Here is a 216204-nt window from a genome sequence, read left to right on the forward strand (position 1 = left end):
TTCCTTGTTGTTCTCATCCACACCTGTGGATTTCTCTATCTCATACATGCCATGTTCCAAAACATCTGTAGCCCAGTCTTTCTTTTCCTGAGCTCCAAACCCCTATGTCTCACTCCCTATTAATTACATCAATTTAGAAAACTATCAAACTGGCTTTTAAGACAAATTAAAATCAAATTGACTATTTATTCTTTACCCAGTGACTTTTGGCCATAAAACATAGTATTAATTATAGATACTAACTGTACTAAAGTTCTAGATCTCAACTATCAAAACTGAAAAAAAAAAACCACCTAAAAGTCAACAGTATTTTATACACTTGAAAGTCCACAATTTACACAAGCACTTTCATTCTAGCTTTGTAAACTTAGAGAACAATTTAGTTAAAATTACACATTGTACTGGAACAAGAGTTTCTATTTCCCTATCCTGATTCTGTTATGATTACTGAAGTCAAATAATTTGATATTACATGATTATAATGCAGTAAAACTTGTTGACAAGTCTTACCTGGAATTAAAAAATATTTAAAAATTAAAGCAAACGTAGAAAAAAATAAAAAGCATCAGTTTGTTCTAACAAAATTTATTATGCAGTAATTACAAAGGTTAAAGACTCTTCCATCTCAAATAAAAATAACAGTTATAATTACACACATAATATAGTACCTTATAGAATGATTCCAATAAATATCACAGGAAATACAGTGCATTTTCAAGTTGGAGAAACAAATACTTTCTCATTCACAGTGTTTGACATAGGAAAGCCTATTTACATAACAATCTGTATAAAGTCATGCTCTTAGTAACAGTCTATACAGAGCTGTGCCAACACAATTCTTTCAGAATGTGAAGTACCGGGCAAACCACTCCTGGCGCTGGGGATCTGGAGAAGCCACTGGAGAAGCTTCACTCTGAGCAGGACTGAATTCATAAAAAGAGAGACATGTAACCCAGCATTAAGTCATTTTGCAAAATGAAGGCAAAAGCACATAAAACATCAGCATAGATTACCACAACGGGTTCCCCATGTTGTAAGTCGTGTTTTAAAGATTTGCTACTCCCTCTATACTAGAATCGGTTCTCCACTCCATGAGAGCATAAGAGTGCATCAGCAGCTCAAATGAAGTCAGTTAAGGAGGAGCCACATCACAACAATCACAAAAAACAAAAAACAACTGCAAAAATGTCACCTTCTTTGAATAAAAAATTCAGTAAGAATTGTGGGAAACAAGAGAGAATAAAATAATGGTCCTCTCTTTCAGCACCTTTTCTCTTTTAGCTGATCGTACAGATGTGTCCTTAAATATAACTAAAGTAACTACTAGTATTTTTTAGTATATGCATTTTACATTAAATTTTCATTTCATAATTCCCTATGCAAATAATCCAGGAAAGGGAGAACACTAAAAATATAATTTCCCCCGTCATTGATGTTATATAGTTTATACTTTTCTTAATTCTAACTAAAGATTCTTTGGGCTACTTAAGAAAACAAAAGAATCCCTACCGTCTTTGGGGAAAATTACAAGGCACGCAACAATGTGTAATGGAAACTCCAGTAGTCATGTTCCTTGAGCTCATGCACATGCATCTTACTGATACCTGAACATACCCATGCACAAGGGAAAATAAGCAACACAAAATATTTAGCAGGAGACAAATTCAGAGGTGTATCTGACTAATTTTCATTCTTGCTATTTTTTTTGTTAATCATTAACTATGTCACTAATCACTTAGCCTAAAAAAACCTGCCTACTTTGTAAGACTATTACTAGTGACACTGCTAAGATTTAGTAAGAATAAGAAAAAAAACATAAAGCAGCAAAAAATCAGTAATAGTAAGATGAGCATAAAACAACAGTACTTTCTGACTTTATCTAATGGCTAAATTTCTAATGAAATTTGCATTTCATTCAAAATTTGCTAATACATTTAATCAACAACTGCAAGGTAACAAAATTGGAATGGAAATTTTTAAAATTATTTATTTTTTCTAAATTTAGTTTTTGCATAAGTATATTTAAGTTCCCAGAGTTGACGTATGTTTCTATTTTGACAATAAGCATATATATATATATTTATAAATAATCTTGGTAAACAAGAAAGGGAAAAAAATAAACATATATAAAAAACAAAAACCACTTAGTAAACAAAAAATTATTTTAAAGTTCTACAATAAGGATGGATTGTTAATTTAAAAATTGGTGACAATACTAAAAATAAAGTAATTGTGCATAATATTAAAATTCTAACGATATAAATTACATTAACACCTCTTCAAGTACTTAGAAAACTGACTGATGACCAGAAATTAGAAAAAATCTTTTTAACACAGTCAAAAGGAAGTTCTCTAGAGAGGTGATAAATATACTTTGAAGAAAATATTTCATAGTAATTTTTCTTAGGTTGTTCTTAAAGTAGTGATTTCTGCAATGTAAGAAGGTAAATTTCTCAAGTTAAAAAAGAAAAGAAAAAAACATTGGTGAGACGGGTCTCACCTCAAAAATGTCTTGGGCCCTTTAGGTGGCACTGGCTGTGGAAGTGGTTTGCTGCTGTTGAACTCAGTATCGTGGACTGGAGAATTAGGAATGGGATCCAGGCGGTTAGGATGTCCATTGCCCACTCCACCAGATTCCAGAGCACTTAGATTGGGAACACTCACAAACCTGTTTGTTGGTGATTTATCATTCTTCTTCTTTTGCTGCATTAAAAATAATACATGTGAGGATAGTCCCTGCATGAGGACAAATGAGAAAATAGGAATGGTAGAAGATAGAAATTTGGCATGGGAAAATTTTGGAAGCTTTATGTTAAATTAAAATGTTAATTAACCAGTGTTACCCAAACTGTGGTCTGGGAATCCTTGGAGGTATTTTTTATCTACATGGAATCCTCAAAGACAGACATGCTACCAGGGCAGAAAGAATAAGGAAGAAACATTTAGGAGTCATTCACGAGGAATGAGAGAGAAGGTAAGAAGAGTGCCAAGGGGTAAAGAATACCCTTTTGGGAAGAAAAGGGAAAAAGGATTAGGGGAGAGAGCAAGTCTTGCAGATAGAAGGTTAAATGGATTTAGGCTAAAATTAGGAGAAGGGGTAAAGTTAAACATAATTTTAAAAGAGAGTCCATGAAATTTAGCCATCTGTCAAAGGGAGGCAGTTCTTGCCTGGAAAAAAAAAAGGAATGAGAAAATGCTTGGCAATGTAGTTTGAAACAAATTGCACATTTCTACTAAAGACCTAAAGCTGACTTAAGAGAAATAATCTGGTTTTAAATTCACTGTGACATCTATCTTTCTGAAGAGAGAAAGTTATATCTGCATAATTAAGTCTAATTTCCATATTAATTGGCAGTATCATTAATTGGCTCATATTTTTTAAACTTTAAAGGTTACAAAACAATAGTAATCAGCTGATTTTTTAATGTGTCTTTAAAATTAAGAGATAAAAAGACAAATTCCACTGCAGATTATCAAAATCTATCAGCTTGCAATTCACTAACTTTAGTCTCAAAGTATTTTATTCACATCTCTAGAATCAATGATCATCATCTTGCTATGAGAAATAAAAATTAACATGTTACTAGATATTTAGAATATTCTCATATTTTACTAATTAGATGTATACCAATTAAATTTGTAAGCTTTTTAGGGAAATAACTCGAGTTTGGGAAAAAATGCAATTAATATACAAGATGGAACTTTTATTTTTATTTATCTCATTGTCTAAACATTTTCCTCTGTCATATTCTGTGACTTGTAGAGTCTCTGATGAAAATCCTATTTTAGCATAACCAGAAAAAGAAAATAATAATAATAATACCTTCCTCAGAACTATTTGTGAAAACTAAAGTCACTATTAGGAGTCAAAAGTAGTTTGAAAGTTCTTACAAAGATGTATCTTTTGCATTTTCTTATTCTAGTCACCAGAGGGCATAATTAAACCTACTTAAGGTTTCTATTTTAAGAAATCAAAAGAATACTGGTAAAGTTCTACAGTAATCGTTTTGCAGCTAAAAAATTTAATTCCAATAAAATAAATAAATGAAAAGGAGTATTTTTAGTATATCTTTTTTTCCACAAACCTCATAATCTTGCTTTATAATTAAAATCTTATTTCACCCTAAATTATGAATTAAAAAACTAAAACTAATTATAATTATTCATTCACCAATTATTTACTCAGAGCTTTCTATCTGCCAGGCAGTATTTTAGACTCTGAGATACAGCTACATGCCACTACAGTCATTCTATTTTAGAAAACATTCAAGTTTAAAGTTTGGAACACTTTAACTTGTAAAGGAAGGATAGATTCAGTGTTCTTAATAGAGAAGTTTTACGAGCTGTGAAAGGAAAGGAAAATTTCTGGGTAAAGTCCTAATAAAAATTAGGCATGACGTGAAACTTAATAAAATCTGAATTTGAAAAACAGCTTTGGAACTATCACTTTTATTCTACTACTGATTTCTGCCATAAGATTCATAATTCCTATGAAGCCAATATATATATATGTATATATATAATCATTTATTCTTTATGACTTCCTTTATTCACAGAATAATTTGTGGTGGCTTATAGGGAATGTGATGAAATTTTGCAACTGAACAAATATTTACTGAATACCTACTATACCCAAAACATGATTGGAGCCATGGGAAGCTAGGGTACAAAGATTTATAAGACTTGGCCATGTCTATTTCAAGGCTCTTCTTTTTGTCCCAAGAGAGTAACAAATATCAAAATAAGTCATACTCAATTTTAATTAAGAATGGTCATAAAGCTGGGCAAAGTGGCATACACCTGCAATCCCATCCACTCGGGAGCTGGAAGCAGGAGGATCACTTGAGCCCAAGAGTTTGAGACCAGCCTGAGCAACACAGTGAGACCCCATCTCCAAAACAAAAACAAAAAACCAAACCAAACCAAAAAGAACGGTCAGAAGGCTGAGAGAAGTAAAGCCCTTCTCTGACGATTGGTAGGCAACAAAATACATGTCCAACCCAAGGTCCATTAAGATGTTAGGCCTTAAACCAGGAACAGCTGTTGGGTATCCAGGGCTGGAGTCTCTTTCTGGACCATAAGCAGAAGATTGTGAACAATAAGAAAACAACAAGAAATAGTCTTAAGCAGAGTCAGAAGGTTAGTTTTCTTTAGAAATATGAAAAAAAGGTAGAATCAAGTTTTATAATATTGGTAAAATATATTTAAAGGAATATGAGTAGTATTCAGTTTCATTCTTAAAATGAACATATAAATAATTCATAAGTTTTAGTGCTAGATTATTAAATAGAAGAAAACATTTTTTGGGAGCTTTATCTAACTATGCTGCTCCAAATATTTTCACCAAATTTTTAACCAACTTTTAAACCACATTCCTATTCTACAGTGTTTACGGCACATACCTTAGCCAATGGATTAATAACACCAACAGTAGGACTTGAGTTAAACACTTTGTTGAAGTTAGTTTCTCGATTGACTAATTCCAGCTGATAAAACTTATTATCCTCCTATGCAAAAGAATTATAAACATCTTTTAAATATTTTCTATGGAATATTTTAAAAACATAAATGTATAAACGCCATTTCATTTAAAATTTACTATAAAACCTGAATGAAGATTTAGATACTTTGTTTAAAGATTTCTTGACATGATTGCTGCTGTCTTAAGGAATGTTGGGGGATAAGTTTTCAACACCTTTTAAACCCTATACCCGAGCACTTGACCCTTTTCCTTCAAAAGTGGACCTAAATGTTTTATTTGGTCCCAGCTGTTTCACAGGGCTGACTATGCAGTTTGGGCAGGTTTACAACTTACATTCATGGGGCTCTGGGCATGACTGAATTGTTTCCACAGATAAGGATGAAACTATATCATTAATCTTTATTTCCATTTCTTTTTATAGGCATGTGCCACCATAGCCAGCTTTTTTTTTGTTTGTTTGTTTGTTTTTTGGTGTGGGTAGAGGTAGGGTCTCACTACATCATCCAGGTTGGACTCAAACTCCTAGCCTCAAGCAATCCTCTGGCTTCGGCCTCCCAAAGTGCTGGGATTATAAGCATGAGCCATCATATCCGGCCTCATTATTCTTCAGTACTGTAAATAGATTCGATTGCATCTAATCTGAGATATTAATCTATGATAGCAATGGTAATCAAAGAACAGGGAAAAAGTGATTGCCCACATAGAGATAAAACCTTTACCTTTGGCTTCACCAACAAGATGTTCTAATTAAGTAAGCAGAATGTGGGAAGGCCATAAGTAAATACAACAGTGTGTGGGAGAATGCAGGGCTGTGCTCTAGCAGAACTAGATTCTAGTGAAATCTAGTAGAATTCTTTATGCCTCTCTTAGTCACCACTGTCATTCAAATCACTAATCTTGACCTATGTGCCTCACAGTCCACGGAATCAGGCTGTTGTGGAAGGAGTATGGAACAACCCTTGCGTACAATCCTGGCTCTTCCCTGGTGAGCTGTGTTGCTTTCGAAAGTTGCTTTACTGTATTTGCTGTGAGGACAAAATACAATTATAACACCTCCTCAGTAAGAACTGGGAATTAATAGCTATTTATATGGAACAGAGTTTCAATACATTTACTATGCTTGCTGATTTCATGTGTGAAATATAATTTTCCATGAGTCTGCTGCTATCAGATGCAGCAATCTATAAGGCCTGTGCTCATGTTCACAATATGTAGAAAACTGGGTGGCTGGTGGATTGAAGCAGCACACACTCATCTCTCCAAAGCCTGCTCCTGGATTCTACCTGTGATCCCCAATCTGCTACCTGTTGCTTTCAGCAGGAACTTCTAGTCTCAGACAACAAGCTGCCTCTCCTAAATGCAAACAGAGATGCATTAAGGAAAAAGGACTTCAGAAATACATGTTGCTCTTATGCTCTTTTTGCATGCTAAAGTCAAAAGTCTTCAGCTGAAGATATGAATGGTTAAAGAGTATATTCATTGTTAAATCCGTATTTTCTTAGCTGATAAACTTCAGAGCCATTAAGAACCCAGTGTTACTGACTTTCCAAGAGAGAACCTCAGTGTTACTGACCTTCCAAGAGAAAGCATGCAACTTTTCTGTGGCTAGATTATGGAACATTTTTTTTCTATAGAGTAAAAATTTTGGATTAGTGTTTGCTAGGACACATTTTAGGAAATCAATATGCTCAACTTGTTAGTGTAGAATACAGGCTAATGCATGAATGTGCTGGCTTTTCTTTGCTAGCCAATCCTAATACTACATGTGCAACACACATACATACACACACTTCAGTGGTATATTGTATACTGGCAGTGACATATTATTAAACATTCAATATGTATCAAAAAGACTTTCTTTTAAAAAAAATGAAAGACGTACAATTCCCTTACCCTAATGCCAAATTTAAATTTTAAAAATTACTTTATTCATAAACATTTCAATGAACTTTCAATCACAGTGCACATGTTCTGTGTTTTCTATTTTCACTTAGCATTACTTAAAAAGATTGTCCCATATTTTCCCAATCAATATCTATTGATTACTAACATGGTTAGACTAAAACCAAAATATCTTACAATTAGTTTCTTTATGATCTGGTCTCTTTCTGTAAGCATGGCTTTTAATTCTGTAATCATCTGTATGTCTTCTGGTTTTGATTCTCTCATTAGATATTTTTCTTCCATTTCTTCTAATCTGAAAACAAGAAAGACTTTAGCTCATTGATATCACTCAGATACATTCTTCTGTAATACCTACATTAAAAAAATTAGTCTAGTTGAACACACACAAAAATCTGAAACAAAACTTCTTTTTTCCTTAAAACTTTTAAGCATAATGACATGACTGCTTCAAGAGCAGTAGTTGCATTAAAGGAGTTAAAGGGGTAGATGGTACTATGAAAGGCTTTGCAGGTTACTTCTGAAGAAGTCACTCATTTTAAGTCATTCCAGAGTATTTGGAGAAAAGGTGAGGAGTATCTGGAGATAAGCTCTGCAGAAGAAATTATATGTTGAATGATACTAACCTGACAAATAACAGGTTTGATACTAGAAAGGCAGGCTTACTATTACAAGTGCTTATCACAATACAATATTGTGTGATAACACAAGGCTTGGTAACATATAAAAAGGACAAGAAACAAATACAGACGAAAGCAAAACAAAGGACACACATGTATGACATCATTTTTTCCTGGTTTATAGAAAAGAAAGTTTAAAAATTCTATATTATCAGCCAATACATACAAACTGAAAAAAAGTTTCATCAGGTAAGAGAATAATTATGTTCCCTTCTAAGCCTATTCTGTCCTGAATGATATGAGGTGGTAATAGGCCTGAATGCCTTGAACGTTAAAATATAGGCCACTTTTTATAAGCAGGTGACACATCCTGCTGAGTCTAAGAATATAGGATGGGGCAGACTGAAGAGAATACAAATGGAAACTGCTGGCTTAGTTTCAGAAAAAGCACTTTCAATTTTAGAAAATGCAAATAATTAGAACAATTTTAAAAATCTTGTTTTCAGGATATAAAGGATAGAACTTAAAATTTCAATAACATTATTCAATAAAATTATGGTTAATAAAGATTTTTAGAAAAAATTATTCACTCATGAATACTGAGTAACTTGTAGATGATCTATCTTCCAGAAATCAGTTATACATTCCTATTCCCACCCAAAACCCTAGAGAGGTACCTGAATCTCAGTGTATTTGAGTACCATAAAATCCCTCCAAAAACTCAGCCTAAGCTAAAGATTTGGAGATAACATATTAGGCTCTCTATCCAGTCCCCTGGCTAAAGTTCTCAATTAGGGTGTTGGGAGGTATGAAGGTGATGAGGAAGTGAGGAAGTGATTGTCTCAGGATCAGCTAGGACTTCATCAGATCAGTGCGAGGTAAGTTGTACAACAGGGGTGTCCAATCTTTTGGTTTCCCTGGGCCACATTTAAAGAATTGTCTTCGGGCACACATAAAATACACTAACACTAATGATAGCTGATGAGCTTAAAAAAAAAACTCAATAAAAAAATCTTATCATGCTTTAAGAAAGTTTACGAATTTGTGTTGGGCCGCATTCAAAGCTGTCCTGGGCTGCATATGGCCTGCAGGCCGTGGGTTGAACAACCTTGCTGTACAATGTGTTAAGTTCCACTATCTTTAACTTTTGTTCTTTTGTGACAATAGAGACCAAGTGAAAAATAATGTGATTTGTTAACTCAAATAAAGTGACCTTGCATTTTATCCCAATATGGCAGAGTTAACTCTTAAAGTATTTTATGGGCAAACATTAAGAGTCGAGAAATACTAAACTAGTAAAAGAAACAGCAATTTGGGTTTTATGTTGGAGAAACCACAAGAGGTCACTGGAGCACTTTCTTTTATCATTAAAAGCAAAGTACAAGATTTATGAACTGCTTCCCACAGCTGAGCAAGAATACTTGGTATAAATGGTAGCTAAACAACTAAATTTAAAGCCTTATTTAAAACTATTATTTCTATCTTTTTGTTAATTGAGAAGTTAAGGTAAAGTGAATCTAAAGCAATCAGTTACAATCTCTGAACCACTTTTTTTTGCATAATAAAGGTCTATCCCTGAATCCAAATTGCAGTGTTTTTATTTAGCTTAAACATCCTTTGCCTACAGAATTATTATCAGTTAATCTTCTCTATAAAATATCTGATATAGTTTGGCTGTGTCTCACCCAAATCTCATCTTGAATTGTAGTCCCCACAATCCCCATGTGTCATGGGAGAAACCTGGTGGGAAGTAATTGAATCATGGGGGCAGTTATCCCCATGCTATTCTCATGACAGTAACTTCTCAAAAGATCTGATGGTTTTATAAGGGAAAATCATTTCCCCCTTTGCTTGGCCCTTCTTCTTCCTGTCACCATGTGAATAAGGATGTGTTTACTTCCCCTTCCGCCATGATTGTAAGTTTCCTGAGGCCTCTCCAGCCATGCTGAACTGTGAGTCAATTAAACCTCTTTCCTTTATAAATTACCCAGTCTCAGGCATGACTTTATTAGCAGCGTGAGAACGGACTAATACAATAGTTTTACATCATCAAAAATGTTTAATAAGAAAAACACCTGGATATTAAATAGGAAAATATAATTGATTAAATAGAAAAAACATAATCCATATAAACACAAACAGGAAAGCATTAAAGGAGAGAACAAGTAAGTAATATGATATAGATTTAACTTGCAAATATATTTCATTAATTACTAGTCTTTCAAAATTTTTACAGAAAGAAAACTTGGTACTATTCCGATATCCATTTCAAGCCAAGACTAGTCAATATTTTTCTTTTCTTCAGTTGCCGCAGGCAGCTCTCATAACCAGCACTGCTTCTAAAATTTAGTCCAGGTGTGAACAACTGGTGATACAGTTTTGTTTTGTTTTTTAATTATACTTTAAGCTCTGGGATACATGTGCAGAACATGCAGGTTTGTTACACAGGTATACATGGGTTTGCTGCACCCATCAACCCATCATCTACATTAGGTATTTCTCCTAATGCTATCCCTCCCCCTGCCCCCCACCCCCTGACAGGCCCTGGTGTGTGATGTTCCCCTCCCTGGGCCCACATGTTCTCCTTGTTAAACTCCCACTTATGAGTGAGAACATGTGGAGTTTGGTTTTGTTCCTGGATACACAGTTGTTTTTAAGTTTGTTCTTTAATCTTTCTAATCACAAGAAAAAAAAATTGGGTGTGTGTGTGTATGTATATATATATATATATATATATATATATTTTTTTTTTTTTTTTTTTTTTTTTTTTTTTGAGATGGAGTTTTGCTCTGTCACCCAGGCTGGAGTGCAATGGCACAATCTCAGTTACCTGCAACCTCCACCTCCCGGGTCCAGGCGATTCTGCCTCAGTCTCCTGAGTAGCTGGGATTACAAGTGTCTGCCACCACACTCGGCTAATTTTTGTATTTTTAGTAGAGACGGGGTTTTACCATGTTGGTCAGGCTGGTCTCAAACTCCTGACCTCAGGTGATCCACCTGCCTCGGCCTCCCAGAAGTGCTGGGATTACAGGCATGAGCCACTGTGCCCAGCCGGGTCTATGTATCTTAAATTGCCTTCATAACTTATGTTCATTACTCTATTTCACAACACTCAGGCAGGACTTCAGCATAAATGCTAGCTAGAATCTAATAACATTGTTTTATTTTCACAAAATTTACATTCATATAATTATAGCTTAGCTTTTATTTAGAATAAAGGATAAAATTTTTCAGTAGTGATAAATGTTCTACTGTAGTGATATCAAGTTTTCCTATTAAATATTTAAGTTAAAATAAGTCAATTAAAAATATTAAGAAAATAATATACGTAGCCAGAAATGACCCAATTCCCAAGGATGTATATAAATGATTAAAGCCTGGGAAATGCCGCCTTGAGAATACCACACAAGTGTAGCCTTTTACTCAAATTTTACAGATTTCCATTAAAAGTAATAGAAGAGAGAAGAGAAAGGGGGAAAAAAGGAGAAAGGAGAAGTAGAACATATAAAATTACTAATTAGGGCCACTGATGGATTCTCACCAGGCATGCATGCCCTGCTTTCTTTGGCTCTGACAATATACAGGTCAATGTCTGTGATTCATGGACAACAGGCCTAAATTACAAATGCCTAAAAAGCTGTATACAAAGTTTCCAAGTTATAGTCTTGTTAAGAAAAAGAAAAGGATAAAAAAATAAAATCAGTGAATTTTAGAACCAAAAATGGTATACTATTGTTTCATAACCAAACAATAGTATATTATGCACACATATATCCTATAACTTTGATTTTATAAAGATGAAAAAACTCTATTATATCATCATTTTCTAAACTCTTAAATAAAGGAAATATAGCAATTGAAGCACTTTAACGCTGAACCTTTCTTTTCCCATAAATTACGCAGACTCTGATTTGTGACAAGACTACTTCCGTACCTCACAAAGCTTACAACCATACCTGAATGGTAAATTAAAAATCAAATGACAACAAAAGCAAAAGTTATTTGAGTATTATAGATGAAAGGACTCAAAACTTAAAAAAAATTTAGTAATTCAGGTATGGCGGAGTGCTTCTTTTCAATTGGGGATTACTGATCTATTTAAAATCTAAGTATAGAAACTCAACATTTCTCTCAAGAAGAAATCATCTTTTGTGAAATAAACCTAAACAATCAATAATCTCAGAACCATCTTTTTGCATATTAAAAATCGGCCATGACCTCAAGTTGTAGAGAATGTTTTCATTTAGCTTAAACTTTCTTTACTTACAGAGTAAATCATTCAGATAAAAAAAAAATCAAACAGCCCATTCTCTCATTTGTTTCTAAAAGAAACCAGAATCAGGACATTTTTATTAGATATAAAGTTTTTACTACTATATCACTGAAAAATAAAATTTCTATAGAACTCTCTGAAAAATCTAAAACTTTAACTTCCAGCACCAAAGCGGATTTGTAATAATCATCATCCATAAGCAATATAGAACTCATCACCATTTCTACAATACTTACAGACTTAGAGGGTATTTCCCATCCTTTACATGTGTTGCCCCACCCTTCTCTCTCCAGGAAGGGAGTTCAACAGGATTTGGGGCAGGAGCAGAAGCAAGAAGCTGCCTCTGCCCCCAAGCTTCCTCAGTGGCAGGCTGTGGCCTGTCAGGCTGCACCATGTCCCTTCAGCCCCCAGCACCACTGCCTTCCAGGAATCCACAGGACTCTTCTGATTTCAAAGTTTTAAAGCCAGGGTGCAGCTGATTAGGAACTTCGATAGAATCCCCTAGTCCTTGGGAACAGTTCAGATACTGTTTCCCACAGCTCCATAAGTTGGAACCAACTCTCCCTGCTCACTACCTGTCTAAATCCAAACCATTCAGCAGATCCAAGCAGGCTGCATTTAAGGATATGGAACAGAAACAACCAATTGTCTAAAACTATGTTTTCCAACATTGTAGCCATTAGTCTGCATATGGCTATTTACATTTAAATTAATTAAAATTAAATGAAATTTAAAAATTCAGCTCCTCAGTTATGCTAACCACCGTTCAAGCATTCAAGAGCCATTTTTAGCTAGAAGCTACTAACCTGGACAAAGCAGATACAAAACATTTTCATTATCACAGACAATCTATTGGACAGTGTTGGTCAAATATAAATTTGGTGTGTGTTTGTTTTTAACTAAAGGAGTAAACACCTAAAGCTAGGGGGTAATTACCTGGTGGCAGTAGGTTTCTGGTGAAAAAAGAAACGTAATTGGTTAGCATGGACCCAAGTGGAAGCATTAAAATGAAAGGAGAGTCTAGAAAAGCAGGTAGTTTACTTAAAAGCAAATACTAATTCTTTGATTATTAAAAATGATCATAAAATCAAAAACTAAGTTATTTGCTACCTACTGAAGATTCATAATGTGCAAAACCATATGCAACAGAATAAAGGAAAAACAAGGACACAACCTTTACTCTTTGTAAATTAACATTCCTAAGGAGACAGGACACACAGACAGACTGACGTTATTCTTTCTGTGACTATGTTTTTTCAGAGCATGAAGTGGGGGATGCCAAGATTTCAGTCTCTGTCTGAGGAATACCACTGAGGCCAGGAAAAAGGACAGCCAAGGAATTGAGGTCTATTGTAAATCATTTCTGCAAAAGTATGGGGTTATGAGCTGTTATACAAGGCAGATACCTGAGCTCATACTTGGCCCAAAAGGATTTAAAAATCACCTCTAATAACAGCAAACACCAAACTCAGAGTGACCAGGGAAGTAACACAAGTTTCCTCACCATTTCAAAGGCAACTTCAAAAAGTGGTAAATATGATGGAGAAAGAATCATAAAATTCATTCATGACACATTCACTGAGTGCTTAACTAATGTAACGATTCTGAATATGCCCATCAGAAAGAGCACCTCATCTCACAGCATACTCAAGTAAATAACAACTGGGGACCTGTTTTCTGCTGTGGCTTAAGTGAATACGTGTGTGTGCATGTGTGCGTCTGTATGTGTGTGTTGTGGTGTTGCCTATGTATGTAACAATCTTTACCGAGAGATTGAATTGGTCACATAAATCAAATAAAAGAAGATAATTTTTAGATTTGAGGACAATACTTAAAACGGCAACAACACAGGAGGTTATTCTAGACTGTAGAGGACAACACAGGAAACCCAAGAAGGTCCACTAGGCTGATAAAAAGACAGTAGACGGAATAAGAAATAAGGGTTGCTGTTGGATGATGTAGAATAAGGCACATTGGAGCTGTTAAGTTTACATTTGACTTTGACATGAAGGATAATGGGATTAGTCACTAATTGTGACTTTACTGAAGTATGTGGATATATATATATTTGATTGGAAGAGGAGAGACTAAAGGTGAATAAACTACTAGCAGCAGCTTAGAGTAGATTAATTCTGAAATAACTTATGTTGGACCAGGGTTTAGGCCACAGAGATGGACTGAGTACAAACTGCATTAGCTACATCAGTTTACAAGCATCTAGGAAAGGAAGGGTTATTAAATGTTTCCAAAGAACATTAAATAAGAATTAGAAACTTTGGTTTTAACAATACTGTAGTTACTATGTATGAGCGGTAACTTTATTTGTAATGTTTTCCCCTTTATTGATTTTTAAAATCATAAGACAATTAGATGCTTCTTGTAGGAATTTAAACAATATGTAAGTGGAGTATATAAAATAAAAAGAAAGAATTGCTCTTTCTCATCTCCAGTACCTCCTAATCCATTCTCTTGAGGGAACCATTACCATTAACATTTGGTATTTGTTAAGATATTTTGATATTTTGGTAAAATATACATTATTAGTGTGTATATAGGATCATAGTATTCCTATTGTTCACTATATATTCTTTTTACTTAACATTATATATAGCCATATTTTCAGTTTTCACCATGGCATGATAGTTCATGATCCTAAGGAACATTCTTTAGATTACTGTTCTAGCAGAACTGGTGCAGTCTTAGTTGATAAAACATCATCATTCAACTGCCTCATCCTAATTAAAGAACATATAGCACTGCAATTACCATCTGTAACACAGCACTAAAATTTTCTTTTTAAAGTATCCTTTTTATTAGAGTCAAAATAACAGCTAATCTGAGGTTAAACACAGTGCTCCTAAATTTATTATCCACATATGAATTTTCTTATATAATATGACTTACGACACTTGTAAAGCGGCATTTATTTCCTTGAGTAGCTCGTTAGTCTTATTAAAATCTGCCCGCATGATATTTTTCTCTCTGAGGTGGTCTGCTGTCATGACATCCAACTCTTTTTCAAGTCTCTTGTTTAAATCTTGTTCATGCAACCTGTTTGATTTATTTTTAGTTAAGAAAATGTTATTCTGAAGTCAAGCTTTCAAAACTTTCTATTATTCTACCAGATTTGAAATGGTTTTTGGTATAATATATGGAAAATTTATGTAAACAGCCTAAATTAAGCTACTTACTTTCTGCTATAAGCTTCTGGCTTTGTTAAAGTTGTCTCCTTTAATGCTTTTTCAAATAACATTTTAAAAAGAATTCAGTTAATTATATACAATTTCCAAAGTGAATGAATACATGCTACATCATTCAAGATATAAACATTTCATCTGTGTTCTAGATTATAACATAGTCATCAAATAAAGTAAAAAGAGGTCTTCAATATTTTACTAGAGAGCCAGTCTAGTCACAAAAATAGCATAGATTACTAAATATCAGCACAACAGTTTTTCAGATGACACTGCATATTCCTTCTGTTGTACTTAATGGCATACCTTATCTGTTGGTTAGATTCACTTCGTATTCTGAGAATTTCTTTCCCCTTAAATTCCAGTTCTTTGGTTAGGGCACTTATATTCTCATGAAGGTGCTGAACCTCCTTATCCAATTCAGAGATGTGATGCTCTCTGTGTCTTAATTCCTCTTGTAGATCTGTAATTCTACATATGTGCTCCTTACTCTGTTAAAAAAAAAGTCATTTTTAGAAGTTTTCTACATATTTGATTTCTGTGTTTATCTGCGGGAAAGAAAATGACACACTGGAATGTCAAATGTAATCATTCTGACATTGCTTCTTCAAAAGCAAACTGCTGAAATGAGAAAACCTCAAGGCCTCTTCTCTTTCCACACATATAGTGTGTATATGGATATAGCTTCAATAATGTCAGATGACAAAGAACCCAAAAGGTCAAAGGACATCTCTCTCATTTTACAGATGAGGAAACCAATACCCAAAGATGATTTATAATCAGTGGATTAGTTGAGATTAGAACACAGTGCTCTTACATTCTCAGTAAGTTTTACATGATTTTGAAGAATAATTGTGGCACCACTGCCTATAATCTAAAGAGAAAGCGCATCTAAGGAGGCCCTCCTAAAACACACACATCACATGGCTTACAAAGCAGACTTAGTTTAGTGCTGCTCTAGCAGTTATCTGACAGTTAAGCTCCCTTCTGTGATTGTGCCACTCCACTCCAGCCTCAGTGACAAAGCGAGACCCTGTCTCAAATAAATAACTGAATCAAATAAAGCTCAATATAAATAGAATGTGATAACTAGTGAAAATAAGTTATTACAAAATAATTTTCAGAAAATTATGAACATTCAATCTATTCAAATTTAAGAAATCATCAGAGTACAGAATACTCTTACTTACCTGTCTTCTGCTGATGTCTATGCTTCTCTCTAATTCCATTTTAGCAGCTGCCAATTCTTGATGATGATTATGCCGTAACAAATCAATTGCAGCTGCATGTTGGTGGTTGAGTTCTGAGCGCAAGGAAGCTGGAATTGCAAGGCAAAAATACATTTGGCACATTTAAAAAATATTATCAATACTTTAGATAAAAATTATAGAAGTAAAAAATATTATTTCAAAAATTAGAACACTTGTGTATGTCCATTAAATTAATAGATTATAAACTATGACAAATTTAAATATTACAGACTACAATATACTATCATGAATTTAAAGTTAATGTAGCTTTGATGAGGATATAAAATATTTCAAATGTTTAAGCGGATCAAGGTATTTTTATACATGCTTTCAGTATGCAGGTAAAGTGCTAATGGAGATGAAGTATTTTTAATTCGTCTCTTTCACTATTAGGATAATAAAATTTGGTCAAGCACGGGGGCTCATGCCTATAATCCCAGCACTTTGGGAGGCTGAGGTGGGTGGATCACCTGAGGTCAGGAGTTCGAGACCAGCCTGATCAACATGGTGAAACCCCGTCTCTACTAAAAATACAAAAAATCAGCCAGGCATGGTGGTAGGTTCCTGTAATCTTAGCTACTCAGAAGACTGACACAGGAGAATTGCGTGAACCTGGGAGGCAGAGGTTGCAATGAGCTGAGATCACGCCATTGCACTCCAGCCTGGGCAACACAGTGAGACTCCATCTCAAAAAAAAAAAAAGAATGAAATTTTAGAGTTTAATGGTACCATAACAAATATTTAGGAGGCAACTTCTCACCCAAATAAGAATTCTTCAAAAATATCCCTAAAGGAGCCTGGCTGGTCAATGTTCTCAGTGATCTGAAGGTCATCACCTTCATTTGAGTTTGGGTTTATTTCATACCGTCCATAAACATTTATTGAATGTCAGGCACTATTCTAAGGGGAAATGAAATATGACAGTATCTCTATAACTGCACAGGGTTGAGGGGAAGGCATTATGCCAGAAAACTAAGTAGGATATCAGAGGTGACTATTAGGTATGATAAAAGCACAGTAGTGCAAGAACCCAAATTTTCTAGGACGGGGAAACTGGGGAAGGGAATTGTCACAGCAACTGTCTGAAAGACTGAGTAGGAGTTCTCCAAGTAGAGAAGGAAAAAGCATTCAGGAAGAAGGGGTACTATATGTAAAAGCAGAAAGAACCTGGTCTGTCTGGCAAACTATAGGAGGGTTGGCATGGCAGGAGGCCACAGTGCACATGGTCATACTGTAAAGAAAATGGAACCTAGTGGGAGAAAGTTTTAGTACAAAATGCTTTTTATTTTAACCTAAGGCTCATAGTTCTCAAACTGGGATATGTGTGGTGGCATGTGTGAAGAAACTTGATCATCTTCTGAAACATGAATTTTACTAGAAGATTTTTGGAAAATCCATTAATTACATATTATATAAACAAAGATTTAAGTGAGTAAAATACACATTTATCAATTTTAAAGTGAAAACATGAGACTTCAAAGACAAGCTGTGCTTGTAGCTAGCCAATTCAGGCTCCTCTTGAGACTGCCATGTAAAGCATAAGTTGTTTCCCCTGGTGTTAAGGCCTTTTTCAGTGGGAAACCTTGACACGCACTAAGGTAGGACATGAGGAATCAATGAAGGATTTGAAGTGGGTTGTCATATGGTGAGATTTGAGCATTACAAAGTTTACCCTGACTGGAGTCTACAGAATGTACTGCAGGAAAGGAGATCTGCAAGGTTATGGCAATAATCCAGGTGAGAAATGATACAACCAAAACCTAAGTATGGCAGAGGACTAAAGAAGAGGAAACAAATAGAAGAAATGTTTAAGAGGAGGGAGTAACAGATAGGACGTGGCAGTGAAAGAAAAAAAGTCAGCCGGGTACGGTGGCTCACACCTGTAATCCTAGCACTTTGGGAGGATGAGGCAGGTGGATCACCTGAGGTCAGGAGTTCAAGAGCAGCCTGATCAACATGGTGAAACCCCAGTTCTACTAAAAATACAAAAATTATCCAGGCGTGGTGGCGGGCTCCTGTAATCCCAGCTAGTTGGGAGACTGAGGCAGGAGAACTGCTTGAACCTGGGAGGCAGAGGTTGCAGTGAGCTGAGATGGCATCACTGTATTCCTGCACAGAGCGAGACTCCGTCTCAGAAAAAAAAAAAGAAAAAAGAAAAAAAGTCGATTGTGACTCCCATTTTCTTGGTTTTGGCAAGTGTGTAAACAGTGATACCATTAATTAGAGTAGGAGGTACAGGAATATAAACACATTTTGGACTATGGGAGACAGTGAGTTCATATTTTTAAATGTTTAGTATAAGTTAGAATATCTGTCTAACAATGCGTAAGAAATAGAAACCTAAGGTACAAGAAGAGAGGTGTAGTCTAGAAATGATTATGTGGAATCACCAGCACATAGATGGTGGTTGCAACCATGGATGTGGATGCAATAAACCAAGAAAAGGCTGAAAACTAAAAAAGAGACCAGAAGGCTGGGGGCTTACTGTGGTTTAATATGATTTCTCCCCTCTGAAACACATGTTGAAATTTGATTGTCATTGTGGCACTGTTGGGAGGTGGGGCCTTCAGGAGGTGATTAGGTCATTAGGAGGGATTAATGGCTTTCTTGCAGGAATGGTTAGCAAGCATAGGAAATCCACCCCTTTTTTTCTAGTGCTCAGGCCCTCTCCCTGCTTCCACTTTTCCACCAAGCTAGGAAGCAGCACAGGGCCCTCACCAGATGTGGCCAGCCACCTGATCATAGACTTCTCAGCCTCCAGAATCATGAGCCAAGTAAACCTCTTTCCTTTATAAATTAGCCAGTCTGTGGTATTCTGCTATAGCAACAGAAAACAAACCAAGATAGAGCTGAATCCTGGGAAATACTAATTATTTGATGGATGCATGTGGAAACGGGACAGTATATGAGATGAAGGAGTAGAGGTCGGAAAAGTAGGAATATAGTAAGTATAGTATATTATTATGAAAACCAAGGAAAAAATACTCAAGAAGGTTTTGGTCAAAGGGCTCAAATGTTGAAGATAGGGCAAATAAGATGAAAGCTAGTAAGTGGGAATACTTTGGATTTGGAAGTTCAAAGCTCAGTGGTGATCTCAGGGAGAGTAGTTTCAATGAAATAAATGATGGGGACAAAATGTAGAATTGAAGGATCCCAACAAAGGACTAGTATCTACAATATATAAACAACTCTTAAAATGCAACAGTAAAATATAAACCATCCAATTAGAAAAGAAGATATACAAATGGCAAATAAGCACATGAAAAATGTTCAATATCATGAGTCACTAGGAAAATGCAAATTAAAACCAGAATGAGTTATCACACATTCCTATCAGAAAGGATGAAATAAAATGACAACATCAAATGTTGGTGAGGATGTGAGCAAAATTTATATGATGCTAGTAGGGATGGAAAATGGTACAATCACTCTAGAAAATGTTTGGCAGTTTGTTACAAAACTACATATGCAGCTGCCATATGACCCAGCAACCGCACTCCTGGGCACTTATCCCAGAGAAATGAAACTTATGTTTATATGAAATTTGTACGTGAATGTTTATAGCAGCTTTATTTGTAACAGCTAAGAACTAAAAGCTCAGGTGATCTTTAACGGGCAAAGGACAACAAACTACGGTGGATCAAAACCATTGAATACTACTTGGCAATAAAAAGAAACAAACTGTTGATACACACAATAACCTAGGTGACTTCAGATAATTATGCCGAGTGAAAAAAGGCCAACCTCTACATGTTAAATATTGTTGGGTGTGGTGGTTCACACCTGTAATCCCAGCACTTTGGGAGGCCGAGACCCGTAGATCACTTGAGGCCTGGAGTTTGAGACCAGCTTGGGCAACATGGTGAAACCCTGCCTACAAAAATTACAAAAATTAGCTGGGTGTGGCAGCACACACTTATAGTCCCAGCTACTTAGGAGGCTGAGGCAGGAGGATTGCTTGAACCCGGGAGGCAGAGGTTGCAGTGAGCTGATAGCACACCACTGCATTCTTAACCTGGGCAACAGAGTGAGACCCTATCCCTTCTCCCCAAAAAGGTTAAATATTGTATGATTTCATTTATAAAATTAGAGCATTCTTAACCTGACAAAATTATAGAAATGAACAGGGTAATGGTTGCCAGGTGTTATAGGAGGGGAGGACTGGGAATATAGGTGTGGCAATAAATGAACAACATGAGTCATCTTCATGGTAATGGGAATGTTCTGAATCTTGACAGAATCTTCATCATTGTACTGGTTGTGATACTGTACCATAGTTCTGCAAGATGTTACCATTGGAGGAACTAGTTAAAGAGATCTCTGTAGTATTTCTTAAAACTGCATGTGAATCTACAATTATTTCAAAATAAAAGTTTTTTTAAAAACCCAAAACTCTTTTTGTCAACAAAGACATATTTTATTTATTTATTTATTTTTTGAGACGGAGTTTTGCTCTTGTTGCCCAGGCTGGAATGCAATGGTGTGATCTTGGCTCACTGCAACCTCGACCTTCCAGATTCAAGCGATTCTCCCGCCTCAGCCTCCCAAGTAGCTAGGATTACAGGCATGCGCCACCACGCCTGGCTAATTCTGTATTTTTAGTAGAGATGCAGTTTCACCATGTTGGTCAGGCTGATCTCAAAATCCCGCCCTCAGGTGATCCACCTTCCTCAGCCTCCCAAAGTACTGGGATTACAGGTGTGAGCCACCACACCCGGCCAACAAAGACATATTTAAATCATGTTTAGTGGAGCATGTTTCAATGGACTAAACAACAATAGTTCCAACACTGGGACTGTTTTTGCCTGCCCTCACAAAGCTGTGGAATGTGTATTCCCTTTTGGCCACATTTCTATAAAGGCGACCTCTACATTTGACTACAATTCCTGTGCAAAGACAGGGCAGTAGTTCATTTTTTAATTCTCCTTGCTCAGCAATCTCTAGCACATAAAAAGGTTTTTCACAAATCTTTGACAAATGTCTAAATTTAATCTGATTTTCATGCTAGCAGTCATAGTGGGTTTTAAAGAAGGAAGAGGAGAGCTTTAACGACTTGGTCTGGGACTCCCAGTAACATTATCGATGAGAAACACGGTCAGACGGCTTTCCCTTTGAGGCCCAAAATATTGATAACACTTCAGTCTTCTTTGCTCCAAATTCCTACTTGGAAAGAGTGTGCCACTGAAGTATGACAACATGTTAAAAATATTAGCATAATTTGGAATAAAGCCAAACAGAAGGAAAATGAGATGGTAAGAATAAAAAGTTATTGAATGACATAAAAAACAAAACCCAAAACAAATCTTTAAATGCATATCCAGTTTTTCTTCAAAACTCAACCTACCTCCTTATAAAAAGTAATGATGTGAACACCTCATAGGTAGAAATCTCAAAGAAATATATACCTCAACAGAAGAGTCAGACCTAATACTGACTTTTCCCATTAAAACAAAATCTTGAAGTGTAAAAAACCATATGACCATGCAGTCTAAGGACATGTGGCTCCATGTCCTTTCTACTGAGCAGTGATTGATTTCTGGGACACCTCAATGTCCTGAGTCCACTTAGTCCAAAAAGGACAGATCAGAGTACCAGTGGTGTTGCTTGCATAGCTGGAGTACAGAGAGAGCTGAGGGGAACTCACTTTACTGTTTGTGTCCTGCCTATTCATCTGGTAACTTCAAATAAAATATGCAGTACACTTAGATATTCATTTTGACGTTTCAAAATTTTAAAATAAAACTTGGTGATTTTATGTTGAATTTTAAAAATGTTAAAAATGTACATATGAATATGACAAGATTGTAATCTTTTCAAAATACCAAGCATAGCCTTTCCTTCATCTTCTAATTCAAACCGAAGAGTCTGAAGTTCCTGTTCCATTTCTATCCGGAAGCCCTCCATTGACTCTCTGTGTGCATCTTTTAGTGATTGAAGCTCTGCAGAATGCTTCTGTTGTAAATGATTTTCAAGAGCCTAGAACAAGACAAATTCAAATTATTATGCTAGAATATAGGAAGGAAAATGCAAACAAAATAGAAAACAGTTACTAAAACTCAGTTATTATTTAAGAAATACAAAATGTTTTAGGTTCATTTTCAAGAAAACTAGACATAAGATAATCAACATTAGAAAAAATAATTAGGGTCATTTCAGTAGAATAAAGAAATCATCATGAAACCAATTTGATTCAATGTATTTTGTCTATATATTGAACAGGCTGGGCACAGTGGCTCACCCTTGTAATCCCAGCAGTTTGGGAGGACAAGGTGGAAGGATTGCTTGAGCCCCAGAATTCAAGACCAGCCTGGGCAACATAGCCAGACCCTGTTTCTACAAAAAAAAAAAATTAAAAAATTAGCCAGGCATGGTGGCGTGCGCCTATAGTCCCAGCTATTCAGGAGGCTGAGGTGGAAAAATCACGAGTCTAGGAAGTCGAGACTGCAGTGAGCCATGATTGTGCTGCTGCACCTCAGCCTGGGTGACAGAGTGAGACCCTGTCTCAAAAAATAGAAAAAAAAATTTTTTTAATTTGAAGACTAATTATTATTGGGCAGTTGGGTTACATTTGAACGTATGTCACATAAAACTTACTCTTTGCTCCTTTTCCTTTTCCTCTTCCATAGTTTGAAATGCAAGGACATGTGCTTCTTTTAATGATTTGTGTCTTTGCTGATGTTGCTCCTCTAATTCTTCAAGCTCTTGCGTAAGCCGCTGTCGTTCTTGCGTAAACTGGGCTTGCAGTTGTTGCAAAGAAGTCTGAGACTGGGAAAGCTGTATCTCCAGATTCTGTTTCAGCAAGGAAATCTATGCCCCAGAATGGTACACAATGAAGAATAAATACAAGGCATAGTTCACAAACTACCCAGCAAAGGGGGGAAAGCATTTCAAAGATATTAATGATAGTAAAATAACTGCCTTAATGTTTCCATTTAAAATGTTCTAAAATATATCATAAAAATAACCATTTAATATCGCCATTTAAAATTCCACTTTCTGTAATTATTCTGAAAATAGTTTAGTTATATTGTTTATAGACTGTCTAAAGAACACTGCAGCCCACATTTAGAATACAATGAATATCTGTCTTAAGTTTCAATAAAAATTCATAATATGAAATAAAAACAGAAGACAACTAACATATTCATTAGGTTATAGTCACTTTGAGGAAAGAGTATGTTAAACCACTTATTTGTAAAGTAGTAAAGTGAAATAGGAGTGTGAGCTCTGAGTTAAAATCCTAGCTCTGTCACTTGTTAGTATCAACACCTCACCAGGCTATGTTACTACATATAGCTCACTTTGAACAGACTCTGGCATGTACTAAGCATTCAACAAATATTAGCTAAGATTATTTGAGAATTAAAAACCTACTGTTTAAAAGATATATCAGTTTATAATTTAGAATCATCATGTAAATTTTTTTTATTTAACTCAAAGTTATTGAAAACCTTTAAGTTTTTAAAATGTCTCAAACGTCCCACAATCTTTTATTCAGCCATTATAATAATGTCAGGTGCTTTTCTTTCACTATGGAAAACTGATTTGTCACTCCTTTTGAAAACAGACATCAGCCTCAGTATGTCTGTATCACTTCTAGATGTCTTAATATACTTAAAATTAAGTATTTTGGTAAGAATAAAAACATAAAACAGGTATATGTATGTATTATATACGTTCATATATGCATTTGATAAAACCATTTAATTGACCTATTTCTATTCTCATACACAGGATATTGTAACTTGAAACTACGTAACTGTATTCTAAAAGAAGTCTAAATCTAAGAGGAACTTAGGAGAACCAGATACAAAGTTGTAAAATGTGTTCCATAAGCAACTTAAAACACTCTATGCTTTTATATACTGGTAAAACAGTTTCTGCGGCCAAAAAAGCCAATGAAAAGAGGAAACTTTAAAGTGAGTTTTTGTAAATGGGAAAATACTCTCTTTTAATTGATGGAAGGCAGACATAAGTTGCCTCACATGCGTCACAAAGAAAGGTACCTGGGAAAGAAAGAGAAAGGGTGGGGAATCACTAGACATGCAAAAGAAGAACGGAGGAAAGAATCATTAATTGGAAAAAGAAAAGGTCCAAAGCAAGCCACCATATCCCTTTAAAAAGCAGCAGGAACAGTCACAGACTGTAGTGAGCTTAGGGTGATGATTAGCCTTCCAGAAGGGTTCTGGACAAAGTTATCAATCAGAGTTAGTTATAAAGGTTAGCATATGGCTTTATGGAAATAGTCAAGCACTGGTGAGAAATCGTATGAACAATCTAGGTGTAATCTGTTTTAATGTATTTCCGAATAAGTGACTCCACCTGTTGAAACTTTATGAATTCTGCTTATTAATTTCTACAAAAACCTAAGGTTTCAGAGGTTATTTTAAAGTTTTGGAGCCAAGGTGGAACTGCAAACCTCTGATACCAAATATCACAACTCCTTATACCTCTAAATGGCAGCAGCACCCACGACTTACAGACTGAAATAAATCCTGCAAATGTGAGAATGTGATATGCGCATAAGAATCTCACAGCCACAGCTAAGGCCACACTTGTGGAATATGATAAATTATACTAAATGACTTCTCACCATTTTATGCAATGAAAATCAGGATAAAATAAATATTGAAGACAGCCTAGAAAGAAAAAATAAACCACAAAAAGGTAACAAGAACAAAAATAGACATTTGTGAACACTGATTTGTAACCGGTAGAGCCATTCTCTTCCCAGCAAGTTGGTTCTTGAAATAGAGAAAGCACCTACCCCCTCTCTTTGGAAGTTCAACCCTAGTCCCAGCCTAAGCATGGGGACCCATGGGACTGCCTTTTTTGTTTCTGAGGATAACTTGTTGAAATGTATACGGGAAAGTTGGAAAGGGTGTGTCACATGCAGAATAACAATATTCTCAAAGCTATTACTTGGCACCTGACCAAGTGGGGATTAAAGTCTACCCAGCATTCTGCTCACCAAGCTGTCTGCCCTGGTACAGATCTGTGTCCATCCAAAAAGAATGGACATGTTTTTCTGCTTTGCACAAAGGTGCCATATAGGCTAGCAGTGGCCCTGGATCCCATCCTCAAATTTAGTGTGTACTTCAATTAGTAGGAAACCAATCAGCTCACAGTGGTGTTTCTTATTTTCTGCAATACCTACTTCAAAATTTGCTGAATCGACAGACCTCTCATACGTTAATTTGACTCACGTTTGAACTATTAACAGATGAAACTTATGAAGAAATGCAATATTTAAAGTGAATGACTGGAAGTACCACAGTGTATAATAGTTACATATTTAAAATCTACAGAGTTTTAAATTTCTCCAGCTAAAATAAAATACACTTAAATATTTTACATTGTAATATACTTTACCTTGAAAGAACTCCAAAATAGTACTTTCCATCTTAGGATATGTGATTAATCTTTGTATCTACACTCAAGAAAATAATATAAACTATGTGCAGAAAGATATGATCATGCAATTTAGTGTTCAAACATACTTAGATATTTTGTATTCTTAACTTTGAAAGCACATCAAAATAATATTAAGGCCATCGAAAATCTTTGAATTCATGCTCAAGACAGTAATGTGAATTATATGCAGAAAGCCTTAATCATGCAATGCAATATCAAAATTTATTTTGTTCTTTTTAAAAACAAGTTAGCAGAATTGCAATAAATAGCTTTTATTCAGCATGAAAAGTACATGGCACTTTAAAAGACAATGAGCAAAATAATGTAAAGTGAATTAATTTTTATAGCTATAATTTAAACAGCTGAGTTTAATATAATCAATAGAAATACATATTAATGTAAAACTTTAACTCAAAAGATTAAAAACCTCTGCTTTAAAAGGTTTAGGCAATTTTGATAAGTATTTTTATTACAGAATTATAGAATATCTAGAAAGGCATGTGTTGAATAAAGAATGAGAACAAGTAGTTGCTTCAAACTATATATTATATTCAAATTATGTAGTGCACGGTATTAGTTTCTATACATTCGTTAAAATTTTTAAAATTCTATTTATTTTCTTTAAATAAACCAAAATATTTTATTTCAGAAAATAATTTAATCTTTAGTTTTTAAATTCTTAGCATAGCAATTTAGATATGAAATATATTCTACTGGTTGATAGGTGCCAGACATTTTAGAGACAATTTTAAAGGTCAAACTGCACTGATAGTAATTGCCACCTTCTGTCTCTACCATTTAAAAAATGATTGTCTTTTTGAAAATAAAGTTTTACAGTCTTTTTGAAAATGGAATATTAAAGTTTTATAAAAATTTCAAAAAGAAAAAATTAAAAATATATGGGCCGGGCACGGTTGCTCATGCCTGTAATCCCTGCATTTTAGGAGGCCGAGACGGGTGGATCACCAGAGGTCAGGCGTTTGAGACCGGCCTGGCCAACATGATGAAACCCTGTCTCTACTAAAAATACAAAAAATTAGCCGGGAGTGGTGGCGGGTGCCTGTAATCCCAGCTACTCGGGAGGCTGAGGCAGGAGAATCACTTGAACCCGGGAGGCAGAGGTTGCAGTGAGCTGAGATCGCAGCACTACACTCCAACCTGGGCAATAATAACGAAACTCCATTAAAATATATATATATATATTTATATATATTTTTATATATATTTATATATTTATATTTATATTTATATTTATATTTATTTATATATTTATATTTATTTATATTTATATATATTTATATATATTTATATATATATATTTTTATATATGGCTCACTGCAGCCTCAACCACCTGGGCTCAAGTGATTCTCCCACCTCAGCCTCCTAAGTAGCTGGGATCGCAGACATGCACCAACTAATTTTATATTATTTCTAGAGATGAGGTATCACTCCACTGCCCAGGCTGGTCTTGAACTCCTGGGCTCAAGTGATCCTCCTGGCTCAGTCTCTAAAAGTGCTGGGATTACAGGCATGAGCCACTGTGCCCAGCCTACTTTTTACAGACCAGTTTCACAAAGATTCTGTACCTCTATAATGGTGTTTGTGGAAGAACTCTCTCAAAACAAAAAGTGAAACATCAAATCTGAGGTACTGGGTATGACAGAATGTCAATATGAGACATGTCATTAATTATCTACATCTTACCTACAACCTTTGGTTTTTGATGCAATATCGGTGTTTTTTCTTCAAAAACCATTGAGCCTTGTTACAAAAGTGAAAGAATACAGAAAGTATACAAATGATGTGTTCTCCAAATAAAGCATGTCTTGAGATAGTAAACGTAATCTGTGATTCTCAAACCTGGCTGTGTATCAGAATCATCTCTGCAGATTTTCATAAAGACAGTTGCCTGCACCCTGATCCCTTGAGATTCTGATTTAGCAGGTCTGGAATTGGGCCCAGGCTGCCTAAGATATTTTTATTCCTATTTATCGAAGTAAAAAGTGGTTCGTTATGAAAATTTTAAAAATACAGGAACATATAAATAAAAGGGAAAGTCTCCTTCATTCCCTTTCCTCACTTAATCCCTAAGGGTAACTGGTGTTAATATTTTGGTATGCCTTACTGCAGACTGTAATGGCTTAGGTCTCTCTTGATATAATTCACCGTTTTGTTTTCTTTTGCTTTCTTACCTAGATCACGTGTAAATGGCTAGATGATTTTACCAAATGTAGAGATATATCTGATAAAATGCTGGCTATGCCTTATATACAAAAGTTACAAAGGCTCCAGGGCACACCTCAAAAGATCAGTGCTTAATGTCCATAGCAGCTGAAACAGAGACACCTGGGGCAGCTGATGGGGACAGACATCCTATATGTATCACATAGAGAAATAAACACCACTTCAAATGTGAAACCATGAGAGTGTCCTGACATGCAGATGTGGATGAGGTGGTTTTCACACACTCAACTTTATATATCTTCCAAGATGAGTACGCCAAGGGATTTAATGATGTTTAATAATTTTTCCAGTAGAGGGGCCAGCCAGTTTGTGTTTTTGTAGTTTTTTCCTTCCCTTCAAAGTGGCATTTATAAGGTACTCACGATATTCAGATATGACCCATTCCTTTTAATAACCACATAGACTTCCTAGGGTTGGCACGGTCCCTCACTTCTACAACAGCTGTTCTCCCTCCTTCCTTTCTTCCCAGTTGGCTGCCTGGGTTTGTTCAGGGATTAAATGGAAATCCCTGGAAGGCAAGCCCCTCTCGTAGCACCTACAGATGAATTATGACTGGGACAAGAAAGTAATCTAATTCTAAAGTATTAACTCCAATCCTTTCAAATATATAAAACATTAAAAACTGCTAGCCTATCAGTCTGAGCAGATCTCAGGAAAAAACTGCTAACCTAGGCTTAGTAGAGGACAGTAGGAATAACTTAATATTATGCCAATGACTTAACGAAAATGGTCATGTAAAATGTTTAAAGGTGCTCAAATATTTTAATTATATGATTTATTTTTCTTCTTTAATCACTAATGTGCTATTACTGAGGAGGCTAGTTAAGAAAAGTAAACTTGGCCTGGCGCGGTGGCTCATGCCTGTAATCCCAGCACTTTGGGACGCCGAAGCGGGCGGATCACGAGGTCAGGAGATCGAGACCATCCTGGCTAACACGGTGAAACCCCGTCTCTACTAAATATACAAAAAATTAGCCGGGTGTGGCAGCGGGCGCCTGTAGTCCCAGCTACTTGGGAGGCTGAGGCAGGAGAATGGCGTGAACCCGGGAGGCAGAGCTTGCAGTGAGCCGAGATTGCGCCACTGCACTCCAGCCTGGGCGACAGAGCGAGACTCCGTCTCAGAAAAAAAAAAAATTTGTGGAATATGTCCCCAATCATCCTCTTATTATTAACTAAAACTAATTAGAAAGTTATCTATGAAGGACAGATGTATCAATAACAGTCACTTGTTTTTGAATGTGCTAAGCACTGAACTCTTGTATGGAAAGCTGGGGTACACACCATGTACAGAGGGAGTGGGCAGGTGCTCATCCTGCAGAGCACGGCACTCTGACAAAGTCATGTTTTGCTGTGGATGATGACAGAGTAAAAAGGTGATCCTCAATGACTATAATGTTATAAAAGAGATTTCATTGTGTTACCAGCCCCTTTTACTTTTTTTGTAGGAGATGAATCAAGGCACTTTCATTCCAGTTATTAATAGGCAATTTCAATAAGGTGGTTTTTGTTTAATGAATAGAAAGTACAACTGTTAAAGAAAATGTGACTGTGCTGTCACAAATATTCTAAAGTATAATTCAATTAATTTTAAAAATAATCATATCCTATTTGGGTTCTTATTTCTATCCCAATTAGCACATATGTCAAAATGTCTATATTGATATAGCTATCATGCCAAAATTTGTACTATGCTCTATGTGACTGCTAAAAAGAATTTCTAAATATAGCCTATTTCAGCAACACTGAGATAAATGTTTGTTGTTTCTTTTAAGAGATGAAAGAAAATGCTGCTAAATGTATTTGCATATTTTAATTATTTTTTACATAGAAAAAAGACTGAATATGAAAACTAGGTAAAATTTTTATTTTCTTGCATAGTAGGAAAAACTTATGGGGTTTGAGGAAATAGTTTCATTCCAGGAGTATCAGAATTTCACAGGACATCTCCAGGCTCAAAGCTTTGATTTCTCTAGGGCTGGCATTAGTAAACTACAGTCTGTTTTTGTAAATTGTTACTGGAATACAGTCATACCTATTCGTTTACATACTGTCTATAAGTATTTTCACACTACAATGGCATAGAGTTTCTGCCACAGAAACTGTCTGGCCCACAAAGCCAAAAGTATTTACTATCTGGTCCTTTACAGAAAAGTCTGCTGACTTCTGCCTTAGGACATCAAGAAAAATATTCAACAATGTTCAATTCTGTGTCATCTAATTTTAAAGGACAAGTTGAGTATGGGTTTGGTGTGAAAATAAATCTCACTTTTTCTTATGATATACAAAGAAAAATTTTTTTAAATGAGTGTTAAATGGAATATTATTTTGAAGATGAATTTCTGCATACCTGAGTGTACATAAGTAAAGAGTGATCACTTTGTCAATTCTTAGGAAAGGGATTTACTCTATTTTGCTTTTCATCTGTTGATAATTATAACATTACAATGTATAAAATATGTTCTAATTCCCATAAACCTTCATAACAATCCAGTACTTTTAAAAAAGGAAGTCACTAATGCTAGTTTTTCAAAAAATAAACTAGTTTAACAACAAAAAAATTTTACATTTATTTCCATTTTTATGATTCAACTAGTTAATAGTTTTTCAAAAATATTACTATATCTTTCAAAGTAAACATAAAAATAATGAAACTTATGTCTGAGATATAAAATCTCAATTGGCTTTATAATAAATATATGCTTATTAATACATGTGGTAGATGTATGCATACACAAATGAATGACTGAAAGTTAGAAGCTTTTATTACCCATACACAAAATATATCTTATTGAATGCCAAACAGTATTTTTTATATAAGTTGAAGCTTTAAAGCAGTGATGTTGTTTATGCAAAATGAAAAGTGCAACATGCCCTTGTGTACAAATTGTAAGTGCCGCTCACTTACATTGCTGATAGATTTATGCAAAGCTTCACCCAGAGAGTGCCGCTATGAAGAAAAGATCACAGGAATAAAGGGAAACATTCAGAAATCAACTAAGTGAAAGAAAGAGGAATAAGAAGGGAGAGTAAAACACAGAACATTAATTATAATGTGCTCAAGAGAAAACAAGTTGAAAACAGTTCTAAGAAACAAACTAAACAAAAAGAAATTAAAGACACACAGTCTAAATTATCTATAATCCCTTAAAACAATGTCTGATATATTTCTGGGCTTGCAGACTTACCTATACAAACTACTAAAGGCTAGGCCATATAAATCAGAGTTCAGTTTAAAAGATGATGGTTACTGAGGGACCAAGAGGGGATATTACTGTTCTAAATTCCTCCCAGAAAGCTACAAGATAACTATTCAAAGCATTATGCCCACTTTGCTGTAGGTTCACGGAGAATTTCTCTTAAGAGAAATGAGTTGCGGTGAAAACCGCAACACTAACTTGACTGACCATATAATTTGGAAGCCAGAAATAAATATGAGATAATCACTAGAAATTAAGGATTTAATAATAATCTGGTTTTATATTAGGGGGAAAGGAAGAAGAGACACCCTTCTATCTTTTTAATCCTATTTCCTAGGATATATTTGGCAAAATTATTTACAACATAGGCTCATTTTTCAGAAGTTCATTGAAATTTTAAGTTGATACACCATTGGAAAAACCTACATACCCCTCCCTCCTAATATGGGGGAAAATGAAAATGTAATTTCATTTTCAGTCACCTCATTTTTTTACCTTCCAAAAATACAAAATGATATTTTAAATTTATATTGCTAATTTAAATGGAAAAATTGCTTTAACATGGTTTTTACTCTGGACATGATTTTTTTTTTTTTTTTTTTTTTTTGAGACGGAGTCTCACTCACTCTGTTACCCAGGCTAGAGTGCAGTGGCACGATCTCGGCTCAGTGCAAGCTCCGCCTCCCGGGTTCAAGTCATTCTCCTGCCTCAGCCTCCCAAGTAGCTGGGACTACAGGCGCCTGCTACTGCGCCCGGCTAATTTTTTGTATTTTTAGTAGAGATGGGGTTTCACCGTGTTAGCCAGGATGGTCTTGATCTCCTGACCTCGTGATCCGCCCACCTCAGCCTCCCAAAGTGCTGGGATTACAGGCGTGAGCCACCGCGCCCAGCCTGGACATGATTTTAAGTGATAAACCATTGGAAAAACCTACATACCCCTCCCTCCCTCCTAATATGGGGGAAATGAAAATATAATTTCATTTTCAATCACCTCATTTTTTACCTTCCAAAAATACAAAATATTTTTATTTATATTGCTATATTTTTATATTTATATTGCTAATTTTCAGAAAGAATGCAATTTTCTTTTGTTTCCATTTTTTGCATATTGCAATTATTTCTTCAAGTGACACAATCTAAAGATAGTTTTTATTGGAAAATAATTTTTACTAATAACTTAGACTAAGATATCCAATGATATAACTTACTAAAGTTGCAAATATAAGAGATAAAAAGATTAATTTTCTATGATGACTTCATAACTTCTCAATCTCAACTTTCTCATGCTTTTATGTACATCACTAGTTAATTTTACTTTTTACTTTATTCTTTCTCATACTCAATATTCTTTATATAATAATGAGAGACAACTTCTCCAGACTTCACAAAACTTAAGAAAATTGGAAGAACTTTTAGTTGTAGTATTTTTACATTTATTTATTTATTTATTTTTGAGACAGAGTCTTGCTCTGTCACCAGGCTGGAGTGCAGTGGCGCGATCTCAGCTCACTGCAACCAAAGCCTCCTGGGTTCAAGCCATTCTCCTGCCTCAGCCTCCCGAGTAGCTGGGATTACAGGTGCCCACCACCACACCCAGCTAATTTTTGTATTTTTAGTAGAGACGGGGTTTCACCATGTTGGCCAGGATGGTCTCATCTCCTGACCTTGTGATCCGCTGGCCTCGGCCTCCCACAGTGCTGGGATTACAGGCGTGAGCCACAGCGCCCAGCCAACATCTTTTTATTTCTTAGAACTGATGTCCTAGTACTAGAAGTTAACCTAAAATTTATACCATTTACTTATGAAGTAGATTTTATTTTCACTCTTTAAGGTGTCATCAGACAAAATATGTATGTTATTTAAGATTCCTGAATTATTTGATAAATTAGAATATGCCAAATCAGAGTGACATGCCAAATCATCCCTTCCCTAGGTGTAGATTTGGGGCTTTATATGACAGAAATATATTTGAAATCTAAACTCATATGGTCACTACCTCTGTCCACACCCAGTTGCAGGCCATGAAAATATTGAATCCAATCGGTACAGTGCCCAAGCTGTGACCTCAAGTGAGCTTACATCACAGACCTGGCATGGCAATTGGTAAAGGCATAGTAGTGCTGCTGGGTGGCAATACCACTGTTTGTTAATACATAACTGAAGTAACCTTTTTCATTTAAAAATACTAATTAGGCCAGGCATGGTGGCTCACACCTGTAATCCCAGCACTCTGGGAGGCCGAAGCAGGTGGATCACTTGAGGTCAGGATTTCGAGACCAGCCTGGCCAACATGGCGAAACCTCGTCTCTACCAAAAATACAAAAAATACAAAAAAAAAAAAAAAAATTAGCCAGGAGTCATGGCACACACCTGTAATTCCAGCTACAGCTACTCGGGAGGCTGAGGCAAAAGAATAGCTTGAACCGAGAGGCGAGGGTTGTGGTGAGCTGAGATCACACCACTGCACTCCAGCATGGGTGACAGAGTGAGACTCCAACTCAAAATAAATAAACAAATAAAAAATGAGAGTACTATTATGTTCCAGAAAACATCCTAAGTGCAGGGTGAGATACAGAGTTGAGTAAGATGTATCAACTTATTCAACTATGTATCTCACCCTGTATAAATTTTATACATTTATTTAAAACAAATGTATAAAAATTAAAAAATGAGGAAAAAAGTATTATGATTTTTAAAAAGGCTGGTGTGATAGGGAATGACTGGAGGAGATATTGAGTTGATGGTAAGAAAAGATATTTTATTTTATTTTTTATTTTTTATTTTTATTTTTTTTGAGATGAATGAAGTCTTGCTCTGTCGCTCAGGCTGAGTGCAATGGCACGATCTCGGCGCACTGCAACCTCTGCCTCCTGGATTGAAGCAATTTTCCTGCCTCAGCAGCCTGAGTAGCTGGGATTACAGGTGTGTGCCACCATGCCCAGCTAATTTTTTGTTTTAGTAAAGATGGAGTTTCACCATGTTGGCCAGGCTGGTCACGAACTCCTGACCTCAAATGAGATCCACCTGCCTCGGCCTCCTAAAGTGCTGGGATTACATGTGTGAGCCACCGTTCCCGGCCAGAAAAGATATTTTAGAAGTGTAACATTTAAACTGGGGTAAATGCAAATAGGAGATAACTTTGGGGAAAGAGTACCTGGCAAGTGGATCAGCTAGCACAAAGCCCCTGAAGGTGAAAGCAAGCTGGGAGCAAGTGGGTGTGGGAGCGGAGAAAGGGTTAGTGAGGGACAGTTAGCTGAAATGAGACAGGAGATACACAAAGGGGCCAGCTGGCTTAAGGTTTAGTAGGACAGTGAGAGTCGGAATAACAGAATAACAGCCTGGATTCAATGGGGTGCCCCGAGGGGATTTTTTTTTTTTTTTTTGAGACAGAGTCTTACTCTGTGGCCCAGGCTGAAGTGCAGTGGTATGATCTCGGCTCTCTGCAAGCTCTGCCTCCCGGGTTCATGTCATTCTCCTGCCTCAGCCTCCCAAGTAGCTGGGACTACAGGCGCTGGCCACCACGCCCGGCTAATTTTTTGTATTTTTTTAGTAGAGACGGGGTTTCACCATGTTAGCCAGGATGGTCTCGATCTCCTGACCTCGTGATCCGCCTGCCTCGGCCTCCCAAAGTGCTGGGATTACAGGCATGAGCCAGCGCACCCAGCCTCCCTGAGAGGATTTTTAAGCAAGGGAGTGGCATGATCTGATTTACATCATGAAAGATCACTTTGAGTGCTGTAAGAAAAGTGAAATTGATGAGGACAGACAGGAGACAGACCTTGGTAACAGTGGCTTGGACTAGTGTTTACTAGGGAAGATGAAAGCAAATAGAGCTAGAATATGTTTTGGAGGTGGAATAAACAGGATTAAAGGATTACATGGGAAGTAAAGGAAAGACATATGGATGGTATTTAAACCACAGACTGGTTGAGATCCCCAAGCGCTGTGGACTAAATGTGTTCCCTTAGCCCCAGATTCATGTGTTGAAAGCCTAACCTCCAGTGTGAGGATAATAGCAAGTGCAGCCTTTGGTAGGTGATTAGTTGATGAGGGCAGTACCCTTGTGAATGGGTTTAATGCCCTTATAAAGAAATCCCAGAGAGCTCCCTTGGTGCTTTTACCACGTGAGGACATAGTAAGAAGATAACTGTCTATGCACCAAGAAGCAGGCTCTCATCAGACACCAAATCTGCTGGCACCCTGATCTTGGACTTCCCAGAATCCAGAACTGTGAGAAATGAATTTCTGTTGTGGGCAGGCACAGTGGCTCATGTAATCCCAGCATTTTGGAAGGCCGAGGCGGGAGGACTGCTTGAGCTCACAAGTTCATGACCAGCCTGGGCAATAAAGTAAGACCCTGTTGCTACAAAAAAAAAAAAAACAAAATTAGCTGGCATAGTGGCATGTACCTGTAGTGCCAGCTACTCAGAAGGCTGAAGTTAGAGAATCACTTGAGCCCAGGGGGTCAAGACCACACTGAGCCATGATTGTACTACTGCACTCCAGCCTGAGAGACACAGCAAGACCCTATCTCAAAAAATCATAAAGTAAATTTTAATTAATGAATTTTGTTTTAAAGCCATCCAATCTATGGTATTCTGTTATTGCAGTCCAAGTGAAGACACCATGTCTGCTTAAATAAATACTGGATAAACTAAACATTTGTATGTAAAAATACTTATTTGGGAAGCATTCTATATGAGTAAGATCCACGTTAACAAAAAGATGGCCTATATAATAGTCAATTTGTTTTAAAGCATCTTAAATTTGTTAATTTTTGAGATTCATGAAAAGAGCCTTAAGAGAGCCTTTTCAACTGAGAAGACTTAGAGACTTCAGCATAGTGAGTTTACTGAATGTATTTCAGGAATTCTATTATTGAAGGATAGATATAATGAGACGTTGAGATAAGTGAGGAAGAAAATTTACAATAACTAAAAAAAGTTGCTGCAGTTAATTAGAAATTTAGCACTTGGTACATAAAAAACAATGTTCTTAGTTATCTAATTGTTCTAAACCTCAGTTTAATCATTTAGAAAATAGGACAAGGTTTTACATGCTTGTAATTTGCAAACATGTTATTATACAAATACTGAAATCCATTGAATTGTAAGCTTTTAGAGGACAGAAACCTGTCTTATTCACATTCTGCATCCAAACTGGTGCCTGGCACAGGGTAAATGTTTAACGAATGTTTATTCAAAAACTTAACGAATGATATGAACTCTTAACATTGATTAGTTTTTGCTACTCTCTAAATTAATTCTCTCCTAATAATAGCAGAAAGAGAAAATTCTAGATTGCTAAAAAGAAAACATATTATTTGTCCGGAAAATATAAATCTGAACACAGAAAGGCTTCTAAGAGGAAAGCAATGTTCATTGAGTGACACCTAGCTTGTCCTACCTTAATCTATTCTCCACACGGCAGCCAGTTTTGAAATCACAGTATTTGAATATTTCACCCTCCTGCTGATCAAAGCCCTTCAACAGTTCACTGCTCTTTGGATAAAGTCCCAAATCCCTAACAAGGCAAAGAAGGCCTGGCGTGATCTGATCCTGCCTACCTCCCCAGCTTCCTAGCTCTCACTCTCCAGAATAAAGGTGTCATCAGGGCTTCCTCAGGGGCTGTGCACACACTGCCCCCTCTGCTCAGAATGCTGTTCTTCTGGCCAGGTCTCAGGTAAAGAATTCCACATTTAGAGACGCCTTCCCCAAGTTACACATGAATGTTTACCACAGTTGCAATTTAACACCCAATTTGCAGTTCAGATTGTAAGCTCCAGGAAGGCAAAGATCACTCTGAGCCAGTTACTATTCTGGCACAAGGCCTAGCATATCAGAGGCACTTCATTTTGACTGAATAAACGGATAAATGCATGAAAGAACATGCAAAAGTAATTTCTTACTACTGATTTCAATACCTCGAATTAAAATAAATAAATAAATAAATAAATATGGAGGTGATGTGGGCCAAGATTAGAGCCACTTAAAAAGCCAGAGGGTTGGCCGGGTGCGGTGGCTCACACCTGTAATCCCAGCACTTTGGGAGGCTGGGGCAGGTGGATCACAAGGTCAAGAGATTGAGACCACCCTGGCTAACATGGTGAAACCCTGTCTCTACTAAAAATACAAAAAATCAGCTGGGCATGGTTGCGCGCACCTGTAGTCCCAGCTACTTGGGACGCTGAGGCAGGAGAATTGCTTGAACCCGGGAGGCGGAGGTTGCAGTGAACCGAGATTGCACCACTGCACTCCAGCCTGGGCAACAGAGCGAGACTCCATCTCAAAATAAATAAATAAATAAATAAATAAAAAGCCAGAGGGTTATCATCACACAAAGCCTTTGAAGCCACACTGAATACTGGGAGTGGGAAATAGGAGACACCCAGAAGACTAATTATAATTTATCAGAATCACCATACTATTGTGTAATCAGAGCAACATTGCCATAGGGCTTAATAAAAAGCACTACTAATGCATTACACGTACAAGATATTCCACATGCATATATCCATGAATTTCCATAATTGTTATTGCTCGACTTTCAATTCTACTTTGAATAAGAAATCTGAAGCAATAGAAAGGAATTCTCATTACTGACAAAACCTGTGTCATTTAAAAAATTTCTAACTTCTTGAAACAATATTGATACTAGTCTTACATTGTAATTCAAGTAAAATACATTAAAGTTTTAAAAAATTCCAATTTCAGGCCAGGCATGGTGGCTCATGTCTGTAATCCCAGCACTTTGGGAGGCTGAGGCAGTGGATCGCTTGAGCCCAGGAGTTCGAGACCAGCCTGGGTAACATGGTGAAAACCTGTATCTACAAAAAATGCAAAAATTAACTGAGTGTGGTGATACCTGCCTGTAGTTTCAGCTACTTGGGAGGCTGAGAAGTGGGAGGATCACTTGAGCCTGAAAAGTTGAGGGTGTAGTGAGCCATGATTGTGCCACTGCACTCCAGCCTAGGCAACAGAGTGAGACCCTGTCTCCAAAAAAGAAAAAAATGTCCAATTTCAACATTTAAAATACAACACTATAACTTCTCAAAGCAAATTATGTAAACTCTTTTTCTAATGTTAATTTCAAGTATACTAATATCTAGAGGAAAGCAACCAATAAATCTAAGATACAGAAGTGGGATTCAAAGCTCTGAAAATTTCCCAAAACAAAAAGTCACAAACTGTTGTTCGATATTTAACTAAAATTCAATGACATGAATTTCATTCATACAAATAAAATGAAGGTAGAAACAAGCTAATGTGTTAAGTTATGCTTAATACTTTTTCTCAGAGACTCGGTCTAACATAACTTCATAATCATATGATCACTGAACCCTTTCAGATTGAAAATATTTTAATTATTTTTAGTATCTCATCACATGAAAGAGAAACAGATTAAGTTGATTTGTTACTATAATGCTGTCTAAATGTTCTTAAGCATTTTTTAAGTGTGTCCTGGGCTGCAGCACCTCTGAAGTCACCGACTGTTCTGCATTTCATCACAGGTGTTACTACAGTACTTCATAGAACAGATTTTGCTCAGTATTCATTAAAGACTGCCCAGTATTCTTAACACACACTCTCTTTTAAAGCTAGGTACAGATTTCATAGTTCCATCTCTTCATTCTCTTCTCCTAAAGGTGACAATTTAAGAACTGGATGGACTTAAATTCTAATAAGGGAGTTTTGGGTAGGGAAAAGAAAATTAAATATTAATTCATAATAAAATTATTTAGATCAATTCAGAAAACAATTTAGCATCATTTATCTTAGAAGAAAAAATCTTAAGAGGAAGAATACTAACCACATAAGTGTGATAAAAGAGGATATTATGTAGCCAAAGTAATAATGTCATTCAGTTTTTTGATTGAAGAGAAATTAAAAACTTTCATATTTAAAGGAAAATATCACCAATTAACTTTGAATTCAGGACTTGGCGTAGGAAAAATAAGGATGATGGACTTGGATTGGTTTTGGTAGACTTTAATTCCATTCCACATTTTCTAAGAAAGTGAAATTAGGTCATGCCAGCTATTCTCACTTTCCTTTCTAGCTGGCTTTTCTCTTTTCTTCATACACGATTTCTCTTTAGTCTTTTTGTTTCTCTCTCTTATGACTTTCCCTTATCTTACTCCAGCCATCTCTTTCCCCCAGGGCTCTGAAAGTACATTCAACATAGGTTCCTGCTTTCCTGACGGCTAGAGAGAGGACTCAGAGCCTTCAGGGTCAGCTTCACTATCTGCTGTCACTGCTCAGGGAACCTGTCAAGGAATCTGACTGAGTTATCTTAGGAAGAGATTTTATTTTTGAGACAGAATCTCACTCCATCACCCAAGCTGGAGTGCAGTGGTGTGATCTCGGCTCACTGCAGCCTCTGTCTCCCGTGTTTAAGCCATTCTCATGCCTCAGCCTCCCAAGCAGCTGGAATTACACGTGTGCATGACCATGCCTGGCTAATTTTTTTTTTTTTTTTTTTTGTACTTTTTGTAGAGACAGGATTTCTCTATGTTGGCCAGGCTGGTCTTGAATTCCTGGCCTCAGGTGATCCACCCACCTCGGCCTCCCACATGCTGGGATTACAGGCGTGAGCCACCAGACCCAAACAGGAAGAGATCATTATTCTAGGTATCTTGCTATTCCCTCTACCTCAGAATCTACTTCCATCTATTCTTCCATTGAAAGTTGAAAGGTAGTGGTATGGCTGGGCGTGGTGGCTCACACCTGTAATCCCAGCACTTTGGGAGGCAGAGGTGGACAGATCACTTGAAGTTGGGAGTTCAAGAACAGCCTGGCCAACGTGGCAAAACCCATCTCTACTAAAAATACAAAAATAAGCCAGAGGTTGCAGTGAGCCAAGATCACCTCACAGCACTCCAGCCTGGGTGACTAAGTGAAACTCCATCTCAAAAAAAAAAAAAAAAAAAAAAATTAAAAGAGACAGAATACATTTCTTGCTAACATAATGAAAATTCAAAGCTAAGAAAAAGAATAGCAGCCGGGCGCGGTGGCTCACACCTGTAATCCCAGGACTTTGGGAGGCCGAAGCAGGTGGATCACCTGAGGTCAGGAGTTCAAGACCAGCCTGGCCAACATGGTGAAACCTCGTCTCTACTAAAAATATGAAAATTAACCAGGCAGTGACATGCACCTGTAGTCCCAGCTACTTGGGAGGCTGAGGCTGGAGAATCACTTCAACCCAGGAGGCGGAGGTTGCAGTGATACAGTGGGCTGAGATTGCGCAACTGCACTTCAGCCTGGGTGACACAGCAAGACTCCATCTCAGGGGAAAAAAAAAACAAAAACAACAGCAGAATGAGTACTGAGCTCTAATGCCAAATTTAGTCAATATTTTCATGATCTAGATAGTCTGCATCAGTGCTCTTTAACTGAAACATGAATGTGAGCCACATGTACAATTTAAAGTTTTTCAGTAACCATATTTAAAAGAGCAAAAAGAAAGGATACTTACTATCATATTGGATAGCATTGGTCTAAAAATCAGAAAGCAGTTTACAACAAACCTTACTGAAACTGGCTTTTCAACTGCTCTTGATCAAGAGCATTTATTTTAATGCTGTTTCTTAGTCTAGTCATTGCCCTTTCCTACTGAGTATGAAAAATTCTAAAATACTCTATGATTGTAAAATCAATACATCTAAGAGAAAACTTACCATCTCATCTCCCCAATCACCCACACCCCACCCCAAATAAATAGCTCATCTTGACTTCCTTGTCTCAGATGATGATTTCCTTTTTGTCTGGCTCAAACCCAAGTCAACTTTAATATTTTCTTCTCTTCTACCAAAGCAGATGATTGATCCTTTTACAGTTTCTCTTGCACTTGCAGTGAGATAAACTTAATCCAGGTCCTAATTGGGCAGCATTATTTGTATTTCATGTATCTGAAAACGTCTTTGGTCTCTGTGCCTCATTCTGTTCACTCTATTCAACAATTGCCAAGTGCTTACTATGTGCCCAGGCACAGTTTTAGGTGCTGGGGATACCCCAGTGAATACCACAAAGGTCCAGGTCTCGTGGAACTTACATGTGAATAGGTGAGAGAATCAATATATACTGTGTAGAAGTACATGTTCTGAAGGAATACAAAGGAGAACAAAGCATAGGAGGCTAGTGAATGATGATGGTGCTATTTTAGAGTAAGTAAAGAAAGCTCTTTTTGTGGAGTTAAGATTTGAGTAGATAACTGATTAAGTGAAGGGAAAAGCTGTGCAGATCTCTAGAAAGTGGGTTCCATGTGGAAGGACTGGTAGGTGCAAAGTCCCCAAGATGGGTTCAGCTTGTTGTGTGTGTTCCAAGAACTGCAAGGATCCAGCATGGCTGTAAAAAAGAAAGGGAGAGAGTGACAGGAGATGATGTTGGCAATGCAGCCAGAGACCAGATCATGAGCGTAGTAGAGGCTATGGCATGAGTGTGGACTGTATTCTAATTGTGGTAGGTAGTCACCAGGCATCTTGAAACAGGATAGTAATATAATCCAACTTAATATTTTAAGAGCATCACTTTGGCTGGTTAGAAAATAATCTGTAGGTGGTAAAGAGTAGAAACAAGGTAACAGTTGCAGTACAGGAAAGAACTACAAGTGTCCTGGAATCAGATGGTGGTAGAGGTAGTAGGGAGAAGCAGGCAGGTCCTGGATCTATTCTGAAGGTAGAGCAGTGGGGACTGCTGATGAACTAGTTGTCTGGTGTACAAGACAGGAGTCCAAGATGGCTGAGCAGTGAACAGTGAACGGACGCTAGTTCTAGAAAGAGCAGTTTGGCTGAGGTTGAGGGGTGCTGGCGGTACATGGTATCCATTCAAGAGTTCAGTTCCAAACACTTTAATTTAGATATTTAAATTGAAATGTCTCTATTTCATTCTTACTTCAATATAAAAGTCATATTAAGCTTCCTAAAATAAAATTTTCAACATGTTATTCTCTTTTCCACAAACCTTTGACAGAATCTCATAGTTTACCAAGTAATCTTTAAACTCCTAAGCTTGGAAGTCAAGGTTTTCCACAATAACCTCTACCCAAACTGCCCCCAACACTGTTTTTCTTATTACTGTATTCCTCGTAGTGCCTGGGAAATATACACGTATGTTTAATAAAATGTTTACTAAGTGAATAAAAACCTTTGTATTTTTGTCACTCCTCTGTGTTCATCCTTTGCCCTATTCATGAGTCCCACTAAAGCTGGCCTCCTCAATGAAACCTTCCCCAAGCACACTGGCTATATTATACTGTTTCTTGACTTTATACTCCTGACCAGTTGTATGCTGGTAAATGTTTAACAGCTCTCTGAAAAGCAATGACCTGATTTGTAGAATTTGCTGATATCTGTGATATAAATGCAACTACCACAGGAGACTGCAAGTCATCAACATGATGTCCCCCAATGTGGTGCTGGTAAGAGAGGTGCACAATTAGCTATGATGAGCTGGTAGGAGCCAGCTCCAACACATCATTACTCAGTACAAACTGCTTGGATCATTTTTAAAGTCACCTACTGCACAGTGACTTTTATTTTAAGTACCTATATATAAATCTTCCTATTAGATTGTAAATTTGTGAAGTGTAAACATTGTGTCAGAAACAGGGCTATAATCAGCTAAATGACTTTGTCTCAAAGTTCACATCTACAAAATGGAGAGTCAGACTCAAACCGTAAAATTCCACAGTTCTGTGTCTCAATGGTCTGTGCATCTCCCTTAATTTTTCAGTACAATGCTTTAAGGCTGAATAAGTAAATCATTATATTGGACCCAAAATAAAATCTGCCTTAAAAAAGATGAAAGAAAGGAACAAGTGATGGCATTTTAAAATCACAAATAGAAAATATGATCACAGAAAACTGTATGTAATCACTTTTCCTTGGATAGAGTTGAAGAATAAGAATGTAGTTTTTTCACTTTAAAGAATTCAAATGTATACACTGATCAACCCAAGAAGCATAATTAGCCTTGGACTAAAGTGTAATCATTGGACAGAAAGAGAGAACACAATGAAATATTAAAAGGAAACTAAAAGATACAAAATTGACTGAATCGTAGCACAGAATGAAAATAATAGCTTTTGGAAAATTCCATGAAGTGAAAAACATCTGATTCAAGTAAAATGAAAATTTTATGCTTTTAATGCTCATTTTTAGATAGGCAGCCCATGATGGCCGGCTTAAATCTAATTTAACTCTCAAGAGATTCATAGGAAAGACAAGTTATTTCACTCCTTTCCTCTAAATAGGATGAAATTCAGGTATGTTAAGGCATAAAAATCTCATGTTTTTCACTCAGAAATAGTTAAAATATGTGAAAACGCACATCCTCTGATACTTTTTCATAGCATATGCCTCTGCCTAAGACCTAGCCACTCCAATTCTATTCCTGTCTTACTCCTTTAATATCATGAATCCCAAGCCATGTCTGTTTCCCTTATGTGCTGAATGCTGCTGGCCTTGCGGGGCTAAAGGAAATGAGTGAGACCAGTAGGAGTGAAGGCAGTGAAAGGGTCCTAGGGGTAGGGCTGGGGGTGGAGGTTATGGGGAACAGGGCTTAGCAGCAGGGGCAGGCAAGCAGAAGGTGGTAGAGGGGCTTTAGAGCACAGGCTCTAGAAATCCATCCAAAGGAGTCGAGACAACAAGATCCAGAGCCAAGAAGGAAGGTTTTGTCCATAACGACATTCCATTTAAAAAGAACCACTGGTCCTACTATAATTTTTTGTCATCTAATATGCCTAGAAAGGATGAAACCTTGATAGCATCATACCCATTTTTACTTTAATGGGGCATCTTTTTGTGCACTTGTTTTCTTAATTTTCTTCAGGCATAGACAATCCTGGAGTGCAACAGCTACTTGCCAGTTTCTCTATGGCAATGCGTGTGCCTAAACAATTTAGAAGTGGGGAGAAAGGAAGATATTATAATCTTGGAAATGGTCTGATGGCATGGAGCATCACAGAATAGTTTTACCTTTGGAACCAATTAATTCCCGGTTATCTTGATATTTATGGTTAATCTGCTTTGAAAATTGATTTAGAAATTCTGTAAAGCTGGCAAAAACTGGAGCTAATATGTAATACATTATTTTATGATATACAGAACCACAAGATGCAAAGCATTAGGTCCTCTCAGGAAAGAACTGCAGAATAGACACCCAAAGAAAAAAAGAAGAAAACAAAATTCAGAGATGTATGGATGACATCTGACAAACTAATACAAGAGATTAAAGGAATAACAAATAAAACAATTTGATAGAAAATAGGCAGGAGAAGCGGTGGGCCACTTTACAGTGCAAACCCAGCCAAAAACTGTCTATGTTCAATACTTTCTGGTTGAAAAAATATATCTCTATTAAATAATCAAAGTAATTTAATCTTTCTACGGGCAGAATCTTACTACTTGTCTAACAATAGGGGATCAGTAGCACCCTACCCAGTAAAATCTGTCCTTGTGGGTCCCTAAAAGGAATGTAAAATAAGTCTATCATAAGCAATGCTAATGTGGTGTCCAAATTCTAGTAAAAGTTGTTTCCTTGTTCTTTTTTTTTTGTCTGAGTTTCAAGTGACTGACAGAAGCTCATATATACACAAATGTAAACATACATATGTATTCTCTCTTTTCAGAGTAACATTATAATTATGAGATACTAGACACAAATTGGCAGGCCCCAAGTATTCTTGAAAGACACTGCATGTATGTAGCTATGTAACAAATGATCTTACAAAAAGTCTATCCTATTTATTTTGAAATTCATCATGCTCACAAATAGAAAGATAATGGTAGGTTTCTGGAACTACATTATTGAGCTGCTTCTTGTCTAAGTTCTGCACTTGCTTATCAACTGGTGATTCATGCAGTTAATCCTATTTAATGACTTGCTCTGCAGAAGAATGTTAAGAATTAATAAATTTAAAAGTTGTGTAAATGAGTGAAAATGTGCAAATTCTTTTAATTACAGTTACAAATGTTATGGAAATAAGCAAGCATAACATAAGAACACAGATTTAGGAATATTACCACCTTTTGTTTATGTTATACTCTAAGGGGCTTAAAGCATTTTGAAGGATAGCAGGCAATGCTCCATTGGTGAGAAAAGTAAGCTGTTCATTTTTGGTAAGTGGTTTTAGGTAATCATGATACATATAATAAATTCTACCCTCTGTTGCCCAAACAGTATCTAAGGACATGAAAAAAGATTTTATGCTTTCAAAACATAGGTAACTTTCCCATTTAAAATCTTAAATATATTCAGGTCAAATATTAAACTAAAAAATCATAATAAATTCTTCTCGGTATTCAGACTGCATATATAACAATGATTTAGCAAAATGTTTTATAAGTTTATAAATACATCTTCCTGGTTTTATGTATTTTTAGAAGTTTTAAGTTTGTCCCATGAAAAATAACAAAATTCAGTGAATTAACAGAGTTTTACAATATTTGCCTAGCCAGAGAATGTCAAGGGAGATGAACCTTCATCATGTACACATTATTAATTACCTGGTTTAAGAGATCTTCTACTTTCTTCTGCCATGAATCTCTTGCTGCATTTTTCTCTCGCTCTTTCAACTGCAAAAGTTGAGACATTGCTGACTTCTTATCCTCTTCATGTTGAAGCCTTAACTCTTCACGAAGTTTAGAACACTCTTGTCTAAAATAAAACAACTGCATTTACTTTGTAAAGAGAATTATTCCTTTCACTGACTGTAATAGAGTCTACAGGTTTTTTAAGCGCTTAATTAATCCTCTTCAAAAGTCTATGACGCTGAGGAAAGCAGATTATTTACTTAAGGGCTGTAAAGTAAATTGGTAACTTACCCCAATATCACTCATTTATCAATTTATTAACAGCAGAATAGGTACCAGAACAAATAAGTCTTCTGACTTTAGGTTAGTTTACTGCCTATTTTATATTCAAGGAAATGCAAAAAGTAAATCTGAATTCAAATGGAAAATAAATCCAATTTCTCTGTCTCTAATCACAGGAAATTTTAATTTAAAATACTGCTACTATGTCTTCAACAATAGTATAATGTGAGTCATACAAGAGAAAAACTTTCTTGCATGTCTTTATTGATAAGATTACAGAATAAAAAATGTACCTAAGATTTTCAGTCCACTTGATTTCTAAGTCATGGGCCATTTTGTCCACTTTGAGCTTCTCTTCTTCTTTCATGGCAGCAATTGTTTCTTCATGCTGTTGCCTTTCTTGTTCTAGCTCACCCTGAAGAATAAAAACTTTTCAATGAAGACTAAACTTCAAAAACAAACACTGCTGGTTATTTTAAATAAGTAAAGTGCTTGTATTAAAACTTTTAATTTTAAATTCTTACAGCCCAATACTTGATAATGCTATCTGTGAAAATGACTCAAGATTTTCTGAAAATAAAATATGTAAGACAAATTTTATATTTTACATGTTCTTGTCTAAACTATATTTTATTAAGGCTTATATCACAAATTATTTAAATAGTTTAAAGTCAGCATTAATCATCTTAATTACATTTTCCATATATTAGGTATCTAACGGTAGACTGATCATCCAATTACCTTTACCTGTACACCCATTACATAGACAGATATGTTATTCAAATTCACTTATATTCAAAAGTATGTTACTTGCTCAAAACTTAAGTATATAGCTGTACCTGACACCATAAAAATAATTATGCAGAATTTAGGCTAGTGTTTTTATTATGTAACTGCAAACTAGTGGTCCGTGTGTTCACTGTTATGGTAATATGCTGCAATATATACACAATTCCTGTAGATTAGCATGAATCAAGTGGCTCTGTGGAGCCTGGGGATAGAGGTGACCTGTTTGGACAACAGTGGCAACCATCGGCCCCCGCCAGCAGAGCAGCTGCTCTTGGGACACAAGGCAGAAGAGGAGCAGATGATGGTCTATCTTCCTGTTATCACAATGACCCTTTCTAGATCATCCACTTGCTAATGACATGTGGTGTGGCAGTTTTTGAAGGGTATACCCAGATTAATGAGAAAAAAACAAGCCAATGTTGAAATTGCCATTCTACATTGCTGGCCTGGTTACTAAGCAGTAAGTATTGAGAATTGAAGGCAGCCATCTTAGCCAACTGTTCTTTTCACTAAGTGTTTTGCCTCTAGTAATTCTTTAATTTTCCGCCAAAGGCAACATTAAACGGAGTAGATTGCTTAAAATGTATTTCTTTTCCTCAATGCAAAGTACATCATTAGACATTATTGGGGTAGGTTAAAGGAAAAGAGGTACCAAAAAAACACTTGGTCTTAAAGAGCTTACGCAGAGTTGTGGTAAACCAGGATGCAGCATCTATATTTTCTCAGTTAAAATTCTCCAGCAGAACAGAAAATGAACAATTGATAGAGTTTTGCTTAAAATGTTTATTATTTTCTACTACTGGACAGAAGTACAATGTAAATATGAAAAAAGACCTGAAAGAAATGAAACTGAATCAGTAAGCCCAATACTCAGTGCCAGGACAGCCGGGGGAAAGGCAGCCAGGATAAAATACCTTAAAGTCAGGAACTGGGTGTGCACCAAGGCAAGAGAGAACTTCCATGATACCATATAAACACAACCTATATTCAATTAACATTCATTAGAAATATTTCAACTGTCTACTTTTAAATATATTTGTATTACCTTAAAATATCATTTTCCTTTTATTTGTTCACAATGGAAAAAACACCTCTTAATATAGTTTGGTCATCGAGTTCAGCTTCACACCACAGAATGCTACCATTGAGATTATAGTCAATATATTTGGCATCACAGAAACTAAATATATCAAGTTGTATATTATACTAGCTCTAAATTCCAATTATTTCTTGTTATATATTAACACTGTCATATCACACAGCCACCGGAGAAAGGTAAACATAAGGAAATGATTCGAGGAAAATGAAGTAATTTATTGTCACATAATTCAAAATGGAAGGTAAATATTCAATGCACACAGAATATATCATAGATAAAATATAAATAGAATTATGTATGCCCCACACTCAAGGTAAATTCACTAAAGTGTCCTTGTTTATATGCTTTTGAAATGTCACCAATTCTGAACTAAAAAAGAAAATCTGAAATAATATTAGTAAAAGGCAGTATTTACTGAGTGTTTACTATTTTGCTAAGCACTGTGCTATATAAATGGTTCATCTCATTTAATTATTACAACAGTGCTGTGAAGAGTGTTATTACCCCCCACCTCTCCTTCATTGTGCAGATGTGGAAGGTGAGGCTTTGCACAAAGCTACACACTATGTGGTGGATTCAGAATTTACATACAACCAACCCTGACTTCAGAGCCTATACTCTAAACCATCTCTCCGAAGGAAAAGATTAAGAACTTCCTGGGTAGTATACACCCAGTTTTATGGATTCTTTTTCTCTACTATCTAAGACAATCTAAATCTTTGCTGTGCTTCATAAGAGTGGAAGAAAAAAGGCAGAGTCTTTCTGAAATCTGCAGACACAGAGAAGCACTTAGTTGCTGTATATGAGAGTTCTACCTCTTACTAGTAAAAGAATTGCACGTTCCAATTGTTATCGGTTGAACTGGGTCCCCAAAAAGATATACTGAAGTCCTACCCTCCCAATACCTCAGAATGTGACTTTATTTGGAAATACAGTCAGTACAGATGTATTAAGTTAAGATGATGTCAAACTGGAGTAGAATGAGCCCTTGTTCCAATATGCCTGGTATCCTTGTAAGATGTGAAGATAGGCAGAGATGGAAATTATGTTGCCGAATGCCAAGAATGCCTGGTGCTACCAGAAGCTGGAAAATACAAGGACGGATCTTCCCTTAGAGTTTAGGAAGGAACATAGCTGTGCCAACACCTTGATGTTGGACTTCTAGCCTCCAGAGCTATGAGAGAATAAATTTCTGTTGTTTTAAATTCCCTAGTTTGTAGTACCTTGTTATGGTAGTTCTAAGAACTAATATACTAATTATATACAATGTGCTGTTTAAATAGCTCTAGGTCAAATGGCTAAATTATATTTTTATTTTGCCACTGTTTAGATTGCAGTAGAATTATGAAATTACCTCCACATTTAATAGAGCATCCTTGGTCTCCTTTAGGCTGTCTTTAGTCAAGTCAAGCTCATTCTGAAGCCTTTCCTGGGAGTCCTGAAGACTAGCAATAAGTCCTTCTGCAGAGCCAAGACCTTGTTCACTTTTCCTTACCATATCTTGGAGGTGGCCAATCTGTAAGTAAATAGAGTACTTTTAATATATTTCGTTGTAATAGAATAGCAAAATAGTCTTACAATTTCTTCCTAAAGTTTTTTATTTAGTTGTAATTTTACTGAATGGATGATTTCCTGATTAATTTGGAAAAAGCACTCAAATAACCATGACAGCTTTCTTCTGCTGTGTTTTGAAAAGACTTTCACATTTAAGATCTTCTTTTTTCATGACAACCATGTAAAGGAATAGATATACCTTTGTTTAACAAAGAGAATTCCTAGTTCCACCATATAATAAAATACCTATAAGAAGCTGAAGCAAGATAAAGATTATATAAAAGAGTAAAACAAAATTTTAGATAAAAATATCTTAAAAACCATCCTTTAAAATTTAATCACATATTTCATTTGAGTCCATATCTCCTGCTATTTGCAAAGGGGATAAATTTAGGTCAATATTGATAAGCTGGTAAATGTATTATAAACTAGAGTAAGTTATGATTCCTGTGTTTCCATACAAAATTTCTCATTAAATCTTTAAGAGTTGAATTTATACACTCGAAATTAGAAGCCAATAGACAATTGCTGATTAAGCATATCCCTACCATAAAGTTATGAATACTAAAATACATACATGAAATATTTCAAATTATTTAGGACAATGCTATAAAGTAAAAACCGCATTCTTATAAAATGGCCAAGCCTATGAAATTTCTACAAAAGTTGAAATTGGTAATTTTAAAATAATACCTATTTTTCCTTGTAAATACAGACATTACAAAAAAAAAAATACAAAAATTCTCCTTTAATCCTTCTCTGACCCACAGTTCCCTCCCCAAGTGCACAGCCTTCCTGTCCCCTCTCCATGCAGGTATATGCTCTGCAATACTGGTGGTGGTAGTATTTTATCTTGGTGGTGTCTCTAAAGGAATGCTAATCTCATAAGATAATTAGGGGAGCTACACATCTTTTCTGTGCTCTGAAATATTTTCACAGCAAAAGAATTACCTGTTTCTTAAAAGTTTGGTAAAATTCTTCCATTAAATAAATTATAAAGAATAGTATTCTAGGGCTGGGCGCAGTGGCTTATGCCTGTAATCCCAGCACTTTGGGAGGCCGAGGCAGGCTGATCACTTGAGGCCAGGAGTTCAAGACCAGCCTGGCCAACATGGCGAAACCCCGTCTCTACTAAAAATACAAAAAGTAGCCGGGTGTGGTGGCGCGCGACTGTAATCCCAGCTACCTGAGAGGCTGAGGCAGGGGAATTGCTTGCACCTGGGAGGCAGAGGTTGCAGTGAGCGAGATTGTGCCACTGCATTCCAGCCTGGCAACAGAGCAAGACTCTGCCTCAAGAAAAAAAAAACGGTATTCTAGTAACAATGTAAAGAATTCAAAGAGAAGGTCTATTAAGGCAATTACAAATCTAGAGATAGAATATTTAAATAGGCAAAAACTTCAAACTTCTGCAAAGTTAAATGTAATAAAATATAAAAAGCAAATAAGTGTTGAACATAACTGATCAGTTTGTTTTCTTAAATACAATAAAAATGGATACATGGGGAAAACACCTATTGTCTCCCAATAACAAAATCTCCTTATGGCATTTGGGGCATCTACTCGCCTTCTCTATCGGTCCATGTGGTCTTAGTAAGCACTCAACTTAAACTCCAGAATGAAGTGCTTCATTGAAACGTAAACCAATAAGGTCATCTCATTTTGTTTGTATGTGGATTGGTTCAGGGGCAGGCACATGGTTTAAGCTTATCTAGTCACAGTGATCTCAGGACTTTAAAAGGAGCTCCTAGAAAAGGTTTTTTGCCAGCTCCACATACACCTCAGGGAATATGTGATTGAAGCATGAAGTCAACACAAGAACAAACCCAATTTAAGAGAAAAAGAAAAGCTGAGTTCCATTGTCACAATTTCAGTTCTGAATCTAGTCTTGCCTGATGCTAACATTATCCTTGGACTTTACAGTCACATGAGTCAATAAATTTTTTTTTCTTTAGGCTAGTTTGTGGTAGGATTTCTGTCATTTGCAATAGAAATAAATACTCAGATTCTCCATATTAATGTACAAACTGAGGGAATACAGTAAGTAGAAACCTCCTCCCTGAAATATCCATCTACCTCTATTTGTTCTTCTCTAATCCACTCTCCTTGCAACACCACAGTGAGTTTTTTATAAATTACAAATATGGACACGAGCATAAGCCCCATCCACTGCACAAGCATCCACATATTTGCACTTATCATCTTTCAACTGTTTTTCACTGCCCTTAGGATAACTTTCAAAATCTTTCATGGGGCTTACAAGACCTCCACAGCATAGCCCCTGCTGAAATCTCCAGCCTCAGCATGGCATCCTTTCTTCTTGGTCTTTATATACTAATTGAGAGAAAGAGTAGGGTTAAGAATTGAGTTCTGAAAGCACACTACCTGAAATGGAATTCTGGCTTTACCTACTTATTATGTGCTGACTTGGGCAAGTTATTTTAACTTTTCTATGCTTTAGTAACTGGTACCTACTGCACAGGGTTGCTGTGAGGATTAAAGGAGAGAACAGTATAAAGAAGAGGCTATATAAAACAAAGTCTGGGACTCAGTAAGCACTAAATAAATATTAATTATTATAGTTGCTATCACACTCCATTTTTTCTGGTGATATGGTTTGGCTGTGTCCCCACCCAAATCTCATCTTGAATTGTAACTCCCACAATTCCCATATGTTGAGGGAGGAACCCAGTAGGAGGTGACTGAATTATGGGGTGGGTCTTTCCTGCGCTGTTCTTGTGATAGTGAATGAGTCTCATGAGATCTGATGGTTTTTAAAAAATGGGAGTTTCTCTGCACAAGCTCTCTCTTTGCCTGCTGCCATCCATGTAAGATGTGACTTGCTCCTCCTTGTCTTCCACCATGTTCGTGAGGCCTCCCTAGCCATGTGGAACTGTGAGTCCAATTAAACCTCTTCTTTTGTAAATTAACCAGTCTTAGGTATGTCTTTATCAGCAGCATGAAACAGACTAATACCACTGGTATTCTTACAATTCCTAGAAATTTCTCATGCCTCAGGGCATTTGCATAAGCTTTCCTAAATTTATTATTTTGACGAGCCCTTGTTAATTACCACCCTTTGTAATATGCCTCAGACTTGTGTTTGTTTTTGTGTCTGTCTGTCCATAGTAGTAGGGACCATGTCTGACTGACTTATCACTGAAACCGCAGTGTGTAACAGTGCTTTGGTATCTAATAGCCATTCCATATTTATTAAATAAATGAATGAGTCAATTACAGAAAAACTTCATATATACTTACTAGCAATTAAGAATAAAATCTCTTTAACATCTCAGAATGAAGGTATTTAACTCCTAGAAGGACCCTAAATGCCTTCACTTTCTTGACCTTGTTTGTACCAAGGCAGCTGCTAGGCCATGTGTGCCTCTAAGCAGGAAAAAGGCAATACCCCTCAGTGTGGAAGCAGCCCCAGAACATGGAAAGAGAAGCAAACAAAACTTGTGTGAACTGGGAGAAGACTCCCTTCCTTCCAGGCAGCAGACTTCAGAGAAAATTTAAGTTTTTCTATACTTCTTCTACTATAAACAGTGCTGAAATTTTGTCAACAATCCCTAATTATCTGCTTAGGTTAAATACACAAAAAAATGAAACTGTTGAGTTAAAGGACATGCCTGTCTTTAAGGCTTTCATATGTGCTGATAAATCCCTTTCGAGGAAAATTATACAATTTTGAATCCCCATCAGCAGTTTCTGAGTGCTTATTTCTTTATCGTTATTAACACTGCATGGTCTCAATTTTTTTATCATTGTTAATTTTATGGTAATGGAATGGCATCTCATTGATTTCATTTCCAGTTCTTAAATTATACAAAACAAATTATTTTTTCATGCTTATTTTTAGCTTGTAAAAAGATAATCTGGGTGTCTGTATTTTTCTTATTGTTTTGTAAATACTCTTAAAAGTGTTAAAGACATGAATTCTTCATTGGTCAATTTGTCAGTCTCTTCATCTCTCCCAGTTTTTCCTCTTTTTAAATTTTGCTTATGGTGTGTTTTGATATAAAGAAGTTTTAGCTTTAACTGTACAAATATTCCATGTTTCAATTCACAACTTTGATATCATGTTCAAACAGCCTTCTCTGTCCTCAAGTTTGTCATTTTTGTTTTCATATTTTATTTATATTCATATCCATGATTTTCATATTATATTCCAATCCTTAACCCACCTGGAACTTTGCCGATATGAGACTGAAGAAGAGCTCTAACTTCCCTCTTTTCTCCTCTTTCATTTATATCTAGTCTTAAAAGGGCAATGTCACAGACTGTAATTCAAATTAAGCCTACTGATTCTAGCTACCATCCTCAGTTTCTGTTGAAATTGTAGAAAAAGAGGCAGTATAGAGAATAATAAGCTATTTTTTGGCAAAAGGGTAGAGAACTCTCTCTTGTTCTTTTCCTATGTGGTGATATTCTGTTTTGCTTCTCCCCACAACAGCACCTTAGTTTAATGTTTTTCACAGTAAATTTTACCTGGTGGAACATAATCAGAGTGTCATGAAAAATTCAACACCAATTAAAGTTTTTAAATTATTTTTATTCTAGATATGTTACCTTTACTGAGACTCACCTACCTATACAATGTCACCAGAATAAGTTATTATTATTAAAATCTATAACATAGGCAACAGGTCTAAAGAATTCTTGCCTCTTGATTGGCTGTATTCAACTTGTCTTCCAGTACTTCCTTTAGGTTTTCTAGCTCTTGTTGAAGCTGATTTTTATCCTCTTCCAGGTTTAGTTTATCTTTGTTATGTTGTTCTTCCAAATCCTTAGAAAAAGAAATTTTTTAAAAATTAACAAAATTGCAAGTATTATATACTTTGAAGACTCTAAGAAAAAGACTATTCTGTTTTGTATTTTGAAACTTTGCTCTTCAAATTAGCCTTACCCTTAATTAACAATATCTGAATTAACAGTGACACCCATAGTGGCTTAGATTCTATCATTCTGACTCATTTATAATGTAGTTATACTTTTTTTAAATGGTGAGAACATGTGACTGGACTAGATCAAGCTGAAGTCCAAAAACAGAAAAGTGTGAGATAAAAAATTCTAATTACCTCTTGAATTCAAAATTCTTTTTTTCCCTCAAATTCTTTTATGTTTGCATAAAAAATGAAATCCAGTAACACTTCTACAAATCAGTGGTCTAGCACTGGAACACAGTAGAGAATGAGCAAGTATAAAATGAAGGCAAATTAAAGAGCAAAACTGGTAAAACTGATAATTACTGAAGATCACTTACTATTTGCCAGGCATGCTACTTAACACTTGGGTAACAAAGGCAATAAGATATGGAGCCTGCCCTTAATAAGCTCATGGTATCAAACAATTAAAGAATATTAACTAAATTAGACATGCATAGGGAGTACGGGAGTATATGGAAGGGGAACTAATAACGTCTAGCTTGGCAGGGAAACCTTTAGAGAGAAAGCAATTCCTAAGCATGGTTTGAAGGAAGAAAAGGTGATGGAGCAGGAGGGGAACATCACATTCTAGGCACGGGAAAAAGCATGTGCTAAGGCTTTTTCACACCACAAAGGGACAAAGGAGCACAGTATGTTACAAGCAGTTCAATATTTCTGTAGTGTAAAATGAGAAGAAGAATCAATAGGGTTCTGTGTCAGAGGACCCCAAGACAAACCCAAGTTTGATGATTTACATTCACGGGTATAGTCACACTCATGGCTGTGATTATGGCACAGGACTCAAAGCACACACCACAAAGGAAAAAGACACATGGGGTGAAGTCTGCCGGAAACCAGACACAGGTACAAAGTTTCCAAAAGCCCTCTCACACAGGACACACTTAATACCTCCAGACACCTGTAACAACTTGTGTGAAATGTTGTCCTTATACAAGACAGGCTGAATACCTCCAGCAACCTGTGACAATTTGTGTGAAATGTTGTCTACTAGGAAAGCTCATGAGAGACTTAGTACCCAGGTTTTTTATCGGCGACTGATCATACAGGTACCATCTTCCTGTCACATGTCAAAATTCCAGATTCCCAGAAGGAAAGCAGGTGTTCAGCATAAACTACATTGGCTGTGTGGTTAGGCCACAGCTTAGGCCAGTGAGTCATTCTTATTAGGGAATGGGGGGATCTCCAGAAATCCAAGTTCCCAGATGCCAGCCAAGGGCCAACTTGCCTTTCTAAGGATGGTAGCCTCAAGCCTCCTATGTTAACAGTTTTCTGCATGGGTTCTCTGTATATTCACTCTCAGTTGTGGTGGGTCAACTACAGTTATGGACAGTACAATCCTTTTTGATAACTGAATAATAAGAAAAGAGAAGTCGTCTTCAGCTAAATGTTCCTTAAGAGAGAATCTGACACTAGAGGAAGACTATTTTGGAAGGAGGCTGGTTTCAGCTTAGGTTCAGACATGAGGTAGACAGGCAAGAGTGGAAGAAAGAGCAAGTGATACACAAGTTACTCTGATTAAAAAAAAGAAGGGTAGAAATAATGCTGCAATAGGGTGGTGAATATATTCACATATAGGAAATTTCATGTCATCTGTCTTACGGCAACCATGTTTTAAAGAAAGACTTTAAGAAATTTAATTAGCTTAAGGCAGGTGCTAGAAAATTAAAATTTAATCAGGTGAAGGGATAATGAGGAGTAAAGTAATGAGGTAAAAATGACGTTGATGAAAGATGCCTCAATTCTAGCACTTATAACTTAATAGAGAGGAATAAAGGCTAAAGGCAGGACATATGCAATTTAAATATTCCAATAAGAAAGAAAGTGGCTACAGTGAAAATGAATGTAGAAATGAAAAATAATACCAAAAGATAGCTAGGAAACAGAGTACAGAAGAAGCAGTTACCATGAAACACTTTTCTATAAAACTCTGAACACGTGATACAGGCACCCAGAATTGCTAAGCATGCACATGCCTCACTAACTAATGCTGTGCAAACTGGTTCTGGAATAGTGACCTGGCACAGAGAATACTACAGTCAGAGTCTTGAGAAATAACATGTCGTTAATTTTTGTCTCTGGCTACATAAACATATAGTAGTAAGTTTAGTAAGAAATAACATTCTAACGGGAAGTTTTATTTGAATTTTAAATTAAGTTTAGGTCTTAAATATTTTTCCCAACTAGTCATATCACAAAAGGAAAGTACACTGAGGCAGATCTCAATTCATATCCTATCTCTTCTTAATAGCGCTGTGGCTCTCACGAAATCATCGAGGTTTATTAAACCTATTTTACCATCTATATAATAAAAATGACTTTAATCTCCAAGTCGTAAGTATTAAGGTATATATAAAAAAGCTCTTTGTAAACTGTAAAGTACCATTAGTGAAATATATAACAACCATCATTACTAAATGCCTACATGATGGTATTTAGATGTCTGGGATTTGACAGATCTGGAACCTGAGTTCAAGGCCTGACTGAGTCTTACTAGTTGCATGTGCTTGAGCACATCCCCTCTTCAGTAAAATGTGTAGAGAAATCAAACCAAAGTGTCATAAGAATTAAAATTTTTAAAAGATGCAAAACATTACTGTAGTATGTGGTACATAGTAAGAAGTACTAATAACTAATTTTTATCATCATGTGCTAGAACATGGCTTGGTACTCAACACTTTATCTGACTTAATCCTCGAAGGAACATTTTAAGTTGGATCATATCTTTTGTCAGATGAGGAGCCTAAGGCATAGCTTTTGAGGCCCAAAGTAATACAGTTAATAGGCAAAGAGCTCAGTGTAAGGCCAAGGTCTGTCAGATACTTTGCTTTTTCTACTCTGCAATTCTGTCTGTCATATATTACTATTAGCAAGCTGAATACTTAATTGTGGAAGAAACAAACAAAACAAAACATAAATCTTTTTCTCAAAGAAGAAAACTATCTACGAGAGAATACGTACTTTCAACTAGTTGAGGCTTCCTGAAGAGCACACCTATTAGATTGTCTCATGAAGAGACAGCTCAAGAACAAAAACAGTGTTTCTATTATGGCTTATATGAAGTAGCAATGTCTTAAATCAATTCAATAAGCTATATCTCATTTCAAGAACTACCAGGTATGTTACTCTTTGAACCGTGACTTCAAGAATGATTACAAGACAGAAACCATCAAAATGAAGGAAATCGGCTGAGTGCGGTAGCTCACACCTATAATTCCAGCATTTTGGGAGGCTGAGGTGGGAGGATCACTTGAGGTCAGGAGTTCGAGACCAGCCTGGCCAAGATGGTGAAACCCTGTCTGTACTAAAAATACAAAAATTAGCCAGGTGTGGTGGCATGCGCCTGTAGTCCCAGCTACTCAGGAGGCTGAGGCAGGAGACTTGTTTGAACCTGGGAGGTGGAGGTTTCAATGAGCCGAGATTGTGCCACTGCACTGCACTCCAGACTGAGAGACAGAGCGAGACTCTGTCTCAAAAAAAAAAAAAAAGAAAAAGAAAAAAAAAGCAGCAGCAGCAGCAGCAAATCATTGCTCTACAATATAGGTCACACTGGACTGAGAGGTGACAGTGTGCTGGCAGTCCTCAGAGCCCTCGCTTGCTCTCGGCGCCTCCTCTGCCTGGGTTCCCACTTTGGTGGCACTTGAGGAGCCCTTCGGCCCGCCGCTGCACTGCGGGAGCCCCTTTCTGGACTGGCCAAGGCCAGAGCCGGCTCCCTCAACTTGCAGGGAGGTGTGGAGGGAGAGACACAAGCAGGAATTGAGGCTGCACGCAGCACTTGCGGGCCAGCTGGAGTTCTGGGTGGGTGTGGGCTTGGCGGGCCCCACACTCAGAGCGGCCGGCCGGCCCTGCGGGCCCCGGGCAGTGAGGGGCTTAGCACCCGGGCCAGCGGCTGCGGAGGGTGTACTGGGTCCTCCAGCAGTGCCAGCCCACCGACGCTGCGCTCGATTTTTCGCTGGGCCTTAGCTGCCTTCCCACGGGGCAGGCCTCGGGACTGCAGCCCGCCAAGCCTGAGCCTTCCCCCGCCTCCTTGGGTTCCTGTGCAACCCGAGCCTCCCCCGACGAATGCTGCCCCCGCTCCACGGCGCCCAGTCCCATCGACCGCCCAAGGGCTGAGGAGTGCGAGCACATGGCGCGGAACTGGCAGGCAGCTCCACCTGCAGCCCCGGTGCGGGATCCACTAGGTGAAGCCAGCTGGGCTCCTGAGTCTGGTGGGGACATGGAGAGTGTTTATGTCTAGCTCAGGGATTGTAAATACACCAATCAGCACCCTGTGTTTAGCTCAAGGTTTGTGAGTGCACCAATCGACACTCTGTATCTAGCTGCTCTGGTGGGGCCTTGGAGAACCTTTATGTCTAGCTCAGGGATTGTAAATACACCAATCAGCACTCTGTATCTAGCTCAAGGTTTGTAAACACACCAATCAGCACCCTGTGTTTAGCTCAAGGTTTGTGAGTGCACCAACACTCTGTATCTAGCTGCTCTGGTGGGGCCTTGGAGAACCTGTGTGTGAAACTCTGTAACTAACTAATCTGATGGGAATGTGGAGAACCTTTGTATCTAGCTCAGGGATTGTAAATGCACCAATCAGCGCCCTGACAAAACAGGCCACTCGGCTCTACCAATCAGCAGGATGTGGGTGGGGCCAGATAGGAGAATAAAAGCAGGCTGCCCGAGCCAGCATGGACAACCCGCTCGGGTCGCCTTCCACACTGTGGAAGCTTTGTTCTTTCACTCTTTGCAATAAATCTTGCTACTGCTCACTCTTTGGGTCCACGCTGCTTTTATGAGCTGTAACACTCACCACGAAGATCTGCAGCTTCACTCCTGAGCCTAGCAAGACCACGAGCCCACTGGGAGGAACGAACAACTCCAGACGCGCTACCTTAAGAGCTGTAACACTCACCGCGAAGGTCTACAGCTTCACTCCTGAGCCAGCGAGACCACCAACCCACCAGAAGGAAGAAACTCCGAACACATCTGAACATCAGAAGGGGCAGACTCCAGACGCACCACCTTAAGAGCTGTAACACTCACCGCGGGGGTCCACGGGTTCATTCTTGAAGTCAGTGAGACCAAGAACCCACCAATTCCGGACACACTACTACAGAAATATCATCAATTTACAATGCAATGATAAATTAAATTTTTACTCACCATTTGCAGTTTTTTCTTATCCCTAATTGCATTACTGTGGACAGCTTCAATTGCCATATGGTGCTTCCAAGCTAATTCTTCCAAAGTCTTAGAATGGGCCTCGTTTAATTGAGTCACCTCGTCTTCCAATCTACTTTGCAGGTTTTTAAGTTCCCTTTCATAATATTCTTGCTGAGTTCTCTTTGCTTCATTTACTTTCTAAAATTAAAACAGACAAAGATCAATAATCGGCACCTGCTTTTTTCATTACTGTTATTAGGGTAATTTGAATACCCTATAAATATAGAAGCTTGAATAAACTGAGTGCTACAGGATCTAGACTATGAAACATGACAACAAATCATTAGTGTTCTCAGAAAGTGAAAGGGGAGCCCATACAAAATCAAAAATTTTAAAGCAAGAGATAAAATAGACTATTATCATATTAGACCAAATGTGAGTTAATACATCTGCAAGCTTAAGAGTAAAGGGCTGGGCCGGGTGCAGTGGCTCACGCCTGTAATCCCAGCACTTTGGGAGGCCGAGGCGGGTGGATCACGAGGTCAGGAGATCAAGACCATCCTGGCTAACACGGTGAAACCCCGTCTCTACTAAAAATACAAAAAATTAGCTGGGCGCGGTGGCGGGTGCCTGTAGTCCCAGCTACTTGGGAGGCTGAGGCAGGAGAATGGCGTGAACCCGGGAGACAGAGTTTGCAGTGAGCCGAGATTGCGCCACTGCCCTCCAGCCTGGGCGACAGAGCGAGACTCCATCTCAAAAAAAAAAAAAAAGAGTAAAGAGCTTCCTTTTATGTCAGAATAGTACACAAAATGGCTTACCAGTTAACCCACTCAAAGGATATCACTCAATACAATTTTGAATGCCAATTACGTACCTTTTGGGCATTCACAGTTCTAATAATGAAAAAAATACAAAGACTATGGCAATATAGTTTTATAAGTTCTATGAAAAAGGGATGTTGACACAGGTTTGGATTTTTTTGTCTCCACCAGATCTCATGTTGAAATGTGACCTCCAATGTTGGAGGTGTGACTAGTGGGAGGTGTCTGGATCATGGGGGTAAATCCCATATGAATAGCTTGGTGGTCCTTGCAATAATGAGTGAGCTCTCACTCTATGAGTTTATGTGAGATCTGGTTGTTTAAAGGAGCCTAGCACCTCCTTCCTCTCTCTCGCTCTCTCTCTTGTCCTGTGACATGCTGGCTGCCCTCCTCCTTCCACCATGATTGTAAGCTTCCTGAGGCCTCACCAGAAACAGATGCCAGTACTACATTTCATGCACGGACCGCAGAACTGCAAGCCAAATATCCGTCTTCTCTTCATAAATTACCCAGTCTCAGGTATTCCCTTACAGCAATGCAAAATGAACTAATGCAGATGTATATCCCGTGTTATGGGAGTATATTAGAAGGATGCCTAACTTGGACGCGGTGAGAAAGTGCATGTGCGTGTGCATGTGTGTGTGTGTTTCAGAGAGAGAGAGACAAAGACAGAGACAGAGAGATATCAGGGAAGGCTTTTCAGAAGAGAAAGCATCTGAGCTGGTGATGACATTCTCTCATTTAATTCTTACAACAACCCCAGAGGAAATTAATGATAAGAAAATGTCAAGCCTAGGTCTGTTGTCAAAAGCCTACATTCATAACTGTTTCTATTGTTGTGCAGCATTGGAAAGATGGCAAGTAGCTAACCAGATGGGGAAGTTTAGGGAGACAGAAAGTCTGTGCAGCTAAGCAGTCTGGATAGAATACAGGATACAAGGTGATAAAGTGGTGAAAGATGGGGCTCAGAAGTAGGCAGGAATAAAATAATGAGATGGGGTCTTTTACACCAAGAACTCTGAATTTTCTTCTGAAGGGACTGAGAAATCACTGAAGTTTAAGCAAATTATATACTTTTAAAAACAATCATCTTGGAAGCAGGCTGGTGAGCCAACTGAAATCAGAGATTGCTGCTAGGCAGTTGTGACTATAATCCAGGCAAGCAATGACACGTGCCTAAACCTCGGATCTATAAATGGGTATGAGCAGGGGAGGATGGAATAAAGATATATTAAGGAAGTAGAACCAATAGGACTCTGTAACAGATAAAGGGGCTGAGAAAACAGTAATCAAGAATGACTTTCAGCTTTTTGATTTAGCAACTAGATAGACAGTGGTGCTATTGGTTGAAATAAGGAGTAAAAGAAACTTAGTACTTTTGAGAGGAGAAAGTTCTGGGCATGGTAACTTGATGTTTGTGAAAAACATAAATGGAGATATCTAGTGGAAAGGATAAAAGACTTAAATTCAGAGAAAATGTCTGGCCTGGACCTAAAGATTTAGAAGCTATCACTGAATAAGTGACAGTTGATGTTACTGGAATGAATGAGTGCGTAGAATTAGATGAAAATACTGGAAACATCAATGGTAAGGGAACAGATGGAGGAGGGAAGTTCACAAAGAAGACTGTAAGGCCAAGAAGGTACGAGAAAAATGTGAAAGAATGTGAAATACCAATACCAAGAGATGAGAGATTGTAAATCAGTGGGTAGTGAGTACCACAGTAAGATATGATCCACCAAGTCCACCAATCAGGATGGCACTGAGGGCTGAGGCAAAAGCAAATTCTGTGGACTGATGGTCAGAGAGGACTGCACCAGGTTAAGGAATGAATGGAAGTAAGTAAAGAGCAAAGAGAATAGACATTTTCAAAATACTTAGACGTTGAGGGAAAGAGAAAGAAAAGTATGTCCAAAACTCCCACTTGGTATTGTGGGCATCTGAAAAACTGGAATACATATTCAGCAATTACTCTATAAATGATGTTTCACTTGTTAAACTAGAAATTCAATTATCTTGGTATACATTTTCAGAGCTTGAAGCTTGTCATATTTTCAGTTCTACAGAAATTTCCTACATGGATATGCAGTAATATATTTCATTAATAGAAAACGAATAATGATTATAAGTATACACTCCACTGAAATAAGAGTTTATTCAATTTCTGGCTTGAAATAGGTTGAAATGTCTTAAGTTTTTATATTATATAGATTGTTACCCACATATTTTGAACATACATACAGCATAGGATAGTCTAGCTATATACCCATTTCCTCAAAATTAGAACCAAAAATAACTACTAAAGTAGGAAATGTATTGTTACTGGGGAGTAGCAAGAAATACTCCAAATACTTCAAATCTGAAAAAGAGAAAAACGGAACTCTTTCGGGGGGAATGGAGTGTCCATTACTTTTTACCTTCTCCAGTTCTAGAATCTGTTGCTTCTGCTCTTCATCCAGACTTTGGGTTTTGCTTCGCAAAAAAGCTCTTTCCTCTTCAAGTTGAGATAATCTCTCATTGGCTCTCGATTTTTCTGATTCTAAATCTTTAATTGTAACTTCTTGGGTCATTTGAGTTGCTTGAAGCATTCCAATATGACCTATCCCCCAAAAAGAAAATCCCTTCAATTTAAAAATCAGTTGTACTATGAGATAAACAGTTTAAATTTAATAACACAACTGTACTTTATACTTAAGTAAAATAAATGGTCTACATATACAAATTTTCCTTTTGTTTCTTCACTACATAAAATGGAAATATTTACATGAAAATACTTCTTAGCGCACTAGAATAATTTAAATTAAAACGTCATTTTCACATGATTAATGTTGCTTCCTGCACCTCGTACCGTTTTACTGTTTTGTTTTTGTTTTTGTTTTTTTAAGATTGCAAGCTAAACAGGTTGAAGTAGGCACAACTCCTCGGTAGGCTTCATAAGAAAGTCTCCTGGGAATAAAAGAAGGACGGAGAGGATGCACTGACTGACACTGTGGCGCCAAAATGAGTGATTCGTTCTTTTCTAATTTATTTTCAAATTCTAACATAAAAAGGAAGAAGTTTGTATGTAGGAAACAAAGATGGCAGAGAGCAGTTTGGTTGAAATTGAATTTGTTTCAGGCAAGAGGCCGGATAAAGACCTAAAGTGGAGCTTGTAGTTCCAGCCACTTGGGAGGTTGAGATGGGAGGATTGTTTGAGCCCAGGAGTTCAAGGTTGCAGTGAGCTATGACTGCACCTGTAACAGCCACTGCACTATGTCCTGCAACATAGCGAGACCTCATCTCCAAATAAAAACAACCAACCAACCAACAACTAAGGTGGTGTAAGACACAGATAAAGACAGCAAGGTTATGAAAGAATCTCTTAAATGACAGCAAAAAGCAGGGAAGGTGGAGAAAAATGAGGAGAGACAGAGAGATGGAAAGTGAGTGAAGAAAAAGGTCTCATAGAAAGGATAGTTTAAGGCAGAGGTTCTCAAAGTACCCAGGACCAGCATCACCAGTATCACCTGGGAACTCTGGTTAGAAATGTGACCCACCCCAGACCTAAAAGTGAATCAGAAACTCTGAGGGTGGGGCCCAGCATCTGTAGTTTCACAAACCCTTCAGGTCACTCCAATGTGCACTAAAGGCTATTAAAAACAACTATTTTAGAGGAAGGAAAATCTGAGATTCACTGATAAGCCAATCAAAATCAAATGAGATCCTCAAAGAACCAGCTCAAACAGCCTTCCTGGGCACACTAAACACTTAGACAAAATATAACTTCAGAACTGACACAAGTCACCCACTTCCTCCAGTAATGGTTGTGAAAAAGCATACCAGCCACTTGAGAAATAGGCAAGTCAGCTTTAGTATGTAAAAATGAACCTTAGTAACAAGCCCTAAGAAATGAACTGCTGTAATTTACAAACAGTTCAACTAATTTGAGCACTTTAAAATGTGTATTTTTTCAGTGAGACCTCATCTTTAAAAAAGTTAGCCCGTGGCATACCTAGAGTCCCAGCTACTGGGAAGGCTAAGGCAAGAGGATTACTTAAGCCCAGGAGTTTGAGGCTGCAGTGAGGTATGATCAGGCCACTGCACTCAAGCCTGAGCAACAGAACAAGATCCCATCTCTAAAAACTAAATAAATGCTGGCATGGTGGCTCACACCTGAAATCCCAGCACTTTGGGAGGCCAAGGTGGGAGAACTGCTAGAGCCCAGGAGTTTGAGATCACCCTAGGCAACATGGCAAGACCCCGTCTTTACAAAAAATTAAAAAATTAGCCAGCCAAGGTGGTGCATGCCTGTGGTCCCAGCTACTCAGGAAGCTGAAGTGGGAGGATCACTTGAGCCCAGGAAGTCCAGGCTACAGTGAGTTGTGTTCATGCCACTGCAGTCCAGTCTAGGTGACAGAACAAGACCTTGTCTCAAAAAATAAAATAAAATAAAATGTATATTTTTAAAGGACAACACCTCTTGAAAAGTGTGCTTCATTTTTCGTTCTTTCTTTCTTTCCTTCTTTTTTTTGATACAGCCTTGCTCTGTTGCTCAGGCTGAAGTGCACTGGCGCAATCTCGGCTCACTGCAACCTCTGCCACCAGGTTCAAGTAATTCTCATGCCTCAGCCTCCTTAGTAGCTGGAATTACAAGTGTGCACCACCATGCCCAGCTAATTTTTGTTATTTTTAGTAGAGATGTGGTTTCACCTCGTTGGTCAGGCTGGTCTCAAACCTCTGGCCACAAATGATCTGCCCACTTTGGCCTCCCAAAGTGCTGAGATTATAGGTGTAAGCCACCATGCCCAGCCCATTTTTCTTTTAGTGACTACTTTATTGGTATTTTACCTGCTATTGGTATTTTTCCTCACAAAGGAAAACTCTCAAGTTTTCTATAAAAATATATTCCTAAAAATAAAAAATATTTGTGTATCTTATAAGTAATTAGTAACATATTGAGTCCTTTAACATATTTACAGTCTAAATAGTTTTAAAATGTTAGAAGAAAAAATAAATGCTACCTTAAATTAACATTTAAGTGTTGGGGCCGAGCGTGGTGGCTCATGCCTGTAATCCCAGCACTTTGGGAGGCTGAGGCGGGGAGACTGCCTGAGCTCAGGAGTTCGAGACCAGCCTGGGCAACACGGTGAAACTCCATCTCTACTAAAAATACAAAAAAATTAGCCAAGCATGGTGGCGGGCACCTGTAGTCCCAGCTACTCAGGAAGCTGAGGCAGGAGAATTGCTTGAACCCAGGAGGCAGAGGTTGCAATGAGCCGAGATTGAGCCACTGCACTCCCGTCTGGGCGACAGAGCAAGCCTCTGTCTCCAAAAAAAATAAATAAATAAAGTGTTGATTTTAGCTAAGCATTACATCAAAAACTGTGGTCACACATACTAGCTTTGAGGACAAGATCTGAAGCTTGCTGTTGTAAACGTTCTCTGGCAGCTGCTAGCTCACTTTCCACTTCTTTGTGCTTGCTTAATAGGGCCATTTCTCCCTCCTTGGCATCATCAAGCTGTTTTTGAAGAACCTAAGAAAGATTAAATAGCCATTGTTAAAATGCAGGAATAATACTAAGCTAAATAATTCATTTAAATTATAAGGGTCAGCTTTCTCTTATTCAGAAGTCATACTAAACTATATACCAATTTTTAAATCTGTAAGTATTAGTGATTTATAACTTGATGTTTTCATAAACATGACCCAATCAGGAAAGGCTATTCCACACTTTCTAATCCATTCTAATGTTGCACAGATATTAAAAACATGGCTATGAAATTTTCTAAGCCAACAAAACAAAACTTGTGGACTTCTGGCATTTTTTTCCCCCAGACTTGTGCAATACCCCTATTAAATTCAGGTTTAGAAAGCAAGCAATTTCTTGATCAAATTCTAAATATCAGCTAGCAGGCAAACCATTATTAGTGAAAGGAAAAGAAAAAAATGTATTTAAACTTTAAGCCCAATATTAAAATCCTTTTGTAAATAATTAGCAATATTGTCCCCCCCCAGAAACAGCGTATTACCTCGCTAAGCTCACTCACCCAGGCTGGTTTCTAACACCTGGCCTGAAGCGATCCTCCTGCCTGGGCCCCCCAAAGTGCTGGGATTACAGGTGTGTACCACTGTGCCTAGCCAATAATTAGACAAGGTTTTAAGCTTGTCTTTTTGGGCCCCTAATATCTGAAAGTCTGAAATAACAACTACAGGGTAATACAAATTATCCTGTCATTGATTTTTCTCACAAAGGAAAAGCAGGAAAAGTTAAAAAAAAAAAAAGTCTAAGTGGTGTGAAGCCACTGATTCTAAGTGGGCCAGACTGCTCTCCAGCCTACAAAACAAATATTTTTAAAAGAAAAAAAATCCATGTGTTGAATATAATATTCTTTACTTACCTGAACATTGTTCTCTGCTGTGGCAAGTGCCGTCTGAAGCTTTTGGCATTTGTCAAGAAGACTTCCAGCTTCATCCTGTACCATCTGTAACTCTGTCTTTAATTTTCCTATAGTTTTTCGTAAAATTGCTTCTTGTCCCTGAAATTCTTTTCTAAGATCAGCTTCCTTTTCTTTGCTGGCCTGTAGGCTTTCTGCTGTAAAAAGCTGTGACCTTTTCAAAGTATCAAGCTCACGTTCATAAAAGGACTGAGCTTTATTCAACTTGCCTTCATAATCCTCAATTAGTTTCTTCCGTTCAAGTCTTAGCTCCTCAAGCATTTTGTTTAGGGACTCCACCTCCATTCTGTGTAGTTCCTCTGCCTTTTCCTGGCCTTTATTTACTGAGGCACTGTGATCCTGCTGTGACTTCAATAGCTCTTGTATCTCCCGTCTGTGAGCAGCTTGCAAGTCTTCCAATGCCAATCGTTTGTCTTTTTCAAACTGTACTTGAAGTTGTCCAAAGCTCCGTAATTTTTCTTCAAATTTCCTTCTAATCTCTTCGACTTCTCTAGACATGGTCACTATGCGTTGGACATGCTGGGCTTCTGCACAAAGTTGCATGTCCTCAACTCTGTGCTTATAAGCTTCAAATTCTGTCAAAGCCTGCTGCTTCATTTTTATGTGATCTTCTAATGATGATTCTAAAACTTGAATCTTTCTTCTAAGGTCTAGCTCCTCTGTTACTTTGCTTTTATACTGCAATATTTTTTCTCTTGTTTCAGCAAGAATTTGTTGAATTTCTTCTTCATGAGCATCTTTGAGGGCTTGAATTGCAGATTCATGCTCATCATTTTTAGTGTTTAAAGCATATATTACCTGCATGGTTTTGAATAAGAAGGGAGAAGGATTGTGAATCCATATTATTTTCTAACTTGAAGTCAGTTCTTTCATTTGGATTGATATTTTTCTATGCACATAATATTGGCTACGGCTAATGTTAAATATGGAAGCTTGATGCAATTGTTTTTGTACTCATAGATTGATTTGCTTAGCAAATTTCTATCTTAGCACAGTCTTAAGATTTGTATTTGAAGACTTTTTAGTTATAATTTTAAAACATTCAAATTTAAGACTATTTTTTACTACAAATGAAACAGCAAAGAGGAAATGGACAAAGGAGGCAATTGGCCTAAGAGAAAGGAGTTCTCATATGTCCCAATCTAGCTTACCGGGGACTGTGAAGGGGTGTTCAGGAGAAAAAGTCTCATAGTAAGACTCTGCCCTATATTGGTGTCCTAGAGATACGAGAGGCTTCACATGAAGAGAAGCCCTAGGCCCTAAGTCTTCCCAAAAGCCTTTTATCTTTGTAATGGCCTGTTTAAATATTTCAAATTTTAAACTTTCCTTTCCCAATTCCCCTATAGTTTGCTTCTAAAGCTGATCCTCTTCTCTCTTCAAGTTTCTAGTGATCTCTTTATAAAATCCAATTTGTACTTTTTCTCTTCATATTTCAAATGCTGTAGTTTTACTCTTTGGCTAATTTTCTCTCTGCCTCCAAGCAACCCAATTCCTTAAGCCAGAGTTTTGAGTACAGGTCTTTATTTTCATTTTAGTTCCTAGGTTTTAATGATTTCACTGAGATGTCCCAACCTTAATTTCAAATGACAACAAATTCCCTGCATGGTAACACTCTCCTTCCTTCCCTCTGTTCCTCGGATGCCCTCCATCATGCCACTGTGGTCAGACGGTGAAATTTTCATGACTGTTATTTAAGGCTTTGAGATGAGCCCACTTTCTTTCCCCTGAAGCGAAAAGAAGTAAACACTATACAATCAAAAAATCCAGCAGCTAAAAATCAGTGTCTGGAGATTTGCTCATTTTAATGTGATATTACTCTGGCTTTAGAAATGAATTCCAGCATCAGATACCAGAAACTGCAGTTATGATGGAAAACTGCTGCCATTTTTTGTAGAGAAATTATTCATGCAGCCTGAGGTAACTGTGGCAGACTGGCTGGCTCTCCAAATACCACAGTAACTCCAGATCCCACTCGCTAAAGATAGGCTGTCACTGTCTGGGACAGCAGTTGTGCTTGCAGAAGAAACAAGAAGGCTGCCTCAACACAGGGGCATCACTTTCTCCACATAGGGCTTTGTCTTCCAGATCCAGTGGCCCTGTCCATATACTCGCTTAGTCTGCCATCATACCAAAGGTAAAAAGATTGAGAGATGGCAGGAACCCATCTGTCTTGCCATGCTATCCCTTTTTGCAAAGTCTACAGGAAAAAATGTGAACAGAAGTACGTATTCACATTCTGTTTTTAAAAAACCCTAATTTCAAATTCCAAATTATGTTCCCAATAAGGTAACACAGATCCCAAGCAGGACTCCTTCATTTACACATTTACTCATAAAGGTAGCTTATAAGGCAAGAAAGCTGACTGACTTCCTATTCCCATCCCCTTGGGTCATATCCGCCCACCAAGTCAAATGGCCATAAAAGACTGAAAGGATCTGTGATATAACAAGTGTACCAAAAATATAATTCTAAGCCCCCAACCGATTGAATGGACCTTCCTCTTAGCCAAGTGGACCCCAAAGAAACCTGAAAAAATAGTTTAGGCCATGACTGAAAGGGAGGGGTCAGACATGCCTCATTATGGATTGGACATGCTGGGCTTTTCTGCACTCTACACTTCGGGATTTAGACACAACTGACCGACGTTAACATTAAAACAGAGATCATAAGACTGACAAAACAGACTCTTCATAGCAATAAAATACCAAATTCCAAACAACATCATGTGATACTATAGCAAGAGTCAGGTTGGAGTTTGGTATTTTATTGCAAGCCCTGAAGAAAATCAAAGTATTTTACCCTAAAATTTTTTTGTTTGACATTCCATATTCTGAAATGGCCCTGTAAAGCTGCCTCCTGTAAAGTAAATTTGCATTCTGTAGAGAATCTCCTTCCCATACTCGGTCTTCTCCAGAGAGCATGACACCTTTTAAGGTCTGATAAGAGATATTTACCATCTATTCTCTCTGAAGCCTGCTACCTGGAGGCCTCATCTACATGACAAGAACCTTGGCGTCCACAACCCCCTTATCTAACTAAACTCAAGCATGTCTTTATGCTGAATTCAACTCTTTAGACAGGGCTTACCTCTTTCAACCAATTGCCAATCAGGAAATCTCTGAATCCACCTATGACCTAAAACCTCCCTCACGCCCACCTAGAGATGTCCCACTTTCCAGGCTGAACATTACACATACTGATTTATGTCTTTGCCTGTAACTTCTGTCTCCCTACAATGTATAAACCAAGTTGTAACCAAACCACCTTGCGCATATGTTCTCAAGATTCCCTGAGGCTGTGTCACAGACCATGGTCTTTAAGTTTGGCAAAATAAACCTCTAAATTGACTGAGACCTGTCTCACATACTTTTTGGTTTACATAAGAAATATATATTTGGTCTCTGCCCCCAGTTCCTGACATAGAGCTCCTAAGACTTTTGTAATTTCCTGTGCGATAGGATCATTGGACACAGTGAAATATAGCAGGGACCCCACCTCTCCTTTTAGGGACCTGCAAACCCCCAAACATGGAAATAAAGGAAAACCCCAAAGTTCCTTTAAGAAACATTCCAGGCATCTAGCTAGCCCCGGAGGTAATTCAGTAACTTGTTAAACGAAAAGGTAGCAGTATCCTAAGAACAACAGCCAAGGAAGTTAAAGCTCCAGAGATGTTTGCTTTTCCTACAGAAACTAAAGATAACATCCTAACATACATCCTTGAGTTGTCTTTTAGAGGCTTGAAACCCCACTGAATGGATCTGCTGGCATACAGACTCCAGATAAGGGGGAAATGAAGACTAAATTTTAGCTATTACCCTTTGTTTTATTAGTAAGTTTCTTCCTGAGGAACTTAGAGAAAGTCATTCCCTCTAGCAAGTCAGCATTTTTCTACTGAACTTAAATGTTTTAAACAAAGCTTCCCTTCCTTAATCAACTGCAAATCCGAAGAGTTCTGAATCTACCTACCACCTGTGAGTGCCCCCCACTTCAAATGTCCTGCCCTTTTAAGCTTAAGCCAATGTGAAACCTCCTTGTATTGATTTATGATTTTGCCTGTAGCTTCTGCTTTCTTGAAATTTACCCCTGCCTTTAAAAATCCTTGCCTGCAAGCCTAAAAATCCTTGCCTGCAAGCCATCAGGGAGGCCGGATTTGAGCATTTAGCTGGCTGGTCCCCTCCTGCTTAGCACTCTGCAATAGGCAACTTTCTGTCACTGCAAAAACCTTGATGTGTGTTTTCACTGTGCCAGTTGAGCAGACTCCAGTTCAGTTCTTTAACAGCAGAGCTCCTAAATCCCTTGGAATCTCTTGTGTGATAGGAGCATCTTTTGTTCTAATGACATGACTCCTAGTGGGCTCTTGGGAAGGCCTCAGGATTGGGGCTGGCTGCCAGAGGAACCCATCATGTGACTATACAGTTGGAACTTCCAGCCCCATACAGGGACCTCTAGGGAGGATACAAGGTCTGAGAGTTGAGCTGATCACCAACAACCAATGATTTAATCAACCATGCCTACACAGTGGAGCCTTCATAAAAACACAAAAGTCAAGTTTCCAGATTTCTGAACACGTGGAGGTGCTGGGAGGGTGGCATGCCTGGAAAATGCAAAGAAACTCCACATTCCTTCCCACAGACCCTGCCCTATGCATCTCTTCCCTCTAACTAACTTCTTCTGTACCCTATAAATGGGGGTAAACATGTTTTTCTGAGTTCTGAGAGCCATTCTAGCAAATTAATCCAACCCAAGGGAGGGTTGTGTGAACCCTCTACTTATTTTTTTGCCAGAAGAACTTGCAGTTGGCATCTGAATGAGGGCAGTCTTGTGGGATTGAGCCTTTAACCTGTGGAATCTGACGCTATCTTCAGGCAGATAGTGTCAGAAATGAACTGAATTATAGTATACTCATTTGGTGTCCACTAGAGAACTGGTTGTTGGGAGAGAAAATCCACACACATTTTGGTGACCAGAGGTGAGGTGTTATGTGTTCTATCCAGTGTAAGGGTAGGAAAAACTGTTTTTTCCTATCTCAAATAGGGACACTAAGGAAAAACAAGCCAACCAGCCAGAGAGAAGCCCATTTGCTAGAGTGCCTAGAGCAAAGCTTGTATAGGCCACAGGCTTCAGGCCTTTCCAAGGCTGGTCAGTCCTAGCCACAAGGAAGGAAAAGAGAATTCAACGAGGTAAAATCCAAAGAGAGAACTAAGTCACATCATTAGCATTCTGTGCATTCTGTTCCAGGAAATGATCTGGGAAAGAACCAGTCCCTGGTGGAATTCATATTTTGGAGATGAAATGAGGGAAGGAGGAAATATGTGAGTTTCCCCTTGTCAACAATTTATTGAAATAATCTTCTCTTTTTTCTAATATTAAATTTCCCTCGAAGCTTTGATGAATCAGTTCCAGTCCTGCCTCCTTTAATGAGTCTTCCATGACCACCCAAATCCATAAGAGTCTATCTTTTTCTTTATATCTAGAACCTCCATTGCCTTACCTCACTCACTCCTGATTGTCAGTAAATATGTAATTAAATTTGGAGGAGTCTTGATAAGGTTGGAAAGATGTATGAGGATATTAGAGAGCCTAAAAAGAAGCTGAAGATATAAAAGCACTGTAGCAATCAAAAAGGTGAAATTTAAAAAGAAAAATGTACAAATTAAAGCATTAAGTTAGAATAGGATTTAAGTAAACAAAACATGGCAAATAATTTAAAAAATATTATAGTGAGGAGCTTTTATTTCACTTGACATTCTAATGCAGGAGTTAGCAAACTACAACCTGTAGGCCAAATATGGCTGCTGCTTGTCTTTGTATTAATAAATAAAATATTATTGGAGCACAGTTATGTCCACTTGTTTATGTATTGCCTATAGCTGCTTTCCCACTATGACAGCAAAGTTGAGTAGTTGTGGAAAACACCTTATTACAAACTCCTGTTCTAATCTATACATAGAAAAGCCATCTTATCAGCCAAAACTGGCAGCCACAAATAAAAAATAATAAAAGATCTAAATTTGCAATAGCTTGGTTTACTCCCTATTAAATAGTACAGGGTTCTTTCCACTACCACTCATACACTGAGAAAACCAATTAAGAGATTCTGGAAGCATATTTTATAAAAGAATATATATTCATGCTGACCATATATTGGTATTTCCCAAGGAAAGCCATGTTAAATAAGTTTCTAAAAACTTAAAAAGAAATAACAAAATGAAGCCAAACATAATAACAAATTAATACTGCTTTCATTAGTGATCACTTGAAATACACCACTACTAACTTATTTTTAAGTAAGGATGCTACATATGAATTTTCAAGTTGAGCTTAACTGGATATAGTATCCTCTAATTGTTCATTTTTCTATGTAATTATAAAGGTAACTATTTATTAGTGTCTTTCTCTGAACACTATTTTTCAGATCAAGGTAATATAAAAATTCCCTATGTTCTTTGAACATACAGAAGATATAACAAAGGTTTGACACTAGATAAAATCACTTAATTTCTTCAAGCTTTGAGTTTCTCAAATATTAAATAAAGATCGTATTATCTACCTTAGTAGCACCATTGATATAAGATCAACTGATCACTGAAATTTCAAAAATTGATGTTATGTAACTATTTAAAAATATATATGTAAGGCACTAAAACATGGTAAGACTTCCTTATTAGTTGTATTATTTATTTATGGAGAGGGTGAGACTAATTTTAAAAGGAACTTTAGTAAATGATCATAATCACCCATAAAATTGGCTATTTTTTTACAAATAGAAAAAAAAACTCTCTTAAAGTCTCTTTTCATAAAGTACTTTAAAAGACATTAAGAGACATTTGCACTTTTTATGGAACTATGAACATTCATGGAATGGAATAGTATAGGAATCATTTCAGCAATTTCATAGTTCATTTTATGAACTATGTAACATTTCATAGTTCCGTTTTATGCCAATGATGCATAATTTAACTACGTATTTAATGATGAATAAGCAATAGTAATTTTTACTTTTCCTATAAATCTTTTACTTTTAACTATGTATTTCATGATGAATAAGCAATAGTAATTTTTACTTTTCCTATGATAAATCTTTTTTTTCCTATGATAAATCAGATAATCTTTCCCCCAGGTAAAATGAGAACAATTCTAGATCCTAGGTTTAACATGATACTTAGGTAAAATAAGAAGTTTCTGAAATAGTCCTCATTTATACCTGCTCTGGACCAAATTGCCTTCCTCAAAAATTCTTATGTTGAAGCCCTAACCCCCAATATGATGGTATTTGGAGACGGGACCTTTGGGAGGTAATTAGGTTGAGATGAGACCAACAAAGTGGAGCCCTCATTCTGGGACTGGTGCTATTACATGAAGAGACACCAGAGAGACTGCCTCTGCTCTCTCTCTGCAGTGTGACGACACATCAAGAAGGTGACCACCTGCAAGCCAGGAACAGAGCGCTCACTGTGGAACTGAATTGGCTGCTACCTTGATCTTGGACTTCCCAGCTCCCAGACTGTAAGAAATAAATTTTTATTGTTTAAGCCACTCAGTCTAGGTTATTACATTATGGCAGCTCAAGCTGAATAATATCTTGGCAATATGTAAATACGTTCCCATTAAAATCTAACTCATTAGTCATAAGATAAATTCACTGAAAGAGTAATAAAGCACATTTGTAATAACATACATTCACTAAAGTGATATATATTAGCTTAGTAATGTAAAATATTTTAACTGGACCTTAATTGTTGCATATTACACCAACAGGCTTAACACTGCTAAGGTAAGGGAATCACTGAATAAATGATGGTATATTCATACAGTGTAATACCATGAAACCATCAAAAGCACATTTCATTTGGAAGAGTATTTCACAATATAAGAAAAAATGATATAAGGCAAGTATACAACGTTACATACAATAAGATCCCATTTTACAGGAGGAAAAAGTGAGTACAGATATATAGATATAGATATGTAAAGAAATAAACCAGGCCTGGCACGATGGCTCACTCCTGTAATACCAGCACTTCAGGAGGCCTAGGTGGGCGGATTACCTGAGATCAGGAGTTCAAGACCAGCCTGGCCAACATGGCAAAACCCTATCTTTACTAAAAATACAAAAATTAGCTGGGCATGGTGGTACGTGCCTATAATCCCAGACACTTGGGAGGCTGAGGCAGAAGAATTGCTTGAACCTGAGAGGCGGAGGTTGCAGTGAGCCAAGATCGTGCTACTGCACTCCAACCTGGGCAACAAAGTAACTCTGTCTCAAAACAAAAAAAAAAGAAAAGAAATAAACCAAATTTTTACTGATGAGATTTCAGTATTTCTACACATTCTATAATGAATGTATGTTCCTATTATAATCAGAAAATATTAAACCTTTTTAATACGTTAACAGTGACTGCCAGTCTCAGTCTCATTTTTTTACTATTAAATTCTGGATACTGCTTCTCTATCCCTTCCAGACCAGGGAGGGGGTGGGGGAGGGGGAGAGGGAGAGGGAAGAGGAAGAGGGAGAGGGAGAGGGAGAGGGAGAGGGAGAGGGAGAGGGAAGAGAAGGAGAAGGAGAAGGAAGAGGAGGAAGAGGAGGAGAAGAGCAGGAGAAGGGGGGGAGAGGGAGGGGGAGGAGGAGGAGGAAGGGAGGAAAAGAGGAAAGGAGGGAGCAGGGAGGTGGAAAGGGAAGGGAAGAAAAAGGGTGGGAAAAGACTCTCCCTCAGAATACATAACCACTACATGAGGCAAAAGGTAGCTTACCAAGTTAATAAAAGAGTAATCTCGGATTCAGTAATTGTTTAAAAAAAGATCTGGTACATTTTAAACAAAGAGAATGTTTGTATTATTAAATCTTCAATTCTTCTAGTTGAGCTAATCACCAAAAGGTTACTTGAGCCATAAGACATCAGAGTTAAAGAATATTGAAAACTCTCAAACTTCTCAAAAACAGTGGGTTACTTCCTTCTGCCAGAGGCTATTCTATCGGTTCCAGAGCAGGAACATACACTAAACCTCTGTACCTCAATTTATATTCAATGGTACTCCCAGACCAGCCTTATAAATATAATTTTTTTTGCAAATTATCCAATTTATTAAAAAAATTATTAAATATTCCTGATGAGCCCTAAGTAGCTTACTAAGGGAATCTTATGTTTCTATAAAATGGGTCACTGTTTGGAGCCGGGGTATTAGCACCACATCTCAATATGTCATCCTTACTGTATAAGGGCATGTTAATAAAATGTTTTTAAAACTGGCTTGCTTCGGAGGTGATGAAATTGCACAAATCCTTCCATATTTTCTTACCTATTTTACTGGTGATCAATAACAGCACACATTTATGCTACCTAAATTATCTGGATGACAGGATCAATCATTGCAACATAAGAAAAGGCCAGGTGCGGTGGCTCACGCCTGTAATTCCAGCACTTTGGGAGGCCAAGGTGGTCAAATCATGAGGTCAGGAGTTCAAGACCAGCCTGGTCAACATGGTGAAACCCCGTCTCTACTAAAAATACAAAAAATTAGCTGGGCGTAGTGGCAGATGCCTGTATTCCCAGCTACTCAGGAGGCTGAGGCAGGAGAATCACTTGTACCCAGGAGGTGGAGGTTGCAGTGAGCCAAGATTATGCCACTGCACTCCAGCCCGGACGACAGAGTGAGACTCAGTCTCAAAAAAAAAAAAAAAAAGAAAGAAAGAAAGAAAGAAACTAAAGAAGTTACAGAATTAGGCCACTGCGGTGGCTCACACCTGTAATCCCAGGACTTTGGGAGGCCCAGATGGGTGGATCACCTGAGGCTAGGAGTTCAAGTCCAGCCTGGCCAACATGGCAAAACCCCATCTCTACTAAAAGTACAAAAATTAGTCAGACATGGTGGCACGCGTCTGTAATCCCAGCTACCCAGGAGGCTGAGGCAGGAGAATTGCTTGTCCTGGGAGGCAGAGGCTGCAGTGAGCCAAGATCATGCCACTGCACTCCAGCCTGAGAGACAGAGTGAGACTCTGTCTCAAAAAAAAAAAAATATATATATATATATATAGAGAGAGAGAGAGAGAGAGAGAGAGAGAGTTAAATCCAAGAAATAGTCCCAAGTACCTCAGGCTAATAAAATGAGGTAGATGAAAGAAAAAATATTAAAATGAGGAGATCATAAACGAACATACATTCTAAAGAAAAAAGCAAGAACCAAAACTCATAGAGTATCGCTTAGTGCAAAGTGAATGTTAGAAAGAAAAATCCCAAACTCTTTCACCACCAAGCATTTGTATACACATATGCATGAATTTTCTTTTTTCTGAATCATTTGAAAATAAGTTGCAGCTATCAGAACCCATCACTAAATATCTTAGTACATTGTTTCATAAGATCAAAGACAGTAGCATTATTATTCCCAGGAAATTTAACTTAATAGAATATTATCTAACACAGAGCCTATATTTAAATTCACCAAATTATGCCAATAGTGAAATCTACAGTAGCTTTTCTTTGTCAATGAAGATCCAGTCAAGGATCCCACATTGTATTGAGTCATCATATTCTTTGTCTGTTTTAATATATAGTTTTTTTAAAAAAAAAAAAAAAACCTTTGCTTTTTGTTTTTTTATTTCATCATATTAACATTTTTTAGAGAGCCTAGGCTAGATATTTTCTAGAATGCATATATTTTTATAGTCTTTATTTTATAGGTTTTTAATGTCAAGTTTCTCTTTGTGGAAATCTTACATTGTGGCTTCTCAATCCATCCTACCTACCACTGCTTACAGTATCTAATACATTATCAGGGCACATTTCATCAGTGTGCTTTTCCTATACTACCTTTCCCCCAACCCTATGCTAAACTAGTGTTCTTCTTTTGTAATGTCTGACTCAGTATTAAGAGATAAGAAAAAATATTAGAAAATGAATTTTGTTTACAAAAGGTTTAGTCCCTAAGACAAACCAACGTACTCCTGTGTGGCAAGCCCTTTAGGAGGGCTCGCCTGAGTAATAACAGCTGTCTCTGTGGACCACATGTCCTTTCTTTTCCTGAGTGGAGTTTGTGAGCCAAAGGTCAGAATTAGACTGTTCACAACTACGGAAGGATGTTTTTTAAAAGGCTGTGAGAGTGGAAGAAAAAGCAACTGGCCGGTTAGACATTTAAAGAGGATTTTAACAAAACCTTTTAACCCACTGTAAACCAAAAATAAAATTCCAAGTTCCCCAAAGAACTGAATGGACTCCTCCTCTTGGCCAAGAGCATTCCAAAGTTAACCTGATAAACTAGTTCAGGCTATGATAGGAAGAGGGGGTCACATATACCTCATTATACCCTCCTCCCACTGGAATTCAGGGACAGCTGACAAGAATTAACATTAAAACAATGATTTTAAGACTGATGAACCAGACTTTTTGTAGCAATAAGACACCAAATTCCAGCCAGGTTTACAGGACGCACAGCAAGCCCTGAAAGAAACTGAAGTATTTCACTCCAAAATATATTTATTTGACATATTTTGAAATGGCCCTGCAAAACTGTCTCTTGTGGGGAAAATCTACATTGTGTGGAGAATCCCCCTCCCTTTCCAGGTGTTCTCCCTGATCCGGGAGAGAATTAACTAAGAGTCTGGCATCTTTTTAGGTCTGATAAGAGCTCTGAAGCCTGCCACCTGGAGGCTTCATCTGCATGATAAAACCTTCATCTCCACAACCTTATCTTAACCCAGACACTCCTAGGTCTTTAGGTAACAACGCTTTTAACCAGCTGCCAAAAAAAAATTTTTTTGAATCCACCTATGACCAGAAACCCCCACCCTGTCACCCTCCTTTCGAGTTGTCGCACCTTTCCCAATGGAACAAACGTACATCTTACGTGTACTGATTTATGTTTTATGCCACCCTAAAATGTATAAAACCAAGCTATAGCCCGACCACCTTGGGCATATGTTCTCAGGATCTCCTGGAGCTATGTCAGGGGACATTGGTCACTCATATTTGGCTCAGAATACATCTCTTCAAATATTTTACAGAGTTTGACTCTTTTCGTTGACACCATATTAATATAAAATATTGAGTCACTTATCTATTTCCTATTAATGACTAGAACAGGATCTACTAGAGAGATGCACTGAAGATCTGGAGTTCAACGTGAATAGAATGGGAACAAATGCTACCTACACAGAATAGTTCAGCCCCATAAATGATTCACGTCTTTTTTTTCCCTTGGTCCAGTGTCTTTTTTTTTTTTAACTAGAAAGGAAAATCAAAAGACAAAAGCCATTCTTCGTACATTATGTAATCAAATGAATGTCAGCAACAGACGTGTGTCCAAATGAAACATTTACAAGACAGTTCACAAAAGGAGCTCATTTGGATTTTACTTAAGCCAAGGGCACTATAAAACTCTAATTTTAAAAGAACTTTAAAATCCAATTGCATTGGGAAATTGTCTTTAAAGATATATTTCCTCGCTGTATGATTCTATAATTATTGCTGGGAAATCTTTTGGAAAATATTGATAAAGTCTAATAATGTTGGAGGTATCTTTGTGTATGGTAATGTGGAATACATCTGTTTCCCCAGATTTAACTTGAATTCTCAAACAGCAAGCAGAAGTCCTACTATACAGCTATGATTCAGGATCTGTGCAATGGGATCTGTGCTACCATACTTCAACAACAACAAAAATCAAAACAACAAACATTTTGTGAATGCTCAGTACTTTTTTATATGCATTCTGGCAAAGAAAAGTATGAATGTTCTTAATCTTTCTCAAAACAGACCTGCTCAAAATAAAACATATTTTTATTTTGGCATAAAATATAATGGCAGACAATTTTTAGATAATATATATTAAGTGTCAAGCTGTATAGTACAGAATACTGTGACATGGCATAATAAGTTTTCAGTAGAAAGAACTGGATAAAGATTGCAGTAATTAGAAAGGCATAAAAGGGCAAAGTCAGTTGTCAAGAACTACGAGGAAAGCAACTTCAGTTAAGGCACAAAATGTGAATGATTTTTGTGGTTGGTGTGGCCCAATAATCCTGGACACTGAGAGAGTGAGTGCCATGGAATGTCAGTTAAAGTTAAAAACTTCCTAGTTATTAATTTGTCCCTGAAATTTAACTGGAAAAAGTGTCTTTATAGTAATTTTAAGATTTAGAATCTCTGTATATTTTTCTGTTTGTATGCTGATTTCTCAGCTCACCTTGCCGGGTGGCTTGCAAGGGTGGCAGGGACTTTAGGGTCTGTACCGAGCAGATCTAAGGCATTATATGGCCCTTCTTGACAGGAGCCTTGCACAAATGGTGGGGCTAAAGCCTAAACCATGTAATGTCTCGGGCTTCCTCTGCTTTTTCAACTAAAATCGGCTCTTTTCCGGGACAAATACGAATTGGAACTCTGGCTTTGCTGGCTTTTCATAACTCACCAAGTGCTTTTTGTTCCTGTTATATCCCGGGGCTAAGTTTTCTAATGGCTCTTAAAAGCTGCTTGTCCACCTGCACAGACCTTCACTCTGGCCCTTTTCAAGGACTCCACCCACTTGCTTTTTAAGTTAGCACCACTTTAGGAGGTGGAGAAATTCTTACCCCAAGCCGCAAGTCCTCAGGGGTTACTGATTTATGTTTGAACTTTTGTTCCAGAAGGTGAACAAATGTTGCACTCTTGAATCCAAGGGCTGCTGTTTTTGCAAGCATTTGAGGGGTTTCCATGAGTGTTCCTTCCACTTCCTCCTTTAGCTCCCATTTCTTGAACTACTTCCACACCCTTCTCAACAGGCAACAGGGCCTTCAAAGTCATATTCTAGGGGAGAGAATTCCAGCCCCTGTAGCAGTTAATGGAGAAATAAGCTTCTAAGAAAAGACATGATCATTTTATTACTAAAATACTCCAAGTGAGGGTTACTATAAGGTCGTGGCGACAAGGCCAGCCCAAGGCCGCAGACACAAGAGATCCACGGGACAGAGATGAAGGGTGGTCCCAAGCTAAAATTATGATGAGATGGGACTGAGAGACAAGACTAGCTGGATTTCCCAGGCTGACTAAGAATCCCTAAACCCAGCTGGGAAGGTGAGCGCATCCACCTTTAAACACGGGGCTTGCAACTTAGCTCACACTCGGCCAATCAGGTAGTAAAGAGCGCTCACTAAAATGCTAATTAGACAAAAACAGTAAGTAAAGAAATAGCCAATCATCTATCGCCTGAGAGCACAGCGGGAGGGACAATGATCAGGATATAAACCCAGACATTCCAGCTGGCAACCGCTACCCTCTTTGGGTCCCCTCCCTTTGTATGGGAGCTCTGTTTTCACTCAATTAAATCTTGCAGCTGCACTCTTCTGGTCCGTGTTTGTTACGGCTAGAGCTGAGCTTTCACTCCCCGTTCCCCACTGCTGTTTGTCACCTTCGCAGACTCGCCACTGACTTCCACCCCTCCGGATCCGGCAGGGTGTCCACTGTGCTCCTGATCCAGTGAGGTGCCCACTGCCGCTCTGGATCGGGCTAAAGGCTTGCCATTGGTCCTGCACGGCTAAGTGCCCGGGTTCGTCCTAATCGAGCTGAACACTAGTTGCTGGGTTCCACGGTTCTCTTCCATGACCCACGGCTTCTAATAGAGGTATAACACTCACCGCATGGCCCAAGATTCCATTCCTTGGAATCCGTGAGGCTAAGAACCCCAGGTCTGAGAACACGAGGCTTGCCACCATCTTGGAAGCAGCCCGCCACCATCTTGGGAGCTCTGAGAACAAGGTCCCCCTGGTAACAGGACCAAGGGTAGCCGTTAAGACTGGTTAAGCCCGGAACCCAGAACTGACGGTACATGGCAAGACCAGTTAAGCCTGGAACCCAGAACTTGGGGAATATGGTAAGACTGGTTAAGTCCAGAACCCAGAACCGGGGGTACATGGTAAGATCGGTAAAGCCTGGAACCCAGGACAATGGGGGATGCCTCATCCAGGATAATGGGAAGAAAGGGGGAATGCCTTCTTTTTCCTTTTTCTTCTCCTCTGCTCTCTCTTCACAAGTGGCAGATGGGTAATCATGTGTCCACACTGTAGGGCATGTTCCTCGGATGCATTCCCCAAAACTGGGAAGTTTAATTTCCCCAAACTTTAAACTACTTGGCTTCAAAATAAACTGGGAGGAAATTACTTCTAAACTTCCATTCTTAGTCTGGAACTTGCCTCGGTCTCTTTTTTTTGCTTTATGCCCCTCAGTTGAATTCTTTCTTTTGAGGAGGCAAAGACTGAAGTTGCCGTGGACCCATATGGATTCACCACCAATAATTTCGGGTAATTCAGATCTCTTCCACTGCTAACAAGAGCACAGAGGATTTTTAGGGCAGTGGAACTATTCTATATAATACCACAATGGTGAACACATGTCATTATACATTTGTCAAAATCCCTAGGATGTACAACACCAAGAACAAATCCTAATGTAAACCATGGACTTTAGGTAATAATGATGGACTTTGGGTGATAATGATGTGTCAATGTAGGTCTAACGATTCTAACATATCACTCTACTACACGATGCTGACAGTCAGGGAGGCCATGTGTGTTGGAAAAAAGGGGATGGGAACTCTACTTTCTGCTCAACTTTGCTGTGAAACTAAAAACTGCTCTAAAAGAGTAAAGTCTATTTTTCAAAAATCTGCATCCTGAACAATGTGTCCCCAGTTCTCCCCACACCTGCCCAAATTCTGAATGCCAAGAGTCAGGCAGCAGATTAAAGAATTCTCTGAAGAAAATTAAATATCTATTCACATTGACATTTGGGTGTGTTCAATTTATTAAAAAAAAATCTGATGGGGTTCCAGTTTCCACCTAGAATGTAGAAATATAAATGGAGCAATGTTCTACCTAATGACTACGAAATAACCTATAAATTCATCAATTTTCATGAATCTATCAGAAAGCTGAGATCACAATGCAACCAACTGGCTTTCACTCTAAGAAAAGCCTCCAAGGACAGACAGGACACAGGCATTGGCTCACCTGTGGCAGAGCACAGAAGGAAAATGAGAAGGTCACATAAGTGGGTAAGAATTCAGCAAAAATTTACTAAAAATTGCTCAAGGTAAGAACATGGGCAAGTGTGAGAAAATGGAACCCAGGGAAGCCACAGACACAATCAAGTTTGCCTACTCATAGTCTCTTTTCTATGACCTCAGGGGGTAGTCACAAGAAAAACTGTTTACTGGGTAGGAGACTAGAGAAAGCTTTGCTCAGAGAAACAGGCCTCCCACTGCAGGGAAAGCACAAAAACTACCCAGATCCTTCTGATCTAAGGAACAAAAGCCATAAGCTACTAGGGTAAGGGCAACAAACCCTCTTTTTCTACCCCTGCCCCACCTCGGCACCTTTAGCCCCAGGGCAAATGTGATAACCTAGTGAGGCTGGGGAAAGAGAAAAAAAGAAAAAACTCTTTGGGAGAATGGGCAGGAAGCCATTGGATGTAAATGAAAACAAAATGTATCAAAACTTGTAGGATGCAGCTCAAACAGTGGTCTGCAACCTGTTTTGTAAATAAAGGAAAACAGGTATGCCTTTTCATTTATGTATTGTCTATGGCTGCCTTCCCATTATACTGGCATAATTGAGTAGTTATAAACTACACTGAAAAAGAAAGAACTCAAATCAATAACCTAAATTCACACCTCAAAGAACCAGAAAAGGAAGAGTAAATGAAACCCAAAACAGAAGGAAGAAAACAATAAAGATTAGAGTAGGTATAAATGAAACAGAGAATAGAAAACAGTAGAGAGAACCAATGAAACCAAAAGTTGATTTTTTAAAATGATCAACAAAATTGACAAGCCTTAGACTGATTAAGACAAAGGAGAATCACACTTTTACCACAATTAACATTGCACTGGATGTCCTAGCTAGAGCAATTATGCAAGAAAAAGAAATATAAGGCATCCAAATTGGGGAAGTAAAACTATCATTATTTGCAGATGACACAATTTTTTTAATGTACAAAATCTCAAATGATCAACAAAAAACTATTCGAGCTAATAAACGAATTCAGCAAATTTGCAGAAGATTTAGAAGCCTTAGGTCTCTGAGGCACAAGAATCACTTGAGACCAGGAATTCAAGACTAGCCTAGGCAACAAAGCAAGAGTCTGTCTCTACGAAAAATTTAAAAGTTAGCTGGGTGTGGTGGTATGCACTTAGAGTCCTAGTTCTAAGGCTGAGGTGGCCAGATTGCTTTAGCCTAGGAGTTCAAGGGCATAGTAAGCTATGATCTTGTCACTGCATTTCAGCCTGGGTAACAAAGCGAGAACTTGTCTCTAATTAAAAAAAAAAAAAATCAACACACATCAATTATAAACTATCAATGAAGCAATGAACACTTTGAAAAAAAAATTAAGAAAACAATTCCAATTACCTGGGTACTACTGATGCTGTGACTTACATGACCCAAATAATTTAATGTTAATAGAGACTGAAGTTTGTAAATGTGAAGAAAAGGAAAGCCTTAATGGCCAATACACTGGGAACTGGGTATAACTCTTAGTTTATCTCATCTATGTTGGAGTCCTCTAGAGAGTGACAGCTACTGATATCATTAAGGTATGTGGTGATTAGGAATTAGAGTGCTTTATTTTCTTCCAAAATTTATGGAGTTGGTCTGTACCTGGCTCTGTACATTACACAGGTAAACATGCACCAAATATGTTGAGCAAGGAACACAATTCTAGCGATCTCTTCTAATTTGGAATGCTGTAAATACAACCTACGCTTGCTCTCAAAGCATTTCTTATGGGTTCTCCAACCTTTTGCCCCTTCATCCATTCAAGGATTGCTGATATTCTTAGGCAGAAGGGAAGTGAAGCCAAAAGTGACATTCCTTCCCTCATCTACTCATCTAGTTCACTGCTCTATGGTCATATCAAAGAAGCTGGGAAACCTCTGGTATATTGATAAAAATAAATGAGAAAAGGAAGGCTGTTTTCCTCTACCTGCTAAAACAGTATAACTATCAGTTTCTCAATTTTTTTTTTTTTTTGCCATTCTATTCATCTACGTATATCAAGGAAAGAGACCCTAATAGGAGCTAGACTCATCTTTTAAACACTTGTTTTCTAATTGTCCTTCTTAAACCTACCCGATGTGCAGATGACATAACCATCACCTAGGGCTGGCTCAAGGTCACATGCAGGCCTCTGAAAAATGCATTTTGGCATTACAACCTTGGAGAAAAAATCACCCACAAAGCAACCTTGGAGCAGTGACTTAACAGCAGATTTTTCTTCTTGGTGACTGAACTTTGGAATTGAAAGAGGCAGAAGAACAGTGGAGAGGGGATGTAGGGTAGGCTACAAAAATGGCGAGACCAGACTGCCTGCCTGCCTCATATACAGATAGAAGATGCAAAATGCACCACAATGAAATTACTAATAAGAGCAACAAATACTCAAAGCTGCAATAACAAAGATTTCCTATATTTTCATGCTCAATTCAGACAAAATTTCTTCTTAAATACAATAAAGCCAATTAAAAAAAATTTATATTGCAAAAATCTGGATTAGGGAAGTTAATAAATATTTAAGAACTAATTATGCTTCTTTTTCTCTACACCTTTGCCATTACTAGTGATCTCCCTGGAATGTCCTCCTTTTGTCATATCCCTATTGAAAATGATGCTTAGGAAAAGTATATGTACTATATATTCCCTGATTACTAAAGTAATCACTATTCATTGTAGAAAATTTGGATAATATATTAAAAACAAAAGGAATAAGGAAAAACATTCCATCCTTTATCTTATTACAACTGTTATCTTTTTTCCATATCTCACCTTGTAACAGAACCTAATAAGAGGTTGGATATAAGGAATGAAATACAAAGAAAAATTTGAAATCACACCAAGTATTTGGAATTGGTAAGTAAGATAAAAGTTGTGGTCATGATAGAAAATGTATACCTTTTTTTTTTTTTTGGAGACAGAGTCTAGCTTTGTTGCCCAGGCTGGAGTGCAGTGGCATGATCTAGGCTCACTGCAATCTCTGCCTCCTGGGTTCAAGCGATCCTCCTGACTCAGCCTCCCAAGTAGCTGACAAGTACAGACAAGCGCAACCACACCCAGCTAAGGTTTGTATTTTTAGTAGAGACAGGGTTTCACAATGTTGGCCAGGCTGGTCTCAAACTCCTGGCCTCAGGTGATCCACCTGCCTCGGACTGAAAAGGTATGCTTTAAAAAATTAACTACACCAAGTTGATCTTCAAACGACCAATTTTGTAGTGATTGTTATATCTACCAAATAAAAAAAAAACTATGCAAAAATACACTATAATTTTTACTATGCCCATGCAATTTCCTGTCATCAAAAGCATGAATTCTTTGTGCTGTATATCAAGTAAAGTCAATTATGACTAACATTTCTTTAGTATTTGGAAAAGGCCATATGACACCACAGTCTTGCTAATACATACCCCTGAATGGCCAGGAATGCAGAGCAGATCTTAGGAGCAACTACCGCTATAACCATTATATGGTATATCATAGCATCCACAAGATCGTGGAATCTATTTTTAAGAATATCCTGCACCAAGGAAACCAAAGCAAAAATGAACAAATGGGATTACATCAAGGTAAAAAGCTTCTGCACAGCAAAGGATATAATCAACCAAGTGAAGAGACAACCCACAGAGTAGAAAATATTTGCAAACTACCCATCTGACAAGGGATTAATAACCAGAATACATAAAAGCTCAAAAAACGCTATAGGAAAAAAATCTAATAATCTGATTAAAAAATGGGCATAAGATTTAAATAGACATTTCTCAACAGAAGACATACAAATGGCAAACAGGCATATAAAAAAGTGCTCAACATTATTGATTATCAGAGAAATGCAAATCAAAACTACAATGAGATATCATCTCATTCCAGTTAAAATGGCTTATATCTAAAAGACAGGCAGTAACAAATGCTGGCAAGGATATGGAGAAAAGGGAACCCTTGTACACTATGGATGGGAATGTAAATGAGTACAATCACTATGAAGGGCAGTTTGGAGGTTCCTCAAAAAACTAGAAATTAAACTACTATATGATCCAGCAATCCCACTGCTGGGTATGTACCCAAAAGAGAGGAAATCAGTATATCAAAGAGGTATCTATACCCTTATGTTTGTTGCAGCACCGGTTATAATAGTTAAGATTTGGAAGTAACCTACGTGTCCATCAACAGATGAATGGATAAAGAAAATGTGGTACACAATTGCAAAGATGAAGGGGACGTTACCACTGATCCCACAGAAATAAAAACAGCCATCAGAAACTGCTACGAACACCTCTGTGCACACAAACTAGAAAACCTAGAAGAGATGGACAAATTCCTGGACACATACACCCTCCCAAGACTGAACCAGGAAGAAATTGATTCCCTGAACAGATCAATAATGAGCTCCAAAATTAAATCAGTAATAAATAGCCTACCAACCAAAAAAAGCCCAGGATCATATGGATTCACGGCCAAATTCTACCAGATATAAAACAAAGAGCTGGTACCATTCCTACTGAAACTATTCCATAAAATTGAGGAGGAAGGACTCCTCCCCAACACATTCTATAAGGCCAGCGTTAGTCTGATACCAAAACCTAGCAGAGACACACACAGAAAAAAAGAAAACTTCAGGCCAATATCCTTGATGAACACCAGTGCAAAAATCCTTAACAAAATACTTGCAAACCAAATCCAGCAGCATATCAAAAAGCTAATCCATCATGATCAAGTAGTCTTCATCTCCGGGATGGAAGGTTAGTTCAACATACCCAAGTGAACAAATGTGATTCATCACATAAACAGAACTAAAGACAAAAGCCACATGATTGTCTCAATAGATGCAGAAAGGCTTTTGATAAAATTCAACATCCCTTCATGTGAAAAAAACTCAGTAAACAAGATATTGAAGGAACATACCTCAAAATAATAATAACCATCTATGACAAACCCACAGCCAACATCATACTGAATGGGCAAAAGCTGGAAGCATTTCCCTTGAAAACCAGCACAAGACAAGGATGCCCTCTCTCACCACTCTTATTCAACACAGAATTGGAAGTCTTAGCCAGAGCAATCACACAAGAGAAAGAAATAAAGGGCATCCAAATAGAAAGAGAAGAAGTCAAACTATCCCTGTTTGCAGATGACATGATTCTATATATAGAAAACCCCACAGTCTCGGCCCAAAAGCTCCTTCAGCTGATAAACAACTTCAGCAAAGTTTCAGGATACAAAATCGATGTACAAAAATCACTAGCATTCCTATACACCAACAACAGCCAAGCTAAGAGACAAACCAGGAAGGCAATTCCGTTCACAATTGCCACAAAAAGAATAAAATACCTAAGAATACCTGTACACAAAACATCCCGTTCTCAATTATTTGTAGATCTAAAAATCAATACAATTGAACTCATGGACACAGAGAGTAGAATGATGGTTACCAGAGGCTGGGAAGGGTAATGGGATAATGGGGGATGGTAGTGGGGGACTGGTTGAAAGATCTCCACAACAAGAATTACAAAACACTGCTCAAAGAAATCAGAGATGACACAAACAAATGAGAACACATCCCATGCTCATGGATACAAAGAATCAATATCATTAAAATGGCCATACTGACCAAAGCAATTTACAGATTCAATGCTATTTCAATCCAACTACCAATGATATTCTTCACAGAACTACAAAAAACTATTTTAAAATTCATATGGAACCAAAAAAGAGCCCATATAGCCAAGGCAATCCTAAGCAAAAAGGACAAAGCTGGATCCATCACATTACTTGACTTCAAACTATACTACAGGGCTACAGTAACCAAAACAGCATGATCCTGGTACAAAAACAGACACATAGGCCAGGCGCGGTGGCTCACGCCTGTAATCCCAGCACTTTGGGAGGCCAAGACAGGCGGATCACCTGAGGTCAGGAGTTCGAGACCAGCCTGGCCAACATGGTAAAACCCCATCTCTACTAAAAATACAAAAATTACCCAGGCGTGGTGGCGGGCATCTATAGTCCCAGCTACTTGGGAGGCTGAGGCAGGAGAATCACTTGAACCTGGGAGGCAGAGATTGCAGTGAGCCGAGATGGTGCCATTGCACCCCAGCCTGGGGGATAAGAGCGATACTTTGTCTCAAAAAATAAAATAAAAACAAAACAAAACAAAACAGGCACATAGACCAATGGAACAGAATAGAGAGTCCAGAAACAAGACCACATACCTATGACCATCTAATCTTTGACAAAGCTGACAAAAACAAGCAATGGGGAAAACATTCCCTACTCAATAAATGGTGCTGGGATAACTGGCTAGCCATATGTAGAAGATTGGAATTGGACCCCTTCCTTACACCATATACAAAAATCAACTCGAGATGGATTAAAGTCTTAAATGTAAAACCCAAAACTATAAAAACTCTGGAAGATAACCTAGGCAATACCATTCAGGACACAGGAATGGGCAAAGGTTCCATGACAAGGACACCAAAAACAATCACGACAAAAGCCAAAATTGACAAGTGGGATCTAATTAAGCTAAAGGGCTTCTGCACAGCAAAAGAAACTATCATTAGAGTGAACAAGCAACCTACAGAATGGGAGAAAATTCTTGCAAACTATGCATCTGACAAAGATCTAATATCCAGCATCTATAAGGAACTTAAATGTACAGGAGAAAAACAACCCCATTAAAAAGTGGACAAAGGACATGAACAGACACTTTTCCAAAGAAGACATACATGCAGTGAACCAGCATACGAAAGAAAGGTCAATATCACTGATCATGAGAGAAATGCAAGTCAAAACCACAATGAGATACCATCTCACACCAGTCAGAATGGCAATTATTAAAAAGTCAAAAAACAACAAATGCTAGTGAGGTTACAGAGAAAAGGGAACACTTATACATTGCTGGTGGGAGTGTTAATTAGCTCAACCATTGTGGAAAGCAGTGTGGCAATTCCTCAAAGAGCTAAAAACAGAACTACCATTTGACCCAGCAATCCCATTACTGGGTATATACCCAGAGGAATATAAATCATTCCACCATAAAGACACATGCAGACGAATGTTCACTGCGGCACTATTCACAATAGCAAAGACATGGAATCAGCTTAAGTGCCCATCAATGACAGATTGGGGTTTTTTTTTAAAAAAAGGGTACATATACACCACAGAACACTATGCAGCCATAAAAAAAATGAGATCATGTCTTTTGCAAGAATATGGATAGACCTGGAGGCTATTACTATCCTTGCAAACTAACTCAGGAAGAGAAAACCAAATATCGCAGGTTTTCACTTATAAATGGGAGCTAAATGATGAGAACTCATGAACACAAAGAAGGGAACGCTGGGGCCTACCTGAGAGTGGAGGGTGGGAGGAGGGAAAGGAGCAGAAAAAATAACTGTTGGGTACTAGGCTTAACACCTGGGTGATGAAGTAAGTTGTACAACAAACACCTGTGACATGAGATTACCTACATAACAAACTCACACATGTACCCCTGAACCTAAAATAAAAGTTTAAAAAAAGAAAGAAAATGTGGTACATGTACACAATGGAGTACAATTCAGCCATAAAAAAGAATGAGACTCAGTCATCTACAACAACATGGATGGAACTGGAGATCATTAGGTTAAGTGAAATAAGCCAGGCACACAAAGACAAAACACTACGTGTTCTCACTTATTTGTGGGATCTAAAAATCAAAACAATTGAACTCATGGACATAGAGGGTAGAATGATGGTTACTAGAGGCTGGAGAGGGTAGTGGGGTGTTAGGGAAGAAGGAGGGATGGTTAATGGGTACCAAAAGAAAAAAATAGAATAAGACTTACTATTTGATAGCACAGTAGGGTAACTATAGTCAATAACTTAATTGTATATTTTAAAATAAAGACTATAATTGGATTGTTTGTAACTCAAAGGATAAATGCTTGAGAGAATAGATACTCCATTTTCATTGACATGCTTATTTCATATTGCATCAAAACATCTCATATACCCCATAAATATATACGAGTACTATGTACCCACAAAATTTTTTTTTAAAAAGAGAGTATCTTGCCAAAAAAGAAAAAAAATAATATCCTGCTATTGGTTTGAGAGGTAAAGTAAGAGGTAAAATAAGAGGGCTATAATGTGTTATCTTGTCTGATCACAGGACTCAAATACAGGTTTTTGAATAAGAACTTGGAAATTAATAAAAGTTAATGAGGTGAGTCAGGTAAGACTGGAAGATTATTTTATGCAACAGAAAATAAGCACTGTAGACTCTGGTTGTATTTGGTGAGAAATCCTCTTTGAAAAGCCAGAGCCTTCAGAGTCAGCAGCCATTGGAGGCCCAGGTTCCCAGACAGCAGTATCTATGTATGAGACTCAGGTCCTGAGCTGGGGTGCAGACTCCCTGAATATCTCCTGAGGTACGACTGCAGTCTCTCACATAGTGATCTCTATTATGTCAGTCCTTGAATGGACCTAATGTTCTGCCAATCACACATTCTCCTGTAATTCCTAAATTAGTTACCTAACTCAAGCATAATTCAAAGACTGAAAATAATTCCAATTAGCTATTTTGGATATAGACACCTACATTCTATTTTTTTCTTCATTTCTTCCTTTCACACCTAAATGTACTGTGAAAGAATGAAAAGATACAAATATGTTACCTAAGAGTTCCTCCATTATGTACTCTTCCCCTCCTCCTACCACAAAGTCATTATTAGATCCTAACAGTTCTACTTCCAAAATACATCATGATGTCTGCACTTACCTCTATTTCCATCACAACCACCCTAATGCAAGCCACCACCATCTGGCATTAGGCCTAGGACCATTGTAGTAGTCTCCTAACTGATCTTTCGGCTTCCCCTCATGCTGTGCCACAATTCATTCCTGAATCAGTAGCCAAAGTGGTCATCTCAAAACATAAATCATAACAGAACCCTTGCTTGCAGCCTGCCGATGGTTTCCCACCACACATGTACAGGAGGAAAAAAAGTCAAACTCTTCTCTGTGGCCTTCAGAGTTGTATCTGATCTGATTCCCACTCCTGACTTAAGCTGGCAGCCACTTTCACCAAATGAATCAACAACCAACCACCAGAGGCAGGAGAGGAAGCAGCACTAGCTGAAAGAGGCCAGTATCACACAAGCTGTATAGGTAGAGGCTTTGTGCAAAACACATAAGGAATTTGAATTTCTAAATACACTGAGTTGTCTTAAAGGAAGGTACCCCAATATAATGAATCATCTAACAGTCAAGTTATAACATTGTGCCGAATTCAGTAAACACTCCTTTCTTTGTAGGTAATGTAGAACCAGTGAAAGGATTTAAGTAGAGGAATAACTTGATCTGACTTGCATTTTAGAAATTAAAATTCTGGTTGCACTGTGGAGGATGTATTAGATGAGATTTGATTAAAGAACAGCCAAAGGCATCGAAATACCTCAGGAAAAGAGCCCTGTGCTTCCTAACACAAACCTTGGGCTGGAGACCTGATACCCGACTGAAGAGCTATTTAGGTCATACATACACTCAGCAAGGGAAGCTGGTGGTTGCTTGAAAGTTAGGGGAGAGGTGCCCTCTCTCAGTTGTTGAGTCTGTTAATGAGGTCATGCACCTCTACAAACTTCATTCTATCTTCAATCAAGGTTTATACTTTACAAGTTACAGAGGACTTGTACAGCACGTGCTAACTGAAATTACTCACATACCCCCCAGACAGTGACCTGCTATTTCAGATAAACCTGAGCTGGAATGGGCTATTATAACTCAGGCATCTCTGACTCCTGTGTATATAGCTCTGTTCTTAGGTCCTATCTTCCCAGCAAAGCAGGCACATCTAAAAACACATCACCCCAAATTTCTCTATGTAACAGCCTAACGCCAATTGTGCTTAACCACTTTTCTACCCAATGACCAAGGGGATATTACACTTCCATTAATACCTTTTGATCACTATGGCAATATTTTCAATTTAGGGTAGAGGTAGGATGTAGTATAAGAATCACTAAGTGGCCCTTTAAAAAGGCTACACATTCATTCCCATTCTCCATCCTATGGCCACCCACACACCCACCAAGGGAGGTAACTGAGTGGAAAAATGATTGACAACCACCTGCTTTACTAAATACAAAGATAAGGGCCAATAAAATTAATTCAGTTATTAGAATACTATGCCAACCTGTTTTTAAGAATTCTGAAACAGAGTAGTATTATCCCAAACAGAATTCTTAGAGAAGCGTCTGTGTTTTAAAATACTTTTCTGTTGTTTCCTATGGTGATAAACATTTTCAAGTCCCAATCTACTTCTCAGCAGGCACTACACATAGTTTAATGAGACGAATATTATGATGTGCTCCCTACTGAGAAAATCTCAGTGCCATAATAAAAGGATATGAAGTTAATGTAATGAAGTTTTAAGAAAAAACCTTAAAGTTCTCAACATTCAAATCCTTTAGAGAAAAAAAAATCATATATAATTTAATGACAACCTTCCCAATACATTCCTCTTTCTACTATCCCATCTCCACTATTTTTTACAGAAAACGAAAACACTGTATGTAACCCTAAAAGGGAAGCTGAAATAAATGACTGAATTACAATCAAAATGAATCACGCTAGCTTAGCAATTACATACAATAATTCAGAATTGTTTTAGTCTGTTTGGGCTGCTATAACAAAAATACCATAAACTAGGTAGCTTATAAACAACAGAAATTTATCTCTTACAGTTCTAGAGGCTGGAAAGTCCAAGATCATCAGCAGACTGGGTGGCAAGGGCCTGTTCCGTAGTGATGGTGCCTTCTATGTGTTCTCACATGGCAGAAGTGGCAAATAAGCTCCCTTGGACCTCTTTTATAAGGGAAGTAATCCATTCATGAGGGCTCTTTCCTCATGACCTTAGCACCTCCTCAAGGCCTCACCTCTTAATTCTATTACACTGGGGATTAGATTTCAACATATGAAGTTTGGGGGATATAAACATTTAGACAAGAGCAAGAATTTCCTAAAGTGTGACATAAGAAGGGACTTTAGGTAATCAATATTTTTATTTGATATGTATGCATTTATCTTAACCATCACTAAACCTAAGTGGCCCACCAAATCTGTGAAGTTATATGTTACTGCTTAGGATAAAATTAAAGTAGGCAGAGAAATTCACATAGACTTCTTGCCTTATAGGTCCTATACTCAGGAATATTCACGCTTTGAGTCTTGAGTAACTGAGCCTTGTGACAATTTTTTTTTAATAACAGCTTTGAGATATAATTTATGTAACATAAAATTCACCCCCTTTAAAGTGTACAATTCAGTGGGTTCTAAGCACATTGAAAAAGTTGTACAACCATCACCACTACCAAATTCCATAATATTTTCATTGCCCTAAAAGGAAACACCACAGCCATCAGCATTTCTTCCCACTCCCCCTTCTCCTCACAACCCCTCTCAACTACTACTCTACTTTCTGTCTCTATGGATTTGCCTATTCTGGACACTTCAGAGAAATGAAATCATACAATATTTAGCCTTTTGTGTCTGGCCTCTTTCACTTAGCATAATGTTTTCAAGATTAATCTACATTGTAGCATATATCAGTATTTCATTCCTTTTTATGGGCAAATAATATTCTATTGTATGGATATACCATATTTTATTCATTCATCAGTTGATGTAACAGTTGGGTTGTTTCCATTCTTAGCTATTACAAATATGTAATGCTACTGTGATCGTTTGTATATAAATTTTTGTGTGGATGTATGTTTTTAATTTCCTTGGATATATACCTAGAATTGCTGGGTCATGTGGTAACTGTTTAACCTTTTGAGAAATTGCCAAACTGTTTACCAAAGTGACTGACTGCACCATTTTATAAACCCGCCAACAATGTATAGGGGTTTTAATTTCTCCACATCCATGGCAACACTTCATTGTCAATTTTTTTATTACAGCCATCCTAGTGTGTGTGAAGTGGTATCGCACTGTGTTTTTTATTTGCATATCCCTAATGACTACTGATGGTGACCTAATTCTTTGAAAGTATGCACAGTAAACATGCTATATATCTCTGGTGTAAAATCTCATATACTGCATTTCTTTGGGTATCACAACATACTTTTTTAGCCCTCTGATACTGTCTGTAACGGGTATGACTTATTATGGGCTTCATCCACCCTTTTCAGCTCCTGTCTTGGCTACCTTCCCAAAGGCATGCCCCTTACCTAATATATCTACCCTCTTCTTCCTCCTCCTACAAAATCCACAATCTCCACTTTTCTGGGGCCTGGCCTTTATTATATCTCTGCTCCCCATCTTGGTAACAGATATGATAAACACATGCAGAAGAGTTTAGATTTGATGTGGTAAATAACAAAGAGAATATGAGTATTTATACAGGGTACATTTATTAGTACTACCATATCACTAAGCAGGATAAACTGAAATAGAAGAGTCTGAAAGGAAACTTTGCAAAAATAAGGTCTACATTGATTCCTACTTGGGGAAATGGAAAAGGAAAATCTAAAAGATATTTCAAAGAAAGAAGTGTAAATACTTAAAAGAAAAAAGAGGAAATTTTAATTCAAATGTTCTATTCTAAAAGATTTCATTTAAGATAGGGTCAGACAGAAATGCTAGATTGAGACAAGAAACTAGGTTTTTGGTTTATTTGTTATTTGGGATATGGGGGATGTCTGATGAAGAAGAAGATTAATTAGATTTTGGACACGTAGTACTGAGGTCATAGCAGACATCCAGGTAGAGATGACACTCGTAAAAGATGAAATAGACAGAAATTTCCCAAAACAAACCTAGGGTTCTATCGTCCCACAGTAACATTTTATGCTCACTAGAATACATTTCTTGTCTTATCCATGGACATTACTTGGCATTGGGCATCAAATTTACTGGCTACTAAATCATGGTTCTAATGGTTCTAGCACAGTTCATCAACTCACTGAAATCCTCAAGTAGCTCCAAAGACTAATGCTATTCATGTAACCTACTAGGAACTTCCTTTCCAAAGTGATGTAAATTGGGATGTTCACAACATGCCAAGCATTTATACATGATAGAATGAAGCCAAGAGACAAGAGAAGAAAAGCCCAACCATCACAAACATTCTGTAATGGAACCACTAGACCGCTAATCTCCTTAGAACCTCCCTGCCAAGGAACTATATCCCATATAAGCCTGGTCTGGTGGGCACTCACCACTGTGTACTAAAGACGTGACTTTCTTCCTTTCTGACACAACTACTACTCATGTCACCATCTGCCCCTTTCTCAAACAAGCTAACAGGATAGAAATAAGAACTTAATCATATTGAGAAATTTATTCCACAGTATGTTTAAGAATTAACCCATTTATGCCGAAGGTTGCAATTTTTTGAATTTTTGGAATCAGACCTTGAGCAGTAGGATATAAATAATTCACATGCTTAGCATTTCAATAATGGAACAAAAGGCATAAATGAGTTAATTAATGTAGTCTATCTTGAAACCAATAAATGCTGCTGCTCAAATACACACATACACCCTATTACTAATGAAGTAAAGATACAAATCTTGGAAGTAATAATCCAATGGCCTTGAAATTATGGTCCTCTTTCTTACTGTTCCAATAGGTAAAAGACTGGGAAGTGTCTGAGCAGTGACAATATCCAAAGTGCACATGATTATATAGTGTAAATTCTAAATTTCTGCTATGCTTACAATATAAAAGTCTTTCTTACTACCATGCTATGCTTACAATATAAAAGTCTTTCTTACTACCATATATCTAAGAATTCCTTTGTTTGACTATAGGACTGAGGAAAAGCAACCCTGTTAATTTAGAGATTCTACATTTGTGTTTAAAATGGCAAAGAAGGCTGGGCGCAGTGGCTCATGCTTGTAATCCCAACACTTTGGGAGGCCAAGACAAGAGGATTGCTTGAGGTCAGGAGTTCAAGACCAGAATGCTCAGGGTAGTGAGACCCTCAACTGTACAAAAAAATTTTTTTAATTATTCAGGTGTGGTGGTGCACACCTGTAGTTCCAGCTACTCGGGGGAGCTGAAGCAGGAGGATCACTTAGACCCAGGAAGTGGAGGCTGCAGTAAGCCGTGATTGAGCCTGTGCACTCCACCCCAGGTGACAGAGGGCAACCTTGTCTCTAAATATAAATAAATAAATAAATTTAAAATAAGAGAAAATGGCAAAGGAGAGGTCTTTCTTAATGACGCATATCACATTACATTACCAACTCTCTTCTGTGTTTTTTTTTTTTTTACTCTCTTAAAAGTTTGTGGTGGCTGCTCTGATAGTAGTGGGTTATCAGAACACATTAACACTAGTGTTACTGAAGTTAGTATAAAACTCCCCCGCTCCTAAATGACTGGCTTTAAAAAAAAAAAAAAAAACAACTTTGTGGCTAACCACTGAAAGAACTGTAAATATGGGTTAATGTTTTTCCCTATTCCCTGAAAGTGTACATTGTGGCAGACTATATTTCCCAAAGATGGCCACAATATTTCCCATCCCACATGCTCTTCTACAATGTGATCTGCCACTCTCTCATCAAGAAGTAGAGTCCAATTCTCCTTCTCTCTTTTTTTTTTTTTTTTTTTTTTTTTTTTTGAGATAGAGTCTTGCTCTGTCGCCCAGGCTGGAGAGCAGTGGCGTGATCTTGGCTCACTGCAACCTCTACCTCCAGGGTTCAAGCAATTCTCCTGCCTCAGCCTCCCTACTGAGCCTCTTGCCTCAGTAGCTGGGATTACAGGTGTGCGCCACCACACCTAGCTAATTTTTTTGTGTTTTTAGTAGAGATGGGGTTTTGCCATGTGGGCCAGGCTGGTCTCAAACTCCTGACTTCAGGTGATCTGCCCACCTTAGTCTCCCAACATGATGGGATTACAGGTGTGAGCCACCGTGCCCAGCCCAATTCTCCTTCTCTTAAATCTAGGCTGGCCTCAATGATTCACTTGTAACCAATAAAATGTGGCAAAAATGATAGTGAATGACTTCTGAGTCTAGGTCAGTAGGAGCCTGGCAGCTTCTTTCTCAGTTTCTGGAACACTTAGTCTCCAGGTGCTGCCATGCTATGAAAAGCCTAAGCTACAAGGAGAGACCTACACTGTCCTGCAGGTCCTCTGGTCTAGCATCCCAGCTGAGCCCAGCTTTCGAGTTATCCTGGTCTAGGTATCAGATGAGTAAAAAAGTCAACATGGAAGAGGATTCTCCAATTCCAGCTGTTTCCATCCCAGCAGGTCCAATCATACCCAGCCATTTGAGTCTTCCATTCTGAGGCTCCAAATAAAGCACACAGCTGTCTCTTCTCTGAATTCCTACCTCAATAATTTGTAACCATAATATAATGGTTATTTTATTTTTATTTTATATTTATTATTTTATTTTATATTTTATCTTATTTTGAGACAAGGTCTTGTTCTGCTAACAGGGCCTTGCTCTGTTGCCCAGGCTGGAGTGCACTGGCACAATCTCAGCTCACTGCAACCTCCACCTCCCGGTTTCAAGCAATCCTCCCACCTCAGCCTCCCAATAAGCCACCACACTCAGATAATTTTTTAATTTTTTGTAGAGATGAGGTCTCACACTATATTGTCCAGGCTGGTCCTGAACTCCTGGACTCAAGCAATCCTCCCACCTCGGCCTCCCAAAATGTGGGGATTATAGGTGTGAAACACCACACCTGGCCAGTTGTTGTTTTATACAAATTTTGGGTGGTGTAAAAGCAGTAGATTACCACAGCAGCGACAGGTAACTGGAATGAAGGTTGATAACCTATCTCTTCACTTTAATAAACATTCCACATTTTTCTTCCAATGTATTTTACTGAGATTTTATTTCCAATTAATTTTTTTGCCAATAATAAACATCCACTATTAAGTTCTCCATTTATTTTGACAGTTCAACTTTACAAACCATTACACATCTAACAAAACCATTTTCCAGGGCTTGGTTTCCAACTTATTTGTTTTAAAATCTTCTTTCTTAACATCCTCTCCACTTACTGGAATTATTTCAGTTTTTCACCCTTTCTTCCAATCTATGTCTAAATTAGGTCATGACTAAAGACATAATTACTTGAAGCAAAATGCTGTGTACCCAACTATAAACATCATAAGTAAACATTCTGTCAGGTATAATAATTATTCAGCACTTATTATAAACAAAGTATTATACCAGTACTTCAGATGTTTATAATTATACATGCTTTATTAATGAAAATGGCTATATTGAGTTTTATATATCTATGCTCACAAGTATTATTTTGCCAGAAAAGCACATTTTAATATTTTCAACAAAAAGACTATTGTTTGGTATAATTTTAATATAAACTTCAAACCATTGCATTTTTATAAATAAAGGCTATCTTATAACTTGCCACTCCATTTAATAGGTATAAATTGGTCACTAACAAATCACAGTGTATATGACTCTTTGTAACTACCTGGCAGAAAAAAACTTAATCCTGCTGCCTCTAAGTGTTTAGTCACTTCGAGATTAAAGTTTAGATTTTGGTAGATATTTAGTTAAAACCAGGTACTGTTTTTAGGTACTGTTTGAGGCCAGCCTAGATGACCCTGTCATCTCAGTTACAATTCAAAGCTCCTTCCTGTAATTCTTTCCCTCCTAGTATCATGTCTATTTTCACCCTGCTCAGCCTTACAGGAGTGGCTACAGGGATACTGTTTTCTTGCTGGCATATATTAAAAGGGAACGAGCTGTATATCTGGTCAATAATATCCTTTTGCCAGTTCTAGAAAGTGTAGTGGAAAAATATGGGCAAGGCAGCTAATGGTACTGGCAAGACAGTGGCTAAAGCAACAGATAAAGAATGAAATGAAGACAGAGATGATGAACAGGGAGAAAATGAAGAGGCTAAAACACTAAAGAAACTGAAGAGTTGGTAGAATTTGAAAAAGGGAGAAGTGAAAGTTTAAGACATTCATTCATTTAATCAACAAGTATTAATACCTTCTAACATGGTTTAGATCTGTGGCCCCACCCAAATCTCTTGTCAGATGGTAATCCCCAGTGTTGGAGGTGGGGCCTGGTGGGAGGTGACTGGATCATGAGGGTGGTTTCTAATGGTTTAGCACCATCCCCCTCGTGGTACTGTATAGTGAGTTAGTTCTCAGGAGCTCTGGTTGTTTAAAAGTGTGTAGCACCTCCCCCTTCTCTTTCTTCCTCCTGGTCACGTGAAGCTCCTCGCTCTCACTTTGTGTTCCATCGTGAGTAAAAGCTCCCTGAGGCCTCCCCAGAAGCAGAAGCCGATGTGCTTCTTGCACAACCTGCAGAACCATGAACGAATTAAACCTCTTTTCTTTATAAATTACCCAGTCTCAGGCATTTCTTTATAGCAGTGCAAGAATGGACTAATACACCTTCCATGTGGCTGGAAGTTCTGGAGTTTAAGATTCAGAGGAAATGTGTATGAGTAGCTTGATTAAAGATAAAGATGACACAATTTGAAAATGTCAAGAAATGCAAAGCCAGGATGTTAGTGAACCCATGGACTGTGTCTCTTCAATATTAAGAAGCAACAGGGGAAGGTATAGGTAAAAGAGCTAGTTGGCCTAAACCTCAAGGAGGAATAGTTTACAAGTTGCGGTATCAGAAAGCTAGAAGAAAGAAGATTACCATCTTTAGGACCTTTGGTTGATGAACTGTGTGAAAATGAGCTGTGTTCACCTGCAAAGGCCACAGGAAAAGCAATATCCTGAGGAGAGAGCCAGGATTACTTTTCTTTCTTTCTTTTTTTTTTTAATAGAGACAAGGTCACACTGTGTCATCCAGGCTGAAGTGCAGTGATGCAATCACAGCTCACTGTAGCTTCAAATTCCTGGACTCAAGCAATCCTCCTGCCTCAGCCTCCTAAGTATCTGGGATTACAGGTGTGTGCTACCATGCCTGGCTAATTATTTTTCTTTTTCTTTCTTTTTTTTTTTTTTTTTGTAGAGATGAGCTCTCACTACATTGCCCAGACTGGTGTTGAACTCCTGGCCTCAAGCAATCCTCTCTCAACCTATGGGCCACCACACCTAAACTACTTTTCAACTAAAGTGAGGAGACTGAGTAATTTATGAAGAAGTGTGGCTGCAGAGAAGTTTGTTCAGCATGAAATAAGAGCTCTACAAAGGACTTATAAAAACACGATGAGAGAGGATGGGAAGGGCTTGAGGAAGGGAGGGATAGGGAAAGATTTGTTAAAGGATACAAAAGTACCCTGATCTGATCACTAAACACTATATGTATCAAAACATCATACGTACCCCATCAATATCTACAATTATTTGTCAATTGAAACAAAAGAAAAAATAGGGGCAAGGCATAGTGGCTCACACCTGTAATCTCAACACTTTGGGAGCCTGCATTTGGACCTGGGATCCAGGCAGACAGAGGTATGAGGCAAGATGGACTGAACTGCTTGAGGCTTCCAAGACACACTCTAGTCTTACCATTTTGAACACAGCCAACTAGATTTTACACAGGATTACAAATATGCTTGAGAGGTGATCAGGGTTAGCCTTCTTACTTACAAATGTATAACTTTGAAAAAGTTATTTTAAACATCTCTAAGCCTCAGAGTTTTTTGGTAAAACAAAGAGAAAAATAACTACTTCAAGAAGTACCATGATTAAACAGCATAATGTATGTAGAGTGCTTAACACAATAACGCACAATACACTTTTCAGTTTAATTGTTTTTGTTCTTACTGATGTGGCCCTCCAAAGAAATTGTAACCAGGTACACAGGGCATAAGATTGGTTAGTTTTGTCCTGGCATGGTGGCTCACATCTGTAATCTCAGCACGTTGGGAGTCCGAGGCAGGCAGATTGCTTGAGCCCTGGAATAACAGCCTGGGCAACATGGCAAAATCCTGTCTCTATAAAAAATACAAAAATTAGCCGGGTGTGGTGGTGTGAGCCAATAGTCCCAGCTACTCGGGAGGCTGAGGTGGGAGGATCACCTGCGCCTGGAAAGGTTGAGGCTGCAGTGAGCTGTGATCACACCACTGCATTCCAGCCTGGGTGACAGAGACCCTATCTCAAAAATAAAAAATAAAAAAAAGATTGGTTAGTTCCACTGATCCCACCTCATGGTAAAAGCAGTTGCACTTGGAAGGAGAAACAAAAGGACTCAGAATGCTCTGAGTTGGTCAGTTTCACTCAGATAAAGCTAAACATTAAGAGGTTTACCAAAGACTGCTTTGTCTCTGGTATTTTCTGTCTTATACATCTGTTAGATTGCAAGCTCCTGAAGCTTGACTTGTGTCCCCAAGAGTACATACAGGAATAAAATAAAACAACATTCTATACCTCAGGGATGGTAATTCTAGAGGGTACATTTAACACAGTATCTCTCCTTCTGTTAAATAACTTCATTGTTAATTTTCTAAAAGACATTTAGATTGAAGAGTCATTCAGATTTAAGATTAAACATCAACAAAAAGGTGAAACCCAAAAAGGTGAAACCCCCCCACCAAAAATCCATATACCTAGTAAATAGGAGAATATTGGTATATTTATTCATGCTATTCATTATTTTTCAGATGATAAAATATGCAAAAATTTTGTATAAATGAATAATCAGTTAGAAAAGACAGTATAATCAAATAACTCACTTAAATACATCACATGTTGCTGTAAAATTTGTGTTGTTTAACATTTGTTAAATATCTGTGTTTTTCTAGTTGCTGTTTAAAAAAACTTAAGCACAATAAGATTTTACATTCTAAGACGATATATTCCATATTAGTTAGCCACATGACTGCAGAACATACTGCATGTTAAATTCCAATATCCAAATATAGAATGTCTTAGGCAGTTAGTCTTACTGGTTTCTATCTTGATATATGCCTTCCTTAAATGACCTAGAAGAATGTGCATGTTCAGTGTTTTTACTGGTAGTGTATATTCATAACATGTAACTGCAAACATGTTTGCAGTTCAACCCCAGCTCTTCTGGCATGTGGCCTCGAGCAAGTCACTTAACCTCTCTAACATTCAGTTTCATGGTGAAATCTAGTATCAACCTCTTGGGATTATGGCAAGGATGAAATTAAACAGCATAAGAAAATAGCAGGTAATAGTTGCTCCAAAGTGGTATTTACTGTTATTAATTAGACTCAGTATTCCTCCCTCATAATAAAAAAAATGCCCTTATTTTATAACTGTTCCTATAATTCAGCTTTATCAGTTGACTTGCTTTGTCATACTAATAAACCAGCCTCCGGGTCACTGCCCTCATCAGTGTAGATTTAGCCATGAGACTCATAAAGCTCTCTTCCATCTCAACCCTACTATCTTTGGAGAGTTCAAAAATGCATGTGGAACCCAAAATATCAGACTTATAGTTCTTTGGGATTCTAAATTCTAATAATTTTCACCCCCCCATAAACAATCTCAAGACTGTACCCCGGATCTTGTTATAACTTATCCACCTCTGAAGTCTTCATATAGCCTCCTCTCAGGCTACCACTCCTTGCCTTTATCCCTCAACTTCTAGGCATTATCTTCATACATACCAATTGTCCTCTCAATCCCTAAGTTTTCTCTTAATCTATTAGCTCCATCCTACCTCACTTCCTTCCTTACACAGTAACTAATGGTAGATTAACTAAATTACTCTCTACAAAAGCTCTTTAATTCTCTTAAAATGCAGTTCTTCAGTTCTTCAGCTACACCTACCAGGCAAAACTCAGGCTCTGGATTTGTAACCTGACTGCTTCTCTCCTCATATGCTCAACCATGGTCCTCTCCAAAGGACTGCATAGGACTTTCAGAAAACTGCAAAGCATTCAAACTGAGGCTGGGCATGGTGGCTTACACCTGTAATTCCAGCACTTTGGGAGGCCAAGGCAGAAAGACAGCTTGAAGCCAGAAGTTTGAGATCAGCCTGGCAAACATAGTAAGATCTCATCTCCACACAAACACACACATAAAAATTAGCTGGGCATAGTGGCGCATACCTGTAATACCAGCTGTTCAAGAGGCTGAGGTGGGAAGATCCCTTGAGTCCAGGAGTTTGGAGCTGCAGTAAGCTATTACTATGTCACTGGACTCCAGCCTGGGAGAAAGAGTGAGACTCCATCTCTTAAAAACAACAACAAAAAACTGATACCAAATACCACGTTTCAATTCCTCTTGGGACAACCAGATGTCTTATGGATGCTTTCCTCTGTCTCTGGTCAGCTCTTTCCTTCTCTTTTCCTCAGCAACTATTCCAAATGTTTTCTACTCTGCTTAAGGCCCCAACCAACTACACATGATTTTAATTACCATCTACATGCTAATGACTTTAACAATTTTATTTCTACTATTGATCTCTCCCTTTAGCATAGACACATATCCAAGTGCTTACTAAATGTTTCTACCTAGATGTACATGGCCAACTAAAACTCTCAGAACTCTCCCATCAATTTTGCTTCTCTTGGGGTAACCATCCTCCAAAATAACCCCTAGTGATCTCTATCTCCTAGTATCAGAATCTTTGTGTAGTTATTTCCTACACTGTACCATGGTTGGTCCATGTAACCAATAGAATACAGCAAAGATGATGACATGTCACCATTCTGTGATCATGTTATGAAAAGACTATGGCTTCCATCTTGGTCTCTCTCCCTTCCCACCCCTCAGATCACTTACTATAAGAAGACCCATATGGTAAATAAAGTCTCCTAACAGCCACATGAGTGAACTCAAAAGTAAAATTTCTAGCCCTAGTCAACTCTTTACAGAGACTATCGCCCTGGCCAGCAGCTTGAATGCAACCTCATGAGAAGCCGAGCCAGAATCACTCAGTTAAGTGACTCCTCGATTTCTGAATCTCAAAGTGTCAGATAATAAACACTTGCTGTTTTAAGCTGCCAAATTTGGGGATAATTTTTTACCCAGCAATAGGTAACTAATACATGTTCTTCCTTTATTCTTATCTCAGTCAACATTAATAGTTATTTAGTCCATCTAGTCACTCATTCACTCTCTCATTCATTCAGGAAACACCTGAGTACACAGTATATGACAGACCCGTTATCCTCAATCTTCTCCTACAACAAACTGTCACAAAGTGCTGCCAAATTTATCTCCAAAATGTTTCTCAAATCTCCTCCGCAGATCTGAGATTTCTCAAATCTCCTCCTCAGATTTGATATTTCTCAAATCTCCTATCTCTCTACCACTATTGTCCTAATCCATGGCCCTCATAATTTCTCACCAATACTATTACAATAGCTTCCCATTTAATTTCCTTGATTCCCATCTGTCTCTGCCAAGGGTGATCTATTTAAGACACAGAAAAGCAGTAGTACATGAGAGCTAAGGCAGCTAAGAATCAGGAGAAAGTTCTTTTCACGAATAAATGACCCCAGTATCTTTGCAGACAAGTAAGTTAAGCTTGATAGTTTCAGTAAAATAGCAGCTTATCCATCCCATGTGTACAGGGAAGGAAGAGAGCACACACGGTCCACAGCTGTGAACAATTCAGAGAACAACATCATATAGTGCAGCAATACTGAGTGATCAGACAAAATTGGCCTACATGACTTTGTAGAGAGCCATGTTGTGGTAACAATTTAACACCAAGTGTCTTAAAGCAACACAAATGTACTAACCTTAGAATTCCTGAGGTTAGAAGTCTGAAAATAGTTTTACTGGGCCAAAATCTGAAGGCTCTTGGGGAGAACTTGTTTCCCTGCCTTTTCCAGCTTCCAGAGGCCACCTGTGTTCCTTGGCTCCCTCTTTCACTTAGAAGGATCCTTGTGATTACAGTTGCCCATCCAAATAGTCAAGGATAATCTCCCCATCTCAAGATCCCTAACCTAACCACATCTGCTAATGCTAATGTCAGATAACATCTTCACAGGTTCTAGGTATTAGAACGTGAACATCTTTGGGGGTGCCACTGTGCTGCTACAGTCCAGTTCCATAATTTTCTCTAGCAACGCTCCACAATCCAGAAGTAAGAATAGAGAGAGCAAATAGCAACAGTGACTCAGGATTGAAGGTTAAAGATATACATGGTCCTAAATAGAGCAATATTATAGTAATGAGCTTGGCTCCAGATCAAATTGTTATTTATTCCAGGACAGTTATCTTTGCCAACTCCCTCATGATCACAGTAGTACTCTTAACTGGGTTCCTTTTTCTGATAATTACTAGGGGGTTGAAACAAGAAAGTGTGGACAGATATGAATTGAATTGCAGAAAAGTTTTCTGTATGTTGCATAAGGTTAATTCAGAAACATCCAACCAAATGTGCTATAGCCTCGAACTGTATAAGATTTCAAGTTATCTTTAGGTACACAGACAAAGACTTTTAACAAAACCAACTCCCACAGTGACAATTTATGCTAGAAAAGAAGTAACTGCAAACATGTTTTAGGCAAATGATGACTATGAAAGATTTTATTTAAACGAAAATAAATTATTTTTTAAAGGTTTTGCTCCATGCCCTGGAATCATTTACATATTTTTTTTTCCTTTTTCTGACGTAGGGCAATGTGACAGATTCAAGTTTAGATCTTGAAGATTACAATTAACATACAAGGAAAGAATTTATCCCATGCTTATGATTGTAGGGTGGCCTGTAGGTGATTGGCAAGTCACACAAAAGATTAGTATTTCAGCCTCCATTATCCTTTCCACCCCTTTCATCTGAGGGTGTTTACTGAGATAATGAGAGTCAAAGTCACACTCCTGTGAGGGTGTTTAGGGTGGTAATAAGAGTCATAGTCACTTAGGCCCCTAACAATAGCTGATAAACAGCAGGAGCTAAGAAAACAGCAGATGCAAAGTTGTGCTTCCATTTTTAGATACAGTTGATCTTCTTTACTCATGGACTCCCTATTTGTAAATTATCTTACTTGCTAAAATTTACATGTAACCCCAAAATCTAACACTCAAGGTGTGCTAAATAACCTTTGTTCAGGCATGAGTTATAGTGATATTTGGCTGTGGCTTCACTGTTAATGGATCAATATATATTTTAAAAGGTGTTTTAAACAGAAACACACATAAAACAAGGTTATACATTGATCAGTTGGTGAAAATGTTGTGACCAGAGGGTGTCAGGAACCTAGCTCTGTATTCTCCCTAGACCATGCAATACAACGACCACGAATAATGAGAACTGACTATATTTAATTTGCTGCTCAACCTTTACTTTATGGTCCCCAACAATGTAGACTATATATCCATCAGAAAAGAAAATATAGCTGGGCACAGTGGCTTGCACCTATAATCCCAGCTACTCAGAAAACTGAGGTGGAAGGATCACTTGACCCCAGGAGTGTAAGGTTGCAGCAAGCTATGATGGCACCCCTGCACTCCAGCCTGGGCAACATAGCCAGACTCCATCTCTAAAAAATAAATAAACAAAATAAAGACATATAGAAACCTACTTTATTGTTTTTTTGTGTGTGGGGTTTTTTTTTTTTTTTTTGAGATGGAGTTTCCCTGTGCACCCAGGCTGGAGTGCAGTGGCGCAATCTCAGCTCACCACAACCTCCGCCTCCTGGGTTCAAGCAATTCTCCTGCCTCAGCCTCCCGAGTAGCTGGGATTACAGGCATGCACCACCACACTTGGCTAATTTTTGTATTTTTAGTAGAGACAGGGTTTCACCATGTTGGCCAGGCTGGTCTCGAACTCCTGACTTCAAGTGTGATCCACCCACCTCGGCCTCCCAAAGTGCTGGGATTACAGGTGTGAGCCACTGCGCCTGGCCTAAAAACCTACTTTATTGTTAAAGAGTATGTCAGCAGAGGCTTAATCAAGTGGGGAGGGGATAGTGGGTACAAACTGACTCCTCTCTCCTGCATCAATTATCTCCTTTAATCTTTATAATAATTCTATGAAGTAGGCTTTGTTATTCTCATTTTACAGATGAGGACAATACAGCCCTGAGTGGTTAAAATACGTATTAAAAGTCAAACACTAGGAAGTGGTGAAGGTGAACTTCAAATAAGGGAATGCCTAACTTACTGAACCACACCTCTGACCCATATGATGGGCACTGCTGCCTCACTGGGCCGTTTGGCTCTGGGAACGATGTGGCTCTCCGGCTGCCCATGAGAAACCTAAACCTAACACAAACACATTAACTCCGGGGTTTCCAAGACTGAAATTTCCTTTTACCCGCTCTACCCCCCAGCCAAATATATTAGAGATTTGTAACCAGAATATGTCAACTGAGGCATCAAAACCTTATTAGAGAATTTAGAAGGTATCAGTATAGTTTCTTTATCCAAGAAAAGCACGTACATAAGTTCTACCCAAAAAGAACGAAACCAAATAGAAAAATTTGCCCATGATTACACATCTAAAATTTGTCAGAATTAATGTACTGATAAATATGTTGTAATTAAAATATATGATTAATATATTCCAGTTACATTTTCTCAAGTCTGTTGGAAAATATATGTGAAGTATTAGGTTGGCACAAAAGCAACTGAGGTTCTTGCCATTGAAAATAAAGGCCAAAACTGCAATTACTTTTGCGCCAACCTAAATATATAGTCTGAAATGGAATAATAAATAGTATTAAATAATTAATAGTACCAAGCACAATGTCTTTCATAAAGTAGGCATTCGACAAGTTTACCAAACACATAGACCTATATATTCTACTTCAGTCATATCTAAGTATATTTTATTACTCTGAGTAGACCATTAAACACACACACACACACACCTTCCTCCCAAAATTCACTAGGCGAAACATCTAAAGGTAGGCAAAGAATACTATTTAGTATTTTGGTCATAAAATGTTTTCTGAAAGAAATGAGAATCTTTAAAACTGTGCTTAAGGAGCTACAGGATGAAAAATGCAAATACCTGTGAACACATAGACACACATTCGCCAGAATAAACAAAATCTGCTCAACCACCAAGGCCAATGTCTAGAATTTGTAAATATTCAAATGCGACACTTCATTTTATAAGTAAGAAAGACATGACAAGTAAAAGGGCAAATAACAATTTATTCAGAAATTAAATATCAGCATTCATGGGTTTGGCCTAATAGGACTAGCATAAGTTTGGTCCAATTTCCTATATATGCACTGATGATCCTAACAATGATCTGGAGTTGATGAAGAACTCCAGTGTGATATATGAATGGTATGATGTAAATGTAAGTATACTATATGAGAAAGTGAAAACTTATTAACCCCTATGGAAACTTCTAGTTAACTAAAATAATTCATTCTCTAATAATTTAGCATAAATAGGAATTTACCCTGTTATTTTACTAAAATTATCAATTTTATTGATAATTTAAATATTAGTAATGCACTTTATAGATGAAATGTTTTACTTTCCAACTTCCTCAAACTTTGGTATAGAGATGGTACATGTAAATAAGGAAATACAGAATTAGCAATTTAAAAAATCAAGTACTATCTCCTTTACAATTAAATGAGGTAGCACATGGTAGCCAAGTCTAAAATATCCAAATCCCACATGATTGTTAATCACTAAGTCTTGTTTTTCCATGTACTATAGATCCTTTGATAGTTTCAGCTTCCATTTGCATCTCAAGATAATAGTGTAAGATACAGGATAAAAAATTCATATATTCAACTTCACTACTTTTTATACATTCTCGTTGAAGTTTTGGTAGAAAAGAAAGATGTAATCCTTGGTGAAATAAGGCTACAAATGACAGTTGTTCACTGATGTAATTTAGTTAAAAGTTAAGAATCAGAGATTTTCTAAAATTTTTGCTTGGTCTTAAAGGTTAAGCATACCAAAATACAACTGGCAATCTCCAACTTGCAAATATCATTGTTTCAAAAATTCATTTTTATATATTAATTGATTGGCAGTCAAAGAATATTTTCCAATATTTTGAAGGACCATTAACTCTCTAGGTCAATCTAAAAAGCCCCCTATGGTTTAGACCACACTTGACATATAAAATATAAACCTAATAGTTTGATATGATTCCCCCATATCAAACTACCATTTGTAACATTGTTTTTCTTTATTTTTATTTTTTAAAAAGTAGAGATGGGATCTCAATGTTGCTGTTTTTATTTATCTATTTATCTAATCCTGAAATCAGTTAGTGATTGTCTCCCATAGGTGTCTATCTCCAAAAAAGGGACATGGGGCACCAATTCTGACATTTACTTAATGTCCTTTACATTCTGAAGTGCCTGCAGGATAGAAACTTCCTGTGGTGAATAAAAAGAATGGCGTTACGAACTCCCGTCATTCACATCCTTTCCATTTCATGGCATAATATTCAAATTTATTTGAATGCTTATGAAGATTTTCTTAAAAAAAAAAAAAACTCACAAGATCAACTGAAAGGGCAAAATAACAGTATTTTATCAATACTCCCCTGGCCCCCATTACCTCCTATTTTCTTCCACAAACTAATTAGCTTTATAGACCCAGGTTATTCTTCATTCCCATCTCACATTTAAGAGATACAAAATTTTCAAAAAATCACAATTTTAAAAGTTAAAGTATAGGGAACTTATTAATTAAAATGAAGAAATTACTCCAGTCACATATTCCTGCTGAATCTTTATCTTTCATAACACTTTTTAAGACTGGTGATTAGAGGCTAGCAAAGGATTTTCATAAACAAAACAGATAGTGAATCAATAAAAACTGGAAAACTTGCAATTTACTGTGTTTAGGAATGGGGTCTAAGCAACAATCTAATCAAGAATGAAAGCAGTCAAAAGAAAGACATTTAAAATAACCACAGTAGTAATTTTCACACCAAGTATGGCAGTCTCTAAGTTAATGTTATTTTAAATATGTTTCAGTTTGGAATGACTAAACCTGTTAATAAAAACATGAAAATATTATGACATTTAGCTGACAGCACACACAATAAACCTCTGTTACAAAGTGACCAAGTCATAGTATACAAAATATACAACCTATAAACCCAGAAAGTTCCACAGTAAGTATACAGAGGAGACACAGGTTGGTTTCACCCTTATCAAAAATTTGATTCAGATGGTAAGTAAAACATGGTTCCAACATGGAAAAACAATAACTCTGTGGTCTCTTATTGAATAAGTAATATTAGAAAGAAGGTAGACACAGGGAAAAGAGGCCTGTTAGTGTGGCCACCCCCACCCACCTAGACCAATCTAGAGACCTGAATGTGAGTCCAGGTTGAGTAATCTTCAAATGGCACCGAGCCTTCACACCTTCTATACTTATAAAATGAGAGGGTCAGCCTGGTCACAGTCTAAAGTCTAAACCTTTAATCTTTTTTTTTTTTTTTTTTTTGAGATAGAGTCTTGCTCTGTCACTCAGGCTGGAGTGCAGTGGCATGATCTCAACTGCAACCTCCGCCTCCTGGGTTCAAGCAATTCTTGTGCCTCAGCCTCCCAAGTAGCTGGGATTACAAGCACCCACCACCACACCAGCTAATTTTTTGTATTTTTTGTAAAGACGGGATTTCACCATGTTGGCCAGGCTGGTCTCGAACTCATGGCCTCAAGTGATCTGCCTGCCTTGGCCTCCCAAAGTGCTGGGACTGTAGGCACGAGCCAGGGCACCCAACCTAAACCTTTAACCTTTAACTCTAAATCTTTAACTCTAAAGGAAGTCCCTTTATAAGTTTGTGACCAGTTAATTAACAGGATACTATGCTTTTGTGTCCATTAGTAAAATGCAACAAATTAATCCAAACCACTCCACTATGACTAAAAGATTACATCCAAGCCACTGCATAATAGCATGGCAAAGCTACAATGTAACAAAGAAAAAGAGATGCTGCATTTGGCATGTACTAGTGCTAAGGTGAAACACAGCCAATTGCTATGTTTTATGAGGCCACTTAACCATTCTTGTTCAAAGACTCAAGTCATAAGCAATACGGAATTATTATGAAAGAGTATCTAGATAATTCAAACAAACCAATTAGTGAAAAATCATTTATTTCATGTACAGAAAATAGTATTATTTGAAAAATTCACTGGTTTTGGTGTTATATAAACACATTCTGGTTTTGGATATAGTAAAAGCAGAGTTAGTATAAAATGACTGATCACAAGGCTTTTTTATATTTGCTAAGAAACTAGTATATTAATTACCTACATTCTGAAGTGACAAATACTTATAATGTAGACAAAGAACGTTATATTTGTATTTTTTACATCAAAAATATATTAAGAAATAAAATAGCTTTTTGAAGCAGTTTAAAGGGCAGTCAATAAACATTTAAATATTTAGGAATAATTTAACTCAGTTGAAATGATCTATCATTAACCCAGAAGAGTAGCAGATACAATTCCTAAAAAGTACTGTCTTTCTCTGCTGTATAACAAAATTACTTGCTGTATCATTATGACCACCATCTTCTTCAGTAAATACTTATTAAGCTTTGGTACTATGTGCAAACCATTCATATTAAGGTTACATGTAATAAAAGATACAGTCCCTAGAGCTGAGAACCTTACACTCAAATTATGAAAACAAAGTATATTTATAAACACAATAAACAGTATTTGCAAGTTTGCATTATTAAGTATCAAGTAAGAGGTATCAACAACCAATGCTAACGCACAGCAAGGAAAGCCCAACAAGGGTAGCTGGTCAGGACAGTTTTAGTAGAAGAGCCATAAGCTGGGTATTAAATATGAGGACTTGATGCTAAGCACAGAAAACACAAAATAAACTACTTCCTGCTGTTTGGGAACTTACACTGTACCATATATTACTTATGTCTATACTAGTTAAGTGATAAACAGACTGTATCAAAAGTGCAATCAACTAAAGAGGGATTTGATAAGCAGCTAACATAACAAGGTATTAAAAGGGAAGTTTCTGCTGAGAACCAAAGATGATAGAAATGACATTCCAAAGCAGCTGCCAGAACATTCTCGAAAATGTCAAGAGGCAGTCTAAAGAAGAGTGCTGAGATGTGTTACTTTCCACCCCCACCACTAGTGAGGTGGTGCTTCAAGAAGATTACAGAGTAGGTTTCAGAGATTTCCCTGGGGAGAGCTGTGGTAACAGGGGCCTGTGTCTTCAAGGGGGAAGGGTGGAAGATGCTTGTCCCACACCTAAAGCCTAGGGAAAAAGGCTTTGAGGGAATGACTTGAAGAACTTGACATGTGCCTCAAGCACTTTGAAGAACATGCTAACCTGGTACCTGATTAATCCCCAGAAAATCTAAAGGATGAGAAGCTGCATGAAGAGGCATGTGAGAACAAGAGAGAGGGCTGAACTGGGACCACTAGCAGAGTTTGTGCAAAGAATGAGTGCTCCCTATGTGGCCTCTATGGAAGAGTGAACAACCTGGGGTGGGATCACACAAGTCCATGCAAGAGGGGTATCTAGAGTTTGCACAGACCTCAGCAAAGTGGAGGTGAAGGTACTGCTAGCTCCAAGAGGCTGAGGAAGGAGTAAGCAACCAATCAGCGCATAAGGGAATTCTCACTGTCAAGGAATTGAGGTGAAAATCTAGAGCCACTGAGGTGGGAGGTAGAAGATTCACCAGTGAAAGAATAAGCTTTAAACATCTGCAACGGCTACAAAAGCACTGAAACTAGATCACCAGCTAGCTTCTTCACTAATCAAGTAAAAGTTTGCTGCTCCTCTTTACTCTTTTCACTTCTTCCTTGACCAACTTTGGAAGGGTGAGAAACCAGAACTGGCAAGACAAAGCAGGAAGAGTAGAAAAACCAGGTAAGAAGTAAAAAGGCAATAATACCCCCTTCCCTAGTTACTGGTTTCCCCCTTGCAAGAGACAGAGCAAGAGACCAGTTAAGGGAGAAGCTTCATCTTTATTTCAGGCTTGGTCTGCAGTTTTTACTTGTTGGTACTGGGCATTTTAATTTTAATAATCAAATTGAGACTTTTGTGACTTTGTTACTGAAGGATGATTTGTATTATCTAAAAGCAACCAGAAAAATTAAGTTAACCCATGAAAAAGGATGAACCAGTCTCAAAGAGTAAATTGAAAGAGACAAAAAGGGAAAAAAAGTAATTTGAAAGTGACAAAAAAAAGCTTTTATAATTACATCCCACAAGGCCTGCTTTTCAACCTGATATCCTGAAAAGTCAACACAGTGGAGAGCACAGAAGTATACAAATGTGGTCTTATAAAACATAATTGAATCCATCCAGCTTCACTGCCTATCTTGAGATAGTTCAGCCATTAACATTTGCAGAAACTTGCCACAATGCAGCTCAAGAATCTAATATTAATTCTTAAAACTTGACACGAGTGACCCAAATATGCTAGACTTCCTTTAAAAGGCAGGGACTGTGTCTTGCTCCCTGCTGTATCTGTAACATTTTCCAAAGTCTCCCTTACATAAAAGGTGCTTAAAGAACTGGTGTTCTCCTTACCATGAGAAGGCAGCTATGTTAGGCTCTTAGGAAATAGGATATGAACAAATATGCATACAGCAAAGACTGCTTTTTAGTTAAAAATATATTGAGCTTCGCTATGGGCAAAATTATAATATATATTACTTTTCATGCTTATCCTTTCATAGCCAGCCAAATATTTGAAACAGGCACAATGTATTTTCAGTACATTCTACCACAATGCAGAATAAATGTGAAACCTTTAAACTTTGATATTCGAAGGGGAAAAAAAACTACTATATATACATTTTTAAAGAGTTTAGCAGAAAACCCTCAAAATAAGTACACCATCATACAATGCTGTTAAATGCAGAATGGTTTAAAAGGAGAGAAGCATTTTTAAAATATCCATATTTTATTAAAACTCATATTAGCATGTCTTTTCAGTGAGTGACAGCCTGAATGAAGAGCCTACTATGTGCCGCTACAACTCTGTAAAATAGGTACTATCATCCCTATTTTAAAGATGAGGAAACTGAGGCTCAGTGTTTAATGGCTTACTCAAGGTCACAATAGTAGTAAGTGGTGGAGTGAGAATTTTAACTCAGTGTGTCAGGTTCCCACACTGCTCTTAAGTGTGCTGCTGCTATAATGCTGAAGAGTTGAGTTCTACTGACTTCTTTCCAAAAGAAATAAAATCCAATTTTAATTGTTACATTTACAGTGTACAATTATGAAATATTAGCCATTGTCAAGTTCCAACCATAGTTGGAACACACCTCTGCTAATATGAATAAACTCTTCATGAGTAAAAATTCTATATGGCAGGCAGTAGTAAAGTTCATAACAGTCCCTCTCTATGTTTATATACACTCATGATGTCATGCTTATGTATAGTATTTACAATAAGTGTATATGACTATAAAATTTGACAACTTTCAAAATGGTGTATAAAGAAAGCAAGTCTTATATGTTTGTAGAAACAGAAAGATGTTGGCTCCAACAGAGTCCTATTATCAAACTGTTTCATTCTCAGGCCTTATCTTAGTAAATAAAAGCAGGATAATCCCTTGATATTTCAGTATATGTCAACGGTTCTTAATTGGAATGATTCTGTTTCAACTACCCTGCCCGCTCCTGGGAAATTTTGGTAATATCTGGAGGCATGTTTATTGTCATGACTGGGGGTGGGTGGGTGAGGGCAGCTACTAGTACCCACTGAGTAGTGCCAGGGATGCTGCTAAACATCCTATAATGCACAGGATATCCCACAATCAACAAGGAATTATCCAGTCCAAAATGTCAATAGCGTGACACTGAGAAACCTAGTATGAAGGATTAAATATCTTTAGTACTTAGCAGAGGGGGTGGAGAGTGTTTAGAGACTGTAACTACAAACACAAAACCAGAGAGTCCACGTAACACTCAGTAAAGATCAGATGAGGCATTCAAGCGGTGTTGAGAGCACTGGCCTGAGAGCACCCTCTTGTCTCATTAGATATGAGGTGGGTAATGTAATGGGAGAAAATACCAGCTTCCAATCAATACACCTACCTTTACCAGTGGGGCTGACTTATTTTTTTCTGATAAAAGAACAGGAAACTGAAAAAGTGTTAAGTAGAAAGAAAAAAAATGTACTGAAGAGCAACAGCATTTGTTAAACAGAACACAGTCCCACTACCAATTTACTGAGTTTTCTTATTACTTACAGTAGGGCTCTAGAGGGTTACATCTAAAATGAGAACAGTGGATGTTATGGACACATCATAAGAGAAAATCAGAATAAATATTCACGTGCTTCATTCAGGACATCAGTATTCGGAAGATCAAACACTACTGCAGGAAGCCTGGCTTTTAGAGTCCAAATATGTAAATGTTCTGATGATACACTACTATCATTCCTTCTTAGATCTTCCTTTCTCTGAATGCAATACTCTGACAAAAAAGGAAACAAAACACCGCACACCTAACAATTTCTGAGACAGTGCTGATATCGAACAAAAGACAAAAAAGAAAATTTCACAAGACGTTGGTTGAGTTTTATTGTTATGTACCTGTAACTTTTCTTTTGCTCTTCCATTTGTGCTCTCATTTTGTAGTCCTTTTATGTTATCTTTTCTATCCTCAATCACATTTCTTCACTAAAATCTTTTTATTCTCTTTTCAACCTTTTTTCACTCCTATTTCCTCCTTTCCTCTCTTCCGAATCTCATGTCTTACTTCACTCTCTCAAAAGTGCCAACCAGCAATGGGATTATGTGAGAACTTTAGAGTTGAGTCAGACTCAGAGGCTATCTAGCAGTAACCCCCACGATGCCCATCTCTCTTCAGCATACCAACTCTCCTAACAAGCTGTTAGGAGACAGCTTAAACAAATTAAGGTATATCATCTTTCTTAACTTTCAGACACCACAAATCACTTCTTACCGATAGGTATTGCTAGATTGCTGGTGAGTTCTAAGCAGAGCAATATAACAGATATGAATTGCTCTTGCTTCACAGATACCAATTCCTTCTCATTATCAACATTAAATTAGAAAAAAAAGTTCACTAATTTAGGTACAGTCCTAAACTACACGTGGCCGAATGTGAAGGCTAACTGCTCTTTGAAAATTATCCTTCGACAGACAAACATTGAACTAGATGCAGGCACAGTGTGAGATTCATCTAATAAGCCTTGTTTGACATTTTGTCAGGATAAGCAATGACTCATTAAATGCCCCAAATTGGCAATCAAGGTATGTTTTACCCTCCTACATTCCTCTGAAAGTTGATTCTTCCCTTAACTGAGTAACCAGTAAGATACTGTTTAATTCCGAGTCATATTAGGTAAATACGGTACTGTACTTCAAATGGTACTGTAGTGTGATGCCTCGTGGAGCCCTGGCAGATGCATGGGAGCAACAGTAAAGTGATTTAGTATTGTGGAATAAAGGAACTAAATCCTAATTTGTTCTGTGCTGGTTTAGCCCTAAAGGGCAAGGAGGTGCAAGTCCCTTACGCGCACCGTGCCGCTGTGCTGTCTAGTTTAAATTCATGTTGTCAGCGTTCCACCAAAGTTTGCAGGGTTTTGGAGGTGTCTCCGGCTGTTGCTTCGGCGGAGGAGTAGAGTTCCCCTCGCTGCGAGCGCAGGGCGCACTGCCTCCCGGGGAGGCAGGTGAGTCCGGCGCGGCCCGCACGGGGTCGCCACCCGCCCCGTCGCTGCCCCCCTTACCTTGGTGAGCTGGGCGATTTTCTTGCTCATTTTCAGGTGCATCTCCTGGCTGTAGTCCATGCTGTGCCCAGCCAGCTGTGCGGTGGCCGGCGAGGGGGCGAATTTGGCCGCCCCGGCCGCCGAGCCGCCGTAATAGTGCTGCTGCCAGCTCATGCCCGGGGTCGCCATCTTCCCGACAGACCCCAGCCGGGGCACCTGTCCCCGCGCGTGGAGGCAGGCCCGTGGAGCAACGACGCCCGGGAGGCAAGAGTCGCGGCGGCCGCTTCCCGACCCGACACCCGGCGCCCCCCAGACTCGGCCGCAGGCGCCGTCCCGCCCGCGACCCCCGGGTCACCCCTGGAAGGGACGGGGCGGTCCCGCCGGCCCGAAGCCGCGGGGACAACGGCGCGGGGCAGATGCCCGGGGTTGGGCGGCGGCGGCCGGGGGCCGGGCCAGCTCTTGCACGCTCCTCAGCCCGCGCCTGGCGGAGGCGTCGAGGACAGCGCAGCTCCGCGCGTCCGGCTCGCAGCCCGCACCGAGGACTCGGCGAGGCTGCGGAGGGAGGAGGAGACGGGGCGGGCTGCGGCGGGGGTAGGCGGGGACATGGAGGAGGACGCGGGAGCCGCCGTTACCAGGGCGCGCGCGGGGACGGCGACGTCATTTCCCCGCAGCCAAGCCCCGCCCCGCCCCGCGCAGCCGCCGCCGCCGCCAGTCCCGCAGCCCCGCGGCCAGTGCGGGCGCCTCGCGAGGTCGATCCGGAACCGTGCCGCCAGTGCTTCCCCCGTGTGGCGGGGATCCGGCAGCCCAGCCCTGGCGGCGATCCCCGTGTAGCGAGCGTGAGGCCTGACGTAAAAAAAAAGTATCCCCAAGAAGACGGTGCCGTAGTCACCTTCGGTTAGCAGAACGGGTGTCGATTTACAGACCCTTTCCACATGCGTCCTCGTGTGTGCAGGGCCCCAAGAAGTGGCTCTTCCCCAAGAAGAGAGGCAAGCCCAATCCAGAGACATGAGTAGTGAAGTAGCGAGGATTCCCTGCCCTGCCCTTCCTTCCAATGGCACACAAGTGACCGTGACACTGTCTTAGCCGCCCCCTCCCACCCCGAGTGCCCGGCCACTACCCCCAGTTCAGTGCTGAGTGTATGTGTAGAGGGAACGCTCCTTTTCAGTCAGCTGGTGGAGCACCGCATAGCTACTTTCCCCCGGTGGAGCCCAAGACAAATAGATATGAAACTACTTGGCTGGAAATAAGTAAGAATAGGATCGGAGTGAAAGTAATGGTAAAAAAAAAAAAACAAAAGATGGAACAAGACATCAGTGCTTTAAGGATTTGGAGCTGGGCCAAAATGTGTCATAACTTGTGCATTTTCGCCTTCCTAAATGTGTTATTCCCTACTGATTTTCTCTTAACATCTCTACCCCTGCAAGTCAAATGATTTTTTTAAAAAGTTTTTGTATCCTGCATTGAAGCATGTGAGTCATTTTAGGGCATGGATAATACTTTAAAAACATAGAATTGTGTCTGTTTTTAAAAAAATCTTATCTCCACGCAGTTTTGCAGAACCAAATTCCCCAACTCTATGTGATTTCTTTTTAGCATGCAAGTAGCCAAAATATAAATCTGAGAATATTAACAAACTAGAGAGCCGAATTTAACAAAGATTGCCTGGATGTGACAACATCTAAACAAGGTGAAGCTTTAATCGGACCCTGAAATACTTTAAGATTTGTTGGAATTCCTGAAAGGAAACTTGAAATTGGCTCTTTTCCCAGATGCTAGGTACTCAGTCCCCCTTAAATAGACCTTCCAGGAAAAACGTTGTCTAGTTCCGAGGTTCTGAATGGAGCATATGGCCAGAAACAAATATCCTACAAATGTTGCTCCTTAAGCACTAATGATCAAATAAAATTAAAGAGAATTAGAAACCAGTGCTATTTCATCAAATTCTAGGCATGGAAGATTCACAGTCATTTTAGAACTCATGTTCTTTACGTTCTAAGCAGAAATGTATGCTCAAAAGACTCTCTGTTTCACTAAATTTGTATAGCCAAGTCTTGCTAGGACAACGATATTTTTGTTTTTGTCACTATGATAAAGTGGAAAGAGAATAAGACTGGAAATAAGGAAATGAATGTGTAGCATTAGTTGAGTCACCCAACCTGTTCACTCCTCAAGTGCTTCCACTGAAAAGAGATGGTGTTACCAGCTGCTTCCAGCTCGGACTCGGTAATTAGAAGTTAGGACCCTGGTCCACTGGTAATTCACTCTGAACTCCATCACATGAGTTTCCATCCTCACTATGTGGCATAGCCCAAAAGGACCCTTTTCTTAAATACTATGCTCAAAAGACATCCACTGTCACTTCATGAATTTAATATTTTTCCCCACGACAATGATAAAACAAGTCACAATTAAAATTATATTTAATTATAAATAATGAATAGAAACATAATATACAGGTTGAGTATCCTTTATCCAAAATGCTTGGGACCCAAACTGTTCTGGATTTCAGACTTTTTAGGATTTTGGAATATTTGCATTATACTTACTGGTTGAGCTTCCCAAATCCAAAAATCTGAAATCCAAAATGTTCCAATGAGCAGTTCCTCTGAGTGTTGTGTTGGCACTCAACATTTCTGGTTTTGGAGCATTTTAGATTTTGAGTTTTCAGATTTGGGATGCTCAGTTGGTAAGACACCCTGTATTAGTCTGTTCTTACATTGCTATAAAAAAAAAACCTGAGTCTTCATAAAGAAAAGAGGTTGAATTGGCTCACAGTTCTGCAGGCCGTACAGGAATCATAGAAGCTTCTGCTTCTGGAGAGGCCTCGGGAAACTTACAATCATGGCAGAAGGTGAAGGGGAGGCAGGCAAAATTTACATGGCTGGAGCAGGAGGGGGAAAGAGAGCAGGGAGGTGCTACACGCTTTTAAACAACCAGATCTCATGGTAACTCACTGTCATGAGAACACCACCAAGTGAATGGTGCTAACCCATTCATGAGAACTTTGCCCCTCAGAAAACTTACAACATGGAGGAAGGTGAAGGAGAAGCAAGACACATCTTACATGGTGTCAGGTGAGAAAGAGAGAAAGAGAGACAGGAACTACCAAACACTTATAAAACTATCAGATCTTCTGACAGCTCACTCACCATGACAAGAACAGCATGGGGGAAGCCACCCCCATGATCCAATTGAAACAGGAAAAGTTCCCTTGTCCCCTTCGCAGGGCATGCAATGGGAGTGTGACTCACTTCTTTATTGCCCCACTGCTCAAACCTCTAGGGGAGCACAGAGATGGGCAGGCTGTGAGGCTCAGACCCCAAAGCAGTGTCTAGGGGTGAATGTTTATAGCCGAAGCCACAGTGGGCATGTGTTACAGGGTGCTCTTTTAGCTTAGCTGTCTGTAGGTGGCTTGTGTTAGCCAGTTCAATTAGACCCCTGCCTTATCACAAGGACAGAGGGCTTTCTGTATCCTGGGGTTCTTGCCTTGGTGTACTGGAAGAATTGGATCACACGTGGGCTTGGAGAATGAGTGCAAGGTTTTATTGAGGGGAAGTAGATCTCAGCAGATGGGGTAGCCAGAAGGGAGATGGTTTTCCCCTGGAGTCGGGCCACTCAACAGCCCAGGCTCTTCTCCAACTGCCCCAGTCAAACTCCTTGTTGTTCTGCCAGTCGACGGCCTGCTGGCATGCTGGTGCCTATCAGTGCATTGCTCTCAACGTCCAGCTGCCTATGTGACCCTCCACTGATGTGCTCCTCTTGGCATCCAGCCACCTGTGTGTTACTCTGCTGATGTGCTCCTCTCAACATCCAGCTGCCTGTGTGTTCCTCCACTGATGTGCTCCTCTTGACATCCGGCCACCTGTGTCTGCCTGCTAGGGTCCCCAGGTTTTTATAGGCACAGGATGGTGGGGGTGGCAGGCCAGGGTAGTCTTGGGAAATGCAACATTTGGGCAGGAAAACAAAAATGCCTGTGCTCACCTAGGTCCATGGGCATAGGCCTGGGGGTGTAGCCCTAGCCAGGGACCACACCCTTCCCCCGTTCTGTATTATTTGAAGGGACTATGCCCTTCCCTTCCCAGCACTTTCCTTCTGTATCACAGTCACCTCCCAGCAGGTCCCTCCCCTAACACATGGGGATTTCAATTCAATATGAGATTTGAGTGGAGACACAGAGCCAAACCATATCATTCCACCTCTGTTCCCTCCCAAATCTCATATCCTTGTAACATTTCAAAACACAATCATGCCTTCCCAACAGTCTCCCAAAGTCTTAACTCATTCCAGCATTAACCCAAAAGTCCAAGCCCAAAGTCTCACCTGAGACAAGGGAAGTCCCTTCCACCTATGAGCCTGTAAAATCAAAAGCAAGTTAGTTACTTCCAAGATACAATGGGGGTTCAGGCATTGGGTAAATGTTCCCATTCCAACTGGGAGAAATTGGCCAAAACAAAGGGGCCACAGGCCCCATGCAAGTGTGAAACCTGACAAGGCACTCATTAAATCTTAAGACTCCAAAATAATCTCTTTTGACTCCATGTCTCACATCCAGGACATGCTGATGAAAGAAGTGGGCTCCCAAGGCCTTGGGCAGCTCCGCTTCTGTGGCTCTGTAGGATGCAGCCCCCATGGCTGCTTTCATGGGCCAGTGTTGAGCGCCTGTGGCTTTTCCAGAACATGGTGCAGGCTGTCAGTAGACCTAATATTATGGCATCTGTGGGATGGTGGCCCTCTTCTCACAGCACCACTAGGCAGTACCCCAGTGGGGACTCTGTGTAGGGGCTTTGACCCCACATTTTCCTTCTGCACTGACCTAGCAGAGGTTCTCCATGAGGACTCAACCCCTGCAGCAAATTTTTGCCTGCACATCCAGATGTTTCTATACATCCTCTGAAATCTAGGCAGAGGTTCTCAAACCTCAGTTCTTAACTTCTGTGCACCTGCAGGCCCAACACCATGTGTAAGCCACCAAGGTTTGGGGATTACACCCTCTGAAGCAACAGCCTGAGCTGTACGTTGTTCCCTTTTAGCCACGGCTGGGATAAAAGGCACCAAGTCCCAAGACCGTACAAAGTGGCAAGGCCTTGGGCCCAGCCCACAAAACCATTTTTTTCTCCTAGGCCTCTGGGCCTGTGATGGGAGGGGCCGCCAGGAAGATCTCTGAAATGCTCTGTAGATATTTTCCCCATTGTCTTGGCAACTGATATTCTTCTTCTTCTTACTTATGCAAGTTTCTGCAACTGGCCTGAATTTCTCCCCAGAAAGTAAGTTTTTCTTTTCTACCACAGGGTCAGGCTGCAAATTTTCTAAACTTTTATGCTCTGCTTCCCTTTTAAATAGAAGTTCCAGTTTCAGATAATCTTTTTGTGAATGCATATGACTGTATGCTTTCAGAAAAAGCCAGATAACCTCTTGAATGCTTTGCTGCTTGGAAATTTCTTCTGCCAGATACCCTAAATCATCTAAGTTCAAAGTTCCACAGATCTCTAGGGCAGGGGCAAAATGCTGCCAGTTTCTTTGCTAAACCATAGCAAGAGTGACCTTTACTCCAGTTCCCAATAAGTTCCTCATCTTCATCTGAAACCACCTCAGCCTGGACTTCATTGTCTATATCACTATCAGCATTTTGGTCAAATTCATTCAACAAGTCTCTAGGAAGTTCCAAACTTTCCCACATCTTCTTATCTTCCTCTGAGCCCTCCAAACTGTTCCAGTTCTACCTGTTACCCAGTTCCAAAGTTGCTTCCACATTTTTAGGTATCTTTACAGCAATACCCCACTATCTCAGTACCAATTTTTTGTATTAGTCTGTTTTCACACTGCTGTAAAGAATACCTGAGACTGGGTAATTTATAAAGGAAAGAGGTTTAATTGACTCACAGTTCCACATTCTGGGGAGACCTCAGGAAACTTACAATCATGGTGGAAGGCAAAGGGGAAGCAAGGCACATCTTACATTGTGGCAGGAGAGAGAGAGAGAGAAAGAGAGAGAGAGAGAAAGCAAAGGGGGAGGTCCCACTTTAAACCATCAGATCTTGTGAGAACTCACTCGCTATCATGAGAATAGCATGGGAGAAATTGTCCCCATGATTCAATCACCTCCCAGCAGGTCTCTCCCTCAACACATGGGGATTACAATTCAAGATGAGATTTGAGTGGGGACGCAGAGCCAAACCATATCAGGGTTATAGGCACTGGGTAAACATTGTCATTCCAAAAGGGAGACATTGGCCAAAAGAAACCCAGTTTCTTTTGAGTTTGAAACCCAGCAAGGCAGTCATTAAATCTTAAAGCTCCCAAATAATCTCTTTTGACTCCATGTCTTACATCCAGGGCACACCGATGCAAGAGGTGGGTTCCCAAGGCCTTGGGCAGCTCCACCCCTGTGGCCTTCCAGGGTTCAGGCCCCACAGTTGCTCTCATGGGCTGGCATCAAGTGCCTGTGGCATTTCCAGGCACAGGGTGCAAGCTGCCAGTGGCTCTAATATTCTAAGGGCTGGAGGATGGCAGCCCTCTTCTCACAGCTCCACTAGGCAATGTCCCAGTGAGGACTCTGTGTGGGGTTTCCAACCCCAAATTTCTCCTTGGCACTGCCCTAGTAGAGGTTCTCCATGAGGGCTCTGCCTCTGCACCAGGCTTCTGCTTACACATACAGGTTTTTCCATACACCCTCTGAAATCTAGGCAGAGGCTCCCAAACCTCAACTCTTGCACTCTGCACATCCGCAGGCTTCATACCACCAAGGTTTATGGCTTGCACCCTCTGAAGCAACAGCCCAAGCTGTATCTGGAGCCCTTTGAGCCAAAACTGGAGACAGAGCAGGGAGCAGGGTCCTGAGGCTGCACAGGGCAGCAGGGCCCTGGGTGTGGCTCATGAAACCATTTTTCCCTCCTGGGGCTCCAGGCCTGTGATGGGAGAGGTTACCTTCAATGGCTTGGAGGCCTTCTGCCCATTGTCTTGGCTATCAGCATTTGCTTTTCTTTTCATTATGCACATTTCTGAGGCCTGCTTGAATTCCTTTGCTGAAAATAGGCTTTTCCTTTCTACCACATGACCAGGCTGCAAATTTTCCAAAGTTTTATGCTCTGTTTCCCTTTTAAATACAAGTTCCAGTTTCAGATAATTTTTTTTCTCACACATATGAGCATACATTGAGAAGCAGCCAGGCCACATCTTGAACGCTTTGCTGTTTAGAAATTTCTTCTGCGAGATACCCTAAATCATCACTCTCAAGTTCAAAGTTCCACAGATCCCTAGGGCAAGGGCACAATCCAACCAAATTATTTGCTAAGGCATAACAAAAGTGACATTTGCTCCAGTTTCCAATAATTCCTCATTGCCATCTGAGACCTTCTCAGCATGGACTTCATTGTCCATATCACTAACAACATTTTGGTCACAAAAATTTAACCAGTTTCTAGGAAGTTCCAAACTTTCCTTCATTTTCCTATCTTCTTCTGAGCACTTCACACTCTTTCAATCTCTGACAGTTACCCAGTTCCAAAGTCACTTCCACGTTTTCAGGTATATTTACAGCAATGCAAATACAAAATTGGTACCAATTTTCTGCATTAGTCTATTCTTACATTACTATACAGAAATATTTGAGACTGGGTAATTTATAAAGAAAAAAGGTTTAATTGGCTCACAGTTCTGCAGGATGCAGAGGACGCATAGAAGCTTTTGCTTCTAGGGAGGCCTCAGGAAACTTGCAATCATGGAGGAGGGTGAAGGGGAAGCAAACATGTCTTACATGGCCAGAGCAGGAGAAAGAGAGAGTGGGGGGAGGTGCTACACACTTTTAAACAGCCAGATCTCATAATAAGTCACCCATTCATTATCATGAGAAGAGCACCAAGGGGATGGTGCTAACCCATTCATGAGAACTTTGCCCTCATGATCCAATCACCTCCTACCAGGCTGCACCTCCAACAGGACATTACAATTCCACATGAGATTTGGTAGAGACACAGATCCAAACCATATCACACCCATAATCCCATCACCCAAACCTCACTTTTAAAAAAATCTAGCAAAGTTAGCATGCGAAAGAGAGAAAATGAGAGAAACTAGTTAGGCAAGAAATCTATACTTAGTGCCTGTTTCTTTCATGAGATTGTTTATGCAGAAATATTTGTTGACTGCCTATTGTGTTCCAGGTACTGAGGCTGCAGTGATGACTAAAAAGTAGTCTCTTCAGGGCAGTAGTCTCTATCCTGAGGAAGTTAAGAGTCTAGTGAAGACAGACAAATGAAGAATTAGATGCTACAAAGTGGGTGAGTGTGAAAGGAACTCCAAGAGAGTCGCTTAACCTAGACTTGGGGTGTCAGAGAAAGCTTCACACATACAAACATAGTGCTTGAATGGACTCTGAAGGCTGAGTTTTTCAGGTAAAATGGGTAGGAAGGTAGATTACAAGCTCTAAGGAGGGTAAGGGCAAAGCCCTGGAGATTAGATGAGAGCATGACCTATTTAGGGAAAAGCAAGTAGTGTAACATGGCTAGAGCACAGTTTAAGAGGGATGTCAGAATGTGAGGTGGAATAGGTATCAAGATTACTTATGGAAGGGGACTTACATGCCTTGACAAGAGGATTGGGTCTCTGTCCCGAAGGCAATCATGAGCCATTGGAGGGCTTTAAGCAGGAACATGAAATAATCGTATTTTCATTTTAGTTACATCATTCTTTGACTGTGGAAAATCGATTATGGGACAACTCTATAAACAAGGAGACTAGTTAGCAGGCTATTGCACTTATTCTGGTGAGAGATGATGAACCACTGACCTAAAATAAGGCAGTGAGAGTAGGAACAAAAAAGGATGGATGTGAAATATCCATAAGGTAAAACAGACAGGACATTGAGGCTGAGGAACAGAGAGCTGTCAAGTTTGCCTGATTTTTTCCAAGGAGGGGAGGCTCCTAGCACATGATACATGGTTATAAAATTAAGTAAAAATTTATAAAAATAACATTCTTTGTATTTTTTAGGCCTTCCCAAATTGTGTATGTTTCAGGCCCCAGAAAACCTAGATTAACCCCAGGCAGTAGCAGTTAAGGTTAAGAATTAAAATTAGGATTCAGATGTGAGCTCAACAGTTAATGGACCAAAAGCATAGGCGGCAAAAGAAAAAATAGATAATTTGAACTTCATCAAGATAAAAAACTTTTATGCGTCAAAAGATACTAACGAGAGTGAAGAGGTAGCCCATGAAATATGAGAAAACATTTGCAGATCATGCTTCTGATAAAGGATTAATATCCAGAGCATATAAAGAATTTCTAAAACTCAACAGAAAAAGCAAATAACCCAATTAAAATATGGACAAAGGACTTGAATTGTTATTTTTCTAAAGAAGATATAGAGATGGCCAATAAACACATAAAAAGATGGTCAAAACATCACTAATTATAAATGCAAATCAAAGCCACAATGAGATACTACTTCACACCCATTAGAATGGCTGCTATCAAAAAAAAACCAAAACAAACCCAAACAGAAAAATAACAAGTGGTACATGGAGAAATTGGGATCCCTGTGGTTGAAATTGCGGGTTGAAATGTGAAATGGTACAGCCACTGTGGAAAACAGTATGCTGGTTCCTCAGAAAATTGACAGAATTACTGTATGATTCAGAAATTTCACCTCTAAGTATATACCCAAAATAATTGAAAGCAAAGACTTGAAAAGATAATTTGTACACCGATTGTCACAGCAGCATTATTCACAGAAGCCAAAAGATGGAAGCAGCCCAAATGTGTATTGATGGATAAATATGGATATACAGAATGTGGTATATACAACAGAATGTTATTCAATCTTAAAAAGAATGACACATGGTCCATAAATTAAACTTAAAGATATTACATTAAGTGAAATAAGCCAGTTACAAAAGGACAAATACCATATGATGTTTTACTTATATGAAGTAGCTAGAACACTCAAATTCATAGAGACAGAAAGTAGAATGGTGGTTTCCAGGGGCTAGAAGGAGAAGGGAATGGAGAATTATTGTTTAATGGGTATAGGGTTTCAACTGGGGAAGATGAAAAAGGTCCAGAAATGAATGGTGGTGATGGTTGTACAACAGTGTGCATCTACTTAATGCACTAAATGATACACTTAAAAATGGTTAAAATGCTAAATTTTATGTTATTTATATTTTGCCACAATTAAGAAAAGATTCATCGATGAAAAGTACTCTTGCTACTTATGGGAAGTGCATTCCAGTGAACAGACAATCAGAGAATGCTGTTCTATCAATCAATAAGCATTTATTCAGTGCTTTCCTCATGGAGATGAAATAGACATTTCCTATCCAAGGTCATGGTTAGCTAAAGAGGACGTCTAAATATAAGATTTGAAAGAAAGAGGTAGAGGAAATGTTCTTCTTTCTTCTTTTTTCTATTCTTTCTTCCCATTTTGGCCAGAAGAATCATAGAGACCAAGTTAGGCAGTCAATGAAAAATGATACTAAATATCTACAAAAGCACCTGTACTAAAGATCTACAAAAACTTCTTTGGGGTTGGCCAGGTGATCTCGAAGGTACTTTTCAGGTCTTTTGTTTGCATCTCAATGTTATGCCTCTTAGGAACATTCAGTATTTGAATGGGACTCAATCTAAGGCCATACAGCAAGGTATAAGGGACTCAGAATCACTATAGACTGTGTACAAGCAACTGAACTCCAATGGAATCAATAATCATACTAGCTTTTTGTAAGACTTCACACAAATAAGGAAAACATTTTGAGTTAAACATTTTCTAAATGACAACTCTTCTCTTGCTGCAAGTTTCCATGTATAATGAAAAGAGAATCAGAATCTTGGTTGGTATTCTGGGTCTCATGTTGCCACTAAGCCACCTCTTTTCTTCATTTGTAAACTGAGGAGATTGGACTAAATGATCTTGAGTATTTCTTATATCTCTCTCATGTTACATGTTGAATTATTTAATCTTTTCTATTATTTATTTATTTTAGACAGGATCTTTCTCTGTCACCCAGGCAGGAACTCTTGGGCTCAAGCAATCTTCCCACCCTCAGCCTCCCAAATAGCTAACACCTATTTTTTTTTTTAATTATCTCTCTCTCTTTATTTATTTATTTATTTATTTTTTTGAGACAGAGTCTCACTCTGTCACCGAGGCTGGAGTGCAGTGGCTTGATCTCGGCTCACTGCAACCTCCACCTCCCAGGTTCAAGCGATTCTCCTGTCATAGCCTCCCAAGTAGCTGGGATTACAGGCATCTGCCACCACACCTGGCTATTTTTTTTTTGTATTTTCGTAGAGACGGGTTTCAACTGGTCTCAAACTCCTGACGTCAAATGATCTGCCTGACTTGGCCTCCCAAAATGCTGGGAATATATACTTTTTAATTCTTGTAGAGATGGGATCTTGCTACATTGCCCAGGCTGGTCCTGAACTCCTGGTCTCGAGTAATCCTCTTGCCTCAACCTCCCAAAGCACTGGGATTACAGGTGTGAGCCACCATGCCCAGCCATTATTTCATATTTTTAGAACAGAATTTTGTTGTATTTGTATGGATATACCACATATCAATCATGCTCCAACTCTCACTTCCACCTCCTAACACACCCAAAGCATGGTACACAAAATAAGCCTAAATAAGGTGGTTCTTGTTTCTTTAGATAAGTGGTTAATCTAGATGGCTGCAAATTGGTAAACATCATTATAAAAGAGTTTGACTATGATTTGTTGGTTTCTTGCTATGTGCTTCTTTCTCTTTTTTCCTTATTTTTGTTTCTTCCCCATGAATTCAGAAAACTCATCTCTATCATCAACTGATAATGATATTGAAAACCTTCTAAGATGTTTGATACATAATACATGCACAATAAATGTTTATTTCCAATTTTTAGTTAACTTCACTTTCTCGACCAACATTATCATTAGCTTTTTCTCTAACAACACAGCCAACCCTTTCTATGAATATCACAATCAACCAGAAGCCAACTGGTTTATCCATCTACTTGGCTTCCTTTGCAAGCAGGGACTGAATAAGTTTACTTGATAGGTGATCTTGAAAAGCAAGAATATGAGAGAGATAAGGAAAAGCCATTGAAGGACACATTGTCGAGTTGGTTACCACTTTGGTCAATTGGGACTCAATCTCTGAAGAATCTTGTAAAATGAATCTCAGAATTTTCTCTAGCAAAGACGAAAGGCTAACACATTTATCTGCTGTCTCCTTTCACTCACTGATCGAGGGTGGCTGCCAGGGGAATTAACATCTCTGTGTGTCTGGTTATTCAATGTGAGCTTAGTGAACTCCTGTGGCTTTGGAGAGAGTGGGAGTCAGGAAGGCAGAGAGATCCAGCAGGTGCTTGAGGGAAAACTGTGGCATGCATAGGAACTGTCCAACACCTTTGCAGCTGAAATCAAAAGAAGTGGCACAAGACATCAAAAGTATCTCCTACAATCTATCCCTTACCTTTCAGATCCATTTTTGCTCTATATGAAATTCATTCTGTCACCAACTCTTTAAGGTCATAGCTAGCTGCTGATTGTTAAAAGGACTCCAGATGAGACTTAGTGTAGCAAGCAAATGTCCCTTGCTGCAACTGCTCAAAGGGCCATAACTGATATTCATCAGGTCCCACTCAGATTTCCACCCATTCCAGATTTTCTTTACCCTTGGTGAGCACTTCAGCTAATCTAAGTTATTTGGTTGGTGGGGAGATCCAAATGTCTTCATCCTTGAGGAATCCAAGCTCTTGGTTGGCTTACCCATGTCAGGCTGAGGCTGCTATAATTTTTCATTCAGTGCTTTTGCCAGGTATGAAAGAGCTAGATGAATCCCAGTTAATCTTTTGAGATCTAGAAATACTCCTTACTGCCTTCATTATTTAGCAATAATCCTAGATGCTTATGATAATCAGGATCAATTACCTTGCCAGTATGAAAAATGCCTTTCTTTGTCTACTAGTCCTTTGGCATAAAGAGCCAAAGTGAGCAGGGGGTAGTCATAGCTACAGGTCCTGTGAGATTCTTGCTGTGTATTAATGCTGTGTACTAATGCTATGTATTGATACAAGTCATTTTTCTCCCTCCTACCACCAGTAAAAATTTATAAAAATAATTCTTTGTATTTTTTAAGAATGTTAGCAGAGCCTAAGGATGTGAACATAGGAAGCACAAATTCTGCAAGTGGGTCGCTGGGTATGACGGTGAGAGAAGCCAATTCAACTTCTCCACCTTGGTTTCTAGACTTATGTATCCTAGCTATTAGATACACGGCATTGGCTCAATGCGTATATCACATCCTGTAGGCCAAATCCTAATCATGCAGAGTATTGTCTCCAAACTAGCCGATCTCTAAATTGTTCATTCCAACATTTTATCAGTTCAGCAACTTGTGGATACTGTGGTATATGGTAGGAACAGTGGATCCCATAGTCTTGTGCCCATGTTGTCTTGTTGTGCCTCCTTCACTATGGGTCCTTTAGTGCAAACTGATGTTATACAGGTAACAACGTTAGTAAATGAAGCATTCTGTAAGCTGTCAGATAGTAATCCTAGAAGCTACACTATGAGCAAGAAGGACAAACTCATATTCAGAACAGGAAACAATTCCAGTAAGGATGAGTCACTGTCCTCTCTGGAGGGAGGATGAGGGATCTGATGCAATCAATTTGCCCCTAAGTTCTTGGCTAGTGTCCTTGAGGGTTGGTACTCTGCTGAATGTGTGTTATTGGTTTTTGTTGCTGACAAGTCAGAACTTTGTAGATACAGTAGCTATGCCAGCTTGGTGAGAATGAGCCAATACAGTTGGGGCCTTGCATGGCCTCCATACCTGCTGACAAAGCTACTATGTTGATGGGTCCGTTGCACTAGCATTGGAGTGCCAAGAATAGAGGCTGGCTGACATCTACCCAAGGAGTAGCCTCTTTTCCTGGTTGTTAAGAGCCTCTCAGTGATGGATGTTCTCCAGAGAACATTAGTGTGAGGCATGAAGATGTGCATGTTCATTTCTACTCTTATTCGTATATCCACATGACTTTTATTTGCCTGCTTATTTACTTATTTACTTGGGGGACAGGATCTCACTTTGTCACCCAGGCTGGAGTGCAGTGGCATGACCATGGCTTACTGAAGCCTCGACCTTCCAGGCTAAAGCAATCCTCACATCTCAGCCTTCCAAGTTGCTGGGACTACAGGTACACACCACCACACCTGGCTAATTTCTTATTGTTTCTAGAGACAGGGTCTTGCCATGTTGCCCAACCTGGTTTTGAACTCTTGGGCTCAAGCAATCCTCCCACCTTGGCTTCACAACATGTTGGGATTACAGGCATGAGCCACTGTGCCCGGCCAATTATTATTTTTAATTGACATATAATTGTACACATTGATGGAGTACAGTATAATATTTCAATATGTATATACAATGTGTAAGGATCAAATCAGGGTAATTACCATATTATCCATCACCTTTATCAATGGGGCCATGATAGCATTTGGGTCCCTTGTTATTAGTGTCACCTCAGATCCTGTATCTAACAGCCCTTGAAAGGTCTGAATAAATAGCCATAGGTCTCTTTGGGGGAAGAATTGGAGAGTTTATATATATATATATATTTATGATGTGATTGCAGGGCCTTTCCTTGAGCAGATCATGCTTCCCCTTCAATTATTGGGTTCTGGGTCTGATAACTCACTCTGGTCTAAAAACTCAACAGAGTATTATGCTTTTCTACTGTGGCACTGATCCTAGCCTACTGCTCACCTGTTTTTACTTTTTTTCTGGTTATGAAAGTCAGGTAATATTTTTGTAGGCTGCCTATCCATCTCACTCCTGGGAACATGAAGATCTATTATCACAAATCTCTAGGGGCCTGGCAAAACCCTGGTTACCCCTATAGTCTTGCATATTACATGAATTATGTCCATCTGGCCTTTGATGTTTAAGTGCAGCTACCTGGACTCTCAAATAATTGAATTCTTTTTATTCCCATTGACCCTAGAAGGCTGAATTCTGTGGCAGAATTTTATTCTGTGAACCCCAATTCATAGAGGCCACTGCCACTAACCTTTCATAAAATGCTGGTATGTTCCTTCTTACCTTTGTGAAGGGAGTACACTAGGAAACAGTCAGGCGATGGGTCTCACATAAAAATCTCATTCTCTTATGCCCACTTCCTTGAGCCTTCTGACCTTTTTTTAAATAGACAACTGTGGCATCTCTACATTGTTATCATGTCCAAGTTTCAAGGCACCGTCTTAGCAGTGTGTTGGGACAAACTCCAGGAGTCCTTGACGGGATGTTACCGTGAGTCACGGGAGAATTACACTCTCCTGTATTCAGCCTTATATCTCACTTACCTATTCAATTTAACACTTTCAGATTTATTCCCATAGATCTTTTCCTCTTTCCTGTCAGAATTTTTCTGTAATTCTTTCAGCAAGTTATTTCTTCCCATGGAAGAAACAGTACCTTCCCTCTTATGGTATGCTAGAACTTGACACATTTTCAAGCTACAGGCAGTTAGAGGAGTCACTGGAGGGATCCCAAGGAGGGCGAGTAACATCTTCCAAGACACTCAACTCAGGAAGGTTTTCATCCTCTTCAGGCAAGGGAAGACTGCTGTCCTCCAGCAAGAGGCAGGAGACTGGTTTCTGTAACCTCCCTGATTCAAGAGCACCCAGGATTTAAGGTCCTCATCCATATCCTCACAGAGGCCTTCAACCCAAGTCTGAGTCCCACTGTTTCCCTATCAAAGCTGTGACTTTAGCATAGATCTTTAGCGTAGAAGACCTGTATATTCAGTCTCCTTTGCCATTCTGCCACCCCTAAGATTGAATTTGGAGCTTGAATTTTAGCACAGACTGCCCTTTCATCTTTTTTTCCTTCCTTCCTTCCTCCCTCCCTCCCCTCCCCTCCCCTCCCTCCCTCTCTCCCTTCTTTCCTTTCTTCCTTCCTTCCTTCCTTCTTTCCTTTCTTTCTCTTTCTCTCTCTCTTTTCTTTTCTTTCTGTTTCAGAGATGGGATCTCACTCTGCTGCCCAGGCACAATCATAGCTCACTGCAGCCTTAAACTCCTGAGCTCAAGCGATCCTTCTGCCACAGCCTCTCGAGTAGCTGGGATTACAGGAGCAAGCCACTGTGCCTAGCCAGACTGCCGTTTTGCTACACAGTCCCTTTACTTGCTGTCATGGAAGACTTCTGACTTTCACAGAATGTCTTGACCTGATAGTTGGCTGACCTGAACTCGTCTTTTTCCTTGAGGCACTCTTCAAAACTCTTATGGCATTTCACAAAAGCCAGTCAATTCCACTACTGTTATAATTACCATTGCCCCCTTTCATCCCAGTATTAGATACTATATAAGTGAAGCTTTCCCTTCCACAACATCCTGTCCACCACGGGTGAGAGTTTGATTGTTATGCCAGAGGTTATCAACACCACAGTTACTACCAGCAATGGAGCTTTTGTTTTCATCTGACTGGTGAGTAAACCTGTTCCAGAATACCATCCCGAGGGGATGCTTTCTCCAACTACACCAGGTATTACTGTCTTAGTTTGGGTCCACCCAAAAGTAGAGCATGAGGTAAGGAATTGAGTTCAGGTAATTTATTTGCAAAATGACTCCAGAAAGTAGGAACGAAGGAGTAAGCTTACTGAGAGAAGGAAGATGGAAAAGTAAAAAAAAAAAAAGGAGGGGATGTTATTGAACTAATTACCACAGTGGGCAATTGGGCTCAAGCCTTCCGAGGATCCTTTGAGGAACCATGTGGAATACACTTGAGAATGGCCTTGCAAAAGAGGGGAGGCTGAACAATTTATCCCCTGGCACCACTGGCTGGGGTTCTAATGGGGGAATATTTCTCCTTTGGGCTTGCCCTGTACACATATAAGCTCCTAGCATATAAGCTCCCACTGCTTCCTTGGTAAAGGATGTCAGAGAGATGAAGAGGAACTTGTGGTGGGACTCTGTCAGCATGCATAGGAAAGTGCATTACAGCTGCAGCAAAAAAAATCAAAGGTGGGCTGAGTGGATGTAGAGCATCTACTTTATCACAAAAGCCAGTCCCGTACACCCAGCAAATGGTCTCCTTTAATTAAATATTCCCATCTCTTCCTTGCTAAGAACCCTACTTATAAGCCCTATTCATTCTTACCAGGATAACCTTTGTCTCCTCAAAGGCACTGAGGGAAGAAACAATCCACGTGTGTTTTATAAAACGTGCTGAAGTCAGGAAAGATCCTAGTGAGAGGCATTGGTGAGTTCCTGTTAGGTGTTCTTTTTTTACACTTTGTATTAAGTTCCTGGGGGAAGAACTATAAGCAAGTTGTAGTTATCCAATCCCTTGCTCCTGGCTTGAAAATCCAGTGGCCAGAGACAGAATTTAGCTCTACCTTTCATGGCACTCTTTGGGTGGTCTCTCAGAGAGGATATTATAATATCTAGATGAGAAATAATATAGGCTTTTATTTTCTTTCATTATTTATTTATTTTAGAGATAGGTACTCTGTTGCCCAGGCTACAGTGCAATGGTGTGATCATAGCTCACTGCAGCCTCGAACACTTGGGCTCAAGTGATCCTCCCACCTCGGCCTCCTGTGTAGCTAGGACTACAAGTGCACACCACCACACCTGGCTAATTATTTTTATTTTTATAGAGACAGGGTCTTGCTATGTTGCCCAGGCTGGACTTGAACTCCTGGCTTCAAGTGATCCTTCTGGCTCAACTTCCCAAAGCACTGCGATTACAGGTGAGAGCCACCATGCCCAGACAGGTTTTTCTATTTTTTTGTGTGTGTGAACTTCCAGTCCATCTTCCATTGCCTTCCAATGGGCGCAATTAGTTGAAGTAGCAAGATGTTGACTCTTGTGGGTTCCTCTTTCACAGTGGGTTCTTTTCTGACTTTGGACTTTGGCAAGATTCTTCTTTGTATTTGAGCCTATCTCATTCCACCTCTCCTCAAAGCAACTCGTGTCATTTGAAAAGAATTCTTTAGGCCATCGATTAAAAAAATCACCCCTTTGAGGTGGTGACATTGGGTACCAGGGGAAAAAGGGTACCTACTGTGTATTCTGATCAGTGGCTTGAAAACAGCCTCCTCCTCAGCTTGCTGTCTTTATTGCCTCATCTCTCATGACACTTGTTTTCTTCACTGCTCCTGGCATGTCTTCAGGTTATTGACTTCTGGGATTTGCAGATTTTGTAATGTGGTACTGCTTTGAAAGGAGTACTTTACACTGCTTTGGAAGAATAGAAAGAAAGAAAAGGTTAATGCTAAGGACTGTTATTAGTATTGGTATTGGTCTAGGCCGAGATTCAGTATGGGAGTGATAGCACTCTGGATAAATGCTTGAACACACTTTTGTCTCTCCTACCTCCTGACACCAACTACTTCCCCACCCCCACTCCTCCCAACTTGCTCCTCTCAGGTCCAGGCCTGTCCTTGACGTCAGAAGGCATGGGCTGGTCTCCAGGAAGCCCGTCCAAGCTCAGAACTTAGAGACAAAGCAAAGCATTCTGCACAGTCCTGCTTGACATTTCCTCTCTTTTCTCATTTGAAGATTTTATTGTGTTACCCTGGTGATGAGAAATGTAGTTAAGAAAGAGGAATTCCCAGAGTAGAAAGTATGGGGGCCAGAAGAGGCAATAAGAGTCCAGATTTAGAAAAATCCTATCAGAAGGAATACTGGGGTCAGAACAACAATGACATTCCCTTCCACCCTTCCCATCTCGCAGTTCATGCAGTTCTCTCTCACCTCTGCCTCATGACTGGTTGTATTCACACTTAAAAAGGAATACTTCCTTTTACAAAACATGTTTTTTCACTTAAGAAAAAGAGCTCAGCTTTCAGTTCTCCACCTCTTTTCCTCTTCCTCCTTCCTGTCCTACTCTCCAATTTCTTGTGTTCTTTTATAAAAAGAACAATTAAAAGCAAAGACAAACAAAATGTGAACCATCACAAACACACGCTTGTAAAGCAAGTTTTATGCAACAGAATGAATATTCAAAAATGAAAAACAAATGTCTTACTTCAGATTTCACCCAAAAGTGGATTCTGAGACAAGGATTTGGGTACAAGCAGTTTATATGGGAGGTTGTGATACTATTTTACATATACATTTATATATATATAAGTCTTTTCTACCACGGTCCCTGGCTCATAACTCCCATAGCCCTGGTTACTTGCTAAGTGGCCGAAACAATAATCATATCTTTCGCTAAAGGTTTTGTCCTTTTGTCTTTGGTTCCTGAAGCAGCTTCAGGGTGAAAAAGGTAAAAGGTAGTCTTTTGGTGTAATGTTGCAATACTTTAGGCCTCAGAACTAGACCTTAGGAAACAGAATCTGTCTCTCTCTCTTTCTCTCTCTCTGACCTGCCTTCCTTTCACCTGCTCCTTTTGCTCCTCGAGGCAGGCCATAGAAACTAAAAATATACTCTAATCTTTCCTCACCTTTCTGTCTTGGAGCTGGCCATAAAGAAATTATCTGACTACATTGTCTGATTGTAGGTCATAATGTTGCTGAACCAAACTGGGGCCCTCTCACCAGGTGCAATAAGGCCGAACAACCACACCGAGGTTTTGCATCAGGAGGAGGGAGGGTGATATGGTTTGGCTGTGTCCACACCCCAGTCTCATCTTGAATTGTAGCTCCCATAATTCCCATGTGTTGTGGGAGGGACCCGGTGAGAGATAATTGAATCATGGGAGTGGTTTCCCCCATACTGTACTCGTGGTAGTGAGTAAGTCTCATGAGATCTGATGGTTTTATAAGGGGAAACCCCTTTTGCTTGGCTCTCATTCTCTCTTGGCTGCCACCAGGTAAGACATGCCTTTCGCCTTCCACCATGATTGTGAGGCCTTCCCAGCCACGTGGAACTGTGAGTCCATTAAACCTCTTTTTCTTTATAAATTAGTCTCGAGTATGTCTTTATCAGTGGTGTGAAACAGACTAATACAGAGGGGATTTATTTGCAGAATGCCAAGTAAAGAAAATCAGGCAGCTCACGCTTAAGACCCAACCTCCCTGTGTCTTACAAGCAAGACTTTTTAAAGGCAGGGGTAAATTTCAGCAAAGCAGAAATTACAGGCAAAATCATAAATGTATGAAGGCTATACGTTGGTTTGGCTTAAAATGGTGAGATATCTTGAAGTGGCGTGTTATAGGTCATAGGTAGATTCAAAATTTTTTTATTTGGAATTGGTTGAGGAAGGGAAGCTTTCTTTAAAATTTTGAGTTCAGCAGACAGAAATGATAGGTCTGGCCCATGGGCATGACTTCCTCCAGGTCCCTCGGGAAGAAATTTAGAACAAAGAACCGTGGTCAGAGTTCAGTCCTCAATTCTTATGTGAGGTCTACGTGCCGGTGGACCCATTTAGTAGGGGTCTGAGTTTCTGAAAAACAACTCAGGTACATGTGTTAAGATGTTATCTTTAGGCTGGGCGTGGCGGCACTTTGGGAGGCCGATGCGGGTGGATCACCTGAAGTCAATTGTGGGAGACCAGCCTGACCAATATGGTGAAACCCCATCTCTACTAAAAATACAAAATTAGTTGGGATGTGGTGGCGCATGCCTATAATCCCAGCTACTTGGGAGGCCGAGGCAGGAGAATCGCTTGAACCTGGGAGGTGGAGGTTGCAGTGAGCCGAGATCATGCCATTGCACTCCAGCCTAGGCAACAAGAGCAAAACTCCGTATCAAGAAAACAAAACAAAATAAAACAAAACAAAAAAGCTTCCTGGAGGGGCGCACACCTGAAGAGGGCATGGAAGCTCCACACCCCTTCCCATACCTCACCCTATGCATCTCTTCATCGTATCCTTCACAATCTCCTTTGTAACAAGCCAGTGTTTCCCTGAATCCTTATCTTTAGCTTCTGCAGGGAACCAAACTTCTCATGACTGTAACTTTCTTGCCAATTGTTTTAAGCTACTATTACTGTCCTGCTTGTTAAGTTGCTCATTTACTTCTCAGGGCTAGCTAGGCGCCTGGAATTTCCCCTGAAGAAACTAAAGATTTTCCTTTATTTCATGCTTGGGGGAAGAGCTTCCAGTAGACCCCTAAGAGGAGTCCCTGCTCCATCTCAATAAGACCCCCATTTCAAAAGGGGTCCTGCTCCGTATCCTGGAAGAAGGAAAATTGCACCGACAGGCCAAGAAGAATCTGGACAGACAGGCCTTGCTGGGTTTCTCCACCCAATCTGTTAGTATGGGATCATATACTTTTTGCCCAATCACATTTCTCACAGTTGCTAACATTCCTATCCATCGAAGTCTCCGTAAAAGGCACAAGAGGACAGGTTATGGAGAGCTTTCAGATAGCTTAATACATGGAGCTTCCTGGAGGGGGGCACACCTGAAGAGGGCATGGAAACTCCACACCCCTTCCCATACCTCACCCTATGCATCTCTTCATCGTATCCTTTGCAGTCTAATACATGGAGCTTCCTGGAGGGGGGCACACCTGAAGAGGGCATGGAAACTCCACACCCCTTCCCATACCTCACCCTATGCATCTCTTCATCGTATCCTTTGCAGTCTCCTTTGTAACAAGCCAGTGTTTCCTTGAATCCTGTGAGCGACTCTAGCAAATTAATGGAACCCAGAACCAGGATTTGGGATCTCCAGTTTATAGCTAGTCAGTCAGAAGCACTGGTGAAAGAACCTGGGCTTGAGATGGGCATCAAAAGGTGAGAAGTCTTGGGGACTGAGCCCTCAACCTGTGGGATCTGATACTATCTCCAGGTAGGTGGTGTCAGAATTATATTGGAGGACACCCAGCTGGTATTCACTGCAGAAGTGATTGCTTGCTGGCTGGTGGGGAGAAATTCCCACACGTCTGGTGTGAGAGTATGGTGGGAGAAACTGAGTTTATTTTTTTCTACACAGAGGTGATCCCAGGAACTATGGTGAGGGAGAAATGAAATGGTACAGGAAATGGAAGGAGACAGGGCAAAGATCAATGCATTATCTTTGCATTGTACAATGCAATGTACAGGTTACTGCCATGAGTAATTGGGGCTCACTATCACTATGGACACTCCGAGACACATTGTAAAGCACATCTGAAATTGTTCCAAGAGACAAGGAAGCAAGGGTTTTTATCCATCAATGTCTGCTCATTACTGGTTGAAGTTTGCTCCCCAGGAAATTAACTCCCTGAGAGCTCTCAGGCAGAGGGATGCTTAAGGTGAAAAGTCATTGTCTACCTAAATACAGTTGACCTCCAGCGTGGGCCGGAGGGATATGGGCTGGACACTGACATTAGCTAGTCAAACATTTTTGTCTGAATAAAGCCAATAGCTAGTTTAGCTTTTACCTCTCTGTACTGACCCATTGGTTTAGTTTTCTTGAACATTAAAAATACTCTAGGCTGGATGCAGTGGCTCATGCTTGTAATCCCAGCACTTTGGGAGGCCGAGGTGGGCAGATGACTTGAGGTCAGGAGTTCAAGACCAGCCTGGCCAATATGTCGAAACCTCGTCTCTACTTAAAAAATACAAAAATTAGCCAGGTGTGGCAGCGGGCGCCTATAGTCCCAGCTACTTGGGAGGCTGAGGCAGGAGAATCGCTTAAACGCGGAAGGGGGCAGTTGCAGTGAGCTGAGATCACGCCACTGCACTCCAGCCTGGGCAACAGAGCAAGACTGTCTCAGAAAAACCCCAAAAAACAAAACAAAAAAACTTCTCTATATCCTCATGTTTTTATAGGCTCTATGAAAATAGTAATCCCCCATAATGTCTCACATTTCTCACAATGCACTTTCTTTTTTTTTTTTTGTAGATGGAGTTTCACTCTTGTTGCCCAGGCTGGAGTTTAATGGCATGATCTCGGCTCACTGCACCCTCCACCTCCTGGGTTCAAGCGATTCTCCTGCCTCAGCCTCCCGAGTAGCTGGGATTACAGGCATGCACCACCACGCCTGGCTAATTTTTTTTGTATTTTTTTAGTAGAGACGGGGTTTCTCCACGTTGGTCAGAATGGTCTTGAACTCCCAACCTCCGGTGATCCGCCCGCCTCGGCCTCCCAAAGTGCTGGGATTACAGGCGTGAACCACTGCGCCCAGCCACAATGCACTTTCATATCAATTATCTCATTTAATCTCAAAACAGTCCTTGAGATAAATATTATGAGCCTTACTTTACTATAGGATAACAGTGACCAAGATAAGTTAAATATTCCCCTGTAAGGCCATAAATCAAGCAAGTTGCTAATGTTCAAACTTCACTCTTTTGATTCTAATTTTGGTACTTTTCCCACCATACCCACATTTGTCTTCTATAATCGCGCAAATTTCTTGAGTGTGGGCATGGGATGTAACATACTAATAATGCTTAAATTATATGTACAAATCATGTTAACATTCTTCATATGAATCTTTTGTATTCATATCCCTTGCTGGTACAAGTGGGATACATAGTAGGAGACAACCACCATAAAGACACACAAAAAATTAAAGAATAAAGGATAGGCTGGGTGCGGTGACTCACGCCTGTAATCCCAGCACTTTGGGAGGCTGAGGTGGGCACATCACCTGAGGTCAGGAGTTCAAGACCAGCCTGGACAACATGATGAAACCCTGTCTGTACTAAAAATACAAAAATTAGCTGGGCTTGGTGGCATGTGCCTGTAATCCCAGCTACTCAGGAGGCTGAGGTAGGAGAATCGCTTGAACCTGGGAGGCAGAGGTTGCAGTGAGCCGAGATCGTACCACTGCACTCCAGCCTGGGCAACAGAGTGAGACTTCATCTCAAAAAAATAAAAATAAAAATAAATAAAGTATATAAATGCATTATAAATAGAGTAATGCTAGGAAGAAACTGAATAATATTCTATCATGGAAAAGGAGTAGTTAGGGCAGGGCACAGGAAACAGCAGATTGTTTTCCATCCCTCATCAGAAGATTGGGAGTATAATTTTCAATGAAAAGAGTGAAGCTGATTATAAATGTAAGATATTGGCCCTTTAGGATTTGCTGTAGGCCAGCAGTTAGTGGAATTCTTAATTCCCCCCAATTATTACTAAAATTGTTATACCCTAAAGACCAATAAGGCATGAGAAGGAGGCCTGTGCTTAAAATAATCTCTACTTAGAATCAGGTGTATTACGCAATAGGAATCATAGTAAATAAGCTTCAGTATGTATCAGGAAAGCAGAGAGCTATTACCAGCAGAAAATCTTGAGTCTGAAAATATCACTATAGGCTGGGCACAGTGGCTCACACCTGTAATCACAGCACTTTGGGAGGCCGAGGTAGGTAGATCACCTGAGGTCAGGAGTTTGAGACCAGCCTGGCCAATATGGTGAAGCCCCGTCTCTACTAAAAAATACATAATATTAGCTGGGCATGCTGGCATGCACCTGTAGCCCCAGCTACTCAGGAGGCTGAGGCAGGAGAATCGTTTGAATCCAGGAGGAGGAGGTCGCAGTGAGCCGAGATCGAGCCATTGCACTCCAGCCTGATGACAGAGACTCCATCTCAAAAAAAAAAAAAAAAAAAAAAGAAAAAAGAAAAGAAAATATCACTAAAAAAGGGCAGAGAAGAACAATATGAGCTCTAAAGTAGGACAGACCTGCCAGGAAATGCTACAAAGAGCATATAGTAGGCCTTGGTTTTCTATACAATGTCTACTCCCTTCTTATTCTTTCTTAACAGGACCCTAGTTTTGCTCAGATATTCATCTGTTCTTCATGCAATTCTGGAATAACCTCCAGCTCGGGAGTCAACCCTAATTGGTCTGAATCAATTATGATATTCTTATTCTCCTGCCAGGAATTGGTTTATGATCATGTGGTTCAGGGACCTGGTTCTTGTCCATGACAAGGATAGAGAAGGGCCTGCTTTCTACCTGTGGACACTGCTGTGTCTGTATGTGATGCCTGAAACTACTACATCCATCTTGTTACCAGTCAGAGTATGAAGCCAGGACACTGATGAGTGTAGAGTGGAAAGACGAAATGAAGCTGGATCCAAGATGACATTGATGAGTAGCTACATCAACCCCCCCAAATCTATTTACTGACTACTTCAGGATTTTCTGATACATGAGTTAACAAATTTCTATTATTTAAGCCAATCTGGCTGAGTGATTTTTTTGTAATTTATAGACAAAGACACTTTAGCTGATGCAAGAATTAGGATGGTGGTAGACCTTCCATCCCAGCACGCGTTCTTTGCTCTTTCAATAATAAAAGATGAGCAAGACAAAACTAGAAGATTGTGCATAATTGGATGTCCAATTCATTTGTTGGAAAAAATTCAGGGAAATTCTAAGGAACCACATCTATGTTTTTCTGAGGCAGGAAAACAAAATATTTTTAAAAAGAGAGAGAGGAGGCCAGGCACGGTGGCTCAAGCCTGTAATCCTAGCGCTTTGGGAGGCTGTGACGGGCGGATCACGAGGTCAAGAGATGGAGACCATCCTGGGCCAACATGGTGAAACCCCATCTCTACTAAAAATACAAAAATTAGCCAGGCATGGTGGCACACACCTGTAGTCCCAGCTACTCGGGAGGCTGAGGCAGGAGAATTGCTTGAACCCAGGAGGTGGAGGTTGCAGTGAGCAGAGATTGAGCCACTGTACTCCAGCCTGGGGTCAGAGTGAGACTCCGTGTAGAGAAAAAAAAAAAAAGAAAGAGGAATGTTCATTCTTTACTCTGGTAATAATGTATTGTGCCATATTTTGGAAAATGATGATATTTTTATTTAATTTATGTAAGTTTATTTTTATTTTTATTTTTGAGATAGGGTCTTGCCCTATTGCCCAGGCTGGAGTGCAGTGGTGTGATCAGGGCTCACTGCAGCCTCAACCTCCCAGGCTCAAACGATCTTCCCAAGTATCTGGGACCACAGGTGCCTGCCACCAAGCCCAGCTAATTTTTGTGTTTTTGCCATGTTGGCCAGGCTGGCCTCAAACCCCTGGGCTCAAGCAATCTGCCCACCTCTGCCTCCCAAAGTACTGGAATTACAGGCTTGAGCCACCACGCCTGGCCAACCATAGTTCTAAAAAGATGTTTGAAAATATTCCAAATGCCACAGCAAGAAAAATGAGGAAAGTATTGGCTTTTAGAATGTGGAATCTCTAAAATGAGAACTTAAACCTCTTGAGGGCAAGGATAATGTCTCAGGTTTGCATTCCCAGGGTCCACCATAGTGCCTGATAATAAAAGCTTGTCAGAGAAATAATCTGAGAACCTGGGAAAATGTGTCCAAAGTGGTATCACACAAATAGTATCACACAGAAGATGTCCCTACAAAGATTCTAAGAATATGATCTTAAGTGTGTAAAGTGTCAAGATGCCACAACTTACCAAGACTTTGATGATTACATTTTTTAAATGGTGCATGCTTTCAAAATTATAAATTACATTTTATTTACATATAAAATTAAATGGCTCTTCACTCCTTAAGTGTGGACTGCAAATAGAGACTTCTTTCCAAAAAGCCCTATAAAACGTGCGAAAAACTGTAACTTTAGAGTGCAGAAAGTTACTACCCAATACTACCTCAACTAGGTGATCAAGGTCAACGTCAATAGTGATAAGTCATTTTGATAGCATGTGCCCTTGATCTGATGTGATGAAAATAGCAGTTGATTTCTGTGATCTTCACTATCAAAACCCCTAAGTCCAGTCTAATTATGAGAAAAACATAAGGTAAATTTCAGTAGAGGAACATTCTATAAAACATTGGCCAGTACTACTCAAAACTGTTGAGGCCATCAAAGCCAAGGAGAGCCTAAGAGATACGATGACTAAATGTAATATGGTATCCTATATGGGATCCTGGAACAGAAAAAGGATAGTAGGTAAAAATTTAGGAAAATGGGATAAAATGTGGACTTTAGTTAATAATAGTGTGTCATACTAATATAAAATGTTAACAACAGGGGAAACTGGGTGTGGAATATATAGGAACTTTCTGTACTATTGATATGGTTTGGCTCTGTGTCCTCACCCAAATTTCATCTTGAATTGTAATCCCCACGTGTTGGAGGAGGGGCCTGGTTGGAGGTGATTGAAACATGGGGGTGGATTTCCCCTTTGCTGTTCTCGGGATAGTGAGTGAGTTCTCCTGAGATCTGATGGTTTAAAAGTGTGTGGCACTTCCCCCCTCACTCGCTGTCTCTCCTGCTCCACCATGGTAAGACCTGCTTGCTTCCCCTTTGCCTTCCACCATGATTCAGTTTCCTGAGGCTTCCCAGTCATGTTTCCTATTAAGCCTGCAGAACTGTGAGTCAATTAAACCTCTTTTCTTCATAAATTACTCAGTCTCGCGTGGTTCTTTACAGCAGTGTGAAAACGGACTAATACAACTACCCTCACAATTTTTCTGTAAATCTAAAATCGTTCTAAAAAAAGTTTATTTAAAGAATATATGGGCTGCAAACAGGTACCTTCAGTTTTGAGCTATGTCTCCCATTTTCCCAATAATTTTCATCTAATACAAAGCTGGTCTTGCCCTTTCAATAATAGAAATACATTTAGAAAACCATACGCATTGCAGAAATTTATTATAATCTGTACTTTGACAGCAAATATCAAGCACATTTATTGCCAAGATGCATAGTTAGTTGGCAAACATTAATTTTAATTAATTAAGTATGTATAACTAACATGAAGATATCAGTCATGAACAGCTGAATCTCAGTAAATTACCAGCTCCATATTTAAACAAACCACATCACTGTTTAAGGTCACATAATTGTCTCAGATTTTTGGCATGCTTTTTAAAAATTGTCATTCGTGAATTGGATACTGCTAGGAAAAGAAATGCTATTAAAAAAACCAAACTGATGCCGGGCACAGTGGCTCATGCCTGTAATCCCAGCATTTTGGGAGGCCGAGGCGGGCGGATCACAAGGTCAGGAGATCGAGACCATCCTGGCTAAAACGGTGAAATCCCGTCTCTACTAAAAATACAAAAAATTAGCCGGGCGTGGTGGCGGGCGCCTGTAGTCCCAGCTATTCAGGAGGCTGAGACGGGAGAATGGCTTGAACCCGGGAGGCGGAGCTTGCAGTGAGATGAGATCGCGCCACTGCACTCCAGGGTGGGCGACAGAGCGAGACTCCGTCTCAAAACAAACAAACAAACCAACAAAAAACCAAACTGACATATTTAAAAAGAGAATGTATTAAATGATCATTTGTACAGCTATTACTCAGAGTGGGACCTTTCGTCTTCTCATCTGCTTTCACAGTCTTATAATTTTGAAAAGTAAGCCAACTACTGGCTATGCCATCAGGCTATTAGTTTAACTTTTATAACTAGAGGTCATATGAATTATTCAGAGTAAACTCAGTATAACTACTTAATTGGTTGGCTCTAACTTTAGTTTTGAAACTAATTAACTGGAAGGGCTTCGGTAAATTACTTAATCTTTTTGTGCCTCCGTTTTCTCATCTCTAAAAAGGACTAATTGTAATTATCTTATGTGGCACAAAGATGTTGTAACAAAGTAAAGTAATAAGGCATGAAAACTGTTTGGGAGGTAAGGTTTATTTCACACTACAAAAAGTTCTTTGTAAATACAGATATTCACTGAAAAAAATCTGGTAAGTTACGGTGAATGGGAAAGGTTCTGGAAGAAGACAGAGATTGGTAATTAGGAGTAACTTTTTCCAAAAATGAGAAAAAGCCATAAACATTTGTTGCACTAATTTATCCAAGTTACTCATTTCCTGAAATGTTTTTGTAGGCCGTATATTACTTTCACAGCTCTCAAGGGAATATAAAAATTTGGGATAAATCTATTATCCTGAAATTGTAATATGGAATTGTTAGTGAGAAATACCACTTAATGTGTAGTAAACATTAAATGTATAAGCTGCATATGAAAATAGTTTCTACATGATTTCAGTCTGCCAAAGCCAATCATCTGTCTCATGGAAACTTATGTTCATACACCTTTCTTAGGTTGTCATGGGATTCTTAAGTTTTAAAATACTTATGTTTACTAATATTATCAATGTTATTCTGAAAAAAAAGACACTAGAAAAAATTATCTCTAAATATGATGGATTTACTCAGGAATAGAAGTAAAGATTATAATTTGGAGTGCATGGAATGGCAAGCTACCAGTGCATTTATTTGGTGAGGGAAGGGTAAGAGGAGCTTTTATTAGCAAAAAAGAGTCTTACATAAACTGCTTAGAAGCAGAGTTCATTCGGCCGGGCACAGTGGCTCATGCCTGCAATCCCAGCACTTTGGGAGGCCAAGGTGGGCGGATCACCTGAAGTCAGGAGTTCGAGACCAGCCTGGCCAATGTAGTGAAAAGTCGTCTCTAATAAAAAACCTAAACAAAACAAAATAAATTAGCTGGGCATGGTGGCATGCACCTGTAATTCCAGCTACTCGGGAGGCTGAGGCAGGAGAATTGCTTGAACCTGGGAGGAGGAAGTTGCAGTGAACCGAGATCTCGCCACTGCACTCCAGCCTGGGTGACAGAGTGAGACTTTGTCTCAAAAAAAAGAAAGAAAGAAAGAAAAGAACAGAGTTCAGAGTTCATTGGTCCTCAAGTTTCAAAGCCAGAGTTATTGTCAGTTCATTGTTGGAGATGCTGTTGCTGGGCAAGTGTTCCTTGGAGAACTGCTCTTAGTATTCTAAAGAAATTTAAGACATATTTATTAGGTGACAACATTCTTTACAAATATGAACTGAATTGGAATAAAAGGTCAATCAGGTATTGTTCTATGCTTGACTAGGGTTCTCCAGAGAGCAGAATCAGGAATTCTGGTAGTGAGGTTAGAATCTGTGTTTTAATGAGCTCTTCACATAATTCCCAAATTTGAAAGTTTGAGATGCACTTGTTAGTGTGTGTGTGTGTGTGTGTGTGTGTGTGTGTGTGGTGTGTAGGGTTCTTGTATGGTTGCCATGACATTCATTTTCTTCCTTGTTTGTAGTAAATATGAGTCACTCATCGAGACCTTTTGATGCCTTGATATATGATGGGCAAATTCCCCTTGACACTCTCACCAAATAATTTTTGTTGAATGAGATTGGAGCACCTGTCTGGAGCAGAGTGGAACCATCACCAAGAACTCGAGTCTCTTCTCTCTTCTGAAATGCTGTTAAATAGCCTCTACCCCATCCAGGCTCTATTGAGGTCCTCTGCACTTTAGTTTGCTTCCTCCAAGTCAGCAGCTCTAGAAGGTGGCCAGCACTGGTGGCAATTTTTTTTCTTTGCCTCTGCCGAAATTCCATGGTGGTGTACTGGGGTTGTCACTCTTAAAAACTTTTTCTTGACTTTTTAAAAGACTATCTACCTTTTCAAATCATAATCTTCTCTTCAAATTGCAGGGAGTGCCTGCAATCCTCTTCATGGATTGAAAATGACAGTACCCTCTGGAGGTTGGGTTGGTTCCCTCTTTGGAAGGAGTCACCCAGGGATTGATGGATGGAGTTTGATGGAGAGTGAAGAGAGCTGCTGGCTCAGGAGCTGACACTCAGTACAAGCTTGGGTACCTGGGATGCTCCTGGGTTTCCCAACCATTAAAGCTTTGAGTGGAGTTGGGAATGCCTGAGCCAATAATCTCCACGCTCCAGGAAACAGAAGTTACTTCTACTCAACTTCCAAATGTTTTCTTCCTAGCTTTTGAGGGCATCTATGAGTTGACTCAATACTACAAACCTAAATCTACTCCCCACTATTTTCCAAAACAGGTCTTCCTTCCATGCCACAAACAAGCCAAACATCTTCATCCTTTCTTGTCTTTTTTCCTTTCTACTTAGAAAGTTATTTCTTCAATATTCTCCCTTTGTAAATTATCCCTATTCCTATCTCCTCCATGAAACCCTTTCCCAAATATTCTTGGTCTTATAGTTCTCCCTGTTTTCTCAATTTCTGTAGCACTTGTCCTTGAACCATATAATTTAGCCATTAATTACACACTGTGCCACACTATTTGCTCTTATGCTAATGTGTCTTTAGTTTTTTATTCTCCAACTAAATTATAAGTGTCATGAGACATTTCCCATCTCTTACTTTACAAATGTAGAAACCTGTTTAAAGTACACAGAAGAAATTAGAGTCACAGATTTAGACCTGATTTTAGCACTTAAACCTCAGCCTCTCTCACAGTCACTGTCCTGTTTGGTTCCATCCCTTTGGGTGCTCTGATTCTAAAATATTTTCTCCACGTCTTTCATTTCACTTTTTCTGTGAATCCTTCTCTCTCTCTCTGTCTGTCTCTCTGTCTCTCTCTCAGATGTTGGTAAATGTTCATGTCACTGGATGAATACTTAAGCTATGTATACAGAGCACCAAATGTTCTCACTAAAAAGATATGGATGAGGACAGGATTATCTTGACCTTGTGGCATTTCACAAATGAGTTATTATAACATTGTGGCAAAATCTGACGAATTGAAGCTGTTAATGAACAGAGACTCCCACATTCATGAGGACTTTCATCTTAGAAACTCAGCTCTGCTTTTATTATTTAAAATAGCTCTGCTATTTATTATTTATTATCTTCTTCTCCTACTTCTACTCCTAAACGCCATTCCTTTATTTATGGAAAAGCCTACTAACTCATTACTTTAAATGTTGTGTAATATCTGCCTTAGTATTTTTAGACCTATGTCTGATAAAAATGTAGTTCTGCCCTGCATTTTAGGCACCTTTTCTCAATTAAAAAAGAAGCTACTATATTTATTGTCTTTATCTTTAAACACACATTTAACTCATCAATGCATCCCAGGGACTATCTATCCATCTCACCTGGGGGTTGGGCTCTGCTTCACCTAACATAAGTCTAAGTATCGTGCTTTAACTCAATAAGGAAATATTTTTCTCACATAACAGGAAGTGAGAAGTCCTGCTTGAAAGTAAGCAGTCCACCTACAGATGGGTAGCCCAGGGATCCTGGGCACCTCACCTGGGCCATCATCGCCCCAGGCTCCTTTTTCTACTCTGCAGTGCTTAACATGTGCGTTTATTTTCCTGGTGGTCTCATCGTTACAGTGTGGCTGTCCCACCTTTAGTTTCCCACCCAGGTTTTTGGTAGGAAGCAACTAAAACAACAATCAAAACACAACAAACACAAGGAAGAACGGGAGGAGCCTGTATCAGGAAAGCAAAACTTTTGATTTCCAGCAGACTTGAGCTTCTATCTCCAGGAAAGAACTGTGGCATACCCTCATCTCGGCTGCAAGAGAGGTGAGGCAATGGAGATTTTTTTTTTTTTTTAGTTGGGTACACGGTGGCCTAATCAAAATTGGGGTTTTTATTTGTAGGCAAAAAAGTGAAAAGGATATTGGATAGACAACTAGCAGGGTCTATCCCATGGACAAGCCAGAGGCTGTTCCTCATGAATGATGAAGACCTATTTTCAGAGCTTGAAGATGTGGCAAGATTATGAATGTGTGGTTGGCTGAGACATTTCAGGCAAGACTGAAAGCTGTGAGCAGAATTTCAAGCACTCAGATACTGATTCACCATTCTTTTATATTTCACAATTAAAGTACTCCTTGTTAGTTAAACCCACACAAATGCTTCCAGCATTTCTTATGTTGAACATAGGCGACCTGGGGAAAAATGTGAATTCCATTCTAAAGAGGCAAAATTTAACGCAGTAAAAAACAGCTATGGTTTTGCCAGACATTGGGTCTAGTTCGTGAATATTTGCTGCCACCTGCAGTTTAAACTTGATATTCACTCTGGTCACCACCTGTAACTGAAGTGTGGCCCAGCAAATGAAAAGGAAGGTTGCGATGAGTATCCTCGTCATTGCTGCAGCCTTATGCTTACTTAAAATTGAAGTTTCTATTTGTACATCCCCATTCATAGCAACATTATTTATAAAAGTCAAAGCATGGAAGCAACCCAAGTGTCCCTTGATGGTGAATGGATAAACAAAATATGTTATATACAAACAATATAATATTATTCAGCCTCAAAAAGGAAGTTTTGACACGTTATCACATAGATGAGCCTTGAAGACTTAACTGCAATAAGCCAATTACAAAAAGATAACTAATATATTATTTCACTTATATGAGATTCTCAGAGCACTTAAATTCCCAGAAACAGCAAGTAGAATGGTGATTGACAGGGGCTAGGGAGGAAGAGGGAACGGAGAGTCAGAGTTTAATGGATACAGAGTTTCAGTTGGGGAAGATGAAAAGCGGCTGGAGGTGGATGGTGGTGATGGTTGCACAAAAATGTGAATGTTCTCAGTGCCCAGAACTGTACATTCAAAAATGGCTAAAATGGCAAAAGATCATTTTTTAAAATGTTGAATTTCCAGGGAAGTGAGGAAGCTGATTCTGTAGACTACAGAAACCCGGCATATTCCAGTTTATGTTACCATGTAATAATAAGTTGACACTAAGTCTGTTGGATTTCCCCATTCCTGAAAGAGGTGTCTTGTCTGTTGATGAACAGATTGTCATGTTCTAGTCACAGTGCAAATTATTTTGGCGGTGTCGGGAATGCAGCAGTTTAATGTACCACAAAAAAAGCATGTAGTAGATTCAGCTGCAGGGAAGGAGGCAAGTTAGGGTAATTTGGGCAACTCATGTTTCTCTATAAAATCCATTTCCTGGCATATAGACTGAATATTTTCATTAAAGAAACAGTTTTCATTAACGAAACAGAAAACAGACTGTTTAGTGGCCCTAGAGAAATTAAAAAATTGTTTTCATGGTCTTTTGGTAGTTTTAAAACATAGCAAAGTAACAAGGCCATGTACTGCATATTATTCTATTAAAAACTATGTAATCCCTGATTGTACTTACTCTGGAAAGAAAGCAGGTGGGGACCTCCTATGTCCATGATATGTGTTATTATTATACATAGAGTGTCGGAATGATCATATTTCTTTTTTCTTTTCTTTCCTTATTTTTTTTTTCAGGTGTAGTTTCACTCTTGTTGCCCAGGCTGGAGTGCAATGGCGCAATCTCGGCTCATCACAACCTCCACCTCTCGGGTTCAAGCAATTCTCCTGCCTCAGCCTCCTCAGTAGCTGGGATTACAGGCACGTTACATGCCCGGCTAATTTTGTATTTTTAGTAGAGACGGGGTTTCTCCATGTTGGTCAGGCTGGTCTCGAACTCCCAACCTCAGGTGATCCGCCTGCCTGGGCCTCCCAAAGTGCTGGGATTACAGGCGAGAGCCACCACGCCTAGCCTTGAATGATCATACTTCAAATTGAACGTGCCATGACTTCCATCCGGGTTAGGTTTAAACCATTTAGAAAACTCTTGAGATAACATTTTTAGTTTTCTGGCCATTGAAAGTTGAATGGGTTTTAGAGTAGGGCAGTCTCCTTTATCCTTTTCACTTTCAGCTTAATTGATTTCCACCCCCACACTTGCAATTCAGATCGTCAGTGGCTATTACCTGTTATACCCTGAAGAGTGGCCACAGGACAGACATCACTCTACAGAGAAACTGAATTTTATTCTTTTGGAAAATGGACTGCAATCCTGTCTCATAGCTTGAGATAGTCACACTATTTTTTAAAGGAAATGTGTGGAAAAGATAAAAATGAAATTGAGAAAGATAGTTAAAATATGAGGAAAGTTGAAAAAGGATAGATGTGGAATCCAAGGCATCTTTGGAAAACTTCTTTGTGTGGGATAAAGGATGCCTTCTGCGAAGAAAATCAGCAAAATGACCAACTGCCATAAAAGGGCACTTACAGTACATTTTTCCTTACCTAAATGCTAAGTGGAGCTGCAGAAGGGCGGGGAAGGTTTTACTTCCTGTCTCTCTGGCAGAGGGGAGCGTAGTTGGCTGCCAGTCCCCTTGCTGTTCTCAGGGTCCACACCGCCCCAGAATGGCTGCAGCCACTGACTGAGCATGACAGGGTACTACTGCCAGCCCATTTCTGTGGCATGGCCATTGTGCTCATGGGCAAGTTTCCTGATCACCATTATCAGATTATTTGACTCAACCCTTTAAAAAAAAATGCTCTCATTATGTTCCTGAAACATTACAACTGTGGCCAGGAAACTCTCTCGCTTGCTCAACCTGCCTCCTAATTTCCCCAGATCTCCCTGGCTCTCAAGGTCCTTCCCCTTCACTGTTTAAATGAGGCCTGGCTGTGTCCTGAGTTACGGGTTGTCATGCAGCTTTCTTAAGTCCCCATTATGACTTGGTGCCTGGATGTGGAGACTTGCTTCCCAGTGATGCTTCTGAAACCAGTTTTCTTCCTTTTTTTTCAACCTCACCACCCCTAATCATGCTTCTTTGAAGCTCATACCATACAACTATAGTTCTCAGTCCCCCCTTATCTGTGGTTTTGCTTTCCAAGGTTTCAGTTACCTGAAGTCAACTGTGGTCTGAAAATAGGTGAGTACAGTACAATAAGATATTGAGAGAGAGAGAGAGAAAGAGAGAGAGAGAGAGAGAGACCACATTCACATAACATGTATTATATGCCTGTAATCTCAGCACTTTGGGAGGCCGAGGTGAGTGGATTACTTGAGTTCAGGAGTTCGAGCCAGCCTGGCCAACATGGTGAGACCCCCTGTCTCTACTAAAAATACAAAAATTAGCTGAGCATGGTGGCTCATGACTGTAATCCCAGATACTTGGAAGGCTGAGGCATGAGAACTGCTTGAACCCGGGAGGCAGAGGTTGCGGTGAGCCGAGATCATGCCACTGCACTTCAGCCTGAGCGACAGGGAAACTATGTCTCAAAATAAATAAATAAATCAATCACATTTATTACAGTATATTGTTATAATTTTTCTATTTTATTGTTATTGTTGTTCATCTCTTACGGTGCCTAGTTTATAAATTAAACTTTATCATAGGTATGTATGTATAGGAAAAAGCATAGCATATATAAGGTTCAGCATGATCTGTGGTCTCAGGCAACCACTGGGGGTTTTGGAACTTATCTGCCATGAATAAGGGGTGCCTACACTATCCCATATTGCTATTATCTCTCAATCACAGAACAGCTTCCAGGGCAGTGTTTCTCTCCACCTAAAGTTGTCAGATTTGGCAAATAAAAATACAGAATGCCCAGTTAAATTTGATTTTCAGACAAACAGCAAATAGTGTTTTATTTGGCAACCCTCTATTGTCCCTGATTCCTCCCATGAATTTCAATGCTTCAGTATCCACAGAGATAACCCCACTAACACAGCCTCTGTCACTAGCCTCCTAACCTTCCATGGCCGCATAAAGGAATGGACTTTCCTACCCTCTGATGTCACCACTTCATAGATTCTTCTCTCTTGTCAATGCTCCTCCAGATATTGCCCCATTTATCTGTTATTTATTTTTTATTTTATCTCATTTATTTATTTTGAGACAGGATCTCACTTTGTCGCCCAGGCTGCAGTGCAGTGGCATGATAACTACTCACTGCAACCGCCACCTCCTGGGCTTAAGTGATCCTCCTGCCTCAGCCTCTAGAGTAGCTGGGACTGCAGGTATACGCCACCATGCCTGGCTAATTGTTGTATTTTATGTAGATATGGGGTTTCACCATGTTGGCCAGGCTGGTCTTGAGTGCCTGGGATCAAGCATTGGCCTCCCAAAATGCTAGGATGGCCTTGGCCTCCCAAAATGCTAGGATGACATGAGTGAGCTACTGTGCCTAGCGTTTATTTTGTATATTGAGACAAGGTCTCACTGTGTCTCCCAGGCTGGAGTACAGTGGCACAATCATAGCTCACTGCAGCCTCAACCTCTTGGACTCAAGCAATCCTCCCACTGCAGCCTTCCGAGTAGCTGGGAGCATTTTTTCAGGTGCTTATTGATCATTTGTATATATTATTTGGAGAAATATCTATTCAAATCCTTTGCCAATTTTTCAATTTTTAGATAAATATTTACTTAATGTTCCAAATGATTTATAAATTTGTCTTCTTCCAAAATATTTCTGATGGTCTTCATTTTTCCATCAACCATATTTAAACTGGTCACAAAGAAACTGTTTATTCCACAGCTCAAATAAAATTGAATTTTCATATTCCAACAATATTTAAATATAGTTCATTCAATAACCATTTATTAATTATTTTATTTTAGGCACAGAGGAAAGGGAAATAAATAAGATACGGCTCATATGCCTAATAATTCTGTTCTGATCACCCTGCAGAAGTAGGATAGACCCCCATCCGAAACTTGATTCAGATGTCAAGACTGATGATGTGACTGGGTGAGGTGGCTCATGCCTGTAAACCTGGCACTTTGGGAGGCCAAGGCAGGAGGATCGCTTGAGACCAGGAGCTCGAGACCACCATGGGCAAAATAGTGAGATCCTGTCTCTATATTAAAAAATAAAAAAATAATTTTAAAAGACTGATGATGCCACACATACATCAAGAAGTTATGAAAGGTTTGTTACTTACATAATGAGGCTTTCTGAGTACAGCAGGTCAAGTTTCCCAAGCTGGTTCAAATGGCTTAAGAGAGCAGGGTATATGGCAGGGTGTGGTGGCTCATGCCTATAATCTCAGTACTTTGGGAGGCTGAGGCAGGTGGATCACCTGAGGTCAGGAGTTTGAGACCAGCCTGACCAACATGGTGGAACCCCATCTCTACTAAAAATACAAAAAAAAAATAGCCTGGTATGGTGGCACACGCTTGTAGTCCCAGCTACTCGGGAGGCTGAGGCAGGAGAATCACTTGAACCCAGGAGGTGGAGGTTGCAGTGAGCTGAGATGGTGCCACTGCACTCCAGCCTGGGTGACAGAGAAAGACTCCGTCTCAAACACACACACACACACACACACACACACACACACACACACAACGAGAAAGAGAGAGAGAGCAGGGACTAGAGACTGTCTTGGGGCTTTATGGTGGTTAGGAGACGGGGCCACAGTGAGGGTTTCCCTGTTGAGGGTTTGAATTTCCTATCAGCTCCAAAGGAGAGAGAGCATGGCTTTTTGTAATGGCTTGCTCAGAGGTGGGGGCAGAAGGGGAAAAGGGACTGGCGGGCTTGAAAACTTCCAGTAGTCCATTATCCTAAGTGATCTAACACAAAGGCAAAAAACCAGATACCGCATGTCCTCATTTATAAGTGGGAGCTAAACACTAAGTACACATGATCATAAAGATGGGAACAACAGCCACTGGGGATCACTAGATGAGGGAGGGAGGGGGCATGGGCTAAAGGACCCCATGTTGGGTACTATGCCTATGACCTGAACGACAGGATCGTTGGGACCTCAAGCCTCAGTGTCACACAGTTTACCCATATAACAAATCTGCATGTGTACCCTTAATCTACAATAAGTTGAAACCTGTTTTTAAAAAAGAAAACTTTCAGTAGTCAGACATAAAAAATAGACTCAGGCTCTTTATTACAAATCCCAGTCTAGTGGAGGAGAAAAGCAGGTGAATCAATAAAAACATTACAAGGCGATAAATGTCCACAGTGCTGTGCAAGTCCAGAGAAATGAGTGTCCAGCTGCCTGTGGAAGACTTCATAAAACTGGCATTGACTGGATCTCAAAGGGAAGAAGACTCTCTCAAAGCAGAAAGGATTAAGGAGGACAGGAGCAATTTTCAGGCTTAGGGAACAGTATTTGGAAAATCACAGATATATGAAAGTGCATAGTGTATTCTGAAAACAATCCACAGTCCCTTTGTAAAGAGTAAGGGGCATTTGGAGAGGAAGCAGAGGCCAGAAGAGGACCCTGGGGAGGAAGTGTGTGTATGTGAGATGAGCTCTGTATGGCATTCTAAATGTTTTGACTTTATCCTTTGGAAAACAGGAAAGCCTCCCAGACAGGATTGTATCTGCATTTTAGAAATATTATTCAGGTCTCAGGAGAATTGGTGAGTGACCAAGTAGAACTACCAGATGTGACCAACAGGGGACACTATTGCAATCATTGAAGTTGGAGGCTAGGAGGACATTAACCAAGGCTAGGGGGTTGGGAGTGGGCATAGATTTGGGAGACAAGTCTGTGGATCATTTTGTGTGTAAGGGTGAGAGAGAGTGAGAAACAAACTCTTGGGATTTTAACTTGGACTACTGGGAATCAGGAATGATCAACAGATTTCTGATTTTGGTGACCATGTACATAGTGGTGCCCTTAACTAGGCTAGGAAACAGGGAAGAGGGAAGAAGAAATAATGAGATCCATGTAGAGAATGTTCAATTAGCAATGCCCTGGCAGGGCTTCCTGGCTAGTCCTTTTCGTACAGAAAGTTGTCAGTAGGCCATACTGCCACACAATAAATTTGAGTACAGCAATGTATAATCGGACCCTAACCCAGGCGGCCTCTTCCACTGTGGTCACCTTGAGAGGCTATATCAGTTCTGTTGCTGCTGTCAGAGGCCCCAGTGCTTTGAACATGCCTGCGACTCAGAGGTAAGACCTGCTTCTTACGTACCTTCACGGTTTATGAAGTACTTTATCTTAGGTGAACCTCAAAACAACCCTGTGAAGTATACAGTAGGATTATCATTTTTTACAGATAACAAAACAGACTCAAAGAGGTTGCTTCTCTAATTCACATGGTTAGAAATGGAGGACTTGAACCCTCCTTTTTAGTGATTAATTTAATTGGTTGAGGATTTGTAGGACCTGAAAGTTTAGCTAGCTGTGTGGAGTCTGCCTTTTAGTGCAAGTTTAGCCAGCCAAGGGTTGAGAGAAACAGGCAGGGGTGGGGGTCTCCCAGAAGCAGGACCAGTCAGGGACTCAGTTACAGGAGAGAAGCAGTCAGGGACCAGAGAGCTGGAGGCAGGGTCTAAATTCTGGATCACCCAGAGGGTCAAGAAGAGATGAAGTGACACCAAAGATCACTCAGATTTTAAGGCAGAAACTTTGCTTTCTGGATTGCTGTATATGGCCTTTGGGGCATGGGAAGCTCTGACCTGCAGTTATTAATTAAGCCAGGACCTTTCCATAGATGCAGAAGCTTGGTCTTCCACAATCAAGGATAATTCTTATTTTTTATAATAATGAAAAACTGGAGTGAATGTAAAACAGTACACTGGCTCCACCATTCACTAGCTATAAAATTAATTTAACATTCATTTCTTCCTATGTAAAATGTGAGCATAAAAATCACTGATCTCCTAAAGTTGTTGTCAGTATTAAATAAGACAATACATATAAAGGGCTTAGAATAATACTTAGCTCATATTAAACACTCAATAATAGTTACCTTTATTATTGTGGGAAATTATCTCAACAGAGTTTATACAGCTATTAAGATTATGTTTCTCATGAGTTGTTGCGGGAAGTCAGGGACCCCAAACAGAGGGACTGGCTGAAGCCATGGTGGAAGAACATGAATTGTGAAGATTTCATTGACATTTATTAGATCCCCAAATTAATATTTTTATAATTTCTTACGCCTGTCTTTACTGCAATCTCTGAACATAAATTGTGAAGATTTCATGGACACTTATCACTTCCCCAATCAATACCCTTGTGATTTCCTATGCCTATCTTTACTTTAATCTCTTAATCCCATCATTTTCGTAAGCTGAGGAGGATGTATGTCACCTCAGGACCCTGTGATGATTGCGTTAACTGCACAAATTGTTTGTAGAGCATATGTGTTTGAACAATATGAAATCTGGGCACCTTGAAAAAAAAACAAGATAACAGCAGTGTTCAGGGAACAAGAGAGATAACCTTAAACTGACCGCGGGTGAGCTGGGCGGAACAGAGCCATATTTCTCTTCTTTCAAAAGCAAATGGGAGAAATATCGCTGAATTCTTTTTCTCAGCAAGGAACATCCCTGAGAAAGAGAATGCATCCCTAAGGGCATGCCTCTAAAATGGCCCCCTTGGGTGTGGCCGTCTTCTATGGTCGAAACTGTAGGGATGAAATAAGCCCCAGTCTCCCATAGCGCTCCCAGGCTTATTAGGATGAGGAAATTCCCGCCTAATAAATTTTGGTCAGACTGGTTGTCTGCTGTCAAACCCTGTCTCCTGATAAGATGTTATCAATGACAATGCATGCCAAAACTTCATTAGCAATTTTAATTTCGCCCCGGTCCTGTGGTCCTGTGATCTCGCCCTGCCTCCATTTGCCTTGTGATAGTCTATTACCTTGTGAAGCATGTGATCTCTGTGACCCGCACCCTATTCGTACACTCCCTCCTCTTTTGAAAATCACTAATAAAAACTTGCTGGTTTTACAGCTCGGGGGGCATCACAGAACCTACCGACATGTGATGTCTCCCCCGGACACCCAGCTTTAAAATTTCTCTCTTTTGTACTCTGTCCCTTTATTTCTCAAACCGGCCAGTGCTTAGGGAAAATAGAAAAGAACCCATGTGAAATCGGGGGCAGGTTCCCCTGATAATGAGTTTGTAATAAGATGGCATACTTTAAAAATTGTTAGTATATGAACACAAAATAACCACAACTAAAAAACTAAGAAAAAAAGAGACTGGAAAAAACTTCTCCAACATGTCATCAGTTTTTGCTTTTTTAAAAAAGTAATAGCTATATTGAAGCTAGGTGTCGTGGCTCATGCCTGTAAACCCAGCACTTTGGGAGACAGAGGCAGGAGGATTACTTGAGTCCAGGAGTTCAAGACTGGCCTGAGCAAGATAGTGAGATTCTGTCTCTACAAAATACAAAAAAAATAAATAAATAAATAAATAAATAAATAAATAAAAATTAGTAGGGCATGGTGGTTTATGCCTGTAGTCCCAGGAGGCTGAGTTGAGAGGATTGCTTGAGCCCAGGAGGTCAAGGCTGCAGTGAGCCATGATTGTGCCACAGCAGCACAGCATGGGTGACACAGCAAGACCCTGTCCCAAATGATAATAATAATAGTCTTATTGAGACATAATTCACATACCCTAAAATTCACTCTTCTAAAGTATACAGTTCACAGTCAGTTGTTTTTAGCATATTCACAGAATTGTGCAAGCATCACCAGCATCTAATTTTAGAAGGTTGCATCACTGCAAAAAGAAACCCTGTACCCATTTGCTGTTACTCATAATCCGCTTGTTCTTCCCAGCCCCTGGCAACCACTAATCTACTTTCTCTACGGATTTGCCTGTGGTGGACATTTGATAGAAGTGACATCATACAATATATGGTATTCTGTCTCTTTCAGGAAACATAATGTTTTCAAGGTTTATCCATGTTTTAGTACGTATCAATATTCATTCCTCTTTATGGCCAGATAATATTCTATTGTATAGACACACTACATATTGTATAGACACTGTCCTCCAGTTGCTGGACCTTTGAGTTGTTTCTACTTTGGGGCTATTATGCTGCCATCAATACTAGTGTTCAAATGTGTGGACAAATGTTTTCAGTTCTCTTGAGTATATACACAGAGGTGGAGTTGCTGTGTCATATGGTAACTCTATGTTTCACATTTTAAGGAACTCCCAACTGTTTTCTAAAGTGGCTGTACTATTTTACAATCCCGCTAACAACGTATGAGGGTTCAAATTTCTCCATATCCTCATCAACACTTACTATGGTCTGTCTTATTAAATATAGCCATCCTAATGGGTGTGAAATAGGATCTAGTGGCAGAGCTGTTTCTATTTGAGTGGAGAAATGTATTACTTTTTTTTTTCCACTCAATTTTGTGGACTAAAAGAAAGTGATGGTTTTTCTTTCTTTTCTTTTCTTTTTTTTTTTTTTTAGGAGACAGGGTCTTGTTCTGTTGCCCAGGCTGGAGTGCAGTGGCATGATCATCGTGCCTCAAACTCCTGTGTAGCTAGGACTGTATGCAGGTACCACTGCACCTGAAAAACTTTCTTTTTTTTTTTTATAGAGATGAAGTCTTGATATGATGCCCAGACTGCTGCTGAACTCCTGGCCTCCAGTAATCCTCCCACATTGGCCTCTCAAAGTACTGGGATTATAGGTGTGAGCCACCACACCTAGCCCTGTATTATATTTTTAATAGAAAAGTTTTTCATTTGTTTGTTTCAAGACAGGGTCTCACTCTGTCACTCAGGCTGGAGTGCAGTGGCAAGATCATGGCTCACTTTAGCCTCAACCTCCTGGGCTCAAGAGATCCTCCCGGCCGGGCGCGGTGGCTCACGCCTGTAATCCCAGCACTTTGGGAGGCCGAGGCGGGTGGATCACGAGGTCAGGAGATCGAGACCATCCTGGCTAACACGGTGAAACCCCGTCTCTACTAAAAATACAAAAAATTAGCCGGGAGTGGTAGCGGGCGCCTGTAGTCCCAGCTACTCGGGAGGCTGAGGCAGGAGAATGGCGTGAACCCGGGAGGCGGAGCTTGCAGTGAGCCGAGATCGCGCCACCACTGCACTCCAGCCTGGGCGACAGAGCGAGACTCCGTCTCAAAAAAAAAAAAAAAAAAAAAAAAAAGAGATCCTCCCACCTCAGCCTTCCAAGTAGCTGGGCCTACAGGTGCATGTCATCATACCTGGCTAATTTTTGTATTTTTTGTAGAATAAAGATAGGGTTTTGCCATGTTGCCCAGGCTGGTCTCAAACTCTTGAGCTCAAGCAGTCAGCCCACCTGGGCCTCCCAAAGTGTTGGGATTATAGGCGTGAGCCACCATGCCTGGCCTTTTAAAATTCTCTTTTAAGGAAAATTAAATCCATAAGCAGTATGAGAGTTTTAGTTTGAGTGCCATTTCTGTTAATTTTAAATAGTCCCTGAAATTGCATAATCCAGAAATTAACAAAACTTAATGATGTCAGCAAATTTGAAGTGGCATCTTTACTTATTTATAAATATTTTAGCAGCACTGACATTCTAATGAGGACATCTAAGATATTTGCTGTCAGTTGAGTGATTATTTGGTATTTAAGTGTAAATTAACCCATCAGCTATATCACTTATATCCGGCTTCATGCTAAATAGTTTAGGAGGCTAAGTGGTTTGAGAATAAGGCAAAGTGATTTCTTAAAAAGGCATGAAGATCTGAACTGTCAGTTAAAAAGAACAGTACTGAACGCTGCTTTACCAAGATAAGTGACACAGACTTAACATAATTTGGCCCTATTTATTATCCTTTCTATGTAGACTCTTGGTACCTTTTTATTTTATTTATTTACTTGTTTGTTTCTTTACTTATTTATTTTTATAGAGATGCAGTTGTTGGCCAGGGTGGTCTCAAACTCCTGGCCTCAAGCAGTCCTCCCACCTCGGCCTCCCAAAGTGGTGGGATTACAGGCAGGAGCCACCATGACCAGCTTGGAACTTTTTAGTGCAACTCTTTTCTATCAGAGTGAATTAATTAATCCATCTCTTGGGAGTGCTACTGCTCTTTCTCTGTGGGGATATAGATCTTTCTAGAAGCACTACAGAGACAGCCCTCTCCATTCTGGACCTCCAGCCTTAGTGGTCAGGGAGAAGTGGAAAAAGACCTCTGAAGGGAATATCTTGCATTAATAGGGCTTCTAGAGGAATTCAGATATTGTTGGTCTAACCAGAGCAAGCTCCTTTTTTATGCCTCTGCTGTGTTAACTTAAAAAAAATACAATTTATCAATTTAGAAGAGTAGAAGAGGAGACTTTATTTTTTACAAAGGGTTGTAGCCAGCAAGGTGGCCTTTCTGACAGTCTGGGAAGCATAGTCTGTGGCCAGAAGCCAGAAACAGATACTTCAGAGGAGGGCAAAGGGAACAGGAATGTATGCCAAGTAGAGAGGTCAAACATACATATTCAATAAGCTGTAAAAGGAGTCATGAATATTTATGAAAGGAGAAACGTGCACAGGCACAACTGAGCTTCCTGCTTCTTCTCCATGTTCAAAAAATGGCATTGGGCGGGGCGTGGTGGCTCCTGCCTGTAATCCCAGCACTTTGGAAGGCTGAAGGGGGTGGATTGCTTGAGTTCAGGAGTTCAACACCGACCTGGGCAACATGGCAAAACCCTGGCTCTACATGAAATACAAAAATTAGCTGGGCATGGTAGCATGCATCTACTCGGGTCCCAGCTACTCGGGAGGCTGAGGTGGGAGGACTGCTTGAACCTGGGAGGTGGAGGTTGCAGTAAGCCGAGATCATGCCACTGTACTCCAGCCTGAGCAATGGAGCAAGACCCTGTCTGAAAAAAAAAAAAAAAAAGGCAGTGATCTGAGGGTGGAGTTTTCAGTCCTCTAATGTCAAAAAGTGAAGCAGAGGACATGAAAACCCTTACTGTGCATTCTCCATGGACTGGCCAGAACCACTCCATGGTCTGTGGTCTCAGGCAAAACAGTAGGGGCAGGCGGGGGGATGGTTCACACCGGTAATCCCAGCACTTCGGGAAGTGGAGGTGGGCAGATCACCTGAGGTCAGAAATTTTGAGACCAGCCTGGCCAACATGGTGAAACCCCATCTCTACTAAAAATATAAAAACTAGCCAGGCCTGGTGGTGTAGGCCTGTAATCCCATCTACTAGGGAGCCTGAGGCAGGAGAATCACTTGAAACTGGGAGGTGGAGGTTGCAGTGAGCCGAGATCGTGCCACTGCACTCTACCTTGGGCGACAGAGTGAGACTCCATCTCAAAAATACCAAAAAACAAACAAACAAACAAAAACAAAAACAGTAGGGGCAGTGTTGGGTGGTTGGTTCACGTCAGGGGTAACATGATTTTAAACATGATTTAAATGATTATAACTATTACATTGGCTTTAACTTTTGAAAGTGTTGAGTTCTGTTAGGCCCTTAGGGAAGAAAGCCCAATCATGGTTGGCAAGGAAGGGAGTCTGACCCCGGCTCCCATCAGGGCCGAGAACTCTGTTTTCAACGTTACTCAGGGGTCCTCTTGGCAAAGAGATGATCCATTCAGTCCGTTGGAGGCTTGGAGTTTTATTTTTAATTTACCATTGTTTATGTTGACAAGTTGATTGCTGTTTATGCTATTTGCAGTATGTATAGGTGTTTGGGTCACAGAATCTTAAGAAATAAATATGGACAGTTATATACTGTAGAGAAATATATTCAGAAACATTTGTTTCCTCTCTACTCTATTTTAAATTTGAAGTTAGCCATTTGCTGATTGTGCCATTACATTACAGTTGTAAAATGCAAGTTTAGATACATCTTCAGACACAAACATTTACAAAGCACACTCCAAGATACAACTTTGCACACTCCCAAAACATAGTGACTATTGCTATTTATGGAACCCTATGTTGCTGGTTATAATATCCACTTTGAAAATTCTCATTTTATTCTTTTTTTAAATTTAAAATATTCTCAGTTATTCATAGTCTTAGCCAATCAGTATTTATGCAGTTAAAGATGACAGCTAAAGAAATATTTTAGTTCAAAGGATTTTTATCTTTTGTTTCATTTGGTTTAATTATCTGGCCTCGAACAACTTAAATTCTGGCAGCATTGCTCTTACTCTAGTTCTTAGCCTTGAAAACTTCTTATATATGTCAACTATGTAAATAGCTTTACAGTATCAACATTCTTCTTGTAAGTTCAACAACTTTTATTGACTGGCAATGTTTTATGTAAATTGTAGAGTTATGTTGAAACTTATAAGGCATCTCTTAAATGTTTAAATCAAGGCAATAATGATTATAACTATCCCATTGGCTTTAACTTTCTGCCAGTAATTGTAATTATAATTTTAAAAATCTACATTTATTTATAAAATTTTACCTGGGGGTGTAAAAGCCTTCTCATACTCTATTAAAAAGACCATTATATGCTGTTAAAATGAGTCATGCTGAAATCATTGCTTACAAAGGGTTCATCTAAATGATAATGGGTATAAAAAGGAAGTTACAACCTGGTAGTAGAAGTCTTTTTTTCCATCTGGCAAATCTAATAAAACGTGAAAAGACATTAAGTCAGGAACAAACACCCAATTAGAAGATCAAATAAACTATGGCCCTAATTTTTTTTTTTATATCTTTAAAGTACTTTTGGTAACAATTATTAATCTGTATATTCCAAGTAGATACAACCTCAGAAACTTTATAATACAACATTTGTTTTTAGCTTTCATGAGGTTATGTAGCTGATGAGAGAGATAAACATTTTGCCACAGGAAAATGCATATGTGCTTACTTGATTTTACATAAAAATCCCAGGGATCCACAGTTCCCTAGAACTCCTGTTATTATATTGTATAATGTATTGTAATTAAGCTAATTTTTACTAATGCTTTGAAAGTGCTTTGAAAGGTGTTATTTACAAATCATTCTTTATAAACATTGTTGTAGCTTGATATTCAGGCATTTTAATTCATATGCAGGCAGTTGCATCTATTAATAGTTTTTTAGAATAAGCTTTCAGAAAATTTGTATGTAAGTCTGGTCTATGACTTCAAACAGCTCTATTAATCAATCAACATATGTATGGTTAATAATTACTGTCTGGATCTCTTTCAGCAAGTCCAATAACAAAATATTATTTCCTTCTTTTTTCTTTTTGAGATGGAGTCTCGCTCTGTCGCCCAGGCTGGAGTGCAATGGCGTGGCTCGGCTCACTGCAACCTCCGCCTCCCAGGTTTAAGTGATTCTCCTGCCTCAGCCTCCCGAGTAGCTGGGACTACAGGTCGGGACTACGCCTGGCTAATTTTTGTATTTTTAGTAGAGATGAGGTTTCACTGTGTTGTCCAGGCTGGTCTCGAACTCCTGACCTCGTGATCTGGCCGCCTTGGCTTCCCAATGTGCTAGGTGTTATTTCCTTATTTTAAAGCTCATTTCTTTACATTCATTGAAGAGTTGGTTATAAACCTAGACGGACACACCAATTTGCATACCATTGTTGGAAAGCATGAGTTTTCTGACATATACATATCTAAACTTTGCAGCCACAACTGGCAGACTACTTTTACATTCCCAGAAGAGTTGATCTAATTATACAGTGGACCAATAGGTCAACTTTCTGTGAGGAGTTTCCAGAGTCTTGCTCATCGTATGTGCCCAGAGAAGTTGTTGGAAGCAACTAGCAAGTCAGCAAGTGGAGGACTTCCTGGTAGCACTCCAGCCACTCAGAGTTGTAAAATTTCCCTGAATATGATCTGTTGTAGTTTCAGTGTAGAGGGTCTATTCATTTTCTATTACTGCATAACTAATTACCATAAATTTAATGGCTTAAAACAACAGTTTATTAGCTCACAGTTCTACAGGTTAGAAGTCCAGACATGACACAGCTAGGTTCCTTGTTCAGGGTCTCACAAGAATAAAATTAAGGTGTCAGCGAGGGCTGTGATTCTAATCTGAGGCTTGGGGTCATCCAAAGTTATTCGGGTTGTTGGCAGGATCTTGTTCCCTGTGGTTGTAGGACTGTGATTGCCACCTTCTTGCTCACAGAGTTGCTCTCAGCTTCTGTGGGCTGCCCACTGTTCCCTACCATGTGGCACCTTCATCATAAAAAGTCAGCAATGGAGAATCTCCTTTGCATGAAATCTCCCTCATGCTTCGAATTTCTCTTTCCAGGAAGAGCCCAGTCACTTTAAGGACTCATCTGATTAGGTCAGGCCCACCAAAGATGTTCTCCCTGAAACACGAAATTTTCCCTGACCCCTTTGCAGTGGGTGGGAACTGGACTGTGGGCACTGGAGCTAGCTAGCTGCTTTGGCTGGCTTCACTTGCTTGGATCCACTGCACTCCAGCCCTAGTGGGACGGGGAGTGTAGCTGAGTGGGTGCAAGAGCCAGGGCGAGTGCTTCCGGGCACCGGCAAGAGCAAAACTCTGTGCAGGCCCCATGGCAACATCTAGAGGGGGAGTACCTGTGACTCCTGAAGCCCCAGAAGGAGTGTTACAGTCAGTGCTCTTTTAGTTTTGCTGTCCACGGACAGCTTATGTGTTTAAAGGCTCAGTGAAGCCTCTGCCTTTTTGTGAGGGCAGAGGGTCAGTGTGATAGCCTTCTGTACCCCGAGCTCTTGTCTGGCATCCAGGAAAAATCAGGTCTCACAAATGAATTTAAGGATAGTAAATGTGGGGGATTTTATTGCCAATGGAAGTGGCTCTCAGCAGGAAGGGGCGCTGGAAAAGGGATGGAGTGGAAAAATATTCTTCCCCTGAAGTCTGGCTGTCTCTGGCCGGACTCTGAAGTCCCATCATCAAGCCATCCCTCTGAAGTCAAGCTGCTTCTCCCCGATGTCCAGCTGTTTCTTCTCCTCTCAATGTTCAGCTGTTTCCTTTTCTCTACCAGCTGGGTCAGGGGTTTTTATGAGTGCAGGATGGTGGATGGGACAGGCCATGGGTGGTTTTGGAAAAAGGCAACATTCAAGTGGGAAAACAGGAATGCATGTTCTCACTTTGGGCTGTGGTTCCAGGCTTGAGGGTGGGGCCCTTGCCGGGAACCCCACTCTTTTATGCCTAGAATTTCTCTGCCTCCTGTCCCTATCACCCTTATCTTAAGGTCAACTGATTTGGGCCTCAAATTTCATCTGCAAATCCCTTCACAGTAGCACCTAGGTTAGTGTTTGATTGAAAAACTGGGAAAAGGTGTGTGCACACTAGTGGTGGTGAGGTATCTTGGAGGACACCTTAGAATTCTACCTACCACAGTGGAAGGGCAGGGCCTAGGATCCGACAGGGGAAAAGAGTAGCTAGGACTGTTTTCTACTCTTTAGAAAAAATATCTAAACACATGCAAATTGTGAGAGGACATATCCTGGGTAACTGTCAATGCTGGTAAACCTCATAGAAAGAGACTTTGCCCAAGACTTGGGAAACATGCCCCTGCCACTATCTAATTATGTGATCTTGGTCAAATGATTTAACTTCTCTGGGTTTGGAGCTGAGAGAACCGAATGGATCAGGAATTCCCTACCAGGTAGGAAAGCAGGAGGGAAGCAGCTACCCTAAAGTCAGCTGGGGAGCTTTTTCAAAGCAAGCATTTCTCCTTCCTTCCCAAGATGTCATAACAGTTGGGAGTGGGGAGAGAAAGGTTGAGAAGGGAGGCATGAGTATGTGCAGTGTGGAATTGTTCTTCAGGTCATTCCGTCATTCATTCATTCATTCATTCATTCAAGAAACATTCATTGACCGTCTACTTTGTGTCAAACACTGTGTTAAGCACTGATAATGTTAGAGTTGTAAATCAAAAATAAAATTCTAAGCCCCTCAACCAACTAAATGGACCCCCTGCTTGGCCCAGGAGATCCCAAAGAAACCTGAAACACTAGTTCAGGCCATGACTGGAAGGTGGAGGTAGAGTAGCCAGACATGCCTCCTTATAACCTCCTCCCTTTGGAGTTTAGGCACAACTGACTACCATTAACATTAAAACAGAGATCTTAAGACTGACAAACAGACTCTTTGTAGCAGTAAGGTATGCAAACCCAGGTTTGGCTGCTAATCCCTGGAAAACCAGACATGAAAGACAAGAATTGGTGGGAAGAAAAGCAGGCTTCTTTGGAAAGCCTGCAAAACCGAGAAGATGGTGGACTAGTCACAAAGACCATCTTAAATTTTAAAATTTTATCATAGGGTTTTTAAAGGGAAACTTGGTATGGGAGATGTGAGGGACTAGTGCAGGATGAAGGGTCTGTATGTTTGTTCTGATGGTTATCTTGGGCAACTGCCTATCTGGAAGTATGTTTGGCATTATTTTGTCTTGGGCCAGATGGTGGTGGACTAATTGTTTGAGACTCCTTCTAGGCAGGATGAGTAAGCAGGGGCTCTGTGCCTGGTTTGTTTCAAGATTATCTTCTGAAATTTCTTAAGCAAGAACATAATTAGATAAACATGAATTATTGGAGAGGAGTGTCTGGAGAGGGAAGGAATAAAAGGGTGAGTGGGGAGGGAAGGAAGAAAAAGAAAATGTGTGATTAAAAATATTTTTAAAACTGAGGTCCCCAGTTACAATAAAATACCAAATTCTAACCTGACTCTGGTATAGCATAGCATGGCAGGTAGCAGGCCTGGAAGGAAATCAAGGTATTTTACCCCCAAATATATTTCTTTGACATATTTTGAAATGGTCCTGCAAAGCTGTCTGCTGTGGATGGGGGAGGGGGTCTGGAATTTGCATTCTGTAGAGAATCCCTTTCCCTTCCTAGTTTTTTTTCTGGAGAGTCTGACACCTTTTAAGGTCCAATAAAAAACACTGTCTATTCTCTCTGAAGCCTGCTACCTGGAGGCTTCATTTATAAGAACCTTAGCTTCACAATCTCCCTTAACTCAAGCATTTCTTTGTGCTGACTTTAAACTCTTCAGGCAAAGCTCAACTCTTTCAACCAATTGCCAATCAGGAAGTCTTTGAATCTACCTATAACCTGGAAGCACCTCTCTCCCAGATGTCGCACCTTTCCAGGTCGAACCAATGTGTACCTTACATGTATTGATTTATGTCTTTGCCTGTAACTTCTGTCCCCCTAAAATGTAAGAAAACCAAGCTGTAACCCAACCACTTTGAGCACATGTTCTCAGGACCTCCTGAGGATCTGTGGCTGGGCAGAGACACCTAAATGTGATCTGCAGAGGATTGCATAGAGAAAGCTCTGCCTGTGGCTGACATACTGAGAACTAACCTGGGTGCCTTACAGCAAAACCATCCATGAAGCAGATATGGTGAGGCTTTCCTGATCTTTTAGGGCCCAGATGCATTTCACTGAGATGCATGTTGCCTTTTTCTGAAAGCGTCTCATAATTAGTCTTTACATGTGTTTCAATCTGGTTTCACACTCGTTAACTGCTTAAATTGTAGAAAGCTCATTTTATTTCAGTCCACTAGGGGGAACCAGAGGGATTAGGCATTGGAGCTAACAAGCCTTTAACATTCTTAATACTGTAGAGAAATTTCTAGGGGTTCTCAAAGTGAGCCGACTTTGAGAGAGCTGAATAGGGGGGTGTTTTTTGGTTTCATTTTTGTGTTTTGTGTGTGTGTGTGGGGGGGTTGTTATTGTTGTTTTCTTTTTAACTTATTTGCATAAAAGACTATTTTTTAGAGCAATTTTAGGTTCACAGCAACATTGAACAGAAGGGGAGTTTAGAAATATGTAGATTTCCAGCCCTTGCCCCCAATCCACAAAATCAGAAGCTTTGGGGATGTGGCCCAGAAATCTCTATTGTAAAAGTTGGTGGAATATCTGCCTTTGGCAAAAATCTACTTAATTATATAAACTTTAAGCCCACCAGGGGCAGGGACACATTGCAAGTTCCTAGCATCCACAGCAAGATGTACAAACAGAGGCTCGCAAGGTTTTAAACATTTTTTTTTAAAGATAGAAGTGAAATACTTGGAGATTGTCAATATTTGGAGTATGAGTCATATATTTTTCCATGTCAATATTTGGAATATGAGTCACATATTTTTCCAGTTGAACAACTTCAACTGTTAAGCAGAATCCACATAATTTACTTAGAGCCCAAGGAAAATCTGAAAACCACCATATGAGGAAGACTTCCGGCTCCAGAAATGAAATTTTAGGGAGCCCCCAAATCAGAAAACAGTATATTGTTTCTGAAATAAGCATTTAATGAAAGACTGACAGATTCCTGTAGATCTTATCCAGACTCAGGGAATAGAAATAAATGCCCTAGATTCAATTGCCATTAGACACAGATGTTTCCATAGTATCAGATACATTCTGGCACACTGGCCAACAGACACAAGTTGGAGTTACAGGGAGAAGAGAGGCCACAGAGGTTGTCACAGGGGAGGATTTAATACATTCTATTTTCATAAAAAGCAGTTTAGTATAAAATGAAGATACTCATTGATTTATAGGGGTGTATGTTAGATAGCCCAAGTGATATGAAAAAATTAGCAATCTAGTTTAAGAAACACAGAACTGCCTACCCTGATGGACCCTGCTGCACTTTGGAAATTTACAAAGTAATTTGTTTAAACAAACGTCAAATTGCCAGAAATCATATGATAAGATCCGGTCTTCGTAACAGGTCTCTGAAACTCTAGTTTGAATATCAAATAAAAATTCAGAATAATGATTTGCCTTTCCCAAGGTCCACCTGAAGTGGGTATTTGACATAGTGTCCTGCTCAGAATTGTATTTCTTTTTTTCTTTTTTTTTTTTTTTGAGATGGAGTCTCGCTCTGCACCTAGGCTAGAGTGCAGTGGTGTGATCTTGGCTCACTACAACCTCTGCCTCCCGGGTTCAAACAATTCTCCCTGCCTCATCCTCCTGAAGTAGCTGAGATTACAGGTGCCTGCCACCATGCTTGGTTAATTTTTGTATTTTTAGCAGAGATGGGGTTTCACCATATTGGCCAGGCTGTTCTTAGACTCCTGACCTCAGGTGATCCACCCTTCTCTGCCTCCCAAAGTGTTGGGATTACAGGTGTGAGCCACCATGCCCAGCCAGAATTGTATTTCTTGATGCCAATGAATTCCCTAAATCAAAGGTGGAAGGGAATGGCCCTTTACTTCCTTCATATGAAGACGTAAAGATTCTCAGCTAGTCAGACTTGAAACATTTATCCTAAAATATTCTTCTGGATTAATTAAATAAAACAATAATTTAAAAATATTGCAAGGCTCAGTAATAAGTGTGGAATAAATGTGGAAACAAGATTCCTCTTTAAGCTTTTCCCTGAGGCATCTGGGCAGACTGGTGGCAATCTTAGACTTCTTCTTTATTCTTTTTTCAAAGGTTTGTTTGCCATGTATAGAGGGCACTCATACTTTTATTTATTTATTTATTTTTTGGAGAGGGTCTTGCTCTATTGCCAGGCTGGAATGCAGTGGTGTGATCACGGCTCCCCGCAACTTCAACCTCCTGGGCTCAAGTGATCCCCCTACGATAGCCTCCTGACTAGCTGGGCACACAGGTATGTGCCACTATGCTAGGCTAATTAAAAAAAATTTTTTTTGTAGATACTGGGTTATTGCCCAGGCTAGTCTCAAATTCCTGGACTCAAGCCATCCCCCCACCCAGCCCCCCAAAGTATTGGGATTACAGGCATGAGCCACTGTGCCCAGCCTTATACACTTTTATAACCTAACCTACTATATCATAAAATAAAATCCTGTACTGTGTTTTGTGCTATAGATACATTTTAATACAGGAAGACAGTGGAGTATTGGAAGATGTGGTAACGAGAGTTATAGGGATAAAGCTATTCTTTAATTTATTCTCAAACTAACATTTGGAAGAGAGGTTATATGAGAGAGAACAGTATAGTTTTTAATACTCAAATCTTCCAAGGAAAGCTTGTAAATGAATAAAATTCCATTTCTACCTAACTTGGTAATATTTCCTTTCTTGCATAACCATGCCTCATTTTAAGAGTAAAATTTTAAAAACTTTGCTCCCCCATAAAACATTCCTTCATTTGTTTATTTCTGTTTTGAAATAACAAATGCCAAATTCTGTGTAGGTTTTAATGATACTGAGTGTCAGAATGTTTATCATTTCTCTCATAATAAATAATCAATTTACACTGTTAGCCATCCTGTAATAACTGCAAAATCAGTTTTAGTCTCTTACCTGCCCCTTTCTGCTAAGAGTTTTTCTTCTATCAGCCTATGGTTGCAAATGCAGTGTAATTTGCAGTAAGCTGGTTGGCAGCAAATCGTGGTAAATCCTACTGGCTGGCTTGGCTAGAGGACAAGAGCTCTTGTTTGAGGTTCTGATACAACTCCAGCCACAAGAGAGCATTAAAATTGTCATCTGGTGCTACAACAGCTGCCTGGATCCCAGTCTCTGTAATTCATGCACTCAAAATCCACATTTTTGAACAGAAAGGTAATTACAATTGTAAAGGCCACTTTTCATTCATTTGCAAATTTTTTTAAAAAACGTACTCATCTATTTTCCCACACATTAGCCACCCCTTACTCTGCCCTGTCTATTCTACCTCTGAGAGACATTTCTAACGGACTTACAGCTCTCTTTTCTTTTGAATGAGGATGTAGCTGTCTAATCTTTTGCAACACAGTGACCCAAGTCATTGCTGCAAATTCTTGGAAGTTGGCATGTGAGGTGAAATCTACTTATTAGCCTGGCTTTGAGCTGCAGCTTTCAGGAATATTAGATTTCAATTAACTTTTCCCTTGATAGCGAGGAGCTTAGAAGGTGGGTTGACTGGGATCCAGATGTTCACATGAGGCCCCGTCGTTTTAATCAACTCTAAGAGTTGAAATATCAGGGGACAAAGAGTGAAATCAGGCAAAGAGTGAAATCAGATAGGATTTGTTCATAAATACCACTGGTTTGAGGCTTCTCACTGAGTTGAAGAACTGGGCCGTAGTAAATCTTATTTGATTCTGCTTGTTTATACTTAATTGTGGATATTTTGTGGGATCAATGAGGTAAACTCATCAGAGGTCTGAGAATTAGCAAAGTCTTAGGAGGAAGCATGTGTTCAGAAGAGAAAGCTTGACAAAGTGTTTGGTGCATAAGTTCTACTAGTTGGTTGTTGCCAACTGCATTCTACAGCTCAGTTCCTATATAGGCTTTTTTGGTGTGAGTTTGATTTATTCTGAATTGTTTTACTAGTTTATTATAAATTATATTAATTGAGGATTGATAAAAGTAATTGTCACAGCTTAGGATCCCTAGGAAGACTCCGAGATGGAGATTAACATGCAGGAGGGTTATTAGAGAGTGTTCTTGTTGTTAGCACCTATGGAAAGGAAAGGAAGGAAGTAGGATTGGGCAGAAGTAAGAGAAGCGGGGCTGCAGTAGAGACGAGGGAAAGCCTCAGCCTACCCTACAGAGAGCTCAGAAACTAGACTAACTCTTTGGAGTTGGCCTGACTTGGGGTAAGTTGGGCCTTTGTACCTCGTGTTAACCAGTTACCTGAGGTAGGCTGCCCCAAGAAATGGGTGTGATGTGGGCAAAGTGACTTTGTTCAGCTGAAGAAGGCTGACAGTTGAGGGCTGTCTGCCAGCAGCACTCTTAGCTGCTGGGAGAATTACTTCACCTCAGCAGGGGGTCCTCCAAGTCACATCACAGTGTCTCTTACAAGCACACAGGTGCATACCACCACACCTGGCTAATTATTATTATTACGATTTTTTACTTTTTTTGTAGAGACAAGGTTTCATTATGTTGTCCAGGCTTGTCTCAAACTCCTGGGCTCAAGTGATCTTCCTGCTTTGGCCTCCCAAAGTGTTGGGATTACTGGTGTGAGCCCTCATGCACAGCGAGTAAGCATTTCTTGAAGAAGACACAAAAGTGCAAAATACGCAGGAAAAGATTAATACACTCAGTTACATTAAGACTAAAAATCAGGTCATCAAAAGACGTAATAATGAGAATAAAAAAGATAAACTAAAAATTGGGAGAAGGTATTTGCCACTCAAACTATTGACAAAAGATTAGTACCTAGAATATAAAACTTTGAAGAATCAATATAGAAAAGACAAACTAATACAAAAATGGGGAAAACACAGGAACTCTTACAAAGGGGGAATACAAATAGTCTATAATCTTAGGAAAATGTCAACCTCCTTGGTTATCAGGGAAATGCAAACTCAAACTAAACTGTGTGGTACCAGTTTTCAGTTATCTTTTGCTCCCAAAGATATTATTGCACATCTAATAGATTGATACAAATTTAAAAGTCTATTGGGGGGGGTGCCAAGATGGGAGGATTGCTTGAGTCCCGAAGTTTGAGACCAGCCTGAGCAATGTAGAGAGACCCTACTCTCCAAAAAATAAAAATAAATTAGCTGGGCATGGTGGTGTACACATGTAACCCCAGCTACTCAGGAGGCTGAAGCAGGAGGATCACTTGAGCCCAGGAGGTCGAGACTGTAGTGAGCCATGATCATGCCACTGCACTTTAGCCTAGGTGACAGAATGAGACCTAGTCTCAAAAAAAAAAAAAAAAAAAAAAAAAAAAAGAGAAAGAAAAAAAGAAAAAAAAGTGTATCACTTCTTATCATAAAAGGACACAATATACTCACTGAGATCACATGGGAAAAACTCACAGGCAGAAGAGTTAACAGAATGTGAGTCCTCCATCCTCTTGACATCTTTCTGGGGAGAGAGAGGTTCCAGGGGCATTAAATCATGTTGGCTCTCCTCAATCCAAGGGTGTGGAGCAATGGAAACACTATCCCCTGCTTGTGGGAATATAAACTCCTATAACCATGTCCAGAAATTTTTGCAATATTGCATTTTGCATATTGGAGAGTTGAACCTGTGCCTAACTTTTGATCCAACAATTCCCTCCTAGTACATTCCTTAAAAATACTTTCGTACATATGCACTAGAAAACATGTTTGCAGAAGCCTTACTCTTAAGAACAAAAAGTAATAAATAATCCATAAATGGATAAACTAATTGTGGTATACTTATAAAGTGAAATACTACTGGGTAATGCAAAACGAATGAACTACATGTACATGTATCAACCTAGAAAACAATATTAAACAAAAGACTCAAGTTGCAAAGGAATATGCACAATATATTTTTTTAGCGAGCCATATATATGACATAAAAATATACAGAAAAGAGAATGGTCAATACCCAATACAGAATGGTAGTTACATCTGTGGGAGAGGGATCAGGAAGTAATTGGAGAGGAACACACAAAAGGCTCTAAAGAATTGGTAATGCTGTGTTTCCCAAAGACCGTTAAGAGCTTATTATTATTCTTTAAACTCTACAGATACATTTTAGACAATCTTTTTGTAAAAATGATATGCTTCACAATAAAAAAATTACAGTATTCCTTCAAAAAGACATAATTTAAAATGGAAGGGCTATTTCAGTGAGTGAATGAATGTTCTTAAATATTCATCACAACACATCAAGCATCTCCCCATCTTCCATTCCTCCCTGTCAGAATAGAAAAGTATAAATGGACTGAGCCTGGAAAAGAGAGTTGAGTTTCCACAGTTCACAAATGTTACTACAAAAGTCTTGGTAATTTGTTCTCAGAATTCCCTCAGAGAAGAGCTAAACTAGAATAATAAGCTCAGATCCATACTTCATGCAAAAGAAGATTAGAATTTGGTTGAAATTGATTCACCAGGTGAATTCTACTATTTTTTAGGTCTGTAGCATTTTAGTATTAAAATATTAAAATATATATTATTCTTTTTATTCTCCTAAATGTTCAAATGTTTCAGAATAGAAATCTTATCAACTCTGTTGTTACCCAGATGGCCCTAAATATTAGGGTTTTCCTGCCAAAAAAAAAAAGCAGAAAGAATATTTCCAGAAGTATAGCACATTTTTTTCTAATGTGTATACTAATCACTAAAATTGTAAAAGTAAAATTCTTGCCCAATTATAGATATCTTTCAATATGTGTATGCATTTTAGTTGCATAATGATATCAAGATAATTTATTGGCATTAAAAAAATTGGCAGCACAGATTCGATAGACCCATGTGTCACTGAGAGTTTTTTGGGTGGAAGCAACCAAATCCAAATCTGACTAGTTCAAACTAGAAAAGATTTTTTTGGAAGTTTATGGACTGTTTCATTAAATTGAAGAAGCAACTGACCAACCAGGCTTTGGAAAGGGTAGGAATTAGGGTAGCTCCAGGAATCTAGATAATGGGACTTGTCGGGCAGTATTTGTTCCTAGATACTATCATGAAAATAAACTCGCTTCAGTATTTTTTCAATTCTTTTGTCACTGTGCTCAACTTTCAAATTCCTGCTACTGTCTGGCCTGGTTTGGGCCACATGCCCGTTTCTTGGCAAGAGAAAAGTGTGGCGTAATTGACAGTTCCACCAAGACTGCTACAGTAAGAGGGTTGACATGGTGCTGGGAGAAGTCTGGGATTGTCCAAAGGAAAACCAAGATGCTGTTACTAAAAAAATGGGGACATTGATGCTGGACTGGCAAAATTGCAGATAGCTACTATAACCTCTTTAGCAGAAATTAATTTTGCTGTAATCTTCTTAACCAGAATAATTGTACAATTTATATTAGTGCTACAAACATCTGGGCACTGTCCCAGTCTGCTCAGCTGCCATCACAAAAAACTATAGACTAGGTGACAGACTGTTTAAAGTAGAAATATATTTTCTCACAGTTCTGGAGGCTGAAAATCTGGGATCAGGGTGCCAGCCTAGTCTGGTTCTGGTGAGGGCTCTCTTCTTGGCTTGCAGAGAGCTGCCTTCTCACTGTGACCTCACATGGTCTTTCTTCTGTGTGTGTGTGTGTGTGTGTGTGTATGTGTGTGTATGCGTGTGTGTGTGTGCACACCAGATAGAGAGAGACAGAGAGAGAGAAGAGAGATAAGAGAGAGGAAGAGCTCTTTCTCCATTTTGTTATAAAACCAGTCCTATCAGATTAGGACCCCACCCATATGTCCTCACTCAACCTTAATCATCTCCTAAAAGCCCTATCTGCAAATACAGTCACAATTGGACCTCATTGAATCTTAATTACCTTCTAAAGACCTTATTTCCAAATACAGTCACATTGGGGGTTAGGGATTCAACATAAGAATTTTCAGAGGACACAATTCAGTCCATAGTAGGCACCTACTATGGGACTCAGAATTTGCTAACTCATTTTTGATAATCTTCTCATTCTTATGCACAAATATGATTGCAAAATCCAGTGAGTGAGCACAAGCCATTTCCTGAGTCATCTGTCAGGGGTTTGTCAGGCTCTATGGGGTTTACTGCTGTTGGCAGTCCTGTCTCTCCTCCTCCTGGACCAAGAAACCCTGTCCTCAGAGCCAAGGCCCTGTCTCCGATGTCTACGTGCCAGGCTGGCTTGTTTGAGTCTATTACTATTCTGTAGTTCAGCTCCACAGCAGTCACTGTTCCAGCCTTTGTAGTGTTTCCTCTTCTGTCTTGCAGATACCCCAACAGAAATTCTTAGCAAGGCCAGGTGGAATAGCAGACAGATGTGGAAGTCAGAACAGCTGTGTTCTATCCCTAGCTCCAGCACTTAGACAAGCTATATGAATTTAGGGAAATCACTTAACTTTCAGTAAGTTCTTTTATGCCATGAGTGTGCATTGCTGTCTTTCAAGTTTTGTGCTAGGTATTGAGAAGTCAGTGATACATACTATGAAGGAAAAATATAGAATGCTATGAGAGCATGGGGGTTGGGGGAGCTATCAGCGAATCTGGTGGTGTGAGCTGCAGAAGGTTTTCCTGAGGAGGTGACTCCTGATAACAAAAGCGAAGGATGAGCAAGAACCTGTGAGAAATGGTGGGAGCAGGTGGGGAAGGAAATGCATCCAAGACAGAGGAGTAGCATGTGCATAGGCCCTGAGGTAGGAGGGACTTGGCACATTGAGCTTCTGGTTGGATTCACAAAAGGTATGGGAAGAGTGATGTGAGATGAAGTTGAGCAGGAAGGCATGGGCAAGAGCATGCAGCTATCGGGTCCTTGCAAAGATTTCATTCTGTGTCCCAGGACCTGTGGTGGGAGTCATGGGGAGATATGATCCAATATGTGTTTCTAAAAGGCTACTCCGACTAAAACATGGAGGAGTTACTGGAGAAGACCAGAGGTGGCTGTGGCTAGACAAGTGGTGTGGCCAGAAGGATGGTGGTTTGGAATAGGATGGGGAAAATGGAGTTAAATAAACATGTTAGTCATTCCTAACAAAGGTTACTATGCCTGCGGATTGTATTGTATCTACCTGACTGGGCCAGAGTGTTGTGTACTGATGTACCCAACTGAACAATTACGATGTGCCAGACATTTTTCTAGGTGCTGAGGATATAGCTGTGAACAAAATGAAGACTCTGCCCTCAAGAAGTTTACTTTCTAGTAAAATGGTTTATATTCGAGTGCAGTTGCTGTAGGATCAAGTGAGATATGTGAGCTACCCAAATTCAAATGACTACTTTGGGATCTGGAGTTCACTGATTTCTTTAATAGAAAGTACTGTTTTTCAATTTCCTTCCTTTGTTAGTTTCCTGCTGGTGCTATAACAAATTACCGCAAACTTGGATTAAAACAGCACCAATGTATTATCTTAAAGTTCTAGGGGTCAGAAGTCCAAAATGTGTCTCACTGGGCTAAAATGAAGACATTCTCAAGGCTGATTATGCAAGCTCTTGGGGAGAATTCATTTCCTTACCTTACCAGCTTCTAGAAGCGACCTGCATTCCTGGCACATGGCTGCCCTCCATCCTGAAAGCCAGCAATGGCCAGTCAAGTCTTTCTCACATTTCACCACTCTGACACACTCTCTCCTTCCTCGCTCTTTCACTTATTATTATTATTATTATTATTTTTTTTTTTTTTTTGAGAAGGAGTTTGGTTCTTGTTGCCCAGGCTGGGGTGCAACGGGGCGATCTTGGCTCACCGCAACCTCCACCTCCTGGGTTCAAGCAATTCTCCTGCCTCAGCCTCCCGAGTAGCTGGGATTTGCAGGCATGCGCCACTACGCCCGGCTAATTTTGTATTTTTAGTAGAGATGGGGTTTCTCCATGTTGGTCAGGCTGGTCTTGAACTCCTGCCCTCAGGTGATCTGCCCTCTTCGGCCTCCAAAATGCTGGGATTACAGGCATGAGCCACCGCACCCAGCCCCTTTCATTTATAATGATTCTTGTGGTTATATCAGGCCTACCGGAATAATCTAAAAAACCTCCCCATCTCAAGATCCTTCACTGAATCTCATCTGCAGAGGCCCCTTTGCCATGCACGGTAGCAGATTTCACAGGTTCTGGGGGCCAGGACGTGGACCTCTCTGGGGATGGGGCTTGGTCCTGCCCACTCCTCTCCCCATGTAGCTCAAATCATGAAACAGAAGTGAGTTTTATCTGCTTTCCTTTTAGTTTTGTTCTCAGTGGATAACTAAGCAGTAAAGTGACTGAAACACAGGGACAACCAAAGCTAAATCAGCCTCTTTCTCTGGTGCCTGAAGAGTTTCAAAAGAAGCCCAGAGACCTTGCTGTTTATTAGAAAGTCAAGTGTCAAAACCACAGGCCTCTCTGGAGCGGCTGGGGAGAAGGGCCCAGCAGGTTGTTTCTGGTTATCACACTTGACTCACTGTTCTCAGAATATTCCAGCCAGTATCTGGAAATCTTTAACTGTGAGTGCTGTGTCGAGGAAGATTTCCTACCTACAGGGATACTCGTGGGGAGAAAAATTAGGCACTTTAAAGAAAATCCCTGACACGTTTTACAGCAGAGACAGGAAAAAATTCAAGTGAGTAAGAAAAGATATGGAACTTGTTTCCTTATGGGAGACAAGATTCTAAGCAATTTCTTAAAGTATTACACGTTCTCATAATGTTGTATATTTAAAGTAAAAAAAAAAAAAAACCACTGGGGATATTTGGTGACCCATTTAAAACTAAATTAATTGGCATTTCATTGTCAGGGTCCAGGCTGTAGTTTTACAAATCTCTCTCTCTGGCCCTTTTAGAAAAGCAGCTTTGAAAAAGAAGCAAAGGGTTGTCTTCAAGTCCTCTTTTTTTTCCTTTGAGCAAATGACTACAGTTTCCTGATTCCAGGTAAGAAACTGCCTTTCAATCACAGCAGTGAAAAATTAACCCTTTCAGATGCACAAGTGTGTGAGATGTGAGTGAATTCTGCAGCTGCTGCCATCATCTGTGCTCACTCCCCAGCTTTGAGCAGTGGCGCCTTGCTGGGGCTGCCCAGGGTGGCTTGGATCTCAAGCCGCTGAGTGAGAGGGCTTAAGGACTGGCAGTGGGGAGTTGCTAAAAATGTGTGGGTCTTCACCTGTAAAACGGATTAGTAAAAAAATATGTGTGGGTGAAAGTGGGCTTAAGAGGGAGCTTGGGTACTAGAATGTTCAAGAAGGCAAGGTCATCCAGGAGGAAAATGGTGCAGTCTGCCCTCATGAGTTGCCTTGGGTGTGGTAGGGAGAGGACATCGAGGATGTAAGGGAGTACCAAGAAAGGGGAGCAGGAGAATGCATTTTCTGGCCACGTGTCTTTATTGTTTGCCATTTCCCATGCTAGTGGGTTGTCTGATCAGATTTGCTTCTTCAGTGAAAATGATTCTCCACTTTCCCTGGCCTCATGAGAGAGCCCCTGGGAGAAGCAGTGAAACTGACTTCAGACAGGATGGGCCTCACCTTTGAAGGACAAATGCACAGGAGCTACCCAATATGCAATATCCACTTTCCCAAACTCACAGGGCGTCTCTTTCTTCCTTTCTCAGCCATTTTCGGAACCATGCTCTCCGCTTTCTTTCAGTCCTTGTAATCAGCATCATCTCATCCGCACCTTTCAACCACTGGCAACACAATGCCTGCAATCTGGTTCCCTCGCCTTCCTTCTCTGCTGTTGCAGTTTGAAGTCTCAAGGGCACCAGCAGAACAGAGGCTGCTTCTGCCAGAAATTGAGTCTCCTTTCCCACACTCCAAGCAGGAAAACCGGTGAAAGGGAGGCGAGGGAGGGTCTCTCTTTCTCTTTCAGAATCCTGGCATGAGAACCCTGCTAGGATTTACACACAGCACTTTATTTTGCATCGTGGTCTACAGCCACTGTCTTTTCTATTAACGCTAGAATTGATTCACTAGGTAATAAATGGAGGAATCCTCCCCAGGCTTTCCAGCAAAATTACTTATGCTATTAGTAGCATTAAGCAGGCGTTGACAACTGGAGATAAGCCACCTGATGTTCTGTCTTCTGGGATATGTGGAAGCCAAGGCTACTTTATATGACCCGGAGTAGGTGATAGGGACAAAGGAGAATGTAACCATTTGCATCTCAAGTCCTTTTCTAAGATTTGGTCATATTAGGAATTGCTCTTTAATTCTTTTACTAGGGAGCCACAGCTCATTAAAACTAACTAGACCCAGAGAGCATAAAATAACAACACTTTAAAACTCAGTCTTTGCCTTAGGGTTTAGCAACCTGCCTAGTCGAATTGCCCTGGTGTTGATCTTACAGCAAAGATGCCTCTGTAAATAAATCACCAGGTGGCCCTGTCCAAGCCTCTGAGAAGTTTGTGTCACTGAGTTTGTCACTTCTTCCTTCTGGCTGGTTGCAGCTCGACAGTCGAGTGCAGCGTTGGCACCAACCGGAGGGGCCTGGATGCAGGGCTGCTGCCTGCTGCATAGTGTGGGCGGGGGGAGGATCCAGGGAATCCTTTGCCTGAACTCCTTTATTTTATTTCATTTTATTTTTTTTGAGACAGAGTCTGGTTCTGTCGCCCAGGCAGTGGCACGATCTTGGCTCACTGCAGTCTCTGCCTCCCAGGTTCAAGCGATTCTCCTGCCTCAGCCTCCCGAGTAGCTGGGACTACAGGTGTGTGCCACCATGCCCGGCTAATTTTTGTATTTTTAGTAGAGATGAGGTGTCACCATGTTGGCCAGGCTGGTCTTGAACTTCTGACCTCAAATGATCCACCTACCTTGGCCTCCCAAAGTGCTGGGATTACAGGTGTGAGCCACTGTGCCCGGCCCCTGTGCTCCTTAAAAAAAAAAGTCCATCTTGGGGCCCCAGAGCTGCATGTTGTGGAAAGAAGCTGTGTGATAAATATTCAGTAGCACCTATTCCAATAGAGGAGCTCAGAGAAATTTGAAGTAAAAATACATTATTATTTTCTTACATCATCTCCTTAAAGGAATCACACAACAAATCCTGTCTAAGCCCAAATAATCACCCCTTAATTTTATCTCTTCTATAAATGCTGATTTTCATATGTTTGAGAATGGTTATTCCTCTAGAGTGCAGGGCACCTGGGTATGTCAGCCATTTAGCAGCAATATAGTTAAAGCGTTGAGAGTTAATCATTTCCATCCCTGCTCCCAGCAAATCTATTTTGTATGCCCCAGCTTGGAGAATGTTATGCAGGACTCGGGCGAACATCTGAAGACAATATATCAGCTAGGCAGCCCAAGCCTCTCTAGGGTGTGGTATTTATGGATGTGGTGACTACTGAGTCAGCCGGGAAAGGACGTAATGACCTCGAAGCCCTGATGGTGTCACTTCCCAAGATCATCCCAGGCGCACTGTTTCTTCTAGGACAAGGAGGATAACGCAATGCAGCAGAGGGTGTGTTCTTCAGAGACCAAAGGCCACAACAATTAGAAAGTTTCTAAAACCAGGCTTGATCTACTGAAGTCCACACTTAACATTCTTCATCCTCCCGGGTATGAAAACGACATTGAACATTTAACAACTCACGGTGAATGCAGACCCAGTTGGAACTAGAGTGGAACTCAAAAAAAAAACAAGTATGGATTTAACATCGCGAGTCAAGCAGCACAGGGAGAAGGACGTTCTTGCATTCAGAAGACAAACAAGCTAAATGTCAGTTTAGCCATGTCCATTACTCCTCTCCAGTACGAAGCCTCAGCATCTACAAAATGCACTTAATTCACATAGACCTCCTGGAGGGGGAGTGTTGTGGTTGAATTGTGTCTCCCCGAAAGATATGTTGAAGTCCTAACCTCAGCAGCTGTGAATGTGACCTTATTTAGAAATGGGTCTTTGTAGATGTAATCAAGTTAAGATGAAGTTATACTGGATTAGGATAGCCCCTAATCCAATTATTGCTGACCGGATAAAATGAGGGAAATTTAGACACACACAGAAAAAGCACGCCAAGTGAGAACACAGACACTCAAAAGGAAGATGGCAAACAATGGCGATATATAGCTATAAGCTGAGGTCACCAGGGGTTTCTGGGAATCACCAGAAACTAGGAGGGAGGTATAGGGCAGATTCTCCCTAAGGGCTCCTAAGAAGGAACCAATCCTGCTGGTACCTTGATTTTCAGCTTTTAGTTTTCAGAACTGTGAAAGAATACATTTCTGTTGTTTTAAGGTACCCTGTTTTTGGTACTTTGTTGAGGCATCTCTAGGAAGCTAATACCATGATTATTCCTTTAGTAGGAGAAACAAACACAGGTTTCAGAGATGTTAAACAAATTGCCTAAGATTGCACAGCTGGTAAATGATTAACAGAGAATTAAAATCCAGGGTTGTGACTTCAAATCCTAGATCCTTCCCCCAATATGAACTTGCTTTATGAGATGCAGAGAAGCCCACATTGTCCTGTTCAGAAAATCCACTAACCTATATCTCTGAAAACAGTTGGCATGGAGGTGAGTAAAATAAAAGATGTGCAGCAATTCCACATCTGGGTATATGCTCAAAAAGAATCAAAATCAGGGTCTTGAAGAGATATTTGTGCACTCGTGTACACGGCATTATTCACAATAGCCAAGAGGTGGAAACAACCGAAGTATCCCACAGCAGATGAATGGATAAACAAAATGTGGTCTCTACATGAATAGAATATTATCCAGCCTTAAGAAGGAATGACATTCTGACACATGCTACAGCTTAAATGAACCTTTAGGACATGATGCTAAGTGAAATAAGCCAGTCACAAAAGGACACACACTGTACGATCCCACTTGGATGAGAGGCATCTAGAGTAGGCTAATCCAAGATGAGAATTAGGAATTGTTTAATGGGTTTAGAGTTTCAGTTTTGTAAGAAGAAAGAGTACTGGAGATTGGTTTGACAACAATGCCAGTGTAGTTAACAATACTGAACTGTATACTTAAACTTGATTAAGATGGTAAATTTTATATGTGCATTGTACAACATTTAAAAAGAGAGAGAGAGAAAGAGATGTGCATGGGGCTTTTTCTGATAACAGCATTATTAGCTTGGCCTAGATGTGAGAAGGCAGTCTGATAGAACAGGCTGGTTTCCTCATTCAAGGAAATATTGTTTCTCACGCCTGTAATCCCAGCACTTTGGGAGGCCGAGGCGGGTGGATCACAAGGTCAGAAGATCGAGACCATCCTGGCTAACGCAGTGAAACCCCGTCTCTACTAAAAATACAAAAAAAAAAAAAAAAAAAAAAAAAATTAGCCAGGTGTGGTGGCAGGCGCCTGTAGTCCCAGCTACTCGGGAGGCTGAGGCAGGAGAATGGCGTGAACCTGGGAGGCGGAGCTTGCAGTGAGCTGAGATAGTGCCACTGCACTCCAGCCTGGGCCACAGAACGAGACTCTGTCTCCAAAAAAAAAAAAAAGAAAATATTTTTTCTGCCTGCCTGGGACTTGCGTCCTATGGAAGCATTCACAGAAAGGGGGCTGCCTACCTTGCTCCAGTGGGGCCTGGAAGCCGACAGCTCTGACAGGTGCTGGCTTTGCCCTTCACGCCAGCACACACTCTGCCACTGTTAGTCCAAACTGCTGTTAGAGTCAGCGTGGCTCAGGTGTTTAGCATCTGCTCCTGAGACTGACAGTGCTAGGTTCTTTTCTCAAAAGACTTGGGGAACAAACTCTTCCTTTGCTAGTAGGTGAGCGATTCTAATTGCATTTCTTCTTTATTTTGCTAGCTTGTGGTGAAGATAAAAGTCATGAGAGTCTTTTCTATGGACTGTCCCTGCCTCCAAAAGCATGCTGCTTAGTAGCAGAGCTCTGGCTAAGAAATGGGAGACAGTGCTGAGCTGCTGCCAGCTCCCGTGATGTGCCCCCTGGCCTAGGGGGGTGGTAGATGGGTGGTATATGCCTCTATTTTGTTTGCACCCCTGCTTGTCTTTGTGTCACTGACATACACATTCACAGTCTGATTTACTTAATGTCTGCAACTAATTCTACTGAGAGTTTACAGAGTGCAAAAGGGCATCATAGATCAAGCAACATCATCGCGTTATGTGATAAATGTGTTGGTCCTTCTCTGTCTGGCTCTCCAGGTCCACTCTCCACCCTTCTCTGCTGACCTCTAGGCATGGCATGTCCAGTGCTTCCCTTGTGCTGTAGCTGCAGCTGGTTTGTTCTTGAGTGGCACTGGCCAGAGATTGGCAGGCAGGAGGAGAATCCATCCATGGCAGGTATTCTCTCTGCTCCCTCTCTGCTGGTCCCTACCAACATCGAGACCCCTGTGGAGGGTTGGGTGGAGTGGCCTATCATGGCCACCTCTCTCCCCAGGTTGCAGCAACAGCTTCCTCCCATTGTCTGCTAGGCTGTAGGGGTGTAAGAGCTTCCTGTTGTTGCTAGGCCCTGGGAGATAACTATCTTTTATTGGCTTCTTTAGCTCTTACCCACACTTCTGCAAATACACCCTTCTGTCATTAAACCCTTCAATCACTCCTTTGGGTACGATCTGATTCCTGCTGGGACTCTGACTCAGTGAGTACCAGGAAAAAAATACCACAGAGAACCAAGGGGCTAGGAAACAGCAAATAATATCAAAAATAAAAGTGAAAAGTTGGTTGATACACTTAGGTTCACTGCCTCACTGGCTGGCGTTTTTGACATGAAAGGCCCTTTGGCTTGGTTTCTTATTTTCAGTAGTCTGCAAATCTTTTAAGGCATCCATCCTCTGTATATTTCAACCACATTCCTCTCCACAAATAAGGCGTGAGTGTTTTGAGGACCAACTATTAGGAAGAGTTATGCACCAGTGACCCAATTCAAAAGGATAATAGTAATCATACTGATAACAGTGACAGCTAATATTAATATTTATTGTTTATCATATACCAGGCATTGTGCTAAATCTTTTAGGTATCATCTCACTGAATCTTCACATCAGCTCCATTAAGCAAAAACATGATTTTTACAGGGAAGGAAATCAGACTTACAGAGGCTAAATATTTGCACATGATTTTTACAGCTAGAAGTTGAACCTAGGCAATCTGACACCAGAGCCAGAGCTCTTAACTAATATTGCACAGGTATTTCCCCAAATGTGGCACTAGTACCACTAGCGGCATAGGAGACCATCTGGGGACAGTCTATGGGTGAAGAGTTTGATTTGTTTAGTTATGTATTTATAGTTAGGATTACCTTCTATTTATGAGAGGTGATATTGACTTTTCATTTTCAATAGTGATATAATTTCCCTTTCAAAATAAATATAATTAAAAATAAATAAATAAATTTAAAGGAAAACATTGAGGAACTATGTAGGCTGCGTATAGATATGGCCAAAATTAATGACTGAAATTTGGGGAATTCTGTACATTCCACACTGGCCTGCAGTGTGCTCCACATGTTCACACAGAACAAGACTGCTAGAAATGAGAAAAATTATATACCATCTGCTCTTCAGTGCTTTTCCCGATTAACTTACGTGTGTGTGTGTGTGTATGTGTGTGTGTGTGTGTGTGTGTTTATTTGGAGACAGAGGCTCGCTATGTTACCCAGGCTGGAGTGTGGTGACGTGATCACAGCCCACTGCAGCCTTGAACTCCTGGGCTCAAGCGATCCTCCTGCCTCAGCCTTCCAAGTAGCAAGGACTACCAGTATGAGCCACCATGCCTAGCTTAAATCACCCATATTTTCCCATTTCCAGATACTATTCATAATACAGTCAGTTTTGCTACAACTAGGGTTTCGGTGTCACCAATTGGCTGATATGAATTTGACAAATAAGGAATAATGTCAGCATAGTATGGGGGTTGTTGGTCCACATGTATCTTTTCCCAGATGAGAGATGCTGTAAAAATGGGAGTAGAGTTAAAATCACTAGCAGGAAAGGAATAGTCGCCCTCTCCCCTGGTGCACAGATTGGAGCTCTTCCGACTCTCCTTGAATTAAAAAGGAGTGCCTGTACCCAGGGTTTCCTCCCAGAGATGTGCACCCCCAGGCTTGCATTTATAGCTCTTGCCCTTTCCACATGATAGTCACTACATTCCAGAAAAAACCAAATGTAGTTTACTAGCAGGATAGAGCCAGGGCCCTAAACCCTAGTTAGAGGCACTAAGACATCCAGCGGGGGCAGTGGCAGGCTCTGTTTTTTTGTTTTTGTTTTTTTGTCTCCCAGATGCCTACAAAATGTGCCACCCTAACATCAATACCACGAACACAAGCACCACTTCCTCCTCTTTCTCCTGAATCTGAAGTCTCTTCCAAGTTCCTCATCCAGTCATGACTAAGGCAGCAAATAATCAAGTTGCTTCAGCTACATAGTAGTGGCTGGAAGAGGGTTTAGCGTGGGTGCATCCTAGCTGTGGGTCTGAGCGATGATACAACCTGGTATTAATCGCTGGGCTTCCAACTGGTCCTGTCCCCTTGAAGACTTGATTCTAACTGGGGATAGGGTGGGGTGGGTGGGGCCTTTTGCCAATTCCAACTCCTCATTGTTTGCTGACATAAGATGAGGGCTCCCAACCCCCACCACCTCTTGCCAGGCTGATCCTTGCTTGAGTCATAGCAGGGATGACTCAGAGATGATAGACTGAATCTAGAAACAGACCAGACCACATGTAAAAATAGATCTTTGACCCACTCTCTGTACCAGAGAAGGAAACCAACCCCCTTATGTACAATAAATAACCCAGGAAGTCAGCCTGCTCGAACTCAGACTTGTAGGAAGCCAGGCTGCTATCTCTGGTGACAATCCAGGAAGCTGAACAATAACTACTGTAACAATCAGCCAAAAATGGCCAGGACCTGATTAATAACCGACAACTTCCCTAACTTTTGTCACCATTTTAAATTTAGGAACAACCAGAGAAAGCCAAATCTGTACCTACCCCTAACCAATCACACAGTGTGCCCTGCTTCCAGTTAGCCCACCTGCAGCTTCCCCAGGCCAACAGCCTCCCATCAGGGCACACCTCAAGACTTCCCTTTTTTTCCACTCTAAAGCTTTCCCAGTGCTTTGCCTGTGATGGGGTCTCTGACAAAATGCAAGTGATGGTGGCCAACTTCATTGCTATAGCAAGCTCAGAATAAATAGCCTTTGCTTTTTCTCATTTGGTTGGTCTTTGTCTATTTCCATGGAACCTATAACCTGCTTACTGTCAACCCACCCACCCTAGTTCCCTGCCTAGCAATGAAACTCCATACCTCAACTTCTCCTATATGGACAAGATTTCTTCCTCTGCTGGGAAGAAGATCGTGGCCAGGAGAGTGTCAGCAGAAGCAGTTTCCTGGGAAAGAGCCCAGGCAGGGCTTGGCTGGACTTCTGGTGGTCTCCTGAGTGAGGTGCATGGAATGCCTGTCTTCTTCTAAGAGCCAGTGACCAGGGAAGACTGTAACTGGGTTTTAGCTCCAGTTGCTATTTTATTTCCCAGTCCCACCTACCCCACGAGAGCTGGAGCCTAGCCACATTCTTCTCAGTGATGAAAGTGTTGCATATGAACCCAAGCCCACTAGCATGGCCCTAACCCCCACTGGGTAAATGTCCTCTCTGCCAGCTGCCTGTCCCCACGGCCAAGTCCAACTGTCTGGATTCTCTTTGTCCCGCCCCTGCTCTGTCTGCAGGGAGCCTCTCAGCTCTTTCTTTCTTAACCCCTTCCCCAGCACACTATTGCTGCCTGCATCAGATGTGTGACTAGCCAGCACTGTTCTACAAGCCTCCCAGCACCATGAAACTGGAATCATTCAGTCATCCTGCCAGGCTTAGATCCAGCAGAATTTTTGAACAGATTGAGAAGTGGCCACATGATGGCACTATAAACCTAGCAATGCCCTCAGAAAGTTGGCAAACTGCAAAGCTCCAGGGAGTCAGGATCTGTATTTTTTTTTTTTTTAATGAATGTCAGAAAAGTGAAAACTGGTAATGGTCAATAGCCCCCAGAAAATCTTGATCTTATTTTGCTAAGGATTCTTCCTGATCAATGGCCATTTGTTTTTGACACTTGCCAAACATTAGCTATCCCTCTTCAGCACGCATCCCACCGCCCAATGCTGTCTTCGCTTTGTACTCAACGCATGCACATTTCTGTTCTAAATAGTCTGCCGGTTGCTATGAACACAAAAATAGACACACAAAGATTTAAGAAAGATGGAAATGTCTTACCTAAGCATGAGTGAAATGATTTCTTCTTTTGTTTTGGTCCATCATTATGCTAAATAAACGGAAGCCTTTTCCCTCTTCACACGCAGAGCTGAGCCAATCACAGGCACAAATGAAAATTGCCTATCTCTAGAAACAAATCCCTTGGCCGTCCTGGTTGATTAGTCATTACACATTTACATAGCACAGAAAAGGTTGCCCAGGTAATCATACAAACATTTGATATTTTCCCATGCCTTCTCTTGGCTGATCCAAATTCTTTGGAATTGAGATTTGTTTTGTGTACCCTTTTAAAAATGAGCACTGTGAGATTTACTCAGACCTCTGATTTTTTCATGTGAGTGAATCATAGCCTGGTATGCCCTGAGCTTTGCATGAAAGGCAGCACAGCACAGTGGAGAAAATACATCTTCAGGCTCAAGTGGTGATGGGTAGTGGCCGGGGGCAACCTGAGTCCTGGCTCAACTCTTTCTTGCTTTCTTGGCCAGCTGCTCTCTACTTCTTTGACTTTCAATTTGCTTATCTGTGAACTGGGATAAAGAGTACTGAACTTCTAAATTTGTTTAGGGGACTAAATGAGATAATGTAATGTATGTAATAGGTGTTCAACCAAGGGTAGCTAGTATTCTTCTGAGTAGAGTGGATGACTCCAGTGTGTAACCTATGGCCAAGCAACTGAAAGGTGGAGAAAGTTCCTCATGCTCTTTTGGAAATCTCATGTGGTGATTAAGAGCAGGTTTTTTGCATCAAACTGTCTGCATCCATACCCTAGTTCTACTATCTGTGTAGTAGATGCAATAGAAAAGCATAAGCAAAGCTTTCTAAGTCTCACCGTCTTGGTTTGTAATGTCAGTAATCATAGCCCCTGCCTCATGATGCTGGTGTGAGCCTGAATGAGACAATGCATGTGTTAGGGGTTGGTTTGTGTCCCAGAAAACGTGTTGAAGTCCAAACACCCAGTACCTGTAGGGTGACCTTATTTAGAAATAGAGTCTTTGCAGATGATCAAGTTAACATGAAGTCATTAGAGTGAGCCCTAGTTGAGTGCAACTAATGTGCTTATAGAAACAGGAAATTTGGACACAGAGGTGCCCACACAAGGAGAACACTGTGAAGATGAAGGCACAGATCAGGATGAGGCATCTGTAAGCTAACAAATGCCCAAAATTGCCAACAAACGATAAGATGCTAGGAGAGAGGTATGGAACAGGTTCTCCCCGACAGCCCTCAGAAGGAACCAGCACTACTGACACATTGATCTTGGACTTCTAGCCTCCAGAACCGTGAGACAATACATTTCTGTTGTTTAAGCTCCCAGTTGGTGGTGCTTTGTTATGGCAGCCCTAGCAAACTAATATAGCATGGATGTATGTGACCCAGGGCATGCCTCCTAGTAAGCAGCCAGTAAATGTTCGACACTATTGCTGTTGATGTGGCTAGTGGGATCTCCACTTTATCTTTTTTATTTATTTATTTTTTTTGAGATGGAGTCTTGCTCTGTCACCATGCTGAAGTACAGTGGCATGATCTTGGCTCACTGCAACCTCTGCCTCCCAGGTTCAAGCGATTCTCCTGCCTCAGCCTCCAGAGTAGCTGGGAATATAGGCGCACACCACCATGCTCAGCTAATTTTTGTATTTTTAGTCGAGACGGGGTTTCACCATGTTGGCCAGGATGGTCTCAATCTCTTGACCTTGTGATACGTCCACCTCAGCCTCCCAAAGTGCTGGGATTACAGGCGTGAGCCACTGCGCCCGGCCACCACTTTTTCTAACCAGTAGCTTCACACAGGAATATTCCCAGCTGGTTTCTCCTACCTGTTACTAGAACCCACTTTTCACTGTGATGCTTAAACGTGTGCAGAAAAGAAAAGAATATCCAAAAGCAGATTTCGATCAAGCTGTTGTTTAGATTTTTGGACCATTTAAATACCTTGAGCAGAGATTATTAAATAGAAAGGCCAGTGTATAAAGAATGGTTTTATACAAGGTGAGGGTAGAACCAGACAACACTCATGATTACATTGCGAGGCGTTTTGGCAGATGTCAGATCCATGGCTAACACAAGACAAACCAGCAGTACCGAGTGTGGGGACGTGGATTCCTGATTTGCTGTTCACGCATCTCTGGGGAGGGGAAGTTCACCTCATGAAAGGCACATGATTCATAGCAGGGCTCCTTGGTGGCTGCTTTTTTTTTAACACTTGTTCTGCAGCAGCACAAAGGAAACAGTTTTATTCTTTAATTACTTGATATGAACTGTCTCGCTGATGACAACTGTGCAGAAGTCTTGCAGAACCTATCTGGCCTGTAACTTGAGTTTGGATCTTGGCATCCTAACTGTCTGTAAGCCATCAGAGTCTCTAAAACCACCTACACAGCAGAGAAGCCTGTACAGCTCCTGACTCATAGAAGGGTTCAATAATAAGTATTCGGTGTTAGAATAAATGAGCTGTGGACCAGGCGCCGTGGCTCACGCCTGTAATCCCAGCACTTTGGGAGGCTGAGGCGGGTGGATTGCCTGAGCTCAGGAGTTGGAGACCAGCCTGGGCCACGTGGGGAAACCCCATCTCTACTAAAATACAAAAAAAAAAAAAAAAAAAAAAGATTAGCTGGGTGTGGTGGCGCATGCCTGTAATCCCAGCTACTGAGGAGGCTGAGGCAGGAGAATTGCTGGAACCCAGAAGGCAAATGTTGCAGTGAGCTGAGATAGTGCCACTGCACTCCAGCTTGGGCAACAAGAGTGAGACTCCATCTCCAAAAAAAAAAAAAAAAAAAAAAAAAGCTGCAAAAATAAATACATATTTTACTAATACTTGATTCTGGGACATAAAGATCATTAGGACAGCTTTATAGGAAAATATGCTTTTAAAGTTTGAGGTAGGAAGCCTTGGTGGTCTTTTTTTTCTGGAGAAATTAAAATTTCAAGCATTTCATTCCTCTCATACATGCTGTGTACAAACCATCCCTAGAAATGAACTGTCTGGAGTATTTTATTTCTTAATTAATCCAGTTTTGCTATTTGGTATAAATAGGATGATGTTCAGGCTGAATGAAAGAACAGGAAAGTTTAGGGGATACAATTCAAGGAGGAGTTTCAACTCCCTCCACATCTGCTGCTCTATTTTGCTTTAAATTAGATTTTAAAATTAATTTAATTTTTCATTTGAAACTGCTGCGCTCTCCCCCATCTCTCTTTCTTTTCTTCCAGTAACTGGTCCTCCTCTCTGTGGCCCTGGTACTTCCCAGAGCAAACACTGCATCATCTGACAGTTCTTTTTCCATCTTTTTTTTTTTCATTACTTAGCCAGACTGGTAATTTATTAGTAAGAAGAAGATGGTATCAGCTGACAGGACTAGGCTTATGGGCATATGAGAAAGACAAAGATCTCTCTCGCCAATTATAGAAATTCCAAGTTCTGATCCACTTCTTTCTAGCAAGCACCACCCTCTTTTAACATGAAAAGACTCAAAACGCAACAGTACATAATTTGACACGTCACCTTAACTTCTGCATCTGGAAAACTGAGACACAACATGGGATACCTATTTCACGGAGCTACTGTTGGAAATCATATTTTCAAGTATTTATTAATTCTCAGCTTCCCACCAAAGTTTTGATCTTCTGACCACAGACATCATACAAGAAAAGAATATAAGATAAAATAAAGGAATCAGGAACAACAAAATTACTCATAATAGTAGAGAGTCTAAAAAGTCAAAACTAAGGAAAAATATGTTCAGATGTTGGAGAGGGGTGGGCCACATAGTTTTGGCAAATAAGCTTTAAATATGACTCTGAGATCCTTGAAAGTTCAATGTTGTCACAGTGATGTCTGTGGTCAGCAGATCAAAACTTTGGTGGAAAGCTGAGAATTAATAAATACATGAAGATATGATTTTCGGTTTTGTGGTTTTTCATGATCAGAGAGAAGTTTAAGTCTTTTTTTTTTCTTTCTTTTTTTGAGTTGGAGTTTCACTCTTGCTGACCAGGCTGGAGTGCCATGGCACAATCTCGGTTCACTGCAAACTCCACCTCCCGGGTTCAAGCGATTCTCCTGCCTCAGCCTCCCGAATAGCTGGGATTACAGGCATGCACCACCACGCCCAGCTAATTTTTGTATTTTTAGTAGAGACGGGGTTTCAACATGTTGGTCAGGCTGGTCTTGAACTCCTGACCTCAGGTGATTCACCCACCTCAGTTTCCCAAAGTGCTGGGATTACAGGTGTGAGCCACTGCACCTGGCCAAGAAGTGTAGGTCTTCTAAGAGATGATGTGTGGCACTTGAATGTCCTTAGCCCCATCAGCACTTAGGTACAATGAGGTGACATGTTCATTAAAAAGTTTCTCTTGACTTTTGTCCCCTGCTTGTTGATCATAGACTCTTCTCATTCCTTTACTGCTCTTCTCCATCTCCTTGCATCTCTCTATTTCTTGCAGCCACAATAAAAACAAACAGTGACAATAACAGCAGGCACAAAACAAGAACAATTTCCCACAGACATCAATATGTGCAAACAGACCTGAGCAGGGAATGGTCACCAGTCTCTCGTGAATTACATGAAACCAGACTCAAGATTCTATTTAGGCTCTCTGGGACCCTACCCCTATAAGACTCTCCTGTGCAAAGTGATACACAAGTGTAGGATTTTATCAGTGTGTCACTGAAGACATTTAAAAGCCATTTAGGAGGTGGAAAGGAAAGGTGGAGACTGAAGACAAACGCGGGCTCTTTCCTCAACTTTCTTTGCCTTGTCTCTAGGCTTTTTTGTCATTGTTGCTGTTAAACCCCGATTTCCTTAGTATTCTTAAGAAATGGTGGTGGCCGATTCTTCTGCTTAGTGGTGGGGTGGGTATGAACAGGGGGAATTCAGATCTTTTTGGTTTTTAATTTAAAGTGGTCTCTAAGTTACCTATTTTGAACACAGTTGAAACCCCTTGGGTGGAGGGGATAATGAATTAGGGAATTAATAGAAGTCAAAAGAAAGAAACCAGGAGAAGTCTCCCTGTATTCTAGCTGAGGACTAGGCTGCTGACCAACAGCCCCTGTCAGGCTCTCTTCCTTTTTCGCTTTGGAGATCTTTTTAGGTTACACCCTAATATACCCTTAGCAGAGTATCAGCTCTGATGCTGGGCAGCATCACTTTTTATTAACTTGTCTGTCTCTCCTTCTGGACTGCGACATTACTTGAGGGGAGAGTTTTGTATTTTATCTCAGTATCACCATTTCCTAGCAGATTCTTGGCTCCAAGAGGGAAGAGAATTTATTTTATTATTTCCTGTACCTCTTACTCAGTCTCCAGTAAATATTTATTGCACGGATAAATAAGTTACCTGGCAAATTGTAGGCACTTAATAAATATTTGTTCAATTATTGAATTGTACATGGAAATTAAATCATATTTTCAATCAGTCAGGAAGTTACCTATTTGGAGAAACATCTAATGTATCCTATGTGAAGTGACTTTCTTCTCCACTTAAAATTCCTAGTTTTCTTTTTAGTTTTTCCAGATTATGCAAATAATACATGTTACAGAAAATCAGGAAATCACAGAAGAAAATAATAATGATGCAGAATCCTTTCATGTCAAATTAAAAACTTATATTGCATATATAATTTTAAATCCTGCTTTTTACATAATCATGACTATTTTGTTACATCATTAACTTTTTTGGCTTAACATCCTTTTTAGTGGCTATACAACATTCTGACTTATCAATTTGCCTTAATTTTAGCTATTTCTCTTGTTATTTACACTGTAGTTTGGTTTTAATTTTTCACTATTATAAAAGACATTTAGCAATGAAAAGTTTGAATATAAATTCCTGCTTGCATTTCTGACTATGTGCTTAGAATAGATTTGAAAAACTCTTCTTTTTCTACTAAGATGTTCAGGGCAGTGTATTTGAGTAAAGACTGGCATTTTCTGCCTTTCATTAGTGACGCTGGGTAAAGGTAAACATGGTTACTAGCTGTTAGTTTGCCGATTGTCCTTTCTTGAAAGATAGCGACCCAATACTTTTGAATACCGTAGCCTTGTGACCAGCTCCTGAACTGTATCTTTAACACAGCCAGGCTTATAATCCAACCCTCTATCTCCCTCACCCTCTGACCCCAAACCTGGGTGCTCTGGACATTCCCATGACAGCCAAAGAAGGATTTTGAAAAAGCTGAGATTGATGGGGCCCATTCAGGCGTGCACTCTTTAGGTGAAAGGGATAAAAGGTAAATGCATTTGTATATAGCTTTCAGTCATCCTGAACACCTAGTGCCCTAACTGAACTGACCCCCTGAGTTTATGCCCCTGGTAACCCTCTGAAGAGTACTCTGGGCTCTAATACAAACTCAAGGAGATGCTGATTCTTTTTTTTTTTTCTTTTTTGAGACAAAGTCTCACTCTGTCCCCCAGGCTGAAGTGCAGTGATGTGATCTCGGCTCACTGCAACCTCCGCCTCCTGGGTTCAAGCAATTCTCCTGCCTCAGCCTCTTGAGTAGCTGGGGTTACAGGCATGCGCCACAACACCTGGCTAAGTTTTGTATTTTTAGTGGAGACGGGGTTTCACCGTGTTGGCTAGGCTGGTCTCAAACTCTTGACCTCAGGCGATCAGCTTGCCTCAGCCTCCCAAACTGCTGGGATTACAGGTGTGAGCCACCGCACCCAGCCAAGGACACGCTGATTCTATAAAGACAGTGTGGGGCAGCAGATCATCCTTTCTTCTTGCTGCCTAAAATAGCCCATTAGAAGAGGAGATGGGAGACCAGGTGACATGGCTCACCAGCACTTTGGGAGGCTGAGATGGGAGGATCCCTTAGGCTAGGAGTTTGAGGACCTTGTAAAAAAAGAAAAAGAAGAGGAGATAGGTATACTTTAGTCCAATATGTTGTATAAGCAATGCCAGAGCATGAGGAACAGCATATCTTTATATTTATTTAGAGACAGTCCATTCTCATCTAAAAACCTAAGTGGCTATTGATTTTAATTGAACCAAGTAGAAATTGCCACAGGATGAAAAATCCAGAACTGGTTATAGACACCAGCTGTGCACCAGGAAGGCATCTGTGTAAATCCTTCCTGCCACTGGGTTATGGTCTTCAGCAGCAAGTGGGATAGAGGCTGAGTGACTTGTATGGTAAGACACAGCTGATGGTACAGGATGGAGCACAAGAAGGTCACATGGCTCAGAAGAGTGTCAATAGAGTCAGAATACCAAGCACCCGCCTCTCCTCTTAGAAGTTGTGTGGGTTCCGGAGCCTGACGTGGGGTGGGGGGAGGGGGGAGGGATAGCATTAGGAGATATACCTAATGTAAATGATGAGTTAATGGGTGCAGCACACTAACATGGCACATGTATACATATGTAACAAACCTGCACCTTGTGCACATGTACCCTAGAACTTAAAGAATAATAACAAAAAATAAAAAAAAGAAGTTGTGTGGGTTACAGTTCCCTGAGAGATTGGCAGGTCCAGCAGAAAGAAGTTCTTTGAGGGACAGGGGAGTTGGGGTCATGTATTGGGGAGCTGTGTGCCCCAGGCCTGAGATGAGCACAGAGGCAAGGACAGTCAACAGAGCGGCGGAGGGAGGGCAGGTAACTGTCACCATACCCACCTTCACAGCCAGTTAGTTCATTCTGTTACTCTGAGATTTTTTGTTTTAGAATAAAATAAACTGTGTCTGGAAATAGATGACAGGCAGGATTAAAGCAGGCATTTATTAATTAATAGCATGAACTTTAAATAAGTGATACACACACTTAGCTGTAGCCCAAACAGTGTGGTTTTTTTTTTTTTTTTTAAATCACATGGCCAACAAACCTCGCCAATATATTTTTACAAGGCTGTTAAATACTGCCAACACTCTGTGATGTTGAGCCAAATTATTCTGGAATATCGTGGTATATAGCACAACACCATGTTTTTGTGAAAGACTAGAGATACCAGGGGAGCAATCCACAAAGCTCATGAATGTCTCACTGTAAATGGAATGTCTCAGTGTGAGCCAGCCCCTTGGGGCTGAGGGTCTTACCTCCTTACCTTTGATGGCTTGTGGCGGTAGAGTTAGGCTCAGTGGGGCTTCTCATTTGGAGGCAGGGGAGCCAAAACCTGGGTCTGTCTTTTAAAACCCTGAGACTACATCTCATAACTAGAGTTGGGACTTTCACCTCAGTAAGTGCCAGTGATCTTTTCCAAGAGCCAATCTCAGAGCTGGTAGGAGCTCAGCTTGCAGGAGCCTGGAGCATATCTCCTCGACGTCATCAATCTCAAGCAGGCCCAGCATCCAGCTTTCACCAAATGCTCACTGCATCCAGGGCGAGGCTGGTCTGCCGCCTACCTTACTAGGCGCCATCCTGGCCAGCGCTGCTTGCCACCACTCCCAGTGGGACTTCCTGCCTTACTGCGGCCCCTCTTAATCCAGCCAGATTGCATAATTAGCAAACTGTGCTTCAGTCTGTATTTCAGTGCAAGGAGATGCAGAGGACTGGGAGTTTGGCAAAGATTTGAGTAGTAGACAAACCAGAGTACAGCTGAGAGGCTGTGGAGTGTGCAGACGATCCACATCTGGCTTTCTGCAGAGGTTCTCAAAGAGCTGGCATGATGCATGATCTCCCATGGTGCTAAGGGAGATAGCACATGGGTGCTGGCTGAAGACATTGAAATTTACTGGGGTACAGCAAACACACAAGTCATCAGCATCAGCATATAACACATGTCCTGGAGCAAAGAGTAAGTGTACCGTAACTATTTACTAAAAGAAAAAGGTAATTCCAACCATGGATAACATTGTGAAGGACAGAAAGAAATATTTTTATACTGGGAAGTGTAGATCACTAGTTCTTTTCCCAGTAGCAACTCCCCTTCCTACCCCAATCTCTACCCTTTGAAGGGAGAGTCCTCTGGATATGTAATGGGGCTACATTTACCTCTTCGATGTATCCCCTGCAGTTTTTCTGCCATTAAGATGAAGCCATGACAACTGAATAGGAAAGAAAGAGGACTTGACCTAAGAAAGGTCTTACGGGATGGAACAAGGAAAGGAGAGTGCTCCTTTCTTTGTGGATGGGCATGAACTTGACAGGAGATGTAAGGTGGAGGCAAAGGTCAGCTCGAGCGCCTGGTGGCCGCCTGCAGTGGTTAGGTGAGGTGTTGGTGGCAGGGTAGGGTCTGCCTACTAGCAGTGGGCCCTGGAGCACATCCTTCTGTCCCTCTCCTCCTCCACCCAACCCAGCCTTCTGTCATGAAGTGTTTCCCAGGCTGCTGTGGCTGGAACCTGCAAATGCAAAATAAAAGAACAAAAAACGGATGGTGCCAAAACAGTGTGGTCTGTGCTTGCCATCTGTGAGTTTTCAGAGTGATTTTGCTTCCAGCCTCCCCTCCAGAGGCGGCTGACATTACTTTCATATGCAGAGCTTCCGCTAGCCTGGCAGCCTTCTTTGGCTGCCAGAAATAGAGTATCCAGGTCCAGAAGCCTCCCCAGAGATCTGATCCACTCAGGAAGAACATTCTCTGTGGCTGTGACTCAGTGGGATCTGGGCAGCCTTTGCTTCTGCTGATGCATTGAGTGTGTGCTGTGTGTCTGGGCAGCCTTGTGCATGATGGGAAGCTGAGAAGGCTGTGCAGCAGCTCTTTCATCATCAACATCAGCCCAGCACATGGAACCTTCAATGACCCCATATTTCTCCATGGGTCATTTCTTAATGAAGAATTCTAAGCCTTTCTCCTTTGCTTTCGACATCCTGCTCAGTCTGCCCCCATCCTGCTTATGTAAGTTGTTTTGCACTTGTCCTTAATATCCCTTCCTCTGTCTGGTCGCCCTATTGGCCTCATTATTAAATTTCTCATCTTCCATAGAATCTTCCGGGTCTTCTGGCTCTCCTCCCTTCTGATTACCAGTGGCACTTACTATACAGTTGGCATTCATTGTGCACCTTCTCGCAAAGCTCACCCTTGTCTTTTGTCAGTCTTTTCTCCCCCCCAGCTCATTTAAAACACATTGAGGTCAGGGTTATGATCTAATTCTTCTCCCCAGGCCCCATTTTGGTAAACACAGACAAGAGTGGAGCTTTCCTTGGAGTTCAGGAATTCCTAGGCAGGAGATCCAGTGATTTTCAGCTATGACCTCCTGTGGAACAGAGAGGGACAAGCCAGCTAGTTCTTAGAAGAGAAAGAGGAATGAGGCAGTTGCTGCCTGACAGGGAGGAAAATTCCTCCTCAATCCTTGGTTATTCTCAACTAATCACAAAGATACCGGAAAGCTATACCTATTATTTGGTGCATGAGCAGGAATAGTAGGCACCGCCTTGAGCCTCCTAATTCGAGCAGACCTGGGCCAACCAGGAACTCTACAATGGGATGACCAGATTTATGATGTTAATGTTGCAACTCCTTCCTTTACATACAAGCAGAACAGGCTTCAGGATGGCCAAGAGGGGGTCTGCTCCTTCCTGCTGTTCTGTTCCTCAGCTTCACTTCTCCCTCAAGGCATTGTAACCTAAAGTCAGGCCTGGAGAAGAAACCCTAGCCTCAGTTCCTACTGGGAGGAAATCCACACCACTTCACCATGCTGGGCCCATCCTTGGGTGGGAAGGGTCTGTGGGAAGGAGAGAGGCATTTGCCACAAGAAATTGTGCATTTGGCAGTCTGGCTGCCGTAGGCTCCCATCCAAGCATCTCTTCTGCAGTAGGAAGACGACTCTTCTCCCTCTTGGTTTCCTCTCATTGGCCATAAGGGAGAAGTGGGAGAAACCACAGCCAGAATGGCTGCAACTCTCTCCCTCTACCCTAAGGAGGGTGGAAAGGGAAGCCCCCAGGTCCCCTGGAGTGAACATTCTGCTTCAAGGAAGACCTGCTACCTGCCTTCTGTCCCCTCTCTCATATGCCCTCCTTGTTTTTAAGAACCTGCAGTCCATACCCACTTCCCTCCTCCAAGAAGTACATGAGATGCTCTTTATTGTGCCCAGTGGCAACAACCAGGAGGGCCCACAGTGACAGTCACTGGGCGGCAGGATAAGACCCCACCCCACAGTTTAGGGCCCAGGCAAGCATGGGGGTGTTGGGGGAGAGAAGAGACAAGGGAGGGAAGGAGAAGCCCCTTGTGAACAAATGTTCCTCTATCTCAGACTCTCCCCATTGATGTTGAGTCTCTGGAGATTGTACAACCCCTACCCATTGCCAGGGGACTGAGGGAGCCTCGAGCTTGGATGCTGGCTGGAGATGGGAGTCTAGGGCAGGGAAAACCTTCATATTTGTTGAAAAAAACTTTAAACATCTTATTTAAAAATTTGTGCACTCCACTACTCTGTTGTAGAGCACAGCTCCCATTTCCCAGCCCTAATTTTGTGCTAATTTGTACGAATTATGTCATCTGGGGCAAAAGAGGGAGAAGAAAAACCACGGATGTTTATGGACACTCCACTGTGTGCTATGCCAAGCCCTTCACACCTGTTATCACCTTCTCCCAGCCCCTTGCAGAGATATTTTTCTATACATTGTATCAATGAGGAAGCGAGGGCAAGAGGAGGTGAGTTACTGCTGACAATGATCTTCACATCACCCTCCTGTAACTCTCTCCTATCATTTATGCCCTTGTCCACTCCAGTGCTGCTCACAGTGTCCTCACTGTTCCTTGACCTTCCATGCTTCCTTGTACTGTAAGTCCTTTGCTGTAGCCAGTGTCCCTGCTTGCAGCACTCTTCCCCTGGGAATTCCAAATAACTGCTTGGCTAATTCTTCATAGCTTTCATGCCTTTGCTCAAATCTCCTGTTCTCTGCAAGGCCCATTCTGACTACTGGATCTGAATACTACAACATGTGCCACATCCACACTCCACATCCCTGAGCCTCCAGTCATCTTACTCTGTTCCACTTTTAAACTTTGCAGTAGTTTCTATCATCTCCTAACTCTTATATGATTGACTTACTTATGAAATGTATTGTCTTCTGCTAGAACGTAAGCTGCATAAGAGCAGGGAACTTGGCCTTTCTTGTCCACTGATGTGTTGCCAAGCACTTGGAATGGTGACAGGCATATGGTAGGCATTCAGTCCATAGCTGATGACTCAATTTTTATGAAAGGTCACCCTAGCCTTGATCTAGTAAGAGGCAGAGCTGGACTCAACTCAAAAGCTGGTCATCTTGCCTTTCCACCAAAGAACCCGTGGCCTGTCCAGGTAGAGAGCATATTGTTGGTTGCTCAAGAGATGCCCGTTTGTTAGATTTCACCATTAGACTGCTCCTTCATAGCAGAGATGCCAGACTGGTGTCTGTGAACATAGGACCTTGCCTTGTCTTTCCTGAGTGACAGGTTTTCCCATGGGCCCACCTGCTGCTGGCATCCTGCTGTTTCAATGAGGTGGCACACTCCTGGTCATAGGGCACCAACCTCTATGGTCCTTGGGAGTGTCTCCAAAACAGCACAAGCTGTTGGGTCCATGCTGGATGCTTAAGAAACATGCTTGAGATTTCTCCAAGTCAGACACCTGTCAAATCCAGGGTTGGCTCTCAGCCTCTGCTTAAAGGATTTGCTTTCTAGGAAATGATGGAAGGAAACAGCTGGGGCTTGTCAGATGTCAGCTGGAGGTGCCAGGCCAGGACAGAGCCTGAGAGGGTGTGAGGAGAAGCCAGTGGAGCAGGAAATCACGCATTACCAGGGTGGCTGCTTTCTGGGCAGGAATGCAGTTGAGTCTTAGGGTTGGGCTGCTGCGGTGGTTTTGTTCTGTTTTGTATTTTGTTTTTGTTTTTTCGACACGGAGTCTCGCTCTGTCACCCAGGTTGGAGTGCGGTGGCGCGATCTCGGCTCACTGCAAGCTCCGCCTCCCAGGTTCACGCCATTTTCCTGCCTCAGCCTTGCGATAGCTGGGACTACAGGCTCCCACCACCACGCCCGGCTAATTTTTTTTTGTATTTTTGGTAGAGACGGGGTTTCACCATGTTAGCCAGGATGGTCTCGATCTCCTGACCTCATGATCCGCCCTCCTCGGCCTCCCAAAGTGCTGGGATTACAGGCGTGAGCCCCCACGCCCGGCCTCTGTTTTGTTTTTAATTAGGATTTGGGATGGAGGTGTTTACTGAAAAGAAACTCCATACCATGAGGGCACACTTGGACCAACTGGTGGGGTCCACCAGCTTTAGATTACAAATATGTAGCTGTTTATCTCTACCTCAGTTTCCTCAGTATAGATCCTCTTCTGAACTCCCATTCATCTGCTCTTTTTTACCTATTACGCCTGTGGTTCTGGTTTCTGTTTTGTTTTTCATGTTTTTGTTCCTGTTATTGGCTGACCTTGTTTATGCTGGCATTAAGGGCAATTTTCATTGTAACCTCAATAGCTTGGTAATAAAAAGTTACATATTGTATGGATGCTGGGCGGAAGGGAACATTAATATTTATTCTCATACTCACTGGCTCACTATTAATGTTTCTACAATAGCCCAGGAATTAATGTTTTAATGAAAACTCCAACTGCTCAGGAATACCATCCTGGCACATATTAACCCAGTCAATGAGCAGCCAGTTAGACTGGTATTTGGTCAACAACAAGCATTTCTTTCTCACAAAGAGAGTAATAGGATTCATTTAGCATTTCCTAGCTTGTGGCATCTATTTCAACATAAATCTGTATATGGAGATCGATTGCATATATAACTATAAAGCAGAGTATTTTGGGGAATAGTATGAGGAAGAAAATCAGAACACAAGCACAAATCAGGCCTTGGCTGACGGCATGCAGGAAGCCAATGTGTATTCTTGGGAACAGCACTTAGAAAATGGACTTAATGAAAATAAATCACTTATATATAATTTCCCACCACAAGAAGTTGATATCTGCAAATATCTCAGTACTTGGAATGAACATGGCATTCCTTTTGTTAATTTTGGATGATTTTCTTAGTTTTGCTCCCAAAGGAGATACATTTTCTCTTTATTAGCTGCTTTGTAATGAAAGATTTCAAAGCATGTCTCAGGATGCGGATTGTCACTTTTTGATCACTTAACAAATAAATGAAACAAATCTTTTAAAGAGCACCCGAGTGGCTTTGAGACAATATTCTCAACTCCCCAGAGTGCAGTGTTTAGCAGCATGCAGTTTGTCCATGGCCCCTTGACAAGCCCACCTGCTCTAGCAGAAATATACTGGGTATCGCACAGAAGCAACTTCCTTTTCCACATGTGCATATCTTCTTTCGTATTTCTTTCTTTCTTCCTCTTTTTTTTTTTTGAGATAGAGTTTTGCTCTTGTCGCCCAGGCTGAAGTGCAATGGTTTGATCTCAGCTCACTGCAACCTCTGCCTCCTGGGTTCGAGCAAATCTCCAGCCTCTGCCTCCCAAGTAGCTGGGATTACAGGTGCATGACACCATGTCCAGCAAATTTTTGTATTTTTAGTAGAGATGCAGTTTCATGATATTGGTCAGGCTGGTCTCAAACTCCTGACCTCAGGTGATCCACCCACCTTGGCCTCCCAAAGTGCTGGGATTACAGGCATGAGCCACCATGCCTGGCCTCTTCTTTGGTATTTCTAATTGAAATTCCTAAATAAATAAAAAACCACGTTTACTGTCTGTTATCCGGGAGCATGGAAGACAAAATGAGCAATTTTAGCAGAATTCTACAGATCCAAATAGATCTGTGCAACAAACCTGCATTTGGGGGGCTCCTGGTTAATGGAACCATCTGTATTTAATTGTTTACTGTAGCACCTGTCTGAAACAGTGGTTTCCAATCTTTTTCAGGTCACAGGCTCTCCTCCTCCTCCTCTTTTGAGAATCTGATTAAACTTTTGTATCTTCATTCCTGAAAAATACACACATACGCACACCCCCTGAGACCCCAGTCATGGGCCCCTGGGTCAATAATCACTCATCTGACACCATGCCAAAAATTTGTTGTGTTTATATGTTCTTTGGTGTGCACTCTAGAAATGTACCAGAATTGTGCTGTTTATATTAAAACATGTGCACATACTACCTACATATGTGAATGACATTTTCTCTACTGAATGATTACATGAAATAATGTGTGTGAAGATACATCCTAAAAAGTCAAATGTGAGAATATCAATATTGTTCTTCTTATTTGCACTGGCCATTTAAACATTCAACACAAAAGCTGCTGGGTGACGTTGCAGCTGGTAAGTTATCTTATGGAAACTGCTCTTAAATATGATCTTTCCATTCTCATAATCCAAAATGCTTTTTTATTCTTGTTTCATTTTAATGATTTATTTAAAAAAATCACAGCCTTCCTACTCTCCAGGCTTTACAGGATCGATATTTTTTGGGTGCATACTATGTGTAAGGCCCTGTGTAAGGCATTCTGTGAAAAACAACAAAACAACACTTCTCTGTAGTATTCTGTCAAGCCTGCACATAGCTGTAATTCCAAAAAAGGTCTTGCCAAAAGCAGTTGAATTCTGACCTGAATTAGCAATTTTATTAATTACATTTCAAGCAAGCCAATTACTTGTTTGTTTAATGGATTTCTTATTATGAATTGATTACAGACCATTAATGTTCGTTAACATACCAAACTAGATTTCATGTCTCCTGCACCTTATACTGGTGCATATACTCTTCTCTCTGAGAGAAGAGTAGGAAGACAGACAATGTTTATTTGCCGTTTTGAAAAATAGCATCTTAGCTCAGTAGAATCAAGTTTGAATTCATGTATTCATGCAAACTCTAGGGGCTTCAATAAAAAAAGACCTCTGGCCAGCCAGTATACACACATTTGTTGAATACCTGAAAGAATGGATGCCGTCTATTGATATGGATTGTACCCAGTAGGAAAAAGGACAAAAGTTATATTCATAGTCATTTATTAGATACTTATTATGAACTATGAGCTAAAGTCAAAGATGAATAGGTGTAAGTACGATATTTTTCTATAAAAGGGAAACCATAACTTACATATTGTTTTCTAGCCAATCAACTTTAGACTTTAAAGTTTTTCCAATTTGTCTCCTGAAATGTGTTTCAAACAATCTTCTAAATTGGCTATTTTGGTTGTTTCATCTTTTACCTATTACAAACAACAGAGTAGCAACGACTAGCTGAAAATAAATGAGTAACAAATGAGAAAAATGCCCAATCCCATTTCTTAAAAAATGACAAAAAATGTTTAAATTCTGGACCCATAAAGTGTTGAAAAACATCTCCATCGTACAACAGAATTATAACAGTTGGCAAAACGGACTGGGATATTAATTTTTGACCAATTTTTGGTACTGACTGATTTATATTTGTTCAATTTATAAAGTTAAATTGCTTTTGACAAGTTGTTTTTGTCTAAATCACTAGTAGACAGAGATAGACTGGCAACAAATAATTGTAATATAATGTAATAAGTACATCCATTAAGGCTTATAGAAGACACTAACAGAACAAAAAGGAAGGAGACAGGGAATGCTTCAGAGGTGACATTTGAACTGGGCTTGAAAGAGTAGGTATTGCCATCTAAGCTCAGTGAGAAATTCAGAACAAGATGTTCCAAAATGTCTTTTCTCTAAGTAATTCTTTTAAAAAAATCACAGGGCTCCAGGCTGATGAGTACTGTGCTATTAAACTAATAGAGTCAGTGTCTTAAAAATAATCTAAGTTCTGTCTCTTACATGATCATTTAGCTTTCATCATTTTTATGCTCCACTTGGTAGAATATAAAACGAGGCTGGTATATTTGGGTTGGCAGATGAAGGCTTAGGAAAGTGTTACTGTCAGTTATATGAAAATTTGGAGTTAGGATCAGTTGTGATCCAAAGCAGGGTGGGCAAAGTTTAATCACTGACATTTAAAATGATAATTTTGACGGCCATGCCTTCTACAGGCTTTATTTTAGGCTTATCTGTCTTTCTAGTCTCTGAGAACAAGTCCTTCATGAACTCAGAGATTTTCTTCTCTGAAATCTATTCTTCAGTGGAAACCACTTATTAAATATCATTTTTGAACTTTCATGGGTGTGCCATTTGTAGCTTCTCACCAGCAAGTTCAGTACTGAAATATGAAGGAGCTCATAAAGTCTCAAAAAATACATCCAATATTTTTGCTGTGTAGGGTCAGGGAGGATACAGAGATCACAATCAAGGCTCTAAACCTGTCAATGTCTAGTCGCTGGTTTCTTCATTTCAATGAAGACCTCTCAAGCTAAGCAGAGGCTCCAAATGGTGAATCGTGACTAGGCTATAGTCACTTTTGCCAGTCATTTAACTGTTTTCTCTCATCTCTATTTCTCAAACTTCCTCAGGTTGGCCCTGCATCTCAGGGAACTCTATTTTTCAGACTCCCTTGTCCTGTTTTCTTGATAGTCTTGACCAATGGGAGGCACTGGCAAAAGATTGGAAGGAAGGGGACCCCAGGATATGTCTTCTGTTCACTGTGCTTCTAGTGATGTCTCTGGCAATTGCTACATCTCCTTCATATTCTGCCTCCTATTGGACTACTGCTTCTCTCTGTCATCTCACTTTCTGCTGGGAAGTCCTCCATTGCATATCTATTAATAGTTCATGCTCTGCTTCCTATTTCTGGTCTGTGGTGACATCACCTCCACATTGTGTCTTTCCATCTCCTACCCCAGATAGAAGCATCCTGCTGTTGTTAATTTCAGTATTGTCATCAGAATTCATCATCCTTTGTGTGGCTTCTCAGCTCTCTCATCACAGGTATAACCAATTCCCTGTGTTAAATTTCTTCTTTTTGAGATAGAGTATTTTCTGTTTTCCTGGCTGATAACACCACTTGTAATGTCAAAGATAATGATTATGAAAGAACATGGGAGGCAGGACTAAACCAGGAAGAAGTCGAATCCCTGAATAGACCAATAACAAGTTCTGAAATTGAGGCAGTAATTAATAGCCTACCAACAAAAAATGCCCAGGACCAGACGAATTCGCAGCTGAATTCTACAAGAGGTACAAAGAAGAGCTGGTACCATTCTTTCTGAAAGTATTCCAAGCAATTGAAAAGGAGGGACTCCTCCCTAATTCATTTTATGAGGCCAGCATCATCCCAATACCAAAACCTGGCAGAGACACAACAAAAAAAGAAAATTTCAGGCCAATATGCCTGATGAACATGGATGTGAAAATCCTCAATAAAATACTGGCAAACCGAATCCAGCAGCACATCAAAAAGCTTATCCATCATGATCCGGTCAGTTTCATCCCTGGGATGCAAGGCTGGTTCAATATACACGAATTAATAAATGTAATCCATCACATAAACAGAACCAATGACAAAACCCACATGATTATTTCCATAGATGCAGAAAAAGCCTTTGATAAAATTCAACAGCCCTTCATGTTAAAAACTCTCAATAAACTAGGTATGGATGGAACAAATCTCAAAATAATAAGAGCTATTTATTATAAACCCATAGCCAATATCATACTGAATGGGCAAAAGCTGGAAGGATTCCCTTTGAAAACCGGCACAAGACAAGGATGCCCTCTCTCACCACTCCTATTCAACATAGTATTAGAAGTTTTGACCAGAGCAATCAGGCAAGAGAAAGAAATAAAGGGTATTCAAATAGGAATAGAGGAAGTCAAATTGTCTCTGTTTGCAGATGACATGATTGTATATTTAGAAAACCCCATCATCTCAGCACAAGTACTCTGTAAGCTGATAAGCAACTTCAGCAAAGTCTCAGGATACAAAATCAATGTGCAAAAATTATGAGCATTCCTATACATGAAGAATAGACAAGCAGAGAGCCAAATCATGAGTGAATTCTCATTCACAATTGCTACAAAGATAATTAAATACCTAGAAATACCACTTACAAGGGATGTTAAGGACTCTACAAGGAGAACTACAAACCACTGCTCAAGGAAACAAGAGAGGACACAAACAAATGGAAAAACATTCTATCCTCATGGATAGGAAGAACCAATATTGTGAAAATGGCCATACTGCTGAAAGTAATTTATAGATTCAATGCTATTCCCAAACTACCATTGACATTCTTCACAGAATTAGAAAAAACTACTTTAAATTTCATATGGAACCAAAAAGGAGCCCATAGAGCCAAGACAATCCCAAGCAAAAAGAACAAAGCAGGAGGCATCATGCTACCTGACTTCAAACTATACTACAAGGGTACAGTAACCATAACAGCATGGTACTAGTACCAAAACAGACATATAACAGCATGGTACTGGTACCAAAACAGACATATAGACCAATGGAATAGAACAGAGGCCTCAGAAATAACACCACACATCTACAACCATCTGATCTTTGACAAACCTGACAAAAACAAGCAATGAGGAAGGGGTTCCCTACTTAATAAATGGTGCTGGGAAAACTGGCTAGCCATATGCAGAAAACTGAAACTGGACCCCTTTCTTACACCTTATACAAAAATTAACTCAAGATGGATTAAAGACTTAAATGTAAAACCCAAAACCATAAAGACCCTAGAAGAAAGCCTAGGTAATACCATTCAGGACATAGGCATGGGCAAATACTTCATGTGTAAAACACCAAAAGCAATGGTAACGAAAGCCAAAATTGACAAATGGGATCTAATTAAACCAAGGAGCTTCTTCACAGCAAAAGAAACTATCATCAGAGTGAACAGGCAACCTACAGAATGGGAGAAAATTTTTTGCAATCTACCCATCTGACAAAGGGCTAATATCCAGAATCTATAAGGAACTTAAACAAATTTACAAGAAAAAAAACCCATCAAAAATTGGGAAAAGGATATGAACACACACTTCTCAAAAGAAGAAATTTATGTGGACAATAAACATAAAAAAAGCTCAACATCACCGATCGTCAGAGAAATGCCAATCTAAACCACAATAAGATACCATCTCACACTAGTCAGAATGGTGATTATTAAAAAGTCAAGAAATTGGCTGGGTGCAGCGGCTCATGCTTGTAATCCCACCACTTTAGGAGGTCGAGGCAGGTGGATCATCTGAGGTCAGGTGTTCGAGACCCACTTGGCCAACATGGTAAAACCTCGTCTCTACTAAAAGTACAAAAATTAGCCGGGAGTGGCGGCGGGTGCCTGTAATCCCAGCTACCCAGGAGGTGGAGGGAGGAGAATTGCTTGAACCCGAGAGATGGAGGTTGCAGTGAGCCGAGATTGTGCCACTGCACTCCAGCCTGGGTGACAAGAGCGAGACTCTGTCTCAAAAAACAAACAAACAAATGAACAAACACACACAAAAAAACATTCAAGAAACAATAGATGCTGGCACGGCTGTGGAGAAATAGGAATGCTTTTATACTGTTGGTGGGAATTAAATAAGTTCAACCATTGTCGAAGACAGTGTGGCAATTCCTCAAGGATCTAGAACCAGAAATACCATTTGACCCAGCAGTCCTATTACTGGGCATATACCCAAAGGAATATAAATCATTATACTATAAAGACACATGCACATATATGTTTACTACAGCACTACTTACAATAGCAAAGCCATGGAACCAACGCAAATGCCCATCAATGACAGACTGGATAAAGAAAATGTGGTACATACACACCACGGAATACTATGCAGCCATAAAAAGGATGAGTTCATGTCCTTTGCAGGGACATGGATGGAGCTGGAAACCATCATCCTCAGCAAACTAACAGAGGAATAGAAAACCAAACACCACATGTTCTCACTAAGTGGGAGTTGAACAATGAGAACACATGGACACAGGGATGGGAACATCACACACCAGGGCCTGTCAGGGGGTGGTGGGGTAAGAGGTGAGGGGAAGGAGGGCACTAGAACAAATACCTAATGCATGTGGGGCTTAAAATCTAGATGACGGGTTGATAGGTGCAGCAAACCACCATGGCACATGTATACCTATATAACAAGCCTGCATGTTCTGTACATGTATCCTGGAACTGAAAGTTAAAAAAAAAAAAAAAAAAGAACACGGGAGGGATCCTCACCTTAATCTCTTCACTATATACTGCCTGCTTCTCAGGGTTCTATCTAGGTATATTGGTATATTCTTAACCATCAGAATCACAGAAAAAGGAAGGGGGTTTTTCTGACCCCATTTGAGATGTGGGGTCCATCGATAGTTTAGCCAGTGGTCTCAAGGGAGTTTCTCCTGTGTACCGGGGGAGTCACCAAGTGACCTCTGCCCAGTGAAGTATTAATTCTTGGATATCTACTTGGAATTACTTGGAGTAGTAATTCTTGGAGAGTAGTTCTTGAATATCCATCTCAGGAGGAGAAATACAATTTCATTGCCAAATGGATTATTTTCCTACTTCCAACTTTTTATAGAAATATTGCAGGCAAAAATGTAACATATATTTGTAGGATGGGAGAGGAGTAGCAATGTCTCATTTTTCCCTTTACACCTATTACCCTAATGTAGAATAAAACATTTATTTTAGAGAGTATTTAAGATTCGTTTTAAGCAGAATATCCTCTACAGTTAATCAATAGATAAAGAATCTTTAGAAGTCTTTGCCTGGACGTGCTGAAACTTCTATTTAAAGAATGAGCTGTGTATGTGAGCCAAGAGTGCTTTTTTGGTTTGGCAGTCTTTATCTAATCTTTGGGAGAGGTTAAAAGCCCAGATACACAATGTGGAAATTTTGAAACTTCCCCTTAATGCAATCATCATTGTTTGAAGAGGACCAGAAAGAAGAAAGCAATCTATCGTATATTTTTTAAAGCAGCAAAATAAATTCAAGAGCTTGTTAAAATTCTTTTTAATTGTGGCTTTGACATACTATATGGTTTTTTAAAAATCTAGTGTTTAAAGAAATCCTGTATATTGATTTATAATGGCGACAAAAGTCACTTTCAGATTTTCAGGGACTGATTAATCTCTCTGAGATCCTTTGTTTTTCTCCCTCTCTGTTCTTTGATCATTTATGTCAGCACCTCCTCTGGAGGTAGAGACAAGAAGATAAGGTGGATGATGGCGAAATCGTAATCAATCATTTCGTTTCTGTTAGAATGGTTGAAGAAAAGTCAGCTTGGAACAACAAAGTGAACTTATTTGAAAAAAATGTAGCAATACAATTATTAATGGATTCGCTTTAGCCCTAGAATCCTTGGTCCTATTACTAGAGAGGATTACAGAAAGGTTGCAGTCACTACAGAGAAGTTCTTTATTATTTACATCACTCACAGTGCTCTTCAAGTGTTCCATTGAACAGAAGAAGCCAGCCCTGGATGTGTGGGCATGCCAATTTAGGCATCGATAATGGCTCAAACAAACAAACAAACAAACAAAAACATCCCCTGACTCCCCTACCCTCAAACCAAAAACAAACAAGACAAACTCTAGCGGAATTGAGAATATCTGATATGTCTGTTGATCTCAAGGATAGTGAATAGTTCACAAGCAATGACAAGGAAAGAATATAGCTTGGACTCTTGTGGGTTTTCCTTAAGACAGTTGGTATATTTTGAACATACTAAAATATGAGAAAACCATCCTACTTTTGGTAAGTTTGTTTTGAAATTATAGTGATGCAATTTTTCTAATGGCAGCTTATACTTAGGTGTCTCACAGTTAAGGTCAACACCAGATTTTTCACTAAAAATAGAATCTGTATTCAACTTTGTAGATAGAAGTACCACTTTGAGTTAGTAGGGCTTAGCAGGGCTGTGTTCTGTTGCAGGCAAACTTAAGATGAAAATCGTGGATGTTTTTGAACAGGAGTTTGAGACTCACTTTTTCTTCATTTCTTAACAATTTGTTCACTCTTCACCAAATGTTCACTGAGTGCCTCCTATGTGAAGAATGGAAGGGTAAACTTGGGTTGAAAACAAATGTGTTCCAGATGCTATATCAAATCCAGTATTTATATTAGCAAATAAGCCATGATGCCCTCCTTTTTAAATTTTAAAAATTCTATTTTTTGCCTACTTGCCTTTTTTCCTAGTCAAGACTTGCAAGAAGCAAGTCTAATTTGCTTACTGCTAAATTCCCCAGGACCTATGACAGTATCTGAAATATTCTGGTTACTTAAGAAATATTTGTGGAATGAATGAATGAATGAAAACCAGTAATGACAATATAGTGTGACACATGAATAGGAGTTTGCACAAAGTCCTTTGGAGTCCCATAAGAAGCAAGAACAAATTGGAATGAGAAGCAGACTGGTCACAGACATATAAATTGAGACTCAAAAGGAGGAATAGACATTTTCCAAGAAGTGGAAGGAGGCAGACCAGGAAGGCCTTTTCAGGGATAATACAGAAAAGTGAAGGCCAGCAGGAGTGAGGCATATGGGGGGAAGGAAGTGGACTATGGGTACTTTGTTCAACAGTGTTAGCCTCTCTTCAGAAGCTAACAGCCTTATTCTTGTGTGGGGAGTGCCAGAAGAAAAGGTAAGTGTTAGTTGCATATAATTTACATCTCCGCTGCTACAGAAACCAAGAGCTTTTTTTGTTTGTTTGTTTTGTTTTTGTTGGGGGGGAATAGGTAAGTAGACTCTCAATCAAAATCACCTTATACATTTTTCTTTGAAAGTGATCAGTTTTAAGTCACTGTAAGTAATTTTCAAACATATAAGCTGATTTTGGAAGCAATGCTGGTTCTTTCAGAAGAGTTATTTCAGTAAGCCTTCCTAGTTCATAAAATTGATTTTGTTGGATTCCAAAGCTACTGTGGGTTGAAAATAAAACTGACTTTCAATCTAGAAGGAGTTCTTAGCTGTTGTAGACAGTCTTATTTTCATTGGATTGTTTGAATACACAAATAACACAATTGATAATAGTGCAACAACCATGCAGCTTGATCCCCATTTCTTCTACAAATGCTAAAAAAAACCCCACAAACCAAAAAATAAAACTCTATTGGCTCGCTAACAAAAAAATAAGTGGAAAAATGTCCAATTAGTTCATGATGCAGGTGTGAAGAAAAAGAGCTGGCTATTTCTGTCTTCTCATGTCAGAAAAGAGCTGAACTTTGACCTTAGATGAGTAATAACATGTGTTTGAAGCAGTCTGATTGAAGGAAGGCATCCAAAAAAGCCTAGGGTTATTGGAAACGGCAAGTAAAATAATAACAAATGTGTTGTCATAACAAAACAAGCTGGAGGCTTCCCAAGGTAGAGGAAAGATGATTATTTTATAGAATGCAAAAGCTGAAAGAAGGGGCTGGAACTCATGGATTGAAGGCATGAGCTAAGACCTTTTACATATATTAGTTTTTTAATTCTCTGGAAAGTAGATATGATCCCTCCCATTTTATGGATGAGAACACTAAGGTTTTGATGTCTTGTAATTTGGGTGTGGTGGTCTCTAGTCTATGCATGGAAATATTCTAGGCATGTGTACTGCTGTTTCTTGCTAAGGTATCCACAAGAGATGTCATGCAATGCACAGCCTAGCTGTTAGGCCTGGGCTGATCACTCCTCTTATTTTACAGATTAAGGAAAGGGAGATGTGAAGAGTAAGTGCTTGTTCCAAATCACGCAGGGAGTTAATGACACCAGCTAAGGTTGGGAACCCTTGTCTGGATTCTTAGTGAGGTCAGCTTCCCATTGGTCCACTGCACCTACTTTCTACCCCTTCTGTATATTGCATCGTATACAGAAAAGAGACTTAGGCTTAATGTATTTTAATGGGGGCATTAAAAATATATTTTTGCAACTCCCTGCTATGATTATATAAGTCACAAAGTTATCAATTTGACAAAAGCAAGATAGAGAAGGAATATGGATAGCTGAGAGGCACTTAGGGTTTATTTAACCAGTGAGATTTATTTAACCAGTGAAGTGCAGTATTGAAAGGCAGAGTGGTAAAGAGGTTTTGCACAGGAAGGAAGAGATTTAGTTTGCTTCTCCTTCAGTCACTTATTAAATAGAGAGCCTTGGGTCATAACAAGCCAAAGCTGTCACATACACGAAAGGGAACCAATAGCATCGTGCTTTCCTCAAGAAGTTGTTATGGAACCTCCCATCCTGGTTCAGCGAGGTGATTGTGTTTCTATTTTCCACAGAGAATGCCAAGAGTTGGAAAGTCAAGAATAAAGTTCCCAAAGATGTTGTGAATGGGAATCATTCGTTTCTCCTAGGAGAGTTAAACAAAACAAAACAAAACAAAACAAACAAAAATCTCTCAGGTGCCAGTGATTTTGGAAAATACTGTTTGAAAAGCAGTACATTTTATGACCCTGTTTGCAGAATTGTGAATTAGTAAGTGCTTGTAGCCTAAGGCCAAAATATCCCAGTATGTGTAAAAGTTTTTAGAAACTATACATCTATCACTGTTTTCTAACGTTTCACGGTAATTTGCATTCACTGGGGAATTAAATGGATCTGTGATACACATTTAATTTATTCTGTCGGTAATGGCATGTTTTAAGGGGACTCAAAGTAATCATAATAATGGCAAGCCAACAAATCTTTGAAAATTAGCATAGCAATGAATGTAAAAACACGGGCGGGGGAAATGAAGGTATTTTTCAGAGGTTATTTCCAAGAACGTTTTATACATTTACATGATATATAGCCAAACTAGAAATTCCGTGTAGTCTGTGCAAGTGACACTCATGTTAAAATAAACAAGAACAGTAGAAACAATTTGAAAAATGACTTAAAAATGCAGTTATTGGGAAAAGAAAGCCAATGAAACAATTGCTGAATAAAAACAAGCATGATTGTAGTTAATACTTTTGAGATTCCCCTAATAAGAAAGAATTATGTATAAGAATCTAGTGTAAATCTGTTTCTAAAAGATTTAGGTGTATGGCTTATTGCAGACTAATGCTTTTGTAGAAAAGGAAGAATCTGTGTTTTCAAAGTGACCAAAGTTATGTCAAATTGTACTTAAACCTTGAGGTAGAGACAAAAATGCAGGAAAAGGTACATATTCTTGTCATGATTCGCTAATTAACTCATTGTTCTGATAGTCTTGGAATTTCCATTTACCTAGAACTTAAAATTGTTGTTTTCAACTTTAGTGTGTGTAGGAATAACACAAAGGGCTAAACATGGGTATTCCAGGACCCCATCGCAATTTTGATTTGTTAAATTTGGGGGAAGGCTTTGAAATCTGCATTTTAACAAACCTTAGCTGAGATTCAGATTAGGTAAACTGTAGCCCACATCTGGAGAAAGAAACACAGCAGTAGACCAATTCCTAAGGGTGAACTCTGAAATTATACCTTTATTTTGGAGTGGCTGGTTGGAAATAACATATGCTCTCATATATGGCCTTTTTTTTTTTTTTGAGGTTGAGTCTGGCTCTGTCTCTCAGGCTGGAGTGCGTTCTTGGCTCACTGCAACCTCTGCCTCCCGAGTTCAAGTGATTCTTTTGTCTCAGCCTCCCAAGTAACTGGGATTACAGGCATGCGCCACCACGCCCGGCTAATTTTTTTGTATTTTTAGGATTAGCATGAAATCTTACCATATTCCTGTGTCTGGCAGCACAGAGGAAGGATAGAAAAACAGTTCCTGTTGCTGGGAAAATCCCCATTTCCTCATATTTAAAATGAGAGTTGGACTAAATGCTGTCTACATTCCCCTGTAATTCCAATACTTTAAATATGTATCTGATGCCTGGCAAATATTTCTTGAAAACTGTGACTCATGTATTGGCTAGTGTGGAGGATGGAATGAACCTGGAAAAAATAGAAAGGAGGCTTCGGGCCATAAAATCAGTTAAAAAGTTTCCTAAGGCTCCCCTTCCTGCCCTCACTCTTCAGCCACAAGGTAGGGAGCCTCGAATGGCAATTATATATGAACTCTATGTTCAAATGAAAAAGATTTTATCCTGTTAACTTTGAAAAACTTTTCAAGCAACCATCTACATATCATTATCAGTCATTAGATGTATTTGTTGCCAAGCTGCCATCTCTGTGTTGATGGCTGATTAGTATACATAAACACCATGCTTAGAGTAAATTTTAATAATTCTGTAACCAACAACATGAACACAACCAACATCAATTTGTGCTACCATAATTTAATTCAGAAGGTTCCCATTTGACTCTGTTAGGTAATAAGCTAATTTCTTTGGTGCTGTTGTAATCATTTTTAGTTTTTTGTTTAACATATGAGGCAGGGACTGTGACATTAAGTCACATAAAACAATAATGGGCTGTTGAATACTGAAAACTCTATTGGAGGAGTCATGCCTTATTTTACATGATGTAAGTGGATTAAAAATAACCTGTTGATTGAGAGTTGATTCTAGTCACAAACATGTACTTTAATTTTTTTTAAAAAAGTGTATTCCTCAGTGAAAGACATTTG

General features: G+C 39.7%; 1 protein-coding gene and 1 non-coding gene across 13 annotated transcripts; both read right to left on the reverse strand.

Annotated features, from left to right (window-relative positions):
- Positions 1-568: 568 nt before the first annotated feature.
- On the reverse strand, positions 569-189115 carry FAM184A (family with sequence similarity 184 member A). Of its 12 annotated transcripts, none has more exons than XR_010158165.1 (19): positions 117692-118339; positions 67127-67981; positions 66126-66261; positions 63166-63347; positions 59928-60125; positions 54494-54616; positions 49631-49792; positions 46682-46803; positions 46080-46230; positions 23316-23528; positions 22544-22697; positions 16662-16789; positions 15778-15962; positions 15182-15328; positions 7562-7679; positions 5403-5507; positions 2501-2703; positions 1510-1604; positions 569-923 (listed from the first exon to the last, which is right to left on the reverse strand). XR_010158165.1 is itself a non-coding variant. In XM_054686220.2 (19 exons), exons 2-19 carry the CDS (start codon positions 80865-80867, stop codon positions 842-844), a joined length of 3387 nt encoding a protein of 1128 aa, XP_054542195.1. In that variant the 5' UTR covers positions 80868-80980; positions 81786-81917; the 3' UTR covers positions 569-841. The 12 variants fall into 12 exon arrangements, 10 of the variants coding, with proteins under 10 accessions (XP_054542195.1, XP_001163920.2, XP_063669468.1 ...); XM_054686220.2 differs by lacking the exons at positions 1510-1604; positions 117692-118339 and adding exons at positions 80745-80980; positions 81786-81917; XR_010158166.1 differs by lacking the exon at positions 15182-15328.
- On the reverse strand, positions 108611-108706 carry MIR548B (microRNA mir-548b). The gene has a single exon (NR_035880.1). It is a non-coding gene; the product is annotated as a microRNA mir-548b (primary transcript).
- Positions 189116-216204: the final 27089 nt, after the last annotated feature.

Source organism: Pan troglodytes, chromosome 5, assembly GCF_028858775.2.
Source record: "Pan troglodytes isolate AG18354 chromosome 5, NHGRI_mPanTro3-v2.0_pri, whole genome shotgun sequence".
In the NCBI taxonomy this organism is placed as follows: Eukaryota; Metazoa; Chordata; class Mammalia; order Primates; family Hominidae; genus Pan; species Pan troglodytes.

Excerpts from the sequence above, each read along its gene's own strand:
- FAM184A (XM_001163920.8), bottom strand. The coding sequence starts at position 117,859 with ATGGCGACCCCGGGCATGAGCTGGCAGCAGCACTATTACGGCGGCTCG. Across the intron at positions 66,262-67,126 it reads CAGCAGAGAACAATGTTCAG|GTTCTTCAAAAACAGCTTGA; the intron begins GTAAGTAAAGAA and ends AATCTTTCTTAG. Across the intron at positions 23,529-46,079 it reads TAGAAGATCTCTTAAACCAG|ATTTCCTTGCTGAAACAGAA; the intron begins GTAATTAATAAT and ends TCTGGGGCATAG.